General features: G+C 42.4%; 3 protein-coding genes, 1 non-coding gene and 1 pseudogene across 9 annotated transcripts; 2 read left to right on the forward strand and 3 right to left on the reverse strand.

Annotated features, from left to right (window-relative positions):
- Positions 1 to 17287: 17287 nt before the first annotated feature.
- Positions 17288 to 31101, reverse strand: ISCA2 (iron-sulfur cluster assembly 2). The gene is made up of 4 exons (XM_061611740.1): positions 30996 to 31101; positions 24406 to 24571; positions 23667 to 23782; positions 17288 to 18186 (listed from the first exon to the last, which is right to left on the reverse strand). Exons 1-4 carry the CDS (start codon positions 31052 to 31054, stop codon positions 18012 to 18014), a joined length of 516 nt encoding a protein of 171 aa, XP_061467724.1. The 5' UTR covers positions 31055 to 31101; the 3' UTR covers positions 17288 to 18011.
- Positions 31102 to 43713: 12612 nt separating this feature from the next.
- NPC2 (NPC intracellular cholesterol transporter 2) lies at positions 43714 to 50397 on the forward strand. Of its 2 annotated transcripts, none has more exons than XM_061611742.1 (4): positions 43714 to 43958; positions 47389 to 47496; positions 48619 to 48791; positions 49635 to 50397. In XM_061611742.1, the coding sequence occupies exons 1-4, from the start codon at positions 43880 to 43882 to the stop codon at positions 49719 to 49721; spliced, it is 447 nt and encodes a 148-aa protein (XP_061467726.1). In that variant the 5' UTR covers positions 43714 to 43879; the 3' UTR covers positions 49722 to 50397. The 2 variants fall into 2 exon arrangements, with proteins under 2 accessions (XP_061467726.1, XP_061467725.1); XM_061611741.1 differs by lacking the exon at positions 43714 to 43958 and adding an exon at positions 44141 to 44282.
- A 9-nt stretch (positions 50398 to 50406) lies between these two features.
- LTBP2 (latent transforming growth factor beta binding protein 2) lies at positions 50407 to 240026 on the reverse strand. 5 transcript variants are annotated; one of them, XM_061611732.1, is made up of 34 exons: positions 239110 to 240026; positions 211653 to 211723; positions 181365 to 181611; positions 158355 to 158542; positions 155589 to 155759; positions 153746 to 153940; positions 151471 to 151745; positions 148776 to 148878; positions 117312 to 117386; positions 103267 to 103389; positions 101223 to 101387; positions 98945 to 99172; positions 96897 to 96916; positions 95272 to 95311; positions 91941 to 92039; positions 90680 to 90805; positions 90290 to 90418; positions 89131 to 89250; positions 79999 to 80124; positions 78803 to 78928; positions 76337 to 76459; positions 73380 to 73505; positions 72587 to 72709; positions 65488 to 65619; positions 64469 to 64594; positions 63594 to 63737; positions 62589 to 62780; positions 62311 to 62394; positions 61392 to 61520; positions 61078 to 61218; positions 60100 to 60267; positions 58572 to 58838; positions 57230 to 57382; positions 50407 to 52219 (listed from the first exon to the last, which is right to left on the reverse strand). In XM_061611732.1, the coding sequence occupies exons 1-34, from the start codon at positions 239631 to 239633 to the stop codon at positions 52053 to 52055; spliced, it is 5226 nt and encodes a 1741-aa protein (XP_061467716.1). In that variant the 5' UTR covers positions 239634 to 240026; the 3' UTR covers positions 50407 to 52052. The 5 variants fall into 5 exon arrangements, with proteins under 5 accessions (XP_061467716.1, XP_061467718.1, XP_061467717.1 ...); XM_061611734.1 differs by lacking the exon at positions 155589 to 155759; XM_061611733.1 differs by lacking the exon at positions 65488 to 65619.
- LOC133378500 (5S ribosomal RNA) lies at positions 74199 to 74317 on the forward strand (annotated as a pseudogene).
- TRNAV-UAC (transfer RNA valine (anticodon UAC)) lies at positions 145114 to 145185 on the reverse strand. The gene has a single exon. It is a non-coding gene; the product is annotated as a tRNA-Val (tRNA).
- Positions 240027 to 268058: the final 28032 nt, after the last annotated feature.

The following is a 268058-nucleotide window of genomic DNA, read 5'->3' on the forward strand; positions in this document are numbered from 1 at the left end:
CAGTTGAACCTAATGAGGTGTCCGGAGCACAGTCCTGTCCTGTTTTATTGGATGAATTTCAGTTGGTACAGCTCGACGATGTGGACAAGGTGCTTGGACAGGTGCGGGCAACCACTTCTGCTCTAGATCCTTGCCCCTCGTGGCTAATAAAAGCTAGCAGGAATGGAACAGCCGGCTGGGCCAAGGAGGTGATTAATGCCTCTTTACGAGAGGGAGTGGTACCACCCTGCCTGAAGCAGGCGGTGGTGAGACCGCTCCTAAAAAAACCCTCCTTGGACCCTGATAATCTTGACAACTACAGACTGGTAGCAAATGTTCCATTCCTGGGCAAGGTCCTAGAGCGTGTGGTCGCTCGCCAGCTCCAGGCTCTCTTGGATGAAACTGATTATCTGGATCGATTTCAATCGGGCTTTCGGCCGGGGTTTGGTACAGAAACAGCCTTGGTCGCCCTGTATGATGACCTCTGTCGGGAGAAAGACAGAGGGAGTGTAACTCTGTTGGTTCTCCTTGATCTCTCAGCGACTTTTGATACCATCGACCATGGTATCCTTCTGGGGTGACTTGCGGATTTAGGAGTTGGAGGCACTGCTTGGCAGCGGCTGTGCTCCTACCTCGAGAATCATCTCCAGAAGGTGGTGCTTGGGGAGCATTACTCGAGTCCCTGGGTACTCCAATATGGGGTCCCGCAGGGTTCAGTTCTGTCCCCCATGCTCTTTAATATCTATATGAAGCCGCTGGGTGAGGTCATTAGGAGATTTGGAGTGCGTTTCCAGCAATATGCTGATGATACGCAACTCTATTTCTCCTTTTCATCTTCTTCAGGTGAGGCTGTTAATGTACTAAACCGCTGCCTGGCCGCGATAATGGACTGGATGAGAGCTAATAAACTGAGACTCAATCCCGACAAGACTGAGATGCTGTTGGTGGGGGGGCTCTCTGCCCAGATGGTTGATGTCTGACCTACCCTAGATGGGGTTACACTCCCCCTAAAGGAGCAGGTCCGTAGTTTGGGGGTCTTATTAGATCCGCTCCTGTCACTGGAGGCTCAGGTAGCCTCGGTGGCACGGAATGCGTTTTACCAGCTTCGGCTGGTAGCCCAACTACGACCCTATCTGGACAGGGAGAACCTCGCCACAGTTATCCATGCTCTGGTAACCTCTAGATTGGACTACTGTAATGCACTCTACGTTGGGTTACCTTTGAAGACGGTTCAGAAACTTCAGCTGGTGCAGAATGCTGTGGCCAGAGTTCTTACTTGGACTAAAAAATCTGACCATATAACACCTGTCCTGGCCCAACTGCACTGGCTACCAATATGTTTCCGGGCCAGATTCAAAGTGTTGGTTCTTACCTATAAAGTCCTTAACGGCATCGGACTGCAATACCTGGTGGAACGCCTCTCCCGCTATGTACCTACCCGTTCGCTACGCTCGACGTCGAAGGCCCTTCTCCGGGTTCCAGCTCATAGGGAGGCCCCGAGAGCAATAACTAGATCTAGGGCCTTCTCAGTGGTGGCCCCCGAATTATGGAACACCCTCCCTGACGAGATACGCCTGGCGCCTTCTTTGTTATCTTTTCGGCGCCAGGTAAAGACCTACCTCTTTGCCCAGGCATTTAAATTTTAATCTTAATTTTAATTGTAATCTTATTTTAATCTTTGTCTTCACCTTGCTTTTAAAATGTTTTTATTGTTGTATTGTACCCTCACTCACCTGTATTTTAATGTGGTTTTATTCTGTTGTACACCGCCCTGAGAGCTTGTCGCTAAAGGGCGGTCTAAAAGTACAATAAATAAATAAATAAATCCTATGCATGTTTACTCAGAAGCAAGTCCAAATCTTGTACAGAGAAAGTACTCTTTATGCGGCTGAAAACTATATATTTATTGAATTCCTGATGTGAGACAAGCAGGAAAAGGAAACTGTTCTTCAGAACCTGAAATGAAGTTTAGCTATTGCTATTGTCAATCACAACCCTGACTTCACTTATTGGCTAAAAACCTGAAAGGGCAGGGATTAGAGCAGCCGGTACTAAAAGAAGTTGCGGGGCCGCCCTGACATTTTGGTTTATATCTTTTGAACCAGACCACCCAGAAACTTGCTTTTTTTAAAAAAAATGAAAGCTAAGCGTCCAGAGATTAAGGTGTCACCCAGAGACCTGAAAAGGACTGCCAAAAACTGGAGTCTCCAGACAAAAACTGGACATCTGGCAACTCTAGTATTCACTGTTGTTGGTGCTTTCACTCTGCAAACAACATGCAATTGATTATGTCACGTGCATTCCTTTTGAATCGCGTTTCCTTTGCGTTGAAATGAATGGGGTGGAATAATGTAATGACATTATTTTTTGTATGTTACATAATTATGTAAATTATGCAAATTATGTGATTTCACTACACTAGACAGCAACATGAATAACAGTTTTTGGTGGAAGACACTGCAGAGGAATGAAAACAGTGCTGGATGTGATTAATACAGTGTGGAATGGAATAACTATGCCTCCATACATCTCTGACAGTGACTCCAGACATATCTGCTGTTCCTCACATCTAACCTAGTTTACAGGAGTGCATATTTCCCCTTTTGCTTGCAAAAACTCACCTCATTTCTCAGTTTGCTTCTCTAGGGGCACAGCCAAAGGGAGACAGCCTGCGACACATCTACACAGATGGGGGGGAAGGAAACCCTCCCCCCCCACGTGTACTGCAGGTGGAGGGGAAACACAACAAACCACTAGAACACTACATCAAAGAGAAAAATCAACTCCCCCTTCAGCCATCCCTCTTACACTTTTCCTTGAGACTGGCTGAGACTGTTTCTGTGCAGCCCTTCGCAAAACAAGTCTCATATATTTGTAAACAAGAATGCAAAATGTCTGGACTCTTGTGCAGAGGCCCTTGGTTCTCATCCGTATGTAAGGGATTCTCACTTATCTGGCACAACACTGATTTATACTTACAAATGTAAACAAGGCCATAATTGGTTTATCAGTTAATAGCTTCCCACAGAGTACTTTGGAAATAATAGTTTTACCAAGGTGCTTGGTCTTTTTTCGGTAGAGACCTCAGCTTACTCACAGAAATTCAATTCCAAGCAGTTGTATCCAAATTACTGCAATTCATTATGCTGTTTTTGTTTAGAAGTTTGTCTCTAGAGTTTCTGTAGGCCACTGCTCAAGGCTAGACTTCCCACTATGCTTTGGGAGGGTGAAAATAGAAGAGGAAGCTGGTGGATGAAGACACAGTCTATAAAAAAAGAACATGAAAGAAAAAGAGCTAATAAAATAGGTTTGCCTTTCAATCCTGCCTCCGTGGCTTGGTTTGGCCTCATCATCAGAGGCGAGCTACAAAACTAGGGTTTTTTAGAGCCAAATTACGTACTATAGCAACAGTTCTGAACACATTTAGAGTAAATGGGTAAGAATCAACTTTTATTGAAAGAGGCACATGGATGGGAGGAACTAAATCCACCGTACCTCCCTAAGGTCCGTTGTCCAAACCCCCTCCAGCCGGGCTCCATATGTACAAGCGTTTGAGGCTGAAGAAAAATGGCCAGGGTTGAGCACAGATGTGGAACACACTATGTGCTATATGCGCTGCCAGCAATTCCAGTTGGGAACTTAACTGAAAAACATGCTAAAAAGAGGTTTTGATGTGTAGTGTTGACTTAAAAGTAGGATTGACAGGTCTCACAGTTTGGTCTGAAGTTTAAGGGTTTACTCTCCTCAGGGTCCTCAGGAAATAGAAGGAATTGCTCAAGGGGATGAGGCAGAACTAAGGGAGGCCAGTCTTCTGCTTGGCTTGATGTGAATGTTTGCTGTTAGCTCCATGTTCATCAAACTCTTCTCCTCAGCCACACACACACACACACACAGAGAAGTGCTTTCAGATGGGACTTACTGTGGAATTGGTGCTGCTGATGCTTGGATGTTTTTCATATCACCCACATGACAACATCATCAAACTGCCTGCCCATACTTTCCCAATGAACCCAGATTTAGCCTAACTCCATATATACGCTTATTGGGACTGACCTGGTAGTGATTGACCAGAAAAGAGATTTTGATGTAAAGGTTGTGAGCTCAACTGTCAACTCTGTATGCAGCAGCTGTGAAAAAGGGATCATTAGAGAAAGGGAGGATAAGACTGCCAGTAACATAATGGTGTACCATGAATCTATTATGTAACTGCTCTTGCAATATTATGTACAGTTCTGGTCACCATACCTCAAAAAGGGTATTGTTGAAAGTGTAGTTTTTTTAGTTTAGAAAAAAAATGTGAGTATAAGTGGGGACATAATAGAGGTACTATATATACAATTATGCATGTTGTGGAAAAAGAGGATGGAGATCAGTTTTCTCACATACTAGAACCTGTTTTAAAAGACAGATTCATGGAGAATAAGGCTATCAATAGCTACTAGCCATATGGGGAGTAGTGACAACACTTGCCATCTCCAAAGATGGAGAATTACATTTTTGTATGTTTGTTGGTGTCCTTACTTTGCTTCTTTTCTGTGTTACTACTGTTTCTACAGAGAATCTAACATAGAAAATTATATTTCTCTCATTATTCAACCTAGAAATCTGTGTCAAATTTATTTTCATTAATTTCAAAGCCTTTTTATTGGTCAATGTCATGGTGAAGACAGCCTTTTGTGTTTCAAGCTGGAAGTTATGTTCTATTTCTATTTTGGGCGCATTAACAGTTGAATGTGAAACTGCAGTTTGATGTAAAATCAGACTGATTACAGTACGTTGCTACTTAATCAATGAATCGAGCTATCAACTGTTTTAATATTGTTGCTTCCTCCCTGCTAAAACAAGATCAGCACAGCACATGTCTTGTTTCTGTTATTTGGGCTGATTGCAGGTGTTGCTACCACTCACCATATGCTCAGAGGCACGTTACCAAATTCTTCCAAGCTACACAGGAAGTGGATTGCACTGTGAAAGACCAACCCAAATTGTGTTTGCATTTTTACAAATTTGTAGGGCAGTACAGTATCTGACAGAGGAGGTCAGGTCTCCTGCTCCCCTGGTGCATTCACTATAGCTGCCCAATTTCCCTGCTTTTTAAGGTTTGATGGAAATATCTGTTGGCTATAGGTACGTTCTTAAAGCACAAGGTTTTTTGCCTATTAGCAAATTTCTCTGCTTTTTAATCCGGGTGGTAAGAAATGGAATCCTGTGCAAGTTTGCTGAGAATGGATTGATCATTTGCATGCTGATTGAGTTCAATGGGATTACTCCCCTGCAATCATGCTTAGGATAGGTTAAATTGACCACAGGGGGATGGAGAGGGCAGGAAGAGGAGGAGGGAGGGGAGGAAGGGCAGAGGGGAGGAGGGGGTGGGAGCAGGGAGGAGGGGAAGGAGCAGGGCAGGTTTGATCATTTGCATGTTTATTGAGTTCAGTGGGATTTACTCCCATCCAATCATGCTTAGAATAGTTAAAACTGACCATGGGGAAGGAGGCCTGGAGTGGGCAGGGGAGGAGGAAGAGGGGAGGAGAGGAAGAAGGGAAGAGGACGGGAGAGGGGAAGGAGAGGAAAGACAGGTCTGATCATTTGCATGCTTATTGAGTACAGTGGGATTTACTCCTGTACAATCATGGCTAGGATAGTTAAAACTGACCATGGGGGAGGAAGAGGGGGAGAGCAGAGGGAAGGAGGAAGGGGAGGAGAGGGGAGCAGAAGGAGGGGTCAGGGAAGGAGGGGATTGAAAGGGGAGGGGAAGGAAGGGATTGAAAGGGGGGAAGGAGGGGATTGGAAGGGGGGAAGGAGGGGATTGGAAGGGGAGGGGCAAAAGTGAACTGATGGGAGGGAGGAGCAGGAGAGGGCAGGTTTGATCATTGCATACTTATTGAGTTCAATGGGATTTCCTCCCATGCAATCATGCTTAGGATAGGTAAAACTGACCATGGAGGAGGAGGAGGGGGAAGAGGAGGGGGAAGGAGGGAATTGGAAGTGGGAGGGAAGGGGCAAGAGGGAGGGGAAGGGGCAAGAGGGAGGGGATAGGAGGGAGGAGGAGGAGGGCAGGTTTGATCATTTGCATGCTTTTTGAGTTCAATGGGATTTACTCCTGTGCAATCATGCTTAGGATAGGTGAAACTTACCTGGGGGAGGGGAGGGGGAAGAGATTGAATGGGTGGGTACTAGGCAGAGGAGAAACCCTTTTCCTTTCCAAAAGGAAAACATTGAGAACATTATCATTCCTTTTCAGGGTTCTCCCTACCTTTTTATTCTTCAGCAGGCACATGTAGTCTCCCACCCAAATTTAAACCAAAGCTGTCCCTGGCCACATCCACACTAGACCTTTATTTCACTTTAGACAGTCATGGCGTCTCCCAAAGAATCCTGGGAAGTGTAATTAGTGAATGGTGCTGAGAGTTGTTAGGAGATGCCCTGTTCCCCTCACAGAGCTTCAATCAAAGTGGCTGACTCTTAAACCACTCTGGCCACTGGAGCTCTGTCAGTGGAATAAGAGTCTCCTCTCAGCACCCTTCACAAATTAACTTCCCAGGATTCTTTGGGGAAAGCAATGGCTGTCTCCAGTGAAATCAAAGTCTGGTGTGGGTGTGGCCCCCTGATTAGCCAAGCCCAGTAGCTGTGAGTCTGGCTTTTAGAACACTGACAGTTGGTTCTTACCGAGCATGCCCAGCCTTATCATTAACTTCAATGCTAAATTTCTTAAATTAATTAAAAATCAGCCAGGCATTTTTTCAAACTTTTAAACTGCAGAAGATGAAGGTCAGAGTATGGGGCAAGGTCAGTAATAGGATTACAGGTACTCTGTGAACATGGATGATTTTTAATTAATTTCAACAAATTATGAGAACTCTGACAGAAAAAAGTCCAAAAGGGGTCTGGTTTCTCTCTCTTTTTACACTTTCAACTCTCGATTCTCTCTGTTTTGTGTATCGCCGTGAAAATTTAGAGGGTTGTTAAGCAAGCGTTTCTGAGTCCAGGACTATAAGTTTTGTAAGATTTTGTTTTGAAATGCTCTTATGGGAAGCATTAGAATGGCATGGGGGTATTTTCAATTTAACATTGCAAAATAGGAAAAATCCATGCTGGCTATTCTCGTGGCTGTATAATACTCTGCCTAGTTCCACTTCACTCCTCATCTGCCCATCTCCTCCCCGTTTCAGGGCCAGACAGCTTGTACTTTTAAGAAGTGTACATAATGGACAAAAATTAAACTTCCGGTCAGTTTCACATATTCATTGATACAAAGATTTAAGTAAATCAACCCGTATCAGGTAAACTGTTGCCTAAACAAGCCATCTGACATTTTGCCCACATAATACAGCCATCAAAATAAAGAAAATATGTTTGTCTGGAAAATTAAATTAAAAACCTAAACAATGGGTTGATTTTATTCCTCCTCAAAAAACTGAGCAACCACAGTATGGGCTTAGGGGTGAACAGAATTGCAACAAATGGTGTTTGGTGGAGTGTGCACTTTCTCTCCCTCACCACAATCAGATCAAGCAGCTGGGTCAGTATCTGAACCAGGAGCTGATATAGCCATCATGTATGTCCCCTCACAATTGATCACCACCAAAGAATTATATTTAGGACTGGGAAAATTTAGCTGTTCAGAGCATGGATGTATTTGTTTAAAGTATCAACTGGATGCTGTTTCATCCTGCATGGACCTAAAATTCACATCCCATTGTAAAATCCTCCAGCTGGCAGCCCCCTTAAGACCTGCTCTGCAGCTTTGTGCTCAGTGCGTGACAACAGCTTATTTGTGCTTAGTGAGTGACAACAGCTTATTTGTTTATGTGAATAATCCTAAGAACTGGATTTAATATTTTAAAACGAACTTTCACACTTCACAAAACTCAGCCTAACCACTTAGTTTCCAGGGTCAATTTTGTTATGTAGGTGGTCAGAAAAACATTGGGCAAGATGGTTGAAACTTAAAACCATCTCCAACATGGTTCGCACAGGCACCATTTGCCCACAGACACAACCCTTGATGCCCACCCATAACATTTTTTTAATTGAAGGATTGGGGTGGGTTGTCTGCTTTCTGGAGAGTGATGTCTGCTTTTTTTTTGGTCTGTATTTCATTTGTTGCAGGAGTAGGAGGTTTGCCTGTTGTGCTGGGAGGGGTCGAGTTCTGAACACTGCCGGTTTTTCTTCTGTGAAATTAATAATTTGATGTTGTGATGTTCCTGTATGTGAATATAATGTATATATGGTAAGTGCAGGTTTATTATAGGAAATATGGTAAGTGGAGTGAGTGAGAAGGGGGAGTACCTGGGCTGTAGAATGTTGAATGATGATTGGCTGTGTGTTTGAATGGCTGAAGGTATAAATGAGAGGATGACAGTTGAGTCTGGGTGGTTGAGGTGGTGTTTGTTGGACAGAGTGGAGGTTGGTTAGTTAGTGGGTGGTGGGTGTTGAAGGTTGTTGTAGAGAGATTGGATTAGCAGTTCTGAGGCAAATATTAAGTAAGAATATAAGAGAATCATATATGAAACCATACGCTTGTCAACAAAATATTTAAGTAATCTTGTTATTCCTAGTGTAAACAATAAACATTTTCTTGGTTTACTTAAAGCCTGATTCCTTAGCTGGAGTGTACAGACCAGGGGGGAAGGCAGGGTAACCAAGGCTGGAGAAGAAATTGTATCTAATGGTGGCAGAGGTAAAGGAGGAGATATTGTATCAGCATTCAGTACCACAGAACAACCCAGAGCTGTGAGCTTCATAGGCAAGAGGCTTCAGGGGGGTTGGGAATTACCGATACACACAGACACAAGGTATCATATAGCCAGGAAGAGACTAAGGCACAGTCTAGAGGCTATATTGAGTACACAGAGTGTTGGGTAGTGTGGCCTAGCAGAGGGATCTTTTGAGATCTGTGCTAGAGCGGAGAGAGGTAAAAATAAACACGACGATCCTGACTGCTGGTAGTCATGAGTGAGAGCGTCACAGGTGGTGCCAGGGGAAGGACGTCACAGATGTGCCCATGGCAGTTTCTTGGGTTTCCAGATGTGGGCCTGGGCCCCAAAAGGCTAGGGACCCTTTCTATAACTTTTACCAAATCCCCTCCATGGAAATACTCAAATTGTATGAGCTCCAGGAGCACTCATAGGCTTGTCTCTTTCCCAGGATAGTTTGGTTGCTCCAAATAGTCACATTTTGGGTGCTGTTCATACAGTTAAAAAGATGCCTCCTTCAGAAAAAAGGTGCTTGTTACAGACCATCATAAACTCATGGTGGTTTTACCTGCTGGATGTGAGCAATTTTCTGTCTATTTTTGGATGGACAACCCCCCTGCACCTTTTATTCTATGTTTTAAAGTCTACTATGCAAGAAATATTTTAAATACCAGGATTACCTTATTTATTCAAATACTGGGGAAGGAAGTGGATGTTTATAACATAGGCATCCAATGCTATGGAACAATCAACTTAGAATAATCAAAGCACTGGGATTGTCAATTCTCATATTCAACACAATATTGAGCTGCTTAAAAACGTAATATAAAAAGGAGTCTTTTTTTACCTTCTAGTTTGAGATTGAGAGTCATCAGCATTATCATCAGGAATAGAAACCTTTTAAAAAGCAATACATTTTCCACAATTTTTATAAGGATATCCATTCATCTATATGCAAATCCATTATTTCTGTGGTATCTACTATATGTTTAAAAATACCTGTTTGTTAGCAATCATTTATGAGCATTCATCTACACTTATTTTCTGTGATTTTTTAAAAACCAAGATTTTAGCATAATATTGATCTTGAGAATTATCAGGTCGATTGCCTTTATGCATCACTGAATGAAAAGGGTTTCTTAAGGGACAGCCCTAGAATTTAGCTTCTTCATCTCCTCCCTTTCTATTGCTGAAGAAAAGTATTTTCATACTGCTGCTCTTTGGAGCATGCTCAGAAATTGGTGATGTACAGACTTTTAATTCAGGATACCCACTGAGAAAGTAGCAATGGTGGAGGTCCAAGTCACCACTAATGATGCTGATTCAAACAATCTGTTCGGGACACTAACTACATACAGATCACTTTGTACTACCTGAAGATGTATATAAACATTGTGAAGTTACATCCCTTCTACCTACTTGTTAATATTACACTATTTGGTTTGAACTGTCTCTTACCTAGCACCTCACCCAAAATCAGTATCTGGCTTTGCTAATGCAAAGACTGCCATGTTTCTCTTTACTTCTGTTTTCTGCCTGATCAGGAAACTATGTATTTCACTTAAGGTGTGGGACAGATCTGAGTAACAGCTGTCCTTTGTTTTCAAATATGAGCAGCCATTATTTCTTTATCCTAAGTGTGTAACTTGATTATCTGTGTAGCACTTAACAGAGACATATTTAGTCTGCAATCTTCATCTTGGAACAGATTCTAAAAGCTGACCTCATGGTTACATCTACCCCATTCTTCATTTTTCCTTGTCTCCGCCCCCCCCCTTTGTGTAACACCTTGCCTGATTAAAGAGTTCTGGAGAACTCAAAAGTTTGTTCTGTTGATCACTGGAACTAAGAAGGTGATTGTACCCAGATAGTCCTGTCAAGCCTCCAACTTATCACTTCACCTGTTTGTATTCGTCATGGACTCTGACAACTATATCCCATCTGCATTTGAACCATGGCCAACAGCCTGTGTCTTCGCAATGGAAGATCCCTTATCGCTACCACCCCCACTCTGTGTTGAAGAAATGAGTCCCACAGATAGAAGCTGAAGATCATGGCAGGTTGCCATGGCAATATGCATTCAATCTCACTGTTTCCAAGGCAACTATAATGGCCCATTCTATTCCTCTAAAGGATGTCAAAGGTAAATGAGACTTGATTAGCCAAACAGGGACATGAGTCAAAATGCTGATAGGCTACAAAGGCTGAAACCAGGAACTCATCTCATTAAAAATAGACTACCCAAAATCATGAGGACTGTATAAAAAGGTATAATTTTAAAGCATCTCAAAACAGGAAGGTCTTTTTTTGAACCATCACAGCATTATGTGTATACTGATAACACTATCTTCTTACTCATGCTCTTCAGAGTTGAGGGCAGATAAAGAGCTTACCCTTGGTTTTGTTTTCTGCTTCAGCTGTGCATCCTAATGTTGCAAGTTTCTGGAGGGAATGGCAGGGAATAAGGTGGGTTTGACGCGGTTATTGTACTGAGATAGTCCTGTCAAGACTGCTGCTTATCCCTTCTCTTGTGTTCAGCATGGGAGACTTCAGAGCAGCTTGAAGGAGGTAATGGCTGGGTGTGAGAGAACCACCTGTCCCAAGAAGCAGAGGTGACAAGCAGAAAGCCCTGCTGCGCATGGACAACAAAAAATATACAAACCATCAACCTGTATTTACATCCCATTTCTTGGCACTGGAAGGACTTGCCTGATTTTGGCATTCAAAACCAAAAAGAGTACGTGTGTGCCATGCACAGGTGTGTACAGTCAGTTATATAAACTAAAGGAAGATCCATTTACATCTAGGACTTATGATCTAATAGGAAAGCCTGAACACACTTACATGTTCTTATATCAAACACATGTTTAGAGCAAGACTGAAAATACATTGCCTTACAAACTATTTTGTACCAGTTGTTTCCATTTGTAAGGTTTTGTTTTTGGAACTTTTGTTTTAAGATGGAGCAAGAAAAAAAAAATATAGGCTGTATAGAGTAGCCCTGATATCCCCACCCTCGCAAAAAAAACCCCAACCTATAACCCTTTGTGATGTTATTTTAATTGAATGCTCTCTGGGTTTTTTAATTTGAAGGGTGGCATATCAATAAATAATTTCAAACATTTCCCTTGCAGAATTATGTTGTGAGCTCTTGTACTAATCCATTTAAATTGTCCCATCCCCAAGCACATTCCTTCAGTTGAATCCCAAGCAAATATTGATGTATTGGATGTCAAAAGCCCCATACAGCAAGTCATTCTATATGCAAGATAGATTTCTCTTTCTTCTGATTTTAACTGAGCATTTTGTATACCTGAAGAAAAAGGTAAGAGAAGCATAAGGCCAATAAATTAGTTTTGCATATTATTTTCAGCGATTCTTCATTTACACATTAAGAATTCTGGAATCATAAGACCAAAAACTGCTGGGAGGAAGGGTGGGATATAAATCAAATAATAAATAAATAAATAAAAAACAGATGTAGCCAATATGATGCTGTCCAGACACTGGACTACAATTCCTTTCATTATTGACCATTGGCCATGCTGTCTGCAGCCCATGGGAGTTGGAGTCCTACAACACTGTGAGGGCACCCTTTTGGCTATTCCAATTCAGATTATAAAACAGAACTTACTCTTCTTATTTCAAACTCTGTTGTGAATACAGGTGTAGCAGCAGTAGCAAGCAATGAATTCCTTGGACAAAGGTGCTGGCGGGTTAGAAGATACTTTGAGGCTAAAATGATCACTATGCAAGCCAAAAGGCAATAGTATATTTTAAGTCAGCCTTGAAAACGAAAGCCAACTTGAAAGCAATTCTAGAATGTGAAAATCCATAACCCAAGGTCATCCACCATTCATGATGCTTTCCTTATATTGGGGTGAAGGGCACACACAGGACTATTGTACCGCAATCAACGACGGCTTCCCAAAGTGTATAACATAGGCACACATAATCTACACACATGATGGTGTACACAGATGAATAGGATTGCACCAATATTTTCTTATATAGGGAAAATGTCATGAATGACATTTTCTAGATATTTGTCAGATATGACATTTGTCAGACACTTGATCTTTCAGAGATTTTGAAAGCACAACAGCTCCCAACAAAACATTTAGTGAAAGTTGTATGTTCTCAATATAATTTAAACATTACACTATCTCGTCCTTCCTTCTCACGTAGTAAGTGGGATTCAAGAAGCTCTCAAGTTTTTAAGGGCATGAATGCATTACAGCAGAAGCAAATCTACGATGGCTGAGATAGCCTGGGGGAGCTGAAATAATTTGTGATCAGACACAATTTGATTCAATTTGTGCTCCTTTGTTAATGGCTCTAATAACTTTCCCCAGGACACTCCTTTGCATTACTCTGCTTCAGGACCATGGCAACACCACCTCCATACACCATGCATTCTGGACTATAAGAAATGACCCTTTTAAGCAGCAATCAGCAGACAAGACTTTTCAATTTTGTACAAGCTGAACCAATTGCCTAGCATACTCCTGAATAGGAGATTTTCTAAACAAAGCAACACTTTTTCACTCGTTTTCAGGCTCAGATCCAATCACAGCACAACCAAGACAACATTTTCCATAAGTAACCTCTTCAGCTGTTTGCATCTCAAAGTGTAAGGATGCCCTCTAGTGAAGTAATGCTATAAATTCTAGCAGACGGGATGCAGATTTAGATCACCTATCAGCTGTAGTGGAGTATTATGAAGCAAAAAGAGAGAGAGAGGGCTTAATTATTTCTGTAGAAATGGCAATTTAACATGAAAGATGGACTCTGGGTTCATATTCTAATCCCCCAAATTGTGGAAAAATATATCCCTCCTCTAAACTCTCCAGAGGAAAAGTCAGTTTTAACTATGATTAGCAAATCTCTCTACTACCGTCAAGATTTGCTGCTCAAAACAGGGCTCCCAAAATCCACACTATTCCTCAAAAAGGGTATGCCCTTCAATTTAGAATTTGATTCCTTCAGTAAGTCATTTGGGCAGATGTTTTGGAAAACATATTTGGAAAAGCAGTTGTGCTGTTTACACAAGTGTGTCTGCTTTCTTAAAGCTGAAAAAACAAGCAAGAAAAGGAACAGAAAAATAGCAGATAAAAAAAGGACAGTGAAGATGGATAGCCACCACAAAAATACTTTGGAGAAAAGTTACAATTCACTAAAAGCATAATAAGAGCAAGCTATGACTACTTCACTGCAAGAAGAGCTGGCAAACATTTCATTGGGTTTTAAGCCTCTTAATTATTCTTCCAGTGGCAGAGGCCTGAGTCTCCCTTCACAGCCAGAATGATATGTGCAGGGTAGGGGAAGATTTGAACTTTGAAGGATGTGTGGTTTTGTAGCCCACTTCCCTTCAGATCCTTTTTGCAGTGAAGAAGGCCTCCAAAAGAATCATTTTGTTGTTGGATTCAGGATATATCCTCAGAGCCCAAATTCTAACCCCTACTCTTTTGGGATATATTTGGCAGTGAAGCTCTCATGACTACCACCACAAGGATACTTGACGGATGCGTGTTCTACATTTAGGACCCAAGGGCATGGAACCAAAGTCTTCTGTCTACCTCCTGGAGCCTTTCAGCAGCAAAAGGCAATCTCCTGTGCTACTGAAAAGATCCTCTGCAGGAAATCTAATCTTTGTGTAAGCAACAGGGCCAACATGATTCCCTCACCTTTAATGATCCCAGGGATAGCCCCTGCAAGCTGTTTGTACTACTCGAGGTGTACCATGTGCAACCTGTTGCTTTGATGGGGAGAGGGTGGAGGTCATTCCAAATTCCAGTTGTTATTATGCAAGGACTGGAAACTCTACTGTTAAGAGATACCCTCTCCTACTTTTTCTTCCGCCACCACTACCACAGGGGGGTCTAGAGTTGTCTGTACATTGAATTCCTGCTGTATGCAGGTGCATGTAAGATACATCCAAGCGGCAGTTTTCCACATGTTGTAGTATAACCAGGAACTCAGGAAATGCCATGGACGAATGCAGGTCAAGGCAAATTGCATAATACAATCCTGCTATAAATAACAAAGAACGAACAGCATAAACAGAAGTACCTTGTTTCCACATACTTTGGAAGCAGTTGTCCTGAACCAGTGCATCCCATACTTTAAATTATAACATCTAGACATATCTTAACAATTATAACAATCTAGACCTAGAGACACAAGCAAAATTCCCTTCTTCCAAGAGGAAAATCACAGGATCAACTCACACAGTATCACATTCAGAGGGTTTGTGGCTCAAAGTAGCATCACAAAATGCCACAGCACATTCCATTCCACCTTTCCTCTGCTAAAACAGGGTCGCCAACGTGGTGACCTCCAGATGTTGTTGGACTCCAACTCCCATCAGCCACAGCCAGCGTGGCCAATGGTCAGGACTAATGGTGAGTTTTAATCCAGCAACATCTGGAGGGCACTACATTGGCTTCCTCTGTCTAAAGTGTAGGATGTATAACAATAGTTTGCATTTATGTATCACATTCACAAAATTGGCCCAAAAGACAACCTAAAGTTAAGGATAAGATATGGAGCTCAAGACTTCTTACACACTTCATATTTCTGGGAAACGGTCAAGCCACCTAATTTCCCTGTTCCTCAGTTATCCCAACATGGGATCATAGAATAGTAGAGTTGGAAGGGGCCTACAAGGCCATCAAGACCAACCCCCTGCTCAATGCAGGAATCCAAATCAAAGCATTCCTGACAGATGGCTGTCCAGCTGCCTCTTGAATGCCTCTAGTGTCAGAGAGCCCAGTACCTCTCTAGGTAATTGATTCCATTGTCATATGGCTCTAACAGTTAGGACGTTTTTCCTGATGTTCAGCTGAAATCTAGCTTCCTGCAACTTGAGCCCATTATTCCACGTCCTGTACTCTGGGATGATCGAGAAGACATCCCGGCCCTCCTCTGTGTGACAACCTTTCATGTACTTCAAAAGTGCTATCGTATCTCCCCTCAGTCTTCTCTTCTCCAGGCAAACATGCACAGTTCTTTCAGTCTCTCCTCATACGGCTTTGTTTCCAGTCCCCGATCATCCTTGTTGCCCTCCTCTGAACCTGTTCCAGTTTGTCTGCATCCTTCTTGAAGTGCAGAGACCAGAACTGGACGCAGTACTCAAGATGAGGCCTAACTGGTGCTGAATAGAGGGGAACTAATACTTCACGTGATTTGGAAACTATACTTCTGTTAATGCAGCCTAATATAGCATTTGCCTTTTTTGCAGCCCCATCACACTTTTGGCTCATATTCAGCTTGTGATCAACAACAATTCCAAGATCCTTCTCACATGCTGTATTGTTGAGCCAAGTATCCCCCGTCTTATAAATGTGCGTTTGGTTTCTTTTTCCTAAGTGTAGAACTTTGCATTTATCCCTGTTGAATTTCATTCTGTTGTTATCAGCCCAATGGTCCAGCCTATCAAAGTTCCTTGGAATTCTGTTTCTGTCTTCCAGGGTATTAGCTGTGCCCCCCAATTTTGTATCATCTGCAAATTTCATAAGCATGCTCTGTACCTTCTCATGCAAGTCATTAATAAAAATGTTGAAGAGCACTGGGCCCACGACCGAGCCCTGAAGTACCCCACTTGTTACGTCCGCCAAGTTTGAGAAGGAACCGTTGATAGCACTCTCTGAGTACGATTCTGGAGCCAACTGTGGATCCACCTGATAGTTGTTCCATCCAGCCCACATTTAACTAGCTTGTTAATCAGAATATTATGGGGCACTTTGTCAAAAGCTTTGCTGAAGCCGAGATATATTACGTCCACAGCATCCCACAGTCTACCAGGGAGGATACCCGATCAAAAAACGAGATAAAATTAGTTTGGCAGGATTTGTTCTTCATAAATCCATGTTGGCTCCTAGTAACCACTGCATTGTTTTCAAGGTGCTTACAGACTGACTGCTTTATAAACTGCTCCAGAATTTTTCCAGGGACTGATGTTAGGCCGACTGGTCTGTAGTTCCCCGGTTCCTCCTTCTTGCCCTTTTTGAAGATAGGGACAACATTAGCTCTCCTCCAGTCATCCGGCACTTCACCAGTCCTCCATGATTTCGCAAATAGAGAGCGGTTCTGAGAGTTCTTCAGCCAGTTCCTTCAATACTCTAGGATGCAGTTTATCAGGCCCTGCTGATTTGAACTCGTTCAAAGCGATTAGGTATTCCTTGACCATTTGTCTATCAATCTCAAGCTCCAATCCTGCCCCTTCTACTTCATGTTTCCTGGGAGGGTCATAGACCCTTTTTTGGGAGAAGACTGAGCCAAAGTAGGCATTGAGCACTTCTGCCTTTTCTTTGTCATCTGTTATCATTTTGCCATCCTCATTGAGTAGCTGTGCCACCATTTCTTTTCTCTGTCTTTTACTATGGACATACCTGAAGAAAGCTTTTTTGTTGCTTTTAGCATCTCTCTCTAACCTCAGCACATTCTCAGCTTTAGCCTTGTTGACGCCATCCCTGCAATTCTGTAATACCTTCCTGATACCTAACAAATGAACTGACAATTCATCTATACAGTGTACACTATATGGAAACACAAGGCTTTCACTTACTTTGTTATTTGTATGAAATCAGCAATAGGAAGAACACTCAGGCTTCTCTAAAGCAAAAGGCAGCTGAGGTTTATTTGGGGATGATCCCCAGCTGAACAACAGAAAGGACTACAAAGAACCATGTATAAATGCAGTCATGATATAAATTGTTATGAAGAATACTCACTTGGACACCCTTCACTGATGAACACTCGGCAAGCCTTCCAAAATGAGACACAGGATCTCCTTTGTCGTCAAAGAAAAAAATTCTCTAAGAGGCATGCAGTGCTACTCAAAGTCCAGTTCTATTCTAAAAATTAAGCTTTCAATTCCCCATTGAATTTGAAGGAGAAACAGAATCTAGGCATTAATTATTCAGCATTATAATCATGAAATTCTTTCCTCCCTTTCAAAACAACACTGAGCCTCTTGGCCTCAAAATGGCTATTAACAGACATGAAAATTACAAGCAGTGGAAAATCACTTTAAAAAACAAAATATGTTAAACGACAGAAGTATGTACAAATCTCTCAAGGTGACAGATTGTTTCAAATGCTATGGAGGGAGTCTAGGATCCTACTGAGAAGATGCATAAGGGATTCAGAGAACAAATGTGATCAGCCCACTTTACACATAGTCCTGGAGAGAGCAGTTCTTATCCAAGAATGAGTTCTGACTATTTGAATTGTACCGTACAACCAATTATACCAGCTGCTGCAGGAAACTGAACACAACTAAAAAGAGATCTGCCACTCAGCATCCACTAGAGTTCAGATGGAGATGGCTGCTCAGAGCTTAATTGAGAAGGACGATCCACAAGAACAGCCTTGTTCTGCCTGTGGATTGTTCACCACCTGAAATGAACTGCGAATTAGTTCTTGGCTGAAGTCCACCATTGCCCCTTTCACAAAGCTTAGGCTGTCCAAATCCACAACCACTCGGGCACCACCTTGTTCAAAAACCCTGGAGAAAGAGATACGTTAAGACAGTTTTAGTGATATTGAAAGACAACAGACACACATCCAAGGTATTTTCTGCCTCTTCCTGGTCATACACAAACAAGTATTCAGGAGGTTATAGTTCAGACTCCCTGTCTGCACTGCCTGGGAGCCAACATGGGTGTTGCAATCTGCAAGACCGAAAATGCCTGTTCCCCCCCCCGCTTGTGCTTTAAGATTGGTAGGTCAAGCCTTGTTCCACAAACTGTCTAGCTGAGCAGTAAAAATGTCTGCCAGTAGAGCTTTCTTGGTCACAATCCCCACAACTCTTGAACTCCTGTTCCAGAGGCCTGCCTTTGTCTGACGAGCTTTTCAGGAGAGGATGAAAGGCCTTCTCTTTCAAGAAGCTTTCGATTTGGCCTATGTACCTTTTAAAAATAGGCTTAGTTTGATCTTTCCCAGGTGGATAGCTCTATTAGTTTGATGCAGCAAAAACAACAGAGCTTTAAACACTAATGCATTTATTGAAACAACATTTTGCTGCCACTATTAAGTCATCTCTTTGCCGTCCAGCGGAGCTTTTTAGAGTTGTCCGAGGGTTACTTCATTCTGGCCCTCAGGACATGGTAGGGTCATCGGTGGCCTGCTGTAATGAGCTTGCTGGACACTTCCAGAATAAGATCTTATGCATCCGCCGGGACTTAGACTCCTAGTTTATAGCAGCTGATCCTAATGAGGCGTCCGGAGCGCGGTCTTGTCATGTTTTATTGGATGAGTTTCAGTTGGTTCAGCTCGAGGACGTGGACAAGGTGCTTGGACAGGTACGCGCAACCACTTCGGTACTAGATCCTTGCCCCTTTTGGCTAATAAAATCTAGCAGGGATGGAACAGCTGGCTGGGCCAGGGAAGTGATAAATGCCTCTTTACGAGAGGGAGTGGTCCCTGGCTGTCTGAAAGAGGCGGCAGTGAGACCACTTCTGAAAAAACCTTCCTTGGACCCAGAAAATCTCAACAGCTACAGACCAGTAGCGAATGTTCCATTCCTGGGCAAGATCTTGGAACGAGTGGTTGCTGGCCAGCTCCAGGCACTATTGGATGAAACCGATTATCTAGATCCATTTCAATCGGGTTTTAGGCCCGGTTTCGGCACCGAGACAGCCTTGGTCGCCCTGTATGACGACCTATGTCGGGAGAGGGACAGAGGGAGTGTAACTCTGTTGATTCTCCTTGATCTCTCAGCGGCTTTTGATACCATCGACCATGGTATCCTTCTGGAGAGGCTCGCGGAGTTGGGAGTTGGAGGTACTGCTTGGCAGTGGGTCCGCTCCTACTTGGCGGGTCGTCTCCAGAAGGTAGTGCTTGGGGAACATTGCTCGACACTGTGGGTTCTCCAATGTGGAGTCCCCCAGGGGTCAGTTCTGTCTCCCATGCTTTTTAACATCTACATGAAGCCGTTGGGTGCGGTCATCAGGAGTCTTGGAGTGCATTGCCATCAGTACACTGATGACACGCAGCTCTACTTCTCCTTTTCATCTTCTTCAGGTGAGGCTGTCAATGTGCTGAACTGTTGTCTGGCCGCGATAATGGACTGGATGAGAGCTAGCAAACTGAGGCTAAATCCAGACAAGACTGAGATGCTGTTGGTGGGTGGTTTCTCTGATCAGATGGTGGATATACACCCTGTCCTGGACGGGGTTACACTCCCCCTAAAGGAGCGGGTTCGTAGTCTGGGAGTCTTTTTAGATCCTTCCCTGTCACTTGAGGCTCAAGTAGTCTCGGCGGCATGGAACGCGTTCTACCAACTTCGGTTGGTAGCTCAGCTACGTCCCTATCTGAGCAGGCAGGACCTCACATCAGTTGTACATGCTCTGGTAACCTCGCAATTGGATTACTGCAATGCGCTCTACGTAGGGCTGCCTTTGAAGACAGTTTGGAAACTACAGCTAGTGCAAAACGTGGCGGCCAGATTGATAACGGGGACCAAGCGGTCTGACCACATAACACCTGTCCTGGCTCGCTTGCACTGGCTACCAATATGCTTCTGGGCCAGATTCAAAGTGTTGGTTTTAACCTATAAAGCCTTATACGGCGCGGGACCACAATACTTCCGGGAATGCCTCTCCCGATATGAACCTGCCCGTACACTGCGTTCTACATCGAAGGCCCTCCTCCGAGTTCCGACTCATAGAGAAGCTCGGAGAAGAACTAGGGCCTTCTCAGTGGTGGCCCCCGAACTGTGGAATAGTCTTCCCGATGAGGTGCACTTGGCGCCGACATTGCTATCTTTTCGGCGCCAAGTTAAGACCTTCCTCTTTTCTAAGGCATTTTAATCTAATTTTTAACTTAGTTTTAAAATTTGCTGTAATTAATCTTAGATTTCTTATTCTTTTATATATGTTTTTGTTGTATTATTATGGGATCCTATGGTATATATTTGTATTTTCATTGTACACCGCCCAGAGAGCTATGCTAGTGGGGCGGTATAAAAATGTAATAAATAAATAAATAAAATAAGCTTTTTGTGTATCTGGTGAAGTGGACTCTGGTCTAAGAAAGCTTATGCCATAATAAATGTATTAGTCTTTAGGTGCCAGAAGACACTTTGTTGTTTTAATCTTGTTGATTTGATTATTTTATGCATTTTGCAATATGTCTGTAAGCTGCCTTGAGTGTTTAGGTTATTTATTCTTTCTTTAATTAATTTGTGCTTCCCTACAATAGAATAAATCACAAAATTAATATTTAAATTTCATAACCAAATAAAAACAAGCTATTCTTCACTTTCCCTCCCACATTACATTTTCCAGGTACGGTATAATATTTTTACACATACTACATCACTTCTTTACTATGAACATATAATTAATTATCTTCCTTTTTCACCCCCCTCTTTTCTGCAGGTTGCTGTCGGGAAAGGCTCTGATTGTCAAAATTTTATATCATGGAATAGTTCTTCATGAGTTCCCAATCCTTTCATATGCTATTGGGGGGACTGAAACTTGGTGGGATGATTCCCATGCCTGGAATATAGCAATTGAAGGATATAACTTATTCAAAAAGAACAGAAAGAATAGAAAGGCAGGCGGAGTCGCGATATATGTTAAAAATATATATCCCTGCACAGAAATAGAGGAGGATGAGCTTGGTAGCTCCACCGAGGGTATCTGGATTAAAATTAATGGGGCAAGGAATAAAAGGAACATGGTGGTTGGAGTCTACTACCAACCACCCAATCAAGGAGAAAATGAGGATGAAACTTTTCAAAAGCAAACTGCCTATGTTTCGAGGAGGCATGATGTAATAGAAATGGGGGACTTCAATTACGCCAGTATCTGTTGGGAGACAAATTCTGCCAAACACGGCCCCTCCAAGAAATTCCTGAGTTGTGTTGGAGATGACATTCACCAACAGAAAATGGAGGAAGTAACTAGAGGATCAGCTATCCCTGACTTGATTCTAACCAACAGAGATGACTTGGTGGATGAAGTGGCAGTTATAGGAACTCTGGGGGAAAGTGACTATGCTATACTTGAGTTCTGGATTTTAAAGGAAGCAAAAGCTGAGAGTTGCCATATGCACAGCCTGGACTTCCGGAAAGTCAATTATAATAAACTCAGAACAATGACAAGTAAGGTTCCATGGCAAGTGACCCTAATGAGAAAAGAAGTCCAAGATGGGTGGGAGTTTCTAGATAAGGAAATTCTAAAGGCACAATGGCAAACAATTCCGTCAAGGAAAAAAGGGGGAAGACAACAGAAGAAGCCATTGTGGCTTCACAGAAAGTGTAGAGATGACCTGAAAACAAAAAAGGACAAATACAGGAAGTGTAAGGAAGGCCAGGCCACAAAGGGATGGCGTCCAGAAGGCTAAAGCTGAGAATAACCTGAGGTGAGCGAGAGATGCCAAACAAGCTTTCTTCAGGTACGTCCATAGTAAAAGACAGAGAAAGGAAATGGTGGTACAGCTACTCAATGAAGATGGCAAAATGATAACAGATGACAAAGAAAAGGCAGAAGTGCTTAATTCTTCCTTTGGCTCAGTCTTTCCCCAAAAAAGGGTCTATGACCATCTCGGGAAACATGAAGTAGAAGGGGCAGGATTGGAGCTTGAAACTGATAAACAAATGGTCAAGGAATATCTAATCACTTTGAATGAGTTCAAATCTGCATGGCCTAACAAATTGCATCCTAGAGTATTGAAGGAACTGGCTGAAGAACTCTAGGAACCACTGTCTATTATCTTTGTGAAATCATGGAGGATGGGTGAAGTGTTGGATGATTGGAGGAGGGCTAATGTTGTCCCTGTCTTCAAAAAGGGCAAAAAGGAGGACCCTCGAACTACAGACCAGTCAGCCTGACATCAATCCTTGGGAAAATTGTGGAGCAGATTATAAAGCAGCCAGTATGTAATCACCTTGAAAACAATGCAGTGATTACTAGGAGCCAACATGGATTTATCAAGAACACATCCTGCTAGACTAATCTTGTCTCATTTTTTGATTGGGTAACCTCCTTCGTAGACTGTGGGAATGCTGTGGACATAATATATCTCAACTTCAGCAAAATGTTTGACAAAAGTGCCCTATGATATTCTGTTTAACAAGCTAGCTAATGTTGGTGGGATGGAATAACTATCGGGTGGATCCACATTTGGCTACAAAATCATACTCAAAGAGTGCTCATCAATGGTTCCTTCTCAAACTGGGGGGGGGTTTAACAAGCGGGGTACTGCGGGGCTCAGTCTTGGGCCCAGTGTCTTCAACATATTTATTAATGACTTAGATGAGGAGGTGCAGAGATTGCTTATTAAATTTACAGATGATACAATATTAAGAGGGATAGCTAATACCCTGGAAGACAGAAATAAAATTCAAAGGGATCTTGATGGGCTGGAGCATTGGGCTGAAAACAACAGAATGAAATTCAACAGGGATAAATGCAAAGTTCTACACCTAGGAAAAAGAAACCAAAGGCACAGTTATAAGATGGAGGAGACTTGGTTCAGCAAGGCTACATGTGAGAAGGATCTTGGGATTGCTGTTGATCACAAGCTGATTATGAGCCAGCAGTGTGATGTGGCTGCACAAAAGGCACATGCTATTTTAGGCTGCATTAACAGAAGTATAACTTCCAAATCACATGAAGTATTAGTTCCCCTCTATTCATCACTGGTTAAGCATCATCTTGAGTACTGTATCCAGTTCTGGAGAATGCACTTTAACAAAGATGCAGACAAACTGGAACAGGTTCAGAGAAGGGAAATAAAGATGATAAGGAAGGGACTAGGAACAAAGCCCTATGAAGAGAGACTGAAAGAACTGGGCATGTTTAGCCTTGAGAAGAGAAAACTGAGGGGAGATATGATAGAACTCTTCAAGTACTCGAAAGGTTCACAGAGGAGGACCAATATACAATTAGATATCAATCCTCCCTCTCTCCCTCTCCCTCTCCCTCTCCCCCACACAAATTTCTACCTCCACCAACACACAGTAATCTATGCCCTTACCTGTCATCAGGATTAACAACTGTATCCAAAGAAAATTTGTACTGGAAACCAGAACAGCCACCTCCTTCCACCTGCAGCCTGAGAAATTCAGACCCTTCTGCAATCTCCAACAGTCTCTGTTAAAACAGAAAGAGATTGCTAAGTAATGGACAAGATTCATATGCAAATATTTAGCAACTACTTGCAACTCCACATCAAACCAGCAAGAGCTCCCAAAGGGATGGTAAGCACAGACACAGAGCAACATAAACCAAAACACAGATTGAAGAGGCTAAAGATACCCATTAGTCTGGCAGCACATTCTTTCACAGCTAATCAAAGAGAGCAATTTAAATGCCTTAACCAATGGGTGAAAGGGTTGTCATTGCCACAAACCCTAATTCACATGACCAATTTTTGACACTTAACTGAAAACATGCTCTTTTTACCAAGTCTACATCGAGCACTTCAACACAATCATAGATCTCAGTTTGTATACTACTGCAAATTATTAGCCCTTGTGTGTAGCCATATCAAAATAGGCATCTCTGATGTGAACAGGTCATGGAGATGGCTAAAACAATAACTTATACCCTTTGGATTAAAAGTACCACACACTCATCTATACACATACATTTTTATATGACAGATTGACACATAGTGTTGCATGCTACACCAAACACCAGACCATAAAGCAACTCAGGAAGCATCGGGACACTACATATGGCACATAGGTGTGGTGGTTTCCAAGGAGCCATACCTTTACACAGCTCTCACTGAGGTAAATCTGCCCCTCGTTAGAATTAGCCAGGGTCTCTCCAGAGGAAGAGGATGCTACCGAATGCACTCTTATCCTTGGCATATAAGCACTGTTGTGCGTGGTATGGGGTGAGGCTCTCAGCAGATGCCACGGAGAAAGGGAATGGCTGTGTGGGAAAGATAAGGAACAAACAAGATATGAGGAATGGAGGTAATGTAAAGATGATAAATCTCAACCGGCTGAGCAGCTTGCAAAGTCAGGGTGAGAAATACAACTCTTAGGAGAAACCTGAAAACAGAGACAGAGAAATTCCACTCTCAGCTTCCTACCTATGAGTTTCAGTTCCAAAGCTGTGGAACAAAATAAAGCATCTACAGCTTATATCTGGTGAATAAGACAATAAGGTCTTCCTCAGAAGGCCCAGACAATGTGGATCAAACTTTATGTGTCTCTTTTGTCATTAGCTGTTCTTGCCTGGGTGAGAAGGAAAAGCATCACATAATACTCTGGTGTCTCCTAATGATCTACTCATTAAACCAGGAAGACAGGAAACAGAATCCAGAGTGATAAAGAATGAAGTGAGGATCCTTGGTGTTCCAGACATTTTCACTCTAAGGAATGGAGAATAAGTGATTTGACCCTGAATACCTCAGGAGGGACAGAAAAAATTCTGCACCCTGTGGAGTAAGCCTGAATCACTGTCTAAATCATAACTATTCAATGCTTATGATATAGCATTTAAGCACTTATTATAGGTCTGGGACTAAGTTCACAAAGGGCTGAGCAACATACCAGTGGTTCTAGTAATGCATTTTCTGCCCTCATATAGTCTTCATCTGTCTTGTGAAAGCTTCTCTTTTTACAGAGAAGCTTTTTTTCTAGCTTACTATTCATGAGTTTACTTTGATATTTAAGTAAACTCAGGGGAAGACATAACTGTCTTTCTCCCTCACAGTTATACATTTACTGTGACAAGATTTACTGTGACAAGCTGAGAGAGGCAGAGAGGTGTGTGGAGGAGGCCTTCAGGGACGTTATAGCTGTGTCCCACTCCAATGATGATAGCTCTCCTGCTATCATGGAGAACGATGGTCTCGGGGAAGGAGAGCATCCAGCTGAGGAAGAGGGAAACGATCCCTTAGAAGGGACCCATTCCTTGGGGGATGAGCAGCTATCCTCTCGTGCCGAGGATATATCTCCAGGGGGTGGAGGGATCCTTGTAGTGGGTGATTCGATCATTAGGAACATAGACAGTGGGGTGTGTGATGGGCGTGTAGACCGCAAGGTGTTTTGCCTGCCTGGTGCGAAGGTTGCGGATATCGCCCGTCGTTTAGATAGTTTGGTAGACAGTGCTGGGAAGGAGTCAGTGGTCGTGGTGCACGTTGGCACCAACGACATGGGGAAATGCAGCCGTGAGGTCCTGGAAGCAAAATTTAGGTTGCTAGGTAGGATGCTGAAAGCCAGGACCTCCAAGGTGGCTTTCTCTGAAATGCTACCAGTTCCACGCACAGGACCAGCCAGACAGGCCCAGCTTCGCAGTCTCAATGCGTGGATGAGACGATGGTGTCGGGTGGAAGGGTTCGGATTTGTTAGGCACTGGGGAACATTTTGGGACAAGCCGGGCCTGTACAAAAGGGACGGGCTCCACTTGAACCAGAATGGAACCAGACTGCTGGAACTTAAAATTAAAAAGGTAGCAGAGCAGCTTTTAAACTGACTGAGGGGGGAAACCCGACAGGAGCTGAGAAAGGTCCGGTTCAGAATAAACTTCCCCCCTGGGATAAAGACCAAAGAAATGATGAAATTTTAAAAGGGGTAGGCCTAGAAGTAGGCATTGTGAGAGCAGGGGCACAGCATATAAATTCAGAAGAGCAAAATTACCACAGGCGAAACCACAAGTGCTAAAGACACTTGAAGAGAGACACTGCTTACAAGTGCCTGTACGCTAATGCTAGCAGCCTCTGAACCAAGATGGGAGAACTGGAGTGCTTGGTCTTAGAGAAGAGCATTGATATAGTGAGCATAACCGAGACCTGGTGGAATGGAGAAAACCAGTGGGATACGGTTATCCCTGGATATAAACTATATTGGAAGGACAGGGAAGGACGTATTGGTGGCGGAGTCGCTCTATACGTGAAAGAAGGCATTGAATCCAGCAAGCTCGAAACCCCAAAAGAGGCAGACTCCTCCACAGAATCGTTGTGGGTGGTGATACCGTGCCCCAGGAGGAACTTAATACTGGGAACGATCTATCGTCCCCCTGATCAAAATGCTCAGGGAGACCTTGAGATCAGATATGAAATTGAGGAAGCATCCAAACTAGGAAATGTGGTAGTAATGGGTGACTTCAACTACCCGGACATAGACTGGCTGCATATGTGTTCCAGTCATGACAAAGAAGCAAAGTTTCTAGATATTCTAAATGACTATTCCCTAGATCAGTTGGTCATGGAACCGACTAGAGGGACGGCAACCCTGGACTTAATCCTCAGTGGGGACCGGGACCTGGTGTGAGATGTAAGTGTTGTTGAACCGATTGGGAGCAGTGACCACAGTGCTATTAAATTAAACATACATGTAACTGGCCAATTGCCAAGAAAATCCAACACGGTCACATTTGACTTCTAAAGAGGAAACTTCACAAAAATGAGGGGATTGGTAAAAAGAAAGCTGAAAAACAAAGTCCAGAGGGTCACATCACTCAAAAATGCTTGGAAGTTGTTTAAAAACACTATATTAGAAGCTCAACTGGAGTGCATACCGCAGATCAGAAAAGGTACCGCCAGGGCCAAGAAGATGCCAGCATGGTTAACGAGCAAAGTCAAGGAAGCTCTTAGAGGCAAAAAGTCTTCCTTCAGAAAATGGAAGTCTTGTCCGAATGAAGAAAATAAAAAAGAACACAAACTCTGGCAAAAGAAATGCAAGAAGACAATAAGGGATGCTAAAAAAGAATTTGAGGAGCACATTGCTAAGAACATAAAAACCAACAACAAAAAATTCTATAAATACATTCAAAGCAGGAGACCATCTAGGGAGGCGATTGGACCCTTGGATGATAAGGGAGTCAAAGGTGTACTAAAGAACGATAAGGAGATTGCAGAGAAGCTAAATGAATTCTTTGCATCTGTCTTCACAGTGGAAGATATAGGGCAGATCCCTGAACCTGAACTAACATTTGCAGGAAGGGATTCTGAGGAACTAAGACAAATAGTGGTAATGAGAGAGGAAGTTCTAAGCTTAATGGACAATATAAAAACTGACAAATCACCGGGCCCGGATGGCATCCACCCGAGAGTTCTCAAAGAACTCAAAGGTGAAATTGCTGATCTGGTAACTAAAATATGTAACTTGTCCCTCGGGTCCTCCTCCGTGCCTGAGGACTGGAAAGTGGCAAATGTAACGCCAATCTTCAAAAAGGGATCCAGAGGGGATCCCGGAAATTACAGGCCACTTAGCTTAACTTCTGTCCCTGGAAAACTGGTAGAAAGTATTATTAAAGCTAGATTAACTACGCACATAGAAGAACAAGCCTTGCTGAAGCAGAGCCAGCATGGCTTCTGCAAGGGAAAGTCCTGTCTCAGTAACCTATTAGAATTCTTTGAGAGTGTCAACAAGCATATAGATAGAGGTGATCCAGTGGACATAGTGTACTTAGACTTTCAAAAAGCGTTTGACAAGGTACCTCACCAAAGGCTTCTGAGGAAGCTTAGCAGTCATGGAATAAGAGGAGAGGTCCTCTTGTGGATAAGGAATTGGTTAAGAAGCAGAAAGCAGAGAGTAGGAATAAACGGACAGTTCTCCCAATGGAGGGCTGTAGAAAGTGGAGTCCCTCAAGGATCGGTATTGGGACCTGTACTTTTCAACTTGTTCATTAATGGCCTAGAATTAGGAGTGAGCAGTGAAGTGGCCAAGTTTGCTGACGACACGAAATTGTTCAGGGTTGTTAAAACAAAAAGGGATTGCGAAGAGCTCCAAAAAGACCTCTCCAAACTGAGTGAATGGGCGGAAAAATGGCAAATGCAATTCAATATAAACAAGTGTAAAATTATGCATATTGGAGAAAAAATCTGAATTTCACATATACGCTCATGGGGTCTGAACTGGCGGTGACCGACCAGGAGAGAGACCTCGGGGTTGTAGTGGACAGCACGATGAAAATGTCGACCCAGTGTGCGGCAGCTGTGAAAAAGGCAAATTCCATGCTAGCGATAATTAGGAAAGGTATTGAAAATAAAACAGCCGATATCATAATGCCATTGTATAAATCTATGGTGCGGCCGCATTTGGAATACTGTGTACAGTTCTGGTCGCCTCATCTCAAAAAGGATATTCTAGAGTTGGAAAAGGTTCAGAAGAGGGCAACCAGAATGATCAAGGGGATGGAGCGACTCCCTTACGAGGAAAGGTTGCAGCATTTGGGGCTTTTTAGTTTAGAGAAAAGGCGGGTCAGAGGAGACATGATAGAAGTGTATAAAATTATGCATGGCATTGAGAAAGTGGATAGAGAAAAGTTCTTCTCCCTCTCTCATAATACTAGAACTCGTGGACATTCAAAGAAGCTGAATGTTGGAAGATTCAGGACAGACAAAAGGAAGTACTCCTTTACTCAGCGCATAGTTAAACTATGGAATTTGCTCCCACAAGATGCAGTAATGGCCACCAGCTTGGATGGCTTTAAAAGAAGATTAGACAAATTCATGGAGGACAGGGCTATCAATAGCTACTAGCCATGATGGCTGTGCTCTGCCACCCTAGTCAGAGGCAGCATGCTTCTGAAAACCAGTTGCCGGAAGCCTCAGGAGGGGAGAGTGTTCTTGCACTCGGGTCCTGCTTGCGGGCTTCCCCCAGGCACCTGGTTGGCCACTGTGAGAACAGGATGCTGGACTAGATGGGCCACTGGGCTGATCCAGCAGGCTCTTCTTATGTTCTTAAGGTTGGTGGAGCCCTGATCAGGAGGGAAAAATATGTTGTCTATAATCATTTTTCCACAACCTTAACTGCAGTAGAAGTACAGAAGCAGATGCCTGTACACTTTACAGAGGGGAAATGGTAAAACATTTGACTGAAATGAGCAGTGCTTCTTTTCATCTGCTCCCTGGTATTGGGCAGCCATAGGTACACTTCAGATCAAACCATCCTCTGAGTTATTTTTCCCACTGTACGATTGTCATTATCCATATGCCTGAACTCTACCTGAACTCTGCTCAGCTGCTGGCCTCAATACAATCTTCTAACTGCCCAGACACATATGCTAATTATAGGATACAAAAAGAGCTTATTTTCATTTTCTACTTTTCAATTTTTTAAAACAATCCCTTTGTTATTCCCTGGACCATTTTCTGCTTTGTTCCATGACTCCTTCTCTCAGTGATTTAACATAATTACAGCTCAAAACTCTTGAGCTCAATGTACAGACTTCCTGCATGTTTGTTTCACGCAGTGAGTTAAGAGCTTGCAATTTTTCTCTGCAGCACGAATGAACAAGCATTTATATATTAACAAGAGTACTACTGACTTCAACTTTATTTTAAAAACAAACAGACAAATGTGGAAAGAAATTTGCACTACAGCCTTAAACACACTAACCTAGGAGTGAGCTCCATTGAACACAGCAAGACTCAGAAGTAAACAATGATATTTCAAGACTTTTAAAGATTGAATAACAAAAGAAAATACAGTATAATTGGGCATATTCTCTTTACAGGTTTGCTGACAAATGCCTAACATCACAGCTGTATGCATCTGAGTAAACAAGCATACAGTTTACACCTTAAGGTGTGGGTTGCAAAAAATACACAAAACAATATAGGAGACATGCCTAATAATACAGTTTCTTGTTTTGCCAGTTAATCTCGGAAAGCACTGAGATATCAGAATCAAAACATCTCTCTGTGAAGGAGTAAAATGATCAGTAACTGAATGAACATAGCTTCTTCAGACCACATGATGTTGGAGTTTCATTGGTAGTCTTAAAACTGCAATCAGTCCCACTGGATTCAATAGGACTTACTTCGAGGTAACTGTAAAGAATTGCAGCCTTACACACACGCAGTTTCTCTCTTAACATTTTCCATTTCCCTTGCCCTCAGTTTCCCACCTTAAGCGCAGTGTTATGACCCACCACTGGCTGGAACTTGGAACACTTCGCCTATTTATGTTTTGCCCCCCACGTATCCACAATAAGAACATATTCATTCGAAAAACCCGCTCCTTTATGAAGACGGTTGTAACGCTTCACCACGTATATTATTCTACTAATATACGTCTATTCTTGTTCAATGTGTCTCCACCGCAATTCTTTGTGCTTCCCCCGAGATGCAGGGACGAAGCTTGGGAGTTAAAAGCTACGCCATTAGGACCTACAAGACGAGGGACAAAAGTTCCCGATCTCTTCTTTGGGCTAAGAGAATAAGGGAGGCTTGGGAATAAGGAGCGTACGAATCTGTTATTGCCTGCGACACAGAAATGCCGGGAGGACATGGCTTTGTCTTGCATCAAAAGTGACGCCTCGCCCACACTCACCACCGGGACCATCTCGTCCACTTAACCCAACGTCAAACTACACGGTAAAGAAAAGGACCCACCACTACCTGCTCCGCCCGCAAAATTTTAGCGTCCTAAAGCAAGTTAGCGCTGCCAGCGCCGCCATCTTGTTCCGCCCAACTGCGTTGCTATTGGTGGAGGCGTACTCATACGTCCTAGACGTGCCAAACAACAATTGGTGCGCGGAACTGAAGAGGCTTGCTCCATTGGGAGTGAAGGAAGCGGAGTGGAAAAGACCACTCACCTTCGAGTGACGGCATGAGATAGGGCGGAAGTTCTACACTTGCCCTTACAGCTCTTTGGTAGCCGCCGTAACGTCAAGTCTGAAGTTTATATGGTCACATGTCCTTCTGTCCAGGTTGAGTTTCGAGTATGAGTACCCACAATGTCTAAGCTACTTCACAGGCTACAGTACTTGATGCTCATGCTTAAGCCTAATATTCCTGTCTGTTATTATAATTGCAAGTAAAACATGAAAACCATTCTGAATTATATTTTATATCACATTTTTGCGTTGATTAATATTTTTTCTGACATGCTTATCCTTCCCCCCCTTGCAGACCCCTAGTTACAGTTTCTGACATGTTATTAAAAGAAAATGGATTTTTATAGTTCAATCTTGTTCAAGCCCTGCTGTCTTTAATAGGGATTACACCTAAACATGTGTGCATAGGATCCTGTGGCCCTCTGACTGTTGCTGGATTAGAACTCCCACAATTCCTGACCATTGGCCATGCTGGTCAGAGTTGATGGGAGTTAGCGTCCAACAGCATCTGGAGGGCCACACATTCCTGGTCCCTGGATTAAGCCTCATAGTACAGTTGTATTCATTTTTACTCAGAAGTAACCTCAAGTGAATATAAGACTGCAGTCTATACACTGTTGCCTAGGAATGGGCATATCATTCCCACCTATTTAATTCTCAATAAATATGCATAGGATCTGGCTGCATGGCCTGGCTTTCTTATCAAGCATTCCTACACCCAGCACTCTTTGTGGCAAGCTGTCCCATGACTATCATTTCACATGGGTGTGCATGTGTTATGTGCCTTCAAGTATATTACAATTTATGGTGACCCTATGAATCCAATATTCAGCATTTCTCACCCATCCTGTGTAGAACTTACGAATGAACCAAAGTACCATGTGTCCTAAAAAGCACAGTGCAGTGATTATTCCAGAGGTTTACTGTGCACATGTACATGGATGTACAAAGAAAAGTGTCTATGTCCCATTTCATCTCACACCTTTTCAGAGTCCTGATCCTGTGCATGTTAAGTTGTTAATAATTCCTACTGGAAGGAAGGGCAGGATATAAATTTAATAAATAAAATAAATAATCCTCTCCCTAAGTTCAGTTGGGCATACCCTCAGTTAATATTCATGACTGCGGCCTTTGTAATAATTTATGTAAATGCAAGTGAGGTTAAACTGAGTTAAGTTCCACAAAGCCTATCTGTACAGCCTATTTATTTATTAAAGTATTTATAAGCTGCACTTTTCATAGAATTACGTCAAGGTGGCTTACAACATACACAAACAAAATAAAATTTAAAAACCGATTAAAAACAACAATAAAAGCATCAATAAATAGGGTTGCCATATTGCCCGGATAGCCGGGTTTTACCCGGATTCTATGCATGCCACCCGGCGCCCGGCTAGCCCCTTACGTGGCCCGGATTCTCAGCTTTAATTTAAAAAAAAAATTAAGTTTCTAGGTGGTCCGGTTCTCGAGATATACATAAAAACGTCAGCCAACCCCCTCAACTGTTAAATCTTTCTTTAAACAGTACTGTACTATAGCACTTTGTAGCTTTAACCCCGCCCGTTCAGCATTGCAGCCAATCAGGGATTGTGTTTCAGTTTCATTGACCTTAGGCAGTGTCTAGAAAACAAAATGGTGGTTTCACCCCCCACCCCCCCCCCGTCTATCTGAAAATCTCATAAATTGGGTAAGTATATACATTTCAGTTTTTTTCCCTCTTGTGTGCAGGAGTCAGAGCTTGGGCAGCATTTTGAAAACCTTCCCAATACTTGATTTTTGTAAAAGCAATGCTAATCCCATATGCCCAAAGTAAATCCCATTTAATTCAATAGGACTTACTTTGAGTAGACATGGTTATGAATGTGCTGAAAATCAATGGGACTTTGGAGTGAATGTAAAAAAGAATTATGTTTGTGTTCTAACTCCTTCTGTCTCCAGTCCAATTTTAAAGCAAGTAGGCAGGGCTTACTTAGGTATTACAGTTTTTATTCTGTAGGAAAGTAATACTGATTTTTTAAAAACTAATACTGCTTTTTCTGCAACGACCAACTGGTTTGACAATAAACTATTATATGGGATGTATGTATTTATACATCTGCTGTGTGTGCGTGTGCGTGTATGGAGTCTTTCCAACACCCCTGTGAGGTAGGGTTGGAAACCAATGCAGCTCACAACAAGAAATAAAGCCATTTAAAATCCAATGACCATAAAACAAGTATAAACAGTTGCAAAACAGCGTAAAGTGGCATGATTCGGAATTTTGGGTTGTGTGAATGAAGTTGCTTATCACTTGAGGTTGCAGTTCTGTCCCTGTTTGAGTAAGCCCCACTGAATACGCTGGGACTTGCTTCTGAATAAATAAACTTAGGATTGTACTATAAATATCTTTATAGTTTGTGTAAATAATAAATATATTTGATAGTCATGCTTATATACATATTTCTTCATTTATCATATTTTTGGTTTTTGGTTAGGAATCCTGACTGGTTGTGAGATGCTTAGTTTTTTGCCTTACTCATAGGAATCTTGTTGTGGTTGGTATGGTATTACATTTAGGAAAGTGTTACTGCCTTCTGTGTTTTTTTTTTCCTATTTGCATTTCACTTATCTTTAACCTCACTCCGTTACAGCCATAGAAGCAACAGCAGCATATGCAAGATAATTAACTCCCAATAGTGATAAGAACAACAATTTATAATTATTATTTCAATTAAAACAAGAGGCTTATCAGTACTTTGAAGAGGACCAGATATTTATTTTCTTTCTGAGCCCAGGACTGGGTCTTTCATGATGCCAGGTGTGTGTGGGGGAGCAGGAGAGTAGTCGATGAGACAGACATCCTGGCATTGGTAATCTAATTAGCAAGGTATGTGTGGGGTTGTTGCACACTTCCAGGCCCAGTTTCATTTTGAGTATGGAGGTGGAACCTGTGCAGATGTGGTTGAGAAATTTTGAGTTAAGCAAAGCTCTGCTTTTATAAAACCTAAGAAACATACAGGTACTTTGAATGCCTGAGTGCCTGCACCAGTGGAATACTGGAGGAACTTGTAAAACTTGCCGCAACAGTATTTAGAACTGAGCATGTGGTGTGAAAGACTCCTTTTCCTAACGTTTTGGCTTGTTTTTCTCCACCCACCACATCCCTGAAATATATTGTATATGTTATGGTTAACCATGCTGCTGCCCTGACTTACTTTATGTTTGTTGCTATTTTGTGTTTTTATTATGTTTTTATATTGATTGTGTATTTTTATTGTTTTTATTATATTTGTAAGCTGTGCTGAGCTCTGTTTTTAACAGCAAAAGGGCAGGATATAAATTCTCTTAATCAATCAATAAATACTCCATAGTGTTGGAAACTAGAGTCTAGGCATTTAAGGCTGAAAATGTTGCTTAAAAAAAAAAGATTTCTCACATCTTTCCCCAGTTTTTCGTGGTAATTCCTAGGCACAAAAACAAAACAACTGGACAATCCAAATATTAATATGCAAATATTTGCATAATATTTGCATAATATGCAAATAATTTGCATAATATGCGAATTAACTTGCCCGGATTTGTGGAACTGGAATATGGCAACCCTATGCATTGATCAGGAAAAATCATATTAAAAGGCCTGTCTAAACAGTTTGGTTTTCAAGAGATGCCTCAAAGAAAGAAGGGATGGTTCCTGCCGTACCTCTATTGGTAGGGAGTTCCACAGGGCAGGGCCTGCCACACTAAAAGCTCAGTCCCTGGTGGAGGCCAACCGAACCTCAGGGCTGTTGGGAACCATCAAAGTGCCTCATCAAAAGATCTCAGTGACTGAGATGGAACCTAGGCAGTCCTTAAGGTACTTTGGGCAGAAGTGAATTAACACAAGTACTTTGAACCTGGCTCAGTAGCACATTGGCAACTAAACTATATTGCTCTATAGCAGAGATGGGGAATCTTTAGCCTCCCTCAGACAGCATGGGCAATGGCCAGGGATGATGGGAGTTACAGTCCAACAACATCTGGAGGGTCACAAGTTTCTAGTCTTTGCCTACAGCATGTATGGCTCCGGACATTCCCAGCAATGGCCAATCCATGTTGTACAGACTCTCTCTTTAAAGCCAGATGCAACCATGATGATTTACTCTGCCACTTAACTGTATAACTCACAAAAGAACTCATCCATGTCATTCTCAACTGCACCCTCAGTTTTTTTGGTTATCCCCTTTCCCTCTTAAGAACATGCCTTGAGCTCAGAGCACTAAGCTCCCTCCATATAGGTGAAAGGGATGTGCTGAACAAGCAAAGTGAGATAAAGCTTAAAATATGCTGCTACCCGATTCTTCCTGTTAATCTGACAAAAACAGGAGAGGCATCTTTAAGATGACCTTCAAGTGAGCCAGTTATTGCTTTTGAGATAAAGACAAGGCAAAAGGGCCTTGCTCTGTCCAATCAAAATGTGTTTCTAACCTTGTAAACTGAGCTAAAGGGTTTCCAGAAGCAACAATCTTTATGCTGTAGTCTTCAGATGATCGCACTTTGGCATAGTTTCCTTAACCTCAGTGGAGCTACATAAAGTATAGTCTGACTCAGGCTGTGTCAACTGAGGTGAGGTTAAGCAATGCAGTTCCATTGCAGTGAGGGCAGATGTCGCAGCTTTAGCCTAAGCACAATGAGGCCCAACTGGAGTGGTTTAGTGTGGAATGGAACTGAGATCAATCACTCACACGAAGTTCTGTACTGCTCTTGGTAAGGTGATGGCAAATTAGTAGCCATACAGAATGTCTTTAGTTGCAGTGGTTGCAGTTGCAGTGACATGCCACCATTTCTGCCTTTATATCTGGAAGATTTTCTGCAGCCCCCTCTTACCTTTACATACGTATCTTTAATAGATGTTTGCACTGGCTTCGGTGGCCCGATGGGCTTGGAAGGTTCAGAGAATTCCAGTCAAGGGGAGTGTTGTTTCAAGGTGTTAAGGAGTATGAGGCCCACAAAAATAAGTGCACGGTAAGCACATGTGTACACATTTAACTTGTTTAACCAGTTGTTATTGCTAAAGGAGGCAGTTGTAAGGCCTTTGCTGAAAAAGCCCTCCCTGGACCCCTCTATTATGGATAATTATCGGCCAGTGTCTAATATCCCATTTCTGGGCAAGGTAATAGAGCGTTTGGTGGCCTCCCAGCTCCAGGGATTCTTGGATGAAACGGATTATCTAGATCCATTTCAGTCTGGTTTCAGACCTGGTTATGGGACGGAGATGGCTTTGGTCGCCTTGGTGGATGACCTACGCAGAGAACTGGACAGAGGGAGTGTGTTCCTGCTGGTTCTGTTGGACCTCTCAGCGGCTTTCGATACCATCAACCATGGTATCCTTCTGGGTTGCCTTGCCAGGATGGGACTTGGGGGCACCGTTATATGATGGCTCCATTCCTTCCTGGAGGGGCAAACCCAGAAGGTGGTGCTGGGGGATTCCTGTTCGACCCCCTGGCCGTTGGCCTGTGGGGTCCCTCAGGGTTCAATTTTGTCCCCCATGCTATTTAATATCTACATGAAACCACTGGGAGAGGTTGTCCGGAGGTTTGGGGTTCAGTGCCATCAGTATGCAGATGACACCCAACTCTATTTCTCCTTTCCACCTAATTCCAAGGAAACTGTCTCGGTTCTAAACCAGTGTCTGACAGCAGTGGTGGACTGGATGAGGGTGAACAAGCTGAAGCTTAATCCAGACAAGACAGAGGTGCTCTAGTCAGTCGAAAGGCAGATCAAGGAATAGGGATTCAGCCTGAGCTGGACGGGGTTACACTCCCCCTGAAGACACAGGTTCGCAGTTTGGGTGTGCTCCTGGACTCAGCCTTAAACCTGGAGGCCCAGGTTTCTGCAGTGGCCAGGAGTGCTTTTGCACAGTTAAGACTAGTGCGCCAACTGCGCCCGTTCCTGGAGTCGTCTGATCTGGCCACAGTGACACATGCCTTAGTTACATCCCACTTAGACTACGTGCTCTACGTGGGGCTGCCTCTGAAGACTGTTCGGAAACTTCAGTTGGTGCAATGAGCTGCTGCCAGAATGTTAACTGGGGCTGGTTACAGGGATCATACAACTCCCCTGCTGCAACAGCTCCACTGGCTACCAATCTGTTTCCGGTCACAATTCAAAGTGCTGGTTATGACCTATAAAGCCCTATACGGCTTAGGTCCAAGCTATCTCTCAGACCGTATCTCCCTATATGAACCTGCCCGGACCCTGAGATCTTCAGGACAGACCCTTCTCGCAATCCCAACACCTTCACAAGTGCAACTGGTGGGGACATGAGACAGGGCCTTTTCGGTGGCTGCCCCTAGGCTCTGGAACTCCCTCCCTAGGGAGGCAAGAATGGCCTCCTCTGTGCAGTCCTTCCGCCGACAGCTAAAGACTTTTTTCTTCCGGCAGGCCTTTGGAACTGAAGGCTTTAAGGGCAGTGATTGAAGAGGGTGCTGTATGTTATTGTTTTACTTGTATTCTCTTAAACTGGGTTGCAGTATTTTAAGTGTATGGCTAATTGGTTTTAACATCTTAATAGTTTAATTCTGTTTTTATGCTGATTTTTATATGTTTATATGTTCTTAATGATATGTACTTACTTTTATCTGGAAGCCTCCTTGAGTTCCAGTTTGGAAAAAGGGCGGGGTATAAATAATAATAATAATTATAATTATAATTATTTAGTTTTTGCAACATTATAAATGTAAATATAGAATCTAGTTAGTGGTAAGTGCATATCCAGATCCACCGTTGAGAAGGATGAAGGATGGTGAATATCTCTGGGTGTTCATCACAATGAAGAACATTTAATACAATGTGGATTGCAGGGATATATCCATGGCAAGATAATCTGAATAATAGAGGTCTGACATTAGTACCATAATAGCTACTGAGGATCATGGAAATATAGACAGTGGGTAAGTTCATCTATGAGTTTGGAAAGGGCTTTAGCAGCTCACAGTATTAGGGACAACTGACTAAAACCTGCTTGCTAGGTCTCAGCAGGCCACTTAATTAATTTTGTGTGGTTCTACAAATCAAAACACATCCATATCTCACATTTTAATTACCATAATCTTGCCTTTCTTAAGTGATGGGTGTGTGAGCAAAGTTCTGTGAACTTATCTCCATCATCAGAAAAAATTAATCAAGTACAGAACCAAGTAAGAACGTATGAAGAGCCCTGCTGGAGCAGACCAAAGGCTCATGTAGTCCAGCATCCTGTTCTCACAGTGGCCAACCAGATGCCTATGGGAAGCCCGCAAGTAGGACATGAATACAACAGCACTCTCCCTACTTGCATGCCCCTACAACTGGTATATCATCTCTGGTAGGTAGAGTGTGGATATCATTCAATGAAACAGTTGAATGGAGGAGGGTAGCCCAGAATGACAAAAAAGTGTAAGTAAAAAGTCACAGTTTTATTCCATTTATGTAAATTAAAATCATATTAAAAAAAGCCCAACGCGTTTCAGCTAATCTTATATAGCCTTCATCAGGGGCTGAAAGAGACAGATATACATTGGAATCACTAAACATTCTGTACAAACTTGTAACTTACAGTTTCTATTTTTGGAAAAAGGGGGGTGGGATGGGAGTACATACATTTCTTTACTCACATGCTTATTTTAAATTCTTCATTCAAAGTAATGATGATTCAGATTCTATTCAAAAGATTGCAGCACGTTCATCACGCGGAATCTAGTGAGCATATTTGTTGAAAGCTGCAGAGTAAAATATAGTTTGTCTCAAATGCTCTCAGCTGGAGTTCATAATTGTTGAGTGATTGCAGCCTCTCGTTTCTTAGGGATCTTGTTACAATTACGTGTATTTACAACAGGGGAAAAAAATCTTGTATGCATGTTTATTGGAAGTTGCAGAGTAAAATATAGTTTGTCTCAAATGATCTCAGTTGGAGTTTGAAATCGCTAAATAATTGCAGTCACTCTTGTCTTAGGGATCTTGTTTCAATTATGTGTGTTTATAACAGGGGAAGAAAATCCAGGTCTTCATTCAGTCCACATGGGGAAAGGGTGTTTAATTTAAGGATCCATGCTATTTCTTTCCTCATGAGTATGTTGGAATTGGGTCCACGTGTTTTTTCTAAACCCCAGAAAAGAAAGTCTTTGTGGGTATGATTGCAGTCTATAAAATGATTTACTAGTGGCAAGCTTATCCTTTTGCATCTGATGTTGCTTAAGTGCTCTTCTATTCTTATTTTCAGAGGTCTGCTGGTTTGGCCAACATATGTTTTAGGACAGCTACATTGTATAATATAGACTACATGCGGTGTATTGCATGTGGTGAAATGTGTGAGGGAATATAATTGATGGTTATTAGGGTTGATGATCTGAGCCCTTTTAGAGGTATATTTACAGTACACACAATGGCCGCACGGATAATGTCCGATAGGTCCTAATGAACTCAAAAACAGCCTGGGTGAGTGATTGTTATCTCTAAAGGTACTCTTTACTAGTATATCCTGGATGTTTTTAGTCCTTTTAAAGGAGACCATAGGTCTATCGGAGCAGCCGGAAATCTGTTGTATCAGGTGCCAGTGTTTTTGGATGCTATTTTGCAACCTGTTGGTGATGTTATTGTATATTAGGTTGCAGTGTATCCGTCCTGGAGTCATACGTTGTATAGGGTGTAAAAGATCCTGGCGTTTTTGATTTAAAGCCGATAGTTGTTTTCCACAATCTGCTGTGGATAACCCCTCTGTACCAGTTGTTGTTTGAGGGACCCCGAGTGATATACGAAGTCTTTGTGTGAGGTACAGTTTTGTTTTATTCGGAGAAATTGACTGTATGGAAGATTTTGTCTGATCGTCCTGGGGTGTGAACTGTCATACCTTAAATATGTATTCCTGTCAGTAGATTTCTTATATAGTGATGTATGTAGCCGATTTCCACATTTGATGCGGAGATCTAGAAAATGGATGTCATTACTGCTATATTGTGTCAAATTTTATGTAGCTGTTCCCATTGTTGACCCATGTAAAAAAAGCCTGCAAACTCTGTATGTTACCGTTCCATATTAAAAAAACGTCGTCTATATAACGAAGCCAGCATTTTAAATGGACTGCAAAGGGACTGTGTGCAGAAGTTATTTCTTTTTCAAAATGTCCCATATATAAATTTGCTACTTCTGGAGCCATGGGGCACCCCATGGCTACTCCCTTGATTTGCCAGTGAAACATATTATCAAACTTGAAATAATTTTTCTCCATTGCTAACTCTGCCAGGGAACATAGATAATGTGTCGGGGGATGTCTGGCAGTCCTTTGATCTAGTGTGTTTCTAATGATGTCAATGGCTGTTTCTTGTGGAATGTTTGTGTACAGTGAACGAACATCCATGGTGACTACTATGTCTCGAGATTCAGTATGAATATGCTGTATTTTGTTAATAAAATCCATAGAGTCACGTACAAATGAGGGAATGTTAGGTATAAATGGTTTCAGAAAAAAATCTACAAATTGAGACAAGGGTTCTAGGAGGGAATTACAACCTGATACGATGGGTCTTCCCGGGAGAGGTGAAATGCCCTTGTGAATTTTGGGTAGTGTATAAAACACTGGAATCCTTGGTGTGGGATTACTCAAACATCTTTTTTCCTGTCCAGTGATGTAACCTAGGCACAAGCCCTCCTCAAGGGTGACTTTAATTAGCTGTGCGGTGTTTGTTGTAGGATCTCGTACACATGGAGTGTAAGCTGTACTATCTGCCAATTGTCTGAGGACTTCTGTTTTGTAATCCATGATGTCTTGGATAACAATTGCTCCCCCTTTGTCTGCTGGTTTAATGATTATACTGTTATCCCTAGATAATTTTTGTAGGGCGAGATGTTCTTCTCTGCTTAGATTATGCCACGAGCTGGATGTGGATGTTTCTAATCTTTTAAGATCTGCAAGGAGAAGTCTTTCGAAAGTGGCAATAGAGGGATATGTGGGTGCTGGTGGTATAAATTTGGATCGTATTTTAGGGAAAGTGTGTGAGTTCGTAGATGCAGAGTTTCCGAAGAAGTGGCACAATTTGATGTTTCTGACAAAACTGAAGAGGTCCAGACAAACTTGAACCAGATCATGTGCGGGGGTGGGAACAAAGGAGAGTCCTTTTTCTAATATAGCTGGAGCACAAAAAAGTAATAGTGAACAATAGGCTAGACTCCTATGCATGTTTGTTCAGAAGTAACCGCCTGAATGTCTTTGCTAAGTCCCAGGTTAAATGCAGTCTAAATGCCTTTGAAGATTATAGTAGGTGATCTTTGATCAAACATCTATTTATGTGCAAAAATTGACCAAGTTACTTATATGCAAGTGTAATGATCAGCATTAACAGATGTTCTATAGCAGTCCAACATCTGGAGAGCTAACAAACTGAGGCTTAATCCAGACAAGACTGAGATGCTGCTGGTGGGTGGTTCTCCTGACAGGATGGGGGATGTTTGACCTGTTCTGGATGGGGTTGCACTTCCCCTGAAGGAACAGGTTCGTAGCATGGGAGTTATTTTAGATCCATCCCTGTCACTCGAGGCTCAGATAGCCTCGGTAGCAAGGGGTGCTTTTTACCAACTTCGGCTGGTGGCCCAGCTACGCCCCTATCTAGACAGAAAGAATCTCGCTTCAGTAGTTCATACGCTGGTAACCTCAAAATTAGATTACTGCAATGCGCTCTACGTGGGGCTGCCTATGAAGACGGTTCAGAAATTGCAGCTTGTGCAGAATGCAGTGGCCAGACTGCTAACGGGGACCAGACGGTTCGACCATATAACACCGATTCTGGCTAGCCTGCACTGGCTGCCTATCTGTTTCCGGGCCCGGTTCAAAGTGCTGGTCTTGACCTACAAAGCCCTATACAGCACAGGACCACAATACCTGTTGGAACGCCTCCCCCGTTATGAACCTGCCCGTACACTACGCTCATCATCAAAGACCCTCCTCCGAGTTCCTACTCATAGGGAAGCTCGGAGGGTGGCAACGCGGAAAAGGGCTTTTTCTGTGGTGGCCCCCGAACTGTGGAACGATCTCCCAGAGGAGATACGCCTGGCGCCACTGTTACTATCTTTTCGGCGCCAGGTTAAAACTCTTCTCTTCACCCAGGCTTTTCAGCATGTTTAGTATGCGCTGATATTGTTTTAATTTTTAACATTTTAAACTTTTAATGTGTTTTTATATTGCTGCACGTTTACTGTATTTTTGATGTTTCTTGTCTTGTGAACCACCCAGAGAGCTTCGGCTATGGGGCGGTCTATAAGTTTAATGAAATAAATAAATAAATACGCAGGGCTCTCCTCCTGGAAATATGGCAGATGCATTTGACATTCCAGCACCAGACTATTTTTTTGCCTGGGCACCTATGAAATACTGGTCTGCTGTTAGGCTTTACACTGTGACTTTAAATGTTTATTTTACCTGCTCTTGTTTTTTAATGGGATATGACTGTTGTTTTAAATTGGTCATCTCCACTGACGCCTCTAGATGTAGAGTAGGCTACAATCATTCTGAAAGAAAGAAATACCATGGAACAAACTGCTGTCAACCTGCCTATTTGAACACCTCTTTCCACTGGGATTGAAAGAGCTGTATGGGGTATTTTCCCACGTTAGTTCAGTCTTTGCCAATCTGGTGCCCTCCAAATGTTTTGGACTACAACTCCCATCAGTCCCAACCAGCACAGCTGAGTAGTCCAAAACACCGAGAGAGCACCAGCTTGGTAGAGGCTACCCTAGCTCTTGGAGGTGAGAGTTTATTCCCTCACTCACTCCAGAAGGTATAACCTTAGACAGCAGCCATACATTGGGCAATATTAAAATTTCTCAACCAGATGAGAGTAGGTTTCTTCATTCTTGGCCTTTTCGCCCATTTGGGAGAACCAGGAGTGGGTGTGGTGTCACTGGAGCATTTCTGAATAACAAAAGGGGAGAGTCAGCAGACACTCGTCTGTCCCCTTCCCCCCGCCATTTTTTATCTCTCTCACACACACACACCTCTTTGCAAGTACACTTATTGAGGAGAAAATAATGAACTGCTGTTAAATTGAAGTTGTCTCCATTCTGCGACTGCTCTAAGCCTCTTTTTTTCCCCGCCCCCCCTCCCTAATCAAGTTTGGTTTCTGGTGCTTTTCAGCAGCTCCCAGTAGCAACAGGGCTAAGGCCAGAAAAGTTGTATCCTGCACATTCACCTACGAATAAGCTCCTTTAGCATGAGAATTTCCTTCCACAGTGAGCTTAGGAGCCTGTGTGAAAGTAAGGGCTGTCGCCTTAAGCGAGGTTTTCCTCGCAAATCAGGGGAAACTGGCCTTCCAAATATTGTTGGACACCCCCCCCATTCCAATCAGCCCCAATAGCATGGCCAATAGTCGGGGATGATGGGAGTTGTAGTCCAACAACACCTGGAGGGCCACGTCCTTTCGTAAGGCGGCGACGACAACGAAACGAACGCGCCTTTCGGCCGTGCAACCCTGCTCTCCCGGATAGGTACCAGCCAGTCAACCAAGGACGGGCAGAGTAGGGCCGTCCCCATCAGGTGACCGCGCAGGGGCGGGCCCGGCCTCGGCTGCCTCTCATGTGACGCCGCCGCAGAGGCGCAGGCTCGCACTTCCTCTTTGCGTACCAGCCCGACGGGCAGGAGAACTTTCTTGCTCTTTCTGGGACGGCGCGACAGGAGACGAGGCGATGCTGGCTCTGACTCTGCTTTTGCTCCTGGCTGCTAGCTCTGCAGTGCTGGCCGAGCCCCTCAGGTTCGTGGACTGTGGTGAGTAGCCCTTGACCCGCCTGCTTTCTCCAGGCGCTCTTGCCTTCCTTCCCCACCTCTTAACGTAGGAGGCTGTCTTAAGCCAAGCAAAAACTTTGCCCATCTGCCTTAGTATTGGCGCTCTACGCTGACGGACAGCGCCTCTCCAGGCTTTCACAGACTTTTCCAGCCCTATCAGGGGATACCAGGAACGGAACATGTGGCGCTCTTTAGAGTGGCGAGTTCACCGGTGCTGCTACTTACATTGCATTTTCCCCAAAGACATGAGGGCGATAAAGAAGTGGGTGGGTGCTGATGGATGCCCTGCGCTTGCTTTGGAGACAGGTGACTAAAGGACAGTGATTCCATGTTTAGTAGGGTGGAAACCTGGCAGCCATATGGAGCAGTAGGGAGCCCAGTGCATGCTCTAACAACTGGAGAAAAGGGTCCTTCAAACAGGTTTCTATATCCAAACTGCTACTGCAACAGCAGCCCATCCCACACCTGGTCCCGCCTTTGCCAGCTCTTTCCCTTCTTACATAAGGACTTTTTCATAAGTGGTGCTAGGGACAAACCTTTTAGTCTGGAATGCACTGCTTACGAGAATGTTGTTCCGCATGATAATCAGGCCAGCCTACACATTACTTGGGCCACAGGGGCTGGTTGAAGCGGTCTCTGTGTCATGATTTGTTGCGCCTTCTAGAGTATCAGCAGCTTAAAGCTGGTACCAGCTGCTGGAAGGTAAGTGAATAACAACTGTTGAAAAGCTACCAGTGTCACAAGGAAACTGAATGACATGGTATTGTCAGTTACTTGAGGGCAAATAAAATTGTAGCTAGCAACCACCAGTTTTTGTTTATTTCTTACATGTATATCCTAGCTTTCCTCCAAGGTGGTGTATGTAGTTCTCCCCTCCCCATTTAACTTCAAAACAACCCTGTGAGGGAGGCTTGGCTGAGATACTGTGACTGGCCCAAGGTCATCCAAAGAGCTTCATGGCTGAGTGGGGATTTAAACCCTGGTAATGAGAAGACACGAATCACTAGAAAAGATAGTAGTGCTGGGAAAAACAGAGGGGAGTAGAACAAGAGGAAGGCCAAACAAGAGATGGATTGATTCCATAAAGAAAGCCACAGACCTGAACTTACAAGATCTGAACAGGGTGGTACATGACAGATGCTATTGGAGATCACTGATTCATAGGGTTGCCTAAGTTGTAATTGACTTGAAGGCATATAACAACAACATCCAAGTCCAACACCCTAACCCTTTACATCACACTGCCTTTCCAGTTTGGCCCACAGGAGACTTAAGTATGAAGGCCAGACCATGTATCAGAATCACGCTGCCCTCAACCTCCTGTAATATGTGTGTGTGTGTGTGTGTTAATGTGGAAGAGATGAAAGCATAGCATGGGCAGGTGGCCGCCCTGGTTCCCCCCCTTCTCCCCAGCTGTTTTCTCTGAGTGGTGCTCAGACAATTAACCTCTGCCAGGAATAAAAGAGCTGGAGAGAAGTGCAGGCCCCCTTCTCCATAAGCCCAAGGTGCACTTTTAATCTTCTTTTCACCTCCCCACTTCATAAGGAAACAGCAGGAGCCACGCTATGTCCTACCACCATCATGTTTAGATACAACCTTAAACCAGCAGGTCAGCAACTAGTTTTACTAACAGGCTGCGTTGGGAAGGGACTGTGGGGTGGTAGGCCACAGAACATAGGAAGCTGCCTTATACTGAATCAGACCATTGGTACATTTAGCTTAGCATTGTCTATGCTGACTGGCAGCAGTTCACCAGGATTTTAGGCACAGAGTCTTTTCCCAGCCTTACGTGGATGACCAGGGGATTGAACCTGGGACCTTTTGCATACAAAGCAGATGCTTTTACTCCTGAGCTATGGCCCTTCTCTCAACATGGCCTAGCAGTTGCTTCTGTTGCTGCAACTGTTGCTTCCTCCATACCCTTCGGCAGCTGGCACCAACTTGGAACTCCTGATATAAGAAGCCCTATAAGCCATAATATGGAGACTGATAGCTGGACTGAAAGTGCACATCTGCTCTCATGGAATCTTCATGGCCCCATTGAGCTTTCAAGGATATGTCTACTTGAAAGCATTGGTGCTACCAGTTTAATGCTTTAATACAAAACTAGCAGTGTGGGAAGCAATAACAGAGTAGGAAGCCTTGGAGGCCTTGTATGGAACATGCTAAAGATCACATTGTAAAAAGTATGTCTCACTAAAAAGCCGCCACTTTATGCATTATATGGTAAATTTGAGAGGCTACAGGATTAATTTCATGAGCATGTTAACACTTTGGTGAGCCAACAAGCTTGGTTCCTGAATTTGGCTGTGATCTGTAAATTATGAAGAAATCATGCTTGCACAAAATCGATATCAATCTGTTTTGACCTTGCTCATGGAAGATTGTGAACCCCATTCTTCTGTCCCCATAAACCTCAGCCTAACTGGATTGTACTACTTATGTCTTGATTTATCTTCTGGTTTGTTTACATGCACATTTGTTATTGCGTTGAAGCCTAGCCATTAAGAGACAACAAATAGCACTGCAAGCTGTACTAGGGACAGCAAACTATTTGTAAGGGCAAGGAACAGAATAGTTCTGCATTGTTAGGCTAGTTATTTCCTCTCCTTATAACGATACTTCTGGTTGATTTCACTGATCATGCAATGCTCGGTCTCCACTTCATCACAGAACTCTCTTTTCGCTCCATTCTAAACATCATGGTAGAAATTTTACTGATTGTCAACAAAGCTTATTTCCAGATAGAGTGTTTTGCATTGGGGAGGTGTGGCCTAATGAAGAAGCAGACCAAGTTATAATGCTGAGTGGTACTCTGATGAATCTGTCACTGACGCTGCAATCCTATACATGCTTACTTGGCAGTAAGTCTCATTGAACTCAATGAAAATTATTTCTGAGTAGACTTGTGCAGGGTTGCATTGTGAATTTCTTGATTCTCAGTAAAAGTGGAGCAGCCACTCCAAGACAGGCACTTTACGTTTTCCCCGTTACATCTGCCCTACACTTGATGTCATACTAGGGCCTAGTACTATAGGCTTCATTTTCCAAATAGGGTTTCTCTTGGTTACCTTCAGGCTTTCTTGTCTTAAATGATATTATGAGCTTGCCTCCCATTAAGGTAATAAGCAAGGTCTATCCATGGGAGCCAAATTGTGGTAGCTTGACTTGCACAGCCAAGCTGTGACAGAGGAGCTGTGAATGGGTGTAGAAATTTACATACTCTTGTATGATACCTTGACCAATGACAGCAATCCTGTTGACTATCTGACATCATGGTGATTCTGGGTTGTCCTGTCCACCTGTCAAAATTGGCCTATGGAGGTTGGGACAGTGGTGTGTGGTGTCCAAGAGACTGTTCTGTATAGCAAGAGCACTGAAATGATGGCTTGGTTTCCCTCCTTCCTCACAGGTTCCAAAGATGGAAGCATTTCAGAAGTCAATGTGAGTCCTTGTCCTACACAACCTTGTCTTCTACACAAAGGAGCGTCCTACAGTGTCAACATCACATTTTCTAGTAGTAAGTATAGTCTGTTGATTTCAAACTTCCTTGAGGTAGTAATATCTATGGCAGGGGTGGGGACCTTCTGGCCCATTGGCCATATTTGGCTTGGCATGGATCCCAGTTTGGCCTACAAGGCCATTTTCCCCAAATCATACCCACCTGCCCCACACCTGATGTCATATGTTATGCCAGGTAAGGAGCAGATAGAGATGCAATTGGGTCAGCTGCACAATCAAGTTCCCTGTGGGGAACTCAATCACACAGCCAATCCCTGCCGAAAGCAGGGTTGAAGTCACTGCCCATCAGCTGGTGAGCAATGACTTCAAGCATGCTGGATCGGCTGCACAATCCCTGCATAAAGCAGCTTTGCCAGGCCTGTGCTTGGTGCTTCCCAAGTGCTGAGCATAGAGCTGGCAAACCTCCTTACACTTTTGTTTCCCAGCTGGCTTCTGGCTCTTAGGAAGTGGTGCACAAGGGACTTTGACAGGTGGGCAGGACAATCCTCTTGACTATCATCTGGCATCATGATGATTCTGGGTTGTCCTGTCCACCTGTCAAAATTGGCCCATGGGTGTTGGGACGCTTGCCCAGCCCTGATTGATGGGGCTGAAAGTTTTTCAAAGTTTGTGTTCAGCATTATAATTGGGGATACTTCTGATATTCAGTATTTCTTACACAGAAAACATTTCACAGAAAACCATGTGTATATCTTTGAATGTAACAATTGCAATGGAAAATCTGTTGCTGCCTGTACACATTTGGAAAGCTACAGTTGGCTGTAGCTTTTCAGCATGTAAACGTGCTGCAAGATAGACACATATAGATCATTGGATGCAAATGATTGTGCTTCGTCATATGCATTTTCTCTTCAAGAAAGTGATTTTTGTATGAAAAGCTCCGAGTGGGGAAGGGGAGATAAAGAATCCTAAAGAGTGAGAGGGTAGCTGCCCACATCTCACCCCCTGTACTTGCTGTGCAGCAGGCAGGGGAATGTAGCAGAAGCACAGGTGAAAAATGTCTTTATTTACTGCAGTTCTGAAATGGAACAGTGGAAACTCCCATTCCCTGACCCGGGAAAAGCTCTCTGCTTGAATTGTCAGTGTTTTATACTTTGTCAGTGTGTTTCTTCTCCTGTAGAGATTGACAGCCAGGGCAGCCAAGCAAAGGTATATGGAGAAATGCTTCACATGGACATCCCCTTCCCACTTGATCAGCCTGATGGGTGCAAGAGTGGAATCAAATGCCCTATCCAGAAAGACCATTCTTACAGCTACCTGAACAAGCTACCAATAAAGAGTGAATACCCATCTGTGAGTATCTTAACAGGTTGATCCCAGTACTTGCAGCTGCCTTTCACACCCCTGCAACATATTTATGAAATAGCATACTTATGGGAGGTGATGGAGCAGCTCAGATCATCACCTGACTGCCCCCTTGCCTGGGTGTGCGCATGCTTGCCTCTTGCCAACTTGGAGGTAGGGCAGGTGGCCAGGGAGGATGTTCAGATGGAGGGATAAACCTGTGTCTGGACTGTACTACTTCAGCCTCAAGGGACTAGGTTTCACATGATGGAAAGCTCCTTCATGGGGAAAAAAACCCTTTCCTTACACACACAAAATTAGCATATGGGGCAAAGGCTCTACCAGAACCTTTCTCTTTAACATCTAGCTTTCTGTGTGCAGGGAAATATTTTTGTATGAAGAATGTTCATACCTGCAGTCTGAAATAGTGGTGTGACCCAGATACAGGTTTACAGTTCCACCTTCTGTTTGTGTGTACTAGACCCAGCTACTGCTTGGGAGATATACATCCCTATCCCAATCCTTGGGGGGGGGGAGGGAGGCAGGCAATGTGTCAATCTTGTTGTAACAAATAGTCAGGGAAACCATCTCTTTGTCCATAGACATATCATCCTGATTCTGTATTAAGGATCATATTGCAGAAATATTCAAGAAATGCAGAGTGTGTGTTCTTTAGCAGTAAAATCTACTGCTTGGAGTGGGAATCCCAGATTCCAGCACAGATGGGGAAAGGGTTTGAGCCCATCTTAAACTGAGACTAATCACAGTGCAGCAATCATTATGGCACACCCACCTTCAACAAATAAATCTGAATGTCAACTCCTCTGACTACTTTTCTGTTTCCCCCCTCAGATTAAACTAGTTGTCAAGTGGGAGCTGCTTGATGATGAAGGTCATTTGATGTTCTGTTGGAAGATTCCTGTCCAGATCACCAGTTAAGGAAACTCTCCTGAGCCATTAGGGATTTAAGGGGGATGGGCAAGAGGGAGTTAGGTATAGAGAGGAGCCAAATGCTTTGCTATACAGGGCATTTCTTGTTTCACTTCCTGTAGCCTCTGTGCAACAATCACTCTTCCCTCAGAGTCAAATTCTAGATGCAGCAGGGTGTCGGCGGCCAGAATGAATCTATCCTAGAGAGACTGGGGTTTGGGGGAAGTCTCATTTGTAGCTCGTTTGTAGAAAGTATCTGTGGAGGATTTTAACTGCTTGAAATAGACTGCATATCATGAAAAGACTTTTTGTGAAATAAAACTAGGTCAGCAAACATTGCAGTGATTGCTGCTTGTTAACACTTCAGTGCCTCTCATGGTCAGAAGCTGCCTTCAGGCTTCCATCTGCTTTTCCCCCTTCCCTCCTCTATCATGACTTAACCTTTGTTGGAGCTGCATTTGTCATCTGGAGCTAAAAGATTAAGCAGCCACCTTCTGTGGCTACTTGCTGTGGACAAAGAAAACTCCTCTCAGTAGATGCCAAACCAAATGGCATTTGGTCTCTGTCTAGAGATCATTTGTATTAACCATTTTGCACTATCTGGTAACTCAGAGTTGCTGGGGGAGATGCTCTCCAAAACCAGCTTTTTTTATAACTTTATTTTAATAAATCCTTACAATTAAAACTTTTGCCTGTCTCGTTTGGGGATTGTGAAGCATTTTGTAGACTAGAGCGAACTGTGTCCCAGCGTTACACACCAGAAAATAACAGGAATCCTGTAAAAGTATTACACTTGGTGGATTTAATTTGCTTGACTGACAGTGAAATCCTATACATGTCTACTCTGAAATAATTCACTATAAATTAAATGGGGCTTACTGTAAAGTAAGAGTGCAGCCTAATGGTACATCCTACTTTCTACTGGATGAAATAAGTCTTGGAAGAACTTGCAGAGTACTCTCTGTCATGTAGTTACCTTTGTTTAGCCCTGATCCTGGCACTAACCATTTGCTTCTGACAGAATTACTTCTGTGTCATTACTGGAACAAGGTGTATAGAGACTTCTAGGTCTCAAAACAGTATGGTTAGAAGGGGGATGCTCCCATTCAGCCAGTCTATAATGTGTATAAACTAGCTCTTCTCTTTTACCTACCCATCTGGCTTTTAGCTGTCTCTTCACACTGGCTTCCAGTTCCAAGCTTGGAAAAGATAAGGCAGAAACATTTATGATCAGCCCCAGACTAAAAGCCGTAAGGCACAATATAAAACCATTTATTTTAATATCATGTTGTAATTTTCCCCAATAGAAAGCACCACAAAGAACACTTGTCAGAACTAAGGACCTGTAATCATTCTGTCTTCCCAAGCCAATACATCAGCAGTCACCGAAAGTGCAGGGGTGGATGCCCATGGCTTGGGATGAATACAGAGAGACTTGAGCCAAAAAGGCTATTGGAGTCAAACCTGTGCCAGACTATAAATAGAATCCATACACTTTGAAGGTGGCCACCCCCTTTTCCAGGCTGAGGTACAAATGACTATGTCCCTTTTCTTGCTAGCGAGAGGGACTTTGGGACAAGGTTGTACAGACTCTGGGCAGACTTTAAAAGAAGCTGAAATTTCTACAACACCTGTGGAATGTGAGTGTTTTTCATTCACTGTGAGAAAGTATCTGTCCAAGCATAGTCCAAGCAGTATATGTGTTGTTAGTGGAGATGCTGCCCATTTAGCACACAAAGGTGGCAGGGACAGGTCCTGCATTTTATGTCACCTGGCCAGCTGTGACAGAGTCATGAGAATCCCAAGCTGTATTTCTGAAGAGGGGAGAGTAAGGATTACAAGTAAAACTGCAGTTCAGTGGTTCTGTGAAAGGTAAAGAGCTCCTATACAATGTGAGCTGTGGGTGGATGGGAAGGGAATACTCGTCATAGGGACATGGCCCCGTGAGAATAATTCATATGGCATAAGATGCTGTAACATCATGACATGAATTAAAGGATAAAAGAGATGGATGGGGACCAACATACTGGGGACCCGCACAATGCAAGTTAGTATCTGGAGGCTGAGGGCATTGATAAAAATAGAGATGGCAACCTATCAAACAGGACAAGATGAGGGGACTGGGACCTGAGTGTTTGCACTGTGGCTGAAGTTGGACGCTTGTGCTGAGCAGGTCAGCAACAGAGATGGAGGAAATCTGGAGCTTCTCACTGGCTTTCATCCCTGTTGGTTCAGCCCAGTGAGATTTGTTGAGGTTTTTGTTCTTATAGAAAATTTTTAAAGCTGCTTCTCTTCCAGCTGGGACAGATGTTTGTAGGAGTTTCATCACTGCTTTTGGAGTCACGCTGCCTCTGGATTCTGAACTGTCTCAGGCACACAGCGGTGGGGCTCAGCTAATGCTACATAGCCAGGCAAGCAGTTGCAGCGATAGGAGCCCTCTGTGTTCTCGCAGGTACTGCCCTCACACAGGGTCATAGAGGCACTTGCTTCCTCACACTCATTAACATCTGACGGGAGAAAATGAGAGAGTGCTCATTAGGCCCAGTGGTACAGAACTCTCTATGTTTCCTTTTTGCCAGTATATACGGTAGAATCCTGGTTTAAATGAGATGCTGAGTGCCTATGAAAGCACCCGCATTGAGTCCCAGGTTCTGTTCTACACATGTATCATTTGCATACCAGCATGACTTCCCATTGTGCCAGAGACTGCTGGTGGGCAAATGCTATGGATGTAAGCACCTGTGGATAAGCAGCTTTTAAAGCAGGAGCAGGTAACCTGTGGTGCTCCAGATGTTGTTAGACTCCAACTCCTCTATTAGCCACAACCAGCATGGCCAGAGACCAGACATGATGCAACTTATGGCCCTGCAGATGTTGCTGAACTACAACTTCATAATCCCTGACCATGCTGGCTTTCTGCTGCTGGGAACTGGAGCCCAACAACAGCTGGAGGACTCCTGGTTATCCACCCCTGCTTTAACCATCACATTAGGCTCTATAGAACACTGCATGGCTAGGCTTTCTGTACACCCAGAGTGTAACTGAAAGTGGGACTCAAGATCTCCTGCACACAAGCTTCTTACAATCAGTAGGATCCAAAGGCCTCTAGAGATTTTTGAAATATGAAGCAGTATATAAATGCTATTTTAAAAAATAAAATTCATTAATAGGCAAAAAACATTGCAGTTTAAGAACATACCTATAGCCAACAGATATGCCTATCAAACTTTAAAAAGCAGGGAAATTGGGCAGCTATAGTAAATGCACCAGGGGAGCAGGAGACCTGACCTCCTCTCTGAGATATTGTACTGCCCTACAAATTTATCAAAATGCAAACACAATTTGGGTTGGTCTTTCACCGTCCAATCCAATTCCTGTGTAGCTTGGAAGAATTTGGTAACGTGCCTCTGAGCAGCAACAGCAGCTGTGAGTCTGGCTTTTAGAACACTGACAGTTGGTTCTTACTGAGCATGTCCGACATTATCATTGAGGTCAATGCAAAATTTATTAATTAGAAATCAGCCAGGCATTTTTTTAACTTTGAAGGTCGGAGTATGGGGCAAGATCAGTAATAGGATTACAGGTACAGTAGGGCCCCGCTTTACAGCAATTCGCTTTACAGTGATTTGCTAATGCGGCGGCTTTCAATTAGGGAAAGTCCCCGCATTAAGGCACTTGTTCTGCTTTTACGGTGGTTTTTTTCCATCGTGTGCCATTTTGACGTCATTTTGGCACGACGCACCCCATTGTCGTCAATGGGGTTTTGCTTTATGGCAATTTCCGCTTTACGGCGGGGGTCCAGAACGGAACCCGCCGTATAAGTGGGGACCGCCTGTACTCTGTGAACATGGCTGATTTTTAAATTAATTTCAACAGATTATAAGAACTCTGACAGAAAAAAGTCCAAAAGGGGACTGTTTTTTCTCTCTCTCTTTTTACACTTTGATCTCTCGATTCTCTTTCAATGGTTTGTGGTTTTTGTTGTCGTGTACCTTCAAGTCGATTACAACTTATAGCGACCCTATGAATCAGTGACCTCCAATAGCATCTGTCATAAACCACGCTGTGTATCGCCATGAAAATTTAGAGGGTTGTTAAGCAAGCGTTTCTGAGTTCAGGACTATAAGGTTTGTAAGGTTTTGTTTTGAAATGAGCTTATGGGAAGCATCAGAATGGCATGGGGGTATTTTCAATTTAATATTACGGAATGCGAAAAATCCATGCTTACTATAGGATACAGCCACTCTTGTGGCTGTATAACAAACAAGCCATCTACTACATTGAGAGGCTGATTTCTGCTATCTCATATCCTCTGGGTTAACCTGGTGTGTGGAGATATACAGTGCTATGCAGGTAGAATGAGAGATGCCCTTTTGTTCAGTGCTGTGAAATGAGCCTGCTAGTAACCTGGCATGGAAGTGAAGCTACTGTATCAATAGCAGTCCTCAACAGTACTTGAACAGCCCTCGAGCAAAGCATTCCTGTTTTTCTGTATGTAAACTTTCCTTCTTAAGAGCTGATACAGAAGCTCTGAACAAACATTGGGATTTTGCAGCTACTACTGTGTTTTTGTTGATTTGACAAGTCACACAGAAAGGCATCTTAGGGATTCTCCACAGGCTAGATTGTAATAATATCTGATGAAGACCAGGTAAAAGGGACCTTGCACTGTGCAAAGCAAAACACACACACCCTTTTAATTTGGGGTAGCCAAGATGGTGTCCTCCACATGTTGACGGACTATAACTCCCATCATCCTTGGCCACTGCCTGTGCTGGATTCCAGCAACATCATGAAGGCACCATGTTGGCTAACCCTGCTTTAATTTTACAAGTTTGTCAAAATGGTTCTAGAGATTGGTGGGTTGACTTTTCCATTTATGGGCACTGATCTTTATGAGTGTCTTCCAGTGGGATATGTCTTAAGGCGGCGTTCTTCAACCTAGGGTCCCCAGCGTTGATGGACTATGTGTCCCATAATTCCTAGCTATAGGCTAAGATGGCTAGGGATGATGGGAACATCTGGAGACCCAAGGTTGAAGAATACTGTCTTAAAGCATGGCTCAGCAAAATCATGGCTGGCACTGCCAGGAGTCCTCCAGCACTGGGCTGCTTCAACCATTACAATAAGAAAAGAGGAATGGGTTGAAACATTTCACTTCTATCAACATCTACTCTGTTTGAGAGACATCTACACATCTCTGGTGGAAGCTGTATGCTGTGGAAATGTTTGTGGCTCTGTGCAGTATAACTGCGGGCTACACACTGTGATACGAAAAAGCATATACCTGCTTCATGCTACTAGGTAGAAGTGGGGAAGTGTTATTTTGCCCCTGCTTCTGCCACAGAATGTATGAAGGCAAAACCGGCTGACAGGGTCTCAAGTTCTAACTTGTCATTTGTGAGCCATTTTACTTTTGCTTTGTTGAGGGATTTGAAATATTTTCAGCTCTACCTGTAGTGTCATCTTCAGAGTTTCCCATTCAATTTTCCATACCTCAATTTTGTTTCCTAATTTGTAGGACACACACACACACACACACACACACACACACACACACACACATAACCCTTCCACTATTCAGGGCTGTTTGCTCTTAGTTGCAGTTCTAGTTGGTCTTCACTGCATGTGATGGAAGCAGCTGAAACCTCCCTGGCTTAGCACAGCCAATTATCTATATACCATGTAATTTATAAAGCAGGCACTGCCAGAATTTTTTTTAAGTGATTGTTTTCTTTGAAAGGGGATGAGCTGCTACTAATTTTTCTACAGCAAAAGGCTGTTCCAAAATAAGAAACAGTAACAGCACAATCTTATACATGTTGGTAATCTCAAAGTTCAATTATTGCAATGAGCTTTACATGGGGCTGCCTTTTAAAATGCTTTGGAACCTTCAATTAGTGCAGGATGTGGCTGCCCAAATGTTGACAGGTACCAGGTGAACACAGCATATAATGCTAATCCTATTTCAATTACACTGGCTTCTTGTTTGCTTCCGAGTCCAATTCAAAGGGCTGGTTTGGGATGCTAAAGCTCTTTATGGCTTAGGACCCCAATATCTTCTAGAATGCCTCTCCCGATATGAACCTACCTGGACCATTAGATCTTCTGAGGCTCTTCTCCAGACCCTCCCTCTCAGGAAGGCTTTGAGGGTGGTGACTAGGGAGAGAGCCTTTTCAGTTGTGCCTCCCCATCTGTGAAATACGCTCCCCAGTGAGGTCCACCTGGCACCTTCACTGACATCTTTTCAGTGCCAGGTAAAGACGTACCTTTTCCCCCCAGGCATTTGATAGACTAAGATCATGTTGTCTGTTATTAGGATGCTGCCAAAGCTTCCTGTGGCTATATGGGGGTGTTGTTGTTTTATTGTTTTATTTTTATAATATGATATATTTGTTTTGGTTTTAACACTGTTGTAAGTCACTTGGAGACCTATCAAGTGACTAATATATGTAATAAATATTAATGATGATATTTATTCAGACATGAGTTCAATGGGGCTTACTCCTCAGTGAGTGAATAGAGGATTCCATCCTAAGCAAACTATTTGGTTCTGAATTGTAGGAGTTGGGTTAACGTTTCTGTCTTCTTCAGTACCATAATAAGAACACACAGATTATGTGGGGGAAAGATTCACATAGAGGAAGCAGCACCCTAAAATAGTATTTCCTGAAGTTTTCCTATACAGTCCAAGTCTGCATTAAGCTATCTGCCCAAGTAGTTGCAGTAATGAAGGTTGCAACAAAAACAGATCCTGTGCCAGAAAAACAACAGTGAACACCATTTGGATTAGTGCCTGTAGAAAAAAGTATGATGCAGCCTTCGGTATGTGTGCTACCAGAATCTTACTGAAATCTACACAAAATATGGGCAACCATGTTGGTCCATAAGAAAAAATCCTCCAAAGTCCACAATTGGGTAATATACCTTTACTAGGACCAACCTAAAACCCAGAAAAAGTCACAAATATGTGGCAAGTTTCGAGTTCTCAAAAATTTTTCATCAGACAAGATGTTACACAAGTTAGAGGGTAGCTGAATGAGGAAAAATAATGAATATATAGAAAAACTTGCCTCAATGTTATAGCCAAGAGGTTATAGAGTCTAAGATGGATACTATAGGCTAAGTTCCCCTGCTCCCATCCCCCACCTCAGGTGCTAAGGTATTATTGTATTCTGGGATAAGGAAGAAAAAATGGCTGTTGCCCTCATTTCTTTAAGAAAACAAAGCCTGGCTTGTTGTAACCCAGTTCTGTCCCACACCTTGAAAAAAACCACAAGCTCCTGGGTGGGCAGGCAGCAGAAGAAAAGTGAAAAATGGCTAAAATATGGTTAACCAATGGCTTTGTAAAAAAAAAAAAAAAAAAAACACTCTCTCACATTTCTTTTTACTTCTTCTCTGCACCTGCCCAGGAACCTATGGTTTTATTTAAGTTGTGGAGACTTTCTGATTCAAAATTTTTCTTTCAACTACTACTGTACAACAGCTCTGTATTTCTGTAAGGTCTGGCAACTTACCCACACAAGCCATGAGTAGCAAGTCTAACTGGAAGCCATCAAAGCAGTCGCAGGTGTAGCCCTCCTGCACGCGCACACAGCGTCCATTATCACAACCATTCAGAATCCCACACTCCTCAGCTTGCAGTCCTTCAAAGCTGCTATAGTGTTGTCCTAGGGAGACAATGGAGCCATAAAACAGCGCAGAGTGGGACTGTCAATGTTTAGCCAGAAGAAAGAGCTTTTTTTTTTAAAGGAGAAACATGTCAGGAATGATCCTTTCAAGAGTACATAAGTATGCTAAATATATTAAGGACAAGTGTGGGTCAGATAAAAGATTTCATGGTTTGTGTATTTTCCTCTGACTTAGTTTCTTTCCCATTACACCCTTTTAACTATAAAAGAAAATATTTGTTTCATTTTAAATAATAAGGATATGGCAAATATAAGAACTAACCAGGAAGGAAGGCAAGGGGCAGGCAAAGAGGATACCCCTCTCTCCTTTTGCCCTTTTTCTTCATCCCCACCCTGATCCAGCTTAGGGAATCTTATGTGTGGAAGCAGCCTTCCACCTGCATACTATTCGCTGGATTAGGAAGTGCAGGTATAAATCAGACCACCATCCAAATGAAGATCTGGATGCACTTCCAATTTACTAACAGTTCCTGTTTCAGCAAGTTATGTGGGCGTGCATATCTCTTGGATTAGCACACCTAGCTCCATGAAGACAGCTATTACAGGGTCTCTGCTTGAGATGCGAAGTGTCTGACTTGCTCAGACACAGTTAATGGCTTGAACAGGTATCCCAAGACTGGTAGGGAGCTAACGCCAGCTGAAAAGTCCCCATCTTGAGAGGATGCAGCAGCAGATAATTCAGCCCTTGTGATGGTTTGGGGATTGAAAGGGAGTATGCACTGCTTCTGAGTTCAATTCTTCCCCATAAGGCCTATGAGCCCTCCCCTCCCTTTAGGCTAAAGGAAACCAAGCAGGTCCTAACAGAAGGTACCTCAGCACTGCTCCCTGCTGCAATGTTTGAAGGCAGCACAAAGGTGCCTGAGTTTTTGAGGGAGCTGGAGTAGTCTTCTTTTTCAACAAGAGCTAAAAATAAAGCCCAGGATTTTTCTGCATATATTGGGGGCTGGGCCTATTTTCGCACCCAGTGTATCTGTACATGGGGCATTCACTTTACTAATTAGGGTGGTGATACTGTGAATTGTCTGGGTGGGTATTAGCTCAAAGAAACTTTAAGAGGAAGTGGGGAAATGTCTGCCTACAGTCTGGTTATGTATTTGTAACTCATCCCTGGGCATTAGCTGATTTTTTCTTCTTCAAGTATTTACCAGTTTTTTCTTCAAGTATTTACCAGGCAAGTAGCGAGGAAGTGTCTGTGCTGGGCGGAGTTGTGGTGTTTGCAGGGATGGCCCATCTTCAAATCCATTGCTTTGTTCTCTGTTTGACGGGCTGGGGTCAAGTGCTCCATACTCAAGACCCAATTGATTGTAATAGGGTTCTAAATCTGGCCTGTAGAGTCCATACTGGTGGTCTTCCTGATTTGGTCCATATTCATAGCCAGGCCTGTCTCGGAGTCCAGCCTCACTCCTGGCAACATTGCACAGCTGAGCAAAATCCTCTGAAACAAGAAACAGAGAAAAGAGGCTAATAAAAAGACCATGAACCTTGCTAGTATTATGATAATCACTGCAGACCTTTCTCCAAGTCCCTCTGCCTTTTATGGCAAGGCAAATGGTAACTGAGGATAGAGCTTTTTCTGTGGTGGTGCCCCAGTTATGGAATGTTGTTCCCAGGAAGGCTTGCCTGTGTTTTTTTTTGTTGTTGCAGGTAATTATTTTTATTTGCCCAGGCCTTTTCAATATTTTAGACTTTCATTTCTGACAGCCCTCTATTTTATGCCAAGACTGCTGTTGCTGCTAGGTGTATACTGATGTTATAGTTCCTCTGTTAATCATTGCTAACCACTCAAAGTCTTATGACTGAAGAGCGATTACTAAATCTTTTCAGTCAATCACTCAATCAAATCATCATATTCTAAGGAAACCTGAATGCCAGACAATGCACAAAGAGCCACAAACTCATTAGGTTGGATTGGGATTGAGTCTAAAGTTTGGGCTAGGCAGAGTCAGCTGCACCAAATGTAAAAAGGTTCTTTAGTATCTCTTTGATTTGCCTATGACAAAGTTTATCAAGGGGCTGAGGAGAAAGCTTCCGTTTTTAGATTCAAGGCTCTTCCTGAGACACCCCTAGTGAAGAAAATTGAGATCTTCATAAATAACCCATTGAGATGGGATAAAATCATATCTGAGAGGCCAGGTAGAGTGGGTCATAATGTGTCTTTAATGTGAATTAGCTCAACAAATGCTTAGTTGTCATAAGTAGCATTAGATGTATTAAGTCTGGGTCAGTACTAGGGACGTGCTTGAATGCTGCCTGATTTGGTACAGAATTGTACATTAATTCACTTGTTCACTATTGTTGCGGATGGGATTTTTTTGTAGTGATTTTCCATGGCTACTTTTGGAAATTGATTTTTTTTAAAAGCCACATCTAAAATATTGGTATTGATATTTTTATCAATATTTCCATCAATTTATTGATCTTTCCTTTAAAAATAGCAATAACATCTATAAGTTCAAAAAAGTAACTTTTCCAAGCGCTGATATACAGTATTAATAATAAATTCTTATATGGGCACTGGACAGCTTCATTGTGGATGATTCGTTAAGTTCTTGGACACACTGAAGGGTCAAGTCAGTGATGTGGATCCAATTGCTCATATGCAAATTTGCCCAGTGGAAATTTTAGCTGAGGCCTCGCCTAGCTGTTGAAGACCATGCCCTCTCCTCCCCAATCCCAAGTGATTTTTGCATTCTCACCAGAGGATCTCGGGGGGCAGAAGGCACAGTCCTGACTCCAAGCATCTCCGTAACGACAGCAGCATTCTGTGTATGTGGTTCGTTGCCCCAGCAGTGGCTCACTACAGATGTAGTTGGAGACTCTCTGCCAGCAGATGTCCAAATGAATGTCATGTTCATCCACATCATCTGTCAATATAAAACACACAGAGAAAACCATGGGAACACAACAGAGGAAAGCAAGATGGCCAGAAGAGCAGTCTTAACCCAATTTCTGTGTTGGGCCATGTACCACTCTGCACTTCATCACATGACCTTTAATTCCTTGGCCTCACATAATCTCTACAGGAATTTTGCTTTTGCTTTGTGGCAGAATTTGGAATTGTTGTTGCAATATTGACCAGGGGAAGTAAAGCTGAAACTTAAAAACACCAGGGATCAATAGATCTTTAAGAGAAAAATGATATACAAGGAGAGGTTATGACTTACACAGAATGAAGATGATCCATGGACTGGTGTTGGAAGTACTATGCATGCTACTTAACTGCAGGAAGTCTTACAGCTCAGTGGTGCAGCTTATAGATTTAATATAGAAGGTCCAGGTCCACGAAATTAGTTCAGGGATGGAGAACATGTGGCTCTCCAGGTGTTGTTGGGACTACAGTTCCCATCATTCCCAACTATTGGTCATGTTGGCTGGGGCTGATGGGAATTGAGTTCTAACAACATTTGGAGGGCCACAGGTTTTCCCATCCTTGTTCTAGCTGAAACATATATACTGGGGTTGGGAAAATACTTTGCCTGGAGCTTCTACTATACTCAAAGTAATCAGCATTAGGCTGAATGAGTCATTGGTCCAACAGAGTATAACTAGCTCATATGTGTTAAAAAGGTGGCCAAGAAATGTTTAATTAACCACAATCTTAAATTCCTGTTGTATCAGAACTACAAAATCTGCTTTTAGAGGTAACTTTGCACTGTAGTCAGAACAGTGCTCACCTGCACTGTTGGAGATGTTGACGCAGCGGTTGCGGGTTGCATCTAGCACCAGGGGAAGGCTACAGAAGCAGTGATAGGAACCAGCTGTGTTGAGACACTTGCCATTTGTACACACCTCTTCATTTTCACATTCATCTAGATCTGCAGGCACAGATGTTCAGCAGAAAGGTTCACATCAGTAAATAAGACTGGTGAAAAATATTTTTCCCCAATCTGGTGTGCACAGAATTTTAGGCAATATGACACCACTACAAATGGTGTGGGCAACTCTACAAAACACAGAAAATATATCAAGCAGCCAGAAAGAGACTTACCAACACATTCAAGCTTGCTGGAGTCATAGAAATAACCAGCGTGGCAGAAGCATGTGTACCCTGGCACTGTATTCACACAATGTCCATTACGACAGACCTCAGGGCCAAACATTTCACACTCATCAGCATCTATGGAGAGAGAGATTTCCTCAGACAAAGAAGCCAAGCATCTAGGACCAACAGGGACCCTGCCCTATTTATTCTCAAGGGTGATGATTTTCAAATAATCTTCAGGGAACCCTTTTCACACCCAACTTGTCTGTGCTACAGATCCCCTGCTTGTTCTAGAGGACTCTTGGATACATTCCTAGTGCATATACATTTTATGTTTGGTGCTCTACCACAATTCAGCATCAGTTTGTGATTTTGTGTGTGTGGAGGGGAAGGCTGCATGAAAATTCACACTCATTTTTGAAAGTAATTTCCCCTAATAGTGCATATTTGTATGTTACCTTCACTGATTGCATTTTTTGTGTGCGCTTTCCTGTAATATACATACTTATGTATTCATTTTTTGGTTGAAGAACTGCATCAAAAAAAATTCAGAGCAATGCAAAAAATGTGAGCTTCCAGGATGCAAAGATATAGGCCTTCCAGGCCTCTATCTGGTCTCATAATTATTCAGGAAATGCAAATTTGGCAGGTCCTTGCAAACCAAACAAATTTCCCCCCCATCCTTAGTCCAGATTGTATGTGTCTTCATCCCACCCCCTTCCATGGTTAATAGCAGCTTGCAGAAGGAGGCAGTGGTCTGTGTGGGGAGGGCTGAACTTCTGCTCTCCCTGCAGCCCCCCCCCACACACCAGCTTTTTAGTCAACAGAAAAGTGGTTCAAAGTTCTGATCACAGATCTCCCTCACCATTCCTAGTCTTGACCTTCACATTCTTGGTGGAACTGGCAGAAAGAGATAAAGGTGTACCTGTGTAAGATGGCTGTCCAAAGATCAGTGTCCCTTCCACAAGGATATATCCCTTCCCGCTGGGACAAATCTCAATATAGTCCACTGGCAAAAACAGAGGAAGGGAAGAAAGAAAACATCCACCAGGACAGGGAGAGAAAGAGTAAGAGAGAGAGAGAAACAACAACAGAAAGCATATTATTATATAGCACAACAACTTGGACAGGGCAAACAAGGGTCTTCCCCCTCTTTGCCTGGATCTGCCAGAGAAGAAGAATGTTACAGGGAAAGTGTCTTACCTGAGCCAATGACAGGACATGGATGTGTCTCACAGTTGTCTCCCCAGGCCGCCCCTTCAGTGCAGCAGCATTCCTCTTTGGTGGTGCTATTGGCCAAGACACTGTCACAGAGTGGGATGTCACTGATATGATAGTAGCACTCCTTCCTCTGTGAGGTTCCAGGATGCAAAGATACAAGCGTTCCAGGTTCTCCTGAGATCAGAGAGAAAATGTAGTCTGTAATGGAGGCGCTCATTGATAAATTCTGCTGGGCAATTAAGTAGAACGTTTGGAGTTCTAGGAAAGTTTCTAAAGGTTCCATTGATGAAGGCCATCTGGCAAAGCACAGCACACTAAGGATTTTATCACGTAATTAATATTAGAATGCTCTCATCAAAACCTATTGAAAAAAGATAGCTGCAAACAAGCAGCATAGCAACAATCTCTACAATTCAGCTGCCCCCCATATGTGGATGGGACATCATGTGAGGATGGGACATGCAGAACAGCTCCCTGCTCCCCGTTCCATATATATACTATCTGGGGATGGGACATCACACTACTGGTGTCAGATCAGGGATGATAACAGTTTCAGTAAGAATTTACGTTTTTTAGGGCATACATTTGGAGCCATGCTTAAGACCTCAAGTTTCAGTTCACTATTCTTACATTATCAAAAGATTTTAAGCTGTGTCTTCTCACGCGTAGGAATCAATGCATTCCTGACTGCTTTTCCTCATTGAGCAAGATGATGACTGGTCAAGTATGTATGTGGAACAATATTCAGAAGTGAGGCCATCATGTGCATAAGAAATTCTTTCATGACTCAGACCACAAGACTCTCTTGAGTTTTCTGATCAGCAGATCACACTGTTCACGGGGCTTATGCAAGAAAGCCAAATCTAAATAAGAAGAACCTAGTGCAGTGCTTCTTTTTACACAAACCCATAAAAGGAACATGTGGTTTGTCTTGCTAGAACAGCATCTTGAATTCCGTCTTGCATTGCCCTACCCAGCAACGCTCACCCATGCCAGCTCGGGGGCGGCACACCCCGGCTGCCGTGTCATATTCCTCATGGTCACTGGGGCACAGGCACAGGAACGCACCGTCTACATTCTCACAAAGTGCAGTCCCACACACTGCAACCATCATCTCGCATTCATTCACATCTGCAAGACAGAAAATCTTATCAGTACTCCAAATCTTCACATTCCTTATTAAACATCCATATGGCCCCTTTAAAAGTTTTCCAACTTATTGTCTCTTATCTTCACAACTGAATATTGAAAATAAATTTGGCAAGGCTGTCCCAAGACATTTTGCTGCCTGAGGCAGAGCAGAAAATGCTCTCCCACAGTCAAGGAGCATAGCACCCAAGGCCAGTCAAGTTATTTTGGCACCTGAGGCAGACAATCCCACAAGCAACTCTTCTCTTCCCTAGCAGTAAAGGTACTGAATAAGGCTGAAATCCTAACCTCAATTACCTGGGAGTAAGCCCCACTGAATTCTATAGGACTTACTTCTGAATAAACATGATTAGGATTGCATTGCAATGAGTTAATAATGAATAATTTACAGCCCTTCCATAACATCCAAAATCAACTACCTGAGGCAGCTACCTCACTTTGCGTAATGGTAGGGCCAGCCTTGAAACTGAGCCCTTCGTTATTTGCTCTAAGAAATGTTAGTTGTTTCTGAGAATGTTCATTGGTTAGAGATGTGATTGCAGCAATCCTGTGCTTTAAAATATGGCTTGCAGTGTTACTTTCTTCATGTTGGGCTTGGAGTAAAATAAGCTTCCTGGAGTACAAAGGGATCTTGGGCCCATCTGTTGAGCTGCTGTCAGCATCCAGGACAAGAAAGTGACATGGAATTAGAATGATTGCCAGGTGACTCTTACCAATGCAGTCATGGCCTGAAGGTGAGTTTTCGTAGCCACGGTCACACAGACAATGGAATGAGCCATCTGTGTTGGCACAGAAGCCGTGAGGGCCACACAGTGTCTCATTGGCACACTCATCAATATCTGCAGGAAAGATGGGCAGATGAGTTAGTGGAAAATTCTTTTTTTAGTGAGGCAAACTCTACTCTTGCATCACAATCACAGGCTAGCAATCTTCTACTTCAGGGGTTCCCAACCTTTATGACTATGGGACCCCCTTTGTAAGCTCAAACAATTTCTTGACCCCCCCATGCTAATTGTAATTTTAGTCTCTGTTAATTAAAAAATGGTGTGTGGCAAAATCATATCTCCAAATATCACGCTTGCATGTGACAATTCCATACAAAAGTCAAAGCATTAGCTAGAGACTGCACAGAGGAGAAGTCCTGAAGCTGCTACACCAGTAACACCTGATGTTACTGAGGCAGGCAGAAAAGTCTCATATTAGCCAAGGAAGCTAACATTAAGGAACTGGGGGTTATTTTTAACACATGAAACAGTGTTATCTCTACTAGTGTTACTGTCATGCTGACTATTTCCCCTCATTCACAGTTTCCTCTTCCCCTTTCACAGCTACTACAGGACAGGAGTCCAACATCTACACTACTCCCGGCCCCTGGCTATATGATCTAGTTAGCAACAGATAGGGAAAAAGAGAGAGCGGCTAGCCAATAAATCCTGGCAGGCTGCTTTCTATTAAAGGCTCCTAGTACTGCAGTGCCTATCTCAAACATACTGCATACACCTCCTTCACAATCTTCTTAAGAGGAAAAGAAGCAAGGCAGTTTGTCTTACCACATTTGAAAAAGAAAGAAGCCTAGACTAAACAAAAGCACAAGGAGGCAGCAAGATCAATGCTTTTACCTTCATGTTGGTCAAGACTTTCTTATCCTTTCCCTCACCACTGAAGTCTTATGTTAGAGAGGGTCTGCCTTGCCTTTTGCACAGCCCAGAGTTACTTCAGGCATGGAACTTACCAATGCATTCACCAAATGAGGTATGATGGAAGCCAGGTAAACATCCCATAATGCAGTGGTATGAGCCCAAGGTGTTCTGGCATTGCCATGCACCACACACGGCATCCCCGTATTCTTCACACTCATCTAAGTCTGTCATCCAAGGCACATAATTTTTTAAAAAGTGGTTAGAAAGACAAATATAATAAGGGACTTTGTATCCAGAGGGGGTTGGGAGATAAAGAGAGCATGCAAAAAAAAAAAAGCCACCAGTTAAACAAATATACACACCCAAAGCCAAATGAAATCCTGGCAACAATGTGCATCACTTCTATGACAACTGGCATATTCACACCATACGTTTAAAGCAATTTAATGCACTTGGCTTCCCCCCAAGAATCTGGGGAACTGTAGTTTGTTAAAGGTGCTGGGCATTGTAACTCTGGATTGTATCCAACGTAGTGCTAAGTTAGGGTCTCATCAGCGCAAGGATTACCACTAGTGTACTGGGACTTCCCCCTCTCTTCTACTCCTGTGCACCTCTTAAATGTCTTCGAGGGATCCTCCTAACCCTTTGGAGCAGATTTGGGAGGCCATGGGGCATGCGCAGGGGGAGGAGAGGGGAAGTCCTTTTGCACAAATAAAAATCCTTGTGCTGTTGGGATACATTAGTTGAATACCACCCTCTGTGAGGGGTAAACTACAGCTCCCATGATTTTTTGGGGGAGGGGAAGCTATGTGCATTAAATATGCTTCAAATGTATGGTGTAGGTGTTAAAGTGCAACACGAGCTTCTAGCACAGTACTCTTCAACCTTGTGTCCCTGGATGTTGTCAGACTACAACTCCCATCAACTCCAGCTAGTTTAACTAATGGCCAAGGATAATGGGAGTTGCCCAACAACATCTGGAGACCCAAGATTGAAGAACAGTGTTCTAGCACAAGCAGAATTGCCCTCAAGCCTATCTGCCCGAAGAACCAAGAAGTATGAGGGTTAGAGTACTAAAGAGTGGCATCATGCCTGGGTAGATAAAACATCCTTACAAGGACAGACCATCTAAGGGAGCAGGAATAAAAGGAGCATTTCCCGTTTTGCTTGAGGCAAGGGCACTTGCCACACACTTCTATCAAATTAGCTACTTACACATACCAAATAGGAGAGGTTGAAAAGGGTTTCTCTGAAGCTGCTATTTGCATTAGGAGGAACACTTTCATTGGTGCCAATGGGAGATTTCCCAATGCAAATAGCAGCTTCAGAACAGCAATTTTCATCAGGACTGCAGCAGTGGAGAAAAGGGTTAAGCCTCTTATCCCTGGCTGCTGCAATCCTGATAATTATTTATTCCCATGCCTGCTATTTTATTATTATTATTATTACTCTTTATTTTTACCCCGCCCTTCTTCCAAAACTGGAACTCAGGGCGGCTTACAAATAAAAAACACACATAGGTAAAAAACATACAAAAATATACAATTAAAATAGAATCAAACTATTTGTAACATTAAAACCATGAAACATACACTTAAAATACTAAAACAATTAAAATAATTAAGAATAGGACCACAGAACAATACAACAGACCTTATGAGGTCCTATCTTAAACAGCTTCTAGTCCAAAAGCCTGTTGGAATAAAAAAGTCTTTGCCTGCCGACGGAAGGATAGCAAGGAAGGGGCCATTCATGCTTCCCTAGGAAGAGTGTTCCAGAACCTGGGGGCAGCCACCGAGAAGGCCCTATCTCGCGTCCCCACCAATCGCGCTTGCAAAGGTGTTGGGACTGAGAGAAGGGCCTCTCCTGAGGATCTCAACACCCGGGTAGGCTCATATGGGGAGATATGGTCTGACAAATAGCCTGGACCTAGGCCATATAGAGCTTTATAGGTCAAAACCAGCACTTTGAATTGTGACCGGAAACAAACTGGCAACCAGTGGAGCTGTCGCAACAAGGGGGTTGTATGGTCCCTGTAACCAGCTCCAGTTAGCACTGGCAGCAGCTCTTTGTACCAGTTTAAGTTTCCGAACAGTCTTCAAAGGCAGCCCCACATAGAGCGCGTTACAGTAATCTAAACGGGATGTAACTAAGGCATGCATCACTGTAGTCAAATCAGGCGTCTCCAGGAACAGGCGCAGCTGGCGCACCAGTCTTAGCTGGGCAAAAGCACTCCTGGCCACTGCAGAGACCTGGGCCTCCATGTTCAAAGCTGAGTCCAGGAGCACACCCAAACTGCGAACCTGTGTCATAAGAACATAAGAACATAAGAAGAGCCTGCTGGATCAGGCCAGTGGCCCATCTAGTCCAGCATCCTGTTCTCACAGTGGCCAACCAGGTGCCTGGGGGAAGCCCGCAAGCAGGACCCGAGTGCAAGAACACTCTCCCCTCCTGAGGCTTCCGGCAACTGGTTTTCAGAAGCATGCTGCCTCTGACTAGGGTGGCAGAGCACAGCCATCATGGCTAGTAGCCATTGATAGCCCTGTCCTCCATGAATTTGTCTAATCTTCTTTTAAAGCCATCCAAGCTGGTGGCCATTACTGCATCTTGTGGGAGCAAATTCCATAGTTTAACTATGCGCTGAGTAAAGCAGTACTTCCTTTTGTCTGTCCTGAATCTTCCAACATTCAGCTTCTTTGAATGTCCACGAGTTCTAGTATTATGAGAGAGGGAGAAGAACTTTTCTCTATCCACTTTCTCAATGCCATGCATAATTTTATACACTTCTATCATGTCTCCTCTGACCCGCCTTTTCTCTAAACTAAAAAGCCCCAAATGCTGCAACCTTTCCTCGTAAGGGAGTCACTCCATCCCCTTGATCATTCTGGTTGCCCTCTTCTGAACCTTTTCCAACTCTATAATATCCTTTTTGAGATGAGGCGACCAGAACTGTACACAGTATTCCAAATGCGGCCGCACCATAGATTTATACAACAGCATTATGATATCGGCTGTTTTATTTTCAATACCTTTCCTAATTATTGCTAGCATGGAATTTGCCTTTTTCACAGCTGCCGCACACTGGGTCGACATTTTCATCGTGCTGTCCACTACAACCCCGAGGTCTCTCTCCTGGTCGGTCACCGCCAGTTCAGACCCCATGAGCGTATATGTGAAATTAAGATTGTTTGCTCCAATATGCATAATTTTACACTTGTTTATATTGAATTGCATTTGCCATTTTTCTGCCCATTCACTCAGTTTGGAGAGGTCTTTTTGGAGCTCTTCGCAATCCCTTTTTGTTTTAACAACCCTGAACAATTTCGTGTCGTCAGCAAACTTGGCCACTTCACTGCTCACTCCTAATTCTAGGTCATTAATGAACAAGTTGAAAAGTACAGGTCCCAATACCGATCCTTGAGGGACTCCACTTTCTACAGCCCTCCATTGGGAGAACTGTCCGTTTATTCCTACTCTCTTTTTTCTGCTTCTTAACCAATTCCTTATCCACAAGAGGACCTCTCCTCTTATTCCATGACTGCTAAGCTTCCTCAGAAGCCTTTGGTGAGGTACCTTGTCAAACGCTTTTTGAAAGTCTAAGTACCAAGGGTCCAATTGTCTCCCTAGATGGTCTCCTGCTTTGAATGTATTTATAGAATTTTTTGTTGTTGGCTTTTATGTTCTTAGCAATGTGCTCCTCAAATTCTTTTTTAGCATCCCTTATTGTCTTCTTGCATTTCTTTTGCCAGAGTTTGTGTTCTTTTTTATTTTCTTCATTCGGACAAGACTTCCATTTTCTGAAGGAAGACTTTTTGCCTCTAAGAGCTTCCTTGACTTTGCTCGTTAACCATGCTGGCATCTTCTTGGCCCTGGCGGTACCTTTTCTGATCTGCGGTATGCACTCCAGTTGAGCTTCTAATATAGTGTTTTTAAACAACTTCCAAGCATTTTCGAGTGATGTGACCCTCTGGACTTTGTTTTTCAGCTTTCTTTTTACCAATCCCCTCATTTTTGTGAAGTTTCCTCTTTTGAAGTCAAATGTGACCGTGTTGGATTTTCTTGGCAATTGGCCAGTTACATGTATGTTTAATTTAATAGCACTGTGGTCACTGCTCCCAATCGGTTCAACAACACTTACATCTCGCACCAGGTCCCGGTCCCCACTGAGGATTAAGTCCAGGGTTGCCGTCCCTCTGGTCGGTTCCATGACCAACTGGTCTAGGGAATAGTCATTTAGAATATCTAGAAACTTTGCTTCTTTGTCATGACTGGAACACATATGCAGCCAGTCTATGTCCGGGTAGTTGAAGTCACCCGTTACTACCACATTTCCTAGTTTGGATGCTTCCTCAATTTCATATCTCATCTCAAGGTCTCCCTGAGCATTTTGATCAGGGGGACGATAGATCGTTCCCAGTATTAAGTCCCTCCTGGGGCACGGTATCACCACCCACAACGATTCTGTGGAGGAGTCTGCCTCTTTTGGGGTTTCGAGCTTGCTGGATTCAATGCCTTCTTTCACGTATAGAGCGACTCCGCCACCAATACGTCCTTCCCTGTCCTTCCGATATAGTTTATATCCAGGGATAACCGTATCCCACTGGTTTTCTCCATTCCACCAGGTCTCAGTTATGCTCACTATATCAATGCTCTTCTCTAAGACCAAGCACTCCAGTTCTCCCATCTTGGTTCGGAGGCTCCTAGCATTAGCGTACAGGCACTTGTAAGCAGTGTCTCTCTTCAAGTGTCTTTGGCACTTGTGGTTAGGCCTGTGGTAATTTTGCCCTTCTGAATTTATATCCTGTGCCCCTGCTCTCACAATGCCTACTTCTAGGCCTACCCCTTTTAAAATTTCATCATTTCTTTGGTTTTTATCCCAGGGGGGAGGTTTATTCCGAACCGGACCTTTCTCAGCTCCTGTCGGGTTTCCCCCCTCAGTCAGTTTAAAAGCTGCTCTGCTACCTTTTTAATTTTAAGTGCCAGCAGTCTGGTTCCATTCTGGTTCAAGTGGAGCCCGTCCCTTTTGTACAGGCCCGGCTTGTCCCAAAATGTTCCCCAGTGCCTAACAAATCCAAACCCTTCCACCCGACACCATCGTCTCATCCACTCATTGAGACTGCGAAGCTGGGCCTGTCTGGCTGGTCCTGCGCGTGGAACTGGTAGCATTTCAGAGAAAGCCACCTTGGAGGTCCTGGCTTTCAGCATCCTACCTAGCAACCTAAATTTTGCTTCCAGGACCTCATGGCTGCATTTCCCCATGTCGTTGGTGCCAACGTGCACCACGACCACTGACTCCTTCCCAGCACTGTCTACCAAACTATCTAAACGACGGGCGATATCCGCAACCTTCGCACCAGGCAGGCAAAACACCTTGCGGTCTACACGCCCATCACACACCCCACTGTCTATGTTCCTAATGATCGAATCACCCACTACAAGGATCCCTCCACCCCCTGGAGATATATCCTCGGCACGAGAGGATAGCTGCTCATCCCCCAAGGAATGGGTCCCTTCTAAGGGATCGTTTCCCTCTTCCTCAGCTAGATGCTCTCCTTCCCCGAGACCATCGTTCTCCATGATAGCAGGAGAGCTATCATCATTGGAGTGGGACACAGCTATAACGTCCCTGAAGGCCTCCTCCACACACATCTCTGCCTCTCTCAGCTTTTCCAGGTCCGCCACCTTGGCCTCAAGGAAATGAAGTCGTTCCCGGAGAGGCAGGAGCTCATTGCACCGAGAGCATACCCACGACTTCTGTCCAACAGGCAGATAGTCGTACATGCTGCAGGCGGTGCAAAACACTGGAAAGCCCCCACACCCCTGCTGGCTTCTTACCTGCATAGTTTTGTTTAAGGTTTATTACGTCAATGGGTTGGAGACTGCGGTTTAGTTGAGGTCAGGGAACAGACGGGCAGAGTGGGGGGCCCTGGCCTCCTCGCTCTGCTGCTTAACTCGCCTTGACGCTTTGTCAGCTGGGGCTCCCTCTAGCTCGTGGAGCAGGCTCCCTCGCTAGGGTGCTCTGACTTTATATGTGTGGCTGGTTCCTCCCAGCTACTGCTGCCAGCCAATGATGTGTTACTTGAGGCTGATGGCTATCAGCTGGGGCTTAACTCTTTAGTATTCTCTCAGGCTTCCTTCCTTCCTGAGCGAGGGGCGGGGCTGTTTAAGCTTTTGGCTGCTTTTAATCTAATCAAGGGGCTGCGCCTTCCAGGCAAGTCTTTTGTGTTTGTTGTTTTCCCACCTAGAACAGCCTGACCTTTCTTTAACCTAGGGAAACAGAGCTTGTGGTTGTGTTTCAGGAAGGCTGAAGCTGCCCTTTTTAGCAAGGACTGAGCTGACTCTCTCCCTGTATGTGTCGGTGGAGTTTCCTTTTCCCCCTTCTCTCCGACTGGAATTTAGCCTTATTTACAGTGTCCCCTGAAGCTTTCCTGCTAGGGTGGTGTTGAAAACTAGCTTTCTATGGCCTTCCTTCTCCTAGGATCTGTCTCCTAAGATATAGGTTCTTTCAGGATTTGGCTCCTAGCTCAGGGTGACCTTGGGCTGCCCTTATTACTTATTGCTCTGAGCTGTTTTACTTCAATTTAATAATGGAATAAATGGGAGCTACTTACCCTCTTTTCGCTCTGCTGCTTAACTCGCCTTGACGCTTTGTCAGCTGGGGCCTTGACGCTTCGTCAGCTGGGGCTCCCTCTAGCTCGTGGAGCTTGTGTCTTCAGGGGGAGTGTAACCCCATCCAGCACAGGCTGAATCCCTATTCCCTTATTTGCCTTTTGACTAACCAGGAGCACCTCTGTCTTGTCTGGATTTAATTTCAATTTGTTCGCCCTCATCCAGTCCATCACTGATGCCAGGCACCGGCTCAGGACCAGGGCAGCTTCCTTGGCTTTAGGTGGAAAGGAAAAATAGAGTTGGGTGTCATCCGCATACTGATGACACCGAACCCCAAATCCCCAGACAACCTCACCCAGCGGTTTCATGTAGATGTTAAATAACATGGGGGACAAAACTGAGCCCTGAGGGACCCCATATGTCAACGGCCAAGGAGTCGAACAGGAATCCCCCAGCACCACCTTCTGGGTTCGTCCCTCCAGGAAGGAGCCGAGCCACCGCAACACATTTATTTGCATTTAACATCACTCTAGTTTACCCTGATCTGTAGAGTTTCCTCCTCCTTCAAAGGTCAGCTCTTACCTATGCAATCATCTGTCTCCTGGGAATGTCTGAAGCCAGTTTGGCACAAGCAGCTATAAGAGCCTTCTGTATTGAGGCACTGGCCACGCAGGCACCTGGACTGGTCTGCACACTCATCTACATCTGGTGAAGAGAACATAATACAACATAAAAAGCGCCAAAAAATGGACAGCTTCTTCAAAATAACCTGGAGTGAGGTTGAAACTGGAAGGCAGAAGATCAAGGACAGAAGTAGGAAGGATTGACAATGAGTGATAGGTGGGTTCAAATGAATTAATGTTATCCTAAATTGGAGTGGGGCCCAATTAGATCATTTGAATGGGACTCTGATGTCTCACAGCCACAGCCTTCCAAACCACCAGTCATCCCTTCCTCAAACTTACCTTTGCTAGTGGGGACACTGGGAGGGGGGCCTCATGGTAGCAGGTGCATCCCTTGACCCTGGGAAGTGCCAGGAACTTCATTTCCCATCTTCCTTGGGCCCATGGATTCTCCTGAGCATTCTCAAGAGAGTGTCTAGGCTTTAAGTCCAAACTTTCCAGTGCCACATGGTTTCCCTGCTACTATCCTATCTCACCAGGGAAAGGGGGACTAGCAGCGCAGGGTTCGTGATGTTGAATCAAGCTACTTCTAAGCTGAGCCTAAACTTTGAAGAGAACTGGGACCAATCTGGAAGGGTTAAGGGAAGGAGGGTCCCTTGAGTTTTCATTTATGACTCTTCTCCTGTTATAAGATTTGGCGCCAAGAGGACAGAGGAACAAACCTAAGGTTATTCTAGCTTCTAGAGTCTTACCTTGGCAGCTAACTCCACCACCAGCATTTGAAAAACCAAGAGGGCAAATGCAGAAATAGGATCCATGGCTGTTCAGGCACTCGCCATTGGGGCTACAGATGCCACTGTCCAGGCACTCATTCAGATCTACAGGAGGGCAAAGATAGTTACAGCCAACTTGCTCAGACCAGATGCTACTGAATATTCTCACTGTACTTTTTTTTTTATCAGCCCTTACACATAGCCTTATAAAGAGCAATTGTCCTTCCACTCAGTGGCAAGGTTGTCTATATCTCCACCCAGTGGCAAGTATCTCCTGACACTTATGCCAGCCATATATATTTTGTGTATGGAAGAGACATTATTCTATAGAAGCTTGTAAGAGTTTACCACAAAGAAAAATGCATGTTGGGCATGGTTAGCTTGATTGTATGGAAATGCCCTTATTCAAGAGGATCTTCCAGGAATCTCTTACTCAACTTGCCCAAGTTAGGAATTATGAGAAGCTTCCCTACTTAATCAGTTTGTGCCAGTCAACTCACCAGATTTGTTCAAGCCCCACACCAGAGATATTTTAGTCAAAACTACACATATACTGCTTTTCTGTGGATGTTACACTCAAGTACGACAAAACAAGTAAAAACAAAAAATATGTCAGCAAAACATTGCTTTCTATAGAATTCCCCTATAAAATAAAATTATGAACAATAATAATGAAGTTGTAAAGAATACAAAAGCATAGGGTGATATTCAATGCTAGTTCTACTCAGTGTAGACCCATTGAAGTTAATGGACATGACTAACTTGAGATCCTTAATTTAAATGGGTCTAGTTTAAGCAGACCACGCCCATACTACCCTGAACAAGCCTGATCTCATCTGATCTCGGAAGGTAACCAGGGTCAGGCCTGGTTAGTACTTGGATGGGAGACCGCCTGGGAATAGCAGGTGCTGTAGGCTTAGAGAAAGGCAATGGTAAACCACCTCTCAATACCATTTAAGATGAAAACCCTATGAATATATCCAAAAAGATTCATAGAGTCGCCATAAGTCGTAATCGACTTGAAGGCATATAACAACAACAAAGCCTGAATAGGACTTAGTTGAATCCAATCCACAGGGTTGGATTCCAAGTGCCCTTTCTGCTAACTGAAAGACTCCTGCTTGCAGAAGGGACTGAAATCCAATGGATTCTCCCTTCCTCTGCTGCTCCCTCTGACACATTCCATGCTGTTCTGGAGGTTCTCCCAATGCTCTGGAACAGCTTTTCAGGAGACACAGGGGACTTGAGGAGTTGGCAAAAATTGCCTCCCTTTCCTCCAGAGGAAGCATCCTATGAGCAGAGTTTCACTCATGGGAACTCTGGATCCAACCAGAATTAAACAGAACACAGAATGAAAATGGGGCATGAAGAACAGGCTCACAAACATAAGAACAGCCTGCTGGATGAAGCCAATGGCCCACATAGTCCAGCATCCTGTTCTCACAATGCCCAACCAGTTGCCCACGGGAAGCCGGAAACATAACCTAAGCATAAGAGCTCTCTCCCCTTCTACGGTTTCCAACAATGGTATTCAGAAGCATACTGCCTTCCACCATGGAAGCAGAGCATAGCCATCATGGCTAGTAGCCATTGATAGCCTTATCCTCCATGAATTTGTCGAATCCTCTTTTAAAGCCATCCAGGTTAGTGGCCATCACTGCCTCTTGTGGGAGTAAATTCCATAGTTTAACTATGCACTGTGTGAAGAAGTACTTTTGTTTGTCTGTCCAGCTTCACTGGATGTCCACAAGTTCTAGTGCTATAAGAGAGGATAAAAACTTTTCTTTGTCCACTTTCTCCATGCCATGCATAATTTTATACACTTCTGTCATGACACCTCACCTTTCCTCTAAACTAAAACGCCCCAAATGCTGCAACTTTCCTTTATAGGGGAGTCGCTCAAACCCTTGTATCTTTTCTGATTTTTTCCCAACTCTACAATATCCTTTTTGAGGTTAGGCGACCAGAACTGTACACAGTATTCCAAATGCAGTTGCAGCATAGATTTGTATAATGGCTATACGTGGTCACACTATAGATTTGTATAATGGCATTATGATATTGGCAGTTTTATTTTCAGTTCTTTTCCCTAGCATGGAATTTGCCTGTTTCACAGCTGCCACACACTGAGTCAACATCTTCATTGAGCTATGAAGTCACATGATGAATATAAAAGGGGAAAGGGGTAAGGAAAGGGGAAGATGTGACAATTATTTATTTTGTAATACTGAATGTTTGCTAAATTGTTTGTTTTTGTCCTTTTTGAATGCATTGGTTGCTTTGTAGACTGACTTCTTTCCCCTCCCTCAGTGTTTTGTATTTTGATATTTTGAATGTTTATTGTAAGCCGCTTTGGGCACAGCTCACTGTAGAAAAGTGGCATATAAATAAACTCAATCAATCAGTCAATCAATCTACACTGAATGCACACACCTCAGTTAAATGTCAAAGGTATGTGAAAATAGCTGTTTTGAGGGGTTTCTTTAAGAGCAAGGGATGAAACCGGACTGGGTCATATGGAAATCTGAGAGTGTCTCTATCTGATCAAGTAGAGATGAACCCCTTTCCCAACCTATTCATGCAGAGGGCAAGGAGAGTCATAGCCCACTGTTCAAATTAAAGAGAGAGCAAATGTGTTTTTTTTGAGAAATGTTCAAATTATTTTCTCAAACTTTTTGTTGCAAGCATGCATGGAAAGAGGAGATTGCATACTGTCCCAGGCACAGGCTTGGAGCCCCTCTTATCTATCACTCAAGCTTATGTAACCATTTCTTCCTGAACACTGGTAAGATTGGCTTGCACCAGATCCACATGGACAGGAATGGGGACTCCCCAAAAGATACTGTATGTCCTTCTTTCCTTCCCTGACCTAATTGTGAAAACATGGCTAAATGGGAGTAGAATGGGCAGATCCATCCTTGAAGGATCTGTCATACCTTCACATATGGTTCCATTGCAGAGCTCAAATCCAGGCCGACAATGACACCTGTAGGAGCCAGGTGTGTTTAAGCACTCGCCTCCTAGACAGTGTGTGTTTGGATCTTCACATTCATTAATATCTGTCCAAACAAAGGAGGACATGATTAATTGTACAGAACAATTTGAACCTATTATGGGAAACTGCAGCACTTAAGCAAGGAGGGGAAGAGCACAGCATATAGAAAAATGAGTCCCACATAGAGGAATTATGAAAACCTAAGCTTTTCAAAAAAGCTGCAAAGAAAATACCTCTGCAGAGCACCTATGCACCAGCTATAGCAGAGGTAATTTATGTTAGTCAAACCCCAGTTCATATTAAAAGCATATTGTAAATTCTTAGGAAGGTAACAATCATACTTTCTTTCTGTCTGCAGTGATCTCTACAGTGTTGTCTTTGACCCACATTCTGCTGAGTGAGTGACATTCTCCTCTAGGTCAGTTTAGCCTCTGAAGGAATTCATAACTTTCCCCAGCCTGTCTCTCACCCAGCTGTCTCAGCATCAGTCATAGGGGAACATTCAAATGAAACAAACACATTTTTAGTCCAGTAACAGAATGGAATATGTATTCCTTCAACTTCCTCAAGGATATGGATTTCCCCACCCCCATTGTGCATCAACCAATTCATAAACTAAGTAAAAGGACTTCTTTCTTTCCTTATTAAGGGACTTTTGACAGTTCCCCAATAAGTGGTCCTGTATGACACACACATCTTCATAAAAATACATATTATTATTATTATTAGGCGTATGCCTAAGGTTATTAATAACGGCATGCCTAAAAATAGGATTCCCTAAGGGGGAAGAGCTGCAACCCAGTGGATATGATTCCTTACATACAGAATGTCTCTGGTTCAGTCCCTGGCATCTGCAGGTAGGGCTGTGAAAAACTACTGCCTGAAACCATGGAGAGTTTCTACCAGTCAGTGTAGGCAACACCAAACTAGATGGACCAATAGTCTGACTCTAAGGCAGCTCCCTATGTTCCTATAATGTGTGAAGTGGTCTGTAGTAAAATGACCAGTACAGTAGAATTTTCCTTCTGTGAACTGCAGTTACACAGATCCACTGGATATTCCCTTATATGGCACACTCATCAATGTCTGCAAAGACTCCAGAGAAGACAAGTGTAGTCATTCAAATAGGAATCTTATTTGTCCAACTGTAGATTATTTTTGTTTTTGATGCCCTTGCACCATTTGAAGAACAAAATATACCATATCATGCACCCTGTTCTTGTAAACATGTGAGTTCCTAATTTTAAGCAGTTGAGTTCTGTTGATTTTATTGAAGCAATGTCCTTCAGTTTCAGAGAATCATGGGTGTGTGATTTATTATTTACTTACATAGTGCCCAGGTTTGTACTTTATGCTTTTCACATGTGCAAGGCAGATGTCTGCAAATGTTATCAGTTTTTATAGCTCCAAAAACAGGACGATCATAAAAGGAGCAAAAACGAACAGTAGGAAAAGAAGATAGTTGGCCTTGATGCTTGTATGACAATTGATTTACCCCTGTCCCTATTTTCTAGTTTTAGTCCTATTTCAGAGAGGCAGGAGAATATCAGTTTTATTACTCTTAATTGTGCAACTGCAATCCTAACTCAGCAAGAGACTTTTATTTATTTATTATCCATACCTCCTTTACAAAACAAATTGTTCAGGGCAGTTGACAACAAAAAGCGATTCCTCTTTGCTAATTTTCTTAATTCATCTTAAGAAAATAATAGCAAATTTGAACCGGCCTATTTACCAGCCAAGAGTTCACCTGCATTTGCAAACACTTTATAGAGTTGGTTCTCTAAGCCCCTTCCCCAATGTTCTCTAATTAATTGTACATTCACTTGGCTTTGTTAATATTTTGTCCATTTTTATTTTATGTTGGTATATTTATATCTCTTGTACCCCAGCCTAATTATTCTCCCTTGTTTGTTTTGACACTCAAAATTCAATACCCCCACCATTACCACCCATTCCTAATTTGTAGCTTGAAATCACTAGACAGGTTTGTCTCATTTAATCTCTCTGAATAATTATGTACTCATCTCTTTCACTCCCTTGATCCATTTTCCTTTTCTCCTCTGAATTGTCCTAATTTGAGCTAATGGAAGTTAGCTGTGGAGCTGCAACCAGTTTGTTAATGAATCTATTAATCTCTGCCAGATATTCTCAACCCAGATATTCCCAAACACATTAGGTTGCTAGTGCTCAGGCCTTTTGTGAATGGTAGTATGGCTAGAGATAGAAAGAAAAAAGGATCCATGTGGCATCAGGCACTGTCCTGGGTGATGAATCATACTGGCAAAGGGAAGAATCAATCCAGATCAAAATCTCTGCATGTCCTACTACTATACTGCAAACAGGTCTAATTTGTGACAAGTGTTACATTCATTCAACCAGGCACAATAAAGTCCAGTATCTTTACCTTCACAAGTGAGCTTATTGGATGATAGTATATAGCCAGTGTCACAGGCCTGACAAGTGAAGGAACCCTGGGTATTAGTGCAGATTCCCTGAGGGCAGGCCATGCGTGAAACACATTCATCAATATCTAGAGGAAAAAAACACTGTCAAAGATGTAGGATAATAGTCAAGATCATCTGCCCAAGGAAAACCTCAGGAAGTTCCTTCCTATCATATATTACCTTGTCAGCAACCTCTCTGAAGCCCATCTAAAAGAAGAGGATTCTCAGTCTAAAGCTGACAGAAGCTCATTTAAGCTTCTTCAGCTCAAGTCTAAGGGTCTTGTAGGTGCCCTGCCATTTGAACTGTAGCTGTTGGTTGTTCTGTTCACCCTTGTGACTGAAAGGCAGAAGTAGATTCCAAACTAGTCCAATTAGACTCTAAAATGGTTGCCTAAAGCTTGGATACTGCTGTCCCAGAGTGCTTTCCTCCGGAGAAAAATCTTTAGATCCAGTCTGAAAGAACACTAGGACAGTCACTTGATGAGAAGTGGAGGAAGTGGGCAGAATGAGTAAACATATAATAATAACCTTGCTAGATTAGACCAATTCTAACAATAGCCAGTCAGATGCCTTTGAAAGCCCCCCTGCAAGAGTATGAAGATGATGAAAATTGCCAGTTATTTATTCCTAGCACCTGGTGTTGAGAGATACTGTCTCTGCATTGAAGGAAGTTCTATTTAGCTAGCATGGCTAACACATAATATGAAGTATGCACAGAATACGAAATACTGACTAAACATTACAAAGAGAACAAAACATGGCAAAACAAATAATCCATTATCAGCAAAGTCAGGGATGGAGAAACTATGGATCTTACATTGCAAGGCTACAACTCCCATCATCCCTGACCATTGGCCGTGCTGGCTGGGGATGAGGGGCATTGTAGTTCAGCAACATCTGAAGGGCAAGAGGTTCTCCACCCAGCTAAGGGAATCAGATTTCAAGCTTTAGTTTCACAGCAGTCTATAAACTCTGTAAAATAGAAATCAATTACTCAAATCAAAATCCTCATAGAAATGAGGTTGTAACAATAAGGACTTGCTTTGGGAGGAAGGGCAGGATATAAATTTAATTAAATAGCAAGAAGAAGAAGAAGATAGGTTGGGCCAATGTGCCACTATTTTCCCTGCTCATCATGCCTGGCCACAGAATATACCTTCACATGTTCTTCCATCCCTTGATGCAATATATCCAACGCCACAAGCCACACAAGAGAAGGAACCCTCAGAGTTGATGCAGAGTCCTCTAGGACAGGCGTTATGGGTTGCACACTCGTCAATATCTGTAACAAACAAATCAGAGAGACAGGGAACAGAGTTTTGGTCTAAGGGCAATGGACAGTGAACCTGACAGATCAACAGTAAGAAAGGCAAATAATATCTGCACCGAACTTCAGCAATTGGTTTCTAGTCAGAAAACTATACTACAGCCAGAAGGGCTAAATGCCTAAGAAGGCCCCCCAATAATTGTACACAATATTACTTTGTTGTCATAGAATCCAATAACAGTCATAATTAAGAGCTTGCTATGCTTACAGCATTCTCCATTGTCTGTCTCCCCATAGCCATAGAAGCACACTGCATAAGAAAACCTCTGGGAGCACTTTGTGTCATCTTGACACACAATGCCAGCAATCAAAACCATAGGAAGCTCTCCAGAGGCATGTGCAGAACTCGGTGCTGAATCTGACATCCAGCACAATGAGGAGTGAAGTAAGAGGACTGCAAAGGCAGAGGATGGAAGCTATTAGATATCTGCCTGTGACATATCTTCAACTCCCTGCTAATCACTTATTGTTTATGAACATTCCATCTATGTAGTAGCATTACAGCTAATATCAGGCAAGTAGAAGGTCAGTTTGTTGGGGGGGGGGCTTGAAGAGGAGCTTGTGTTGTTGGCAGACAAAAGGTCCAGAAAGTCAAGCTGGGCTAGATTTTACATAATGATTCAAAATAACTAGCCAAATTTTGTCTGCAAACTTTCATCTTGCTATTTCCAGATCAGAGACGTATCCTTTTCCTGTTCAACAAACCAGTAGCTGTTGTTCTTGCTTACACTTAGTTTGATTCTTCTTGAATCTTCCTGGCTATTGTCTCCCTGGATCACCTGTCTTGCTACTGCTATTTCCCCCTCTACACTCTGCTAAGCGCTTCAGCTTCAGTCCTGGTTCTGCTTCACCTCTTGTTCAGCCACCTGGCAACTGGCCTGCCTACAGTGCCCTAGCTACATCCTGATTTGCAGCCTACCACCAGGTTCTTGTAAGAGCTGATTGCTTTCTTGGTTCTAGCCCTCTGACCAAACTGGCTATTTTACCTCTCTAGCTTATGGCCTGGCTTTTTATTTATTTTTTAAATTTACATTCTGCCCTTTGTCAGAACCATTGTCATACTGAGTTCATGTTCTAGACCTAATCATGACAGCCATGTCCCAACTTCTGATTCTGCAAACATACTCTGTACAGGTCTAGAATATATGTGCATGTTGAATATATGCATGATAACAAAAAACCAAACCCATTAATACTCCATCAGTGTTTGTTTTTTAAACACAGAAAGAAACAGAGGTGGTGAACAGGGTTAGACACTGGCCTTACTAGTTCCTGCCTGTGCTTTAATCACAGGGCTGGTGTGGGCCATTCATATAGATGAACAAGGAATGTTTGTAGTGCCAAATCCCATAATAAATCAAGGGAAGTCAGGAGCTGAGTTAGGGCATTGCCATTTAGGGCCCTTACCCACATATTAAAAATGTAAATGCATTGCCTTCAAGTCGATTCCGACTTATGGCGGCCCTATGAATAGGGTTTTCATGAGGCTGAGAGGCAGTGACTGGCCCAAGGCCATCTAGTGAGCTTCATTTTATTTATTTTATTTTAATTTATTTATTTATTTAATTACGCTTTTAAACCGCCCTATAGCAACAAGCTCTCAGGGCGGTGTACAGCAAAATAAAACCACATTTAAAAATGAACAAGTGTGGATTAAAACATACAATCTAAAACATATTTAAAAACAAAATTAAAATACGAATAAAATAAAAATACAGTTACAGTTAAGTTTAAAATAAAATTAAATTTAAGTTTAAAATGCCTGGGCGAAGAGGTAGGTTTTTACCTGGCGCCGAAAAGATAACAAAGAAGGCGCCAGGTGTATCTCATCTGGGAGGGCATTCCATAATTCGGGGGCCACCACTGAAAAGGCCCTAGATCTAATTGTTGTTCTCCGGGCCTCCCTATGGGTTGGGACCCGGAGAAGGGCCTTAGATGTCGAGCGCAGTGAACGGGTAGGTATATAGTGAGAGAGGCGTTCCATCAGATATTGCGGTCCGATGCCGTTAAGGGCTTTATAGGTAAGAACCAACACTTTGAATCTGGCCCGGAAACATATAGGTAGCCAGTGCAGTTGGGCCAGAATAGGTGTTATGTGGTCGAATTTCTTCGTCCCAGTAAGAACTCTGGCCGCAGCATTCTGCACTAGCTGAAGTTTCCGAATCGTCTTCAAAGGTAACCCTACGTAGAGTGCATTACAGTAATCCAATCTAGAGGTTACCAGAGCGTGAATAACTGAGGCGAGGTTCTCCCTGTCCAGATAGGGTCGTAGTTGGGCTACCAGCCGAAGCTGGTAGAACGCATTCCGTGCCACCGAGGCTACCTGAGCCTCAAGTGACAGGAGCGGATCTAATAAGACCCCCAAACTACTATGGCTCTGTGGGGATTCGAACCCTGGTCTCCCAGGTCATAGTCCAACATCTTAACCATTACACCACACTGGCTGTCTACCCACATATTATTTTTGATTATTTTTATTACAAAGAATTATAGCCTGCTCTTCATCAGTGCTAAAATCAGAAGATGAACAACAAACAATGAATAAAATGACATAACTGAAAGTATGCCTCGACAACAATAATCTATAACCATTATCCATTCACTGGTGCAGCATATCTGCAGCATGCTGGTGTGTTAGGGCAGGAGCAGGGATAAGCATGCTTGATGTCTGCAAAGCGATCCATAATTTTCAGAATCCAGAAAGGACAGACAAATCTTTTCCTTCCAGGTCTCTGCAACTATTTTCACTTCATCTTCACAACAAACTTTGACAAAATAAGAGATTGTAAGACCCCAAGCAACACTGCTGAAATTGCTGTGCCACACCCACAGTTAAATGTTTCTGATCTTAGCATGCTGTCCTAGGAACCAGCACCTGAACCTACAAAGAGCACCATCTGCAGCACAGTTTCAGACTTGCTGAAATCTGCAGAGGAAGGAGGGGAAAGGAGAAGCTTGAAGGGATCAGGAGGAAAGGGGGTACATTGATACAACATGTGTGTGAAAGAAAAGGAAAATAGAATCTTCATCTTTTTCTTGCCAGATTAGTGTAAGTGTTGTGACTAAGAGACTTAGCTACAAATCAGGAAGTCCCTGGTTTCAATCTCCCTTGTCACAAACTCACTAGAGCTGCAATCCAATACACACTTACCTGGAAGTAAGTCTCACTGAACCCAATGGAGCTTACTTCTGGGTAGACATTTATTGGATTGCAACCTAGGTGTCTTTAGACTAGCAGGGAAGAAGGGACCATAACTCAGTGGCAGAGCAAATGCTTTGTGTACAAGCTGTCCCAAGTTCAATCCCTGGAATCGTCAGATAAAAGGATCAGGGACAACATGATGTGAAAGCCCTCTTCCTGAGATGCTGGACAGCCACTACGAATCAAAGTCGGCAATACTGGGCAGATGGACAAAGGGTCTGACCTGGTATAAGCCAGCTTGCGATACTTTAAATCCACCACCTCTCATCCTCAGCCACTGAATAGGCGAAAGGGCAAGTGGAAATAATAACTGCTTGCCTTATAAGATAACGGTAAGGATGCCATCAATATATGTGAAATACTCTGAATACACATTATTGTTTCGAATAAGCATTACTATTTCAATAAAATCTCCAAATATTTTATAAACCTGAAAACCAGAAGAATTCACTTCCAAAAAAGAAAAAGAAAACCCACATACATTTTAATGTTCTTTGGAATCTAGGATACCTCCCTCATATGTAGATGTCACTCTTATACCAACCTGACTATATTTCAGCAGAACTGCCAATCCATGTTGCAAAAGGAAAGATGCATTTCCCTTCTTGCCCAAGGGAGGACAGCTTCTGTACAGCACATACAATATCAAGCTGCTTTGTTTGTGTTTGCTGTGTACTTGCAGCCAAGAGCAGTGAAAGCTAACAGCTAATCTGTAGGAAATGAAGCATCCTTCTAAATAAGCATAAAGCATTCAATATACATCCCAATTCCAAAGAAAGGGGATCCCAGGGAATGCAGTAATTAGTGAATTATTGCCTTAATATCCCGTGCAAGTAAAGTAATGGTCAAAATTCTACAACAAAGGATCTTATCATATATGGAGTGAGAAATGCCAGACGTCCAAGCTGGATTTAGAAAGGGAAGAGACACCAGAGATCATATCGTGAACATACGTTGGGTAATGGAACAGATCAAGGAATTTCAGAAGGAAATCACCCTGTGCTTTATAGATACAGCAAAGCCTTTGAATGTGTAGATCATGAAAAACTATGGAACGCCTTAAAAGAAATGGGGGTGCCACAGCATCTGATTGTCCTGATGCACAACCTGTACTCTGAACAAGACGCTACTGTAAGGACAGAATATGGAGAAACCGATTGGTTCCCCATAGGAAAGGGTGTGAGACAGGGGTGTATTTTATCACCCTATTTGTTTAATCTATACGCAGAACATATCATACGGAAAGCGGGATTGGACCAAGATGAAGGAGGTGTGAAAACTGGAGGGAGAAATATCAATAATGTTGCACGCCTCTCCAATCTCCGAGAGGTGAGATTTCCGGGGTCCCTGCACTCATGCAGGGTTTGGTTTCCTTTGGGAAGAAGGTCAGCAGAGACTGCGGTGTCTTTATGAAATATGGTTTATTTACTTACACACATTCCAACCTGAATGGAGGGGTTCAAGGCATCAGCAGTCCAATATCCAGCTTTCCCATCAATATTACAGGAGGCATCCTATAGCCATGATGCAGAGAGCCAGCCTCTCTGCCTGCCTCCAGTTCCCAGGCATTCTCTAGACACAACTAAAAACACAAGGCTCTCTAAGGCTCCAGGCGGGGAGGAGGCTCTCCTGAAGAGTTTCAATGACAAAAGGGTCTTCCTGGCCCATTCACCAGTTGCTGGGCAACTGATAGACCCATTCTCCTACCTGGCCACTCTAATAGCTTAACAAAAGAGAGACTCATCTGAACAGCAGAGTGAGTTCCTCATTCCAAGGCACAGGATTCCAAATCAGAGGCTGGAAAGGGGACCCACAGGGATCATCCATTCCAACTCCATACTTATAACACCTTTGATTGTGTAGATCATGAAAAACTATGGAACGTCTTAAAAGAAATAGGGATGCCATGCCATCTGATTGTCCTAATGCACAACCTGTACTCTGAACAAGACGCTATTGTAAGGACAGAATATGGAGAAACCGATTGGTTCCCAATCAGAAAAGGTGTGAGACGGGGTGTATTTTATCACCCTATTTGTTTAATCTATACGCAGAACATATCATACGGAAAACGGGGTTGGACCAAGATGAAGGAGGTGTGAAAATTGAAGGGAGAAATATCAATAATTTAAGATATGCTGACAATACCATACTACTAACAGAAACAAGTAATGATTTGAAACAAATGCTGATGAAAGTTAAAGAGGAAAGTACAAAAGCAGGACTACAGCTGAACGTCAAGAAAACTAAAGTAATGACAACAGAAGATTTATGTAATTGTAAAGCATAGTGGGGAGGAGATCCTGGCTGGGAGTCCAGAGTCTATGAGTTCAAATCCCCACTCATGTCTCCTGGTTGTAAAGGGCCAGCTAAAGATCACCACCACAGTGAGTGGCTCAGGGATTATGTGCCCTGCCACCTGTGCAGCCATAGGCAAGCTGCATAGTCCCAAGGAGCCCAGTTGCCCCCCAGCTGGCAGTTGTGGACAAGGAAGGGTCTGGCTTGTGCAGCTGTGGCAAGCTGAGCAGGCCCTAGCCAGCTGGGGAAGACTAGCCTCAGAGGGAGGCAATGGTAAACCCCTTCTGAATACTGCTTACCATGAAAACCCTATTCATAGGGTAGCCATAAGTCAGGATCGACTTGAAGGCAGTCCATTTCAATTTTCAAAGTTGACAACAAAGTCGTTGAACTTGTCAAGGATTATCAATACCTTGGCACAGTCATTAACCAAAATGGAGACAATAGTCAAGAAATCAGAAGAAGGGTAGGACTGGAGGGCAACTATGAGAGAACTAGAAAAAGTCCTCAAAAGCAAAGATGTATTTGTAGGGCAGTACAATATCTCAGAGAGGAGGTCAGGTCTCCTGCTCCCCTGGTGCATTCATTATAACTGCCCAATTTTCCTGCTTTTTAAAGTTTGATAGAAATATCTGTGGGCTATAGGTACATTCTTAAACTGCAAGGTTTTTTGCCTATTAGTGAATTCCTCTGGAATTAATCTGGGAGGTAAGAAATGGGATCCTGTGCAAGTTTGCTGATAATGGATTGATCATTTGCATGCTTATTGAATTCAGTGGGATTTACTCCCCTGCAGTCATGCTTAGGATAGGTGAAACTGACCAAAGGGGATGGGCAGGGGAGGTGGGGAATGGGAACATGCAGGAGGGGAAGGAGGAGGGCAGGTTTGATCATTTGCATGTTTATTGAGTTCAGTGGGATTTACTCCCATGCAATCATTCTTAGGATGGGTAAAACTGACCATGGGGAGGGAGGGCTGGAGTGGGCAGGAGAGGAGGAAGAAGGAAGAGGGGAGGAGAGGAAGAAGGGAGGAGGAAGGGAGAGGGGAGGAGAAGGAGGGGAAAGGCAGATCTGATCATTTTTATGCTTATTAAGTTCAATGGGATTTACTCCCATGCAATCATGCTTAGCATGTGTAAAACTGATCAGGGGGGAGGAGGACGAGGAGAAGAGGGAGGGAGGGCTGGAGTGGGCAGGGGAGGAGGAAGAAGGAACAGGGGAGGGGAGAAAGAAGGGAGAAGGGAGAGAAGAGGGGGAGGAGGAGAAAGGCAAGTCTGATCATTTGCATGCTTATTGAGTTCAGTGGGATTTAGTCCCATGCAATAATGGCTAGGATAGGTAAAACTGACCATGGGGGAGGAAGAGGGGGAGTGGAGAGTAGAGGGAAAGAGGGAAAGAGGAAGGGGGGAGAGGGGAGCTGAAGGAGGGGATTGGAAGAGGAGCAGGAGGGATGAAGGAAGAGGGAAGGAAGGGGCAAAAGGGAGGGGCAAAAGGGAGGGGAGGGGAGAGAGGAGGAAGGGAGGGCAAGGAGTTGCTAGGGATGCCTTGTTCCCCTCACAGAGCTTCAATCAGAACAGCTGACTGTTAAACCCCTCTGATCACTGGATCTCTGTCAGGGGAATAGGCAGGGCCAGCCCCGGCACTCCCCTTCTGTGATTCACGGCAGGATTGGTACCGCGGATCGCATGGCAGGAGATCCCAAGCCACCTGTCATTCCCCCGTTCTACTTACCCTTCTCTCTGCTGTTTTTTGTGGGTGTGCGCACTGCACGCACAGATTTAACATCAATCAAGATGGCAGCCGAGATTTCCCTAAGGGGCTGAAGCCTCTGCCGCCATCTTGGTTGATGGCATGCACATGTGCTATGCGTGCGCATTGCTGCCATCAACCAAGATGGCAGCAGAGGCTTCAGCCCCTTAGGGAAACCTTGGCCGCTACCTTGATTGATGGCAAACATGCATGCGCAGTGCACGCAGCCGCAAAAAACAGCAGAAAGAAAGGTAGGTGAAGCGGGGGAATGGCAGGTGGCTCTGAAGCTCCTGCCCTGCTATGTGCGGTAGCAATCCTGCAGCGGATTGTGGAAGGGGAGCACAGGGGCCCCACAGGGGCCCCTGTAGCCCCAGGGGGCCTCAGCCACTGCCCCACCTAGCCACCCTTTAGAACCGGCCCCCTGGAATAGGAGTCTCCTCTCAACACCCATCACAAACTACACTTCCCAGGATTCTTTGTGGGAAGCCATGACCTTCTCAAGTGAAATGAAGGTCTGGTGTGGGTGTGGCCCCCTGATTAGGCAAGTCCAGCAGCTGGGAGTCTGGCTTTTAGAACACTGATGGTTCTTACTGAGCATGCCTGACATTATCATTGAGTTCCATGCTAAATTTCTTAAATTAATTAAAAATCAGCCAGCCATTTTTTAAACTTTTAAACTGCAGAAGATGAAGGTCAGAGTGGGGCAAGGTCAGTAATAGGATTACAGATACTCTGGCTGATTTTTAATTAATTTCAACAGATTATGAAACCACTGACAGAAAAAAGTCCAAAAGGGGTCTGTTTTTTCCTCTCTCTTTTTACACTTTGAACTCTCTATTCTCTTTCAATGTTTTGTGTATCGCCATGAAAGTTTAGAGGGTTGTTAAGCAAGTGTCTCTGAGTTCAGGACTGTAAGTTTTGTAAGGTTTTGTTTTGAAATTAGCTTATGGGAAGCATCAGAATGGCATGGGGGGTATTTTCGATTTAACGTTGCAGAATGCAAAAAATCCATGCTGACTATAGTATACAGCCACTCTTGTGGCTGTATAATCACTGAACACTAAAGTCAGGATCATTCAGACCATGGTATTCCCGATCTCTATGTATGGATGTGAAAGTTGGACAGTGAAGAAGGGGGGTAAGAGAAAAATCAACTCATTTGAAATGTGGTGTTGGAGGAGAGCTTTGCACATACCTTGGACTGCAAAAAAGACAAATAATTGGGTGTTATAACAAGTTAAACCAGAACTATCACTAGAAGCTAAAATGATGAAACTGAGGTTATCATACTTTGGACACATCATGAGAAGACATGATTCAAGACCATAATGCTGAGAAAAACAGAGGGGAATAGAAAAAGAGGAAGGCCAATCTCTTATGGATTGATTCCATAAAGGAAGCCACAGACCTGAACTTACAAGTTCTGAACAGGGTGGTTCATGACAGATGCTATTGGAGGTCGCTAATTCATAGGGTCACCATAAGTCGTAATCGACTTGAAGGCACATAACAACAACAAATTAAAGATGCAGATGTGTTATGTTAGAAAGAAACAAAACACCCAACTAGATATCAAATGAGAGGATTTTTACATACAAATGTATCAGACCTTTCAAAGAAGTTTTAGTACAACATTTAGCAAGAATAACTAAAATTAAATGAAAAGGAAGCACCTAAAAAAAACAATAAAAAATGCTTGTTTGCACACTCACCTTCACACTGTCCTCTCTGACCCATTATGTAACCCATTTTGCACTCACAGATATAAGAGCCAGGTGTGTTGATACACTTTCCTCTATGGCATACATTCGGCTGGTCACACTCGTTTAGATCTGTTAATACACAGGGATTTGTCCCTTTAGCAAAAGGGCTGGATCCAAGGAGCTAAGGCATAATTGTAGGTAGGGATGTCAGAGAATTCCATCAAAAACAAGAGCAAAATCTGCCAACATTTGTTTGTTTGTCACATGTCCATAACGGAAATCAATCCAGTGAACACATTCGATATTCACTGTTGTTACTTTCAGTCCACAAACAATACGTAACTGGTTATATTCCCCCACCCACATTTGCATCATGCTTTCTCTGCACAGAAATGAATGAGATGGAATAATGTAATGGCAATGTAATTTATGTAATTAATTATGAACATTACATAATTTATGTAATTTTGCCACAGCAGACGGTGTAACGAATTAAGTATTTTTTAGTGGAAGACAAACTGCAGTGGAACAGGAACAGCGCTGCATGTGATGAATACAGGGCAGAATGGAAAACAATGCCCTCTTACATCCCTAATTGTGGGTCTAGTTGTGGGCCAAACAGCTAGATAGCCTCACCTCCATCTCCTCTACTACCTATATATTACCATCCCAGCCTATTTATTAATTCACACTCCTCCTCAGAACTGGATTCAGCATCAACACAAATGTAAGCACAAAATTCTTGTGTGCCCATACTATTGTTGCTTTTCCATTTGTTTATCCCTGCCCTTGCCGATGGCTATCACATTCTTATCACTAGAAAAACTGACAGGAAACTGAAAGTGATCCAGTGTAATAACAAAATAATAAAAGAACAAGGAGGAGGATAACTTTCAGAGCACTTAGCCCTGTTTCTGCCTCATATACATGCACTGTTGAAAGGGGAAGGAAAGGTTGTCAGAGGGGATTTTCTTAGACACAGGAAAGATAGCAGAGCTCCCATCTCCAAGGAAGGAAGAGGAAAACTTCTGCTGGAAGAAAAATAAAAAAGCATTCTTCTCTCCCACTAATCTGGAGATATACAGTATGTAGAGAAACTCAGTTAAGCAACTTGCTTTATCTTCTAGGGATGGGCACTGGAAGTTGGCACCGTAAAGGCATTACTTACCATAACATGTTTGTATATTTTGTGAGGTGAGAAGAGCATAGCCAGAGAAACAGAGACAGGAATAGGAGCCCTCGTTGTTGATGCAGTGGCCCTTCCCATCGCATGGATTTCTCTCACATTCATCAACATCTGAAGAAAGAGAAGATTATCAGCTGATGCACCTCATCCTTTCTATAGGTATCTTAAGGGCTGTAAAACTGTAGGCTGGAATTTGAAGATCAAAGATGTATGAAGATCCCTGTTCAACCTGGCACCATGATCTGGTGCAAGGCTAGGCTTTCCATTTTCCACTTCTACATCCTTTGTATTTTAAGTGGTCCTTCTGACCATATCTCCCTGCCCAAACATACATTTGTCCCAGAAAACAACAAAAACAAACCACTGAAATACCAATGCAATAGGTGTGGCTTGGATACTGTTGGTAACCAGGGTAACACAAACAGGCATATCCTCCTGGCAAGTTCACACAGGTGCCTGGACCACAGATATTAGGTGAAGAGGAGCATGCACTCATTTCTGAAAAGGAAGAGTGAGAGTATTGTCAGGAGACAAGTAGTGCACATGGTAGTTGTTTTTAAAGCACATTAATTGCCGCAGGTTTCTGGAAAGGCTTATGACTCTTATGGTTGTATCCAACTAACTTTAACTCAGAGCAGAGCCACTGAAATTAATGGATCTAAGTGTGTCATGTTTAGTCATTTCAATGGGTCTACTCTGAGTAGGACTAATATTGGACGCAACCCATTGTCTGATTCGGCAGGTCACTTCTTAAGTTCATATTACTTTACAAATTGACTGTCATAATATGTGGTGATAGCCACTGGCTTAAACAGTTAGAAGGGGATCATTGCTACTCAGCCAAAACGTGGAAAAGGGTTTTCTAGATCTTGTGTTTAAGTGTGCTGAATGATCAGCACACAAAATTCTTCAGGAAAAAAGAACTGAAAGACATCTACACCTCTCCCCCCTTAAACAATCCCGTCATCCAACCAGTTTACAAACAAAACAATACAGACAAAAAGCTATTGAGACAGACTGCGAGATGGGTTCCTTCCAAGAAAGTTTTAGTACAGAGCATAAGGGCAGTTGTAGCACTACCAGACATTTAGGCAATCCTGAAATAACACAGCTGCCATTATCTAAACAGTAAACATATTATCTCCTGAGGTCACACAACTTCCCACTCCATCAAAAAATCCCCATGACTCAACTTTTTAACATAGAGTAAATCACAAGAGACACTCCGCATGTTTTCTGGCCCTGCCTATCCTACAAATCTTCTGATTTTTGCCATTTCATTGTCAAGAAGTGCTGTCTTTTTCATTATAGGTTCTCTAATTTTCCTTCTGTGTTTGCTAGGAAGAGTCTATCTGTTGTTATGAGATTTGCAGTCACTTTCCCTACAGATTGTGTGCAGTGTGGAAATGAGTATCTGACAAGACTATGCTTGTCTAGGCCAATTAGGAAGCCTAGTCACCTATGTCAAAAGGGTCTAATGGAAATTCACTGTGCTTTTCAACACTAAAATGGACAGCATATGAAACCCAGCACACACCATTACTCCCTCCCAATTGAAGCTAGATAGTGTAAAACCTCCTTTTGTATTAGCATAATGGTTAAGGGATTGAGCTGTAAACCATGAAGTACATACCTGTAAACAGTGCTGCTGCATCTGTTGGAGCAGCATCCTCCCCAACAGCTCCTGGAAATGGCTGGGCAGGAAAATGGGGAGAAATCTCTACTACATCCACTGCAGAAGATATAAGAAGTGAATACCAACTCTAAGCCAATAAAGGACTATGCAATCGCATGCACTGAATTCAGTGCAACTTCTGAATAAATATGCATCGGATATATAAATCTCATAGACAGAACAGCAGGGAAGAAACTAGAAGAGGTCACAAGGGCCAGCTTCCAGGTTGCAGCTACATTATCTCATTAATATCCGTTTGCAAGGCACTTCAATGGTAAAGTTGCTTGCCTCTGTAGCAATCTTGATGCCCCTTCTACATCTACTGTAGTCCCCAGTGCAATTTCTTGGGATCTGTTTCAGTTGATGTGGCCAGATGGCGTGGACAAGGTGCTTGCGACGATGCGACCAGCAACGTCCTCTCGACCCTTGCCCTTTATTAAAGCTTGCCAAGGAGGTATTACCGAGTGGATTCAGGGTGTGGTCAAAGCATCGTTGCAAGAGGGAATGGTCCCAGCCATCCTGAAAGAAGCAATGATCCAACACTCCTGAAAAAGCCCACCATGGACCCATTGGTTTGTGACAACTACTGCCTGGTCACAAATAACCCCTTTTTAGGGAAGGTGATTGAGAGGGTTGTGGCGTAGCAATTCCAAGTACTCTTGGACAAACAGATTATCTTGACCCATTCTAATCTGGGTTCAGGCCTGGTTATTGGACTGAATCGGCTTTGATCTCCTGTTATTCTTACTTGACCTCTTGGTGGCTTTTGATACCATTAACCATGGTATCCTTCTGAGCCGACTTGGTGAGATGGGTATTAGTGGCATTGTTTTACAGCAGTTCCAATCTTACCTCCAGGATAATTTTCAGAGAATAGCATTGGGTGGTTGTCTTTTGGCCCCCTGGCAGTTGTGCTGTGGGGTGCCGCAGGGTACCATCTTGTTGTCAATGCTGCTTAACATCTATATGAAGCCCTTGGGAGCTGTCTTCAGGAGGTTTGGGGCAAGGCATCAGCAGTGTGCTGATGACACCCAGATCTATTTCTCTGTAACATCTGAATCAGGAGAGGCCGTGCAAGCCCTGGACTAGTGCCTGGACTCGGTGGTAGGCTGGATGAGGGCCAAGAAACTGAGTCTGAATCCTAGCAAGACGGAGGCACTGTGGGTTGGTGGTTCCCAAGTTTGGATAATTGGTCAATTGCCTGCTTTGGAAAGAATGGTACTCCCCTCTGAAAGAGCAGGTTAGTAGTCTGGGGGAGCTCCTGGATCCATCTTTGTTGCTAGAGACCCAGGTGACCTCAGTGGCTAGGAGTGCCTTTTACCAGCTTCAGCTGGTAAGACAGCTGCAGCCGTTTCTGGACCAGGATACCCTGACCACTGTTCTCCATGCATTAGTAAACTCCAGGCTGGATTACTGTAATGTGCTGTATGTGGGGTTGCCCTTGAAGTTGGTCCAGAAGCTGAAGCTGGTGCAAAATGTGGCAGTGCACTGCTCACTGAGGCAGGGTATTTCCAACATGTTACCTCACTGCTGAAAGAATTGCACTGGCTGCTCAATAGCTACCAGGCCAAGTTCAAGGTTCTAGTTTTGGTGTACAAAGTCCTACAAAGCTTGGGATTAGGATACCTGAAAGATCGTTTACCCCTTATATACCCAATCAATCACTGCACTCTGCAGGTGAGGGCCTCTTGCAGATACCATCTTATCAGGAGGTTCATTCTGCACAACACAGGAAGCAGACCTTTAGTGTTGTGGTACCTATCCTTTGGAATTCCCTCCCCTTAAATATTTAATATTTGACAGGTGCCATCTCTGTTATCTTTTCAGCACTTAATGAAGACCTTCCTCTTTTCAACAATCATCTGTGCTGGAATTGCTTTTTAATATGTTTTTAAAGTTGTTTTTTAAATGTTTTTAAAGATGGTTTGTTTTAATATGTTTTACAGTTTTTTGTTTTTAAGATGTTTTAAAGTGCTTTCAGTGTTTTTGTTTGCCACCCTGGGCTCCTTCTGGGAGGAAATGTGGGATATAAATTTAGTAATAATGATAATAATAAGTTTTTATCCTGGTTATTTGATTCATTGTGATTAAGAACAGACATAACATCCAAGCCAGACTGTTGCCCATAAAGGGCTTATACGATAACCATTCTATTGATATATTATTTCAGACAGAAAAACAGAGGTCAAGCAAAATAATACTATTGTTACAAGACATACAAATAATGCCAAATCCAACAAATGACTTTATATAAGAAGAAAACTATCTATTTCTACAAATCTGTTTCTATATATCTACACATACTGGGCTCCTGCTGGGGGGAAGGGTGGGATATAAATCAAATAATAAATAAATAAATAAAATATTAGATATATAGATATAAACGCACGATGAACCACTTAACAATAGTTCAGTGCTAATGTTATTTAATTCTCTATTTACAGCAATTCTGTTTTAACAAAAATGTACATTATGCTTAACAAACATTACAACTCTTGCTATGAGTAAAGCTCTTAATAATGGGATCACATGTATGAATATGCATTGAATATGAAACAGAGATCACTGAGCATTTTCTTATTGTATGCTATCAATTATTGTATATTGGAAGCTTATAAATTTCAAGTTGATTGTCAACATATTGGGTGTTATAACACAGAAGTTTAAAAAAATCTTAAAACAGGCAATATAATAAGCCATGCAACCTGACAGATATACAGCATCCTTAAACCTCATAATGTGTACTGGATTTAGTATCATTCATGTGATTTTATATGAATATTCCTTATATGTAATTATTTTTAGTGACCCCTATCCATTCTTGTATAATACTATCTGGGAATCACTTTTTTCCCCTTGCTAATGGTTAGTTCTTCTAATAGTACAATCTTAGGGAGTAAGCCTTTCTAAACTCAGTCAAACTTGTGAGTAAAGAAGAGGATTGTGTTATAAATTAAACAAAACTAGAAGAAAGATTTTATGCAGCAGCCAGTAAAGCTACCCTGGTTTCATTCAATTTATGGAACAAAATTCATTTTGCAGAGCATCTTATGAAAGATATAATAGTTCCCAGACCCCTCCCACACAGTAGACTCAATGTCTGTCCTGTTCTTCTGCCCAGAAAGAACCATGCAATAAGCTATAGACTATATTTAGAAGATCCAATTGAAAAAATATTTTCCTTCTCCCAGGCACCAAAATTATCAGCACAGCCTGACATCTGACATCCTTCTTTATTTTTTGGGCTCATTCATAGATACCAGATTCAGCAAGTTACTTTGCAATTTACCTGGGTTAATATCAGTTTCTTGGATAACATGATCTGTATCCTGTGAACAAAAAAATACCAATACAATGATTGGCTGTACAGAAATCAGGCAGGATTCACATACCCAGGAAGAGATTTTCCACAAATACACGAGCTTTCTTTTTCAGCAATTTCCTCTTAAGCTGATTATATCAATAAAGGAATTGTTGCTGAACGGTAACTCCCACAACATATTATGATGAAAGCATGATTCTTAGGAGAGTGTCTAAATTTGCTCAGAACCATGTGTACCTACATTCATCTCACTCCAGGTTCTTTGACATACTAGCTTAATTCAAGCATCAAGTTTCAGATCCTCTAAATCACAGAATGGAACATGGTGCAGGATCAGGAACATGATGTCTGAACTGAGCCTCTGATTTTTCTTCTTAATCTTAGAGCTAAGTGTTTAAATTCTACAGCATATTTCAACCAGACATGGCTACTGATTATCAATTTTCAGCTGATGTCAGAAAAGGCACAGGAAAGAAAGAAGCAGCAATAAGGGATCAAACAGCTGCAAAAAAATTGGAAAGCAAGACAATAATCTTTATTCCCAATGTGTTTCAGTAGAAATCCTCTCTCAAGTGATGTAGTCTTTGCAATTAAATTAAAACAGCTGGATTTGTTCATCCTCTCGGTAATGATGACAGGAAAGCCTTTATTATGGGCTCCTCCAGAGGACCTGAGTATCCATCCTGATTTGCTTGCACAAAGCTTAACACAGTGGTTAGACTATAGGGCCTGATCAGATGCCGGTATAATGTGGATCATCTGGTGTTTTTTGCAGATCCTTTAAATTTTGACTGTTTACATGACGTTTTTGCCAACACGAGAGCATTCAGCTGCTATTGCCTTTAAATCCGGATCAAATCAATGCGCTAAAAACCCGAATTTGCTTTGAAAATCCGCACCTACCGTGCATTAGCTTTTCTTCGCTGTTTTTTAGATCCTCCCTTACTCTGCCCCTTGCACTGCCTATGAGCGTCATTTTGTTTCCTGCTGCTGACGAACAAACTTCCGGTCGCTCTAGCCTTCCTTTCCCCCACTTTCCCCCAGCAAGTTCCCTCCCTCAGTTCTTTAAACTAGCTATGTGCTCCATTTACTCGCTATTTTACATTACAAGCCGGGCGGGGGCAGCAAGGGAAGAGAAGAGGTGCTGTGCTGCCGCTGCCCCTCTCTCTGAGGGGGGGGGAGGAGCCACTTCGCACCGCACCATTCTTTCTTTTCCCTTCTTAATTTCCAGTATGTTCCTAAAGCAATTTTAACAGCTGCTAAGAAATTCATTGTTCGCTTTGTCTTTCTATCTTTCAAATTTCCACTAAAAATTCCACTTGATTGTTCGTTACTCTATACCCTAGGATCTAGTATATCACTTTCAAAATATCCTCCCAGTTTTTTTTTTAATTGAGGACTTTACAAGATTGAATTTACAAGGTTATCTGCTTACTCTCAGTTGGATCTTCCATATCCCTTTTGATTTAAACTTCAGGAAGTATTTCCCGAAAAGGCTTCAATCACTTTTTAAACAACGTCTTTTCCATGCAAAAGGCTGAACATCAACATATCTGAAACATTAAGCCGCCAACAGCATATATTTAACTCACCTGATCTTCTTCAGATTCCCCTGTAAAATGACATAAGAGAATTAGAAAACAGATCTTAGCATTGTAAGTACAGTTGTAAGTGCACTCAGAACCATTAACACAGGCTGAACTTGAAATTCTCCCATCCTGTTGGAATTCAGTCCAAAGCCTTTTGATTTTCCACAAATGCTACTTTACACTTTCTCACTGAGGTGTCATTCTCTTGAGGAAATGTGTCAGTAATGCTGTTACTCAAGTCTTGAACTTGCTTGGTGGCCTCAGGCAAGCCTCTGCTCCTTTAACTTCAGTACCCATTCAGTCAATATTATTGATTTGTTTTTGTACATTTATACCCTACTTTTTTTTCATCATAGAAACAAGGGCAGTGTACATATATGAACATGGAAATGGACCGCCTTCAAGTTGATCCCGACTTATGGTGACCCTATGAATAGGGTTTTCATGGTAAGTGGTATTCAGAGGGGGTTTACCATTGCCTTCCTCTGAGGCTGAGAGGCAGCCCAAGGTCACCAAGTGAGCTTCATGGCTGTGTGGAGATTCGAACCCTGGTCTCCCAGGTCGTAGTCCAGCACCTTAACCGCTACACCACACTGGCTCTCTGTATATATATAAATATATGTACATATTTATTTATTTGCTTATTTATTACCCCACCCCACCCTTCACTGTTAAGGTCCCAGGGCAGGTTACACCAGTATATTCATACTATCAAAACCAAGTAAAAACAGTTTTCATATGCTATTATAAAAACAAGTAACAATTCCATACAAAAGCTGCATGGCATAGATTAAACAAAACAGAAGAGGTAGGTCTCACAAAAATACCTTAGTTGTTAAACGCCAGGATAAAGAGGTATGTCTTCAACATACAATGGAAGCTATATAATGAAGATACTATATGCACCTCTGTAGGGAGGGATTTACAATTTAGCGGCTGCCCACCCAGTAGTCAACCATCCAGGCACTAACCATATCCAGACCTGCTTAGCTTCAGCAAGGACTCACATGCCTTGAGATCATACCCTGGGACAACATGATCAAAGCAGCATTTAAAGACATTTGGATAATGTAGGCAACTTAAATATGGTATATAAAAGCATTTAAATATGGTATATAAAAATGAAGTATTTTTGTTAACAATCATACAAAATGGCAGCTCTTGCTTCTAAGATCATTAGCCAGATGTAGTCCTAATTTGAATGTGCTTGGGACTGCACTTTACACATTCATCTTACATGTGTAAAGAATCTGAAGATATAAACCTTCCCAAGAGTTGATATCAGTCAATGAGGCCCTGCTGAAAGTATGGGCTTGTCTGGATGCTAGTTGAGCTTCTACAATAGCAGTAGCCAATGTGGTGCCCTCCAGATGTTGCTGGACTCCAGCTCCCATAAGCCCCAGCCAGCACAGCAAATGGTCAGGCATGATGGGAGTTGCTGTCCAGCAATATATGGAGGACACTACATTGGCTACCCTTGGTCTACATGAATAAGGGCCTTTTCTCTAATGGCCCCCAAACTTTAGATTGCCTCCCCTTAGGATGATTTGTTTGCCTCTCTGTTATCTTTTTGGATGCAGGCAAAGACATGTCCTTTTCATGAATGAAGTGGGTCCACAAACTGAAAGGAGCAGTGAAAAGCCACACCGTAACATGTGGATGTTGGGGGTGGAGCCAAGGAAGTCATGCAATGTTGGAGGCAGGGCCAATAATGCAGCACAGCTGTTCTATTCACAATGTGTATAGTGCATTAAAGGGGTGTGTGTTTTCAGGACCTAAGCCCTTTAAAGGAGTTGTTGTGCTATTTATTTTGTTTTGTAGTTTGTTTCATTACTTTTTTCTGTTATTTGTTTTAATTGTACTTGTTTTTATATTATTGTTATTGTAGCTTCATCATGCAAAGATGTCTGATGAACTAGTTTAAGATCAGGCAGCCTTGATGTCCTTTTATATACAACATCAGAAGATCTTTGAGAGAATTCAGCATCTGAATCCTGTGAAGTGCCTGGAATTCATCCAAACCAGTTGAATCCACCCAAGTATTACTTTACCCTTTCTTGCTGAGATGTCAGTCCCAGGGAGTGCATCAGTGATACCCCCATTCGAGACCTCCTGCAGTTGTTGTCTTACTGTCCAGCCAGGAACCCTGCCACTAGTTTTCTTCTGCTCCTCTGAACTGAGTGGGAGCTCATCTGCTTCTGCCTTTCTCATGGACATGTAAATGTCAGAGCTGGAATAAGTGTAGCCATGTCCTGCAGGGCAAATCTCTTTAAAAGTTTCTGCAAAGGAGGAAAAGTGCAAGATATAAAATTTGATGATGCAGAGAAAATGAAACTACAAAAAGAAATACTAATCACTGAGAGCACAAACAGACCTCTCACAGCCTAATCCGGTAGTGAAAAAGGCTGCTGTTTTTCTGCTACACAGGTAAGACATGTTGAGCCATGTTTTCTCTTCTTTAGCCTATTTAGATAACTGCCACGATCGAAACACAGTTCTCTAACATGGGTAGAACATGTTTAGACTACACCCACTTGGAACCAGAACTGAAGACTGGAAGTTGCCAACAAAAAGAAAGAAAGATGTTTGCAGGGCTGGGTGTGTTGTTAGTAAATGAAAACTACTGTTACCAATACTGGAAACTGTGGCTGCCCTTTCTCTCAGAGCTGACAATAAACTATAAGCTTAATTAATTAAATAAATTAAATAATAAATATAACCATATGAAAAAATTATCTTTCTCTCTTAAAAATAGACAGTTTGTGATAAAAAGGCCAAGGGACCTACTGCCTGTTGAAGCTCCATAAGAGTCAAAGGCTAAACAAACAGACATCAAGCCCCCAAACCCTTTTAATTCTTCATCACTGTAGGTCTCAGGCATATCTGAAAAGGCCATCCACAAGGGTCATTTTGCCACATGGGACCTGTCTTGCTATACAGCCCGGTGATGTAAACAGAAAAGATAAAATTATCTGAAAGATGCTGGAAAGGTTGAATGTTTATTATTAAGCTAGCTAATTTAATAATAAAAATTCATTTATCTTATTTTGTTTACATCATTGGACACTTTCTGTTTTTTGTGTGGTTCCATACAGCAGGGTGAAGCAACCTGCTTCAGGAAGTACCATGAAGGTTGGGTCACTAGATGAAGGTGGGAATTGGTGCCTGAATGGTACAGCAGAGCTTTTTAAAGTGTTGGTCCTAGAGGTGGTGGGTTGCCCCTGCTTCCACTCTGCTTCAGGTGGCAAAATGTCTTGGGCTAGTACAATGTCCACATGTAAATGTGCATAGCCTTTGAGAGTTTATTTTCCAGTCCTTAGAGAAATGCTAAATTGACTCATGACTGGTGTAGCTTGATTACTTGCTGACTACAGTCTGTAAGTCTGAAGATTTCATAGCATAGGACTAACCAACATGGTGCCCTCCAGTTGTTGCTGATCTACAACTTCCATCACCCTGGATAATGTGTCATGCTGACTCTGACTGATGGGAGTTGGAGTCCAACAACATCTGGAGGTCATCACATTTGCTACCTCTGTCATAGTAACTGTACAGAGTTATAGGAAAGAGCAAAATCTTCTAGGACAGTGTTGTATGAGGGCTAAGAGGACATACTTATAATTCTCTACAGTAGGGCCCTCCATTACGGCGTTCCGCTTTAAGGCGTTCCGCTGATGCGGCGCCTTTCATTTTCAATTTTAAAGGGTTTTTTTCCCCTTTTGCGATGTTTTGCGCCGTTTTCGCGTCATTTTCGCGCGACGCGGCCCATTAAAGTCAATGGGGTTCCGCTTTACGGCGTTTTCTGCTTTACGGCGGGGGTCCAGAACGGAACCCACCGTATAAGTGGGGCCCTACTGTATTTGTCTTGGCTCATTGTGCTACACTTATGGTCTTCTGGGCCCCCAAAGCTTCATTTCTTTTTATCTAATGCTACACATCCACTCTACCTCAAGGCAAGTTGTGAAAAAGTGGCACTGGACTAGTTGTGTATATTTAAAGCACATTATTTCCCCCAATGAATCCTGGGAACTGTAGTTTGTTAAGGGTGCTGGGAATTCTAATTATGTGAGGGGCAAACTACAGATTCCAGGATTCTTTAGGGGCAATTATGTCCTTGAAATGTGCTTTTAAATGTATGGTGTGTATGCAGCCCTAGCTACCTTCTGCCAGAACCCTGGATACTTAGGTTTCTTACACCCATTACAGGCAGAGAATTATAAATGGCATGGCTGGTTTAATAAATAACCAGTAGAATCAAAGGAATCACAGAACTAAAATAATTTGCAGAAATGAAAAAATAAGGTACAAAAGAAGAAGCAGAGTTTTTACCAGAGCCTGGTAATGGACACTTCTCACAATTTGTTCCCCACCCTTTGCCAACACGACTACAGCAGCAGATTTGTTTGGTGATGTGCTGATTGAGTGGTAAAGCACAGACTCCTCCTGTTGCTGAGCGATAGCAGAGTCCCTGCTCTGTGGAAACTGCTTTATCCGCTGAAACAAAAATTGTGGATTAGTCAACTTTTGAAAATTGAAAAAGGAGGTTTTTCAGTGCAATCCTATGAATGTTTTCTTAGTAATAAATCCTACTGTGTTATAATGAGATTTACTCCCAGGTAGGGTTAGAAGGATCTGTCTATTTTGGTTCTCTCGGTTTCTCATTGTTCCAGTCTTAAAAGTTCTTCACACTTCTGCTGAAATTTATGATTTTTTTTAAAAAATCCTCATGAAAATTCTTCAGCATTTTAGTGCAAATTTCTCATTTATTTATTTATTGTATTTATATACCGCCACACAGCTGAAGCTCTCTGGGCAGTTTACAGTAACTAAATAACTCAGTAACTCATAACATTTTTTGTATAGTTTTGAATAATGTACACTTTTTTGCAAGCAATTTCTCCTAAAATAATGTACTTTGTATGTTATTTTCACTAATATATCCAGTTTCATAAACATTTCCCCTTAATATATGCATTTTTGTAAACATTGGTTGGTTGGAGAACGGTATCACAAAATTTAGATAGGTGCGAATTTTGAAGGATGGCTGTGTTTTGGTTCTCATATTGCTTTAGAAAGTGTGAATTTGATAGATTCAGCTTTAAATGCAACGGAAGAGAATTTCTCACCCATCCCTACTCCCAGGTAAGAGGACATATCCTATACACACTTACCTGGAAATAAACCCTATTGAACATAATAGTATTTACTTCTGAGCAAACATGTATAGGATCATGCTGTTAGGCTCTTCTTGCTGATCTTCAAGTCCCTAACTTGTCCCTAATTCTTCACCCAAAATTAAAGCGAAGGCAGGAAGAACAGAGGAGATATTTTAATACTGGCATTCATTCAATATAAAAAAAGCATTTAAGATGCTTAATTTACTTATGCTTTAATATGAACAGTTGATTAAAACATTATTCTACTTTGAGATCTGAATCTATGTATTATCTCTTGCATAGTCTGCTGATAAAGAAGCTAGTTAATAAACTCATCATGAGTCAGTTAAGACATTTTGCCAAATCAAATATCTAGATAGTTCAAGCCTAAGGTTTTAGAAACAGATTGTGAAAGACTTCAGATTTCAGTTAAGAATTCAAATTTAATACTATCTTAAATTACTAATGAGTTACAGAGGAGCAGAGCAGTGTTGCTTTCATGCATAGATTTAGCAAGTTCGACTCAGTTTTGGGGCAATTTACCTTAACTGACTATAACATGGCATAGGAAACTAATGAAGGCAAAACTGATTAGGATGAAGGCAAAACTGGGAGATTCACTTTATAAGAGGGAGGAAGGGCAGCCTTAAAAATCAGGGTGCCTTTTGCCCATTGTGGAATAGTTGGTAGGTCTCTTTCAGTTCATGCTGATGATGTCACTTCTACCATGGGCATAAGCTAAAGGGAAAGTATTGTCCTCTAGTAGTTCTTCAGTAATCATCTCTGATGCATGGCATAACTGCCCAAGATTAATCCTTCAACTGATGCCCATTCATTCAAACTTTTTATGACCTAACTCATAGTTCTTCAAATCAAATCAAATTTTATTACAGTCAACAGGCCAATGAATCATCAGATAAATACAGATAATATTATTAACCTCATTTAAAAATATATATATGGAATATATATAAATAAGTGAAATAATACTTTTTAAAAAGTACAAAGGACCAAACAACACACATGGTTTGGAGACTATCAAACAATCATTAATGGTCTAATACAAATAGCCAAGTTAAAAAATGTGGCCACTTGCTCTGTAATTGACTTATTAGTATCTTGAAGTAATATAATCATAAGAGATTCTTAGTTCTTGTGCTAATAGGAAAACTGGGTATCTGGGAAAAGTTTGTTACTGGCTATCTTTTTGCACTTACAAATACAGTGACTGCGGGATGGGTCCAGCATGGTGCCAGGCTTACAAGTGCAGAGGAAGCTTCCACGAGTGTTCACACATTCTGCATCATTGCATATGCCAAGTATTAGGCATTCATTGATATCTACGAAGATGAACAGAGAGAACAAGATTAGCCAATCTATTCTGGTCCTGCCCACAAAAGGCACTGCAAGGAAGATCGGCTGTAAAAAAGGGAGCAAGTCCTGAAGCGATGGAACAGAGAAGAGCCTATGATACGATGGAATCACCAAGCAAAAGACGGAGTGGACTCACAGGTTGAGGCAGAGGCCACATGTAAAAACAGATATTAAAAGGTAGAGGTTATAAGGGAAGGTGAGAGGGAGGTGACTTCATGAGGGTTACCTAATCAGCACTCTGTACAGCTAGCTTCTCCTAGGAAAAACCTGTTTGAAGTAGGGTTGCTGATAACACCCAACTTTTTTCTCTCTTCATCATCTGAGCCAGGGGAGGCTGTGCAGGTGCTGAATCGGTGTCTGGATTCAGTAATGGGCTGGATGAGGGCCATTAAACTGAAGCTGAGACCTGACACCATATGACTGTTATCCTCTCTGAGACCATACAATATGGCATGCTACAGACCTAAATCAGTCCTAACTAATAATTTAAAAATAATGATCAACCAAGTGCTTCTGAAACAAGTGGACAACTCTTTTTAGTGGGTTACACTGAAAGTGAATGATTTCCCTCCCCCTCCTGCATCTTCCAGGCTTCAACAACTAATTCCTCTTTGCCACTGCTGTCCTATAGGACAAAAATGGGGAACCTGAGTTTCTCCAGATATCCCATGATCTCTGCCCATTGACTCTGCTGGCTAGGGCTGATGGGAGCTGAATTCCAACAACATCTGGAGGGCCACAGGTTTCTCATCCCTGCTATAGAGCCTGAACGGACAACCAAGGATTAAAAAGGAATAAAGGAAGGAATCTGGCTTGCCTAACCGTGTAACAGTTAGATGTACCAATCTGTCAGAAAAATAAAGGCTTCCTAAAACATTCTGCATTCTTCAGAGCTTGGCTAGTTTCTCTCCTAGCCACATTTCCCTGCAATGTGTTTCATACCTGCTTATATCCCTGGCCACTTTGGCTCCTTAATGCAGGAAAGTGTTCACTGGCTTAGATGCTGGAGTTTATCATCACCAGGGATTTTTTTATGACAGTACTCACCAGTATGGAGTACTATCAACTCTTTTCTTGCTGGCACCCACAGTACCTTTATCAAGATATGAATACCAGCGCATCATTTTTTACCAAAGAAAGGACTGATCATAACTTTATGTTAATTGACAAAGTTAGAAATACTGGCTGGCCATTATCTGATCACGCTAATGCTCCCTCCAGTCTGGCATCCTTTGTGCCATACTACAGCATCCCTTTAGGCAGCTCTAGGTAAGTATTCCCCTATCTGATGTACAGCAGGAGCGGGGGAACCTTTTTCTGTCTGAGGAACGCATTCACTCATAAACAACCTTCTAAGGGTCACATGCCAGTGGTGGCAGGGCCAGAGGCAAAAAAGGGGGTCAGGCAAAGGATGAAACTTTGCACAGTAAGCTACATTCCAGGAGACAAACACCAGAGATCCATGCAGGCTAGGAAGCAAGAGGCATCATCACAGTTCAGGACACGTGAGAAGACAGGGAGCTGGGCCAGTGAAGGAGGTGACTTTGAGGGCCACATTTAAAGAAAGTTTAACGCCCATTTAAAGCACATGGTTTCCCCCAAAGTAGCCTGGGAATGTAAGGGTGCTGGGAATTGTAGCTCTGTGAGGGGTAAACCACTGTTCCCAGGAGTCTTTGGAGGAGACCATGTGCTTTAAAAGTATGGTGTGGATGTGACCTTAGGGAGAGAAATGGGAGTGGTGGTCTAGGGAAAGTCCTGAGGGCTGGACAGACAGGCTTAGAGATCCACATTCAGCCCCTGGACCTGAGGTTCCCCACCCTGAAATACAGTATCATGTCATTAATTCTACCTGGCATGTTTCAGTTGCATCCTGCAAGGCTTAGATCACTCTTGTTCTCCTGTGTCCAAAGTCCTCAGTTGTGCAAAATGTGGCATGAATTTCCAATTTAGGGCCACTACTTACTGATTTTAAACCATATACCATATCAAGCTCATGAGCTTCTCAGGACCCTGAAGGGCATTTTCACAAAAAGTTTAAATTACTTTTGAGCTCTTAGCTATTTATGCAAATATCTGATCACACAGAAAAGAAAATAAGAGGAGAGGCATCTGTTATGATAATCAACATTCTGGCCTATGTGCATTATACATTCACACTACAAACCCAATTGAAAGAAGAGGCGCTTAAAAGGAAGTTTTAAACAGCTTTAATTTGAATCTAGTTTGTAATGTGAATGTAAAACACATACTTGCTATAATGCTAGTCTCCGTTACAGATGCATCTCCTAGGCTCTCACTTCTGCATTAACAACAATCAGATAAACATTAACACAAAACCTCATGTATGAAACCCTTTAAGCCACATGGGTGAAAATGTCACAGATGGGTCATTAGTGATCATTCCTTTGCACAAGCAGGTGGGGGCACTATTTGCACATGACTCATTAACAAAGAACTAGGCAAGAAAACCACACTACAGCATTTGATAAAATAAACATCTTTCTGCAATAATAAGAATGATTTGCATGAGAATTTGGAAGCACAGATTGGTGGGGAGGACTCACAGGGAGCTGTCAGAGGAAACAGAAGATGCTAAATTGTTCTGCACTAACTCACCACATGACCTTTAGCAAGTTTCTTCCACTTGCCATGCCAGCAGCACAATGGGGCTTTTGGCCTCTGACCCCACAGAGATTGGAAAGGGTCAGATGGCATTTGTTAATCATTGTGAAGCTCTCAGAAGTGGCAAATGCCTATGAAGAACTATGATCAACAAGCACGTCAAGAGGAAAAAGGTAACAGTTTCATTTGGCTCCATCACTCAGTAGAGTCACCAATATAAGGCCCAAATAACTTGCCCAGAGCCTAGCTGTGGTATGTGGAATGCTTCCAACAGACAAAAGGGAAGAAGAGCCCCTTACATCTGTGGCAGGTTTCTGAGAAATTCAGGCTTCCAAAGATTTGGGGGGAGAGCTCTTTCCCTTGATGGCCAGAGGGGAAGAGAAATACAGAAGAGGTAGTTGTTATTGGGCTAACCTCTACTGGTCAAGAGGATGCAAGCCACAAGATGGATAGAATTCTAACCATTATTCTGAACACTTGGTTGAACAGACAGCTTGGTTATCTGTGCCATTCAAATCCGTGCTACTTAAAATACATTTTAAACAATGTTTTGATGTACTAGTGATTTTTTTTTTGGCCATCTGAACTAAAGAGATTACTGTATTTGCATTTGTATATAATCTTGCTCTGTGAATTGTGAAGTACCTATTTATCCATTCTTCTTATTGAAGATTCCATACTCTTATAACTGAGGTTTAAACCAGTGTAAGGCCTGTTGGAAGTGGGGCAAGAGCAACTCCTGTTTGGGTCCTTTTGTTTGTATTCCAGAAGGGAGATAGAGTTAGGATCCTCCAGCTGGCTAGGCTTGCCTACCTTAACCTGTGCTCTTCTCTGCCTAACTTCCTTCCGTTGTAAACTGATGTGCTCAGGGAAGCTTATTTGCCCCTTCTTCCTTTGTCTTTTTTTCTTCAACTGTCTGAGGAGAGAGGAGACATCTTTGTCTTTGCTCTCTCTCCTGAGCCACGAGGGCAATACCCAAGTCTGGGCACTGCACCTCTAATTTAGTTAGTTAGAACTTGGTATGCCTTTCCTATCTACTATGTATTTCTATAAATAAAGTAGCTTTTCTTATTTTACTAAGTCTTAAGCCTACAGTGATCTAAATGCAGGGTAAAAGCCTGTTACTTAAGTAAATACACGCACTGGCACACACACATCTCAGACCACTGACGATCTCAGCATATACAAATTTCGATAACAAGGCCGCCTTATTTCCCCCACTCATTTTCCATAAGGATTATCACATCGGATCTGCGAGCATTTTTACCTCTTATCATTTGAACCTTGCCTGCTAGTACTGTTGTGGCTGCTAGTGAGGAAAAGGTCCTTGGCACATGTTAAGATGAGATCTAATCTTTATTTTTTACTTCACATATTCCAGGGCTGGACACTCCTTGTGCCTCAGATGAAGTCCTACCAGCAGGAAAATATCCACATAGTACAAGGTCTGAACTGAAGGAACTTTTCTCCTTAGTGCATACTGGATGGAACCATAACTCAATGTAGAGCAAATGTACTGCATGCTAAAGAGCTAAAGGTCAACCCCTGGCATCTCCAGGTAGGGTTGAGAACAGCTCCTGTCTATACCCCAGAGAGCCACTGCCAGAAAATACTGAGTTAGATGGATGGTATAAGGCGGCTGCATATGGCTGTGTTAGCAAAAGAATGGAAAAAGAAGAAAAACGTGGTTAACCATTAATATGTTGGCTTTTTTCAGCTTGGCAAGAGAAACAGAGCGAAAGACCTTGAAAAATTAGCTTTAAGCATTCCATTTACTCTTCTTTCCCCCCCTCGGGGAAGATCTCAGGCATCCTGTGTGGTCTCATTCCAGTGCTCATTCACCCAAATGCTTCTCAGTGCCTAGGCAAGGCCTTCAGATTCAGATTCTGGGCAAGTTGTGGTCTGCCAGGCACACATTCCACAGTTGCCAGAAGGTGATCCAAGTGCAAACACAGCAAAGAGCTCCTAAAAATAGTAGACTTTCTGCAGGACAGGGGGGAACTGAGGAGGCAGTAGTACGGCTTTTGAAGGCTGAATTTAAAAAAAGACTGTGGTCTCATTCTCAATAGTCAAACATATAGTCAAAGGTACTATCACCTCAAATGTACGTTATAAGATTGACATCCTCCCTGAGAACTACTATATTCTTATTCTGGTATTTTATTACATTTAGAAGCCCCTGTCCTCTTCCTTCAAAGAGTTCTGTTTAGTTTACATATAGTTCCCACCATCCCATGTAATCTGAATCTCCCATCCCAGCAATGCTCAGGGCCAGTCCAGTTTAGTTCAGCAGCAGAACTCTAATTGTATGCTTTTGAATATTACCTGGGCCTTGTAAAAAGCCAACTGAGCACTTAACAGAGTGCTTTCTGGTGGCCCTCCTATCCAAGTGAGCTCTGATGGGCTTACCTAGTGGTGGATGACAGCTGCAGTCTGCTCTATGCCAGACAACTTGAAGTCACCATTAAAATTTCTCACAATGTCATGTCACTCTGGGGCATGGTGGGTGATTTAAATGGCAGCTCCCAGCCACAGCTACCCAGCCCCAGGGTGTTACACAGAGATGGCAGGCTCATAAACCAGGGTAAAATATTTCAGGGTCTCAACAGACTGGGCCATGACTGCTCCTCCTCCCTCATGTGATGAAATAAATTTAAAAATTGTCTCATGTTGTTCCAAGGGAAACTTTATATAAGTTCAGTGCAAGAGAGCAAGCTCCTCAGATAGTCTGAGGCTGTATACTGTAATGGTGAAGATGGGGCCCAGATGAGAGACAGTCTTACGACACCTCACAGTGCTGCCAGCCCTCCGTTTGTTTTTAAAATATCCAGCTTTGTTGCGCTTACTTCAAACATTGACTTTTAATTGCTTCGCACCGCGTCTGGCATTAAGCTATTTTGGAAACTTTAACTCAACTGACCTTGGATGCTTATTCCACAGCAGGCACATGTAGTCTCCCACCCAAATTTAAACTAAAGCTGTCAATGGCCGCATCCACACTAGACATTTATTCCACTTTAAACCATCATGGTTTAAGAACATAAGAATATAAGAAGAGCCTGCTGGATCAGGCCAGTGGCCCATCTAGTCCAGCATCCTGTTCTCACAGTGGCCAACCAGGTGTCTGGGGGAAGCCCGCAAGCAGGACCTGAGTGCAAGAACACTCTCCCCTCCTGAGGCTTCCGGCAACTGGTTTTCAGAAGCATGCTGCCTCTGACTAGGGTGGCAGAGCACAGCCATCCCGGCTAGTAGCCATTGATAGCCCTGTCCTCCATGAATTTGTCTAATCTTTTAAAGCCTTCCAAGCTGGTGGCCATTACTGCATCTTGTGGGAGCAAATTCCATAGTTTAACTATGTGCTGAGTAAAGAAGTACTTCCTTTTGTCTGTCCTGAATCTTCCAACATTCAGCTTCTTTGAATGTCCACGAGTTCTAGTATTATGAGAGAGGGAGAAGAACTTTTCTCTATCCACTTTCTCAAGGCCATGCATAATTTTATACACTTCTATCATGTCTCCTCTGACCCGCCTTTTCTCTAAACTAAAAAGCCCCAAATGCTGCAACCTTTCCTCGTAAGGGAGTCGCTCCATCCCCTTGATCATTCTGGTTGCCCTCTTCTGAACCTTTTCCAACTCTAGAATATCCTTTTTGAGATGAGGCGACCAGAACTGTACACAGTATTCCAAATGCGGCTGCACCATAGATTTATACAACGGCATTATGATATCGGCTGTTTTATTTTCAAGACCTTTCCTAATTATCGCTAGCATGGAATTTGCCTTTTTCACAGCTGCCGCACACTGGGTCGACATTTTCATCGTGCTGTCCACTACAACCCCGAGGTCTCTCTCCTGGTCGGTCACCGCCAGTTCAGACCCCATGAGCGTATATGTGAAATTCAGATTTTTTGCTCCAATATGCATCATTTTACACTTGTTTATATTGAATTGCATTTGCCATTTTTCCGCCCATTCACTCAGTTTGGAGAGGTCTTTTTGGAGCTCTTCGCAATCCCTTTTTGTTTTAACAACCCTGAACAATTTAGTGTCGTCAGCAAACTTGGCCACTTCACTGCTCACTCCTAATTCTAGGTCATTAATGAACAAGTTGAAAAGTACAGGTCCCAATACCGATCCTTGAGGGACTCCACTTTCTACAGCCCTCCATTGGGAGAACTGTCCATTTCTTCCTACTCTCTGCTTTCTGCTTCTTAACCAATTCCTTATCCACAAGAGGACCTCTCCTCTCATTCCATGACTGCTAAGCTTCCTCAGAAGCCTTTGGTGAGGTACCTTGTCAAACGCTTTTTGAAAGTCTAAGTACACTATGTCCACTGGATCACCTCTATCTATATGCTTGTTGACACTCTCAAAGAATTCTAATAGGTTACTGAGACAGGACTTTCCCTTGCAGAAGCCATGCTGGCTCTGCTTCAGCAAGGCTTGTTCTTCTATGTGCTTAGTTAATCTAGCTTTAATAATACTTTCTACCAGTTTTCCAGGGACAGAAGTTAAGCTAACTGGCCTGTAATTTCCGGGATCCCCTCTGGATCCCTTTTTGAAGATTGGCGTTACATTTGCCACTTTCCAGTCCTCAGGCACGGAGGAGGACCCGAGGGACAAGTTACATATTTTAGTTAGCAGATCAGCAATTTCACATTTGAGTTCTTTGAGAACTCTCGGGTGGATGCCATCCGGGCCAGGTGATTTGTCAGTTTTTATATTGTCCATTAAGCTTAGAACTTCCTCTCTCGTTACCACTATTTGTCTCAGTTCCTCAGAATCCCTTCCTGCAAATGTTAGTTCAGGTTCAGGGATCTGCCCTATATCTTCCACTGTGAAGACAGATGCAAAGAATTCATTTAGCTTCTCTGCAATCTCCTTATCGTTCTTTAGTACACCTTTGACTCCTTTATCATCCAAGGGTCCAATCGACTCCCTAGATGGTCTCCAGCTTTGAATGTATTTATAGAATTTTTTGTTGTTGGTTTTTATGCTCTTAGCAATGTGCTCCTCAAATTCTTTTTTAGCATCCCTTATTGTCTTCTTGCATTTCTTTTGCCAAAGTTTGTGTTCTTTTTTATTTTCTTCATTCGGACAAGACTTCCATTTTTTGAAGGAAGACTTTTTGCCTCTAAGAGCTTCCTTGACTTTGCTCGTTAACCATGCTGGCATCTTCTTGGCCCTGGCGGTACCTTTTCTGATCTGCGGTATGCACTCCAGTTGAGCTTCTAATATAGTGTTTTTAAACAACTTCCAAGCATTTTCGAGTGATGTGACCCTCTGGACTTTGTTTTTCAGCTTTCTTTTTACCAATCCCCTCATTTTTGTGAAGTTTCCTCTTTTGAAGTCAAATGTGACCGTGTTGGATTTTCTTGGCAATTGGCCAGTTACATGTATGTTTAATTTAATAGCACTGTGGTCACTGCTCCCAATCGGTTCAACAACACTTACATCTCGCACCAGGTCCCGGTCCCCACTGAGGATTAAGTCCAGGGTTGCCGTCCCTCTGGTCAGTTCCATGACCAACTGGTCTAGGGAATAGTCATTTAGAATATCTAGAAACTTTGCTTCTTTGTCATGACTGGAACACATATGCAGCCAGTCTATGTCTGGGTAGTTGAAGTCACCCATTACTACCACCTTTCCTAGTTTGGATGCTTCCTCAATTTCATATCTCATCTCAAGGTCTCCCTGAGCATTTTGATCAGGGGGACGATAGATCGTTCCCAGTATTAAGTCCCTCCTGGGGCATGGTATCACCACCCACAATGATTCTGTGGAGGAGTCTGCCTCTTTTGGGGTTTCGAGCTTGCTGGATTCAATGCCTTCTTTCACGTATAGAGCGACTCCGCCACCAATACGTCCTTCCCTGTCCTTCCGATATAGTTTATATCCAGGGATAACCGTATCCCACTGGTTTTCTCCATTCCACCAGGTCTCCGTTATGCTCACTATATCAATGCTCTCCTCTAAGACCAAGCACTCCAGTTCTCCCATCTTGGTTCGCAGGCTCCTAGCATTAGCGTACAGGCACTTGTAAGCAGTGTCTCTCTTCAAGTGTCTTTGGCACTTGTGGTTAGGCCTGTGGTAATTTTGCTCTTCTGAATTTATATCCTGTGCCCCTGCTCTCACAATGCCTACTTCTAGGCCTACCCCTTTTAAGATTTCATCATTTCTTTGGTTTTTATCCCAGGGGGGAGGTTTATTCCGAACCGGACCTTTCTCAGCTCCTGTCGGGTTTCCCCCCTCAGTCAGTTTAAAAGCTGCTCTGCCACCTTTTTAATTTTAAGTGCCAGCAGTCTGGTTCCATTCTGGTTCAAGTGGAGCCCGTCCCTTTTGTACAGGCCCGGCTTGTCCCAAAATGTTCCCCAGTGCCTAACAAATCCAAACCCTTCCACCCGACACCATTGTCTCATCCACGCATTGAGACTGCAAAGCTGGGCCTGTCTGGCTGGTCCTGCGCGTGGAACCGGTAGCATTTCAGAGAAAGCCACCTTGGAGGTCCTGGCTTTCAGCATCCTACTTAGCAACCTAAATTTTGCTTCCAGGACCTCACGGCTGCATTTCCCCATGTCGTTGGTGCCAACGTGCACCACGACCACTGACTCCTTCCCAGCACTGTCTACCAAACTATCTAAACGACGGGTGATATCCGCAACCTTCCCACCAGGCAGGCAAAACACCTTGCGGTCTACACGCCCATCACACACCCCACTGTCTATGTTCCTAATGATCGAATCACCCACTACAAGGATCCCTCCACCCCCTGGAGATATATCCTCGGCACGAGAGGATAGCTGTTCATCCCCCAAGGAATGGGTCCCTTCTAAGGGATCGTTTCCCTCTTCCTCAGCTGGATGCTCTCCTTCCCCGAGACCATCGTTCTCCATGATAGCAGGAGAGCTATCATTGTTGGAGTGGGACACAGCTATAACGTCCCGGAAGGCCTCCTCCACACACCTTTCTGCCTCTCTCAGCTTTTCCAGGTCTGCCACCTTGGCCTCAAGGAAATGAAGTCGTTCCCGGAGAGCCAGGAGCTCATTGCACCGAGAGCACACCCACGACTTCTGTCCAACAGGCAGATAGTCGTACATGCTGCAGGCGGTGCAAAACACTGGAAAGCCCCCACACCCCTGCTGGCTTCTTACCTGCATAGTTTTGTTTAAGGTTTATTACGTCAATGGGTTGGAGACTGCGGTTTAGTTGAAGTCAGGGAACAGACGGGCAGAGTGGGGGACCCTGGCCTCCTCGCCCTGCTGCCGAACTCGCTCTGCTGCTTAACTCACCTTGACACTTTGTCAGCTGGGGCCTTGACGCTTTGTCAGCTGGGGCTCCCTCTAGCTCGTGGAGCAGGCTCCGTCGCTAGGGTGCTCTGACTTTATATGTGTGGCTGGTTCCTCCCAGCTACTGCTGCCAGCCAATGATGTGTTACTTGAGGCTGATGGCTATCAGCTGGGGCTTAACTCTTTAGTATTCTCTCAGGCTTCCTTCCTGAGCGAGGGGTGGGGCTGTTTAAGCTTTTGGCTGCTTTTAATCTCAGCAAGGGGCTGCGCCTTCCAGGCAAGTCTTTTGTGTTTGTTGTTTTCCCACCTAGAATCCCAAAGAATCCTGGGAAGTATAGTTTGTGAAGGGTGCTGAGAGTTGCTAGGAGACACCCCCTCACAGAGGTACAATCCCCAGAAGAGGGGCTGACTGTTAAACCACTCTGGCCACTGGAGCTCTGTCAGGGGAATAGGAGTCTCCTAACAACTCTCAGCATCCTTTACAAACTACACTTCCCAGAATGATTTGGGAGAAGACATCACTGTTTCAACTGGAACAAATGTCTGGCGTGGGTGCAGCCCCCAGATTAGCCAAGGCAAACAGCTGTTAGTCTGGCTTTTAGAACACTGACAGTTTGTTTTTACTGGGCATGCCTGAGCTATCATAGAGTCCAATGTTAAATGTTTTAAATTAAATAAAAATCAGCCATATATTTTTTTTTAAACTTTTAAACTGCAGGAGATGGTCAGAGTATGGGGCAAGGTCAGTAATAGGACTACAGGTACAGGTGAACATAGCTGATTTTTAATTAATTTCAACAAATTATGAGACCACTGACAGAAAAAAGTCCAACAGGGGTCTGGTTTGTTTCCCCCCTCTCAATTTACACTTTGAACTCTAGATTCTCTCTGAGTGTTTTGTGTATCACCATGAAACCTTAGAGGGCTGTTAAACAAGTGTTTCTGAGTTCAGGACTATACGTTTTTCAGAGCTTGGAAAAGTTACTTTTTTGAACTACAACTCCCATCAGACCAATCCAGTGGCCATGCTGGCTGGGGCTGATGGGAGTTGTAGTTCAAAAAAAGTAACTTTTCCAAGCTCTGCGTTTTGTAAGGTTTTGTTTTGAAATGAGCTTATGGGAAGCAGCAGAATGGCATGGGGGGTATTTTCAATTTAACATTGCAGAATGCAAAAAATCCATACTGGCTATAATATACAGCCACTCTTGTGGCTGTATAATTTGTGTTTTTTTATTTTCCAGGGTCCATGGAACTCTCTGCCACAATAACTTAGAGTTTCTCAATGTGACTTCTATGAGCAGAGGTTCTACAGCAGCAGTTATCAAACAAAATGCATACAGTCCTGGCTGTTAGAGAATGGGGTGGTGGTAATGGTAATTGTGTGGAATAATAATGACAAGCAATCATGGTTTATAAGTTAGCTATAAGCCAGAAAGGTGGAGACCCACAGTACTGTGAGGATTTGCTGATCAGTTCAATATGACAAAAAATCCACATTAAAGGAAACATGTCAAGAGATCATCCATCAATGACCTTGCACAATTCCGGGCTAAGACTCTGTATTACACCATCTAAGTAGAATCTCACAGTGTATGCCCCACCCCACCCCGCCATCAAAGAGAAAGAACCATGACATTTCAGCCACTACCATGAAGAGACATTGGGCTTTACACTTTGCACATCAGAAATGTGCACCAAGAACAACTAAAAGTTCCCACAAGAACCCAGCCCAGTACTGATTTCATCTTAATATGTCTTAGCAAAATGTAACAGATATAGCCCTCATTTGTTCTACAGCAAAAGGAATTTTGAAAGCAAGGATCCATATGACTTTGAAGGAAAACCAATCAACATTTATCTAGTATGCATCCAGTCACTAAAGCAGGGGCGTCACTACCGGGGTGCGGGGGGCTGCAGATCGCACCTGGGTGACACCATGAGGGGAGTGACACCCAGAGCCGCACCCCCCCGCACTCCCGCTAGTGACGCCGCTGCCCCCTGGCACCCAGTCCGGTGCGCACCGAAAGCAGGCGCCCGCTCGCTGGCAGTGAAGCCTGGATGGCCCTTCCACCGTCAGCTTGGAGCGTGTGCACCTGCGCATGCGCGCGCGTGTGAAAGAGACCAGCCATCCCTGTCCATGCCCCTGGGAGGGCGCGCGCTGGAGGTCTGCACTCCCCCCGCGCTCCCGCTAGTGACGCCGCTGCACTAAAGTGATATCCACTTGTGGCAGCCCACACTACAGCTGGCTGTGATTATAAGGTTACGTTTCCAAGGTGCTTGCTTTTAGGGATGGACAAACCTGTCAATTTAAGTTCTCTGTGTTTCCATTTTTCCAATCTTAAATTCAATTCTCCACATTTCTGTAGCAATTTGCAATTTAAAAAAAATCTTCATGAAAATCATCAGCATTTTAGTGCAAATTTCTCATAATAAACATTTTTGTATGCAGTTTTGAATAATACATACATTTTTGCAAGCACTTTTCTCTAATATACAGTAGGGCCCTGCTTTTCGGCGTTCCGCTAATACAGCGGTTTTCAATTAGAGTAAGCCCCGCTCATACGGCGTTTATTCCGCTTTTACAGCATTTTTCGGGCATTGGCCACCATTCTATTGACGGAGTTCCGCTTTTCAGTGGGTTTCGCTTTTAGGCAGGGTCTGGAACGTAACCTGCCATATGAGTGGGGCCCTACTGTAATGCATTTTTCTGTGTCATTTTCACATATATGAATTTTTATGCACATTTCCCCATAAGTGCATTTTCAACATATTGTTTGGTTGGATAACTGCATTGTGAAATTCAAAGTGCAAAGTTTGAAGTATAACTGTGCTTCAGTGTGTGCATTGTTTCAAGAAGTGGGAATTAGGTTGTTTCTCATTAAAATTCAGACAAAATTGAATTTCTACTCTACCCTTATTTGCTTTTTACACTTTGTGCACAAGTTCCAAAAGGCATAGGAAAATGCATCCTAATGGTCCATAGGTTGAGGCATATCTCTCTACAGAGCAGATTCAAACACTTGGTACTATATAGCAATATATGAGACGGATATAAAATTGTATTAACCATCCCATATACTTATGTAATCAGATGCTTAGAATACCAGCACTGCCTCGTGTTACGTTTGGTGGACATTAGTGGCAGAGCATCTTCAGTGGGTGGGCACTTTAGTTATCCAACTCCCTTGCTACAGAAATTCAGCAGGCCTGCTCAGTTTTCATTTTTAGGAGAACATTTACTTACTCTTCTTATGGGCATTTGAAGAGATGTGAATTTTATTCCAGACTTGCTTGTTTCATTAGTGTAAGTGTTTCATAATTGTTATTTATCCTGCTTATTGTTAACTAATTTTATTGTACTGACAAGATTGTTATTGTTGTTTTAAATTGTTGCATTAGCTGCCCTAAGGCTTTTCAAAGCATGTGGCAGGATATATATTGAAAGATAAATTAATAACAGATTTTTCCACACCTATTCACTTTCATTTTAAAACCTTCCTCTCAGCTTCTCCTACACAAATAAAACTACTACGGCTAAGCTTGCTTTAGGGTATAGGAAATATAATCCTTTTTCAAAACAACTACCAGAAAACATTTACCTAGACTATACCCTGCAGTTGTGAGGTTATATTAATTATAATTTCATCAAAGGCAAAGATATATATCATTATATATTAATTCACAGAAGGGAAGACTCTGTATCTTTTGAAGGACATGGTTTATTTTATCACTGGGCCAAATAAGGTAAATTTTTATGCATTGGCACTGATCATAACTGAATGCAGGAAGATTCAAGGGTGTGTAATATCAATAAGAATACATATTAATGGAACTAAATATTTCTGCACTTTGTAAGTAGAACTGTACAATTGGGTTTTGTTGCTGTTGTACATATTAAAAGAGCAACCATGGGATAGATCATTCTTGGATATATCATCTCCATAGCTGTGGATAGGGCTGAGAAAAGAGTTTCACGCTTACCTTGGCAGTGACTCCGATTCAACTTTTTATATCCCTGTGGGCATTCAACTTGTCCGTTTTCAATCACTGGGTGAGCTAGGTGGGGAGGAAAAAAAAGTACAGCCTGTATCAAGGATGGAAAATTCAGGGTGCAAGGCTATATTCAAGTTATGTCAGCTGAAAGGCTATAGGATTTGGCAGAAGCCCCACTCTGCCACTGGAGCTGAAGCTATGCTGCTGCCACAACAGATAACTGCCTAGATAAGTTGGTGGAATGGCCAAAACAGGATGGAGTCATGGGGGAAAAATGGGTGCCACAGAAGAAGACCGTGCGTATGCTAAATCCTATACCCCTTGTGCTCCCATTGATAGTTCAGCTTTAAGCCAGCCCTGGACCTGACACAAATAATTTCCCTCCCATTGACTTCATGGGAGTGGGAGGAATGAAAGAGCAGACATTGCCATGACAGAGCATAAGATATGGTGTAACTCAACACCCAATCATAGCACACCATCACCAGTATATAAACCCCACATGGGGAAATCAAAACTCAGATGATCAGGCATGCAGTATTGGGCTATTTCTCTTTGATCCCATGCAGCACATGGGGATGGGACAGAAGGAGAAATGGCACTGTACATAAAATGGGAGTGCTTTGCAGAAAAATCTTGTCTCTAGAATAGGGATAGGGGAGAAATTTGATTCAGTTTGCATTTAAAGCCAAATCTAGCAAATTCAGACTTCCCAAAACAATATGAGAACCAAAGCATAACCATCCTTCACAATTTGCACTTATCTGAATTTTGAAATGCAGTTCTCCAACCAATGTATACCAAAATGCATATATTAGGGGGAAATATGCATAAAAATGAATATATTAGTGAAAATAACATACAAGAATGCATGATATTAGAAGAAACTGCTTGCAAATATGTGTTTATCAGGAGAAATTTGCACTAAAATGCTGAAGTTATGGATCTTTGGGTCGTTAATAAATTACTACTACTACTACTGAAGAATTTTCATCAGGATTTTGTCTGTCTTGTCTGAACTGCATTGCTCTAACACCATTTCCTCCAACAGCAGGGACCACTCATCCCCACATGGAGGTAAAGTCCACTATTCTACTCTAGCCATTGGAACTGCTGGCCAAACACTCACAGGCACTTTTGTCTTGCAGGATCACATCCCTGATATATGTAGCAGAATAAACTATTGCCACAAACACACAGAGTTCTGCTGCAACTCTCAAGGGGGAAAGGATACACATACTCACAGTCCTTGCAGTCTTTCCCCCTCCCTGCATGTCAGAAGGAGGCTGAGGCATAACCGCGGGCTGTTAACCTACTTACTCTAGGCAAGCTCCTGTAACCTTGCAAAATCCATGAGACAATTATGCAACCAGTGAAGGTGTTTCTAACATGGAGCTAATGCTATAAGTGGGGACAATGCACCTGGAACCCTGCTGCCTATAGACTTACTGTTTGAGACAGTAGTCCGGCTGGGGTGACTGGGTGACAACCCCATGTGTGTCCTTCTGTTGCAGGATCCAGTCCATTTCATTCATCTGATGATCAATGAAGGCTTTGTGCCATGAAAAATGGAAATGGACTGCACTCAGGTCGATCCCGACTTATGGGCGACCCTATGAATAGGGTTTTCATGATAAGCGGTATTCAGAGGAGGTTTACCATTGCCTCCTCTGAGGCTGAGAGGCAGTGACTGGCCCAAGGTCACCCAGTGTGCTTCATGGCCGTGTGGGGTTAGAACCTTGGTCTCCCAGGTCGTAGTCCAACACACCTTAACCACTACACCACACTGGCTCTCGTACATAGAATCATAGAATAGTAGAGTTGGAAGGGGCCTATAAGGCCATCAAGTCCAACCCCCTGCGCAATGCAGGGATCCAAATCAAAGCATTTCCGACAGATGGCTATCCAGCTGCCTCTTGAATGCCTCCAGTGTCGGAGAGCCCACTACCTCTCTAGGTAATTGGTTCCATTGTCGTATGGCTCTAACAAGTTAGGAAGTTTATCCTGACATTCAGTAGAAATCTGGCTTCCTGCAACTTGAGATCATTATTCCGTGTCCTGCACTCTGTGACGATCGAGAAGAGATCCCGGCACTCCTCTGTGTGACAACCTTTCATGTACTTGAAGAGTGCTATCATATCTCCCTTCAGTCTTCTCTTCTCCAGGCAAAACATGCCCAGTTCTTTCAGTCTCTCCTCATGGGGCTTTGTTTCCAGTCCCCTGATCATCTTTGTTGCCCTCCTCTTAACCTGTTCCAGTTTGTCTGCATCCTTCTTGAAGTGCGGAGACCAGAACTGGACGCAGTCCTCAAGATGAGGCCTAACCAGTGATAAATAGAGGAGAACTAATACTTCACTTGATTTGGAAACTATACTTCTGTTAATGCAGCCTAAAATAGCATTTGCCTTTTTTGCAGCCATATCACACTCTTGGCACATATTCAGCTTGTGATCAACAGCAATTCCAAGATCCTTCTCACATGCCCTTGAAGACAGTTCGGAAGCTTCAGCTGGTGCAGAACGCAGCTGCCAGACTATTGACGAGGACCAGTCGGTCTTCGCATATAACACCTATTCTGGCGCGTCTGCACTGGCTCCCTATTTGCTTCCGGGCGAGATTCAAGGTGCTGGTTTTGACCTATAAAGCCTTACACGGCGTGGGACCTCAATACCTTGTGGAACGCCTCTCTCGCTATGAACCTACCCGTTCACTTCGTTCAGAATCTAAGGCCCTCCTCCGGGTACCAGCTCATCGGGAAGCCCGGAGGGTGGTTACTAGATCTAGGGCCTTTTCTGTGGTGGCCCCTGAGTTGTGGAACAGCCTCCCCGAAGAGATACGCCTGGCGCCTACACTTCTATCTTTCCGGCGCCAGGTAAAGACCTTTTTATGCTCCCAGGCATTTTAATCTTTTAATTTTCTTAATCTTTCTACTTTTAACATGTATCCTTCTTAATTTGTGTTGTATTTCATTTTTGTTGTGCTTTCTGTTGTTTGTTTGTACATGTTTTTGTGATTTTTTACTATGATATATTGTATTTTATCTTGTTTGTTCACCGCCCTGAGAGCTATTCTGCTAAGGGCGGTATATAAATTGAAATAATAAATAAATAAATAAATGTCGTATTGCTGAGCCAAGTATCCCCCATCTTATAACTATGCATTTGGTTTCTTTTTCCTAGGTGTAGAACTTTGCATTTATCCCTGTTGAATTTCATTCTGTTGTTTTCAGCCTAATGCTCCAGACTATCAAGGTCCCTTTCAATTTTGTTTCTGTCTTCCAGGGTATTAGCTGTGCCCCCCAATTTTGTATCATCTGCAAATTTGATAAGCATGCTCTGTACCTCCTCATCCAAGTCATTAATAAAAATGTTGAAGAGCACTGGGCCTAGGACCGAGCCCTGTGGTACCCCACTTGTTACTTCCGCCCAATTTGAGAAAGAACCATTGATAATCACTCTTTGAGTATGATTCTGGAGCCAACTGTGGATCCACCTGATAGTTACTCCATCCAGCCCACATTTAGCTAGCTTGCTAATCAGAATATCATGGGGCACTTTGTCAAACGCTTTGCTGAAGTCGAGATATATTATGTCTACAGCATTCCCACAGTCTACAAGGGAGGCTACCCAATCAAACAATGAGATGAGATTAGTTTGGCAGGATTTGTTCTTCATAAATCCATGTTGGCTTCTAGTAATCACTGCATTGTTTTCAAGGTGCTTACAGATTGACTGCTTTATAATCTGCTCCACAGTTTTTCCAGGGATTGATGTTAGGCTGACTGCTCTGTAGTTCCCCAGTTCCTCCTTTTTGCTCTCTTTGAAGATAGGGACAACATTAGCTCTCCTCCAGTCATCTGTCACTTCACCAGCCCTCAACAATTTTGCAAAGGTTCTGAGAGTTCTTCAGCCAGTTCCTTCAATACTCTAGGATGCAGTTTATCAGGCCCTACCAATTTGAACTCATTCAAAGTGAGGTATTCCTTGACTGTTTGTCTATTAATCTCAAGCTCCAATGCTGCCCCTTCTACTTCAAGTTTCCCAAGAGGGTCATAGACCCTTTTTTGGGCAAAGACTGAACCAAAGTAGGAATTGAGCACTTCTGCCTTTTCTTTGTCATCTGTTATCATTTTGCCATTTTCACTGAGTAGCTGTGCCACCATTTCTTTTCTCTGTCTTTTACTATGGACGTACCTGACAAAAGCTTTTTTGTTGCTTTTAGCATCTCTTGCTCACCTCAGGTCATTCTCAGCTTTAGCCTTCCTGGCACCATCCCTACAATTCTGTGATACCTGCCTGTACTCTTCCTTTGTGGACTGGCCTTCTTTCCACTTCCTGTATGTGTCCTTTTTTTGTTTTCAGGTCATCTCTAAGCTTTTTGTGAAGCCACATTGGCTGCTTCTGCTGTTTTCCCCCTTTTTTCCTTGTTGGAATTGCTTGCCATTGCGCTTTTAGAATTTCCTTTTTTAGAAACTCCCACACATCTTGGACTTTTCTCATTAGGGTCATATGTTGCTGCTGCTGCCAGGAATTGGTTATAGGAATCCCTTTCCCACACCCTAGTATGATGTGGCCTCAGAATGGGATTCTCAATGAGGCAGACAGGGAGCTTGATGGGCTCTGGACCAGTGGCACCACCTCCCTCTGCTCACTCAGGTGCATACTATGAGGAAGCAAACCTCTCAATATGCCCTAGTGGGATGAACACAACTGCCAGGGTGTATAACAGGTGTGGGGAACTACAATGTCCAGCATCACTGGCCATTGGCCATGCTTGCTGGGACTGATGGGAGTTGTAGTTCAGCTATATCTGGACGGCCAAAGGTTCCCCACACCTGGTGTATAAGGAAATCAGTAGGGGTAAGAAGAAAAGGAATGAGGATATTACTCAGCAGGGCTAACCGATACAATTATCTTTAACCTGCATCCATTTTTTTGCCACTTACTATGGAAAGCAACACAAATAACTTTGCAAAAATATTAAAGCAACGTTTGCATTAACATAACTGATTGGAAGTTGCTCAGGAGCACATCTGGACCTTATTTTAGGTGATTTTTTTTCACACCAAATGCACAGATTTTACACAGTTGCTGCTGGGGATCCAGTTATCTTTCCTCAAAGAAGATGCACTGTTGCATGGGTCTAACATTTTGCAAGCACTCATAACACTATTTCCCTCCTTTCTCCCAGATACTCACACAAACATATTCACCCAGAGTATTCACTACTATAATAGCAAATGCTCTGTGGAACATAGTTGGGTAAGTATCTTGGGAGCCCTACTGGATAGCACTCATGACATCATTTGTGACAAATGATGTCATTTGTTATAAGTGATGTAACTCCATGGCTTCTGCTTAGACAAACTGAAAATTGCTCTTTTGCAATGGAAAAATCTTCAAGTAAAATAGTTTAAACAAACAATAAAGTAAAATTATTATTCTTTAAAGGTTAAGCAGTCCCCCTGCTGTTACCACCCAAGCATAGGAGCACTTATGATGTAATAATTGGTTATGGCTCCCTGACACATGTTCACTGCACATTTGGAAACTTGCCTCTCCTTCACAGTTTACCTCAGCAAACCCAATGTAACCAAGTTGTGAAGCAGCTCTTAGTAAAAATAAATTGTTTGTAGAACGTTGAACGTCAGTCACAGTTTCCAGAGGCTATGGATAGCTCCAACTATTGAAATGCATTAGCCAAAAGTAATAAATAGCACAGCTTTCATACGGGGTAGAAATAATAGGAACTGAGTGAGGGGATTAGTTAACTGGTAGCAAATAATCTTTAAAGGTAGCTTTTATTGTTGTCCACGTCAGCTCTGAATTATCTGTTAAGAACGGTGACAGGCATTACTCTCACTCATCTGAAATTAATTTAGTGGCTGAATTTAAAGAACAGAAAAGTTTACTCCACTGAGAATGATTATGCTTAAATTTGTCCTTGATGAACAATATTATTTCAGAACACTTCACTTTACACCTTAGATGACCAGAGCATATTTGCTCCATGTGCCCTAATATGAATTTCGAGATTGTTTCTATTTCTGAATTTAATAATATGGCAAAACAGGGAGGATTGACATTACTAGTCTAGAGGATATGAGACAGCTGGCTCTTTTAAGTAACTTCTTTGCTTAAAGGGCTATAAAAATTTTTTTTAATATGAACCACATCTTAATTAAAGCAGGAATTGCTGACATTTCAACATTAGTACGTCTGTACTTTTAACAGTCAGAGAAGGGAAAGGTGCAGCTTGCCAGGTTGCTGTGCTGCAAGGATTGGAAAAGCTGCACCTGCCAGATTTCCCTCATCTATGCAACATTTAAAGGTACAGGAGCGCTAAAGTTGAAAGATTGGCTTTCAGTTACACAGTTATATTTTCTGAGAGGAGATGAAAGAGAAGAGCACAAATAGGATTTGCAACAAAATGTTGCAGTATGGACTGCTCGTGTTCAATGTTTTAGTCAATCAGCAATGATGGGCCAGAAGGTAGGGAGACCAGCAGTAAGTGGAGCCAGAGTCAGGCCCCATCTGCACTATATATTTAAAGCAGTATCATATCACTTTAAACAGTCTTGGTACTTGTGATTATGTGAAAGTCTCACGTGTCACAGGCACCATAATTTTCAGGGACTTTTTATCAGAAGCGCTCATTCTTTTCCATACTTCCTGGCTCACTGTTGGTCAAGGCTGTGAACCTTCAACAATTTGACTGAGAGCTGTGAATGCAGACTTTTCACATGGTTTTAAATCCTTATTAAAGATTATTTTTAAAAGTTGTAAAGATTTTTTTATTGTAAAGAATTATTATTTGAATTTCTCACAATTTTGCATGGCAAGTGGCTTTAATATTCATTCAAGTGCTTTGGGGTCATAAGTAATTTTAGAAAATAGTATTACTTTTTCCATAATAAACATAGATCTGGTCCAGCCCTCTTGAATAACATATGTCTCCTGATACTGTATGCAATGGGTGGATAATATTTTTATTTATTTATTTATTTCTTAAACTTATATACCGCCCGACTAGCAATAGCTCTCTGGGCGGTTAACATAAAATACAATAAAATTACAGAATCTGATACAACAAGCATATAAAAACTACACAATCTAAAACGAAGTTACAAACATTTAACTAAGATTAAAATGCCTCAGAGAAGAGAAAGGTTTTAACTTGGCGCCGAAAAGATGATAGTGTCGGCGCCAAGCGTACCTCCTCGGGGAGACTGTTCCACAATTCGGGGGCCGCCACTGAGAAGGCCCTAGATCTTGTCACCACCCTCCGGGCCTCCCTATGCATCGGGACCCGGAGGAGGGCCTTCGTAGTAGACCGTAGTGTACGAGCCGGTTCGTATCGGGAGAGGCGTTCCGACAGATATCGTGGTCCCGCGCCGTATAAGGCTTTATAGGTTAACACCAACACTTTGAATCTGGCCCGGAAACATATTGGAAGCCAGTGCAGGCGAGCTAGCACAGGTGTTATATGCTCAGACCGCTTAGTTCTTGTTAGCAGTCTGGCCGCCGCATTTTGCACCAGCTGTAGCTTCCGAACCGTCTTCAAAGGTAGCCCTACGTAAAGCGCATTGCAGTAGTCCAAACGCGAGGTTACCAGAGCATGTACTACTGATGTAAGGTCCTCCTTACTCAGGTAGGGACGTAGCTGGGCTACCAACCGAAGTTGGTAGAACGCATTCCGGGCCACCGAGGCTACATGAGCCTCAAGTGAGAGGGAAGAGTCTAAAACAACTCCCAGACTACGAACCTGTTCCTTTAGAGGGAGTGTAACCCCGTCCAGGACAGGGTATATATCCACCATCTGATCGGAGAAACCATCCACCAACAGCATCTCAGTCTTATCAGGATTGAGTCTCAGCTTGTTAGTTCTCATCCAGTCCATTGTCGCGGCCAGGCAATGGTTCAGCACATCGACCGCCTCACCTGAAGAAGATGAAAAGGAGAAGCAGAGCTGCGTGTCATCAGCGTACTGATGACAACGCACTCCAAAACTCCTGATGACCGCACCCAACGGCTTCATATAGATGTTAAAGAGCATGGGAGACAAAACCGAACCCTGCGAGACCCCACATTGGAGAACCCACGGTGTCGAGCAATGTTCCCCAAGCACTATCTTTTGGAGACGGCCCGCCAAGTAGGAGCAGAACCACTGCAAAGCAGTGCTTCCAACTCCCAACTCCGCAAGCCTCTCCAGAAGGATACCATGGTCGATGGTATCAAAAGCCGCTGAGAGATCAAGGAGAATCAACAGAGTTACACTCCCTCTGTCTCTCTCCCGACATAGGTCATCAAACAGGGCGACCAAGGCTGTCTCAGTGCCAAAACCAGGCCTGAAGCCCGATTGAAATGGATCTAGATAATCGGTTTCATCCAAAAGCGTCTGGAGCTGGTCGGCAACCATTCGTTCCAAGATCTTGCCCAGGAATGGAACGTTCGCTACTGGTCTGTAGCTGCTGAAATCTTATGAAATAATATGAAAAAGGGCCATGATTTGCAGGAGCAGATCACTTACTTCATACATATACTCACTTTGTGCATTGTGGAAACTAGCACTTGCCACATCCTGACACACATGCAATGCGACTAAGGGCTGGTTCATACTGTGAGTTACTGTGAGATTGGTGCTACTTGCATCCCCATTTAATTTGCAGTGTTCACATGACATTGCAGGCAAAGAGAAGCTAGGACGCAGTTTTCCCCTATAAATCCGCATTAAACCAATACGGGGATAATGTGAAAAGTGAAGGAAAAACCATCTCCACTTCGCAGCGTTACTCCTTGTAAGTGCTTTGCTCTGATGTTTTTTGCTGGGGAGGGGGTGGATTGTCACTTTCAGATACTCCCCTTTCTCTGCCCACTAAACTCTCCATGAATTCCATTTTGTTTCCGTTGGCTTAACAACAACTTCTGACTGATTGCTCCTGAACTGCTGCAGCCCTCCTTTCTCTTGCTCCTTTCCCCCAGTAAACTACCTTCCTTCACTCCTGTTCAGGGCCGGCTCCAGGAATGCCGGGGCCCTTGGGCATCAGCTTGCCCTGGGCCCCAGTGTGTGTGTGCGTGTGCGAGCATGCATGCATGTATGCGGACCCCCACCTACCTGTCTGCCCTTAACGAAGATGGCGGCCACAGTTTCCCTAAGGGGATGACGCCTCCTCCACCATCTTTGTTGGTGGCATGTGTGCATGCTATGTGTGCGCATCTCTGCCATCAACTAAGATGGCGGCAGGGGCTTCAGTACCTTAGGGAAACCGCAGCTGCCATCTTAGTTAAGGGCAATGGTAAAAGACAGCAGACATGTAGGTGGGGGGCATGGGAGGCAGCGGATCGCGGAAGGGGAGCAGAGGGGCGGCTGAGGGGCCCCCTGTAGCTCCAGGGGCCATTGGGCTAGTGCCCTACCTGGCCACCCTTTAGAACTGGCCCTGCTCCTGTTCTTTCTTTCTTTCTTTTTTTAAACTTCAGCACAGTTCCAACTCTTTCCACCCAAACTTCCTTGGGCTTTGCAAAAGTGAAACTGAACTACCCCCACGACTTTCCGCACAGCGACGCCGATCTGCAGGAAGGAAGGGAATGTGGGGCTGCGCAGCATGTGGCAGCAGCATCGTCTATGCCCTGGCACGACAGAAACAGGGCAGCCCAAAGTGCATAGCGTGTTCCACTGAAATCACTTTTATATGACCCAGGCTAACAACTTCAGCAGCTGCACATGAGGCGCTGCTTTTCTCTTCCAGTTTACTGCACGCCATCCCAGTGGAGGGGGAAAACAGCAGCTCCTGGGTAGCCTGAGCCACCTCCACATCTCCCCAAAACCTATGCGCCAATTAGCAGCAATGTGACAGGAGGCATAGTCTCTCTCTCTCACACACACAACCTGTCTCCCACTAGCTAATTTTTTTAAAAAAGGAAGAAAGGGTTTTACTAGGAAGAGAAGGGGGGGTCTAGGCAGTGTCATGTCAATTTCACTCCGATGGGCTCTCCTGGCTTCAGCCATGAAGCCCGAACAGTCATTGGGATTGCAAGTTGTTTTTACAAGGCAAGGGGAAAAATTTACTCTGGAAAAAAAAGAGACCTCGGAGAAACGGGGCGCAGATGACCCCATTTCTTTTCAACTGCCAAATTTCCAGAAGCAGTTAGGGCACAGGTGAAGAATTTTTGCACATGCCCAGTAACCGAGTAACCAGAGGGAGTACGTGTGTAAAATTAGAGGGTGGGGCCAAAAGGAAACAGTGATACTAAACCTTTTGAGAGGGACGCCGACTAGTGTGAATGGAAAACAGCGGATTGGAAGGTAGAAGTGTGAACCTTGCAAATCTATCGTGATGGCAAAAGCTGCATCTTTAATACGAAGTACAGCTCCCATGTGAATCAGCCCTTAATTCAGTTTGGCCAAGTGCAAAATTAAGACACAGGGAAAGAACAATCTGCAGCCTGATCCTATAGATAGGTGGGGGGGGGGGCTTAGGCAGTCTGTAAAGCAGGAATGGGGAAGTTGCAGCTTTCCAGATATTGTTGGACTCCAACTCCCATCAGCCCCACTGAGCACTGCCACTGGTCAGGGATGATGAGAGCTGTAGTGCAGCAACAACTGGAGGGCCATTGGTTCCCTGTCCCTACTGTAAAGGATAGCATTCTAAGACTACAAACCTATGCACATTACCTGGGAATAAGCTCCTCTGAACACAGTAATACTTCCAAGTAGGGATATGCAAATTCCTACCTATGTCCTAAGCATAGGCCAAACTGCCCTTCTTCGTCCCATGCCACATATGAAGGCAGGATTTTGCTAGTCCTTTTCTTTTTCCACACAGTGAATTCCACATTGTTTTAATACTATTTCATGCTTATTTTTAGATGTCTTCATTATACTTTCATTATGTAAGGCAGGGATGGTGAACTTGCGGTCCTCCAGAGGTTGCTGGACTACAGCTCCCATCATCCCTGACCACTGACCAGCTGGCTGGGACAGATGGAAGCTGGAGTCCCACAACATCTGGAGTGTCATGGGTTCCCCATCTCTGACCTAAGAAATCAGTGCTTTTTAAAATCTTAGTCAGAGCTTGGAAAGTTAATTTTAAAAAGGAACTAATTCTAGTTCAAGTTCAGCATGTCCAAAAAGGAACTACTACCAGTTCACATGGAACTAGTTTGTTTCACGTTCAGTTCACAGTTCAATTCAAGTTCATTCAAATGATCCTCAGCATTTTTTTTCAGCATTTAGAATGTTACAAGCTGCTGTAAGTATAAAATATACTCAAGAAAACATCTAAACACATACATAATAGAATGTGAATTGTTTAATTTATTTTTACCAAAAATTACAATCTTTAAGTTTAAAGGCCGAAAGAGTGTAAAGATTCAAAATCACCTGTAAGAGAATGAACTTGAAGATGAACTCAAAACTGTTCAAAGTCCTACCCCCAAATGAACTTAATTCACATTTAGTTCACCCAGATATTATAGGAACTGCTTTCAGGTGTAGTTCAGATATTTTAAAACTAATTCAGTTTATTCCAAGCATATTGATCTTAATCAAACCAGTTTTTTTGGTTAAGTAGGTAGTCTGGCACATTCTCCTTTTGTTCGGGGAACTGACATCATGGGTGGGACAGTCAGAGATGCGGCCGTCAATGCACAATCAAAAGCCTTAAAGTGTGCTCCTGTCCATATTGGCAAGGGAAAGTTGGCTTTGGCTCTACTGTCAATCAGCTGATAGATGGTAGAGTAAAAGCCTGCTGGATTAGCTGCATGTGGTGCTTTGAAATTCTGACTTCAGGACTTCAAAGTGCCCAATCACCTGATGTCATTCTGATGCCAGGTGACTGACAAGCTGGCAGCCCTGCCCACCAGTCAAATTTGGCCTGTGAGGCTAGATCCTGATAATGATCTAGCCTGCAAAGCCAAAAAGGTTCTACATTCCTGCCATAATTGGTAATAGAGTTGTCATTTGGAAACAGTAACATACAGCTGGTATTTACATTATGATTTTTTTAAAAAAATAATTTTCCGTAGGATTAATCTGCCATGAAAACTGACAGAGTATGTAAGACAGGAGGTTTAATTCTGGGGTGGACCAGAGAACACCCCAAATTCATGAATTTGGATAACTTTCCTCAGACTTCTATACCTCCAAGTAAACATGCATAGAATTGCACAATACTGCACCCGAACATAAGGGGTATCTCTCTTCCTCTCACCTGTTCCAAAAGAGAAATCAAAGGGAAATTCAAACCGAGTAGAGATGTTGAATAATCAACAGGGGAACACACTGACTGACCGAGATAAAATAAAAGGAAGATGGAAGCAATACACTGAAGAATTATATATATAAAAAAATGCAAGGATGACAGATTTATTTACAGAGGAACTGTATGAAGAAGAACCAGAAATTTTAGAATATGAGGCGAAAGCTGCTCTTAAAATACTTGGAAGAAACAAATCACCAGGAGCTGATGGCATACCAATAGAGTTGCTACAAGTTACTGAGATGGAATCTGTCCAAATTTTGACAAAAAAATGGTCAACAAATATGAAAAATAAAGCAATGGCCCACAGTCTGGAAGCGGTCCATATACATCCCAATTCCAAAGAAAGGGGATCCCAGGAAATGCAGTAGTTATCGAACTATTGCCTTAATATCCCATGCAAGTAAAGTAATGCTCAAGATTCTACAACAAAGGCTCTTACCATATATGGAGCGATAAATGCCAGATGTCCAAGCTGCATTTAGAAAGGGAAGAGGTACCAGAGATCATATTGCAAATATACGTTGGATAATGGAACGGAGCATGAGATTTCAGAAGAAAATCACCGCGTTTTATAGATTAGAGCAAAGCCTTTGATTGTGTAGATCACGAAAAACTATGAAATGCTTTAAAAGAAATGGGGGTGTCACAGCAACTGATTGTTCTGATGAACAACCTACACTCTGGTCAAGAGGCTACTGTAAGGACAGAATATGGAGAAACCGATTGGTTCCCAATCGGAAAGGGTATGAGACAGGGTGTATTTTATCACCCTATTTGTTTAATCTATATGCAGAACAAATCATACGGAAAGCAGGATTGGACCAAGATGAAGGAGGTGTGAAAATTGGAGGGAGAAATATCAATAAGTTAAGATATGCAGATGATACCATACTCTTAATAGAAACCAGTAATGATCTGAAACGAATGCTGATAGAAGTTAAAGAGAAAAGCACAAAAGCAGGACTATAGTTGAACGTCAAGAAAACTAAAGTAATGACAACAGAAGATTTATGTAACTTCAAAATTGTTAATGAGGATATTGAACTTGTCAAGGATTATCAATACCTTGGCACAGTCATTAACCAAAATGGAGACAATAGTCAAGAAATTAGAAGGCTAGGACTGGGGAGGGCAGCTATGAGAGAACTAGAAAAGGTCCTCAAATGCAAAGATGTATCACTGAACACGAAAGTCAGAATCATTCAGACCATGGTATTCCCAATCTCTATGTATGGATGTGAAAGTTGGACTGTGAAAAAAGTGGGTAAGAGGAAAATCAACTCATCTGAAATGTGGTGTTGGAGGAGAGTTTTGCAGATACCATGGTCCACGAAAAAAGACAAATTAAACAGAACTATCATTAGAAGTTAAAATGATGAAACTGAGGTTATCGTACTTTGGACGCATCATGAGAAGACATGATTCACTAGAAAAGCCAATAATGCTGGGAAAAACAGAAGGGAGTAGAAAAAGAGGAAGACCAAATAAAAGATGGATTGATTCCATAAAGGAAGTCACAGACCTGAACTTATAATATCTGAACAGAGTTCTTTATAACAGGTGCTACTGAAGGTTGCTGATTCATAGGGTCGCCATAAGTCATAATCGACTTAAAGGCACATAACACACACACACACACTCTTCCCCTCCCCCTCCCCCTGCTATCATAGAATCATAGAATAGTAGAGTTGGAAGCGGCCTATAAAGCCAACAAGTCCAACCCCCTGCTCAATGCAGGAATCCAAATCAAAGCATTACCGACAGATGGCTGTCCAGCTGCCTCTTGAATGCCTCCAGTGTTGGAGAGCCCACTACCTCTCTAGGTAATTGGTTCTATTGTTGTATGGCTCTAACAGTTAGGAAGTTTTTCCTGGTGTCCAGTCGAAATCTGGCTTCCTGCAACTTGAGCCCATTATTCTGTGTCCTGCACTGTGGGACGATCGAGAAGAGATCCTTGCCCTCCTCTGTGTGACAACCTTTCATGTACTTGAAGAGTACTATCGAATTTTTATTATTTTAAATCATGGTTTGCCACTGAGGCTGACTGGGGGAAATAGACAACTAGCTGTTCCAGATACCTAGAATGTGAGCCACACCCATTTGCCAAGGTGGGAAATGGAAGTAAGTTTTGCCTGGTTTAGGAGAAAGTGGGCAAAGAGAGCTGAATGGCTGAGTGAGCTGTTTTGGGATCATTTGGACCAATGAAATTGTGTATCTGGTTCTTCCTATGTGCTTATTTCTACGCTCTCTTAATACCTACTTAACCTATATAAGTAATTGTTATAAAGTTATCCTAAGTCTCCAGAATGATTTCTTCAAAGAAAATTGGCTCTGTAAAAGCTGCAGTGGACTTTCCACTATCAATGCTAGACTTTTCCAAATGAAGCAAAAAATCAAATATATGTCACCCCTTCTGTATCATCCTTTTTACTGGCATATCAAGGAGGAGGTTAGAGGAAGGTAAATGGTGCCCTTTCTGGAATCTGCTGACTGCTTCAACACAGCTTCATGCTAAAGCCAGCCCTGTCCACCCCCAGGAGAATTGGGAGCAAAATTAGTATTAACCAGTAAACTAAACTGCAGTGGCTTTTAATAATCACCTCTACTGAATGATAATCGGTATTGAATCTGAGGTAAAAATTCTGAACCAGAAAAAGATACATTTTTCCTCACAACATGGTTGATGGCAAAATGCAAATGAAGAGGTATGGGCTTTAAGGGCCTGTTCACATGGTGCTTTTTGCAGATCCTTTTAATTTGGACCGTTTACTTGACGTTTTAGCCAACGCGTGTGCATTCTACTGCTTTTGCCTTTAACTCCGGATTAAATGCATGCGACAAAAACCCAAAATTGCTTTTAAAATCCGCACCTGTTTCTACCATGTATTACCTTTTAAGCGCCTTTTTTTCGCTGCAGTTTCTTTGCCATTAGATCCTCCCTTTTCTCCGCCCCTTTAACTGTCTCTGGGCGTCATTTTGTTTCCTGCCCTTGACGAAGCAACTTCCGGTTGCTCTCGCCTTCCTTTCTCCCACTTCCCCCCCAATAATTTCCTCCCCCGCTCCTTTAAACAAAATCACATTCCCCACCCCTTCATTCTCTCTCTTCTGCGGCGACACCAAGAATTCCCTGAGGGTAGCAGGGCTGGAGCTCGTAAAATTCCTTCCTCGGAGCTGTGGTTTTGGCACTGTTGTTTACGTCTAGCGCGTGTGTGTGCAAGAGAGAGAGAGAGTGAGAAAGTGTGTGTGTGGAGGACCTCTTCTGCCTTGTAGCATCCCTCCGTTCCCCCCCAAAGCTGGATCTCTTCCCTCCCTCGGGCTGATGCATGTGCCCTTTTTGCAGCCACGGCGAGAGGAGGCTGGTGAAGGCACCGCTGGGGTAATTTATAAGCGCCCAAAAGCGCAGGGGAAAGGGGAGCTGCCTTGGCGTCTCATCCCAGCATCTGCTCCACTCACAGAGAGCGATAATATTAAACGGTTAATGCTTCCTTTAGTAGCTGCTTTTAATGTCTCTCTAAAGATAATTGTTTGGGGTTTTTTATGTTTCCCAGAACGCATGCTGAGGCTTTTCCCAGGGTGCCAAAGGCACACTGATCTCACGCAGGGACAGCCTAACAGCCACGGGTGGGAGTGATTCCCTTTCTTTCAAGTGTCTATTCCTTCGCTGAGGGAAACACCGCCCCTTCCCCGCCTCCACAGTTAACATGCTAATGTGTGGGCGCGGCAACAAGGAAACGCTGATAGCGATAAACGCACACGCGTGTGAATGCTACAAAGAAAAACAGCCAATTTATTCGTAGCGAAGGCGGAAGTATGTGAACTGTCAAAATCAATCGCGATGGAAAAAGCAGCATTTTTAATGTGGATCTTGGGTCCCATGTAAACAAGCCCTAAGTCTTACCCTGGTCCTGTAAGAAGAGCCTAGCAGCCTCAAGTGTTCTTTTTAAAAGTCCACATAGTCACCTACTGTTAAGGTCAGGTGTTACCAAAACTGTGCAGTAACTGCCACCTGTGACTGCCTTTCCAAAGTTCTCTTCTTTTTTTTGACATAGTGGCACATGATAAAGGAAATGAAAGTGGAAGGAATGACACAGGCTCCTGATTAGTTGCTGGAGTAACAGCCCAGGGTTCATTTATTACCTTCCCCCTGCTTTTTTACAAGGTTCTCACAGTCTTGGCTACACTACACATGGCTTCCTGATTCACGGTAGTGAATTTTGAAAAGTTGCTTAAAATAGGTCTATGGGGTTTAAAAAGAAAAGAAAAAGCTGGCAATATGCACAATTAAACCTCTCAAAAACTATTTTTAATAGGTGAGTATAAGCAAGCCAATAAATTCCAGAAAAACTCCAGTACCATGTTCGGGTGAATTAAAATGATTTTTGAAGGAAATGTGGGACACAGGCATGAGTGAATCTGGGATCATGAATGTGCAGCATAATCATATGCAAGTTTACTCAGAAGCAAGTCTCACTGGGTACTACGTACGATTCTGGCCTTTGCATCTTGAAAATGATGTAGAGCTGGAAAAGGTACAACCAAAATCATAAGGGGCTTCCTTACAAGGAAAGGCTACAATGTCGGAGGGGTAGCTTAGAAAAAATGCAAGTAAGGGGAGGACATGAGAGAGAGAGATAAAATTATGCAAGGAGTAGAGAAAGCAGATAGAGGTCACATCCACACCATACATTTAAAGCACTCATACCACTTATACCACTGGGAACTGCAACTCTGTGAGGGGTCTCCTAACAACTCTCAGCGCCCTTAACAAACTTCTGTTCCCAAAATTCTTTGGGGGAAGCCATGAAGGTTAAAGTGATATAATACTACTTTAAATGTAGGGTGTTTTTTTCATCTCTCATCATACTGGGGTCATCCAATGAAGCTGAATGGTGGGAGATTTGGGAAAGACAAAAGGAAGGACTTCTTCACACAATATATACTGAAAATATAGAATTCGTTATCATAGAATACAATGGTGGCCACCAATTTAGATTGCTTTAAAAGGGAATTAGCTTCACTATCAGTGGCTACTAGTCATGATGACTATATGCTACCTCTAGGACTGGAGGCAGTACACATCGGCATACCCGTTGCTGGGAATTAACATGCATGTCCTGCTTGCAGGTTTCCCATAGGCATCTGGTTGGCCACTGTGGAAAGCAGGATGCAGAACTAGACAAGCCTTTGTTCTGATCCAGCAGGGCTCTTCATATGGTCTTATATTATGTTTTTATGTTCAGTGAGGCTTACTCCTAAGAAAGTATGTTTGAGATTGCAGCCTGAAGAAATTTAGGAAGGAAAATAGGAAGCTGCATTATACTGAGACAGACCACTGGTCCATGTAGTTTACTATTATCAACACCAGATGTGGCCCCCAGATGTTGGACTACTACAACTCCCATCATTCCTATCCATTGACCATGCTGGCTGGGTTGATGTCCAACAACATCTGGAAGGCTGCAGGTTCCCCACCGCTGATCTGTGCTGACTGACAGTTCTCCAGAGCTTCAGGCAGGAGGCTTTATCTGCCTTACTTACAGATGTAAGTAAGCATTTGGAACTTTTTTTGCATGCAAAGCATGTGCTCTATCACTGAACCCTTCCACTCATCTGTCTACTTACATATAGAACAACACATTTTAGGACAAGATATGCATATATACTTTATATAAATAAATATCAATGTAAGATCATAGGATCTTTGTTTCTGAATTTCTTGTACATTACACTTCCTCTTCCCTCCCTTTGTGTTTGCTCTGATGTCTTCTACTGGTCTACTACCCCACCACATGAAGACGGTTGAATCAGTCCTAAAATGTGATGTTTGGGGTAGTGGATTAGCTGCACTCCATTTGGTTGCAGAAAAGAGAAATACAGTTTTAGAAGGATATAAAAGAGTGGCGACCAATTTAAAAAAAAATACTTTTGTTTTTTGCAAGCATACCACAAAATATGTCCATAGTATGACATGGTGCCACTGGAATATACACTACAACATATGTGCTGCCCCATGCTTTGGAGCGATTTTGCTTCTAGCCTACTAAAACCAGGTAGCACTGCAGTGCTAGAGAGGCCTGATTCTCCTGCTCTTGTCCAGGTGTGCCACAAACCCCTGCTCCTTGTGTCATTTGGGACACCGACCTATGTCACAAATCAACCACCTGTAATCTAGATCAACATTCAAGCTTGGTCTCAGCTACTCAAGCATTTTCTTCTAAATAGATGAGGTCATCAATTAATCAACAATGGTCCAGAAAGAATGAAGCCTTTAAAACTAGGTCTGAAGGAGAACTGCAGCAGACCTTATCATTCCCTCCATTCCAAATAATCCGATCCTGTGGCTCTGGATTCCTACCCTTGGATGTTAATAAGGAAAGACAACAAAGTCACTTGAAGAAAACAGGCCAGATGTTCTGACTAAGCACAGCTGGTGACTGCATCCATAGAGGCAGCCAGAAAGGACAAGCGCTTCTCACTCTGTGTGTGTCTGGTTATATTTCTCTCTTTCTGGTGGCTTAGACTAACAGGCATCTGAGATATCCTTCCTGGGGGCGGGGGGAGTGCCTGAAGATTTGGCTAAGGGTTAAAATGATGTAACCTTTAAGCCTTGCTTTACTGCAAACAGCAGGCTTTGTTTGAAGGGCCAGTGCTGCTTTGCAGGTGGCTAAAGACAAGGACTCCACCTACGCTGCCTGGACAGTAACCCATTTCCCCAATGTCAGTTCAGTGCCATGGCATTCCCTGTCCTGTCTGCAAGCAAACAACAATCCCAAGCTAGGGCTGTCTCACACAAAAAGAAGGGGAAAGATCTGTCATTTTAAGTGAGAGGTTAGGCACAAGGAAACCTAGAGACAAGGAAGAAAGTACACCATTCGGAGCCTTGAACTTGAGACTTTTATGGTCATACCAACATGTCATGTAAGCTTCATGAAGACATTTCATAAAATACAAAAAAAATTGTAGAAAGAAGGTAATTTACTGGCAAGGTAATTCATCATGCTAGCTTTCAAGCTGCTATACAAATTTCATTTTGGTATATCTCATATGCTGTGTCATCAGGTAAACAAAAAGTAATGCCACTACTTATAAATAAACAGCTTCAGTCTGAAATTAATTTATCCCCAGAAGGGCTTTCTATGAGTTTTTCTTTCTGATGGCCATCATGTCTATGCAGCCCCTGTCCCCTTTGGTTGCTTGAGGTTGTTGTTTAAAAAATGGGACAAAACTGGCATTTCAGATAACTTATGAACCTGCATCTTCCAGTAATAACATCACGAACTCTTTCATCCTTATCCTCTGCCTTGTAGCAGCAATTGCACTAAATATTCTGCATATAAACTAGGGACCCACTGTGTAACTTTTACATGAACCCATTTGGAAAAAACAAAACAAAACACCCCCAACAGTGAAATAACAGGAAATACAAAAGCAGAAGCAGGGACTGTATCTCAACTTACAAACAGTGTCCACTGCAGGTCTACGGCACTGCTGGGATTCTCAGTCCTAACCAGTGAACTCTCTAAATGGGGAAAACTAAAACTTTAATTTGTGTTGATCACAGAGGCTTGGATTCCAAGATAATGTTAAGAAAGTTCACAGAAGAAAAGTTTCCTTCCTCCCTCCCCTGCCCCAAACCCATCTGTGCAGCAGCACTCCACAAAAATGCTTCTCTGGAGGGTCAAGGGGATGGGGGGGGTAATAGAGAAGAGGAGAATCTCTCAAAACTAGACAAATTCTTGGAAAATTCCCATCTCCCCGGCAGCTCCTATATCCCATCTCACATTGCGGGGCCCTTGACCTTCCAGAGAGGGTTTTTCAGAGCGCTTCAGGGGGGAGGAGGGGAGGAGAAACTTTCCTTCTATGAGCTTCCTGAACTTAACTTATTTTAGGATCCAAGCCAGTGATGTATATTATTCACTTGCAGAGCACATGGCAGACGATGGATCAAAAGATCTGGGTTTTTGTGGCACCTTCAGTTAAAGAAACAGCTCTGGGCATGGGCAGGTAATCACAGTTTCTGTGTGAACTCTAAATTGGATGTAAGAATCTTGTCCTAGCCAACTTCCAAGTTATTTAAAATGTGGCATGTGTACATGCCACTCCTCGGGAGCCCTCAGGGTGCCAAGCTCTCAATTAGAAGAACTTGTTTGCAGATAATACTGGGAGCTTGCCGCACACTTTGATGCATATACTTCTAGGCTACATGTCTGCTATAGTGCTCCAAGTATGCCTTACATCAGTGAAGGCAGCTGCATATGAAAGAGTGAAGCCTGAGGCCTAACAGAAGCCAGAGCAGGGTCATTGCTATGAATGATTAGCTACAAAACACAATGCTAACTTGCTGAACTGCATGCTGAAGTAGCTGCGTAGGTATCAGTTTAACAGTCACAGTTAATCTCTGAAGGGTGGGGGCAGGCATGGCTGCTTGGGGGGTTCTGAGCCGCTGCTGACAGGAAGATGATGGAACTGAGCCAGGTATCACAATCAGAAAACACTGAACTGCCTGTATGACAAACAAGGGGCCTCCTTAAGGAGTGAAGGCGGGTTCCAACAAGAAGAAAATATATTATTACCTGGAGAATAACCCTATGGAGTGGAGAATGGAAAGGAACTAAACTGCTCAATGAGAATTTGCAAGAGTAAGCAGGAAAGTAGAGAGCCAGTGTGGTGTAGTGGTTAGAGTGTTGGACTATTTATTTATTTATATTATTTGATTTATTATTTTATATATATCCCGTCCTTCCTCCCAGCAGGAGCCCAGGGCGGCCCAGGGTGGAATACCACCTGGGAGACCAGGGTTCGAATCCCCAGACAGCCATGAAGCTCACTGGGTGACCTTGGGCCAGTCACTGCCTCTCAGCCTCAGAGGAAGACAGTGGTAAACCATTTCTGAACCATCGCTTACCATGAAAACCCTATTCATAGGGTCACCATAAGTTGGGATCGACTTGAAGGCAGTCCTAGTAGGAAAGTGGAGAGTAAGAAAGCTATGTGACCTTCTGTTCATGATATGCAGGAATAAAGAAATGGGTGGTGTTTGGGGCAAAGTATAATGTTGGCTTCTGAGACAGATGCTACCTCAGCATTCAACCAAGTTAAATTTAATGTAGCTTAACATGTGTCTCTGAAGAACTGTAATGAATGAAGCAGGTCCAGCATCAGAACATGGCAATCTTGGTAGGTGCTGGGTCCAGGTACCCCAGCAGACCTCTCAGTGCACTGACATTTACTCTAGACCGTAAAACAAAATAATAACAAAACAACTAAAAAGATGGGCCATTGAAATGACTCAGAGTAGCAAGGTTCCATTATTAAGCCTGACTGCTGGAATCAGAATACTAAATAATTAATATTAAAGCACAGAAAGTCATAATAGCATTTAAAACAGGAGCTACAATCAGAAGATACAGGCTGCATACATATCATACATTTAAAGCACATGACTTCCCCCAAAGAGTCCTGGGAACTGTAGTTTACCCCTCACAGAACTATTCACAACACCCTTAACAAACTACAGTTCCCATGATTCTTTGGGGGAAGACATGTGCTTTAAGTCTATGATGTGCACTCAACCTAAGTTAAAATTACTACCCAAAAGTGCCAGGACTGTTACATGCCCAGTTGCTTCAACCAGGGGCTACAGCTAGGGAAAGTGTACAAAAAACCCAGAGCAAAGTACCTGCCTCTGGATTTCTTGCTCATTATAGTTTGTGAGTGCAAGAGCATGCACTGCATATTCAGTTTGCTCATTGCGGGGCCAGTGAGTTTGGCATTCCCCTGTGAGGGAGAGTCACCTGGGCAGCTAGTTAGCCATCTAGCTGAACACCAATGGAGACTGTTGGGCCCAAGTGCTGAGCATTCTTTCTTAATAAGCTGCAGCTTTAAATTCACAGCTGGCCTAAAATGGCCTGGATGCCCAGGCGCTTCAAACAGGGTAATTGTGTGGAAGTTTGGAGAAAGGGAAGCTTGGAATGGATGTCCTTTTAACCCTTCCCAACAATATGATTCTATAATGGGATATAGATTTTTGATCATATTAATTCAAATGAACTTTCAAAAAGCCTCTAACAGTTTCGGTGTGTGGGATAGATTCAAGCAACTCTACTGAATCTATTTAAGCAATTAAAATTGCTTGGTTCCACTTCTATGCACTGTAGAACAATTAGTGCAGCACTACCAGCTGCACTCCACTAGCAAAGGGCTGTGAGCTAACAGAAAGTTCACACAATATGTACACGTTCAATGGAGACAAAGCACTGGCACTTTTTAAGTAGTACAGTCTCTTCTAAATCTTTGGGGATCACTCCAGAGAGAGTGATGAGTAACTTGTCCCTAAATCATACTGAAATTCCACTGCATGAAAAGACTCACATAAATGCACACTTAATTAAAAGCACTACATAAATTCCATTTCCATGGAATCAACTCCCTTTCCATTTAAAAATTGCCCCACAGCACACTCAGCATGAGTTGAGCAGCTTCTGGGGCACCATGGAACTATTTCACTGGCAAAGTGCCTTTCAGAGACTTCATTAGCTGTTTGCAATATTTTATCTGAGTCATCTTTTTATCATTATTCCAGTGGGGATGACCAAGGATTTGCTTTTCACAGTGTTTTCCATTCTAGCACAAAGAATGGTGTAACATCATTCAGCATTTCTCAATGACTCTGGCTGAATCCGGGCAACCTGCCATCTATTTGCCAATCCTAGCTGGCTTCATAGGAGGTCCACTGAGGAAATGCACTGAATACTATCTCAACACTACCCATGCTAACTTTCAAACACACAATGTTTTCTCTCATTAGGTCAAAAACAAAAAAACTTTTAAAAAGTGTGAAAGGACAAAGATATGTGTAAGTTGCTTGAAGCTCTACTTCTTAACACTAAAAGATTGGGAGGATGGGGCAGGAGAACAGAAAGGAGAATGAGATAAAGGACAATGTATGAGTGCCCAACTGCATTGTAAGTCTGCATGATTGTCTAAGGCAGGCTTTCCCAATCTTTGGGTCCCCCAGTGTCGTTGGACTACAACTCCCATCATCCCCAACCAGCATAGCCAATGACTAGGAATGATGGGAATTGTAGTCCAGCAACATCTGGGTACCCAAAGGTTGGGAAAGGCTAATCTAAGGTAAAGGTGGCCAAATGGCATCCCATAGATGGGCATATAACCCCCAAAGCAATTTATTAGCCCTACCAAATTTTTAGTCAAGGTATACTCAAATGTTTGCCCACAATTTCAAGAAGAGGAAAGGCTCTTCAAATTTTAAGAAAGAGATATTCCATACTTAAAGGTTTGCATTTTGCGAGTAAAGCCGCTGTTATGCTCAAACAATGCATGAGTTCTGTAATTTTGAAGCCCTTATTAATTGATGATCTCGATATTATTATAGAGCCTGGCCACCAATGAAGGGGTTGGTTTGTATGGCAAACTGTTACTGTAAAGGACTGAAAAGTTCCCATTCAAATGTATTCCATGTTTCCCTATGCCTTGATTGATTCCTAATATGATATAGCTTTCTAAGGTATTCCAACTGATGCCACTATTAGTTTCTGCTACTGTTCTAGTTAATTATCTCCTGAAAAGGATCTTACACCATCCCTCCTCCCTGAAATTAAGGTTTGACCTTTTGTGATCTCCTGAGAAAAGAAGTGCAGAGGCAGGACTTAAGAGGAAAGAGCTAGCAGACCTTTGACTTACTTTCACATACGGTACTTGGGACCGTTTTAAATCCTGACTCACCACTTCTCCTAGGAAGCTGAGCAAAATGAGACCCTTGGAGCATGTCTGAAGGCTTACGGAGCAGAACAAAACTGCCTCTAGTGGCTAAACCTCTAAAATAATAGGTATTAATCTTAATCTCCATTAAATATAAAGGTTTTTCACTTGATTTTAAATACGTAGGCTGTTGTAAACACACACACACAACCCCCTCATCTACAACAGGGTTGTTAAGCATGAGTCATTCAGGGAGATAATGGATTGGTTTCTACTCTATGTAACACCTATCTGTTATTTAAAAAACAAACTCAGATTAATTCAGATTCTATGGATAATTTTATGTCTTGGCAGCAAGACAAGGACAACTCTGATTGTCTTCTTCTTCCCAATATTTGCTTGGCTGTACAGGCATTTTAATATATGAGGCTAACGCTGGTTTATGCTTAAATCAGTCTATAATGTGAAAGTAAAAGCTATTAGAGAAGGTACAAAGTAGCAAAGAAACTTAATGTATTAATATGTTGTACCCTTAGGCCTTGTTTGCACAATACTTTAAAACATAGTTTAAAAAACCTGCAGTTTAAAGGTGAATCCTGCTGAAATCGAAGGTGCTTCGCTTCTCCTCCACTCCTGCTGCAGCATTGCCGGGACCTAAGCCATAGTCTGACTTAGCATTACATCAGGCTTGTGCTTTGTTTCCCCCAAGCAAACCATAAGTGGTAAGGAGGGATGGTGTAGAATATTTGCTAAATCTGATTCGGTATCAAATTCTGGGATAATCTGCAAGTTCGTCTCATCATTAAATATTAGACAGGCACCATCTCTTGTTATCTTTTCGGTGCCTACTCAAGATCTTCCTCTTTCAACAAGCCTCTTAAGTAGAGACCTTATCCTAGTCTGCGTCTGTGTTGGAATTGCTTTTTAAGATGTTTTTAAAGAAATGTTGTGTTAATACGTTTTAAAGTCTGTTTTTATTATGTTTTAGATTTCTTTTGTGTGTTTTTGTTTGCTGTCCTGGGCTCCTACTGGGAGGAAGGGCAGGATATACATTTAATAAATAAATAAATAAACAAAATAATTGAACAGGCTTCCACTCTTTGCATGCATTCGTGGCAGTTAGCAACACCACAATTTTTTTTAATTTGTGGCAAGAATTATGTAATAAATTATTATTATTATTATTGTAATCTGCTGCTGCTGTATACATTATATAAATATACAGCAGCATAAGGAATAACAGAAAAAATAACAATAAAAAGGGAGAGCCAGGAATAGTGATAACTATAGCGAATAGGAACTGTCAGCCCATCTGATGAATTGAAAAACGGAATGGAATCAGATAATGAGCCCCATCCTTAATGGTAAACTAAGAACAAACCTGGGTTAAAGACCATGGTTTGTTTGGGGAGAAAGAAATCATGAACCTGGGTTTTACATAACTCTAAGCTACACCATAGCTTAGATCTTGGCAGTGTAGCAGCAGCAGGACTGGAGGAAGAGTGAAGCACCCACAGTTTATTATTATTATTATCTTTCTTTATAGCCCGCCCTTTCTCCAAACGGGAACTCAAGGCGGCTCCCAGATAAAAATAAGTGCACATCATTAAGAACATATAAACATATAAAACAGATAAAATCAGCATTAAAACAGGATTAAACTATTATGATGTTAAAACCAAATAGATATACAATTAAAATACTGCAACCCAATTTAGGAGTATACAATTAAAACAATACTATACAGCACCCTCTTCAATCACTACCCTTAAAGCTTTCAGTTCCAAAGGCCTGCCGGAAGAAAAAAGTCTTTAGCTGGTTGAAAATAATGTGCAAAACAGGAGATAGTATGAGAGAGCCTCACATATGCCTTTTAGGGTCTGTTCCCTTGCTATTTGACACCTGGGGTTGTACTTAGGCTTAGACTGGAATCAGGCCTCAGACTTCGGCACTCTCTCCCCAGAAAAAATGGGTTCTATCTCAGAGGTTCAGGATTATCCCACATTCAATTTAAACATTTGCTCACCTGGGTATTCATCCTAGTGTTGAGTGGGGAAAGGTCATATTGTTTTATAAATGATTACTGTAGAGTAGATGAACAATAATGTGTTACCGTTATTTTTAACTGATACACTAGTTGTTAATTGCGTTACTATGTATTTTATTGTTGTTAAGTCACTTTGAGACTTTTTTGGTAGAGAGTGACAAATTGAAATAATAATAATAATTTTAACTATTGATGGTATTCAGTGCTAGTCCTGCTGAGAGTAGACCCATTGCAGTTAATAGACATGACTAACTTAGGTTCATTCATTTAAATGGATGTACTCTGAGTAGTGCTTAGTTGAACATAACCCCATGTCCCTGTAAGAAAGGGAGGCAGGGGGAGCATGCAAGCTCTCACTCTAGAGACAACAAATGAACAGGTGTTTGTCTGATTTTTAAAAAATGGTCTGTGCTTGTAATGCTTATCCTTAGGCAGCTGTATGTACAGTTCTTAGGCAGCTGTATGTACAGTACAGTATATATCTGTATTTGTTTTTCTATCACTTTAGGAATGCGCAACAATTTGGCAGCTTTTAAGCCAATATTCTCACATCTTAGCCTCAGAAAGTAAACACAGAAAGGCGTTTCCTATGATATCTACAATACCAGAACATGAACTGAGACATGAGCTAGAAGCATTAACACCCTGAGCGAGTGTGTCCAAGTGGTGTCACAAGACCAAGGCAGAGCAGTAAGGTCACTGGGAATCTATTGACAGAAAGAGTGCACCATACACTCTGTGCCTTTTGTGAAGAAGGAAAATGTGCAGAAACGGAGCCCCTCTCTCTTGCAGCAGTCCTGTGCTTATGTGCCTGTGCACCAGGTCTGATACTAAGAAAATGTTTCCTGTCTAAAGGTGCTGAAAAGCTGAAGCAGCAGCTCTCTTCCTGCCATTTTTTCCTCACCAAGTGCTGTTTGAATGAGGAGCCGGTTACTTTTGTGGTCACCTCTTCAGAATGTATGGAAGTTAAAAGAGCAGAAGGTGAGAGACATTGAAAGGTGAAACTGTTCATGGCAGTTTAAAAATTAGGCTTCCAAAGGTGGTCTATCTTTCTTCCATTGAAAGCAAGAGACAAGAAAAGCTGCATTCTAAATCTAAACAAGGACAGAGAGTTTCTGCTGGCAGGGAAAGACGCAAGAGCCACAGGGAAAGAATTTTTGCTATCCTCTTTCATATCTATATGGAATTAATCTGCAATCAACAAGTCACATACATAAATATATACTGAATCAGACCATTCCTCTATCTAGTCCACTATTGTCTGTTCTGAGTGGCAGCAGCTCTCCAAAGCCTTAGACAGAGCTCTTTTCAAGCTCGGGCACGTCAGTTACTTTTAATTGGGGATGCCAGGAATTGAACCTGGGACTTAATGCATGTAACACGTGTGTTTTACCATTGAACTATGGCCCTTTCTCATAAACACTTGAACAGGTCTTAACCATTGTTTTACATCTTGTTTGCGTACTTAAAAGATTATATGAGGGGATTTAACCCTAAAAAATCATCACCAGCTCTTTAAAGGCATTTCTTCATGACCCTGAGCATGCTGCCAATGGAGAAGATATCATATGCAAGCAACAGTTATGCTTCAATTTATAATGAAATCCCTATGGATACTCTATGTTAATAAATAAAAAGAGACCAATAATGTAAGAAGCTGCCTTATTTTGAGTCAGACCGTTGGTTTATCTAGCTCAGTATCGTCTACACTGACTGGCAATGGCTCTCTAGGGTTCCAGAGTGGGGTCTCTTCCAGTTTTACCTGGAGCTAACGGGGATTGAACCTCGGGTCTTATGCATGTAAAGCAGATGCTCTACCACTGAGCTATAGCCCTTCATATTACTGCAGGTGAAAGGAAAACCAATTCTGGCCATATATATGGAACAGAGCAAGGAATTTCAGAAGAAAATCACCCTGTGCTTTATAGATTACAGCAAAGCCTTTGACTGTGTAGATCATGAAAAACTATGGAATGCATTAAAACAAATGGGGGTGCCACGCCATCTGATTGTCATGATGCACAACCTATACTCTGCACAAGAGGCTACTGTAAGGACAGAATATGGAGAAACCGATTGGTTCCCCATCGGAAAGGGTGTGAGACAGTAGTATATTTTATCACCCTATTTATTTAATCTATATGCAGAACATATCATATGGAAAGCAGGATTGGACCAAGATGAAGGAGGTGTGAAAATTGGAGGGAGAAATATCAATAATTTAAGATATGCAGATGATACCATACTACTAGCAGAAACCAGTAATGATTTGAAACAAATGCTGATGAAAGTTCAAGAGGAAAGCATAAAAGCAGGACTACAGCTGGACGTCAAGAAGACTAAAGTAATGACAACAGAAGATTTATGTAACTTTAAAGTTGACAATGAGGACATTGAACTTGTCAAGGATTATCAATACCTTGGCACAGTCATTAACCAAAATGGAGACAATAGTCAAGAAATTAGAAGAAGGCTAGGACTGGGGAGGGCAGCTGTGAGAGAACTAGAAAAGGTCCTCAAATGCAAAGATGTATCACTGAACACTAAAGTCAGGATCATTCAGACCGTGGTATTCCCAATCTCTATTTATTGATGTGAAAGTTGGACAGTGAAAAAAGCAGATAAGAGAAAAATCAACTCATTTGAAATGTGGTGTTGGAGGAGAGCTTTGTGCATACCATGGACTGCGAAAAAGACAAGTAATTGGGTGTTAGAACAAATTAAACCAGAACTGTCACTAGAAGCCAAAATGATGAAACTGAGGTTATCATACTTTGGACACATCATGAGAAGACATGATTCACTAGAAAAGACAATAATGCTGGGAAAAACAGAGGGGAGTAGAAAAAGAGGAAGGCCAAACAAGAGATGGGTTGATTCCATCAAGGAAGGCACAGACCTGAATTTACAAGATCTAAACAGAGTGGTTCATGACAGATGCTTTTGGAGGTCACTGATCCATAAGGTCGCCATAAGTTGTGATCAACTTGAAGGCACAAAACAACAACAACATATGGATGGAGCAATCAATCAACTGAGCTTGATATGATGGGGGAGGGCTGTACCTCAGTGGAAGAGCATTTGCTTTGCATGCAGAAGGTCCCAGGTTCAGTCCCTAGTATCTCCAGTTAGGGCTGAGAGAGACCCTAGTTTGAAACCCTGGAGAACCACTACTAGTCAGTGTAGACAATTCTAAGCTAGATAGACCAATGGTATGACTCAGTATGTTCATGTGATGTAACCCCAATGTCAAATATTGATGTCACAATCATTATTGGGGCAGTGAGGAAGAGAAGAACCAAGCAGCCAGCAGGCCCCTCTATTAGCAAAATATTCTCCACACATTCCAATTTCTCTTCATAGTTGACTAGATCTAAAAGGGATGGAGCAGATTAAGGAAAGCACATAGCTAGTTAGGCTACAAAACAGCAACTGTCACAATGCAGAGGTGTATTTGTGCATTCTCTCTCTTAAACACACAAATGAATTGATGATTAGGGCTAGGTTAAACCCTCAGTATTCCCTTTCATGAAGCTCCAAGAAATCAGACTTGGACTGCAGCCCAGCACACTGTACGCAATGATGACTTATTCATACAATCCACAACTTTCAGCTGCCCAGCCATGTCTTGAGTTCATAACGTGGTTTCTAGATGCTGATTTCTGGTTTAGCTTATTGCAACCAGTCAAAAAACTGGTTAAGTGGCATAAGACTGTCTATGCTGAGTTCGTCACATTGCATCAGCTGTTACATAACTGGTTCAGTACCTGGCAGCATGGATGAAAGTTGGCTAAGCTAACAGAAAAGAAAGCACAGCTGCCCTGGGCTCAAAGGTCATGTAGACAGGCCCTGACAGTTCTATGAACCTAATGCTGGTATCAATTTCATTATGACAGAAGTCTTTATCCAGCAAGCCTTAGGAAAGATAAAGATGAACTCAAGATCCTAGACAGGCTCCTTTGGCAAACTCCAAACAGGTTAAACATGACCCAGATAGAAGGAGCCTGTGATACAAACCCCAGAGCAGAATTGGTTGGCCACTTCCAGTCTTACAGAGGCTAGTTCTTTCATCACATGGCATTGCCATTTCTGATATAGTAAGCCCTCCTTGACTTGAGACTGTGGGCTGATTTTCACATCTCTCACTAGAAGCTCATTAACAGACTGAAGTCTGGTTTTTGACTTGTGGAATGCAAGGGTTATTTCAGGGCCTTTCTGCACAATCAATTATTGAGCCCCAAATACATTTGTTACACTTACTTCTCGCACACAATCAAGTCCCCCCCCTCCAAATTGCACTTTTGTTGTGGGGGGGTATCTTTTTTATTTATTTTACACTTGGGAAAATGTAACACTTCCCTAAGATAGTCTATTCATTTTTATGACAGCTATGTGAAATGTGTTTACCTGAATGTCACCGCCATGACTGGATATTTTTTGTGAGAGTGGATATTTTTGTGGCTTATTTAGTGGACGTTTTTGTGATGTATTAGTGACAAGAAATACAGCTCTGCCATCCCAAGTCTGCACTATTTTATTATCCTACTAATTTTTTAAAAAAATGTTGATGGTTTTGGGCTCTTTTACTGTAATATTTTGCCATGCAACCACTCACCTAGTCACATATATTTAAAGGGGCAAACACAAACAAAGCTGTCTCCTTCTTTTCCTCTTTATCAATGCCTTGCACATTTTGTGAAGCCGCTTTTTATTTCCCTTTAATTCTTTGGAGGCTGCATGCTTCCCCATCTCCTGTACTGAGGGGCCTGCCAAACAGATTTTTACAAAAGTTGACTAACCTCTACAATTGTTCTGCATCATTTTCTTTGGGTACTCGGAAAAGAAAATGCAGAGCTGGATTTGTATGCCCCTGGAATGGATTCTAGATTCACTCCTGCCAATTTTTTGATGTGGTGTTATTTCCAGAGTCTCTGCCAAGTCCTCATCTAAAGCAGACATTTAAGGCTATAAGGCTATGCAACCTCATCAGCCAATCTGAAAGCGCACCTCCGAAAATGATGGGCACTGTTGCCCAGTTTTCTCTTGCCTAACATCTCTGAGATGGAACAAATGTCAGACTGCCCATGGGTTTTACAGATGTGCTACAAAGGGAGATCACAAAGCTCTGAGCCAGTCAGCAACCCAGCCGAACCAATTCCCACTGGCCCCTAAATTGATGCTGCAGCCAAGTAAATCATCACTGAGAATACCACATTACATGCTCTTTCTTCTGCCCAAGCATATTCAGCCAAGACATCCGTGTCCAGGAAGAAAACAGTCTCTGAAACAAATGTCCATGCCTTGTGCCACATTCCAGTTCCAAATGGATCAACCCAGTTTATGTTCAGCTTCATGTACTGTATTGTCCCTGCAACAATACTAGTAGAGGGCAAAGATAACAATTTCCCCCTTAGATAGCACTTACCTGGTTTAGATGGGCATGGGATGCATCGGCTGATCCCCCAAAAGGCTCCCATGCTGCCACAACAATCCTCATAGTTGGCCAGACCAAGCAATGGGTTGGCACACTAGAAAGAAAAGAGAAGAGGCAGCATCAGAATGCTGTACTTTGTGTACTCACGGAGGAAGATTATGTTATCCGCTATCATGCCTAGTCTTTCATTCTTTTCTTTCAGGGGTAATACGCTCTTGACCAAAGTTAAAGGAGCCAAGATACTAGAGATGGGAAGAAGTACAAGCATGTCTGTCTGTGGAAGAGGAGGTGAGATATGGATGAATCTGTCAATTTGGTTTCTCTCAGTTTCTAATTTTTCTGTTCTTCAGTTTGCCCTATTGCTACACCTCATAGTGGGTTTTTTTAAAAAAAAGACTGCACAAAAATTGTTTGCATTTTCAAGCACGCTTCTCCTAATTATGTATTTTGTATACATTTTTGTTTAATATACACATTTTTGCAAGCAATTCCCCCTACAATCCAAAGTATTTTGCATGCTATTTTCACTTACATATTTTTTGTGCACCCTTTCCACTAACATGCTCACACTTGGTTGGAGAGCTACATTGCAAAATTCAGAAAAGTGTGAATTTTGAAGGATAGCTGTGCTTCAGTTTGTTGTAGTGGTTTGGGAACTGCAATTAGGTACGTTCACTTTTGAAATGCAAACCAAACTTCTCCCCTATCCCTAACAGAGGTGCTTGCTTTGTTCTTAGGCTCTATCACAGGCAGCAAAGCTCCCCGCAGGGCCAGAGATGTATTTTAAGGCAGTAAACACTCTTGCAGATGGGAAAATGAGAGCCCACCTATGTCTTTGCCCCTTGAAAAGCTAGGGTATTAGTATTAGATATTAGGCATTACTGTTACGTTTGAGCAACAGAGCATGACCCAGAGATGATATCGCCAAGCAAAGCCTTTGGAGTAAAAAACAAAAAGCCTCTTCCCAGACTTATAGCTATTAACTAGTGAGATTGGGACACAATTTCAGACCTTGTGGGGACATTTGTGGTGAAGTGTTTTCATTTACTTAATTAGTCTTTCTTTCCCTTCCAGTAAGGCCCTCTGGGCTACAGTCTTCCCCATTACAGCTCAGCTGTTGCAGTCCACAGGCCAAATCTGGCACTCATCCATCCCAAAACTGGCCATGTGCCCAGCATTCACATTCCAGTAAGTATGCCTTCAGACTGCAATGGAAGAGATAAATGCTTCCTGCCCAGGCTTTTAGTTGTCACCCAGTGTGTTCAGCTGCAAACCCTGCTCCAATGGAACAATTCAAGAAGAGAACAGGGTCACTTCCCCACCCCCATATTGCTCAGCTTTCCCTGAGTTACCTATAGAACTCTACCTAAGTCAATGTAAGGCCTAAATGTGTCTCCTCCTTTCACTATATCAGTCAATCAGCACTTGAGAAAAACAAGTCCTTAAGAAAAACACTGACTGCATGGATCATTTACTCTTATAAAGTAGAACTGGGATTTTCCAACCTTATTATTACAGGAAAAATACTTCATACCAAATTATCAGAATGAATCCATGTAGGATTGCTTGGCTGATAAAACTAAATACTGTATGAGAAATGGAGGATGGAGTTGAGTTTGACTAATGTCAAAATCCATTGCCTTGAGTGTGGATACTGAACAGATAAAACAGGATGAGTAGAACCCCTCCCCCCATGACTCTTCAGAGAAAGGTTTACAGAAAGTACCCAAATGGCAAGGTCAGAAGACACAGATGGTCACCTGAAAATCTGTGAAAAATGCACTATTGTAATATAAAGAATGCACACAAGTATTATTCTGAGGTCCTGTATATTTCTATAGAGGAAGGAAGGAAGGAAGGAAGGAAGGAAGGAAGGAGCTAGATCATGCCAGGCATGTGCATTTTCTTTCCCTAGAAGCTTCAAGGGAAATGAGTGTTTCATAAATATCAAGCATTTATTTACCATGAGAAAAAAATGCCTACATTGTATCAATTTCCTACTAATAAAAAGGACACCCTTTGTACCCAGACCTTTTGAATATACGAGTGTGAGAAAAACAGACAGTAATAAAGGTTAGAACAAAAAAGTCTCAGTACAATGTATGTTAAAGGTAAGCAATAGCAGATTGCGCTAAGAGCCCGTCTGCCCTGCTGTTAACTTAAGGGACTAGATGTGCTCTTGGAACAAGTGCAGACTCCTTCAGACTACTGACATCAGCTTCCTACTTTGCATGGAAGGGTTGCTGATGGAAAGAAAAGGAACTGGCATTTTTGTTTGACTGTCTAGAGCACCTTTAGGCTGAAGTAATTTTAAAAATAGTGGTGGACTAAACTGCCCAAATGATTCTACTTGAGATATTTTTAAAGTTTGTAGCTACCTCTATTTAATTGTTTTTACTTGCTTTCATCCACTGACTTTTTTCTGCTGCTTCTTTTTCTTAGTGATGTTTTTATTGCATTTTACAGTACCTTATGTTGTTAGCCACCTTTGACTTTTCAAGAAAAGGTGGGATATAAATGTTTTCAATAAATAAAAAATAAGATAAATACACACTGACATTTCATAGACATGCACACACAAATGCTCAGGGTTCACACACATTGCATCCATTAGTCTCATGCTCCGTTCATGTCAACTATACCACAAATGTGCAGACAAAATAGAGCAAGACAGAATAGCTCCGACCTTTCCATGCACTGTCTCCAGGTAACACTTTCCCATGAGGCCCTGGGGCCTCTGTTGCTGATTGCTCTCTGTGACAATGTTGTTGCTGTTGGTGGTGATGGTGGCATTATCATTGAACTGGGAGCCCAATGGAAAGTGAGACATCAATACAGTTTCAACACTGTTCTCTTCTGACTGGTCTGAGTCACTTTTCACTCTGGCAACCTGATGGATCTGCACCGCAGCTTCAGGAGGGTGGTTGATATGTACATTCACAAGGGAAGGATTTATCGAAGCTGGAAGGAAGATTTGTCCACAGAAACATGACTTTGCTTCTTATTCTGCAGCAACTTACAAACCAGCACAGAAGCTTCTAGAGTGGTAAGTAAAAGAGTGGATATACTTTGACTGCCACTCTATCCACAGGACCACACTGGTTCTCAAGACAAACATTAAATTTAAAATTCAGCAATGTGTGGCCCACAATATACAAACAAATGAAACAACTTCTGCCTTGCCATGAAGCCCAGAGAAAACAAAGAAACACATGAACATCAGAATGTGTACAAGAAGATTAGCATCCTACATTAGTGACAGCTTTTGTATAGGCCGGGGATCACCAACCCAATGCCTGCAAACACCATGGCACCAATGAAGGCCTTCATTGGCACTCCCAGCAAGTAGCCCAGAAACTGAGCTTTCATTTTTTAAAAAAGTAAGTCTCTAGCCCTCCTAGAAAGAAAGTCATTGAACAAAATGTGCAGCTAACTTTCTAAGCGATTTATGTGAAATGAACCAGCTTGGCTGCTTCTGCCTGTTCGTGTTATTCACCAATGAGTGAAGTCAGAACTGTGATTGATAAGTGAGTTGTTTGGACACCAGGCAATAGGAATTCCTGGAGTCCTAAAGAGCTACTGTTTTGCCTTCCCTTTTAGTGCACTTTTCCTGCTTCTGTCTTTTTTTTCTAGTCCTTGGAGTCTCCATAGTTTGCCCTTTCTTTTCCCTAGCAACCAGGATGCATCTTTCATGTGCTGGGATTGCCTGAGATCAGACAGTTCTTAGAAATAATTTTCTGCAAATACTACTACACAGTAAGCATGGGCGAATGCTAAAAAATTCCCCAAGAAATAAATAAACAAACAAATGGCAAATGTGAAATCTTTGCAAAGAGGCTTAGACATGTCTCCTGCTTTGCAGGAGCTAAAGCCCTGGGACTCATTAAGAATTCACTGTATAGTTAACTTACTATTACAGTAGTATACATGTCTCTTTGTGTTCAAGAAGGCTTACTTCCAGATAAGTGGTTACAAAATGGCACCCTAGGCTTGTGCCTTTAACAGCAGTATGGCAAGCAGAAATTCAACAGCCTTTTCTGGTATGGAAATACAATTATAGAAAAGCCACCATGACTACTCTCTAATTTTGTGTTATACCACACTCCTGTGGCAGCCATTTTACAACTGATCCTCCCCTCTCTCAAAATTTGAGATGTGCCCCCTGGTCCAAAAAGGATGGCAGCCCCTGGCCTAGGCTATATATAGATTATAGCCTACATGACTGGCTTTCTATAAGTTCTAGACCAGGTATTTTACCTACTTGAAGAGAGTGTGGTAACTATTTCTTTATGAGGTTTTTAATTAAGTAATTTGCAATCATGTACTTACATTATAGGCAGGTTCTCAGTTTATATCTCTGTTTGATCTGATAAATAATTAGAATATAAATATCTGCATGGCTGCAAAAGTCTATATTCTCATGCATTAAGCACAGGTGGACAACTAAGCCAATAACTATATATATCTCTCTCTCTATGAACTCTACTCAGATTGTGAATATTTAAGCTGAGTTAGGGATGTTTTCATAGAGCCCTTCCCTTCCTCTATAGGCATTTATTTTTGCCTCGTTGTGGCAAGAGGAAGGGAAGGAGCAGACATGCCCAAGATAAGCTCCCAGAGGAGGCAGTGATGGCCACCAACGTGGATGGCTTTAAAAGAGGATTAGACAAATTCATGGAGGATAAGGCTATCAGTGGCTACTAGCCATGATAGCTATGCTGTGCCTCCATGGCCAGAGGCTGTGTGCTTCTGAATGCCAATTGCTAGAAACCACAGGAGGGCAGAGTGCTCTTGTGCTCAGCTCAGGTCCTGCTTGCGGGCTTCCCACAGGCATCTGGTTGGTCCCTGTGAGAAAAGATGCTAGGCTAGACAGGCCATTGGTATGATCCAGCAGGGCTCTTCTTATTTTCTTAAACTTCACACTTCCGCAGCCTATAAGAAGCAATGAGACTAGTGCTTACCAAGTTGGTTGGACAGAGGAAGCGTGTACATAGAATGCTTCATGGAGCTGCTTGCCAGGCTATTTGGCACTTGTTTTTTTCTTTCCACTTTCAAAGCTGCCAGGTGGCAAAATTTTCCTGTAGAGTTAGATGGGCACCAGCATTCATCCCTGCCCACACAGCGTCCCCCATTTAGACAGGGAATCTGGCAGAAATCTGTAAAGAAAAGAAATCTGTCAGATCAAATCTACAGATGAAATGTAGATGAGCGGAATGTCCAAAAGCTCACTTTCGCCAGTAAATGAAGCAATAGCTGTCTTGTTGAGAAGCAATTTATACAGCTTATGTGCTCAACTCAACGTCTTCCCCTCAGTCACAGAAAGATTTCAAGCTGTCCTAGATAGGAAGGGCACCAGGTACACCAGTCATCTTTGCTCCCAAAGATGACTAAGAAACTTTTTACCTGTGGTGCTTGAATACACTTCTAAACTTTGCTATTTGTGCCATGAAAGAATGCTGCTAATGTGAGCTAGGATGAATATGCAATATGGCCAAGGTAGGTTTCATGTTCCATTTCAATAAGGGCCCGCCCATATGACTGCATAATCTTCAATGTTATCGCTTTATGTCCTCATTAATTTAATTGCCCATATAACGTTGCAAGCTAGTATGGATTTTTGCATTCACAAATCCATATTAGAAATACCACCAAAAAAACGATATGCTTTCCTAAACCGATAATCAATCATATGTCCATGGGCTCAGATGCAATGCCGCAGACTTTCCTGCAATAGGCAATCCATAGGCATTCCTCCATCATATGCCAAGCCCCTTGTCTCCTTTCCACCTAATAGCACATCCACAAACCTGTGCATGCATGGGGATAAAAAAAAGAGTTTCTGCTCTCTTCCAAAAAAGTGTGCGAAAAGCAAACAATTGTTATGGACCAATCACTGAAAAGGGATGAACTTAGGGGCGCAGCCAATGCTAAAGCAAAAGAAAAAAACAGGCTCACACATATGGACACTTGAAAATTGGGTTTTCACAATAATTCTACCACAAACAGGACATATATGGATCTCAAGGCCACCAACCAAATATGGAAAATACAGATTAGGCAGTTAGGTGTGGATGGGCCCTAAATTAAGCCAAAATTGATTGAAACCTCACATGTGGAGACATCCTAAAATTCAACCATAGGAAGCAAGCATTTGAGTTCCTTTGTTCTGAGAGCCTGCCTGCACAGGGCCATGCCACAGAACTGCTAGACAGGGCCAAACCCTATAGCAGCCTTCTCCAATTTGGTGCCCTCCAGATGTTTTGGAGTACAACTCCCATCTGGAGGGCAGTTGGAGAAAGCTGCCCTATATCAATGGACAGAGGGCTGACCTGTCCAGCTCATTAAAATTTCCTTTGCAATTACAGTTTCAACAAGACTAGAAGAAAAGCTTCAGCTGCATTAATAATTAGGAATGGCATAAAAGCTTCAGCAAACTGTTCTGGTTTCCACACAAGTGAAAGCAGGGAGTGGGAAGAAATTAGGTATTGAGAGTCAGACCCAAAAGCCAATGCCAATGAAAACAGCAAATTGGGCCTAAGGAAGGATTGCAGCAAAGCCTGTCTGCAACTCTGACTGAACTGTTGTATTCATAGGAGGACAAACGTTAACTGTATTTGGCCTCTTGTCCCAAAGAGGGCAGGGTCAGCCTCAAAGAAGACTGTTTCTTTTTCAGGCAAATTGAGCTTTCATCCTCCTCCTGCCCTGACCTCTCCTTCTGTAGGGAATTGCAAGTCTCACAAATGAAAGCAACAGGGGAAGATGGATAAACCCTGTGAAATGGGTCAAACATCTTAGAAGACTCACAGATACGGAAGCCAGATTTGGGGTCATGGTCATGCCCACCCTGGCTGTACAGGGTGGTGGTGTCCCCTCTCTCACAGCTATTGTAGCAGCGGCCATGTTGACAAGTCTGTTTACAGATTGTGGGAGTGAAGACAATCTTTATCTTCCTGATCTTTTCTGTCAGGTTGACACCTGCAAAGAAAAGAAAAGTGGCCATCACAGAGTAAAAAGATGCCTTTCAGCAACTTAGTTTAGGACAGGGACAATGAATCTGTGGCCTGCCAGATGTTGGATTCCAATTCCCATTTGCCCCAGCTAGGGATAGAAAGATCAGACAATTTCACTTCTCTCCGTTTCTCATTTTTCCAGTCTTAAATTCAGTTCTCCACATTTCCGCAGCAATTTGTTTGTTTGTTTTTACAAAAAAACAAACTCCTCATGAAAATTCTTCAGCGTTTTGGTGTGCATTTCTCATACATTGGCAGTTTTGGCTAATGTACACATTTTTGCAAACAATTTCTTATAATGCATTTTTATGTTATTTTCACTAATATACTCATTTTTATACACACTTTCCTTTAATACATTCATTTTTGTAAACACTGCTCGATCGGAGAGCTGCACTGCAAAATTCTGATAAGTGTAGATTTCAAAGAATGGCTGTGTTTCACTTCTCATATTGTTTTGGAAAATGTACATTTGATAAATTTGGCTTTAAATGCAAACCAAATCAAATTTCTCCCCCATCCCAGCCCAATCAGCATGGCCAGTGGTCAGGGATGATAGGACTTTTAATGGTTAGGGCATGTATAGAAAAGACAACTTTATGAAAGAATTCTGATAATATTACAGAATTAGCTTCTTATGATATTGTAAACCATATTAAAGCAAGAGTATATACTACTAAAGGGTGATTTTGTGGATTATATAGTTAACCCACAGATTACATTTCAAGGAGTCAATCAAATAAAAGTAAAATGGGAAGGGGGTAAAGATACATTGAGCAAAACATGAATGGGGGCATTTCTGTATTAAAATAATAAATTCTTTCTTCCTTTATTTCTCTGGCCCATTTTGAAGGAAGGAGAGGAGACTGAGAAGGCAAGTCTGAAGGGAAATGCTTGGATGTAATAATAATAATCCACAATAATGCCTCCCACTCCACAGAGCACATAGCTGTGTTCCAATATGATCCTGTCCTGTTCCAGTTGAGGGGGGAGAGAGAGAGAGAGTCAGAGCCAAGCCAAGTAGTTGAGGTGAAGGGAGAGGAACATGGGGGTAGAGATGTCAAAGCTGAGAGAGAAAAGCATAACAGGGAGTGTCAGGGTGGCATGGAGATGGCAGAGAAAGGCTAGTTTGTTAAGGGGAGAAAGATGCAGGATGAGTTGATGGAAAGGCACTGATGAGAATTTGTGTCATCAAAGTTAATAACTGAAATCTATTTTCGCTGTACCAGGAATGAGAAGAAAACTGCCTCTGTGCATGTGCAGAATGCCTATCGTTTGCTCCTGTATACCTATAGCCTAATCTCACATAGTTCTAAATATGTGAGATCTTTGAGGGGAGATGGTAAGACTTCCAACAGACTTGAGCCCCAAAAACTCTCCCTGAAAAAATTAAACACTGCTCTGTGGCACGTTAAATTTTGAGTCTCCAAGTAGTGGAGGTGCAAATGGAAGGGGGAAAAGGTTCACTTCTGAGGACAGTGAAGTTCATCTAAATTCAAAAGGAAGATAGGGTAATATATTCCTTAACTCATAACAGTGGGCTAGGGATGACTGTCAATTTCAGTTTCTCATTTTTACAATCTTAAATCTAGTTCTTCACATTTCCACAGCAATTTGCTTTTCCCTCCCTAAGTCTCATGAAAATTCATCTACATTTTAGGATAATTAACACACACATTTTTGTATGCAATTTTGACCAATATACACATTTTTGCAAGCCATTTTTGTATGCTATTTTCACTAATGTATGGATTTTAATGAACATGCTTCCCTAGTATATGCATTTTTAGACATATTTTTGATTGGAGAACTGCACTGGAAAATTCTGAGAAGTGGAATTTTCAAAGGATAATTGTGTTTTGGTTTGACGTACTTGCGTTCCACATACTGGTTTGAAAAGACTGAGCAGCTTTCTCAAAATGGAAACAAAATAGAATCTCTCCCCCATCCCTATAGCCCACTAAATTATTTGTATTATACATCTAATGAGCACCTGTACTAAATCTTATTCACTGCAGAGCTATAGAGATTGCTGGCACGTGTCTATGGCTATGAAGTCCCCAAATCCCTTACAGGGATGGGGGAGAAATTAGATTCAATTCACATTTCAAGCCAAATCTGTCAAAGCCTCACTTTCTGCAACAATATGAGAACCAAAACACAGCCATCCTTCACAATTTGCACTTTTGCGATGCAGTTCTCCAACCAAGCAGTCTTTAAAAAAAATGCATATATGGGGGGAAAGTGTGCACAAATATTGGTGAAAATAACATACAAAAATGTGTCATATTAGGAGAAATTGCTTGCAAAAATATGTATATTATTCAAATCTGAATACAAAATGTATTTATTAGGAGAAACTCGCACTAATTTTTTTTTAAAAAAATTGCAAATTGCTGCAGAAATGTGGAGAACTGAATTTAAGATTGGAACAATGAGAAGCGGAGAGAACCGAAATTGGCAGATCATTCTATCCCTACCCCCTACTAACATTTGTATGAAGTTTGTGACCAGAAACCTTTCTTTGTCAAAGAAACCTAGGTCATTCTTCAGGCCTTACCCCAGAGAGATGAGGCAGGCTCTTGATATGCTGTACGCTGCCCGGAACTGATCTGTTCAAATCCATTCCCATTGGGCAGAGCATTGGATGCGAGCTGATCATTACTAGCAGCTGGATAGCGTCGGACTGTACGAGAAGGCCCCGTGTGCAGCTGAGGAATAACAAGGGAACCACTTCTGCTCTGAGTCCTGTGGAAAAGAAAGCCAAGCTAACATTTGTACTGGGTAGTGATACCAACTATTCTTTCTTTCTTTTTTATTGATTTTTACAGCTGATTTAACAAAGAAGAAAAGGAAAAAGAAAGAAAATGGGGGTCATCAACTCACATTAAAAATACAATAACCATGGATACATTCCCCTCAGGTTAAATTGATATATCCCTTCCAAATGTCCAAATAGCCATCCACATGAAGCTGACATTTATGAGAAATGTCTTCAAATGTAGCAAGGGTGGTAAGATCCTGAGACTATTGCTTTATATATGGTGGGTATTTATCCTCTTGTCAATCATAAAGGCTCGCAAAATCCACTTTTGTTGTCCTGCCATTAATCTCCATACCAAAGGAATACAATTTAAAATACTTGGACATCTGCAACAACTTCAGTCCAGAAAGAAAGCATCACTGGATATGCCTCGTCATATGCCTCAGCAAGGTATTTCCAGTATTACACCTCCAGCACCTATCTGTATTATTCAGTGCCAACTGTTGTTTCTGGCTGCATGAGAGAGAGAGGGCTCATCCAGATGACCGTATAATGTGTGACATGATCGCTTTGTGTATTCATTATTTTTCGGTCGTCCATATGACGTCGCGCGCTTTTGCACATTTCCGCACTGTTAAATCCGCTGTTGCAGTACCACAAAAAATGCGTTCTGCTTTTTTAAATCAGGAATCATTTGCTGTGCCTTCAGGCACTCAGATGAAATACCACGGACTTAACAGCTGTGGGTGTGTGATGGGCGGTTCTTGGGCAGTTCCCCATACCCCTCCCCTCATTCTCAGCCAATCACGTATTTCCACTTTTGCGCATGTGCGCGAATGTCCGGGGAAAACCCGGGAAAACAGAACCAATCCGAGCAATGGTGTGGTGTGGCAACTTCTACTGCGCAGATGCAAAAATCTGCAGTTGCGCAGAAATAGCAAGAGCAGTTTATTTTTAGCCAGCCTGCGAACTGGGCGGCCGCTCTGGGTGAGATCTGCAACTGTGGTTGTGTGTAAATCCCCCCTTTTCCTGGCTGCTCTAACTCAAGTGCGGCTGGTTGGTGCAGGGAGCTCGCTTTGCTCTTTCTGCCTCACTCGGAGACAGAAAGACACGCAAAGGCACACACAGGGGAGAAAAGGAGAGCCTGGCGCTTTGCAAAGGGCCACGGGAAGGAAAGGGAGAAGGAGGGGTGGGTGAAGGCAATGGAGTATCATGTTTTGCCCAAAGCGAGAGAGAGAATGTGGAGGAGCTGGGAGCCAACGCCGAGCGCTGCACTCTAGAAAAGCTCCTAGACATGACATATCGTTACCTGCATTTCTGGAGAAATAAGTGGAATTGCCAGCCGTGTGTATCTCCAGAAACATTAATATGCATAAAGTAGAAAAGCATACCGTCGGTTTTGCAAAATATCGCAAATACAGCATGACCCAGGGGCGTAATTGCGCTTCATTGCAAAAGGGCTCCCACCCTCACAGCCCTTCTGAAACTGACATGCTGCCAGCGGCTTGAGGAGGCGACGGGGCTACAGGCTGCTCCTCGTGCCCCGCAGGGCTCCCCTTTCCCTCCTACCACCTCTCCAAGGGCTTCCCCCCAGCAGGTCACTTCGTGGAGGCTCGGGGAGGGGGCCTCCCCCCTTCTCCATCCCTCCCTGGACCGACTCAGTGTGAATAGCAGCCGCAAACGGGGGTTCGGCAGCCTTTTTTGCCCTTCACAGCACCCTGCTTTCACAAGCGGCTCCCCTTTGGCACCCCCTTGCTTTGGGTGGCTTCCCCCGTCGTCCTCAGCACCTCCACGCCCCTCAAACACTGCCCCACGGAGGCCTCCCCTTCCTCCATGATCTTGTCAATTTCACCGCAGACCAGCTGGCTTTGATGGCTGGCTGCAGCTGCCTTTGTGGCTGCCACCAAACAACGCTCTGGGTTTTTTCCCCCGCTCAGACAGAGAGGAGAGGGGGGAAGGCTTTTCTGCCGTTTTTGCCGTTTGCTGCACGAGGGGGCTGAATCGCTGCGAGTGGCTCCCTCACCCCCCCTCTCTTCCCCCGTCCCTAGAAGGAGCATTTACAATCGGAAGTGATGGGGTACTGGATGGGGATCCACCCACAGCGCTGCCCGCTTCCTTCCTAGACATGACACGCAATTCTGGAGAAATAAGTAGAATTGCCAGCCGTGTATCTCCAGAATGTTTACTATGCATAAAGGCAAGAACACATACATACATTTTTGCGTAATATCGCAAATACAAGCAAACGAAAATACAGGAATTACTGGCATATAAGCACCTGGAGACACACACACCCGCCGGTCCTGCTCCAGAGTGGCCAGCGGCAAGGAACTCCATTACAGTCACAGGAAATTCAAACTTTCGTGCTGTTACGTTCAAGCACATGCGCGTTATTGTGCTTTGTTGCAAAGGGGGAGAGGAGCAAACGTCACATTTTGCGGACCAATTGGCTGATAGGGGGTTGTTTTACAGGCGGGGCTGGGAAAGAGCAAAAAGAATGTACAGATCTTCCCGCTGCGTGTGCGGGTGCAAAAAAAGCATTTTTTTTAATCGGGAAAGAGCGAACAAACAGGCGAAGTGAGGACTGTCAGATAACAAACCGGATATGGAAAACATGGATTATCCCTCTCTGTTTGGATTATCCCTCTCTGTTTGGATGAGCCCAGAGATGAGACAGGAGGCCCCTCTCCATCTGTACCATTTCGACCAGCTGCTAGTTGGCTTTTCCTCCCCCATAACTGTCTCCTGCACTGCTGTTATGCATTATGGACATTATGAAAGAGCTGGGATCTGGACATGCATATTTTCCTCTTTTCTTCATATCTTTCCCCCCCTTTTGATTTGTATCTTTTAGATTGCAAGCCATCACTTAAAATTGTAAACTACCCTAGCTTCCTACTTTCTGAGATATATGCGAGCAACCTGCTTAAATGTTATATTGGGGGCATCATGTGATAAAATATATGCAAATGAAAAAAAAATGTCTCCCAGTGTCGTTCCAGACTGCTTTTTATACCTGCTTCCAGAGAATTCAGCCCCCTGTGATTGAATCTAGCCACCACTTAGAAGAATACACAAAGCTTGCAGGGTAGCCAGAATATATTTCTGTTGGGTTGAGCTGTGCATAACCAGAACAGATCTCACTTTGGCACATCAATTCAAAACCACTTCAGAAAGCTTTGCCATAAGCTCAGATTTATCTGGGCTCAAAAAAACAGAAATCATGCAAGCGGTGTGTTAAGTGAATTGGCCCTGAGCAGAACAGCCATCACTGCTATGACCTGGGCAAGATGGTTCATGAAGAAAATTCTGTTGTTGCCCCAGATCTCTCATCTTCCTCCAACCATGAATGATCTCTTGAAAGCCTACTCAGCCTCTGTGAGGGTTGGAGTGCATTTTTATTCCTGTCTTTGGCACTGACAAAGAAAGACATGTAGTCAAGAAAGGAGCCTAGCCAAGGAACTAAACAGAATATACAGCCTGTAACACCATAAATGAAATAAACTTTTACAGGGAACGAACACCCTGAATGAATTTGGATTTTTTTCTTGGTAATTTTATTTATGGTGCTTGGCATTTTGCAGCAGCCAAGCAACAAGACGCATGCACTCCCAATCTTCAAGGCCACCCTTCAGAGTCCATTTAATGCATGCTGGTTGTGTCACCCCACAGACTCTTACAGAGTGAAGCTTTTTTTATCTCAGCAGATTCTAAACCTCTTCCTTTGCTAGGCTTTTGAACCCATTCTGTCCTGTTGGTTCCCATTTTTTTTTAGTGGATCAGTGCCAAGTTCTCCAGACTGCTTTGTTTGTAAGTACCCAGACCCACCCTTTATTTTTCAGCATTGTGAATGAGCTACGAGCCAGTATGTGGATCTCCAAAGAAGCCTGAAGTGAGTCAGTGAGATTAAATTGGTCTTATGCAAGACACATAAGCCCCACAAGCAGTGTCATATTCCCTGCATGTTCTTACTTACACAGCTCCTATATATACCATGTTCATTCGTACAACACGTACTTCCATGCATGAGGTCCCAGTTTTGATACATAGCTTAAAGGACCCCAAGAAGCAGGGTTGGGGGAAAGCAAGGGTCTTGCAGCCTAGAATAGGGCCCCCTGGACCCAGGTAAAGTGTTTCCCCACCCCACAATGCTTAGGCAATGGCTGCTGCTGCAATACAGATGACACAAGGGACACGCTTGCACCGTTGCACCGTTGGTATGGTCAATGGCTATTTTAGGAAGCATACCACATAATAGGGATCATGGGAACTACACAGAGAACCTCTCCTAGTATCAAAGCAAGATCAACACAGCAGAAGAAAGGAAATGCTTTCATTAACTTTATCAGGATCTCAAAAACGTCCCAGGGAAAGAATTTTTCCAGTGTTTAACATTATCCAGAAGCTCATAAACAGGCCAAAGTTGTACTGAGAAACGACTGCCCTAGTCTACAAAGCACAAATTGTTCTTGGACTATCTCTTGCAGCTGTTTATTTTTACTTTATACACTGAACACAAATATGCATTTTCCTTATTCTTCTAACCCAATCCTTCTTTCCTAAAGTTCACCATTGCCCTCCAACAGGAATTGTGTGGAATTTGTCTGAAGGGTTCAGACATTCTGTAGGTAGCAACAAAATGATGGCATCCAATCTAGTGAACTCATCCTTTCCGAGGAGAGCCAGGCCCCCACCATCTTTGCACAGGATCTCTGCCACACCCTCCATTCTACTTCTCCCTTACTTCACCAATGCCTTGAAACTAGCTCATGTGTTTCTAATAAAACTAGCTGGTGTTGAAGATGGAGGCCCCAGAACTGTGAGTGAGGCTCTTTGGAAGCCTCACTAACAACAAGGTACTGGAGGTCTTATTATAGCATACATCTGCTCCCTATCGTTAGCCCCTGAAAGGGCTGCTGTGTGCCAAATGTAGCATGAACTCCAGGAAGGTCCACTGCACACAGGAAAGCTTCCAAACTGTGATGAAATTCATACAGTCAAGCAAAAATCATTACAAGTAATGCTGTATGCTTTGGTAACAGGTCCGAATAAAAATTTTAACTAGGAAAATTAGGAAAGAACATGAATGGGATGCAATGCAGAGCTAATTTCACCTGTCAGGTTTCAAGAGTCATGCAAAAAGGCGCCATAATTAGATGGTAAGCGCATGCTCTGTCTGTAAACCCCCCTTTTTAAAAAAAATGTTTTTAAAGCTTTTTTTAAAAAATGTTTTTAACGTTGTTTTGTTTTAATGTATTTTAAGGTCTTTTTATGATGTTTTAAAGTGTTTTTAGCATTTCTGTTTGCCGCCCTGGGCTCCTGCTGGGAGGAAGGGTGGGATATAAATCAATCAATTAATTAATTAATTAATAATAAAAGGTTCCAGGTTTAATCTTTGGCATCTCCAGTTAAAAGGCTCTCATGGAACAGGTGTAAAAAGTCCTTTGCTTGAGACCTTGAGAGCCACTGTCAATCAGAGTGAACGGTGATGAGTTAGATGGATTTATTTATTGCATTTATATACCACCTCATAGCCGAAGCTAAATCAATAATTAATAAATAAATAAATACATGGATGAACAATTGGGCACTTTCTACTTTCATGGTTTTAATTGGTTCTTATGATAAACCTGGGTCATATTTTGGCAAATTCTTATTTCCTGATATTACTGATCTAGCTGCTGCTCATGCATGCACATTTCAGCCCCTTCCATTCTTAGAGGTCATTAAAGCAGACTTTTTTATACCCAGTATTTTATTTATCTCATCGTTATATTTAACAAGAAAGGGGGAATTATGCAAAGTGTGAAAGTAATAGATGATCTGTGTGGACAAACCGGGCAAACAGTTCTGCACAACCATTTATTCAGGGTACGGTAAAGAAACTCGGAGTTTCCCGACTTCCGGGAAAGGTGACTTCGCTTGTGCCTGCTTTTGGGACGGGCTCCCGCCTCAAAAGAAGCTTATTCAGATATAAATCAGTCAGAACATTTTTTTTTGACTGATGAAATTTCTCCCGGGCAGGGAGAAACGTAGAGATCAACCTCAAAAGCCTGTTTTTGTTGGGAGGACTGGATTTCATTAATTTATGAGATAAGGTCCAGCCAACAATGCCGGACGGACTTCCGAACAAGCTCTATCTGTTTAAGCGATACGTTTATCTTTTCTTTAAAGAGAGAACGGACTAACAGGCAAGCACCCTTCTTTCTATTATTTTTTTTACTTGGTTTAAATTGTTGCAGCAAAAGGAGATTTGTCAGATTGATCGGCTTTGGACAACTTCTGGGTGAGCTATAACTCTTCTCTGTTATTCACGAAATTAACAGCTTATCTCTGTTTCTGTCGCAAAAAGCTGTCCTGAAAGTGCATTCTAAAGATATAAACAGAAGAGGGATTTCTATTCCTGATTTTTATTCCGAGGAATATTATATTGTCTGGGACTATTCTCTTTTTGGTCTATTTTATTTTGACGAATCTGCTTCTTCACGACGCCACTAACTGTTTTGATGCTGGGAACTAAATTTGTTTTGCATTCTTGAACATAGAGAGATAAGGCAGGCTGCTCTGTTTATACTGTGATGTCATCAAGCCTGGAATATTAACCCAATTGTTGCTGAAATAAGAAGTGGTTCTTCTTTATTTTTGTTTTGCTTTGTTTTCGTGGTTTTAAAAATGGCAATCAAGAAAGTGGCTGAGAATCTGGAAGTAACTATGTTTCAGAAAATAATGGATGAGATTGAGATAACGAAACAAACCCTGCGACAGGGTAGTAAGGAGCTGAAAATTGAACTGAGCAAAATGACGCAGGAGCTTAAAGAAACAGGGGATCCTGTGAGAGAGGAGAATGAGATCAGAGATGAGAAAAGAAAAAATAAAGGGAAGATACAAGCCCTGGACATTGGAACAAATGTGGAATTGGAAAAAGATCTGGAGTTTATGGATTTTAGAAATAAAATCTACTGTTTGGAATTTAACGTTATCTCTGAAGAAATTAATGAAGATATTAGAGATAAAGTTATCAATGGCTTGGATAATCTTTTGGACTGGAATGACGTGATGGAGTTTGATATAGAGAAAATCTATGGAATTAACTGCAGCCATGTGACAATGGAAAAACTTTCAAGAGATGAGCCAGTGCATTTTGTAAAAAAGAAGAACAGAGATATGACTTTACAACAGTATTTCAGCAACTTATTCAGAATGGATGGCAAGAAAATATTTGGGATAGAGGAAATTCCCATCAGACTCTTATTATATCACTATGGTTATGACAGCAAGATTATTATGGAATACTGATAATGGAAGATTGGACACTGAAATTACTGGACTTAACAGGACTATTGAAGATGGAAGATGGAACTAATAGGGATAATGGAATAATGGCTATTGAAATTATTGAACCTAACAGATTTTGATGAGATGGATTAATCGAAATGTTTATTTGGACTATGGTTATGACAATAAGATTATTATAATTATTAACGAGATGGATTAATCGACATGTTTATTTGGAGAAAATTGATAGATATATTTCTTAAAGAATTGAAACCTCTCTTTGACTTTTTGTGGAAAGAATAAAGTAATGTTTATGAGATTTGATGATTAATTAAGATAACTACTGGAGGAAAGTGATTTTATAATATGATTTAAGAGACAGGATTGTTATATATTGTAGACCTATAACTGATTTGATCTGTGACAAATGGGAAGTCAATATTTTATTTTTTTTTGTTTAATTATTTTTGTTTTGTTTTGTTTTTTGTCTTTGAATGTTTTATGATTTTGTTTTGTATGTTTTATGAAAATTTGAATAAAAATTATTGTAAAAAAAAAAGAAACTCGGAGTTTCCCATGTTTCTCGCATGCAAAGGTGGGGCCAGGGGAGCATTTGCAGGGATGGATTGGCAGGTTGAAGAGAGGGGGGTGCCCCCAAGAGATTTTTAATTTCTTCCCCCTAGCTAGGTTCTGAAAGTATCTTGGAAGTAACCCCAGCTGAAGGACCAACAGCCTAGGGAACATTTGTAGTGGAGAATGTTACAGAATGAGCAAAAAGAGGCTAGAGCAGGAATTTAGGTTGTGATTATGTTATTGAAAAAAATATGAATTACCAGGATGCACTTTTCAAGGAAGCAGGTTTGTTGCACAAGAGCTCCAAATCAACTTCCTCTGTGCGACTTGAATTCGCTAGTATGTGATTGAATCCCACCTGAAAATAGTGACAGTCTGGAAGCGTCCTGTGTCCCAGTTATGAATGAAGACCCACTGAAATTAATGGACAAGTTAGTCATTGGTTTCAATGTGTCTACCTGAATATAGTTTAAGTCAGTCACTACCCAGAGAGTACACTTGTGGGTAGTGAAATATTTTTAAGTTGCCAGCCACCTCATACTTTCCACAAGGTCTTACACAACTTACTACATCAACTGTGAATTAATTTTTAACAGATGTACACAGCTAAAGTACTGGCGATTCCATTCAGACACCGTAGATCTATGGACTGTGCGAGTGGCTCCTAAAGAACTAAATCACAGTCATCTCCTGATAACCAACCACAGAGATTTTGTTTCCTCTTAAAACTCCCTTTTCAGTTTCCGTCCCATCCATCTGCCTTCCTTATTGGCCAGCAGCCCTCCTTGTTCAAAGCCATTTAAACCATAAGCCAGTGATTCACTTCCTTCTCTTATGAATTTTCCACTGAATCACTGGAGAAGAATGGACACCACACCAACAACCAAACCTACAGGGGCAGAAATAAGTAGCCAGGCTTGGAAAGTCCCAAACTAGCCACAGCCTAGAAACTTTCCCTCTTTGATCTATGAATCTGCCATTAAATGGCTAGGCGAACATGGATGGGTCATTCTTTGGGCTGTAGACTTGTAGTGCAGGAACTCTCAACAGTAGCACTGGGGTCGCTCACACCACATAGCCCACAAACACTGAAAAACAAGATTTCATTTAGAATACAAGACAATGCAGAAAACCGCCTCTCTCTCTCCACATTACATAAGACAAGAAAAGTGAATCTGTTTCACTTCACTACAACCAGAGTGGGAAAGTCAATAACCACAGCACAGAAGACTACAAGGCTTCCCATCAGAAGAGGCCTTAATACATTCAACTCCTCTGCTACACAAGCCTGCTGTTTCCCTTCTCACTTGCAATAAGAGCAGCTGGGAACTCTCTCTAATGCACCAGATACTTGTCCCATCTCTCTCTCTCTCTCTCTCTCTCTCTCTCTCTCAGACAGGAGTGGGACAGCCAAAAATATTTACTTTCCTTGGTAGCTGACCTCTTTTTATAAATATTTTTTTTAAAAACTTGAGAAAGGCATCCAATTTTATCTTGTTGTTAACTATGATATCCAGTGCTATGAGTTAATAAATGCCCCCATTCAACCATCAAAAAGTAGGATAGGGATAAATGGCAATGCCCTGAAGTTATTCAGACCTTTTCTCTAGAATTGTCAGCTGTGTCAACCTGAATATCATGCAAGTCCCTTTAGAAGATTGCAAAGCTGCAAGAAAACACCACAGCTCCTCCAGCTCCTACCCATTCTTCCACAAGTCTTTCAGCCCATCCTTCTCTTCTGCCTGCTGTGGAACACAGCTAACATTTACTTGCTACAGTCTCTTAAAGCAATTAACTCCAAAAAGAATGTATTAGGTGAGATGGATGAAGTGACATGATTCAAAGCAGCAGTACTTCACAAGTAATTCCCAGCTACATTACCTTAACTATGTGGATGGGTCTGTCTCTCAGAGTTCTTAAATTCTTTCGCAAATTAAACAAAGGGAAAATAGAAGGGGGAAGTGCTCCAAATAAAACATCACTACCTGTCCACAATCAAAGGTATCTGCCATCAGATGATTGTCTTTGGATAGATTTGATTCTCTAAACACGTCCCCTTTGTAGGGTTACTACAACGCCTAGTAGGGGCAGAAATAAGTAGCTAATACTGGAAGATCCCAAATTAACCATTGTACATGCAGCATTCAGTTGTGACTGACCATGTGATTGCACCCAATTTTATCCCCGTACAACAGGGATGGGGAACGTTTGGCCCTCTGAGGGCCCATCTATACCTTCCTTAAAAATCCACATTTTCGCTATTCACTTGGTGTTGCTGCACTCTAAACCCCCAGCCACCATGGCAATCATCAGGGAAAACTGGATTTGTAACCCAACAACATCTAGAGGACCACAGGTGCCCCATCTCTGACATACAGGCTTGGACATCAGGATTCATGCATTTGTGACCACTAGATCAATATACTGCTCTCATCTCAGAATGGAACAATATGCAAAAACTACCACTTTGAAGGAAACAGGAAAAAAAGCATCCTCAGATCACATCAGTATTCTAGAATCATTACACATTACATGGAATAAGATGGTAGAAATCTAATCTCAGCTCTACCACTTAAGACTGCAAGTGGGAGACCATACTTTTGAATGCTCCTCCACATTAACAAAACATTTTGTAAAACTCTATTGATGTAGTAAACTAACACACTGAGGAGAGGGTTATACTAAAACTTTCTCATGTAGTTGATACAACAGACAAACAAAAACAAAGGGCCATTAAAATATGACACACACAGACAATCTGAGGTAACAGAATTTTGGATTGTATCACTTCAGTCTACCACCTCATTCTACATAATGAGGAAAATGGCTCTTACTCAAAATATAATGGACAATGAGAAGTGTACACAATGGCATTTTCCTGGAAGCTGGATTTTGATCCATGGAATTTGCTTCTACAAAAATATAAATGAGCAGAGGATTAAAGCAGATATCATCTGCATGATTTAGCTTTCTGCCAGTAATTCCCTCCACACTTATACATTCAGCACAGTTAATGCACAAACATCTAAGCAAATAAATGTCTCATAAAACTAATTTAGGTTTTTTTGTAGGCTAAAAAAAGAAAAGGTAAGAGATAGGGATTGTTTCCCCAATTTTTACCTTCTTGGGAGGTGCCAAATACCTTACAGTGAGGGATCTGGTTTAGCAACTAGATATACACATTTCATATGTATATAGAGCTCTTTCAAATATGCACATGGCTGATCTGGTCCCCAGCCAAAGCATTACACAAAGCTTTCCCCCCCTTCAGAGCTACTAGTTGCCCTTCTCTTGTCTGAGCTTCTTAGCCTCCTAACCCCATGTCTGTATAGAGTAGAGACACGCTCACTGCTCTGCAGGTTCCAGTGCATCTTCACCTCTCTTTTCTGAAAATGGAGGCACACAACACTAGTTAAACCCTGCCCCTTTGAACTGTAAAATCTGATGGGATCAGCTTGAGTGTGGTTTTTTTAAAAATTCGCTTCAAAGAGATTTCCCAACCGATCGGCAGATCAACCCTTTCCTCCTCTAGGTGTGGCCAATGGAAATGCTTTTCTGAAGGCGACTAATGTAACACCCATGGTTTTTGTTGTTTTGCTAACTGGATGACTTTAGAACTAGTGAACAAAAGTGCTGACCCTGTGGCAGGCAGGCAGCTACCTCAGTAGGTGAGAAACACTTGCAAGGCAGGAGCTCATGACCATGTTGGCATTTGGTTTCTGCCGATGGAGAAAGGCTTTGTGCTTCATTCTAAATGGATTCCATCTGTAAATGTCTACAGCAATACTTTCCAAACATAAAGCTAATCATTGGACTTGGTCAGCAGTCAAATCAAATTCCAGTTCAAATATGTATTGCACATACACACAACTCTAGTGCAGCAAATACAGTGAGTCAGGGAAAGAAGGTTTATGACCAATCCAATTAGATAACAGAGAGGACACTGTAAGCATGGAGACTATAGTTAAGGTGGCCAAGTATCCTCCTTTAGAAAAAAAATGTCCCCTATTTGAAGAGTCGTCTGGTCCAAATTCGATTTAAACATAAAAGGGTCATAAGAAGGGAGAGAAGGGGCTTTAAGTTGCCTGTCAACAGCACCTGGAGAACAGACAGAGTCTTCCCCAATATGATGAGATAAACTGCATTTCTGTTTAAATTATAGGAATTACTTCTACATTATGCAGATCTGTGTCCTCTTTTGTGATGATGCATTTCCTCTTTTTTGGCAATGTGCAACAGAGCACCCTAACTATATTACATGCAGGACACAGAATAATGGGCTCAAGTTGCAGGAAATCAGATTTTGATTGAACATCGGGAAAAACTTCCTAACTGTTAGAGCGGTATGATATGGAACCAATTACCCGGGGAGGTGGTGGGCTCTCCAACACTGGAGACATTCAAGAGACAGCTGGACAGCCACCTGTAGGGTATGCTTTAAGCTGGATTCTTGCATTGAGCAGGGGGTTCTAGGCCCTTCTAGGCCCTTCCAACTCTACTGTTCTATGACTCTATGATCCCTGTACTATTAATTACTGTATTTACATTCTCTTTCTTCAGTAGAACCAATAAAGATGAAAACAACTGGTTCGATTATGTATTTATTGACTATACTAGCAGCTACTTATTTATTTATTTATTTATTATTTGATTTATATTCCGCCCTTCCTCCCAGCAGAAGCTCAGGGTGGCAAACAGAAATGCTAAAAACACTTTAAAACATCATAAAAAGACATTAAAATACATTAAAACAAAACATTGAAAACATTTTTTTAAAAAGCTTTAAAAACATCTTTTTTTTTAAAAAAGGGTTAAAACCTATTATTAAAGAAAACATATTAAAAGCAATTCTAACACAGACGCAGACTGGGATAGGTCTCAACTTAAAAGGCTTGTTGAAAGAGGAAAGTCGTCAAAAGGCACTGAAAAGATAGCAGAGATGGTAGAAGTAGAAAGCTACTTCTTTGTCAGACATGCATGGGATCACAATAAGATACCCAAGCATCTGATGGTTCCTGTGTAGTTGTTAATATTATTATTTTAAAATGTTATATCCCATTTTAATAACAATAACAACAACAATAATAATAACACAGTGTGGCTTACATCAAAACTACTTTGCACTACTTGAGCAAAACACCCAATAACGTCACTACAGCATAATATGGGTATAACAACAGTAGGACAGCCAACTTTCCTTTCATTATATTCATGGGGGGAAATGCAAATGGACTGCTTTCAAGTCGATCCCAGCTTATGGTGACCCTATGAATAGGGTTTTCATGGTAAGCGGTATTCAGAGGTGGTTTACCTTTGCCTTCCTCTGAGGCTCAGAGGCACTGACTGGCCCAAGGTCACCCAGTGAGCTTCATGGCTTCATGGCTGCACACGCAAACACACACACGCCGGGGCCCAGGGCAAGCTGATGCCCAAGGGCCCCGGCATTCCTGGAACCAGCCCTGATGTTGGATCAACGTTACTTGCCGTCAGCACCCTCTGCTAGGTTCTCTGCTTGTGTTGAGATCATGTGAAAAAGCTAATTCACAGGTAATGTGTTGTGGATCCCTGCTGTGACACCTGGTGGAAATTTAGTCATAGAATCATAGAATAGTAGAGTTGGAAGGGGCCTATAAGGCCATCAAGTCCAAACCCCTGCCCAATGCAGGAATCCAAATCAATGTGTCCTTTTTTGTTTTCAGGTCATCTCTAAGCTTTTTGTGAAGTCACATTGGCTTCTTCTGTTGTTTCCCCCCTTTTTTCCTTGTTGGAATTGCTTGCCATTGTGCTTTTAGAATTTCCTTTTTTAGAAACTCCCACCATCTTGGACTCCTTTTCTCATTAGGGTGACTTGCGATGGAACCGTACTTACAATTGTTCTGAGTTTATTAAAATCAGCTTTCCTGAAGTCCAGGGTGCACGTATGGCTACTCTCAGCTTTTGCTTCTGTTAAAATCAAGAATTGAAGTATGGTGTGGTCACTTTCCCCCAGAGTTCCCGTAACTGCCACTTCATCCACCAAATAATCTCTGTTGGTTAGAATCAAGTCCAGGATAGCTGATCCTCTGGTTGCTTCCTCCACTTTCTGTAGGAGGAAGTTATCTCCAACACAAGTCAGAAATTTCTTGGAGGGGCTGTGTTTGGCAGAATTTGTCTCCCAACAGATATCGAGATAATTCAAATCCCCCATTACTACTACATCATGCCTCCTCGAAACATTGGCAATTTGCTTTTCAAAAGTTACATTCTCATCTTCTCCTTGATTGGGTGGTCGGTAGTAGACTCCAAGCACCATGTTCCTTTTATTACTTGCCCCATTAATTTTAATCCAGATACTCTCGGTGGAGCTACCAAGCTCATCTTCCTGTACTTCTGTGCATGGATATACATTTTTAACATATAGTGCAACTCCACCTCCCTTTTTATTTCTTCTGTTCTTCTTGAATAATTTGTATCCTTCAATTGCTGTATTCCAGTCATGGGAGTCATCCCACCAAGTTTCAGTTATACCTATCAAGTCGTAATTGCCCTCCTGTATTAAGAGTTCAAGTTCGTCCTGCTTGTTTCCCATGCTCTGCGCATTAGTATACAGACATCGAAGACCATGTGATTTATGGCTTGGCTTCCTTCATGAAGCCTCTCTTCATGAATCCTCTTGGATTTTATACTTACACCTGCACAGAGGATGCAATGCAGCTGCTCCTAAAAAAGGGCAGGTCTCTCAACCAGACCCACAGCTGGAATTGTGACCAACCACACCTTTATACTCTAACCTCAATACTTTGGTCTTGAAGCAGCACTCCGTGGTGATCTGGAAATGTTCCCCAACAGGCATTATCTGGACAATGTATTCTAAAGACTCTGTATTCCAATGGCTCCTGAACAGCTGTTTGTGGATTTTCTGCCCTCTACAACAGATCCAACATTTCCTTGTGCCACCATAAAACACCCCTGCCATTGCCATTCCCTGCATCACTGTTATCAGCCATTTATCAAAACAGCGGAAAATAATGAATGGATGATGTCAGATGGACATGCACACACCCAACACGTGCATGAATAAGAGTGTGTGGAAGCAATCTATAATTCTGAGCTGGTACCTGAACAACTGGAGCATCTTTAGTGCAATATATTAATTAATCTCTGGCCTGGAGGCTTTGGATACAGAGAATATGTTTTTAATATAGAGACGTAATGGAACCAAAGACTGTGCATAGCCATATATATCTTCTATGGATTACATGCTAATCTTTCCAGAGACTTCACCAGATAAAGAAACTGGCAGATGATGTCTCAAGCTAGTGCTAGATAAGTGTGTAGCTAAGAAGCTTAGATCAGCAAGGTATCTTCAGTTAGGCTGAAAGATGTTTAGGTTTTAAGTAGCACAACACCAGGTCTCTGTGGTTGCATTTTCAACATAGTAACAAACTACAGATTGATTTCATCCATCTCCCAACTTCATAATGTTCAAGAACTGAAACACATCTATTTTACATACTCATACAGACAGTGCTTTTTTTGTGATGGTACTCACTGGTACACTGTACTGGCACCTCTTTTCTTGCTGCCCATGGCAACCATTTTGTGGTGGCACCCACAGCAGTTTTATCAAGATATGAGTATTGGCACTTCATTTATTTATTTACGAAAAAAGCACTGCACATATACCTAATCAGAAAATTCACTCTTTCCAGTAGGGCGGCAGGGGACTCCCAGCATAACCAAACAAAACTGATTTTAATCCTCTGCATAAATGGAAAGGAACTTTTAGTGTGTGTGCAAAAGACAGGAACACACTGGGAAGTCTACAGAGTATCCGAAATATTTTGCAGAGTTAGAGCAACTACAAGCATGCTAATTTAAAATGACAATATCCAGGAGAGAATTTCTTATAGCGGGGGTGGCCTTTGGATCTGTTCTACTCTAATTAGATTTCCCCTTATTCCCTCTAATGTGCTATTAACTGCTTTCCTGCATTTTGAACCCATTAGGGCTGTTCTGCTAAGCTACACTTCTTTCCACAAACCTTTGCTATTGCAAGAATACAGGGAATAAGCCTCCTGCTGCTGCTGCTCCATTAGTGAGCCCAACTCCATCCTCTCAGGTGCTCATCACCAAAGGGATTAGAGACAAAATTGGGTCAGTAACAGACCTCTCCTAGTTTATAGGCTTTTTTACAGGTAAGTCTGAAGAGCACTTTTGAGCCTCTTGCCATTTTTCTATCACCTGTGACTGTTGTTAATTCTAAAGAACACACAAGATTTTAATACCAGGAACCAAATTCAGGAGGGAAACCTCCAGTGCAGTTTCTGGCTTTGAAGGAGGAGGGGAAATAGTGTTTCTCTCTTTCTCTGGGCCTAAAGACCATGGATGGGTTGAGGGAACACAGAGCAGTGGCAGATTTGGTCGCACTCCATGCTCTACCCATGACAATGGTCTCAGTCATGGATGGAGAAGGATGAAAGAAGATCTCACCACTCCCAGCTCCTCAGCCTTCAATCCTTCAGTGATTTGTAGCAGACAAAACAAGGGTTCAGGTCTGCTTCTTCACTTGGGAAAAGGTGGAAAAATTATTAGAATTCTTCATCTCTCCTTTCCCTGCCCATCAAATGTTTAGCTTTTAGCTTCTGATAAAATAAAACTGATAATTCACAAATGTGCAACCACAGCAAACCCATTTTAAGTGTACATCTTTTAAAAATTATTAATATGGTTCATTACAGATAACATTTTCATTGTTATATTGTACAATGGAACAGTAGCCTAACCACTGTTGACCCTAACTTAAAAAGACCATTGTTATGTGCCTTCAAATCGATTACGACTTACAGCGACCCTATGAACCACCCTGTTCAGATCTTGTAAGTTCAGGTCTGTGGCTTCCATTATGGAATCAATCCATCTCTTGTTTGGTCTTCCTCTTTCTCTACTCCCTTCTGTTTTTCCCAGCAATATTGTCTTTTCTAGTGAATTATGTCTTCTCATTATGTGTCCAAAGTATGAAAACCTCAGTTCCATCATTTTAGCTTCTAGTGATAATTCTGGTTTAATTTGTTCTAACACCAAATTATTTGTGTTTTTCGCAGTCCATAGTATCTGCAAAGCTCTCCTCGAACACCACATTTAAAATGAATTTATTTTTCTCTTGTCCACTTTTTTCACTGTCCAACTTTCACAACCATACACAGAGATCAGGAATACCATGGTCTGAATTATCCTTAGTGTTCAGTGATACATCTTTGCTTTTGAGGACCTTTAAGATCTATTATTATCATACAATTCACAGCAGTCTTCCCTCAGATGTTGCAGGTCTACATCTTTCCTGCACTACAATGCTGGTTGGCAATGATGCGGGCTGAGGTCCAGCCACAACTGGCTTGGGGAAGGCTGATTTATAGAATGATTGATAGCAGTCATTCTAATAGAAACAAATGTATATTATGCTGTAAAATACTATCATGTAAACGTTATCTGTTAACATTTGGCTGCAAACAAATCTGTAATCTTGAATTTGATTACCCCAGAAACCAATGTGGCTGTTCCAAAACAGGCAGACTGAAGGTTGAAATATGGACTTGATATACTATCTCCCACACTACATATACGCTGCACACACTACACACTAGTTGCTAACGTTTGTGTTGAAGTCAGAGTATAACATGTCAGTTTGTCTTACTGACAGGAAATCTGTTCCTTCTCCCCTGAGAGGCTTTGAGAAGTGCATACAAATCCCATTCCCCACTGAGTAAACTGTTCAAAGAGAATTCTGTTGAAGAATAATATCCAGAGCTATTCTTTCAAAATGTAGATGCTGTATGCTCTGTGATTTAGAAATAGTATTTTAATGGAAGAACAAAAGACATTAACATTTCTCTTGGAGAGTTCTCATATTTTAAATTTCCAAAAGTCCTTGCCAAAGGCATCTGAAACAGTGTCTAAAGATGGACTGAGACTTTTTGAGTTTCTCATTGTTCTAAGTAGAACTGCTATTTATATAATTTCACTTTGACTGGCATTAGCTTTTTGCTTATTTTAGAAAAAGAAAAGAAAAATGGAACAACAGAGTATCAAATATGATATCCACCCAGTGACAGTTGTGGACCCAAGAACCAGAATTCTTGGCTGCTATATGAAAACTGTGTTTTGCTGAAGATAAGAGCCCAGAAACTGGAGAACAGAGAGCTTTTCTACATCAGAAAAGCATGCATAGACACAAACACTTTAATTTGGATTTCTGCATTGATTAGGGAGTTGGACTCAATGGCCTTATAAGCCCCTTCCAACTCTACTATTCTATGATTCTATGAACACATTGACTGACCAGGAGTTTCCAGACAAAGCATTAGTATGCACCAATGCAAATTCGGTTTCCATTCATATGGGTAATTCCAGTAGGCTCCAGAACCAAGGAAATATCTTCTGAGTGTCAAGAATATCAGTTCTTTAGTGTGAAATCTTCATGAATATACGAAGGGCTCATTTTAGTGGCTTTTTGACTTAACTTTAATTTCAAAATGCTAAATGATTACAGCTAATGCCACTTCTCATTTATGGGATATCTGCATGAGGCAAAGACATTTTTGTCATTTAATTTTTGTTTCATTTTTGCCTCCAGAATGCATGTTGGCAAGCTACATCAACACAGTAATATTTCCTCCATATTGTTTATTGTAGTTTATTTTGCTCACAACCACACACTATGCACCCTCTTCTCTTTATGAAGCTGCCTTATATTGTGTCAGACCCCTAGCTAATCCAACACAGTATTTATCTTCTCTGATTGTCAGTGGTTCTCCATTATCTCACGCAAAGTTTTTCCGCAGACCTGGTATCTGAGATCTTTCAACTGAAGATTGAATCGAGGAGCTTGAAGGACCAGTAGCTCAATGGCTGGGCACATGCTTTGCACGCAGAAGGTCCAAGGTTCAATCCCTGGCAACTCTAGATAAAGCAATGGCCCTTCACTGCAGAGTGAGGTTTGAGAAATGGGTAAGAATTAAGAAGATTCTCTACTCTTTCCTGTCTACTTTGTGAGCTGCTATAAACTCACTCTGACAGCCAACCCAACTTTTTTGACTTTTTAAATAGAAAGGTACCCTTTAAAATTTCTGTTCAAAAATTATTTGAAAGATAAAATGTATAATATGCCATTTTTGCAAGTAATTAAAAAAACTGCATGTACACTTTTATTATACTTATCATTATGTATGCCTACCAAGATCCTGCTGTGATCTTCTGTTGTAGTGCAATCCTATGCATGTTTACTCAGAAGGAAGTTCCAGTCCTGTGCAGAGAAAGTACTCTTTATGCTGCTGAAAGCTATATATTTACTGAATTCCTGATGTGAGACAAGCAGGAAAAGGAAACTGTTTTCAGAACTTGAAACGGGTTTAACTATTGCCTAGGGGGTCAACAAATCTTGTCAATCACAACTCTGACTTCACTTAGTGGCTAAAACCCTGAAAGGGTGGGGATTAGTGTAACCAGTACTAACAGAAGTTGTGGGGGAGGGCAGCTGACTTTTTGGTTTATATTTTTTGAACCAGACCTCCTAGAAACTTAATTTTTTTAAAAAATGAAAGCTATGAGTCCGGAGATGAAGGTGAAAACCGGAGACTTAGTAACCCTAACTGGCATGTGGCCTCTGGAAGGTTGCCCATGAGGGAATGTGGCCTTCAGGCTGAAAAATGTTCCCCACTCCTGACCTAGAAGACAAGGCAAGCAAATTGACAGTAATAACAGCAGTGGGGATGATGAAGATGTGGGCCCACTCAAGGGTATGGCAGACAAAGAGCATCTTGCCCAAAGGCTGCTCAAAACCTGCCAACAGCATTGGCTTCAGTCAAAGCATAACTGTCTTCCCTGCTCTCATTTCTTCAAGATTATAAACTAGCTCAGTTTGGAACTAGGTGATGGGGTAATGCTCATGGTATCAAACTAGAACTGAGTAGACCCAGATTTAACTATGAAGCTCACTAGATAACTTCGGGCCAATCACTATATCCTATCCAAACCTACCTCACTGTGCTGTTGTGAAGATAAAATGAGGGTGGAGAAAAGAACCAAGTATGCCAGCCTAAGTTCCTTGGATGGGCAAGAAATTTAACCAGCCTCTTCTTAAGTGCTTAAATTGCCCCTACAATCAATCCAAGGTCTCCCCAACTGGGGGAAAAGGCTGGAGTCTCACTTCTTCAAATGAATAGTTGAATACCAGTCTAAATCAGTATCAGTGCCTTGAGAGTCAAAGTTGCAACAACAGTGACCTTATGAGTATATGTAGAATCTTAAGCAGTACCACTACCAACAACACCAAACAAACAGCACTTTAAAAACTCTGGGCATATGTGTAAGTGAAATCAGCTACCAAAAAACCCCACCCATAAAACCTATTCAATTGTTTTTAAATTTGTATATTTGTTTTTAATGTTTTTAATTGTTGTAAACCGCCCGGAGAGCTTCAGCTATGGGGTGGTATACAAATGCAATAAATAAATAAATTAAATTAAAAGCACAATGTTTGCGAGGAGTTGATTGTAGCTTTTAGGCATAAATCGGCATATATCCCATTTTTATGAAAACTGCATGTAGAGAAAAATTAAATAAAGGGAAGTGTCAAATGCTGATATTAAGGTGGCACAAGTGAACGTGGCTAAGAGGATATTTTGAGCCTCTCATACCAGAATTTAAAAATAAAAATTATCTTGTTTGTGGGGTTGTATTTTCTTGGGACAGAGCCAGCAAGTCTTAAGCAGTGAAGAGCAACTGCGATAGTCCAAATCCCAAGGCTCTCTGCTAATCACTGTCTCTGACTGTCTGGACAGAGTATTAAATAGCTGAATGTATGTTCTCTCTCTCCATCTAGCTGTCTAAGAATTAATGTCAGGCACATTAAGATATCTGAGTGTCTATATGCCCTGCCATCCCAGATCTGGGAGACAAGGGGAAATAGAGGATGTGAAAATGGGACTGTTTGCTATATATACTTCAATAAATTAATTACAAAATAAAATCTGAAGGCATTCTTGTTTCAGATCAAGAAGGTTTTACTCAGTGGCTCACTTTTCACCCGTTATTATAGACTTTAGATGCAACCCTGCACATAGGCTATATAAATCCCACTAACTTCAATGGGATTTAAGCAATCTAAATGGAAAGAATGACAGCTTTAATGGGGGGGGGAGAAAATCATCTTAAACTGCAAAAGGTTTAAGGCCTTGAGAAGGATGCACACTCCAGATTATGAGAAAAGCCATATCTTTGAATTTGATCAATCTAGGCATAACTGCTTTATACACCAACATTATCTGAACAGCAGAACTCTTCATCAAGATAGATGGCAAGGAAAGCAAGGAGAGGGGAGGAAAAATTTGGCTGATGGTAACACTTTGAGTCTGCATCTGGTAAGAGGAGGGATTGCCAATGTGATGCCCCACAGGCACATATGAGCCAGCAGAGGCCTTCCCTAGTGCCTGCAGGGGCCCATCCCCCTGACAGAAATTAGGCTTGAAATAAGCTTTCTATTGTAGCCAATAGAATAGGTTGCGGGTGTGGGTGTGTTTGCCCATAACAGTTGGCGATCCCTGGGTAAGAGTCTGAAAAACTGGGGGCTATCAGGTGACAGACAGCTGTACAGTGTGTACATGGCCTACCTTGCCCCACAAGCATTGGAAGCTCCCCTACTGACCTCTTCTTTAGTAGTCACTGACAACACATTTGCACACTTTTCTCCACACTTCTGAGAGCCATAAGCCTGCTGCTTCTTTTTCAGAATAACAGCAGTTGACAAAAACAACAACAAAGATCCCCATATTTTTGCAATGGTCACTAGCTTCTGCACTATGTTGATAGAGTTATATGCTCTACTAAGCAATCATAGGTCATGAAGTCTAACTGCAGGATTGCAAGGCCCACAGTTATGATTCATGGCCTAGCAGAGTAACAAGGCATTCATGAGTAGGGCATATTAAGCTGCCCTGTTATAGGACCCCAGATAAGGGTGTTGCTAAGTTCTAATAGGGCACATACTCATGACACAAATTTGCAAAAAATAAAAATAAAAATTGTATATGGTCAACATATATGCAAATTTAGATCTCTGAGCAAACTAAGATGGTTGATGGCTGGAGTCTCACCAGTACTTGAGCTATAACCCTAGGATATAAGAACCCTAGGCAAAAGATCCCCTAAATCAGGAATGGAAGATGGACAGATCTACTTCTGTCCAGTTTCCATGCCTTAGACAGGCACATTTGGTGAAGAAGGATGTTGCACTAAGAACATCCTTCTTAGGCTGTGAGCACACTAGTTGCCTACAGCAAAGCATTTCCATTGGCCACACCTGGAGGGGGATGAGTTGATCTGCTGATCAGTTGTGAAATCTCCTTGAAGCAATAAAAAAAAATGCACTCAAGCTGATCCCACCAGGTTTTACAGTAAAAAGGGGTGGGGTCTGACTAGCGTTATGTACCCCTGTTTTCAGAAAAGAGAGATGAAGACGCACTGGAAAAAGCGCAGTAAGCGTATCTCTACCCTTAGTTTGTGTGTGGCTTCACTCCCTCCTCAGCCCTTCCACATCTGCTTTGGAATGGAATCAAGGCCCTTAATCCGTCAAAACACATCATGGGCACTTCCAAACTGATGCTACTTTGTAAGCGGGATTCAGTTGTACACTGGCAAATTCAAGTCATGCAATTAAAGTGAATCTGGCACTTGCACAACAAGCCCACTTTTCCCTGACCCCTCCCCCAAATCAGACTTTTTATGGTAAGGAAAGTGACAGGGAAATGCATTGGAAAACATAGGATAAAAATTGCTTGATGTATAACCTCTCTGCAAACTTTGTGCAAACAAATCAGGATGTATGCTAAATAAACAGGCCATCTGGAAGTGCCCCATATCTCTCACCTCTTCACTTCTTATCTTTCACTTACAAAGGAAATCGCTTTTGTATAGACAACTTACCCAGCCGATAGCTTCTGCATGGTAGGCAGCTGTCTGTCTCTTAGCGTGCTTTCTCTCTCTGCACTGCCCATTCTTTTTAGAGGGGAATGTACTGCTGGGGGCTGGAAGGCAGCCACAAGGCCAGGAGGATGATACTCTTGTTCTGGAACCACCTCCTCGCATCGAGAGCCTCTGAAGCCTGAACGGCAAACACAAAGCTGGGGGCGGCTGCAGGAACCTTTGTTCTGGCACGGAGGGTCACATACAGCTGAGGCAACAAGGAAAAGAGTGAACAGACAGAGACAATCCTAATTTGTGATAAACTTTGTGTTGCCCAGAAGTACCTATTTACCTATCTCCATGGGGGGGGGAGCAGTGTGACAGGGTACTTGCAGATATAGCATTAAAACAGGAGTCACAACAGATTTCTGTCTTTCAGGGTGAGCTTGGCTGGTTCCTGCCTTTGTGGTATAAATATACATCCTAACAAACACATTGCTGGTTCAATCATCAGGCTTACCCCTTTTCCCCATACTTCAAATGGGCTCTCCAATTTCTTTTTATTTTTTTTAATTGCTAAATGTAAGTTATTAATTTAAATATTATTTTGTTCAACTTTTTTTTAAAAAAGGATAAGCAATTTTAAAAGAGTTGTAAACACGCATCAGGATGAGGAAATTAGGAGATGGGTTTGTAACAACACAGTCATCAACCAATCAGTACTGCATACAGCTGACTGGTGATACAAACTCACAGAGCTGGTTTTTTTCTAAATTCAACCCTGGATAGAAAATAGTTCATTTGAAGAGAATGTGGTAATTGCACTTCCAGAGAGAGCTCACTATTCAAATAATATTTATCTCTCTGTAGACATCCACAGTGTGTCCCATCCTTAGATGGGCAGCTGAAGGCAGCTCCTTTAGGTTAGTCCCCACTTTAAGAAAGTTATTTTATTTGCTTCGCTTCTGTTCCACAGTGAGAAGAGCTTGTACTTATGTATTTGACAGAAAGTGCATTTAGCCTGGACCAGAATGTAGAAGAAGTTAGGTTCTTTATATTATACTAATATTTATCATATGAATAAGAACATAAGAACATAAGAAGAGCCTGCTGGATCAGGCCAGTGGCCCATCTAGTCCAGCATCCTGTTCTCACAGTGGCCAACCAGGTGCCTGGGGGAAGCCCGCAAGCAGGACCCGAGTGCAAGAACACTCTCCCCTCCTGAGGCTTCCGGCAACTGGTTTTCAGAAGCATGCTGCCTCTGACTAGGGTGGCACAGCACAGCCATCACGGCTAGTAGCCATTGATAGCCCTGTCCTCCATGAATTTGTCTAATCTTCTTTTAAAGCCATCCAAGCTGGTGGTATTCAGGTATTCAGGAGACTTAAATATAGACTGATGTTCTAAGATTTTTTCAGTAGTGGAGCTCAGCATTGCTTTTTCTGAATGTTATTAGAAATATTCAACACAGATGAGTTTAGCATCCCTGCCAACCATAGCTACAAGTCTATGAAATACCTCAATGTGGAGCTCATTGCACACAACAGGCACAAAGATAGGAAGAGAACCAATGTTGAGACAGAACACAACATAACTTTATTGTCTCTTGAAAGATGGGTTCAGTCATTAAAAGAAAAGCTGTATATGATCAAATCTTTTGTTTCTTCACTTAGACTTGGGGGGGGGGGGTTTCTAAGCTGTCCCATCCGACCAGGACCATTCCTGTGTTCCCTCTACCAGCTAATTCAGAAGTCACCATACTCAAATTCTTTAACAATTATTGGAAGCCACAGTTCATTAACTTTGCACCCAAATCCACTCCAGTTCTATGTATGCTACTAATTACAGGATATCAGCTTCAGCAGTAAATTCAGAGGGGAAATGTACTGCACTACTAATTGTTACACAATAGGGTCCCCATGCTTCCTAAACTATCAGGAGCCAATTTTGTCTTATAATCCAGTCAGGAAACAATACAGAAGTCAGCTTTATTTAGAGGGCACAAAGCTAATTGTTCTGTGCTCAAAAGCAGCATTACAGCAGTCTTGGATCAGTGATGGTAGAGTATCAAGTGGACTTATACTGGGCTCATCTACACGGTAGTTTACTGTCTGACTGGTGCTACTCACATCTCCTTTTAATCTGCATGGTTCACATGACATTACTGGCAAACAGAAGCTATCTCATAGTTTCCCCCCTGTAAATCTGTACTAACCCAATCCACTGACAATACAAAAAGTGAAGAAGAAAAAATCCACTCCCTTTCTCTAGTGCTTGCAGATGCTTTGCTTCTATGCTTTTAGGTGGGTGTGTCAATCATTCCCTTCTCCACACCTCCTCCCTCCTCCTCCCATCATTCATTTTATTTTCTGTAGGCTGACAAGCAACTTCTGGTTGCTCTCCTTCATTCAGCTGCCCTTTTCTATGTTGCTGCAAACGGTGCCTTTCTTTTCCTTCCCCCCCTAACTTGTGTGCAAAGTATAACACTGCTCAAACAACAATTTGTATTTCAGCTGTATTTTAACAGGGAAAACACAGATATTCTCATTACCAGGATTTTTTTAAAGGAACCTACTGCAACATGCTTAGTTGCCAAGCAACCAGAGGGAGTGGATATATTAAATTAGAGGGTGTGGTCATTAGGAAACTGCATAATTGATCCCTCCCTTCAGTATGAATAGAAAAAACCATGTTTGCAGCTGTCATTGAGCCCTTACTGTGGATGGTGGAAACAGAAAATGGAGGTAAAAGCAGCATGTTTAGTACAAATAGGGTTGACAGGTCTCTGGTTTTCACCCAGAGACTCCAGATTTTTGGGGTCCTCTCAGGATCTCTGGGTGACTCACCTTAATCTCCAGGCTCTCTGCTTTCATTTTTTTAAAATTAATTTTCTAGGTGGTCTGGTTCAGGTGATATACACCAAAACGTCAGCCACTACCCCACAACTACTGTGAAATGAGCTCATGGCTGGCTGCTCTAGCTCCCGCTTTCAGGTTTGTAGCCAATAAATGTAGTCAGGGTTGTGATTGGCAAGGGATTTGTTGACCTTCAGGGAGTAGCTAGACCCCATTACAAGGACAGAAAACTGTTGTTTTTTCTTGCTTATCTGAAAATCTCACAAATTGAGTAAGTATATCATTTTCAACCCCCCTCTAGGATGCACAGCTTAACGTGGTGAGAGGGTTTGAGAGTGTTCAAGAAGCTAAGAGCAATGCCGTCAGGAGTCTAGACCAAGAGGCTAGACTCCTAGCAGAGGCACCCACGGGGGAATGGTCAAAGCTGAGACACCAGACTAAGATGCATCCAGACTCAGAGGAAGGCAATGGTAAACCACCTCTGAATATCTCTTACCACGAAAACCCTATGAACAGAGTATCCAAAATGCAACACGAGATAGTGCTGGAAGATGAGACCCCCAGGTCAGAAGGCACTCACCAAGCTACTGGGAAAGAACAAAGGACAAGTACGAGTAGCGCTGTGACTAATGATGCAGCTGGGTCAAAGCCGAAAGGAAGCCCAGAGGCTGATGCGCACAGATGTGAAAGGAGAGTCCGGAGTTGTATGACACACACAATAGGAACACAGAATGTGAGAAGCATGAACCAGGGAAAGTTAGAAATTGTCAAGCAAGAAATGGAACGTATCAACATTACAATACTTGGCGTGAGTGAATTAAAATGGACGGGAATGAGACATTTTCAATCAGGCAACTACAAAATATTTTATGCAGGAAATGAGAAATTAAGAAGAAATCGGTGTCATGAACCTGTATATGTTCATGAGTTATTAAAAACCATAAAGGAAAATCTTGGTTCAAGTAAAGAACTCTGGGAGTCTAAATGTTAAAAAAAGACAGGCCTCTGTTAGAATGACCTTTAGGTTTCGGTTTCCAGCTGAAGACGGTTAAGACAAAGCCTAAACACGAAACACCTGGCTATCTGTGCTGATTAACAAGTGCCTGGTACTCAAGGTCGTTCTTGCCCTCTGAAGTTTGAAACACCGGTTGGGAGGGGGGCCTGGAAGCCGCGAAAGAGTGAGAAACATCTAGAAGGGGTTACATCAGACATTTTCTGATTGGTTCCTGAATCTTGGACCGTTAGAATTCTTTCCCTTAAGTATAGGGCTGGAGACCCATAGCCTTTGTTCTCTGTTGCCTTGGTTCCAGAGTTCCATTCTTTTCTGCTTTATGGTCCCAGGGTTGCCTATGGGAGGTAACCTATGCCTGGTTCCATTGCTTTGTTGTTAACATCATTCTCTCTTAGGAGAGAGGCCTGTGTAAGTATTAGGTTAGAAAAGGTTGTTATTTTCCTGTTGTGTGTATGAACTCTCTTGTATGTACCTAAACCCCTGTTTGGGTGTATGGTCTTAAAAGATTACTTGCTGCTACATATATTGATGTGCACTTATCTATTTTAATAAAGCTACTTCTATTTAACCTGGTGTGTTCATTGAGAGAAAGGGTGGTTCTGAATTCAGCACCTTGACCATTCTCAGTCATGCAACTACCAAAGAGGGAAAAAGAAGTTAAAAGCTTAAGTTCTATTGTGTGGGTTTTACCAGAGGTTTCCTGACAAGGAGTGCAAGTTTGGCTCTTGTCTTTTTAGACCTTGGTTTACCTAGTGTCTGGGCTCAAAGATCCCCTGACTCTGAGTGGTACCAGTAAAAGGGGTGGTGGCAGCCTACTATTCTACCTTGCAGGGTTGGCGTCGGATACACAGCCTTGGCAAGGGTGAATTGGTATATTTTGGTTCCAGATCAATTGCCCTAAGGGTGGGAATTGGGTCTGACGCATGATCCTTGAGCCTTGACGGTGGGGATTCATGACAATCGGGTTGCTTTAATAGTGAGAAGTGATGTAGCAAGAGCGATTAGGAGCTACAACACAAGGTCTCAGCGAGTGATATCAATGAGATTAAACAGGAAACCTATCAACATAACCATCATCCAAGTCTATGCTCCAATGGCAAATGCAGAAGAAGAGGAATTCGAGAGATTTTATGTCAAAGTACAGGAAGAAATTGATCACACGCCAAAACAAGATGTGCTGATAATCATGGGGAATTGGAATGCAAAAGTAGGGAACAGAGAAAAATTAGGAACTGTGGGGAAATGGGGCCTAGCGAACAAAAATGAAGCAGGAGAAAGACTTATTGAATTATGTGAAGCCAATAATTTGTTTCTTGCAAACACATTTTATGAGCAACCGAAAAGACAACTGTACACATGGAAATCACAAAATGGTCAATATAGGAATCAAATTGAATATATAATTGGTAGCAGAAGATGGAGAAGTTCCATACTTTCTGAGAAAATAACACCAGGAGCAGACTGCAGTACAGATCATGAACTGGTCGTATCGAAAATCAGAGTAAAGCTAAATAACAACAACAAAGCAATCATAATGCCAAAATACAATTTAAACAACATCCCAGAAGAATATAAAGATCAAATAAGGAACAGGTTTGAGGCTTTAAACTTAGTTGACAGAGAACCAGAAGAACTATGGACTGAAGTCAGAGACGTTATCAGGGAAGAATGCAAAAAGACAATCCCTCTAGTTAAAAAGAGAGAAAGACCTCAATGGATGACTGAAGAAACTCTTAAAATGGTTAAAGAGAGAATGAAAACAAAAGCAAAAGAAGATAGAAACACAATCAGAACCCTAAATGCAACAATACAGTGACTAATATGTAAGGACAAAGAACTATTACAATATTTACTGTATAGAAATAGAAGAGTACAACAAAAAGGGTAGAACAAGAGCCCTATTCCAAAAGATTAGAGAAATGAAAGAGAAATTTAAACCAAGAGTAGGGATGTTGAATAATCAACAGGGAAACACACTGACTGACAGAGATGAAATAAAAGAAAGATGGAAGCAATACACTGAAGAACTCTATAAAAGAGATGCAAGGATGACAGATTCATTCATGGAGGAACCATATGATGAAAAACCAGAAATTTTAGAATGCGAGGTGAAAGCTGCTCTTAAAATTCATGGAAGAAACAAATCACCAGGAACAGATGGCATACCAATAGAGTTGCTACAGGCTACTGAGACTGAATCTGTCCAAATTTTGACAAAAATCTGTCAAGAAATATGGAAAACTAAACAATGGCCCACACTGGAAGTGTTACATATACATCCCAATTCCAAAGAAAGGGGATCCCAGGGAATGCAATAATTATTGAACTATTGCCTTAATATCCTGTGCAAGTAAAGTAATGCTCAAGATTCTACAACAAAGACCATATATGGAGTGAGAAATGCCAGATGTCCAAGCTGGATTTAGAAAGGGAACAGGCACCAGAGATCATATATCAAACATACATTGGATAATGGAATGGAGCAAGGAATTTCAGAAGAAAATCACCCTGTGCTTTATAGATTACAGCAAAGCCTTTGACTGTGTAGATCATGAAAAACTATGGAATGCTTTAAAAGTAATTGGGGTGCCACAGCATCTGACTGTCCTGATGCACAACCTCTGCTGTCCTGATGCACAACCTCTGCACAAGAGGCTACTGTAAGGACAGAATATGGAGAAACCGATTGGTTCCCCATCGGAAAGGGTGTGAGCGAGGCGTGTATTTTATCACCCTATTTATTTAATTTATACGCAGAACATACCATATGGAAAGCAGGATTGGACCAAGATGAAGGAGGTGTGAAAACTGGAGGGAGAAATGTCAATAATCTAAGATACGCAGCCGATACCATACTACTAGCAGAAACCAGTAATGATTTGAAACGAATGCTGATGAAAGTTCAAGAGGAAAGCACAAAAGCAGGACTACAGCTGAACGTCAAGAAGACTAAAGTAATGACAACAGAAGATTTATGTAACTTTACAGTTGACAATGAGAACACTGAACTTGTCAAGGATTATCAGTACCTTGGCACAGTCATTAACCAAAATGGAGACAATAGTCAAGCAATCAGAAGAAGGCTACGACTGGTGAGGGCAGCTGTGAGGGAACTAGCAAAGGTCCTCAAATGCAAAGATGTATCACTGAACACTAAGGATCATTCAGACCATGGTATTCCCGATCTCTATGTATGGATGGGAAAGTCGGACAGTGAAAAAAGCAGATAAGAGAAAAATCAACTCATTTGAAATGTGGTGTCGGAGGAGAGCTTTGCGGATACCAAAGACAATTGGGTGTTAGAACAAATTAAACCAGAACTATCACTAGAAGCTAAAATGATGAAACTGAGGTTATCATACTTTGGACACATAATGAGAAGACAAGATTCACTAGAAAAGACAATAATGCTGGGGAAAACAGAAGGGAGTAGCAAAAGAGGAAGGCCAAACAAGAGATGGATTGTTTCCATAAAGGAAGCCACAGACCTGAACTTACAAGATCTGAACAGGGTGGTTCATGACAGATGCTCTTGGAGGTCGCTGATTCATAGGGTCGCCATAAGTCGTAGTCGACTTGGAGGCACATAACAACAATAGTTTTCAACAGTAGCAAAATTCTTTTTGTCTCTTGTGTGCAGGAGTCAAACGAGTTTAAATATTCCTGGGCTGTTGAAGAGGGCTGTGTTTTGAAAACCTTCCAGTATGAAACTTTAATACAATACTTGCTTTTCTGGGAGTAAAGCTACAATGCTAATCCCACATACCTGGAGTAAACCCCATTGAATTCAATAGGACTTACGTTTGAGTAGAGACAGTTAGGATTGTGCTGTAAAGTAATGGGACTTTGAAGTGAACATAGCAAAGGATTGTGTTTGTGTTGTAAATCTTTCTCTCCTCTTATAATCCTATTTTTAAAGCAATTAGTCAGTGCTTACATAGGTATCACTGCTTTTATTATGTAGGAAACTAATACTGATTTTATTTTATTTTTATTTTATTTTGACAATAAACTATTATATGAGGTGTATGTATTTTTACATCTCCAGTGGGTGTGTCTATATGGAGTCTCCCAAACAACCCTGTGAGGTAGGGTTGGTGATTGGAAACCAAGGGAGCTCACAATAAGAAATAAATCTCTTTAAAATCCAATAACCATAAAAAACAGTTTCAAAACAGCTTAAAGTGGCATGATTCTGAATTTTGGGTTGGGTGAGTGAAGTTCCTTATCACTTGAGGTTGCAGTCCTGTGCACGCTTCCCTGTTTGAGTAAGCCCCATTGAATACATTGGGAATTACTTCTGTGTAAACAAACATAGGGTTGCACTATAAATATCAATACAGGTTGTATAAATAATAAACATTGTTGACACTCATGCTTATATAAATATTTCTTCATATTATGTCCTGATAAGTATCTGATTTCACACTATGATTGTACATTATTATTTCCTCTACATTTTAAGTGGGCCCTTCTTCCTTGGAGTGGTCAAGGACCCCCTCTGTTGTTTTCACCCTGAGGGGCAGATTAGGCTGAGAGATTATGAGTAGCCAATGGTCACCCAGTAAACTTTATAGCTCATTTCCATTTTAAAAAAATAATTAAAATGGTTTACATGCAGGCAAACATTATTAAGTAGATCCACACAAAACATTTAAAGCACATCCAACTCACATTTAAAGTGCATGACTTCCCCTAAAGAATCCTGGGAAGCATAATTTCCCCCTCACAGTTATACTTTCCACCACCCTACAGTTCCCATTATTCTTTGGTGTGATTCATGTTAAAATGTGTGTTGAATGTGCTTTAAATGAATGTTGTGGATCTGCCCTAGGTATGATGTGCATCCATTAGTGAACTGAAAAGAACAATTTAAAAAATACTTTCTAAATGGGGGAAGGGCTGTAGCTCAGTGGTAGGGCACATGCTTTGCATGCAAAGGTCCAAAATTCAATTTCTGGAAAAGACTATTGCCTGGAATCCTGAACAGCCAATGCTAGTCCATGTCATCAGTACTCAGCTAGATGGCACCAAATGGCCTGAGTAGGTATAAGGGAGATTCCTTTGTTCCTAAAAGTGGAAAGAAACCCATGGGCCACAGTGACTCCTAAATTTATTTACGTATTTTATTTACAACATTTATATACCGCTTTAGTGTGAAAAATCTCAAAGAAGTATACAGAAGGAATTAAAACAATAAAATTATTGCAAAAAACAGTTAAAGAGGTATTTAAAAACATTCAAAATAATAAAACCAACAATGAGTTAAAAACAGATAAAAACATAATAGCTTCTACATGCCTGGGTAGGCTTGCCTAAACAAAAATGTTTTAAGCAGGTGTGAAAATAAGTACTATGAAGGCACCTCCCTAACGTCAATAGGCAGGGAGTTCCAAAGCGTAGGTGTTGCCACACTAAAGGATCGATTTCTTACAAGAGCAGAACAAGTACTATGTGGAACACATAAGATGGAAAGCACACCTTGAACTTGGCCTTGTAGCAAATCAGCAACCAGTGCAGATTTCAGAGCAAAGGTATTATGTGTTGATAGGGTCTCACACATGTCAGCAATCTTGCCACAGGATTCTGCACTAACTGCAGCCCCTGGGTCAGGTTGTGCTGCATGGGGATTTCTGTGACCTTGGCTGACTGGCTGCCAGGATTTTTTTAGTTTTGATTTTTGGTTAGGAATCCTGACTGGTTGTGGGATGCTGCGTTTTTTGCCCTTCTCATTGGAATCTTGTTATTGCATTTAGGAAATCATCACTGTCTTTTCTTTTTCTGTTTGCATTTTATTTACCTTTAACCTCACTCCCTTACATCCATAGAAGCAACAACAGTGGTTCCATGTACTCAGCTCAACCCCTTAAACACACTGATGATGCACCTTGTTGGTTACATGATGGTTTGTATCTTGCCAAATAGTGGTAAAAGAGAATTCACATACTGGGAAGTGTGGCTGCAATTGTTGTGGTTCCCAAGCTGCTGCCTATGAAGGTAGACCAAACCATGTGTGTTTTTTCTCTATCAGTTATTACTCACTGGAATTGGGTTGGTTTATAGCAGTTCATAGTGAGTTTATAGCAGGCCACAGGGTAGACAGAAAAGCGTAGAGAATCTTCTTTCTCTTACTCATTTCTCAAACCTCTTTCTGAAGTGAAAGGTCAAAACTGTAAAGAAGTTTGGAGCAGCCATGTTAAAAGGTAGGGGTAGGGCATTCCAGGCAGGGGTTGCCAACCCTGCTTAGATATGGAGAGGATCCCTAGTCAAGGATCCCTACCAACAGCTCAATCCAAACCATATCTACTGAGAAGTAAGTCCTACTGAGTTCTATGGGGCTTAGTCCCTTAATAAGTGTCTTTAGAATTGCAGCCTTCAGGAGGATCCATCTTGACTCCTGAGTGCTCCCATCTAACTTCTCCACAACACTAGGCTCCTTTCTTCCTACAATGGCCTTCTGATGACTGGCCTGGCCTGAAGGCACTTAAACCCTTCTTGCCAAAAGCAAGCAGGCTAGATTAAATGTTCCCTACCCAGGCTCCATCTGTTAGCTAAGATTTCTATCTTAATTTCCAATCAGAGAAATGTTTTTGTTTCAATTGTATGCTTCAAGCAACTGTGGTTGATGCTTAATGTATCATGCTTAAAGACATCACTCGGGCCCACCCCATGACATCACTCAGCACCGCCCCTGAAATCTCAGGGTTTGGGGTGCTTCTGACCTGGCAACCCTAACTATGAAATAATGCTCCTGGGTGGATCAGCCCTTTGTTGGCTTGTCACAGTGGTTTGTGAGACAGTTGCAGCATATAGAAAGAGGTCACTGCTGCTGAACAGCAACCTAGGACAGGAGTGGGGATCCTGTGGCCCTCCAGATGTTGTTGGACTACAAGGGCTGATAGGAGTTGAGTTCCAACAACATCTGGAGGGCTACAGGAAATCACCTCTGCCTATGACCAAGATTACTTAGCCTCTGCTGCCTTATATGCTACACATCCTTATGAGTTGCTATTTGCAAATCTTGTGATCCACTGCTGCTCCCTTGTTTGACAACAGGGATATTAATTGCCCCCTGAATAAGGAAGTAGTTTTAAGGACTTGTGGCACCTTTAAACACTGACAGAGTAATTCTAGCCAGCGGTAAACCCATTAATATTTTAAGGTTAAGATTTTAGAGAGGCTGGCTGAATGTTCTGGTACAGTTGTCCCTCTGGGAAAGGAACTAGCTGGCAAGAGCGTGTGAGTGACAGACAGTGTGCATTATATCCTGCTAATTGATGCTGAGGCAGTAATGAGCTGGTACTTCTCCATCACACCTGGGTGCACGGCCATGCATAGATTAACTTCTGGAATTGTTAATGTTAAATACCGTTATTACCTTGTTATTTAATTTTTGTAAATTGTACGGTTTCATTTATATGCATTGCTATATTTGTGTTTATTGTTTGTAAGCCACCTTGAGGGCCTTTTGGCCAAAAGGCAGGATAGAAATAAACAACAACAATAACTAGGATGAATCAGGATAGTCAAAGAGGAGGAAGCTATAAAAGGGAACAGCTATGCAGACAAATCTACTCATTTTTACAGCTGAAGTTCATCCATTGAGGATGAACATCCATTGATGATGAACATAATCCATTATGACGTTGATCCACCTGCCAGTGTACATGTGAAACATTTCTAAAATCATCCCTTTGGCTTCAGGAACAATTCCAAATCAGCCACGATTAGTTTTTCATAAACTCTCTGTGATTTAAGTATTTGAGGCTGCAATCCTATGCACACTTATTTGGGAGTAAGTCCTATTAAATTCAATGGAACTTACTTCTCAGTAAACATGCATAGGATTGGGGTATAAAAGTATGTTGCTTCATGCATGTTGACCCTCAGGAAATTGGCTAATAGTTCTTGGTCACAGAACGTCAAGTCCTATGTTGTAAACAATTCATAAAAAGACCAAGGAATTCTACTTATGATGTGGTATTTCTACATACACACAAACAAATATAGAACAGAAATGTGAGATGCAGCCAATGCTAGAAACCCCTGACAGTGCATATGAGAAAGATAAAGCAGAGCAGAACATAGAAATTAAATTAGAATGTGGAATGTGGTTTGAGCCACATGTTAAATTTTAGGGCTGAACCTTCTCCCCTGTCTTAATGCTGAATCCCTCAAAACTATAAGCTATTGTTTTGGGCCTGGAATACAAAGTTCTTTTGGGCTGTGTCTTCATTTAAAGCTACACAAAATGTCCCCAGGTCCAAGCAAAAAAGGTCAAAAACTAAAGTGACCCTTTTGTGGCTGGCATACACAAAGCCATTTCAAGTGTTTAGATATCCCATTCACATTGAAATGAGTAAGATTTAAACATCCTTCACCCCTGTGTAGCTGTAGAGATTTCAGCCTTTGCAGCCTTTGTCCTGCCTGCAACCTAAGCGGTTTAAGAGGAAAGGTGGGAGGGAGGCTGCTGGGGAACCAAAGAGTGTTTACACACATAAATTATTAGCCTCTTGCTAAAAGAGAGAAAGAATTTTGACCTTAAGGCCCAGCAGAAATTTACCATCCCCTGTCAGGAAGGGGTTTTTTTTAGGACTTTTGACAGCACCCTTTTAATTAATCCATGCAAACAACAGTCTACCACTTGAAAAGTCACCAGGCAGTCCTAATGGCCAAGAGCCCAGGTCTGAATGAGCATTTGTTTTGTTCCCAGAAAATTCTTTAATGAGAGAAAGATGCTGCCATTCCTGGCCTTCTGGGTTGTTTACAGACACTGTCTGGCAGCTCAGCATGATTTCTACTGCTTAGCTTCTGGGACAGTGAGTCAATCCTTGGCCCCTTATTCTCAAACACAGATTTAATCAGCTTCTCTGGAATAATCACATTAACAGTTGTAGGACCTGAACAAAGCACTGGTTGCCATTGCCATTGAACATATAGGAAGTTTCTAGTACCAGTTTTCTAGCCGGCCACCATCGATATATTTAATTTGAAACATGAGATGTGCTAAGATCCAAGTCTTGAGATCCATGTCCAGTTGTTTGAAAGCCCTGCTATGAATTCTGCATGAGTAGCCTCCAGGAGTATTCTTTTGAGTTTGGGGGTGAGCATAGGTCCACAGCAAAATTCAAAGGCCTATTCTTAGACATGGTCAATATTAAACTGCAAAAAAGTGTTATATACTGTGAAGAGTTCTGACCAACCATTTCTTTGCTGGTTAATAGTCTAGGATGACCAGCTGATGTTTCATCAGCAGGACCTAGGAGATGATATTGGGAACCTTTCTATGTTTTTTAATAATATACATCTTGAGGCTTGGAAAAGGCGAGAGCCTTCCAACTCAGAGAGGACAGATATGGGTATGAGCAATTAGCAGTTTGAAAGAGAGTGGCAGAGAGAGCACTAGAGTTTCTAGCTGGATTTAGCTGAAACTAGGTACAGCTGCCCAACTTTTTTCTCTAGACTGTAGTCTAGAGGCTGGAATCATCTGCCTTGCAAGCATGCCTGCTTGGCTCCTTTAATGCTCTGCCAATATGATTGTAAATAAAGAAATTATTGCAAGACTCCTTAAGTCTCCAGTGCTCTCTCATCCAAAGGAAATCAAACCTGGTTGCACTGTCCTTCGAACTTCTCATTGTTTGAGGGTGTGTAAATGGAAATGGACTGCCTTCAAGTCGATCCCGACTTATGGCAACCCTATGAATAGGGTTTTCATGGTAAGCGGTATTCAGAGGGGGTTTACCATTGCCTTCCTCTGAGGCTGAGAGGCAGTGACTGGCCCAAGGTCACCCAGTGTGTTTCATGGCTGTGTGGGGATTCGAACCCTGATCTCCCAGGTTATAGTCCAACTCCTTAACCACTACACCACACGGGCTCTCTAATAGTATTTTAAGAGAATTTGTTGGGGTTATCTTTCATTCCTCAAATCACGAGAGATAAAGGTACTGCTGAGGAATAATCACATGTTGTGGAACATCCTAGTAGGCAATTGTCCTTCATAACAGAGGACCTGGTGAACATAATTTGGTTCAAGGATTTACACTGAAATTCTCACCATATCTACTGAGAAGTAAGGCCAATTAAATTCAGTGGGGCTTATTCTCAGTTAAGTGAGGTTAGGACTGCAGCCTAAGTCTTGCTTCGGAGCCCCCACGTACAGGTCTAATAATGGTGAACCTCAGCTGACATTAAATACCAAAGCTGGTTCTCTTAACATTTTAGTTATCCAATTATTTTAAAATATACATCTAACTGAAGAATATATTGTTTCACATTTCCCCTCCCTTGGAGTTTTTGGATCAGTCTTTGTAAAGGTCAGTTCCCATTGAACAGCAGCATATTGGAGGTTATGGTGTTTTTATAATACTTTTTTTTTGTATATAAACATACAGATTAGCAGTACTAGATCTGTAGCAATCCAGCCCCCCACCCAATCAGCTCACTTATACCCCATACCATTTAGGACAGGGATAGCCAATGGGGTGCCCTCTAGATATTGCTAAACCACAACTCCAGTCATTGCTGATCACTGCCAGTTCTGGCTAGGGTTGATGAGAGTTGTAGTCCAGCAACATCTAGAAGGGGACATTGTCTATCCATGTTTTAGCAACTGTCAGTCAAAACCAAACTGCCCCTTCCTGCTCTTCTTGCCCCTCCTATCCACACTAAATCAGCTTCATAGTGTTACAGACTTGTCTGCAGCAGGAACCCTCAAGATAGGACTGTGGTTGGTTACAGCACCATGGAAAGCTCCAAGTGTGCAACTTACTGCAGCAAAGGTCACATCCACACCATACATTTAAAACACACTCATACCACTTTAATAGTCATGGCTTCCCATAAAGAATGTTGGCAGTTGTGGTTTGTTAAGAGTGGTTTGACGTCGTTGTTGTTACATGCCTTCAAGTCGATTATGACATTTGGCAACCCTATGAATCAGTGACCTCCAATAGCATCTGTCATGAACCACCTTATTCAGATCTTGTAAGTTCAGGTCTGTGGCTTCCTTGATGGAATCAATCATCTCATTTGGCCTTCCTCTTTTTCTACTCCCTTCTGTTTTTCCCAGCATTATTGCCTTTTCTAGTGAATCTTGTCTTCTCATTATGTGTCCAAAGTATGATAACCTCAGTTTCATCATTTTAACTTCTAGTGACAGTGCTGGTTTAATTTGTTCTAACACCCAATTATTTGTCTTTTTCGCGGTATGAGCAAAGCTCTCCTCCGACACCACATTTCAAATGAGTTGATTTTTCTCTTATCCGCTTTTTTCACTGTCCAACTTTCACATCCGTACATAGAGATCAGGAATACCATGGTCTGAATGATCCTGACTTTCGTGTTCCGTAATACATCATTGCATTTGAGGACCTTTTCTAGTTCTCTCATAGCTGCCCTCCCCAGTCCTAACCTTCTTCTGATTTCTTGACTATTGTCTCCATTTTAATTAATGACTGTGTTGAGGTATTGATAATCCTTGATAATCCAATGTCCTCATTGTCAACTTTAAAGTTACATAAATCTGTTGTCACTACTTTAGTCTTCTTGACGTTCAGCTGTAGTCCTGCTTTTGTGTTTTCCTCTAACTTTCATCAGCATTCATTTCAAATCATTACTGGTTTCTGCTAGTACTAAGATATCATCTGCATATCTTAAATTATTGACAATTCTCCCTCCAATTTTCACACCTCCTTCTTCTTGGTCCAATCCCACTTTCCGTATATGTTCTGCATATAGATTAAACAAATAGGGTGATAAAATACACCCCTGTCTCACACCCTTTCCGATTGGGAACCAATCGGCTTCTCCATATTCTGTCCTTACAGTAGCCTCTTGTGCAGAGTATAGGTTGCGCATCAGGACAATCAGATGCTGTGGCACCCCCATTTCTATTAAAGCATTCCATAGTTTTTAAAGCACAGGGTGATTTTCTTCTGAAATTCCTTGCTCCGTTCCATTATCCAATGTATGTTTGTGATATGATCTCTGGTACCTCTTCCCTTTCTAAATCCAGCTTGGGCGTCTGGCATTTGTCGCTCCATATATGGCAAGAGCCTTTGTTGTAGAATCTTGAGCATTACTTTACTTGCATGGGATATTAAGGTAATAGTTCAAAAATTACTGCATTCCCTGGGATCCCCTTTCTTTGGAATTGGGATATATATTCAACGCTCCCAGTTTGTGGGCCATTGTTTAGTTTTCCATATTGCTTGACACATTTTTGTCAAAATTTGGACAGATTCAGTCTCAGTAGCCTGTAGCAACTCTATTAGTATGCCATCAGCTCCTGGTGATTTGTTTCTTCCAAGTATTTTAAGAGCAGATTTCACCTCACATTCTAAAATTTCTGGTTCTTCATCATATGGTTCCTCCGTGAATGAATCTGTCATCCTGGCATCTCTTTTATAGAGTTCTTCAATGTATTGCTTCCATCTTCATTTTATTTCATCTTGCTCAGTCACTGTGTTCCCCTGCTGATGATTCAACATCCCTACTTGTGGTTTAAATTTCTCTTTCATTTCTCTAATTTTTTGGAATAGGGCTCTTGTTCTTCCCTTTTTGTTGTCTATTTCTATACAATAACTATTGTAATAGTTCCTTTGTCGCTAAGTACTAGTCACTGTATTGTTGCATTTAGGATTCTGACCATGTTTCTATCTCCTTTTGCTTTTACTATCCTTCTCTCTTTAACCATTTTAAGAGTTTCTTCAGTCATCCATTGAGGTCTTTCTCTCTTTTTAACTAGAGGGATTGTCTTTTTGCATTCTTCCCTGTTAATGTCTCTGACTTCACTCCATAGTTCTTCTGGTTCTCTGTGAACTAAGTTTAAAGCCTCAAATCTGTTCCTTATTTGATCTTTATATTTTTCTGGGATCTTATTTAAATTGTATTTTGCAATTATGATTGCTTTGTTGTTGTTCTTTAGCTTTACTCGGATTTTCAATATTACCAGTTCATGACCTGTACCACAGTCTGCTCCTGGTCTTGTTTTTTGCAGAAAGTATGGAACTTCTCCATCTTCTGCTACCAATTATATATTCAATTTGATTCCTATATTGACCATTTGGTGATTTCCACATGTACAGTCATCTTTTCGGTTGCTCAAAAATTGTGTTTGCAAGAAACAAATTATTGGCTTCACAGAATTAAATAAGTCTTTCCCCTGCTTCATTTTTATCTCCCAAGCCCCATTTCCCCACGATTTCTAGTTCTTCTCTGTTCCCTGCTTTTGCATTCCAGTCCCTCATATTTATCAGCACATTTTGTTTTGCTGTGTGATCAATTTCTTCCTGTACTTCTGCTTAAAATCTCTCTAATTCCTCTTCTTCTGCATTTGCCGTTGGAGCATAGATTTGAATGATGGTTATGGTTTGACCTCACAGATATACAATTCCCAGCACCCTTAACAAACTACAGTTCCCAGGATTCTCCATGACTGTTAAAGTGGTATAGGAGTGCTTTAAATGTACAGTGTGGATGTGACCAAAACTGTGGAGACAGACTGGGGCTTTATGAGACTCTTCAACCAGTCAACACTCCTAAGCTCCATCCCCTGCCGAGGAATGTGAATCCTTAAAGGGCCAACCCCCTACCCTGAAGGTGAACACTACTTCTCCTTTCGATGGTCTCTTTCTTGATGAACTCCCTGCAGTGTTGGGCAGGCACCGTAAAGCAGGACATCCTTGATTCCTCAGGTGAATCTACCTCAGGGAACCATAAGGGTTCTGGCTCAGGTTCTGCAAGTACACAACCATTCATTTCAGGTTAAATATCTGGAACCTAGTCCAGTCCCTCAGCCAGTGGTATAGCAGCCCTGGGCTCAGTTGGCTCATTCTCTGAGTCAAAGCTTGAAGCTGGGACATATAGATTTCTTTGTACTGCAAGGAGGTCTGACACACAAGGCACATTATAATGTGGTTGTGGACAAAAGACAACCCAATTGCTCATTAGCATCCATTGCCAATGATCAAGTTATGCCAAAACTAGGCAGGATAGCTTACAATAAGGATGGTGAAACTGTGGCACTCCAAAAGTTGTTGGATTACAGTTTTCATCATCCATGACCATTGGTCATGCTGGCTGGGGCTGAAGGGAGCTGAAGTCCAACAATATCCCTGGTTTACAACAATATGACCTCCTACCAAGAGGGTGATTCATGAAGAACAGTAGTAGGAGATTTGGGGAATGGTAGCTGCAAGATTATCTTATATAGTAGGTTGCATCTGTTAACTTTTCCACTTCATACTTTGCTGTAGGCTGCAAAACAGTTACCCTGTTAATTTGAGCCCTGACTCAGATTAAATTCCAGGTGCTAGTCAAGGAGGTTTTTGACCAAATTTGAAATAATGTTTTTCCTCAATGAGTGAAATAGTAGTATGGGAATTGTCCCAATTGCGACAAGATTATGTTTGTTGCCAGGTTAAAATTGCAATTGTTATGGCAAAAACATGCTGACAAGAAGCTCCTGTTGGAAGATGCAATAATCTGGTGTATTGTGAAGGATACATGTGAAGATTGAAATGCCTCACATACTTTACCCCAGGGATGATGTGGTTGTTGCACTTCAGTTCCCATCATCCCCTACCATTGGCCATGCTGACTGCGGCTGATGTAGTCCTGGAGAAGCATAGTTTCCCCATCCCTGCTTTACACAAAAGCTTGCTAAAAAAACTCCTAAGGACCTAGAAGCCACTGCTCTCTCTGCTACTTGCAAGCCGCCCCACTAGTCACTATCCTTATGGAGAAAGAACTCCATAGCTGCAAACCCTGAAGTTAGAACTGCCGCATAAGAATGACCAGATAGCAAAGTTTCCTTCTCTCCCTGCAGTTTCACCACTCCTCTGTGCTCCCTTTAACTCATCTCCATTTCTCGCACAGAGGAACATTCAGAGCAATGTTGCTTCCAGGCAGGGCACACACAGTCTCCCCCAGGGCTTGTTGATGATCCTTGCACTCTCACATCACGCAAATGGATTTCAACAAAGCTGAGGCAGCCTCCGTCTCCACTCCAGCACAAGCCTTGGCGCGTTCAGACTCATAGCAGGAGTACTTGAGTGAGCGGAAGGCTTTAATCAGCCAGCAACTTTGAGATCAAAGAGCTCGGAAGTGACACAGCCCAAGAGATAATACTATAAAAAGGCAAACAGAGAAAGATGAACGCTACCCCAAGAGGAAAGGGAAGAGATGCAAGTGGTAGGAGGCTCCCATCAGCTTAGACAGGCACAGAAACTCCATCCTCAGCAAGGTTTTGGAGTGTCCGATCCAGTAGCTCAATTTTGTTCAGACGCTAGTGTCACATCACATTATTTATTCATTTATTTATTTAATACCTTGCCCTCCCTCCCACAAGGAGCCCAGGGCAGCAAGCAAAACATTAAAAACACTCTAAGGCATCTTATAAACAGATTTTAAAATATTGTTACACACCACCCCAATCTCCGAGCAGTGAGATTTCCAGGGGTCCCTGTGCTTACCCAGGGTTTGGTTTCCTTGGAAAGAAGGTCAGCGGAGGCTGTGGTGTCTTTATGAAATATGGTTTATTTATTTGCATACAGTCCAACCTGAGCTTAGGATGGAGGGGTTCAAGGCATCAGCAGTCCAATATCCAGCTTTTCCATCAGGGTTACAGGAGGCAACCCAAAGCCATGGTGCCGAGGGCCAGTCTCTCTGCCTGCCTCCAGTTCCCAGCCTTTCTCAGACATAGCTCAAAACACAAGCCTCTCTTCAGCCCCAGGAGGGGAGGGGATACTCTCCTGAAGAGTTTCAATGACAAAAGGATCTCCCTGGCCCATTCACCAGTTGATGCGCTCCTGATAGACCCATTAACCCACCTGGCCACTCTATTAGATTAACGAAAGAAACTCATCTGACCAGCAGAGCGGGTTTCTCACCCCCAGGCACAGGATTCCAAATCAGAGGCTGGAAGGGGACTCATAGAAATTATCCATCTCAACCCCAAACCTGTAACACTACCCCTTCCCTGACAAAGGTCTGTCCCAGATCTGCAAACAAACAACAGAATAACAGCTTTCCTACAAAGAAATAACAGATGCAGGTTAATAAGACATTGAAATACACATCATTAAAAGCATAGTCATATTACAGTCTCATTTCCACACCACACAAGTACAAACGCAGTCCATTCCCTTATAGCACGTTTTCAATTAATTACTCTCTCTTTAGGCTTCCTCTTCTTTCTTGGAGTTCCCAATTATGGTTCTGCATCCAAACCGCTTACCCAGTCCTCATACTTGGCAGTGCCCAAGATACTGACTTCTCGACATGTTTAAACCAGATTACAGCCTCAGTACTAGAGCTCCTTTTTCCTGCCTTGTGCCACTGCAGCACAGCAGCCCTCAACCACATGCACGTTTTTCCCTTGCTCCCCCAAACAGTTGTACACACACCCACAATCTAACAGACACAGAATAGTAAATCTTAAACATTAAAACCTTATTTCAAAAACCTATCAGCATAATTCCAAAAAAATTAAACAGCACAAATCAAAATCCAAAAAACCCAATACTGAAACTACAGCAAATCAGTACACAGTCCCATAAGCACAACCCCCACTCCCAAACCATGCAGTTGTCCACATGGCCCTTTGTCTTGGGGCTTCATGGAGTTCCCAGTCCATGCTGATCCATGCTGCTGCCGGCAGGGCCTTGGGACTCATCTCCAGGAACAGATTTGTTTCCTCATCAGCACACGGCCAACTATAGCCATTTTCCTCCTACTCTCTGCTCTGGGAAAAGTCTGTAAGCCATTCCACTTCATCTCCTGCCCCAAACTCCAAATCAAAGTCCTGCCACAAGTCTTTATCTGGAGGCATCTTCTTTAGGACTAGCTGGCCTAGCCCACCCAGGTTGGCAGAAAGAAATCTTCTCTGTTCTCCCTCGCTATCTACAGTGTGAATCATGAGCCCAAACAGAGACAGATAAGTCTCCCACTGTCTCTTGCCCCCCAAAATCACAGGGCGCTGGGTGCCTCTCACTGCTGGAATTTGCTCAGGGACTTCACCCACCATAGGAGCTGCATCCCACCCTATAAGACCATTATGGGGCACCCAAGAGGCAAAGTCACTTGGGGATTTTATCCCACCCATCTCTCCTGGCATTGGGAGTTCCTCTTTGACTTGCACTCCCACCTAGGGTTGCCAGGTCGGAACCATCCAAAAACCTGAGAAAATGGGGGCGGGCCCTAGTGACGTCACGGGGCGGGCCCTAGTGACGTCACGGGGCGGGCCCTAGTGACGTCATGGGGGCGGGCCCTAGTGATGTCATGGGGGCGGGCCCTAGTGATGTCATGGGGCGGGCCCTAGTGACGTCATTAAACATGATACATTGTATCAACCACAGTTGCTTGGAGCATACCATTAAAAAAAAAATTCTCTGGAGATTAAAATAGAAATCTTACCTAAAATAGGGTGTTCCTAGGTCCATCTGAAGTGACAAGGTCATTCTTTCTCACAAGCTTAGGGTGATGCAAAATGGAAATGGACTGCCTTCAAGTTGATCCCAGATAGGGTCTTCATGGTAAGCAGTATTCAGACAGAGGTGGTTTACTATTGCCTTCCTCTGAGTCTGACAGGCAGTGACTGGCCCAAGGTCACCCAGGGAGCTTCATGGCTGTGCGGGGATTCAAACCCTGGTCTGCCAGGTCACAGTTCAACGCCTTTAGGGAACATTTAATCTAGCTTACTTGCTTCTGGCAAGAAGGGTTTACGTGCCCTCAGGCCAGGCCATTATTGGAAGAAAGGAGCTTAGTGTTGCAGAGATGTTAGATGGGAGCACAGATGGATGCCCCTGAAAGCAGCAACTGTAAACATGCTTATTAAGGAACTAAGCCCCATAGAACTCAATAGGACTTACTTCTGAGTAGATATGGTTGCAGCCATGTTAAACAAATTAAACCAGAACTATCACTAGAAGCTAAAATGATGAAACTGAAGTTATCATACTTTGGACACATAATGAGAAGACATGATTCACTAGAAAAGATAATAATGCTTGGAAAAACAGAAGGGAGTAGAAAAAGAGGAAGGCCAAACAAGAGATGGATTTCCCCAGACTTGCTGTAGTGGCTGGTGGATCTTGAACTGTAGTGTATGTGGCAACTGGATATTTGCAGGATCAGAGCCCTCTGATAATCAGTTTATTGACCCAATGGGAGTTTCCACCCACAGCTCCCATCATGTATCAGCTGACAATTTTAATCAGGTGTGTGGAAACTTTGGCCCACCAGATGTTGCTGAACTACAACTCCCATCATCCCCAGCAAGCATTGTTAATAGCTAGGTAGGGATTATGGGAGTTGTAGTTCAACAACAACTAAAGGGCCACAGGTTCCCCACAGCTGCTTTTAACTAACTAGAGTCATTTATTGATTAGCCAGAAGACAACATGATTCAGATTATGTTGCATTGTGACTGAGCTGGGGCACAATGGATCATCTGTAACCATTAGAAACAACAAGCTGACATGACAGCCCTTAACATGACTATATCTTCACTAAACTAACATTACAAAGTTCCCAACAGTTTGTAAGCTGCAGTCATAAACTGTAAAATAGCTGAAACTATGTCAACATCTATGTTCAGCAGGCACTTTGAGATAAAATAATTACAGTTGAACCTTCTATATTGTGCAGTAATTTTCAAGCAGTTTCTTTATTTACAAGCTAAAGGAAACATCAGTTCAATACTATGTCGCTCTACAGGTTTGAGTAATACTATACATACACTTCATCCCTGATAATTTCCAACAACTCTTCAGCTTGTGTTTACACATCCTTAGATTTCTGGCAAGCAATCACTTTGTAACCAGCTAGCTTATTTTATGCACAAGTTTAAAAATGTGGTTTCAAGAAACGAGCAGTCAGACTCAGTTCAGAGTTATTATTTCTTCACGTTCTGTTCTGTGCCTTTTGCAGCCCAGTCCCACATACATTTACTTGGAAGTACTTGGAAGTAAGTGCTGAGTTTAATAGTAATTAAGCTTGTGTGTGCACAGAATTTCAGCCTAAGGACAGAAGGGACTACATATTATTTTAGCAAATGCAGGTTCCCAAACCTGTGGTAGCCAAAATAATGTAAAGTGAAAGCAGGAGAGAACTGGCATGTTATTTTACTTTATCTGGAATATTTCTGTTTCACCCCATCCCAGGCTGGTTAACAATGCAAATGTTGGAAAGGAAAGAGAAATCTTTAAACTTACCTCTCACCTGCCAATTCCCCCTCCTCATGGCTCTAGCAGCTCAGTTTACTTTCAGTTATGGAGTCCATAAAGAGTGGGAGCAATGACCCAGGGGGTATTTGTCTGCAATAGCAGAAGGTGTAGTGGGGCTGAATCTGCTCACTCCACAGCTCAGTTGCCTGCCTGCCTGCCTCTCCCTCCCCTCCCCCCCCCCTCTCTCTCTCTGTCTCGGGCCTACCAAGCCTGTTTCCCCGGCGCGACGACTCCCAAGCAGAGGCCTAGCTACCAACAAGCTAGGCCGGCCTCCTCCGACGAGGCCTTCTTGCTCCAGGGGCGGCGGCTACACTTTGCTCACTTCCTGTCTCTCTAGTAGTCCCTCCCTCAATGACAAAGGGCTGGAAGGCGGCCAGTCAATCACACATGCGTGCCTGAGGGAGACACTGAAAAGCCGGAGATCAACGGCTTCAAACAAACTATGGCCAGAGGCCGGAGACGGCCCCCTTTTGCCGGAGACTCCGGCAGAAAACCGGAGACCTGGCAACCCTACTCCCACCTCAGGCTTCTCCTCCTGCACTTTTTCTTGCACAGCCATTTCTCCAGGCGCTGGCAGCTCCTCTCGCACACAAGTCTCTAATCTTTCCTCCTGCACTTTCTCTTCCACAGCTGGCACACATGGGGCACAGAAATCCATCAACAGCTGCTCTTCTCCAAGCCTCTAGTTAACAAGGAGACAAACTGGCTATGCCACGTTGACCTATGTGAGCAACATTGGTTTGGTTTTGTATTGAATCTTCCTATTTGGAGAACGGTGTTATTTCAATGTTCCACACCTACTGCCATTCACTCTGAACTCCCACTGTTTTGACAACATATCATAAAGGGAGAAGTGAAAAGCTTCTTTCCAAAGATTCTGACTTTGAGGTGAGTGGGGGTAGGGGGGATAGTAAACAGATGAAGAAACACAGCACTTTGAGGGGAGACACAGCCTAACAGCCAGTGAAAGCGGAATCCAGCCAGGAAAAAAGAAGAAGCTAGGTGCAGAGACACACTTCCTGTTGTGCTGTGCATCTCCACCTCTCTTTTTGGAAAATAGGGGCACATGATGCTAGTCAAGCTCCACCCATTTTTCCTCTAAAATCTGGTCAGATCAGCTTGAGTGTTTGTTTTTTTTAAATTCAGCTTCAGACAGATTGCACAGCTGATTGGTAGGTCAACCTGTTTCCCCTCCAGCTATGGGCAATAGAAACACTTTGTTGTAGGCTGATGCACAGACAGTGATTGGCCCAACACTTTGCTGTGGGCAGTCCTGAAAGATTGGAAGTCAGCAGTGGGGAAAGGAAATGTGTCCAGCCAAGGGCAGAGTCACTTCAAAACGCAGCCAGAAAAACCCATTATCACTGCTTTTGAAGCAACTAATGTGCCCACAGCCTCTGAGACAGGTACTGACAACTCTGGGGAAAGATCTGAAAGGGGTTGAATTTTCTTGCCTGAGCAACCTTAATCTCTACCAAAAATCATGGTATCTGGGAACATTCCATAGAGAGTGTGCCTGGGGACATTGAAGTACTCTGGGATTCCCATGCCATTCTTTGTTTCAGAGGCGGCTGGTGCCAACTGGGAGTGGTAGGGTTGAAGGCAGAGAGATCAACAGTGGATGGAGCTAGAGCCAATGAAAGGCAGAGTCAACTAATTATAGTTTTGTCCCCATCCTCTTTCCTACTGGATTCTACGAGGGCAACACTAAGACTAAGGAGGAGGAAGCTGATAAGCAGTGCTATCCCCCTGGACTGGTTGTAAATGAGAAGGCAGGTGACGGCTAGCTGAGTTTGGTGGGGCAGAGTCCCATTTGCCCAAATAGATCAGCCCCCACTGGTAAATAAGGCATGAAGTAGACCTGAATATGCACGTGTAGAGTGAACTCGTTAGATGCAGGCCAAACATAACAAGATACACTCTTTTGAATTGTTGAAAAATATCCCAATATGTATCTAACAAGCAGTCCAGCCCATGCACATAATCAGACCACACCTGTGTTAATCACTTAGAAAAACAGGACACATGAAGATCACTGCGAGTCCTGGGAACCACTTGGCAAATTATCCCTTCAGTGCTTATAGCCTTTTGAGAGGAGACAAAGTTCATCCCTGGCCCACCATAATGAAGTCCTGGCAGGAGAGATTTGGAAATATTTAATACATTTCTTCTAGCCCTGTTCATCCTCAGTCTTATCCTTGGCTTCACACACAAAGGATAACTGAAAAGGCAAGGAGTTGGTGTGACAGCCTGGAAGTGTCTGTCTGCAAAGAATACAGAAAAGCCCAATGGAGACATGTCTGGATTTGATGCAAACAAAGTGCAGCCATAGATAGAATGTAATGAAAAAGGTAGAAACACATTCAATGGCAGCTACCCACATATGCTTCTTTAAAATCTGGGCAACAGCAGCAAAGGCACAAGGGATGAGCATCACAGCAAGGATATCAAAAAGACTGGATGATGGGAACACAGCAAACATGGCAAGGATAGGAAAGTGATAATTCATTTCAGATGATTGCACCAGTCCTGTCAGGCTCTTATTTGGACACAATGCAATCAAAACTTCAGAAATATATTTTTAATCACTTCATGTCATTAGCCCAATGACAGAGTCATCAAGACAAAATCTAATTAGCGAATATCATGGATGCAATGTGTGAGAGGCTCCAGCAGGAACAAAGCACTGGCATGTACATGACTCTGTTGTGGTTGACTTAGTAATTAAAGACACTGGGATGTTTTCTTCCCACAACCATGTATGTAGTATAGCAGCCAGGATAATTTCTGTCTGTCTGTCTGTCTGTCTGTCTGTCTGTCTGTCTGTCTCTCTCTCTCTCTCACTCACTCACTCACACACACACACACACACACTCTAAACACTTATGTGTTCAGTGAGAAAAAAATATGAGATCATCTAGGCCGCCCTTATCTCCTAGTGAGAGAAAGGGCGGGATATAAATTAAATAAATAATAGGCAATAAGAGAACTTTCCAGGAAAGCATTAAGGAAAAGAGCCCTGAAGCAACAATTTTTCATCACCCTTGCAGGTAATCTCAAGTTATTTTAGCTGGAGGTTGGCCAACCTGGGGCAACTCTCACCAACACTGGCTACTGGCTGTGCTGACTTCGAAGGTCACAGGTTACCTACTCTGGCTTTAGCCATTATGTCTGGCCATTCCCATATAGGGTTCTTTTATGCTTAACACAATAAACACTGGTAGGCAAAATACCATTGTACAGATAACACACACAAGAATGAAATTAAAGTATCACAAATAACCCATCTGGAGCTAATGAAGGGTTATTACAGAAGAAACAATCATATAAACTAGTAGCAGCTAATCATTCTTTCTTCTCTCTGTGTTGATGCAGCCTTTTAACTTTTACCCCCAAATCCTTACTCTCCAAGAGTCTTCTCATATTAATGTGTGTGAGGGAAGCTGTTCAAACTGATAACATACTACAGGGTATAAAGGGACTCTCAGCATACATAAGGACAAATCATATTCAGCACTTGGACAGGTAGACAACTCCAGCCCTTCTATCTAATAGCTGCCAGATCTTTCAGACTTCACACTCTTGCTAAACTTACTTAGTGCCCATTGCTTTATGTCCAAAATCATCTCTTTATTTTAAATGAAAGGAAGGGAATAGTTTTGCAACTAAGTGTGAACCCAGACCATTATTTTTGTGTCTGATCACCATCTATTTGGTGCCATTTACTATTGGTTTGTTCACAGTCCATGCCATAAATTATGGCTATCATGATTTCTTTCAATTCAGTGATACTTTCGCCTTGATCTGTGGAGAATAATATAGTGCCATTTTTCTGCTGTTGCCCTCATGCTGTAGTGCTGTTGTACTTTCTTCTGCAACAAGAAAGACTTGTTCATGCAACCTCATTCCCACAATCTACTTAGATGGTCAAATTCACAGAAGATAAGGTTATCAATGGCTGCAACTCACAATGGTTATATGTTACCCTCCAGGCTCAGAGGCTGGTTTTGTGGTCAGCTAGGCTTGCCTTTTCTGTTATAAGCTCGGTTTGTTTCCTTCTGCTTGGAGCTTGGATTATTTGAGTGGAGGGGGGGTGGCAGAGAGAGAGAGAGAGACTAGTACTGCTGTGCTGTGCATACAATCTATAAAAGAACACTATATTCAAGGGGGGGAACCCGATGTCAGGGAAAAGCCACTGAAGTGTAGAGCAAACAGTATCATGCCACAAAGATGGAGAATATGCGGACCATTAAAATCTGGTAATTGTGCAGAATTCTCGCCCATCCCTAATACACTGAGATACAATATGCTTAGACATTCATACATTGAGATAATATGTGCTTAGACATATATATACATTAATATGTGCTGTTGTTGTTTTAACTGTTTATATATATATATATATATAAAATTATGTATGCAGTTATTTTAACTGTTTTATATGTTTTTATTATATTGTAAATTGCTTCAGGATGCCTCGTGGGAAATTATTCATAATTTAAACAATCATAGTAAAATATGCATTTAAATATGGATTTCCATGTGTATTTTTTAAAAAATTCACAGATTAAGGTGGAAACAGGACAGAAGAGTTGTGAGAGAACACATGCAAAACTGAGATGGCTAGAAATAGACCAGTTCATCTCTCTCTATTTCAAACTCCCTCAGATCAACAACTCTAAAATCTTATTCTGGGAAGCATGTTGAAGTTGTTCTGTCAGATTGCTATGTGGAGAACTAGAATCAAAAGCAGCAATTGCTAGAAATGAATGCAGGCGAGATTAAGTACTTCTTTATAATTCTTATGTGGTTTTAACGGATTGCCGTATTTACAAGCTTAAAAGCATGGCTGAATACAAAGGTTAACAAAATGGGCCAGCAACCAATGAGTTACCCTGATTTACAATGTAATTAATTGTATCCCCGGGTTTCCAGCTCATATGGTTAATGATGTCATCATACCTCCTCTATGGGCCTATTTCCTTGTAAATCACTCCACTCTGTCCCTATGAATATAGTGGAGGCAAAAATGGCCCTGCAGGAGGCCTCAGCTTATAAGACCCCGTGTTTAAAATTAGAGAGGAATTGCTAAAGCAATAAGCTAAGAGAGGAAGAAAATTCCCCTAGAAGGGTCTCATGGAAGCTATAAAGTAGAACCATAGATATTCTGAGTCACTCAGCTTCAGAGTAAACCCTTCTACCTGAACCTCTTTAAAAGGTCAACTCTCAGGAAAGGAACTGATTGGCAACCAAACAAAGGTCTACAATCTCTCCTACTATCTCCCTTGAGTGCAGTCCTGCCCCATGAAAGATGGATTATCACATCCCTGCTTCTCCTAGTGCAGCCTTTTAACCAGTCTTATTGAGCTGGCAGTTAACTTTCTAAATGTTCTGGAACCAATCAGAATCATCACTTTGGGCAAAAGTTATCCATGTGATCATGTGACCTCACCCCCTTCCCAGAAACTGCCTGTGCTCCTTTCTTCAACCTATGCCGGTGATTCAGGGCTGCAGGACAAAACCAGAAATGCAAGAACAAGTACACATACACATACTATGTGGAGTTTTCTATACCCTTCCTTCCTCCATGTGGACTGTACCATATGCACTAGCCCCATGATTTTCCCAGTCTGCTACTTTTGACCTTCAAATGTGGGCTTCAGTGCATTGGTTAGAAGCTGATCCAGAACACTACATTGACAGAACAGTGTGGGTCCATCAGCTACAGTCACTAAAATCCACAGGAGTAGTGCAGGGCATCATGATAAACTGTTGTGTAGCACAGCATGGCAGAGGCAAACCTAGGATTACTGGCCTGAGCAGAATTCCAAAGGCCACATGGTAGCCATATTGGCCCAGCACCACCAGTGATAGCGTATGTATCAAAAAGTTATCTTGGACAATGAGATTATAACAAGTAGCCTATCACAACAGACTTTCTTTTTCCAAAAGAGAACTCCAGAGTAGCTACGTTGATAATAAGCACTTGATATATCAAAAGCCACCTGATATCTCATCAAAGTACCTGTAGGATAATTATGCCAGTGCCCCTGTGCGCAACCGATTACTGACACAATAACAGATAGAACTCTCCACAAATAGAGTGGAGTCAATGGCGTCAATAACTCCACAAGTTATTGAGCACTTCCTTGGAAGATGGTTGCTTTTGGTAGCTGCATGTTGGGCTAGATAGAACATTGGTTTTGAATAAATGACTAGGCATGTCAGAGAATTCCAAAGAAAATGGAAAAGGAAGAGGAAATTGCTGCAATTTGCATGTATGTCTGTGGTCAGGAACGGAAATCAGTCAAGCAAATATGACTGGTAATGGTTCACATTGCTGTTGTTTTTAAATCTGAAAATTGTTTTGAATGACTTTTTTACATTGTTTCGACATTCCCTTTACATTAAAATGAATGTAAGTTACATAAGTAGTTATGTAAATTACATTAAATAGTGAACAGCAAGACAAATTTGGTGGAAACCGAACTGCGGCAAAATAGAAACAGCACTGATTGTGACAAATACAAGTCAGAATGGAAATGGCTTCCTTCTTATGTTGCTATGAATGACTGAATTAATCTGTGTAGATCTGACTGATCTGTGCAGAAATCTCTCCCAGAACACTTATGTAGTGGCATACCTCTCTCATCGTACAAATCCATCCTTTTTCATTAAGCCTGTGTTTTAACACATTAGTTCTCATCCTCCAATAAAGCTTTATGTTCAGTGAACACACATTTGAATGCCTGAAGAGAGCCCCAGCACATACATCTATAGGTATGTTGGCTATATTCAGGGCTGGTTTTGTGGTCAGTTTTCTATTCAGGTGTGTGTAGGGAAATTTCAGAGTCTGTTGCTGTGATCTCCCCTCCCCATTGATCAGTGAACACACTTCTTGAATGCCTGAATAGGGTTTATGTGAAGCTGCATTTGCTTACAGTCTACAACTCCCAACATTCCTGGCCATTTGCCATGCTTGCTGGGACTGATGGGAGTTGTAGTTTAGCAACATTTGGAGGGCCAACGGTTCCCCATGCCCCCTGGCTTACAGTATTCCTTGCTTCCCCCTTTATCCTTACTATGGGAAATTAAACTGTAAAGTCCTTGAGACAGGAACCTGTGTTTTTGGCTTATGTACATCACATACACTGATATCACATATCTTTTATAATACAATAATCATTATGAAAATTATTTTAATCTTTATACTCACGTTTAATACAACGATTGGTCCCAGGAGCTGTTGTCCATCCTGAGCAGCACTGTCCCCCACAGACATTTGGCCTAGATAGTTGCAAACCACAAGATTAGGAAAGAAACATTTGATGTTCCTTTAATGCCTCCTGCTATTGTTATCTCATTTCTAACATGCCTAAACTTTCATTAAAAGATCTCTACTGAAATTTGCAAGGCTTACATTTTAAAAAGTGAGACTTCCTCATCTACAGGTTCAATAGCTCCAAAGACAAGAAGACATGCACATAGTTCTTCGGCAGGGATGGGGAATCTGGTACAATGCAGATGTTGCTGGACTTCTAACACATAACACCTCCATTCAGCATGGCCAATGGTCAGGAATTAAGGGAGTTGTAATCCAGCAACATCTGGAGGGTCACCAGTTCCCTATATCTATTCTAGGGCAAGAGTACCAAATGTGGTACCCTCCAGATGTTGCAGACTACAACTCCTATAACCCCTGAACACTGGTACTGCTAGCTGGGCTGATGGGAGTTGTAGTCCAGAACATCTGGAGGGTTGAGGAAGGCTGTAAGTAGCACACTGTGTACTGTTGAGTATATAGCATATTCCAGTTTAATGAGTGTTTCCATTAATAACTGAGAAAAGTGATTCCTAAAGCAGTGTTGTTTGTTAAAGTGCATTTTTAGAACTACTGACAACCTCACATTTATGTTTTTCTCAGGTTAACTCTGTTATAGTGAAGCAGGCAGTATCCTTCCAGCTTTCTATTCCTGCTCTAGGATTTGTAAACTAGACTTTTGCAAAACCAATGAGCAATATTGAAAAAGGAAAAAAACATTTCCTGTTCTTTCCTTAAATTATTGGCACAATCTGGCAGCGATTCCTGTAGGCAGGACTCCTCACCCTGCTAAGAGAAACATTCTGGCTTTAAACCAAACCTGCAATTCCTGATGGAATAAGCTCCAGAACCTTGGCATACACATACACATGCACAGCTTGTTTACATTAAAAACAAAGTTATATTGCCACTACCTCCCTACCTTCCTTAAGCTAAAACGGTCGCTTAAAATAAACTACTCACAGCAGTGTGTTTCATAAACTTCTAATAACCAAGCAACACTTGAACACAATTAATACTGAAAGCATACTTCCCTCTTTACACCCAAAGCGATTTACTTTTACAAATGTGTAAGAAAGAGCTACCTTCCCACTGAGAAACCCATGCCTTGTGCATCTATTGAGTCACTCTTCTGGGCATGCTTCCTGTTTGGAAGGAGGAAAAGCTAGGGCAGTGATTCATGGCGAGAGACAACACCAGTCTCGTATGAGGACCAATAGTTCTGCAGCTTCTCTGCATTGGTAGCAATTGAATGATCCAACCATACCTGGCCCATCTGGAAATGTGGCAGCTCCTCATTACAGCAAGGCTAGAAAGATTCAAGGCCATAGTGCCTAGTCTGTTAAGATACAGCCACCTGCACCAACCAAGTGCCCTCTGGATCTGAAGTGCAGGTTGCCAAAGGCTGGGATACAGGCTGCGTTTGTAGAACTTGTTACTATCTGGAGTCTGTAAATTGCACTGTCTGGTGGAGATGCAATATATTAATTACAACTAGAAAACTTGGAGGGTTTCACAAAATACCCCTCACATAGCCATGAATATGATGGAGGACCAGGATCACACCTCTCAGCTATACCCTCCACTGTCTTTCAGTGCAAAGGGGCCATGTGCACATGAAGATGTACTCATGTACAGCTTCTCCATACAAGGGGGAATCCTGGGATGATCAGGATTCACCGTCACACAGAGAAGCCCTGTGGACATACATCTGTCTGTACATACAGCCACCTTAAACAGATATCAAGTGCACATAGAGCATAGGGTTGCCAGGTCTCCAGTTTTCACCAGAGATGCTGGATTTTGGGGGTTCTTTCTGGGTCTCCGGGTGACTCATTCCAATCTCCACACTCCCAGCTTTCATTTTTTTTAAATTAAGTTTCTAGGTGGTCTAGTTCAAGAGATGTACACTAAAATGTCAGCCACCGCCCCCACCTTCTGTGAAATGAGCTTGTAGTTGGCTGCTCTAACCCCACCCTTTCAGGTTTGTAGCCAATAAGTGAAGTCAAGATTGTGATTGACAAGTGATTTGTTGATCTCTAGGCAATAGGTAGAACCCATTGCAAGGCCAGAAAACTGTTGTCTTTTCCTGCATATCTGAAAATCTCATAAATTGAGTAAGTTTATAGTTTTCAACAGTAGTAAAAGTCCCTTTCTTGTGTGCATGAGTCAAACAAGTTTAAATTCTCCTGGGCTGTTGAAGAAGGCAGTGTTTTGAAAACCTTTCCAATATGAAGCTTAATCCTATACTTGTTTTTCTGGGAGTAAAACTGCAATGCTAATCCCACATACCTGGAGTAAATTTCATTGAATTTAATAGGATTTACTTTTGAATAAACATGGGTAGGATTGTGCTGTAAATCAATGGGACTTTCGAGTGAACATAACAAAGGATTGTGTTTGTGTTGTAAATCTTTCTTTTCTTCTCCAGTTCTATTTTTAAAGCAATTACGTAGGGCTTACTTAGGTGTCACTGCTCTTATTTTGTAGAAACCAATACTGATTTTATTTTTAAAAAAAAAAATGTTCTGCAATGACCAACTGGTTTTGACCATAAACTATTATATGGGGTACATGTATTTTTACATCTCCAGTGTGCGTGTATATTGATTCTTTCCATCAACCATGTGAGGTAAGGTTGCCAATTGGAAATTAAGGCAACTCACAACAAGAAATAAATCCATTTAAAATCCAATAACCATAAAACAGGTATAAAACAGTTGCAAAACAGCTTAAAGTGGCATGATTCTGAACTTCGGGTTGGGTGAGTGAAGTTCCTTATCACTTGAGGCTGCAGTCCTGTGCATGCTTCCCTGTTTGAGTAAGCTCCATTGAATACATTGGGACTTGCTTTTGAGTAAACATGCATAGGATTGCACTATACATATCTTTACAGGTTGTGTAAATAATAAACATCTTTGACATTCATGCTTGCATAAATATTTATTCATTATTTCCTTTACATTTTAAGTGTGCTCTTCTTCCTTGGGTTGGTCATGGTCCCCCTCTGTTATTTTCACCCTGAGAAGCAGTTCAGGCTCAGAGAAGGTGAGGAGCCAATGGTCACCCAGTAAACATTATAGTTGACTTCCATTTTAAAAAAATAAGTAAAACAATTTACATGCAGGCAAAGTTTATGAAGTAGATCCACACAATACATGTAAAGTACATCCAACTCGCATTTAAACTGCATGGCTTCCCCCAAAGAATCCTGGATAGTGTAGTTTCCCCCTCGTAGTTATAGTTCCCACCACCCTTAACAAACTACAGTTCCCATGATTCTGTAGTGGGATTCATGTGTTTCAAATGTGTGTTGAATATGTTTTAAATGAATGGTGTGGATCTGCCCTAGTTAGTGAATTGAAAAGAACAATTTTAAAAGATATTTTTTTAACAGGGGAAGGGCTATAGCTCAGTAGTAAGGTACATGCTTTGCATGCAAAGTCCAAAATTCAATCTCTAGAAAAAACGGTTGCCTGGGATCCTGAAGAGTCAATGCTAGTCCATGTCAGCAGTACTGAGCTAGATGGTACCAAATGGCCTAAGTCACTGTAAGGCAGTTACCTTTGCCCCTAAAAGAGGGAAGAGACCCAAGGGCCACAGTGACCCTGAAATTTATTCACATATTTTATTTACACCATTTATATATTGTAAAAAGTCTCTTATTGACCTCTGACCTCATTCCCTTATATTCACAGAAGCAACAGCAGTGGTTCCATGTGCTCAGCTCAACCCCTTAAACCCACTGATGATGCACCTTGTTGTTTGCATGATGGTTTGTTTCTTGCCCAATAGCAGTAAATCACATACTGGGAAGCACGGCTTCAATTGCTGTCGTTCCCAAGCCTGTGAAGGTAGACCAAACCATGTGGGTTTTCTCTCTGTCAATTATTATTCACTGGAATTGGGTTGACTGTCAAAGTGAGTTTATAGCAGCCCACAGGGTAGGCAGAAAAGGGTAGAGAATCTTCTTACTCATTTCTCAGACCTCTTTCTGAAGTGATGGGTCAAGTCTGTAAAGATGTTTAAAGCAGCCATGTTAAAAGATGGGGCAGGGCATTCCAGGAAGGGGGTAGCCAACCCTGCTTTGATATGGATATTGTTGCAAAGGATCCCTAGTCAAGTCTTACCAACAGCACATTCCTATTTATATCTACTGAGAAGCAAGTCCTATAGAGTTCTATGGGGCTTAGTCCCTTAGTAAGTGTGTTTAGAATTGCAACCTTCGGGGGCATCCATCTTGACTCCTGAGTGCTCCCATCTAACATCTCCACTACATTAGGCTCCTTTCTTCCTACAATGGCCTTCTGGTGACTGTCCTGGCCTCTTGTCAGAAGCAAGTAGGCTAGATTAAATGTTCTCTACCCAGGTGAGAAGGATTTCTATCTTAATTTCCAATCAGAGATTTTTTTGTTTGAGTGGTATGCTCCAAGCAACTGTGGTTGATGCTTACTGTATCATGCTTAATGACATCACTAGGGCCCACCCTTGAAATTACAGGGTTTGTGATGCTTCTTGCCTGGCAACCCTAATAGAGCATGGTTGGCAGGCATGGCCTCGCTCCAATCTCATGTGTTTATAAACTTCGGGGGTGTCATATAAGCCCCCCTCCCTGTGTCCACCCTACAAGTATTATCTCATGAACTTCATGGTAAAAAAGCTGGTTCTGAAGTCTTGCCAATCTATAAACTTTGTGTAAATGGCTCCCGATAGGTGTGTGGTTCTGCCCTCTGTCAAATTTGACCCCTGGCAGGAGGGATCCAGTTTGCCAATGCATTTCCAACTGACAACATGCTGGCAAAGCAGCACTGAGCAGGATTGAACTCTCTGCTCATCAGCTTATAGGCAAAGACTTCAAGTCCTGCTCTCTGCAAGGGTCTGAGCAGGATTCAACCCCTTGCTCATCAGCTGATAAATTGGGGGGGTTAAAACCTGCTCTTTTGGCTGTGTGCACCAGTTACCTGAGGATCATAGCCAACACATAATTGAATCCTGCCTATTAGCTGACATCACCTGCCCATCGGAGTGACATCAGCTGATTGACAGGTGGGCCACAGGCCAGAGGTTTCCTCCTCCCTGCTATAAAGGGTAGGATAGAAACACAGATTATGAAAGAAATCTGTGCTTCAGACCCCCAAACAAATGTGATGCAATAGGGCAATCCCATACATTATTTGGCAGAATGCCTGGCTGTTGTAGCAAGAATGCACTTGATGGACAGTTGCAATCAGACCTGGCTCCCTAATGAATATATGGTATATGAGTTTCCAAATAAGTGTTTCTCATTTACATATTGCATTTTTAGATGTACATTTTAAGAATCTTGGACTACCTTCAAGTCGATTCCGACTTATGGCGACCCTATGAATAGGGTTTTCATGGTAAGCGGTATTCAGAGGTGGCTTACCATTGCCTTCCTCTGAAGCTGAGAGGCAGTGACTGGCCCAAGGTCACCAAGTGAGCTTCATGAATCTTAGGTAGGCATAAAAAAACAATCAAACAAGGATGCAGCTCTAAAACTATCTCCAGAATAAAAAATGCATGTTATCGGCCAATATTGGCAAGAGGAGCATCAAAGGCACATTGTATTGTGGATGGAGTAAGTGTGGCTTTCCTCAACAAGGTGCCATCCAGATGTTTTGAACTACAGCTCCCATCATCCACAGCCAACCGTCAGGGATGAGAGGAGTTTGAGTCCAAAACATCTGGAGGGCACTATGTTGGGGAAGGCTGGAGTAAGGCAAGGGACATATTCTTCCCAACTTCCTATTAAAGGAAATCTTAATGGGCAACCACCTGCACTGGAGGTTCTGGCAATGGCTATGTGCTATGGAGATGACTGAAGGGAGTGCTACTTTTCCATTGCACAATAACCAACCCCCTGAGCATCTGTTTACATTTAAACTGTTTATTTAACATTTGAGTGCCTTGAATGCGGTGAGGTTTTCCTTGCTTTACAAAGAATGTGAAATAAATTCCTGCATGCTTTAAGGACCACAGCATGTTTATAAGAGACAGAGGGATGATGCTCCAGGAAGAAGCTAGCATCCTGCAACTGAGCAAGGAAGCAGACTCTGGGCTGGTTCTCAAGGAGGTTTAGTGTGAGTCTGCTGCTACTTGCATCCCCATTAAATTCACATGGTTCACATGATGCTGCAGGCAAAGATAAGGTAGGGCGCAGTTTTTCCGTTTAAATCCGCATTAAACCAATCCAGGGATAATGCGAAAAGTGAAGGAAAAACTGTCTCCACTTCACAGCGTTAATCCATGTAGGCAGTTTGCTTTGTGGTTTTTTGCTGGGCGGGTGGATCCTTGCTTTCAGATACTCCCCTTTCTCCACCCACTAAACTCTCCATGAGTTCCATTTTGCTTCCGGCAGCTTAACAAGGTACTTCCAACTGACTGCTCCTGAACTCCTGCAGCACTCCTTTCTTTCACCCCTTTCTCCCTCAGTAAAACTTCCTTTACAGCTGTTTTTTCTTTCTTTTTTCTTTTAAACTTCGGCACGGTTTGAACTCTTTCCACCCAAACACCCTCAAGCTTTGCAAAAGTGAAGCAGCGCCACCGATCGGCAGGAAGGAAGGGAATGTTGGGCTGCAAAGTGTGGGGCGGCAGCAGCCGTTGCAATGCCCTGGAACAATAGAAACAGGGCATCCCAGAATGCATAACGAGTTCCACTGAAATCACTTTTATGACCCAGGCTAACAACTTTGGCAGCTGCACACAAGCATGCACACATGCATAGCCCATGCTGATCTCTCTCTTGCTTGCTCGCTCCTCCATCATCTGTTCTTTTCCCAGAGAAGGGGAGAAAGAGCAAGTAGAACAGGAGGGGGGGAAATCATTGGCCTTACATGGGAAAAGAGAAAGGCAAGTTCTGGCTCCACATGGAGCAACTGTCCCTTAGAAAATAATGCTGCGCACTGTGCAAGCGTTTCTTCAGACCATGAGGCAATGCTTTTCCCTTCCAGTTTGCTGCATGCCACCCCAGTGGAAGGGGGAAGGAGTAGCTCCAGGGTAGCCTGAGCCACCTCCACATGTCCCCAAAACCACATGGTTCCCTAGCCCTGGGCCATTCCTTAAGGGTTCTCCCCCCCCCGCTCACATGCAGGTGATCCTGCAATTCTTGCAAAGCAAGATTGTTTTATCCACCAATTACCAGCAATATGACAGAAGGTGCACACACAAACAGTCTCCCACTATAAAAATTGCATTTCATACGTACTTAATACAATAAAAAGGGGGTTCACTATAATATATCAGGAGGAAATGAAACGGACAAAAAATAGTTTTTTATGTCAATTGTACCCCCCCCCTCCATGCTCTCCGGGTTCAGCATGCAATTGTCAAAACAAACCCTCACCCTCTCGATCAGCAATATGGATACTCCAGAAGGGGTAAACATGTAGATTTGGTTGCAGGGCCACAAGGAAACAGCGATACTAAACCTTTCCAGATGAATGCGAACTAGTATGAATGCAAAACAGCGGATTGGAAGGTAGGAAGCATGTGAACCTTCCAAATCGATCGTGATGGAAAAAGCTGCATCCTTAATCCAAAGTCTAGCTCCCGTGTGAACCAGCCCTCCCTCTCATCCACCCACGCTATGCTGGCTTTGTGGCATGCTCATCTAGAAATGCCCAGCAACCATTCTGGTGATACCTTACAAAACAGGGGCTCTAGCAGGGGAAACTATGCCCCAGCAGTGGTTTCCCAATTGAAACTTTTCTCTTTCGTTGTCTCTCTTTCCAGAAAGGGATATTTCCAATCCTGGTTTCAGGGAAAAGAGGTGCTGAAGAGTTCTGCTCCTCTCCCTACCCACCCTGACCCTATTGTGCACTTTAAATCACCTGTAGCTCAGTGGTAGAGCGTCAGATGGTCCCAAGTTCAATTCCCAGCATCTCCAGGTAGTGCTGAAACAGATTCCCTGTCTGAAATCCTGGAAAGCCACTGCCACTGCCACTGCTAGTCAGTGGAGACAACACTGAGCTAGATAGACCAATCGGCCAACTCAAGCTACATGTACACTAGTTGTTTCAAAAGCAGTGAAACCCTTTTGTCTGGCTGCAGTTTGAAATGTATTTGCCCATGGCTAGGCACATCTCCTTTCCCCACTTCAGATGTCAGGCATTTCAGGACTGCTCCCAGCAAAGTGTTGAGCCAATCACTGTCTCTGCCTGAGGCTACAACACAGTGTTTCTATTGGACACACCTTGGAATGGCAATGGGTTTGATGGCCAATCAGTTTTGAAGTCTATGTGAAGCTGACTTCAAGGTAAAACAAACTTGATCTCCAATTTCCCAGGTTTTGGAGTAAAATGGGTCAGAGTTTGACTAACATTGTATGCCCCTGTTTTCAGAAAACACAGGTAGAAACGTGATGAAACCAGTATAACCGCAAATGTGTCTGTATCTTCAGTATAAGGTCACTTCCTATGTTACTACTCTCCCTGTAGCTTATTTACAGTGATTCAGCAGCAGATCCAGTTTTGTACACAGGTCTATGTCCACCATACCTAGTACACAAAGTAGATTGTTTACTGTACTCCTTCTGATGCCTTATTTACATAGGAATTCAAGTAGAAACAAGTTGTAAGGATCACCTAAAAGCAATCAAAGCATAGATGTGAGTCATGGCATCTGTAAAACTGACATTCTCTAAAACCAGGTTCTGAGGCAAGGGCAGGAAGATAACTAGACCAGTGTCCATATAAGTACCCACTGCTGGTTACCTAGTGTGGGACACATTTATCTGGTCTGACCCTTAGGAGTGCAGCACAAGCTAACTTTTCCTTCTGAGGTTTGTACTTGCATCCAGGAGAGCTACATGTAATCAAAGATGCCAAAGCAGATGCATGTGTACATTTAATGTGTGGGGAGTGGGAACTGTCTTCCTGCACTGTGGTCCTGCAGCACTTCCTGACTGTTACTATTTTCAGGAGGGATGCAATCACATACTGCTGGCAAATTCAGTTTGCACAAGCATAGCTGATTGGGAGGTCTTGCACAACAAACCCACTTTCCCAAAAGATCAAAAGTTTGACAATAAGTAAAGTGATGGAGAAATGCCCTGGAAAGTGTGGGACAATACTTGCTTTGATGTAATGTAGGGCTTATCCACATGGGAATATAACTTTGTGCTAGAGACACTGTTTTTACCTCCATTTTCTGTTTGCTTGGTCCACAGTAAGGGCTCAATGCCAGCTGCAAACATGGTGTTTTCTAGTCATACTGAGGGGAAGCATCAATCACACAGTTTCCTAAAGACCACACCCTCTAATTTACCATTTCCACTCCCTCTGATTGCCTGGCAACGGAGCATGCTCAGTTTGTTCATTTCATTAAAATAAAATTTTTAAAAAGCAACACGGAAGTGTGATTATTTGTATTTTCACTGGTAGAATATCCCATTTTGGGGCAAGGTAATAGAGCGTGTGGTGGCCTCCCAGCTCCAGGGATTCCTGGATGAAACGGAGTATCTAGATCCATTTCAGTCTGGTTTCAGGCCTGGTTATGGGACAGAGACGGCTTTGGTTGCCTTGGTGGACGACCTACGCAGAGAACTGGACAGGGGGAGTGTGTCCTTGTTGGTTCTGCTGGACCTCTCAGCAGCTTTCAATACCATCGACCATGGTATCCTTCTGGGCCGCCTTGCTGGGATGGGACTTGGGGCACTGTTTTACAGTGGCTCCGTTCCTTCCTGGAGGGACGAACCCAGAACGTGGTGCTGGGGGATTCCTGTTCGACTCCTTGGCCGTTGGCCTGTGGGGTCCCTCAGGGCTCAGTTTTGTCCCCCATGCTATTTAACATCTACATGAAACCACTGGGAGAGGTTGTCCGGGGGTTTGGGGTTCGGTGCCATCAGTATGCTGATGACACCCAACTCTACTTCTCCTTTCCACCTAACTCCAAGGAAGCTGTCTTGGTTTTAAACCGGTGTCTGTCATCAGTGGTGGACTGGATGAGGGCGAACAAATTGAAGCTTAATCCAGACAAGACAGAGGTGCTCCTGGTCAGTCGAAAGGCAAATCAGGGAATAGGGATTCAGCCTGTAATGGATGGGGTTACACTCCCCCTGAAGATGCAGGTTCGCAGTTTGGGTGTGCTCCTGGACTCAGCTTTAAATTTGGAGGCCCAGGTTTCTGTGGTGGCCAGGAGTGCTTTTGCACAATTAAGATTAGTGCGCCAACTGCGCCCGTTCCTTGAGCCGTCTGATCTGGCCACGGTGACACATGCCTTAGTTACATCCCGTTTAGATTACTGTAACGCGCTCTACGTGGGGCTGCCTCTGAAGGCTGTTCGGAAACTTCAGTTGGTGCAACGTGCTGCAGCCAGAATGTTAACTGGGGCTGGTTACAGGGACCATACGACTCCCCTGTTACAAAAGCTCCACTGGTTGGCACTCTGTTTCCGGACACAATTCAAAGTGCTGTTGATGACCTATAAAGCCCTATATGGCTTAGGTCCAGGCTATCTGTCAGACCGTATCTCCCTATATGAGCCTGCCCGGGCCCTGAGATCCTCAGGAGAGGCCCTTCTCTCAAGACCTACGTCCTCACAAGCACGACTAGTGGGGACGCGAGATAGGGCCTTTTCGGTGGCTGCCCCGAGGCTTTGGAACTCCCTTCCTAGGGAAGCAAGAATGGCCCCCTCCTTGCAGTCCTTCCGTCGGCAAGCAAAGACTTTTTTATTTCAATAAGCCTTTGGAACTGAAAGCTGTTAAGGACAGGTCTTGAAGGGTGCTGCATTGCTGTTGCCTAACTGTATTATTTTAAACTGAGTTTGAATTATTTTAACTGTATGTATGAATGGTTTTAATACTGTAAATTGTTTAATTTGATTTTAATCTAGACTTTTGTATGTTTTTAATTATATGTGTGCTTTTATCTGGAAGCCGCCATGAGTTCCAGTTTTGGGAAAAGGGCGGGTAAAAATAATGATAATAAATAAATAAATAAAAATAGAATGCAGCTGAAACACAAATCTTTGTTTGAGCAGTGTTACACTTTTGTGCACAAGTTAGGGGGAACAAAAAATAATGGCACCATTTGCAGCAACATAAACAAGGCTTGCAGAATGGGAGAGAGCAGAGAAAGCTTTTCTTCAGCCCACAGGAAATTAAATGAAAGAAGGGAGGAGGAGGGAGTGGGTGTGGAGAGGGGAACGATTGACAGACCCACCTAAAAACATCTGAGTACAGTGTCTGCAAGCCCTAGAGATATGGAGTGAAGACTTTTTTCCTTCCCTTTTTGGATTATCAGAGGATTGGGTTAGTACGGATTTACAGGGGGAAAACTGTGTGATAGCTTCTGTTTGCCAGTAACATCATGTGAACCACGAGAATTAAAAAGGGAAGTGAGTAGCACCAGACATGCAGTAAACCCCTGTGTAGATGAACCCACAGTCTAGCCTCCCTACTAACAAACCAGAGTGAATGTTTATTAAATAGCCAACATCATCTAATCTCCCTGCAAACAGATCAGGATGAATACTCAATAAACAGGTTGTCTGGAAGTACCTAGGAGGAAAGCTATTGGGCTGGGGTGGTGGAGGAAATGATTTTTTCTGAAACTAAAGAGCTGGGATCAAGATTCACTTCCCCTTCCCAGCATGCTAATCCTGCTCTCTCCTGCAATAAAAACAAGAACTGTTAAATGCATGAACACATTTAATGAGGGCTAGTTTGGCCCTCAGAATATGAATGCCTGCAGATTTGTGACTCGGTTCAACAGTCATACTTCCAAAATTATGAATATTCTTGGCAGTATCTCATGCCAACTTTAACAAAGTCCCTAGTTAGCAGCACATAGATGTAGGAACAGTATCACATTAGACCCCTGCTCTATTGGGGGGGGAGGAGGAAAATCTCTGAAGTAGATTATCTCTACAGCAAACAATGCAATTACACAGGGAATACTAGGATGGGCACTTGTCAGCCATTAGCACCTCACAAAATGCTGGAGACAAGTTCAAGCTCTGGAATGATAACAGCACAATGAATCACTAGAGTCTCATAAAAGTAGTAGAGACCCAACCCAACTAGGATACAGAGCGCTCCCTAGGAGCAGATTTTAAAATAGCAACAGAGCTTGGGAGATGTTCATAACTAACTATTGGCTATGCTTCTAGAAAGAAAGAAAGACATTTTTCTCCATGCTTGTTTCTATAAAGCAGCATTCTTGAATCATGCAGAGAGAAAAAACTAGATGAAAGGATAGTGACCATAAGCAACAGCTTGCTACCTCTTCCAGTTATCAAGATACCATGTGTTATTGTGAAGTCACTGACTGAAACGCCTCCCTATTCACTACTATAGTAGTTCTCAAACTTTTTTTTTGTGTAGACCATTTGAACATTGCTGGGGGGCTCAGTGGACCATTTAATAATCCCTCACCCAGTGTTGGCATCATTGTCAAAACCAGTGCCATGCTGTGAACACCACAGGTCCTAGGCCAGTGCCTTGTTAGCCTGTTTGATAAATCTGGCCCTGGTCAAAATTATCTCAGTGTCTGTTGTCAGAAAAAATATAACTGAGTCCAAGGCCAAGTACAGATACTCTCAGCTCTTCAGCAACATTTCCTTGGACCACCTGAATGGAGCTTGTGGACCATCAGTGATCCACAGATCATAGTTTGAACACTTCTGCACTACTGTTGTTGTTGTTATATGCCTTCAAGTCGATTACGACTTATGGCGACTCTATGAATCAGTGACCTCCAATAGCATCTGTTACAAACCACCCTGTTCAGATCTTGTAAGTTCAGGTCTGTGGCTTCCTTTATAGAACCAATCCGTCTCTCTCTAGGATGCACACCTTAACGTGGTGAGGGAATTTGAAAGTGTTGAAGAAGCTGAGAGCAATGCCATTAGGAGTCTAGACCAAGAGGCTAGACTCCTAGCAGGGGCACCCAAGGTGGAATGGTCAAAGCTGAGACACCAGACTAAGATACATCCAAACTCAGAGGAAGGCAATGGTAAACCACCTCTCAATATCTCTTATCACAAAAACCCTATGAACAGAGTATCTGCACTACTGGACATGGACTGCCTTCAAGTCAATTCCGACTTATGGGCAACCCTATGAATAGGGTTTTCATGGTAAGCGGTATTCAGAGGTGGTTTACCATTGCCTCCCTCTGAGGCTGAGAGGCAGTGACTGGCCCAAGGTCACCCAGTGAGCTTCATGGCTGTGTGGGGATTCGAACCCTGGTCTCCCAGGTCATAGTCCAACACCTTAACCACTATAACCCAATAAATCCTCACTGGAGAACACCATGATGCAAAAAATAATACAGACAACTGAAAGAATTTTCCCATTACCACCAATGAAAAAAGTACAATCTCACTAGTCCTGCTTTAATATATTATGAGTACAATCTCAGGCATATTCCATAGGGCTGTAAGATCAACACAGTTAGACAAGCAATAATTCTACTGATAGACATCACAGAAAAAAGACTGTGCAAGAAAAATATGTGTCAGAACTGTACTTTGTTTAGATCCATTTTACATAGGAGGAAGCTAGGGAAACCTCTAGAAAAAAGTTCCACAACTAACCATAATTGAAGGGGGGGGGGAAGGAAGGAATCCTCAAGTCTGCAACCAGTTCTGCAAGGGTACCTTGTACCAAGTATTGTATGCTATGTAATCTTAAAATGTTTGCCTGAAAAGTCTTACAATCTAGATAGAGGACATGAAGCATCAGGTTCATGACAGACACACAGAGGGTACAAAGAAACAAAGCAATACTAACAGTGGTGAATATACAGTAATACCTCAGTTAACTACATTAACTTTGATACCAGAGGTAGGAATAACATGGAAAAAATAGGGATAAGTTCCTATACTTGCTCATAGATGGCAGGGGCAGCTTCAACAGGGGCTTTAAAGGGTCCCTCCCCTCCAAATCCTTTTTTTATCATTAATTTTTATTCAAATTTTCAAAGACAAAAAACAAAACAAAACAAAAACAATTAAACAATAAAATAAAATGTCGACTTCCGATTTGTCGCAGATCAGTTATAAGTCTAGAATATATAACAATCCTATCTCTAAAATTATATTATAAAATCACTTTCCTCCAGTACTTATCTTAATTAATCATCAAATCTCATAAACATTATTTTATTCTTTCCACAAAAAGTCAAAGAGAGGTTTCAATTCCTTGAAAGATATATCTTTCAATTTTTCTCCAAATAAACATATCGCTTAATCCATCTAATTCAAATCTGTTAGGCCCAATAATTTCAATAGCCATTCTTCCGTTATTAATATCCCATAATAATCTTGTTGTCATAGCCATAGTCCAAGTAAACATATCAATTAATCCATCTCGTCAAATCTGTTAAGTCCAATAATTTCCATAACCATTCTTCCATTATCAATATTAATTCCATCTTCCATCTTCAATAGTCCTGTTAAATCCAGTGGTTTCAGTATCCATTCGTCCATTATCAGTATCCCATGATGATCTTACTGTCGTAGCCATAGTCATATAACAAGAGTCTGATGGGAATTTCCCCCATCACAAATATGTCTTTGCCATCAATTCTGAATATGTTGTTGAAATATTGTTGTAAAGACACATCTCTGCTCTGGGTGCATCTCTGCTCTGTCACATATTTGTAGTTAATTCCATAAATTTTTTCCATGTCAAGCCCCATCACATCATTCCAGTCAAAAATTCTGAATATGTTGCTGAAGTATTGCTGCAAAGTCATATCTCTGTTCTTCTTTTTTACAAAATGCACTGGCTCATCTCTTAAGAGTTTCTCCACTGTCACATATCTGTAGCCAACTCCATAAATTTTTTCTATGTCAAACTCCATCACCTCATTCCAGTCCAGAAAATTATCCAAGACATTGATAACTTTACCACCAAAATCTTCATTAATTTCTTCAGAGACAACGTTGAATTCCAAACAGTCAACTTTATTTCTAACATCCATAAAATCCAAATCTTTTTCAAATTTCACATTTGTTCCAATCTCCAGGTCTTGTAGCTTCCCTATCCCATCAAACTCCTCTCTCACAGAATCCACTATTTCTTTAAGCTCCTGCGTCATTTTGTTAAGTTCAATTTTCATCTCCTGGCTACCCTGTCTCAGGGTTTGTTTCGTTATCTCAATCTCACCCATTATTTTCTGAAACATAATTTCTTCCATGGTCTCATTCACTTTCCTGGTTGTCATTCTTAAAACCACAGAGACAAAAATTATTTCAGCCACAATTGGGTTAATATTTCAGGCTTGCTTGTATCAGTGTAGACAATACAGTCTGCCTTATCTCTATGTGTTCAGGAATACAAAACAAACTTAGTTCCCAACATCAAAACAATTAGTGGCGTTGTGAACAAGCAGATTCGTCAAAATGAAATGGACCAAAAAAAAAAATTTTTTTTCCCCCTCCTCGAAATAGAAATCCCTCTTCCGTTGATATCTTTAGAATGCACCTCCAGGACAGCTTTTTGCGATAAAAACAAAGATAAGCTTTTTCGATTTCTTTCCTCCTTAATTTCGTTAGTGAAAGAGAAAAGCCAAAACTCACCTAAGAATTTCTTCACAGCTGATTCATTGACAAATCTCTTTTTTGCTGCACCAATTTAAGCCAAGTGGAAAAAGAAGATAGAAAGAAGGATGCTTATCTGCCTGTTAGAGTCTGTTTTTTCTTTAAAGAAAAGATAAACGTGTTGTTGTAATCAGCTAGAGCTTGATGAAAGTCCGTCCGGCATTGCAGTTTGAACTTTCTCTCATAAATAAATGAAATCCAGTCCTCCCCACAAAAACAGGCTTTGGGGTTGATCTCTACGTTTCTCCCTGCCCGGGAGAAAATCTTTATCAGTCAAAAAGAGCGTTCTGACTAATTTTAAAGCTGAAAAAGCTTCTTCTGAGACGAGAGCTCGCTCAGAGGCAGCACAGGCAAAGCAACCCTTCCCGGAAGTCCTCCCTCCCCTCCAAATCCTATTGGATCCTTCCCTCCCCAGCCCTGGGAGAAAGCAACAGATCTCTTTAATGCAAAGCAAACACACAGGCTTGTCAGTTTCATCCTAGCAAGCAAATGCACAGACTTGTCAAAGCAAAGACATAGGACGGTCAGTTTCACCTTAAAGCAAAGTCACAGGCTTGAAAATTTATCCATAGCAAAGCAAAGCTGGTCAGTTTCACCTTAAAAAAAAACACCTTGGTTAAAGGGAGCTTCCATCCTGGAGAATTTGTTAATTGAGGTATTACTGTAACAGACTTGTCACTACAGCTTGTAGGCAATGGCTCAGGTTTTGATAGAAATCACATTAGTGGAAAGACGGAAAGGGAAATGCAAGATGTAAAGAAGAATGCAACAGAATAGATGCATTCCTATAGAATAATAATAATAAAATCACAGAAACATAAAACAGTCGAGTTGAAAGGGGCCTATAAGGCCATCAAGTCCAATCCCCTGCTCAATCCAGTTTGTCTACATCCTTCTTAAAGTGCAGTGTCCAGAAGTGGATGCAGTACTGAAGATGAGGCCTAACCAGTGTCAAATAGAGGGGAACGAGTACTTCATGCAATTGGAAACTATACTTCTGTTAATGCAACCTAAAATAGCATTTGCCTTTTTTGCAGCTACACTGTACTGCTGGCTCATATTCAGCTTGTGATCAATAACAATCCCAAGACCTTTGTCGCTTGTCGTATTGCTGAGCCAACTATTCCCCATCTTATAACTGTGCATTTGGTTTCCTTTTCCAAGGTGTAGAACTTTGCACTTATCCCTGTTAAATTTTATTCTGTTGTTTTCAGCCCAATGCTCCAGCCTATGAAGATCCCTTTGAATTTTGTTTCTGTCTTCGAGGGTATTAGCTATCCCTCCCAATTTTGTATCATCTGCAATTTGATAAGCATTCCCTGCACCTCCTCATCCTAGTCATTAATAAAAATGTTGAAGAGCACTGGGCCCAGGACTGAGCCCTGCAGTACCCTGCCCATTACCTCCCTCCAGTTTGAGAAGGAACCATAGATAAGCACTCTTTGAGAATGATTCTTTAGCCAACTGTGGATCCATCTGATAGTCGTTCCACCCAGCCCACATTTAGCTAGTTTGCTAATCAGAATATCATGGGGCACTTTGTCAAAAACTTTGCTGAAGTTGAGATATATTATGTCCACAGTAATTCCAAAGTCTACCAAGGAGGTCACAAGATCAAAAAAATAAGATAAGATTAGTTTGGTAGGATTTGTTCCTGACAAATCCATGTTGGTTTCTAGTAACAGCATTGTTAAGAACATAAGAACATAAGAAGAGCCTGCTGGATCAGGCCAGTGGCCCATCTGGTCCAGCATCCTGTTCTCACAGTGGCCAACCAGGTGCCTGGGGGAAGCCCGCAAGCAGGACCCGAGTGCAAGAACACTCTCCCCTCCTGAGGCTTCCGGCAACTGGTTTTCAGAAGCATGCTGCCTCTGACTAGGGTGGCAGAGCACAGCCATCACGGCTAGTAGCCATTGATAGCCCTGTCCTCCATGAATTTGTCTAATCTTCTTTTAAAGCCATCCAAGCTGGTGGCCATTACTGCATCTTGTGGGAGCAAATTCCATAGTTTAACTATGCGCAGAGTAAAGAAGTACTTCCTTTTGTCTGTCCTGAATCTTCCAACATTCAGCTTCTTTTATTTATTTATTTTTATTTATTTATTTATTCAATTTATATACCGCCCGACTAGCAATAGGTCTCTGGGCGGTGAACATAAAATAGCATAAAAATACAATGAATAACAAAATAATACTAAAATACAATCAACAATCCAATACAATAAACATTTTTAAAATTAAATCAGTGTAACTTAAAATGCTTCAGAGAATAGGAAGGTTTTGACCTGGCGCCGGAAGGAGAGCAGAGTCGGCGCCAGGCGTACTTCCTCAGGGAGATTGTTCCATAGTTCGGGGGCCACCACTGAGAAGGCCCTAGATCTTGTCATCACCCTCCGGGCCTCCCTGTGAGTTGGAACCCGGAGGAGGGCCTTCGTAGCAGAACGTAGTGCACGGGCCGGTTCATATCGGAAGAGGTGTTCCGCAAGGTATCGTGGTCCCGCACCGTATAAGGCTTTATAGGTTAATACCAACACTTTGAATCTAGCCCGGAAACATATTGGCAACCAGTGCAAGCTGGCCAGAACAGGTGTTATATGCTCGGACCGCTCGGTCCTTGTCAGCAATCTGGCCGCCGCATTTTGCACTAGTTGTAGCTTCCGAACTGTCTTCAAAGGTAGCCCTACGTAAAGCGCATTACAGTAATCCAAACGTGAGGTTACCAGAGCATGTACCACTGATGTAAGGTCCTCTTTACTCAAATAGGGACGTAGCTGGGCTACCAACCGAAGTTGGTAAAACGCATTCCTAACCACCGAGGCTACTTGAGCCTCAAGTGAGAGGGAAGAGTCTAAAAAGACTCCCAGACTACGAACCCGGTCCTTTAGGAGGAGTGTAACCCCGTCCAGGACAGGGTATATATCCACCATCCGATCAGAGAACCCGTCCACCAACAGCATCTCAGTCTTGTCTGGATTGAGCTTCAGTTTGTTAACTCTCATCCAGTCCATTGTCGAGGCCAGGCAACGGTTCAGCAAATCGACAGCCTCACCTGAAGAAGATGAAAAGGAGAAGTAGAGCTGCGTGTCATCAGCATACTGATGACAACGCACTCCAAAACTCCTGATGACCTCTCCCAACGGCTTCATGTAGATATTAAAAAGCAGGGGGGACAAAACTGACCCCTGCGGGACCCCATATTGGCGAGCCCGCGGTGTCGAGCAATGTTCCCCAAGCACTACCTTCTGGAGACGACCCGCCAAGTAGGAGCGGAACCACTGCCAAGCAGTACCTCCAACTCCCAACTCCGCGAGCCTCTCCAGAAGGATACCATGGTCGATGGTATCAAAAGCCGCTGAGAGATCAAGGAGAATCAACAGAGTTACACTCCCTCTGTCTCTTTCCCGACATAGGTCATCGTACAGGGCGACCAAGGCTGTCTCAGTGCCAAAACCGGGCCTAAAACCCGATTGAAATGGATCTAGATAATCAGTTTCATCCAATAGCGCCTGGAGCTGGCCAGCAACCACCCGTTCCAAGACCTTGCCCAGGAATGGAACATTCGCCACTGGCCTGTAGCTGTTAAAATTGTCTGGGTCCAAGGAAGGCTTTTTCAGGAGTGGTCTCACCACTGCCTCTTTCAGACAGCCCGGGACCACTCCCTCTCGTAAAGAGGCATTTATCACTTCCTTGGCCCAGCTACCTGTTCCATTCCTACTAGTTTTTATCAGCCAGGAGGGGCAAGGATCCAGTACCGAAGTGGTTGCACGTACCTGTCCAAGCACCTTGTCCACGTCCTCGAGTTGAACCAACTGAAGCTCATCCAACAAAACAGGACAAGACTGTGCTCCGGACATCTCACTAGGATCTACTGCTATAACTTGAGAGTCTAGGTCCTAGGTCCTTTGAATGTCCACGAGTTCTAGTATTATGAGAGAGGGAGAAGAACTTTTCTCTATCCACTTTCTCAATGCCATGCATAATTGTATACACTTCTATCATGTCTCCTCTGACCCGTCTTTTCTCTAAACTAAAAAGCCCCAAATGCTGCAACCTTTCCTCGTAAGGGAGTCGCTCCATCCCCTTGATCATTCTGGTTGCCCTCTTCTGAACCTTTTCCAACTCTAGAATATCCTTTTTGAGATGAGGCGACCAGAACTGTACACAGTATTCCAAATGCGGCCGCACCATAGATTTATACAACGGCATTATGATATCAGCTGTTTTATTTTCAATACCTTTCCTAACTATCGCTAGCATGGAATTTGCCTTTTTCACAGCTGCCGCACACTGGGTTGACATTTTCATTGTGCTGTCCACTACAACCCCAAGGTCTCTCTCCTGGTCGGTCACCGCCAGTTCAGACCCCATGAGCGTATATGTGAAATTCAGATTTTTTCTCCAATATGCATAATTTTACACTTGTTTATATTGAATTGCATTTGCCATTTTTCCGCCCATTCACTCAGTTTGGAGAGGTCTTTTTGGAGCTCTTCGCAATCCCTTTTTGTTTTAACAACCCTGAACAATTTAGTGTCATCAGCAAACTTGGCCACTTCACTGCTCACTCCTAATTCTAGGTCATTAATGAACAAGTTGAAAAGTACAGGTCCCAATACCGATCCTTGAGGGACTGCACTTTCTACAGCCCTCCATTGGGAGAACTGTCCGTTTATTCCTACTTTCTGCTTTCTGCTTCTTAACCAATTCCTTACCCACAAGAGGACCTCTCCTCTTATTCCATGACTGCTAAGCTTCCTCAGAAGCCTTTGGTGAGGTACCTTGTCAAACGCTTTTTGAAAGTCTAAGTACACTATGTCCACTGGATCACCTCTATCTATATGCTTGTTGACACTCTCAAAGAATTCTAATAGGTTACTGAGACAGGACTTTCCCTTGTAGAAGCCATGCTGGCTCTGCTTCAGCAAGGCTTGTTCTTCTATGTGCTTAGTTAATCTAGCTTTAGTAATACTTTCTACCAGTTTTCCAGGGACAGAAGTTAAGCTAACTGGCCTGTAATTTCTGGGATCCCCTCTGGATCCCTTTGTGAAGATTGGCGTTACATTTGCCACTTTCCAGTCCTCAGGCACAGAGGAGGACCCGAGGGACAAGTTACATATTTTAGTTAGCAGATCAGCAATTTCACATTTGAGTTCTTTGAGAACTCTCGAGTGGATGCCATCCAGGCCCGGTGATTTGTCAGTTTTTATATTGTCTATTAAGCCTAGAACTTCCTCTCTCGTTACCACTATTTGTCTCAGTTCCTCAGATTGTTTTCAAGATGCTTACAGACTGACAGCTTTATAATCTGCTCCAGAATTTTTGAGGGATTGATGTCAACTGACTGGTCTGTAGCTCCCAGGTTCCTCCTTTTTGCCCTTTTTGAAGACAGAGACAACATTAACTCTCCTCCAGTCATCCAGCACTTCATCCATCCTCCATTCACAAAGATAATATGCAGTGATTCTGAGAATTCTTCAGCCAGTTCCTTCATTAATTTAGGATGCAGTTCATCAGACCCTGGAGATTTGATAATAATAATTTAATAGTATAACTGGCTCTCCCATTGAAGTTCTGGCTGATCTATGGAATACCCAGATTGCCCGGGCTGTTGACACAATCACTCCTGAGCACCTTCTCCCACTTGATAAAGCCAAGCTGGCTTCTTGGTACACACTAAGGAGGGAATCCTCTCCCTTTTTTATGTTTCTTTTTAAGTGTGGCCCCCTAGTGGTCATTAATAATCTGATTCCCTGATCTCTTTTCATTTTTCTGATCTCCTCTGATTCTTTTTTGCTTTGCAGACAATTATCAATATCATAATTACTATTTATTCACTCTCCACTGGTATCGATCTTTATTCTGAACTCTGTAATTATTGCCTGTTTGCATTCCTTTTCAAGTGCATTGCAGAGCAGATTAAGGTTGATAATCAAATCTGTGTCTTCCTCCTGCTACTTAACAATCAACATCTCATTCCCGTCTGCTGCTTTCTGTCTGTCAGTTACAATCAATACTTCACTGACATCAGTGAAAGGAAATACACATTTGAAGAACTCAAACAGAAAGTAGATCGATAAAAATATCACTCACACTATGATTTCAAAGTGAATTAAAAAAAAACTAGAAAAAACTAAGAATGAATCAGAAATCAGGCGTGGAGAGTTGCTACTTCAAAATTCTCTCTGCAAAGACAGAGAATATCAGAAATAATAATTAATCTGATGGAAGATCTGATTATTGCAGAAACAGAGCCCATCGCTAGTACACACCAGAGCTTAGGGCAATGAAACAAGCTGGAAGATGGCTTGAGTGCAAGTGGAGAAAATCTCCAGATGAATGCAACCAAACACTAGTAAGTCTCATTATCCAACCTATTTAGTGACAGTGAAGGCAGCAAAGAAGACATTGCATCCTCACTGTGTCTTTCAGCAGAGCTTTTCTGGGTAATGTAGGGCCTTTTACAATCTGACCCAAAGGACATGGTGGAACCTACGGTGGCTCCCTATGAATTGTTTGCAAAATACTTGAGGATAAAATTGCTTGCATCCGCCTGGACCTTGACTCCACTGTTAGAGCAGATGAATCTCAAGAAGTGTCCAGAGCACTGTTTATCCCATTGTGCTGGATGAGTTTCAGTTGGTAGGGCTTGGTGACCTGGACAAGGTGCTTGGCTCGGCTTGGGCAACCACTTGTGCTCTTCACCCTTGCCCTTCATCGCTGATAAAAAGTAGGAAGGAAGACATGGGTAGCTAGGCTAGAGAGGTGGTTAATGCGTCCCTGTGAGAGGGGATGGTCCCCACCTGCCTAAAAGAAGCAGTGGTAAGGCTGTTCCTTAATAAACCCTCCCTGGATCCAGAAAATCTAAATAATATTTGGCCAATCACTAATGTTCCTTTATTGGGCAAGCTTCTGGAGCTCATGACTGAGGCTAGCTCCAGGCTGACTTGGTTAAAACCAATTTTCTAGATCCATTTCAATTGGCGCAAAAACTGCCTTAGTCTCCCAGTATGATGACCTATGTCAGGAGAGAGATAAGGGGAGTGTGTCTGCATTAATCCACCTTGATCTCTAAGCAGCTCTTGATACCATTGATCATAGTATTCTTCTGGAGCATCTGTCTGAATTGGGAGTGGATGGCACTGCTCTGCAGTGGTTCCAGTCCTACTTGGATGGTTGTTCTCAGAGGGTCATGCTTGGGGAGCATTGTTTGGCCCTGTGGATCCTTCACAGTGTGGGCTTCCACAGGATTTGATTTTATCCCCCATGCTATTCAACATCTATATGAAACCACTGAGTGGGGTCATCTGGAGATCTAGAGTACGTTGTCAGCAATATGCTGATGACACACAACTCTCCCTTTCTTTTACATCTCCAGGTTGGCAGTGGATGTGCTAGATTGATGTCTTGCCTCGGTAATGGACTAGATGAGAGCTAATAAAGTGAAGTTCAATCTAGACAAGACTATTAGTGTGTGGTTCCATTGACTGGATGAAGGATGTGGCCTGCTCCTGAGAGGGTTACACTCCCTTCCTCTGAAGGAGCAAGTGTGTAGCTTGGGGTACAAATCAATTACTGTCACTTGAGGCTCAAGTGGCCTTGGTGGCAAGGAGTGTCTTCCATCAGCTTTGGCTGGTGTTCTAAAATTAGTTGATCCCATCCCCCACCTTCTCTGAAACTGGGTCTTAGTTCTATTATGCTGAGTAAATCAGGAACATCTCTCACATCTAATTACACAGCTTCCTTGTTATTATCAGGTACCATTAGCTTTTACATCAGTTGGTGTGCTTGTGTGATGTGCAAACATTCCCTAAGGAAGCATTTGTCAAAGCATGGTCAAACATGCCTATACTATATTATACAGCCACGAGAGTTGTGGCAATGTTAAACTGAAAATACCCCCCATGCCATTCTGATGCTTCCCATAAGCTCATGTCAAAACAAAACCTTACAAAACTTATAGTCCTGAACTCTGAAACACTTGCTTAACAACCCTCTAAATTTTCATGGTGATACACAAAACAGTCAGAAAGAATACAGAGTTCAAAGTCTAAAAAGAGAGAAAAAAACCCCAGAGCCCTTTTGGACTTTTTTCTGTCAGAGTTCTCATAATCTGTTGAAATTCATTAAAAATCAGCCATGTTCACAGAGTACCTGTAATCCTATTACTGAGCTTGCCCCATACTCTGACCTTCATCTTCTGCAGCTTAAAGGTTAAAAAAATGCCTGGCTGATTTTTAATTAATTTAAGAAATTTTGCATTAACTGAATGATAATGTTGGGCATGCTCAGTAAGAACCAACTGTCAGTGTTCTAAAAGCCAGACTCACAGCTGCTGGGCTTGCCTAATCAGGAGGCCACACCCACACCAGACTCCTTCTCCCCTCCCCATCCCCTGTGCTCAGTTTCACCTATCCTAAGCATGATTGCAGGGGAGTAAATCCCACTGAACTCAATAAGCATGCAAAGGATTGATCCATTCTCAGCAAACTTGCACAGGATCCCATTTCTTACCTCCCGGATTAAAAAGCAGAGAAATTCACTGATAGGCAAAAAACCTTGTGGTTTAAGAATGTATGTTCTTAAACCGCAAGGTGTTTTGCCTATTAGTGAATTATATATTGATTTTGCAGGAGTCTTGTCTGCCAGGTTGTGTTTTCCTGGAATGTGTATTGAAACAGTTCATCTTTATTCTATCTAACCTCCTCCTTTTAAACTCTTATCCAAGCTTCCGTCTACATATCTGAATCCCTATCCAGGGCAATATGTGCTAGATTTGTTCCAAGGTTAGTTTGTTTGTTTGCTTTTTATGGTTATTTTATTGTTCTATTGTTTGTTTTGTTATGGCTTGTTTTTATGTACACTGCTTAGAAATGCAAATGATTAAGTGTTTTAAATAAATAAATAAAATAAGTCCTGACATTTCTCTTCCCTTGATTCATCTGCTGATTAGAAGAAAATTAGCTTTGTGTAAACTGCCTGCTGTGCATTTTAAGGTTCCTGGAAATGGGACTGTGATGTCGTAATACATCAGAAAGAATCTCAACTCCAAGTGGAATTGTGATGTCACACTACATCAAAGAACCTTTCTCCGTAACAAGGAAATAGTTTTCACTGATAGATAAATATATGCTACATGTGACTGTGACTATGCCAGGATGAAAAAGAGACTTGCTTTTTCGCTCTCTGATGAGCAAATTCTATGGATTAATTATAACTTTGCATACTGTGCTCTAACTAAGGCATTTCACATACAAAATTAAATCAGAGTGCTAATAGAGCACTAAATAGAGCACTAGCCAAGCTAGTGCGGTGTAGTGCTCAGCGTGTCAGACTAGGACTTTAGAGACCAGGGTTCAAATCCCAACTCAGCCATGAAGCTCACTGTGTAATCTTGGGCTAGCCTCTGTCTCTCAGGCAAACCTACCTCACAGGGTTGTGGTGAGGATAAAATGCGGAAGTGGAGAACCATGTTCCTTGGGGGACCACCTTAAGTTCCTGGGGGGAAAGGTGGGATATAAATATTATAATTAATAAATAAAACAAAAATAATAAATGTTTTTGTGTTTCTTTTCTATATGGTATATATGTGTTGCTTTCCTAAATAGATCTTACTTTTGTTCAGACATTTATTTGCATCTAGCTCATTCTAAAGCTTTTTCTAATTCAGAAGCCTGCTTAGGGCCAAACTATGGATTACAAAGCAGTTACAGCATGTAGTGCTAGGCCAAAGGCCACATCTCGGCTGCAGAAACATTCTCGAATGGAGGTAATTTGCAGTGAAAAAGTGCTAGGAGATGGGCAACTTACTTAAACCTTCCCTGCTGACACCCTCTCCCCTCCCCCGCTGCCCAGGTGTTTTTAGTAGAACCAGGATTCCAGAATCATGTATACCGTGTAAAAATAGATCAAAACTCCACTAGGTGGAAAAGAGGTATTTGGGTGGAATTTCGTTAAGAGAAAAGCAGTAGATGGGAAGAATACTTAAAGGGGGAGGGGAGCTTAAATTTCCCCACTGCTTCTCTGTTGCAGATCACCTGCACCTCAAAATATTTTGGAAACCAGAGACATGGGTATCAGGCTAACGTTCCATTCAACTGTGTTGTAATGTGTTGTTGGGCCCTCAAACAAATGCACAAAAGACATAACTCTTTACATATTGCAAAGAACAGAGAAGTAATATAATCTATCAAATTAATTAAGGGTCCCTCCAGACATCCTTTTTCATTGTACATTCATAATTATTAGTTCTCATGATGCTATCGGGACAGTTGTATGCAATCCCACTTTTCATACTGTTTGCACCTGGACAAGGTTTGGGGAGGTCATACTGTTTCATTTCCAGTCAGTGCACATCCTGTAACTTCCTGCTAAGATCCCATAGCTTTTCATACCACAAATGTTTGGGGGTGGGATGGTTGTCCCACTTCTGTTGCACTCCAGCCCCTCCACACTACAGTAATGTGGTAGCATTGGGAAGCATCACAGAACAACTAATAAAGCAGAACAAACCCACCACTTCTGCACTATTATTCTGTCAAGACAGAACATGTTGCAGAATATACCCTCAATAAAACAACAGGCTGAAGGGGCCCTAAGGTTGCAATCCTATACTCATTTACCTGGGAGTAAACCCCATTGAACTCAGTGGGATTTATTTCTGAGTACAGGACACGTATTGCATTATAAGAATTGTACACTTATGTCAATTTTATTTATCATTGGTTTTGAACCCCCAAGAACCCTTGCCTGACTGTGGTACAAAGAAAAAATATGGGTAGTAGGAACAGATACCAAATCAGCATGGTATTAGTACCACTAGGAAGTGTAAAAGGTCACCTCAGAGCAATTCTGATTTCTGAGTGCAATAAAGTGTGGGCATATTGAGCAGTCTCTGGATCTGGAGCTGATGATGCTGTTAAACAGGGCCTTTCTTAAACTTAACAGCTGATCCTATGAACACCATTGCGACTATTGCAGTGGCAAAGATATCACAACAGTCCAATTTCCCCTTAAGTAAAGCAGCTAAAGGCACTGTGTGTCCCTACAATTCAAGACGAAACCATTTCTGACAGAGTCATTAGAAGCATCCTTTAATTTTATCAGAATGGAGTTGGAAATGACGTATACAAGGACTCCACCACAGGGAAGAAACAGTCAGTGTGACAAGAACAGCCGGTAGCCACATTGCTTGTCACCCTCATCTAAAGAAATTAACAGATCCATTCATTAACACAAGGGCAGAAACACAAATGTATCATAATGCACATAGCCCTGGCCACCTGCACACCAAAACGTTGACATGTGCAGCAAATGCCACAGCTGGAAGATCAAAGTGATTGTTGTGTGCATAAACTGCACATGAATACTTTGTGAATATCTTGAGCCAAAGCACATACATTTTCAATGACAGCAGTTACAATGTCACACTCTCCCTGTTAAATCCACTCAGTATCTCAGTGTGTATGAGCATATACAGATAGTAAATGTGCCTTGGACATGCGTACCGTATACTGTTGCTGTGTATGGGTCAGTGGTGTGCCTTGTTGCTACATTAGGATAGTCCTAGATCCCGATACAAGATAGTATCAGGCTAGTTGGCTTTTTGAAGAAAATGGGCACTATCTGGGACAACATCTTTGCAACTAGATTCTGGGTTAACTGACATGTTCTGGAAACTAGAATTTGCCTGCAAAACTACCATCATAGCTCTGCTCTGACAGAGAAAAAGGAGCTGTCAAATCCCGCAAGTACTTTGTTTGACAGTTAAAAGCCATTTCTGCACTTACCCTGCCATTCGGCTTCTGGAATTTTGCATTCTTGGCTGTGCTGCTGTCCTTGCCCTTGGCCCATTCCGTGGCCACTGGTGTGAGATGTCCATCCTTTGTCTCTGTGGAGTCCAACTCAGGCTTCTGCCTGGAGCATCAGCTTTTGTCCCACGACTGATGGATTGGGATCTGATATTTGTGGGGGCATGGAGCTTGCGGTTTGTGGGAGCAGAGTGTGGCTTTCGGTTTTCCCTCCCTGCCAAGTTTCTCATCCAGGCACTGGAGACTACATCGCTCTGAGGGGTCGCAGGAACATGGTCCAAGGGAGAAGGAGGACTGTGTACCTGGAACAAACTGAACACTTTGTTTGTTGGTCCTAAACTACCTTGGTTCCGGAATCTTAGCTGAGGCGTTTCTCTGCTTTCAGATTCGGCTCTGAAGGAAGGACTTTGTTCAAACTGCCCAGCAAAGTCTCTCTGACAATCACCAACCCTCACAAAAAGAGCTACAGTCAATGGGAGAAGATTCCTCCAGCAGCCCTTCATGGTTTCATCCAACAGGAAAAGCACTCAGTTGTAGGACTGGTAGTTTCGTATAACTAAGAGTGCAACTGGAGGGGTTTTTTTGGGGGGGGGGAGAAGGCAGCTAAGCTAAATTCCTCACACACGTTTCAAAGCCATTCACATCTTCAGGTATATATATATATATGCAAGAGACTTAATCGGTACCTGCTGTCTGGAGGGGAAGGAATGCTCAGAGGGGCAAGAACACAGAGAAAGTTCAACAGTGCAGGTTTCCCAAAGCTGCAGCCGCCAGTCCTCATACCTTAGGAAGAATGAGAACTCCCCGTCTTTCCTCTCCCCGTCCCCTCTCCCTTGGCTGTCAGAGCGTGTGTTCCTTGCAGACAGCTCCAAGCACCTTCTCGCTTGCCTCTGGCACTGGCTGGCTCTGGAGAGGATGGACGGTTTTATTTTTGGAAACCTCCCCCTTTTGTGCCTTTTTGATGCTGACATCGCCCCTCTCCAGAGGACACAGCTCAGCCCCCCTCCTTACAAGAGACATTCCAGCAACACCCACTTTGGCAAAGGGAAACAATTTACAAGACAGGACTATTAACCCCCGAGCAACCAGAGAGGCCCATCCAAAGCCTTTGCAAAAAGTTTCCTCTCAACATCTCTCTCTCTCTCTCTCTCTCTCTCACACACACACACACACACACACACACTAAACAAGCCTGCAGGTTGGCTTCCTGAGTTTACGGCATCAGCTAGAATTTCTGCACAGCTTTAGTTGTTTTCCGAAGGTGGAGCAAACTTGGGCATGAATGGATGCAAGATACAGGTGACAGAAGTCCCCAGATCACAGTGTCTCTCTATTCCATTCTCAGGGATGGAACTGTTTAATGAACTACACATTATAGTTGTATGCATACCATACATTTAAAGCACATTTAAGCACATAGCATCAAAGAATCCTGGGAACTGTAGTTTGCCCCTCACAGAGCTAAGATTTCTAGCACTGTTAACAAACTGCAGTTCCCAGGAGTCTTTGGGGAAAGTAATGTTTTTTTAAATGTGCTTTAAATGTATGGTGTGTATACGCAGCAATGTATAGTTTGCCCTTACATCATTTCTTTTTGAATAAGAGGGGTTATCCACATGGGAGCATTTCTTCGTAGCAAATACACAGCTTTTACAATTGTAATAGATTTGCAAGGTCCACACTTGGTAGCTTTTTTTTGGTAGCTTTAAATCTGTAGTTTTCCATTCACACAAGTAGGTGGTCCTCTGGGGAGGGCTTGTGTCGCTTCCTTGTGGCCCTGCTCTCTAATTTTACATTTTTATTCCCTCCAGTTGCTCAGTTACTGGGCATGTGCAAATATTTTTGACTTGAGCAGTATTTCCACTCCCTCCTGCCCCACATCTTCCTAAAGTTTGGAGATTGAAAAGAAGAGGAATAATCTGCCCCCCCTTTCTTTGCTGCCCCTTACTTTTTTTTAGTTAATTTTTTCCCGCTGGAAAAACAAGTCAACATAATATCGATATTTTTTAAAATATATCAATACCAATACTGATATTTTCTCAAGATATCAATATTAATAATGATATTTTCTCAAAATATCAATATTGATATTGATATTTTTAGGTGACTTTTTTTAAAAAAATCCACCTTAGATTTTTTAGGAAATAAAAGGAGTGAAGGAAGTTTGCTTGGGGGAAAGGGGAGGAAAGAAGGGAGGGCTGCAGCAAACTGTGAAGGGGGGAGGACAGAGCAGTCAGAAGTTGCTAGATAAACCACCAGAAACAAAATGGAATTCATGGGAGAATTAGTGGGTGGAGAAAGAGGAAGAGCTGAAAGTGATGATTCACCCACCCACTAAAAACCATAGAAGCAAACCGTCTGCAAAGACGTGTGGGGTGGAGTGGAGCAGTATTGTTCTAAACTTTTTGTATTATCAGTGGATTGGGTTAGTACGGATTTACAGGGGGGAAACTGCATGATAGCTTCTGTTTGCTAGTAACATCATATGAACCATGCAAATTAAAAAGGGATGCAAGGAGCAGCAAACACACACACACTAAACAGCTGTGTAGATGAGCCCGGAGCTGCAGGGGGAGGGGGAGGCATCTACTGTGTGATGGTCCCAATCAAAATGCTCCCACGTTATTTACCTTGGGAGATAAGTTGTTGGTCCCTTCATGCAGGTAGCAGGAGGGAAGGAGGGGGGATTTCAGCAGGACTGTGACACAGGAGAAAATGCTTCAATCCCACTGCTATCACTTACACACGCTCTCTGTCTCCCCGATTTAACTTGGTGTCACAATTGTTTCAGGCTTGTTGGAGGTTCCTGGAGCACAGTAAAATTATAGCTTGTGGGATCAGTTTCAGTTGTTGCAGCCTGAGATGTGGACACTTGAAGCCAACTACGAGCCCTCTTGATCCTTGCCCATCACGGTTGGGAAAATCTAGGAGGGAATTGACTGGATGGGTCCAGGGAGTGGTCAACTCCTGATTATGAGAGGGAGTTATGCCCACAGCCTTGAAAGAGGTAGTGGTGTGACCCCTCTTGAAGAGGTTCTCCCTGAAGCCAGAGGTTTTAGAAAACTATTGTCCAGTCTCTAATATTCCCTTCCTGGGCAAGGTGATTCAGAGGGTGGTAACCAGCCAGCTATAGACATGCCTGGAGGAAGCAGATTATCTAGATCCATTGTAGTCTGGTTTCCAGCCTGGTTTTGGCACCAAAATAGTTTTTATCACCCTGATTGTTTACCTTTATCGGGGAGAGGCAGGGGCAATGTGATTCTGTTGGTTCTGCTTGACCTCTCAGTGGCTTTTGATGCCATTGACTATGGTATCCTTCTGGAGCAACTAAAGAAGGTGGGAGACGGAAGTACAGTATTGCAGTAGTTCTACTCCTACTCAGTCTGTAGGGTCCATTCTGTCTCTATGCTATATTACATCCATATGAAACCATTGGGAGCTGTCATCCAGATATGTGGAGCTCTATCTCTCCATTCCATCAGAATCAGGAGAGGCTATGAAGGTTTTGGACATGTGTGTGATGGGCTTGATAGTGGACAATAAACTGAGGCTGAATCCTGATAAGATAGAAGTGCTGTGGGTGGGTGGTTCCCATGTCTGGGAATTAGGTGCACGACCTGTTCTGGGAAAGGTTGTACTCCCCCTAAAAGGAACAGATTCATAGTCTGGGAGAACTCTTGGGTTCTAGCTTGACACTAGAATCCCAAGTGACTTCTGTTCCTAGGAGTGCTTATGTCCAGCTGAGGCTGATTCACCAGTTACAGCCATTCCTGGACCAGGATAGCCGGGAACCATGATGCTTCTGAAAAAAATGAAAAATTAGAATGAAATACCAGAGTTTGTATTGGGTGACATGAGTATCACATATATCAGGGAACTTCAGATATGGGGGCTTATGGGTAATTATCATTTTGCCTGGGTAGAAGACATGGACTGGAACCATCTCTTCTTGTTTTCCCGTCAGGCAGGATTTTCTAGTATGATTTGACTTTTACAGAAAACATTGTCAAAACATTCACACATTTTGATGGCACCATATGGGTTCCAGCATTAATATCCAGAACACTTTGGGTATGTATACTCCCCCCCCCAGACCAATAGACTGGAACAATCCACCCCACACTCACCACCCTGAGAAAAGTTATTTGCTTACTATGTGGTATTTTTTCCTCTTGGTGCTACATGTTTGCCCTCTGGCAGTGGCTCAGATCTTTGCCATTCCCATTACTATGCCAGGTTCTTGGGGGGGGGGGAATGCGGGCTGGGGCTTTACCTCCTTCAGGGAACAGCAGTAGCAGCATTATTCATGGAAGGTAGAAAATGGTTGAGTGGGTAAGGTACATCCCCCTTTCTCACTATAAGTGACCCTGTCTAATGCTAGCACAGTTTTCCAGGCCTCTAAAATTCACTGCATTTTTTGTTAGGGGTGCCAGCACTCAAGTCTCCATCAAGTTCCAGCCCTTATCATAGAAGGCTATGTTTCCTCTTTCCCTGATCTGGTATGTGAGAATCAGTGCACTTCAGACACTTCTCATATGCTCAGACATTACTCTATTATTTCACGTAGTACAGGGTAGTGTCCTAGCAGCAGTGAGAGAGGTTCTGGGGTGTTCCTGGGACAAAACAATCTCTTCAGTGGTCTCTGTAATATAAGCAGTGATATAGATTTTCAGGAAAATTGTCTGATGCCCTAAATAAAGTGTGAGCTGATTTAGCATGTTTATTAGATTCAGATTTAGCAAACAACACTTAAAAAGTACCCCATGTTAATTTTATGTCCCAATAGCCACAAGTATTTGAAATGAAATATTTGATTAGGAAAAAATTAAATCGAGTGCACTTAATGTGATTTCAACATTATATTCAAACAAATTCCAAGCTTTATGTGGAAATTATTTTTACTGGAATAGCAGCTGCAAAAATTTAAAGATAATAGAAAAAAACACAAAGGCACTGAAAACTGTTGACATGCTAATTTTAGCACACCCCAGAAACTGTGAATAATATATGCCATAGGCATGGTTGTGCACTTTTTACGACTACTACTACTATTACTGTTAGCAGGACTCCATATACACTGTATGCTCAAAATACTCCGATGTTCAGGCAAACCTTGTTGCATACCAAGATTCTGTTCTTTCTAGTGACATATTAAATACTTTAAAGTTCAAATACATCATTCCTATTTACTTGCTGATCTTCAATTTACTGCTCAGCATAAGCATAAGCTTGGGTATTTTCATGTACTTCAGACTTCGGGGGGCAGGAGTATAGTGAGGTGTCAGAAAGGTGTCTATGACAGCACTGCTTGCTTTGAAGCTAATTAGATAAGATTATTGACTGAACTGATAATATTGAAATCTGGATTTCTATCTGCGTTACAGGGTTTAGTGGTGTGTTCATTTCACATTTCCTAATTGTTGGTACTGACAACCTGTTGGTCACAATATTGCTTTTAATTGATGTTTTGCTGGCTTTTTCTTTTATGCTGGATTTATATACTGCTGCCTTGACTTGTTTTATGTTTGTTTCTGTTCTGTGTTTTTATTGTATTTTTATATTGACTGTGTATTTTTATTGTTTTTATTATGTTTGTAAGCTGCCCTGAGCTCTGTAAACAGTTGAAGGGCAGGATATAAATCCTCTTAATTAATAAATATTCCATAGTGTTAGAAACTAGAGATGAGGTATTTTTTTAAAAAAGAAAGATTAGTCATATCCTCCCCAAGTTTTTGGCAGTAATTGCTAGAACAGAACAATGCAACTATTAATATGCTTAATTTGTATAATATGCAAAGTAGCCTGCCCAGATTTGTGGAACTGGAATATGGCAACCCTACGTTAGGGTGTAATCCTAGACATGCTTATCTGGAAAAAAGTCCTAATAAATCCAGTGGGATTTAATTCTGAGTAAACATGCATAGGATTGTACTATTAAAGTCTTCCCAGTGCCAGGCAAATATGTTTTATTTGCCTGTGTCTTAAAGAATGGCTTATGAATTGGAATATTTTTAAAATTTAATCCTGCATTGCTGACCCTGATGTGTTTTCTGCCTCTGCTCTTTTAATATTTGTTATTTAATGGCACTGTATTTTATGATTTTAAAAATTATTGTAATGAGCCACTCTCAAACTGAGAGGTAGCATAAAAATATTTTACACACAAACACCTATGACTAACCAAGTGTACTGAATTATCCTGTGGAAGATCTGGCTAAATTGGTGTTTTCCACTCATTCTTTCCTGTTGCTGATTTGCCATTGAAGCATTTTGCAGGGCGATTCTAAGAGGGTGTATTAGGATTCTAAGTTTGCACGCAAGCTCTTCATTCTCTCCAAGGTCCTCATTTCTGTCTAGAGATCACTTTGCGATAGCGTGTGTGTAGCTATTGAATCCAGAGAGTGCAGCTTGATAAAAGTCATCACTGATTTTTGTTTTGTTTTGTTTTGTTCTAAGGCAAAATATCCTCCCCAACTCCTCTTAATTGCTTTCTTATGTAGCACTGGAACAAAAATATTTGGTATCTAATCCCAGCACTAAAGAGGCCCAGGGTTTGCTGACCCCCACCCCAGAATAATTTCAGGCATTTTTTTGTATTACACACTGTTTACGTCTGTGGAAGATTTACCTCACAGGAGGTACTGTTTCACTTATTTGTAACAAATATGAAATTGGCTGTCTATACAGTCAATTAAACTTCTTTGGATAACCACACAGCCAGAGCCAATTAGTTCTTGGAGCAGTAATTGAGACTGTATGAATATGAGAAAGAGGAAGGATATAATTTTCCTTTAGAACATAAGAAAAGAATTCAAAGAATCCACAATGTAAGTGGATTAATAAAATGCACTCCATCACCCTACATATGCTAATGGCACCTGCAACTTAAATCAACCGGGGGGGGGTGTTTGTGAGACCCAGGAAATTTAAAATCCTCCTTATTTTCTTTGGCTCTTTACAAGTTCAGTATCATACTTTTCTGTCATTACACACAGTCATATCATGCAAATCCACACAACCCCAACATTTTTATTGGAGAAACTTGAACATAATCATCTTCATTGCTCTGTTACTTGGCAGAATACAGGTACAACTAAACATTCTGGATTTACTGGGGTGTAGACTCACAACTAAAATAATAATTTAGTGGCCAACTTCCATCAAAATTGCACAAAAAAACCTGAGTAAATACTATACAAAGAAGTTAGAAAAGAAGAAAGTGGGTAATTCATCTAAATTCTGCTCAGAGTAGGCACATTGAAATTAATGGGCCAATGTGAGTTATTAATTTCAGTGGGTTTACTCTGGGTGTAACTGATGTTGGATGCAATTCAGTGTTCTTAACAAGATGTACAGTAGGGCCCCGCTTTACAGCACTTCGCTTTACGGCGCTTCGCTAATGCGGCAGTCTCATTTAGACGCAATTGGACTAAAGCCCCACTCGTACGGCGCTTGTTCCGCTTTTACAGCGATTTTCGGGCATCACGCACCATTCTATTCAATGTTCCGCTTTTCAGTGGTTTTCGCTTTTCAGCAGGAGTCCGGAACGTAACCCGCCATATGAGTGGGACCCTACTGTAATAGATCTTGCCACTTTACATGACAAAGTAGAGCTATTCCTTCAATATAAAGTAGTAAAGTTTTATCTTTTACAGCAGAAGTGGCTAACCTTTTTTGAACTAAAGATCACATTAACTCACGGTCAATCCTCTGGGGGCTTCACGTCAAAGTGGGCACAGCCAAAGTGTAAATGTGTGTGTGCCTGGTGTGTTGAGAACCAGTTCTCAAGGCTAAATTTGAAAAGGCTTTCCCATCAACTATTCTACATTATTTACATCATCTTTATCAATCATTATTCATGGTTAAATTTTATTTATTTAGTTAGTTAGTTTTTAAATTTAGGTTTTAAAAATTATTTCTTTTAAAAAATTAAAAGGATAAATGTTGGGGTCTTGAGGGGGTCACAAAAAACTGGCATCACAACAGGGGATGCATAAGAGCAGTGAGTAAATTGTTTTTACTTTTTTAAAAAAGTTTTTCAACATATTTATTTGTTAAATTTATATACTGCCCTTCCTCCCAAAATGAGCCCAGGGTGGCAAAAGTACTAAAACATCTTTATAAACAATTCCAATACTAATTACAGATGGGCAAGAAATTTGATTCACTTCATATTGCAAGCTGAACCTACCAAATCCACACTTTCTGAAACAATATGAGAACTGAAACACAGCCATCCTTCAAAATTTGCACTTATTTGAATTTTGCAGTGGAGTTTGCCCTTGACACAGGATCAGAACCACTATAAAACAGTGCCTTCAATACCCATCTCACCAAGTGAACTCAGAAGGATACCATGGTCAATGGCATAAAAAACTGCTGAGAAATGAAAAAAAAAAACAGGGTTTCATTCCCCCTTCTCCTGATAAAGGTAATCCATCAGAATGACCAAGGCTGATTCAGTCCCATAACCAGGCCTGAACACAGATTGAAATGGGTCAAGATAACTTGTTTCCTCCAAGAGTACTTGCAGTTGTTGCACCACAACCCTCTCAATCACCTTCCTTAAAATAGGGGTATTTACAACCAGGCAGGAGTTGTCACAAACCATAGATCCAAAGTGGGCTTTTTCAGGAACGGTCAAATCATCACCTCTTTTAAATGGATAAATGGGGGGGGGTCATGAGGGCAACCAAAATCCTTTAGGTAATGGGGACTTACAGGAGCAGTCAGTAATTTGTTTAAATTATTTTCAAAAAAAACTTTAAAATGGACACATTGGGGGGACCTTGGGGGCCACAAAAATCTTTTGGGGGGCCAATACAGGCTGCAGATTAGCTGTTCCTGTTTTACAGTTTGAAGCTATCTTTTCTGGTCTTGTCTTTCAATATCCTTGATAAAGTTAAGTCTTCCAGTTGTTGAAAATAAACCCTAGGCAGTTATAGAATTCTAAGATTCTGGATTCCTTGAACTTCAATAAATGTCAGTAAACCTATCTCATTATGAAGAAATGTATAATGGAACATTGCCTCCACAAAGAACATTACTCTGACAAACTGCTCTAAAGTGTCTAGTAATATGTTTCACACTATCCTTTTCCAGATTGTTCAAGTTTAATAAACTGGGTGCCATCAAATCTTCCTGTCTGACAATACAAATCTTGTCTGTCTATTAGGGACAGAGAAGAAATTTGATTCAGTTCGCAAATAAAGTCAAGACTATTATTATTGTTGTTATTGTTATTAATCAATTAAATTTATATCCCACCCTTCCTCCCAGAAGGAGCCCAGGGCGGCAAAACACTATAAACACTCTAAAATATCTTAAAAACAGAATTTAAAATATGTTAAGACACCTTTAAAAACATATTAAAACATCTTTTTTTTAAAAAAAACTCTGAAAACATCTTAAAAAGCGGTTCCAACACAGATGCCGACTAGGATAAAGTTTCTACTTAAAAGGCTTGTTGAAAGAGGAAGGTCTTCAGTAGGCGCCAAAAAGATAACAGAGATGGTGCCTGTCTAATATTTAAGGGGAGGGAATTCCACAGGGTAGGTGCCAGTACACTAAAGGTCTGCTTCCTATTGTGAAGAACAGACCTCCTGATAAGATGGTATCAGCAGGAGGCCCTCACCTGCAGAGCGCAATGATCGTCTGGGTATATAAGGGGAAAGCCGTCCTTCGAAATTTGACCTTATCTGAATGTGCAGTGCAGTTCTGCAACCACTGTTTACAAATATGTATATGTTAGGGGAAATGTGCATAAAAATGAATATATTAGTGAAAATAACATACAAAAGCACATTATACTAGAAAAAATTGATGGCAAAAATGTGTACATTAGTCAAAATTGCATAGAAAAATGTGTTTATTAGGAGGAATTTGCCCTAAAATGTTGAAGAATTTTCATGAGGATTTTTTCAAAAAGAACAGCACACAGATTACTGCAGAACTGAATTTAAGATTGGAAAAAATTAGAAACGGAGAACTGAAACTGACAGATCTTTCTATCCCTACTGACAATACAAAGCTGAATGTTATAGGTGGGCCTAAGGGCCCTACTCTCATTTGTGACAGCCCTGTTACTGTTTTTAGAAGGCTATGGGAAGCATGATTTAGCTAAAATTTGGGGAAATCAGGGGATGGGGCTTGGATTTCATTAAGAGTCTCCCTTTAATTCAAGCACCGTCAGTGTGCATTATGCTGTAAATAGTCCTGTGGCACCTTACCAACAAACAAATGTACTGTGTGTAGCAAAAGTTTTCACGGGCCAGAATCCAGCTCATCAGATACATGAAGTGTTATCCTCAACTGACATACATGTGTGTGTGTGTGCATGCAGGTGCTTGCACATCGACAGACACACATGCACACACTGAATCCAGTATATAATAACTAAGACTGCAGTCCTATGGTTCCCTGGAAGAGCACCACAGGGCCCACAGTAAAGTGTGGCTTCCACAACAAGCAGAGGAGAAGATCTGTGGGTGGAGCAGGTCTATCCATGGAGGCATCCTTCTTGTAGCTGTGGACACTTCTGTGGCTGCTCCTGCTCTGCTATTGATGCTTTGTGCTACAGAGGGGGAAAGGAGGCATTCCCAGGGGATGTCAAGGGCAGATCAGAGGAAGCTTTGAGTCCACTGGATACAAAGCCTCCCCTTCTTCTGGCATGCAGGAGAGTATGCCAAAGGGTAGGTGCCACAACATTAAAGGCCCAATTCCTGTATTGTATGGAACGGACCTCCTGATAAGATTCATTCATTCATTTTATTTGTATGCCGCCTTTCCACAAAAAAATGTGCTCAAGCAGCTTACAGCAAGGTGGACAGAAATACATCTCAAAAACAACTGCAAACACAAATTCTTAATAACAAAAAATAATAAAACAGTAACGTAACAAATATAACAGCAAAACCAACGTTTCAATATTATGAACATAATAAAACAATCTTTAAAAACAAACAAAGAAGAAGTAACCATTAACTTCCCCCACCCAAGCCCCTAAGGAAAACCATCTACTGTATCTCCTACAAAACTTCATTATTCTGAGTGGAGGCTTATTTTAGAAGGACTGTTGAAGCAAGGCCTCAGCAGCAGCACAGTCCCTTTGCAAGCAGAGGTGTGGACTCCTCCCCTTCAACACAGGTGTAGGCTCCACAGTCACTTTAGGGTAAAAGAGACAGGGCAGGTCTTCTCCCAAGCTGGCAGAGCTTCTGTAGAGAACTCCTTACCAGGCCTCTGCATCTGCAAGATGGCATCTGCAAGAGGTTCTCATCTGCAAAGCGCAATGATCAATTGGTATGAGGTAATCTTTTAGGTATGCCACCCCTGGAACTGCTATACTAATTTTCCCTCCTACTGGAGAGACAATTATAGAGGGAGGAGGAAGGTGACAGAAGAGCAAATAAGGGGAGAAAGGAAAAATGCACCCTCCTCAACTTCCACTATGTTAATGTGAGGCCAGTAGGGCTTTGGATTTGGCACTTGTCTTCAGTTCTCCCTATTCTCCCCTTGTTCTACCCATCAACCGAAAATATGCTTTGTGTCATGGGCCCTGCGGGGAACTCTTGGCGAAGTGATCAGGAGGAGGAGGAGGAGGAAGAATGGGATCCTGGGGAGGGCCCAGTGGACTGCAGAGGGAGGGGGCTGCAACAGGCAATGGCTTCAGCAGTTTCACAGTGACAGCTCTCCCCTCCAGTTCTAGTTACAATGGAAAAAGTACTGCCTGACAATGAGACGGCCCTTGTCCTGCCTGAGCTGCCACTCATGCCTCCTCCCAAGGAGGAGGAGGAATCAGAGGCTCAACCAGAGGCTGTGTCAGAAAAAGATCTGGATGAAGTGCCGCTGCCGCCATCTCCAAGGATGCGCCAACAGATGTGGAGGCACTCACAGATAGGGTCAGCTTCTCAATCAGTTTGTAGAAGTGCTTGCTTGCTTATGTAGTCCTGTTCAGAGAAACCTTCCCCATGCAAATAGAAAGCCTGCCCCAAGCCTACTTAAAGGGTCCCAAGGGGTGTGTCTAATTATTGCAACAACATCTTAGTTATGCTTTTTGTATAGAGATGCAGAGTGCTGTATAATCTGTAAACTGATCTATGAAACGCTCTAAAATGGAAAGGAAATGGACTACCTTCAAGTCAATCCCAATTTATGGCGACCCCATGAATAGGGATTTTGTGGTAAGTGGTATTCAGAGGGGGTTTACCATTGCCTCCCTCTGAGTCTAGTCCTCCCCAGCTGCCTAGGGCCTGCTCAGCTTGCCACAGCTGCACAAGCCAGCCCCTTCCTTGTCCGCAACTGCCAGCTGGGGGGGGCAACTGGGCTCCTTGGGACTATGTAGCTTACCCACGGCTGCACAGGTAGCAGGGCATGTAACCCCTGAGCCACTCACTGTGGTGGTGATCTTTAGCTGGCCCTTTACACCCAGAAGACACAAGCAGAGATTGGAACTCACAGACTCTGGACTCCCAGCCAGGCTGTCCTCCCCACTCTGCTATACCAATTGTCTATGAAACTCTCTAAACTGAGATTAAACATAATGAAGAAAAAAAATCAGTGAGTGAGAGTCTGAATCCAATGAGGTTGGCCAGGCTATTCTTACTAATCCAGTAGGAGGTTTATATAATTCAAATACAAGGTCATATAAATTAAGGACCATCTTAAAAGAGGCATTCTCCCTTCCCCCCCCCCTCCGTGCAGGACAAATGCTTCTTAAGTGAAAAACATGCCTGTTCTTGGCCAACTGGACAGTGTGGGTGGGAAAAAAATCCTTCCTAGGAAAGACCAGCTAACAGCTGGGATAACCCTGATAAAGTGTGTGGGTAGGCTGTATTGTCTGCTTAATTTGACTGAACCATGCTACAAGCAGAAAGACTTTATATAGGTTTCTCCTGCAATCTCACCTGTCAAGCCCTGCGAGACTAGAAAAGGCTGCATGTTCATGGCCTGGTTTTCTCCTGTTTAGAAGAAAATGGAATGTGTGAAAGTGACATGAAGTGCTGGAAAAGCATGCATCCAGTAAGGCACCAATGCAGAACTTGCTTGCAGAAAATTTCAGGACAGGAAGATCAGGGGTTCCCATACACAAAACCTTAAAGCCCTAATTCAAGGTGACAAAGGCCTAATTCTTGCTTCCTGGCAATAACAGCTCCTTTCCTCTCCTGCTCTCTCTCTTTCTGATCTAAAACTCACAAGTTTTGGGAGAAATTTGGTTCGGTTCTCATTTTAATGTGGAATTACCATATTTGTGCTTCCCAAAACAATACATGAACTGAAATGCTACTATTCTTTGAAATTCACACTTCTCTGAATTTTGTGGTGCAGTTCTTCAGACAAAAGATGTGTACAAAAATGCATTAATAGGGGAAAGTGTGCATAAAAATGCATATGTTAAGAACATAGGAACAGGTTGCTGGATCAGGCTGGATCAGGCCAATGGCCTGTCTAGTTCAGCATCTTGTTCTCACAGTGGTCAACCAGATGCCTGTGGGAAACCCACAAGCAGAAACTGAGCCCAAGAGCACTCTCCCCTCCTGACTGTGGATGCAGAGCATAGCCATCGTGGCTAGTAACCTTTGATAGCCTTATTCTCCATGAATTTGCTTAATCCTCTTGTAAAGCCCTACAAATTGGGGGCCATCACTGCCTCCCTGGGAGTGAATTCCATAGTTTAACTTTGCACTGCATGAAGAAGTACTATATTTTGTCTGTCCTGAATCTTCCCATATTCATCTTTATTGAATGTCCATGAGTTCTAGTGTTATGAGAGAGAAAAACTTTTCTCTATCCACTGTCTCCATGCCATGCATAATTTTACAAAGTTTTCTCATGTCACCTCTGACTCGCCTTTTCTCTAAACTAAAAAGCCTCAGATATTGCGACCTTTCCTCAGAGGGGGGTCACTCTATCCCTTGATCATCTTGGTTGCCCTTTTTTGAACCTTTTCCAACTCTACAATATCCTTTTTGAAATGAGGCAACCACAACTGTATACAATATTCCAAATGGGTTCACACCATAGATTTGTGTAACAGCATTATGATATCGTTCAATGGATGGTAGCAAACTTCTTAAGGATAAAGAATCTATTGCACTGCGCTGGAAAGAGCATTACCACGACCTCCTCAATCGTAACTCTATCGTGGCTGATAAGGTCTTCTCGCAAATTCCACAACAACAAACTAGAGACGAGCTTGCAGTATCCCCTAATTTGGATGAAGTCAGTAAAGCCATCAATCAAATGAAGAACAACAAAGCTAGTGAACCTGATGGGATTCCTGCTGACGTCTTACACAACAACTTCATAAGCTCATCAAAAAAATCTGGATGAGGGAGGAGATCCCAGAAGACTTTAGGGACGCCATAATTACCACCCTTTTAAAAAAGGGTGATAGAACAGATTGCAGGAACTATCAAGGTATGTTTCTTCTTGCTACCACAGGTAAAATCCTTGCAAGGATCCTCGCAAATCACCTCCTGCCTATCTCAGAGGATGTTCTCCCCGAATCTCCAAATGGTTTCCACCCTTCCAGGGGGACAGTGGACATGATCTTCACTGCACTACAGCTTCAAGAAAAATGCCGGGCGCAGAATCGACCTTTATATATGGAGTTTATTGATCTGACTAAGGCCTTTGACACTGTGAATTGAACCACACTCAGGACCATCTTTCTGAAAAATGGATGCCCTGATAAATTTGTGAATATTTTGTGACTCCTTCATGACAACATGACAGCAACAATTTTGGACAACAATGGCTTTCAGAGCAATCATTCAGAGTCGGATCAGGTGTAAAACAGGGATGCATCATTGCTCCTACCTTATTTGCTATCTTCATTGCTGTGATTCTACACCTTATTGAGGGGAAACTTCCTACTGGTGTGGAAATCATATATCGAACAGATGGAAAGCTTTTTAATCTCAGTAGGCTAAAAGCAAAAAGTAAGGTAATGTCAACCTCTGTTGTAGAACTTCAATATGCCGATGATAATGTCGTCTCTGCCCATTCAGAGAAAGATCTTCAAACTATCCTAAATGTCTTCACGGAAGCATATGGAAAGGTTGGGCTCTCACTTGATATTAAAAAAACCAAAGTGTTTCATCAACAGATGCAAGCTAGTCCCTCTGTAGCACCATCGATCCAGCTTAATGGTGTGACGTTGGAGAACGTTGATCACTTCCCCTATCTCGGCAGCCATCTCTCTGTAAAAGCTGACATCGATGCTGAAATTCAACATTGTCTGAGCTCTGCGAGTGCCGTATTCTCCTGAATGAAGCGTAGAGTGTTCGAGGATCGGGATATTCACAGGAAGACCAAAATGATTATTTACAAAGCCATTGTACTACCGACCTTACTGTATACCTGTGAAACATGGACCATTTATAAACGCCACTCCCAACTTCTTGAAAGATTCCACCAACGCTGCCTCCGGAAAATTCTGCAAATTACTTTGGGAAGACAGACGGACTAATGTTAGCGTTTTGGAAGAAGCAAAGACTACCAGTGTTGAAACAATGATCCTTCAACATCAACTTCGCTGGACCGGCCATGTTGTTCAAATGCTAGATCACCATCTTCCAAAGCAGCTACTTTACTCCCAGCTTAAGGATAGAAAACGGAACATCGGTGGGCAGCAAAAGAGGTTTAAAGATGTTCTTAAAGCGAATCTAAAAAAATGTAACATGAACATCGTCAACTGGGAAGTCTTGGCCCATGAACGTCCCAAATGGAGGTCAGCTATTATCAAAGGTGCTGTGGACTTTGAAGAAGCACAAATACAGGGCAAACAGGACAAACGAGCTAAGCAGATGGCACGTCAAACAAATCCTCATCACGACCATCTTCCATCTGGAAACCTATGTCCTCACTGTGTGAGGCTGTGTGGATCCAGAATTGGCTTCCACAGTCACTTACGGACCCACTGTTAAAGACCTTATCTTGGAAGACAATCTTACTCAGCCACGAGTGATCGCCAATGAATGAATGATCTGCAGTTTTATTTTCAGTTCCTTTCCTAATGATCCCTAGCATGGAATTCACAATTTTCAGTCAATCATACTATAAGATCAAGATTTCATCCAAAAGAGATTTAGTACAGAGGGCTGAAGAGAAAGAAGACAACATCACTAGATTAAAACAGACTATTTGTGATGAAAGTGTTATACAACCTGACAGTCTGATGCTTGGAAATTGGACATCTGTGCTTGGCATCAGCTGAAATGTCTGTGGCAAGATCTGCAGCTCTTAGGAAATCTTCAAAGAAAAATCTAGTTTAAAAAACCTGCTAAAAATGGCCAAACAATATGATTTCCAAATTCCCTATATCATGGTTAAGCTATCAAGAGTCAAAACAAGCGGCAGCTCAATTTAAATATATTGTTTTCTTGGTGTAATGCCAAAACAAACAAACAAATAAACAAAAACTATGTAAGGGGGGCTTTTTGTCACTATGGGAGGACTCTTTAATATTTTGATTGAAAATTGTTACTTGAGCCATTTGAAGGTACACATATTAATTCAAGATAGAAATTTCCCATTTCAGTGACAAGAGCTTCCATTGTCCAATTCATTCAGCAGCTATAAGCTCGGAGAATTTAATCTCTGTCTTTCTTTCTTTTAAACGTGAGGAAAGGAAGCTATGTAGGCAGAGCTGGTTCAAAACTTTTTTACATGAGAACTAGTCATAAATCATTACCCATCACCTCCTCCTTTTAGCAACAGCATAAACTCTCCAATATCAAGCATTCTGAAACCATAGTACCCCAGGATTCATGTGTGCATGGCAGTTTGCTCCCAGATGTGGCTCCTGGCGCCATGTTCCTTAGACTAATTCGCCTTCTTTTCCCTTAAGAAAAGGTTCAGAACCCACATATGCTTCTCTCTCTGTCACTGAGCACATTCCCTAATACATTGCAGATGGGATGCATTCCATGGACTTGGGAGGTGATTGCTGCAAGAGAGCCTCTGACCAACTGGGGACATTTCTCTGTATTCATGAATGAGCTGATGAATTTAAAGCTCATGGATCAAGGACTGAACTTGATCCTTTTCAGCAGGGGTGGGGAATCTTTTTGACTCCATGGGCCAGGTCCTTATTAGATCCTAGCCTTGTGGGCCAAATTTGACAGGTGGGTGGGGCCAATCTCAGTGACATCAGGTGACTGGGCACTTTGAAATCCCAAAGTTGGGACTTGCAAAAAGCCAGATGAGGTGCTTTAGAGTGCCTGAGGCTTTGGATAGAGCCAAATCTTGCTTTCCCTTGCTAATAGGAAATGTGATTTAAGATTCCCGAATTTGCATTGGCATTCACATCTCTACCTGAACAACACTTGATGTCACATATGATGTCAGGTGTGGGGCAGGTGAGCATGGTTAGGAGAAAATGATCTCGTGGGGCAAATCTGAACCCCTGGCATGATGGGGTGATGTATCCTAATGATGCCTACCCTGTTATCTGATATAATGCATTCCTTGGCCATTGTTGGTGTGCTGTAATTGCTCCATAGTTAAGCTCTGTCCAAAAAGGCCTCCACAGATTCACTTAACACAGAGACAAGAGAGCAGAGTTTAACACATTCAGTAGAGGATCTGAATGGGAAGCCTAATGCTGTACATACACATGTAGACTCTCCATTCAGACCTTCTGCCAAATGTGTAGAGGTTGAGGACGTTGGCAGGGATGTTGAGGTTGGGGGTGGGGTCAACAGCTGCCATCCCACTCTCTCCCTCCACATATTCAGTGAACATGCGGAAGCATTTCTGAATAGGGGATTAGTTAGAATTCTGCTCAGTGCTGTGGCTGTAGAGGTGGAGCAGTTATTTTGGGCTTTCCATGAATAGGAGACACCTCTTTTGGCAGTTGGACCAAGGTTTAAATAAGCACAGGATACTAAGTCCTGCTCCTCCACTGCTGTTTCCCCACCTGCCAACCATTTTGGGTTTTTTGCACCAGCACTCTACACTAGTGGAATCTTAGCATAACATTCAACTGGCCTGGCCTGGTGCTGTTATAGATTTAGGACCTGCCACCACACAGGTACTTAGTCAGCAAACTATCCTTATGCATGAGCCAAGGAAAGGATTTCACTGACAATTTTTGTGATTTTTTTAAAAAAGCTATCTAGATGCATGACCCTCCACACAACTTGTATAATGAATTCTGTACGTTTTGCATTGTATGAAGAAGTATTTTCTGTCTTTGATCTGAACCTACTGGCAACCAATTCTGTGAGAGAGTATTATGAGTGAGGGTGAAAGATTCCACTCTGTCTACCAGCTCAATATCTTTCATGATCATATAAACCACTCTCATGTCCCTCCTTAGTCTTTTTTAAAAAAGAAATAACAAAAAGCCCCCCCCAAACTTCAGCCTTTGTAAGTTCTTCAGTCACTTGTTTGTTTGTTTTGCCCTTTTCCGTACCCTTTCCAGCCCTATAATCTTTTAGAGATGGGATGACCAGAATTGCCCACAGTATTTCAAATGGGGCTGTAAACTCAAAAAGATAAAGAACCAATTGGAGAAATAAAGTCCCTGGAAGTGAGTATATTCTAAGGTAGGACAAGAATCAAGAAGAAAGGTGGGAAGCATCCTGGATATGACTCATACCTTGAGCTTTCTTGAAGCACTTACAGTTATTTGACACTCTTCTGCTGAAAACAAAGGAGGTTTCCACAGAGGACCCTCAAGATAGCATTCAAGGGACATTTCTACAGATGCTCCATTTATGTCAGGCCATCTTCGTCAGCTCTGTGAGATCCATCACAAAACCTCAGAGTCAGCCCCAGCCTTGGAAATAGCCTGGAGAGAAAACCAGAAGTGTGTCAGTGATGATCTGCTGTCAAAACAAGGAGTGTAGAAAGCTGTCCAGCAACTCCCAGTTTATATGTTGGTATTTGTTTACTTTGATATTTCTTCTGCTTTCACTTAAACAGGACACCTCTGAGACAAGGGGAGGGACAGAGGCAAAGGCCAGCCCTGTTGGTGTCTCAAGGCCAGACCCTTTGGGGGTGTTGTTGTCTAAACATATACATTTATATTAACAATGGCCTAGACCACACACTGTGAAGGCTGGCACACAATTCTGTATGTAAACATGTGCATACAAATAAGAGAGAAACCTGAGGGGGCATAAAAAGTGGAAACCTTTTTTGAAGACATTTGTGACTGGGAATGCACAAGCTGTATACAGCAACAGGGCTGGAGAGAGCTTGCAGTTTTTTTGAACAGGAATTTCAAGCTGCTCTTTGTTCATTGATCACACTGATCCTGTGCCCTCTAAGCAAAATCATTCATGTGCCAAATTATAATTTTGCAATTATGTACAAGGGCATTTTTGTGGCTGTCCCACACCTCTTCTTAGGGATTCACCAAAGTATAATTCAAGGTATTGTTTCTGATGTGATTCTCACTTTGCATTTTTGTTCTGAGATATGTATATCCAAGCATTATATATATATGTGTGTGTGCCCTATCAATTGTGAAATGTGCATGTATGTAAAATTCAGCATGTATGCCTTTAAACCATTTGGAAACAAGAGCTCATTTCTTTCCTGTTCACCCTTTCAAAGAATTTCAAAGTGACACATAGCCAGATTTTACATGCCCCCACCCTTCAGATTCAGTAAAATATGTATATATTTTGTTTTCAGGTTTATGTACCCAAATTGTAACATGAGGCTGTTACAGACCTTTTTGGACTAATTTGATGCTTGGCATTTATGCTAAGTGGGCTTGAATTTTAACACTTTGTATTTTTTAAAAAAAACATTTTTTTATTTGGCTAATTTATGTAATTGTAAATATAGGGTTACAATTAGGGGTTAGAAACACTGAGAATCTGAACAAAACAAAATAATATTTGTTGCTTTCTTGCATTGCTTTTGGTCATTAGGAGCAAGAAACCACAGGTGGGGGTGGGGTGGGACCCATTATAACCCAACAAGTTTTTTTCAGATTAACTTTTTAAATGACCCCTGGTAACAGAGGGCTAAATTGATATCTCTCTCTCTTTCACTCTCTCATTGCTTTGTTTCAAAGTGCATAGTCATATTAATAATGACATAAAAGCGTCTCTCACGCATTTTCTTGTCACTCCCATTTTGGATTCTGGGACCTTTGTGTACCTTATGTATGGTCAACCTGCAGCAAGCATAGATGCTACAAGTGACAAAAACACCATGGGGTTGTGTGACACACCTGGATAAGAGCCTGTGGAATGTACTGAAACATAGCCAAATTCAATGAACTCACCAGGACCACACATGTTGTTAAAAGAACAACAGCCCAACTACAATGATGAAAAGTAGCAAGGTTCTCCCATCCTCAAGGCTTTCCTTCACAGCAAACCTCTCCTACCTGTATCAGCCCACAAGATTAAAAGTGCTTACAGATAACTGGGCAGGGGAAAAGATAAAATGTGTTTGCCTACAGATCTCCACCTTCCTTGCTGTAAAAGGTTTGTATAAGCAAAAAGGCATCCTTGTCAACCACAGATGCCATTAGTCCATGTAAGTTAGGTCTTGGCTGATGATTCCACATTGCAGAATTAATGGTAGCTAACTGGAGGTAGAATGTTGCAACAAATTCTAATCTGAAGCACTCCACTTTGGTGGTCAATAAGAGGGAGTTTCTTTACCACCTCCGGCCACTGCTCTTGACATCTGACTAGCCTTGTCAAACACACATGATGACGTTGGAAACCTAGCTGTATCTGCCACCTGATTCTGTGGGTTTTTTTATTATTATTCACTGTTTCATTGTCTGCAACCATCTGCTGAACCTTAACAAGGAGAACAGTTTCCGGACAGTGAGCTACAGGGAGGTGGTGCCAGTACTGACTCCAACTCCTTTTATACCCCTCTCCATCTGGAGGCAAAGCTAAAGGGCAGGGCAGCCCCTGCAGCTGTGGCTGAAAAGGCTATTATTCCAGCTTGTATTGTCCCTTCTAAGTCCTATGTCGGAGGGCAAACTACATCAGACAGAGCAAGGAACAATATGGGCTAACCACTAAAAAAAAAACCACAAGAAAAATTCCTCCTGGTCTTGAAGCCCCCACTCATTTGTCACAGTAATGAAAAAGGGGAAAATAAAAGAATTGATAAAATAATCAAAACCCATTCCGTTCCTTGAAGACCTGAGTTGAGAAGGGAAGTTGAGCTCGCCATTGCTTCCACTGCCAGTTCCTTCTTGTTGGAAGTATGGCAAGAACAACAACTATTTGGTTCTCTTTGCATACCAAAGGGGAGATAGAGAGAAGGTCCTCCAGCTGGGTTAGCCACCTAACCTTACCTGTGTTCTTCCTGTCTTCCTTCTGCTGTAAACTGATACACTCAAGGAGCTGACCACACTCCCATCCTCTCCTTCCTCCTCCTTCTCAGACCAGCCCAGGGAGAGCAGACCTCCTCCTTTTGTCTCGCTCCTCTAGCATGGGGGCAATGACCAAGCCAGGTCATTGTCTCTCCAACTTAGCTAGAACTAAAACTTTTCCTATCGAGTATGTATTTCTTTTAATAAAGTAGTCTTTTCCTATTTTACTAAGTCTCAGTGATTCAAAGCAAGGTAAAAGCTTGCTTTCTCTCAGGAAAACCACACACTCTCACTTTGCACCGTAATGCTGTGCAATATACTCTGCTCTGCTCTGCTAATTTTACCAATACTCCAACACTTCTTACCCCTTTCACCTCATTCAAGAGTTCAGGTGGGGAAAAGAGAAGCAGGGTGTGAAGGAAACGCATTGTCTGGTATTATGATACAGTGTTTTGTATTAGCTAGAAATATAAATCTAGTGTACAGATTTGTTTGAGGATTATGGGGTTAACTTGTTATACCTGACCTGTATGAGACTGGAAGATGGGAAATTCATTGAAGATTTGCAGGTTTGCATATAGACATGTATGCTGTTGGCAGAAAGACTCCAGTACTTCCTTGAGCTTTTGTGGACTAGGAAGCACAGGAGTCATGTGATCCCAGGCTTAATCTGCCAGGGACTGGCTTTGAGAGTTAGATCAAGATTGGATCTCAGAATGACATAGTAACATATAGGGCTGGGAGGGTGTACAAACCCAAACTCCTGCCATAAGTTGGTAAAGGTACTGATAGTGGTTAGATAGGGTAGCTGGATTTGTGTTTAATCCTTCATTTATTCATTCTTTTTGCTCCGTTGGTGAGATTTACTGGATTTCTGTAACTTTTCCTTTGTAAAACCCTTTTCCTAAGAACTAACTTTTTGTTTTGTTTTTTTCAAATAAACGTCTATTTTTGTTTCATTAAAACCTGATGGTCTCAGTTTATACACCCCCACACCTAAAGCCAAGTTCCACACAACTTTAATTTGTTCTTGGGCAGACACGAAGAGGATTTTAGGTTGATTGGTAAAAGCAGCCTTGTAGAAAAATAACTCTTTTACCTGGTGGCAGTGATAAGACCAAAGGGAAGGGTGGGCAAGCAGAAGGGGGCACTCTGTTCTGGACAGATCTCTCTTTCTCACAGGGTGCAGCTGGGCTGCCACCGCCAGTAGTGTAGTGACAAATTCAGAAGTCCCTTCATGATAGTCATGCCACGCCGCCTCATAGCCACATTCCCTCACTCGCTTGCTGTCCGTAATCATCTCCACACTCTTGTCCTTTCCATGTGCACCTTTGAGAACAACAGATGTCCCTAGGAGCCAATCAGCATTCAAGGGGAGTGTGTTAGAGTGTGTCAGCTACTGAGAAGAGTCTTCTCGGTGGCTGGCTCACCTTCTTTCACTCTGATTGGCTCCAATCAGCAGGAAAGGACAAGGAACCAAATAAGAAGTTTCTTCTCATTGGCTAACACATTTCTCTTTCATTCTGATTGGCTCATTGGACACTGGAGACATAGGGACCTTGCTCCCAAAAAAGTAAGGGGCCTAAGACCCCGGACCACTACCTCCTTGTGTTTCTTACAGTTCAAGCAGGGAACTGGAAGGTGGGAATACTACTGCTTGTGCCTCTTTCTCCTCTGTTTCTATCCTGACATTTATAATAATAATAATAAAATTTTATTTCTAGGCTGCCTATCTGGCCGAATTAACGGCCACTCTAGGCGGCGTACATAGACTAAAATATAACATAGAGTAAAATATAACATATAATACAAAACAAAACCCCAGTAGTCTATAGACATCCCGAGCAGCAGTTTCACGCACACATACACACACACGGTCTCTAGCCCCTTCAGCAGTTGCTGCTTTTGTAGCTGGAGAAAGACAGGGCCCCGCCCTTCCAGGCCAGGTGGAAATCAGCCAGAAATGCAGGGAGAAGGTCTTGCAGAAACTCACACAGGTAGATGGTCTCTGGCCCCTTCAGCAGTTGCTGCTTTTGTAGCTGGAGAGAGACAGGGCCCTGCCCTTCCAGGCCAGGTGGAAATCAGCCAGAAATGCAGGGAGCAGGTCTTGCAGAAACTCACACAGATAGATAGACTCTGCAGCAGTGACTGGGGTCACATCCATACCTTGCATGTAAAGCACATGGTTTCTGACAAAGAATCCTGTGAACTGTAGCTTGTTAAGGGTGCTGGGAATTGTAGCTCTGTGAGGGACAAGCTACAGTTCACAGGATTCTTTTGGGGGAAGCCATTTGCTTTAAATGTAAGGTATGGATGTGACATGGGATGTGACCTACTAATTTTTTCTGGGCAAGTTTGGGGAGAGAGCAAGGTGGAACTACTACAGGATCAGTAGCCACAATAGTATCATACCCCATCACCCTTCTCCATGCCATATGGTTTGGTTCAGTGGATCTAGGCATCATCTTCATACAGACCTAAGCCAGGCAGACTTGGAACTGGATCCAGCCCACAGGACATTATTTATCCACCTCTGATCTAGCAAATTGTCAGTATCCTTTCAAGCTGCAACACAGTTCCCACACAACTAACTTTTCAGAGAAAAAGAATAATCTGAAATCCCTCGGCAATTGTCAGAAAGAAAGTATTCTCTCTTTTTATACAATTCCTATAAATGGTAGAACAAAGCACAGGTTTGGGGCTAGTTCAGTTTCTGTGTTAATACATGCATCTTGTGGACTTAAATGCGTGTTGTGTTTCTGCTGAAGTCTTTTGACAAGGAGATCTGATGAAAGGATGGAAGTAACATCAATGAATGACTAGGATACACTGAGTAACGTTAGACTTTATACTACAAATTGAGTCAAAAGCAATTGTTACTAATTGCTTGTGCCATTAAGAAACAGCACAGAACATCCTTTGTAGGGGCAGCCTGTTCAAAGGGATCTCAGGGCAGCTGAAAATCATAATGTATCAATTACTTGAATGGCAGAGGAAATTCATTTCTGAATGGTAAGAAAGCTGTGAGGGACATTCAGTATGATGTCTTATTAAATTGGAAAACAGAATATGAAATGTATCACAGGGAGATAAGAAAATATATAACTATGAACGAAGTACTAACTGACTAGGCATTTATTTATTTAGAGTTCTACCCACTGCTAGCCCTGCTCAGAGCAGTCCCATTGAAATTTATGCACTTTAGTTATGTCTATTCCTTTCAATGGATCTGCTCTGAGTAGGGCTAGCACTGGATACAACCTTTACTTTATTTATGTCTCATCATTCTATTAAAATTAAAAGCCTAAGATGGTTCATAATATACTAAAAAATGCATCAATACTAATAAATAAAAACAATAAATATATAGCTAGGGCAGTGGGCCAGATCTTTATATCTCCCACCCCGCATGACAGCTGGTTAGGGCCACCCAGCGATCACCTATTATCACAATGATGTCAGATGACCCATTTTTGTCTGCTCTAACTATCAGTGGTTTGTTGTGGTTTGCATAGCTCCCGGTGTGGTGCTGTGCAAGTCATGACAATCAGCTGGTTATTGGGGCTTAGGCACTTTGCCAAAATGTCCTCACAAATGCGGAGGCCTGGTGGGCCTAACTAGGCTTGCAGGCTGAAGATTTTCCACCCCAATATAAAGTAATACAAAATAAAACAGAGAACAGTAATGATAGTGTGCTATGGTCTGGCCTATCCCGTTGGAATCAGACTCAGAATCACTGGTGTGTTTTTCTCTCTGTTATGTTTAATGTGAAATTTAACACCAGAGCAGTTCATAGATCAACTTAGAGGTAACACGGGTCTCTGTGACAAGAGATAGCTACTCAAGCAAAGACATTGTCACAGCAACCTGACATGCCCCCTGGGATCACTGGGCAGGCTCACTACTTGCGCAAGAGCTGTCTCTCAGATCAGGACTGTGCAAGCAAGCAGGTGCTCCATCACACAGATGGGGGAGTGACCTCAGTCTGTTCGCATCTGTGTAACCAACGGTGCATCCTTGGTGATGGGGAGGAGACACATTGGCCGGTTCTTCCCAGTCCCCCCCTGGAGGCAGTGCCAGGGGAGGCCCAGGAGGGCTGGCAGATTCTGGAGATGTGGTGAGAAGAGGCTTGTCAGTCAGCCCTGTCATTTTGACAGCTGGTGGTGGCTCAGGAGTGGGGCTGGTGCTGACCAGACTACTGGTCTACCAGTTCTCTGGTTTCAGCCTCTCTTTCTGCAGACCCCCTAGGGCCCTCCCCAGGGTCCCAGTCCTCCTCCTCCTCTTCTTGCTCACTTTGCCAGGAACACTCTATGGGGCCCTTGATAGTCTCAGACAACAATAAGGGATCAGTCAATAATGCAGTCCTGCTGTAAAACAAAAGAAAACTCCATCCTGGGACACAGAAATATTACTGGGAAGAAAAATCAAAATGTGGTTTTCAGATATAAATAGGGATGGGTGAATGTCGATTTTGGTTTCTCTCAATTTTTTATTTTTCCAGTCTTAAGCTCAGTTTGCCACATTTCTACATCAGTTTGATTTCTTTATTTGTAAAGTTCTCATGAAAACTCATCTGCATTTTGGTCACATTTCTCCTCATATACACATTATATTGCCTACTATAATACATTTTTGCATCTTACTTTCACTAATATATACGTTTTTATATAATTTTTAGTTAGAGAAATTTAGAGAAGTGTGAATTTTGAAGGATTGCTGTGTTTCCATTCATGTGTTGATTTAGGAAGTGCAAATTAGGGAGGGAGGTTCACATTAAAAGGCAAATGGAACTGAATTTCTCCCCCATCCCTAGATATGAGAGACTTTCCTGTCCCTGAAGGTGGAATTGGCATTCCCATATGTAGAAATTCTTTATTGCACAGTGAGAACCAGTAGTCCTTAGAGCAGCCTTTCCCAACCAGTGTGCCTACAGATGTTGTTGGACCACAACTCCCATCAGCCTCAGCCAGCATTGCCAATGGTCAGGAAAGATGGGAATTGTGGTCCAACAACCTCTGGAGGCACACTGGTTGGGAAAGGCTGCCTTAGAGGGAAGTAACCTCTGGTGATGTTGCCCACATAAGCACTTGTAGTGAAACCTGTATGAGGAGTGGCCAACTAAAAGTTGACCAGGATGAAAGGCAGGCAGCTGCTGGGAGAGAGCCCTGGAAGGGATGGTAAAAAGTGACAGCTGAAATACTTAGCTGAATAGAGGTTGGCCTGAAAGTTCAGAAGGCCATGTTTGCAGGTAGTGTGTAAAAGCTTAGAAGACTGCCCAGAAGCCAAGGAAATGCTTTGTCTGAGTAAAGGAAGAGATAGCAGCTTTCTTAGCTTATAATATGGGGAGAAAAAAAAGACAGGCTCAGAAGTTACAAAATGGCAGGCTAGGCTGGTTTGCACTTGTCTTGTGGAAGAAAGCGAGGAACTGTTATAAGTTAAAAGCAAAAATGTTATTGTGTTTTCATACAAGAGTCCTCCATCTTGGTTTAACTGTCTAGCTTGTTCTATCCCACTCTACCCTTGCAACTGATGACACATTTTAACTCCCTGTTCCTTCCTGATGGATGGGGGAGAAATTTGATTCAGTTCACATTCAAAGGCAAACTTATCTACTTCGCACTTCCCCAAACAATACATGAACCGAAACACAGCCATACTTCAGGATTCATATTTCTCTGAACTTTGCAATGCAGTTCTCCAACCAAGTAATGTGTACAAAAATGCATGTACTAAGGTAAACTGTGCATATAAATGCATATAATAATTAAAATAGCATATAAAATGCAATACTAGAGAAAATTGTTTTGCAAAAATGCATATATTGGGAGAAATCTGCACTAAAATGCTGATGAGCTTTTTTTTTAAAAAAAAAATTGCAAACTGATGTGGAAATGTGGAGACCTGAAGTTAGGATGGAGAAAATGAGAGAAACTGAAATTGACAGATTCACCCATTCCTACTTCCAGCCCATCTCTTAAAGGAGTCTTACTTTCTCACATGGGCAGAGGAGAAGTACTACACTCCAGAAGCTATCAAGTTAACCTGCCCCTGAGGGGCAAGCTACATGCCATCAGCTGAGTTAGGCAGCTGCAACACTCAAGACTTTACATTTGTTCTGTGTGCTTTAGAATTATAAAATCTATTGTCCATCAGCTCTGCTGAAACACTAGCTCTGTCAAGCTTCTCCCACTTGCAAATGTCATCTAGTAGCAGCCATTCCATCTGGCTGTAGCAGGAAAGATGAGAGCATGGGCACTTCATTGGTTAACTCCATTTGACTCCTCCTCTCCCTCAATTTTTTCCATTCAAGCCAGTTGTTATAGGAACTTCATAATTTTAAGACTGGTACGTGAGTTTGCTTTTTGTGCTCTTCTCTCCCCATCCCTTTTTTCCTTGTTGGGTTTTTTAGTTTGCAAATAAACTAAATAAACCAATATTGAGGCGGCATACAGAGCAATCCTAACTCTGCCTGGGGAACAGCAAGAAGGAATGGAGAGGTTAAGCACTGCTGCATCCGAAGTCCTGCTACTCACACTGACCAGGGTGGATTGTCTTCCTTTCTACTGTGCCAACTTCAGGCTGGTGCAGCAGGGGAGCCCGAGGACTGGACCCTTCTCAGTATCCTATGGATCCAAAGCTTCTAGTGCCTTACCTCTGAAATGCTTTATTTGGGGGGCCTACCACTGGCAACTACCATCAACATTGGGGTGGGGTGATTAGCTACGTATTTATATATACTTAGTATTACTTATGTACGCACACACACTTTTTGTTCTTCCAACAGGAACTGCTTACTTTAAATTTAGATGCTGTCTTGACAAAAAAACCAATTAAGAACAATACTTAGAGTATCATCTTTATAATACTTATGATACATTTACCCACAGTTTTAATGTATTTAGGATAAACAAGATTCCAGGGTCATTCATTTATTTATAAATAAGATTTTTACTCTGCTGTATCACCTATTCTATATAGGCTAAAGACAACCTACTATTTCTTGTCGTTATGTGCCTTCAGGTCAATCATTTCTTTTAAAGCATTCCATAGTTCTACACAATCAAAGGCTTTGCTGTAATCTGTAAAGCACAGGTGATTTTATCTGAAATTCCTTGGTCCATTCCATTATCCAATGTATGTTTGCGATATGATCTCTGGTACCTCTTCCCTTTCTAAATCTAGCTTGGACATCTGGCATTTCTCACTCCATGCAGGGTAAGAGCCTTTGTTGTAGAATCTTGAGCATTACATAAGAACATAACAACAGCCTGAGCCAGTGGCCCATCTAGTCCAGCATCCTGTTCTCACAGTGGCCAACCAGGTGCCTGGGGGAAGCCCGCAAGCAGGACACGAGTGCAAGAACACTCTCCCCTCCTGAGGCTTCCGGCAACTGGTTTTCAGAAGCATACTGCCTCTGACAAGGGTGGCAGAGTACAGCCATCATGGCTAGTAGCCATTGATGGCCCTGTCCTCCATGAATTTGTCTAATCTTCTTTTAGACATCGGAAGACATCGGAAAAAGCCAATGTGGCTACACGGAAGACTGGTGGAGGAGGTAAAAATAAAAAAGAGCATGTATAAAGAATGGAAGGAAGGACGCATCACCAAGGAAGAGTACCGACGA

Source organism: Rhineura floridana, chromosome 2 (genome assembly GCF_030035675.1).
Source record: "Rhineura floridana isolate rRhiFlo1 chromosome 2, rRhiFlo1.hap2, whole genome shotgun sequence".
Classification (NCBI taxonomy): domain Eukaryota; kingdom Metazoa; phylum Chordata; class Lepidosauria; order Squamata; family Rhineuridae; genus Rhineura; species Rhineura floridana.

Coding starts and splice junctions, on each gene's coding strand:
- ISCA2 (XM_061611740.1), bottom strand. CDS start 31,054: ATGGCGGCGCTGGCAGCGCTAACTTGCTTTAGGACGCTAAAATTTTGC. Junction 23,783..24,405: donor TCAGTGAGAGCTGTGTAAAG/GTATGGCTCCTT, acceptor CTGTTTTAACAG/AGACTGTTGGAGATTGCAGA. Junction 18,187..23,666: donor GTTGTTAATCCTGATGACAG/GTAAGGGCATAG, acceptor CTCTTTCTCCAG/GGTTTTTGAACAAGGTGGTG.
- LTBP2 (XM_061611732.1), bottom strand. CDS start 239,633: ATGAAGGGCTGCTGGAGGAATCTTCTCCCATTGACTGTAGCTCTTTTT. Junction 181,612..211,652: donor GACCAATCGTTGTATTAAAC/GTGAGTATAAAG, acceptor TTGTTGCCTCAG/CTGTATGTGACCCTCCGTGC. Junction 58,839..60,099: donor CTGCCCCCCGAGATCCTCTG/GTGAGAATGCAA, acceptor TTCTTGTTTCAG/AGGATTTTGCTCAGCTGTGC.
- NPC2 (XM_061611741.1), top strand. CDS start 44,156: ATGTGGCGCTCTTTAGAGTGGCGAGTTCACCGGTGCTGCTACTTACAT. Junction 44,283..47,388: donor TGCGCTTGCTTTGGAGACAG/GTGACTAAAGGA, acceptor CCTTCCTCACAG/GTTCCAAAGATGGAAGCATT. Junction 48,792..49,634: donor TAAAGAGTGAATACCCATCT/GTGAGTATCTTA, acceptor TTCCCCCCTCAG/ATTAAACTAGTTGTCAAGTG.